General features: G+C 44.5%; 2 protein-coding genes across 4 annotated transcripts; both read left to right on the top strand.

Moving 5' to 3' along the window:
- The first annotated feature begins 9088 nt into the window (after nt 1–9088).
- On the top strand, nt 9089–47690 carry KPNA7 (karyopherin subunit alpha 7). Its single transcript, XM_010375761.2, has 11 exons — nt 9089–9126; nt 11600–11688; nt 16339–16470; nt 24102–24184; nt 24962–25230; nt 27568–27650; nt 32256–32519; nt 36235–36468; nt 39218–39400; nt 42901–43047; nt 47459–47690. Exons 1-11 carry the CDS (start codon nt 9102–9104, stop codon nt 47543–47545), a joined length of 1596 nt encoding a protein of 531 aa, XP_010374063.2. The 5' UTR covers nt 9089–9101; the 3' UTR covers nt 47546–47690.
- A 30809-nt stretch (nt 47691–78499) lies between these two features.
- On the top strand, nt 78500–203253 carry SMURF1 (SMAD specific E3 ubiquitin protein ligase 1). Of its 3 annotated transcripts, XM_030932668.1 has the most exons (19): nt 78500–78883; nt 167239–167277; nt 168418–168526; nt 171857–171990; nt 172138–172203; nt 174526–174601; nt 177443–177684; nt 178453–178537; nt 178915–178992; nt 180203–180349; nt 182476–182674; nt 184521–184624; nt 188158–188272; nt 190158–190336; nt 192200–192337; nt 193571–193691; nt 195003–195204; nt 197572–197656; nt 200001–203253. In XM_030932668.1, exons 1-19 carry the CDS (start codon nt 78829–78831, stop codon nt 200098–200100), a joined length of 2274 nt encoding a protein of 757 aa, XP_030788528.1. In that variant the 5' UTR covers nt 78500–78828; the 3' UTR covers nt 200101–203253. The 3 variants fall into 3 exon arrangements, with proteins under 3 accessions (XP_030788528.1, XP_030788527.1, XP_030788526.1); XM_030932667.1 differs by lacking the exon at nt 178915–178992 and having other exon boundaries at nt 197581–197656; XM_030932666.1 differs by lacking the exon at nt 178915–178992.
- The last annotated feature ends 11747 nt before the right edge of the window (nt 203254–215000 follow it).

The raw sequence follows: 215000 nt of genomic DNA, 5'->3' as shown, positions 1-215000 counted from the left end.
CCTCTTGGGGCCCTTTCTGAAGCCCGTCTGCCTGCCCGTAGGGGCAGCTCGGAGAAGGCCTAGGCTGTTGTCTCTGCTGAAATCAGCCTTGGTTTAGCGACACTGCGCTAGATTGTCCTTGGCTTGTTTCCGCAGGTGGATAAGGAGGAAGTGGTAGGTGCAGGGGTCTGTTTGCTCTGCCGAGCCCAGACGCGGGCTTGCAGGGTGCCTGGAGTGAGTCTAACCACACAGTGGGCTGTGGCTCCCATGTCCTGGGCCTGGCTGTGTGCCCCTCCTTCCTGAAGTACTCGCCGGGATGTTGTCACCTGTGGGAATCGTTCCCCATTCATCCCCCTCCCAGGAAGCTTGCTTTTCTATCCTTGACAGGCAGAGGGCCTGGTCTCTTGCCTCCTCCTTGTGGCCAGGAGTTTGAGACCAGCGTGGGCAACACAGACCCTATTTCTACAAAAAAAGCAAAAGAAAACTTAGCCAGATTTGGCAGTGTGCACCTGTACTCTTAGCTACTCGGGAGGCTGAAGGGAGAGGATCACTTGAGACCAGAGTGGGCAACACAGTGAGACCCAGTCTCTACCAAAAAATACAAAAATTAGCCGGGTGTGATGGCGCATGCCTGTGGTCCCAGCTACTCGGGAGGCTGAAGCAGGAGGATTGCCTGAGCCTGGGAGTTTGAGGCTGCAGTGAGCCGAGATCACTCCAACCTGGGCATGACCTGCAAGCCCCTCTGGTCCCTCTTTCTCAGCATGGAAACTGAAGTCTGGAATCCCCAGGTGCGTCTCATTCATGTTGGTAAAGCCCCTCAGAGAGCTAAAGAGTGGTGAGGTGGGGCCGGGCACAGTGACTCATGCCTGTAATCCCAGCACTTTGGGAGGCTGAGGTGAGTGGATTGCTTGAGGCCAGGAGTTCCGGATCAGTCTGGCAAACCTGATGAAACTGTCTCTAGTAAAAATACAAAAATTAGCTGGGTGTAGTAGTGTGACTGTAATCCCAGCTATTCAGGAGGCTGAGGGAGAAGAACAGCTTCAACCCAGGAGGTGGAGGCTGCAGTGAGCCAAGATAGCGCCACTACACTCCAGCCTGGGTGACAGAGCAAGACTCTGTCTCAAAAAAAAAAAAAAAAAAAAAAGGCAAGGTGGAGCCCCCGTTCCTGGGCCTTTTCCCCTCCCTGGCTGTCCTTTCCTGTCCCTGAACACTTTACCTTCCCTCTCCACCCCAAACCCCAGCTAGCCTCAGCTTGTGGACCAATGCACCTTGGGGCTTTGGGGCAGAGGCCACTGGGATCCCCAAACCCCTCCTTCCTGGTAGATAAGTCATTCGCTTGCTCGCTCAAATCCAACATGTGGTTTTAGACAAAACAAACCCTACTTTGAAGAACTGGCTAGTAGTGATGCAGATCTGAACATACTGACATCAAATGATGTCCAAGGTACAGATGAAGGAAACACATGTCGCAAAATGGCATGCTCAAGATCCCCTCCTCCAATTACCACGTCAGTGCCTGTGCAGCCGGGCTGGCCACACAGAGGGTGGTGTGAGTTTTTTAAGGCTGACTTGGTGGAGGGGTGGGGTTATTGGAAGCTAACGTTCAATATATTTCTGAAGTATTTATGTCCTTTAAGCCCTCACTCTGTGTTACTTCGAAATCTGAAAAATGCTATTTTGTAGAAGCCAACACTTGGATGATGACATGTCTTAATTTAAAACGGTTCTCAGTTCAAGAAAGTTGCTCACAGGAAAAGCTCGGCTAGATCTAGAAAAGTCTAGGAAGCTCAAAAATGGCCCGAAATGTCCCAACCAGAGGAAGAGACTCAATACCATTAATAAGACTTGGAAGTCCGTAATGGTCCCTTACTCGGAAGGATTGAAAGGGTAAGGGGTGGCCAGGTGTGGTGGTTCACGCCTGTAATTCCAGCACTTTGGGAGGCATAGGTGGGTGGATCACCTGAGGTCAGGAGTTTGAGACCAGCCTTGCCAACATGGTGAACCCCTGTCTTCACTAAAAATACAAAAATTAGGCGTGGTGGAGCATGCCCGTAATTCCAGCTACTTGGGAGGCTGAGGCAGGAGAAACGCTTGAACCTGGAAGGTGGAGGTTGCAGTGAGCCGAGATCATGCCACTGCATTCCAGCCTGGGCAACAGAGCCAGACTCCATCTTAAAAAAATGAAATAAGCTTGGGAGCCTGGGGGACCTTGAGCATGGTAGGGTTCCTTGCCAGGTCCTCTGGCAACTGTCACACAGGCCAGGGGTCTTACAGTGTGTGTGAAGCAACAGAGATGGCCTGAGACCCCAGGGATAAATAAAACCCTTAGGTGGATGACATTTACCTTAATCACCAGTTCGGCTTTCTTGTGATCTCAAACTTGAAGAACTGATGAACAAAGGTACTGACTTGGGCCAGGTGCGGTGGCTCACATCTGTAATCCAAGCACTTTGGGAGGCTGAGGCAGGAGGATCAGTTGAGCCCAGGACTTTGAGACAAGCCCAGGCAATGTAGCAAGACCCCTGTCTCTATAAAATGCAAACAATTTAGCTGGGCGTGGTGGTATGTGCCTGTAGTCCCAGCTCTTTGGGAGGCTGAGGTGGGAGATCATCTGAGCCCAGAAAGTCGAGGGTGTAGTGAGCCGTGATTGCGCCACTGCACTCCAGCCTGGATGATCGGACCTATCTCAAAACAAAAAGGGGTGGGGTACTGATTTGGATTGTGTATAACTCAGTGCTTTCATTTTTAATTAGAGAAGGAGTCTCTGTTGCCCAGGCTGGAGTGCAGTGGTACAATTATAACTCACTGCTGCAGCCTCAACCTACTGGGCTCAAGTGATCCTCCTGCCTCAGCCTCCTGAGTAGCTGGGACTGCAGGTGTACAGCAACACACCTGGCTATATATCTTTTTTCTTGTGTGGAGATGGGGGTCTCACTGTGTTGTCCAGGTGGGTCTTGAACTCCCAGTCTCAAATGATCTCCCAAACTGCTGGGATTACAGGTGTGAGCCCCTGTGCCTGGCTGTCAACACTTTCCTAAGTAAAGAACGACAGGGCAGCCAGCTCGCCTGGTCGCTGCCAACAGCCACGTGAGGGGAAAGCAGTGGGATCTGAGCTGTGACTAGAGAAGCAACAGGGATCTGCTCTGCAGCTGGGTTTGCAGAATGTCCCTACACGAAGTGATTTGCTAAATCTGTAACCTTCAACCCTCTCCCTAAAGATACCTCAAGGAGTGGGGAGGACCCTGTCTCATATGCTGTTGAGCTTTGTCTGCTCTAAGACATCTCCTGTGATACTTGGTTTGAAGGAAGGTGACAAACATCTTTTTTTTTTTGAGACAGTCTCACTCTGTCACCCAGGCTGGAGTGCGGTGGCGCCATCTTGGCCCACTGCAACCTCCACCTCTCGGGTTCAAGCCTCCCGAGTAGCTGGAATTACAGGCACCCACCACCACACCCGGCTAATTTTTGTATTTTTAGTAGAGACAGGGCTCACCATGTTGACCAGGCTGGTCTTGATCTCCTGACCTTGTGATCCACCCACCTTGGCCTCCCAAAGTGCTGGAATTACAGGCATGAGCCATCGCGTCCAGCTACACTTCCAAAGTTTCTAATAGCCATGGCTTCCAGGATGTGGCAGAAGGATGAGCGGTTCCCTTGGCAATGGTCCTAGAGCTGAGTGCTGTCTTGGGTCTTCCCAGAGGCAGGATTGCAGCCCCTTGTACCAAACTGGCCTCTTCCTCACACATGCTCAGTCTCACTAACTGAGATAATTGTGCCATTGGCAACATGTGAAGTGTAGCAACAAGGTGGCAGGTAGAGCAGGTATTTCAGAAGTGGCCTCTATTGTTTCTGTTGCATGAAATGGGCTTTCTTCCTTTCTAACATCTCACCCGACATGTTAAGTGCCACCCATAGTGGTGGCTGGCCTGCCTCCTTCCCCTTCCCTTTCCCTTCCTTTCTTCCCCCCCTTTCCCTTCCTTTCTTCCCCCGCTTTCCCTTCCTTTCTTCCCCCGCTTTCCCTTCCTTTCTTCCCCCGCTTTCCCTTCCTTTCTTCCCCCCTTTCCCTTCCTTTCTTCCCCCCTTTCCCTTCCTTTCTTCCCCCCTTTCCCTTCCTTTCTTCCCCCCTTTCCCTTCCTTTCTTCCCCCCTTTCCCTTCCTTTCTTCCCTCCCTTCCCTTCCTTTCTTCCCCTCCCCTCCCCTCCCTCCCCTCCCTCCCCTCTTCCCCTTCCCCCCTTTCCCCCTTCCCCCCTTCCCCCCTTCCCCCCTTCCCCTCCCCTTCCCCCCTTCCCCCCTCCCCCCTCCCCCCTCCCCCCTCCCCCCTCCCCCCTTCCCCTCTTCCCCCCTTCCCCTCCTTCCCCCCTTCCCCTCCTTCCCCCCTTCCCCTCCTTCCCCCCTTCCCCTCCTTCCCCCCTTCCCCCCTTCCCCCCTTCCCCCCTTCCCCCCTTCCCCCCTCCCCCCCTTCCCCCCTCCCCCCCTCCCCCCCTCCCCCCCTCCCCCCCCTCCCCCCCTCCCCCCCTCCCCCCCTTCCCCCCCTTCCCCCCCCTTCCCCCCCTTCCCCCCCTTCCCCTCCTTCCCCTCCTTCCCCTCCTTCCCTCCTTACTCTTCTTCCTTTGAAACAGGGTCCTTCTTTGTTACCCAGGCTGGATTGTAGTGGCGTGATCTCTGCTCACTGCAGCCTCCACCTCCTGGGTTCAAGCGATTCTCCCTCCTCAGCCTACCAAGTAGCCAGAACTACAGGTGCACACCACCACACCTGGCTAATTTTTTTTTTTTTTTGAGATAGAGTCTTGCTCTGTCACCCAGACTGGAGTGCACTGGTGTGACCTCGGCTCACTGCAACCTCTGCCTCCCAGGATCGAGTGATTCTCCTGCCTCAACCTCCCAAGTAGATTGGACTACAGGCACGTGCCACCACGCCTGGCTAATTTTTTTTTATTTGTATGTTTTTAGTAGAGACGGGATTTGCCACATTGGCCAGGATGGTCTCGAACTCCTGACCTCAGAGGATCTGCCCACCTTGGCTTCACAATGTGCTGGGATTACAGGTGTGAGCCACAGCGCTGGCCATGGTGGTCATTTCATGCTTTCCTAATTAGACCTTGTTACAGATTATTGGCTGCAAAGCTTGGAAGCAGGAGTCAAATCTGATGTCCTGGTTCTGATACTTCACCGTTATGGGAACTTTGGGAAATGATGTCTGAGATGGCTCCTTCACCTGCAAAGTGGGGATATTTTTACTGTAGTATTAGATGTTACTTCATTTAATCCTAAATATCTACAATTCTGGGCACATAATAAATGTTTTGGGCCAGGTACAGTGGCTCATGCTCATAATTCCAGTGCTTTGAGAGGTGGAGGCAGGAGGATCACTTGAGATCAGGAGTTCAAGAACAGCATGGGCAACATAGCAGGACCGCATCTCTAAAAAAATGAAAACATTAGCTGAGTATGGTGGTACACATCTGTAGTCCCAGCTACTTGGGAGGCTGAGGTGAGAAGATTGCTTGAGCCCAGTAGTTTGAGGCTGTAGTGAGCTATGATTGTATCACTGCACCCCAGCCTGGGTAACAGAGTGAGACCCCATCTCTACAAAAAATTTAAAAAATTAGTGAACTGTGGTAGGTTGTTCCTGTGGTCCCAGCTACTCAGGAAGCTGAGGTGGGAGGATCATTTGAGCCCAGGAAGTCAAAGCTGCAGTGAGTTATGATTGCATTGCTGCACTCCAGCCTGGGCAACAGTGAGACTCTGTTTAAAAAAAAAAAAAAAAAAAAAGGCTAGGCGCGGTGGCTCACACTTGTAATCTCAGCACTTTGGGAGGCCGAGGTGGGCGGATCACGAGGTCAAGAGTTTGAGACCATTGTGGCCAACATGGTGAAACCCCTGTCTCTCCTAAAAATACAAAAATTAACTGGGCGTGGTGGTGCATGCCTGTAATCCCAGCTACTCAGGAGGCTGAGACAGGAGAATTACTTGAACCTGGGAGGCGGAGCTTGCAGTGAGCAGAGATCGCACCACTGCACTCTAGTCTGGGCAACAGAGTGAGACTCCGTTTTAAAAAAACAAAACTTTTTGGCCATTGCTCCCTAAATAGGCCCATAATTCTCGTCTATTCCAGGCTTATAAATGCCCTATGTCTCTATTCTTGGAGACCTAGAGGTGGAATCTCATTTAAACCCAAATTTTGGTTCAACTGATGATTCTTTTGACACAGGTTATTCTAGGGACTAGGAATCTAGTTTTCAAGATGTTTAAAGGACACTGTAATCAATAGCAATGATTTTGTCTTTTTTTCTGTTTGAGATAGGTTCTCACTCTGTCACCCATGCTGGAGCGCAGTGGCACAATCATGGCTCACTGCAGCCTTGATTTCTGGGGCTCAGTGATCCTCCCACTGAGTATTTGGGACTACCATGCCCACCACCGTGCCAGATTAATTTTTTTTTTTTTTTTTTTTTTTTTTTTTTTTGTAGAGATAGGGTCTCACCATGTTGCTGAGGCTGGTCTCAAACTTCTGGCTCAAGCTTCAGCCTTGGCCTCCCAAAGCATTGAGATTACAGGCGTGAGCCACTGTGCCTGGCAAATTTAGTCTTAAAAAGCAACTCTTCTCTTCCTTACATGGCAGAATTTGAGATTACTTAGAAGTAGGCTGTGCATGGTGGCTCACGCCTGTAATCCCAGCACTTTGAAAAGCCGAGGCGGGTGGGTCACCTGAGGTCAGTAGTTTGAGACCAGCCCAGCCAATATGATGAAACCCCACCTCTACAAAAAAAAAAAAAAAAATATATATATATATATATACACACACACACACATATACATGTACATATATGTATGCGTGTATAGGTATATGCATGTATATATATGTATATGTGTGTGTGTATATATATATAAATAGCTGGGCGTGGTGGCAGGTGCCTGTAATCCCAGCTACTTGGGAGGCTGAGGCAGAAGAATTGCTTGAACTGAGAGGTGGAGGTTGCAGTGAGCTGAGATTGCACCACTGTACTCCAGCCTGGGCTACAAGAATGAAGCTCCATCTCAAAAAAAAAAAAAAAAAAAGACACATCTGGATCGGACACCAGTGTTTCCTAGCCTGAACTCCCAGTGCTGAGGCTGTCTTGCTATGCAGTTCTCTTCCCTTCCCAGGTGCGCTGAGTTCTGACGTGTTACTAGGGGTAAAGCTACCTCGAGCTTGAAGTTGTATTGAAGAAATCTAAATCCTGAGATAGTCTTAAGCCAACTTCTGTGAGGGCTCCCTGGACAACAACCGAGGGACTCCGGATTCACTGAGGTCCCTTTGTCCACACTGGTTGGGGAAGAGGTCAACGTGACTCACAATGATTGAGAGCTTTGTGAATGTTTAAACCAGGTGTCACCCTCCACCTCTCTGGCTTTGAGATCAGAGAGTGGGAGAGATGGGTCAATTTGAGGAACTAATTTGTATTTCCCATGATCAGATTTGCAGACAAGGTATATAGGCTATTCTTTCCCAGGCTCTGGCGGAAACTAATGCTTTAAAGCAGGCAGAGCCACCAGGATCTGAAACCCAGAGGGATAGTGTAGACTGTTGTTTTCCTCTGCTCTGAGGCTCAGCTGACATGCTCTCCTGTAGCTCCTGTCTTGCTGTGGGTGGCTAGAGCTTCATTTTAGGGACTTGTCCCTGGCGTGGTGACCACTGTTACTGGCAGTGCCTCTAACTCTGTTGTTCTATCTCTAATTCCCTTCTTTATCCTGGTTCTTTGCTAATTCTTGATTCTCTCAGGCCCTAATGTGAGTATCCTCAAGACTCAGTCCTTGTTCTGATCTTACACAGAGCTTGTCTCTCTTCTTACAACATCAGTCTTGGCTCTAAATTACTTTTTTCAGACAGTGTCTCACTCTGTCACCCAGGCTGGAGTGCAGTGACTTGATCTCGGCTCACTGCAACCTTCTCCTCTCAAGTTCAAGCAATTCTCCTGCCTCAACCTCCCAAGTAGCTGGGATTACGGGTGCCTGCCACCAAGCCCAGCTAATTTTTGTATTTTTAGTAGAGACAGGGTTTCGCCATGTTGGCCAGGTTGGTCTCGAACTCCTGACCTCAGGTGATCCACCTGTCTCGGCCTCCCAAAGTGCTGGGATTACAGGCATGAGCCACCGTGCCTGGCCAGCTATAAATTCCCTGATACAAATCTTCAAGTTGTCTACACTGCCTCTTTCAAATTGATATGTCTGAATTAGTCTTTTCTACCAAAACTATTCTTGGCTGCTATTCACCGAAGATGAGAGTCAGTTGACTTTCTTTATCCAGTTTTCTATTTTCTATAATGTAGTCTAGAACATCTCGTATGATCAGAAACAGATGAATATTACATACCTGTATGTAAGAAATATTCCCAAGTTTGTGAACATTCAAACTTGGGGCCAGGTGCAGTGGTTCATGCCTGTAATCCCAATGCTTTGGGATGCTGAGCGGGGAGGATTGCTTGAGCCCAGGAGTTTGAAACCAGCCTGGGCAACATAGTGAGATCCCATCTCAAAAACAAACAAATTAGCCAGCCATGGTGGCTTGTGCCTTTAGTCCCAGCTGCTCGGGAGGCTGAGACAGGAGGATCACTTGAGCTCAAGTGGTTGAGGCTGCAGTAAGCCATGATGGCACTATTTATTGCACTCCAGCCTGGGCAACAGAGCAAGACTCTGTCTCAAAAGCAAAACGAAAACACAAAAGGAAACTCCCTCCAATTAAAAAAAAAAAAGTTCAAACTTGGCCTGATTTGAAAAACCACCTCTGAGGACCAACGCCCTGTCTCGTATCACGCACCACCCTCCCCTGACAAATATTTGAGTACATACTTTGTCATGTGTTGTGAAAGAGGTGAGAAATCCCTGCCTAAGACACACACGGTACTGTTATCACGGGGAGTAGAGGGAGACGAAGATGGACAAACCAGAAAATATCAGGCAGTGGTTAAAGCTGAGAAGAAAATAAGACTGGGAAGACAGTTAGGAAGGGCTTTCAGAGATGTTTAAGTGGAGACTGAAGAGGAGCCAAGTGTGCAGAGATCCTGGGCGGAGCAGCTCCTTCAAAGGCCCAAGTACAATGAACCTGGAATACTTGATAATGAAGCCCAGGGGTCTAGAACACAATGATCAACGAAAGAGCTGTTGGAGGTGAAGTGGGCTGGGGCTGGTGTAGAAAGTGAATTTTCTTCTAAACTCAATGGGTAGCCAGGAGAGAGTTTTTTAAGAAGAAGGGTTAGATCAGATTCTTCTTGGTTTTGTTTGCTTTTGTATTTTTTAAACAATGTGCTTTAGAGACAGGGTCTGGCTCTGCTGTCCAGGCTGGAGTGCAGTGGTGTAATAATGGCTCGTTGCAGCCTCCAACTCCGGGGCTCAAGCAATGTGTCCACCTTGGCCTTCCAGTGCTGGAATTACAGTCGTGAGTTACCGCACCTGGCCAGAGAGAACATCTTCCTTTTTTTTTTTTTCCTTTTTATTTTATTTTTTGAGACAGGGTCTCACTGTCGCCCAGGATGGAGTTCAGTGGTGCAATCATGGCTCACTGCAGCCTTGACTTCCTGGGCTCCAGAAATCCTCCCACCTCAGCCTGAAGTAAATGGGACTACAGGAACGCACCACCATGCCCAGCTTATTTTTATATTTTTTGTAGAGATGGGGTCTTGCTTTGTTGCCCAGGCTGGTCTTGAATGCCTGGCCTTAAGCAGTTCTCTACCTTAACCTCTCAAGTTGCTGGGATTACAGGCATGAGCCACTGTGCCTGGCTAATCAGATATTTTTCTTTTCTTTTTTTTTTTTTTTTTTTGAGATGGAGTCTTGTTCTGTTGCCCAGGCTGGAGTGCAGTGGTGCGATCTTGGCTCACTGCAACCTCTGCCCCCTGGGTTCAAGCAGTTCTCCTGTCTCAGCCTCCCGAGTAGCTGGGACTACGAGCTCCCACGATCACACCTGGCTAATTGTGTACTTTTAGTAGAGATGGGGTTTCGTCATGTTGGTCAGACTCGTCTCGAACTCCTGACTTCAGGTGATCCACAATCGTGTACTCTGTGCAAAGAATAGATTGGAATAAGGCAATGGGAGAAGCAGGGAGACCAGCTGGAAGGCAACATAGCGCTGGTTGTTGAGGTGATGGTGGTCTGGACTGGGGTAGAGGCAGTCTACCAGAGGATTCTCGGCAACTTGTACTTGAGAGTGTCCTGATCCCATGTGCTGGTGCATGGGGCGTGGGGGTTCCTGTTGCAGCCTTGGTGGGTCTCCTCACCCCGCTGTACATATGCCTGATTCATAACTCCTCAGACACACTGTGTAAAAGGCTTCTTTTTTTTTCTTTTTGAGACGGAATCTTACTCTGTTGCCCAGGCTGGAGTGCAATGGTACGATCTCAGCTCACTACAATTTCCGCCTCCTGGATTCAAGTGATCCTCCTGCCTCAGCCTCCCAAATAGCTAGAATCATAGGTGTCCACCACCATGCCTGGCTAATTTTTGTATTTCTAGTAGAGATGGGGTTTTCCCATGTTGCCCAGGCTGATCTCGAACTCCTGGCCTCAAGTGATCCGCCTGCCTCGGCCTCCCAAAGTGCTGGGATTATAGGCGTGAGCCACTGCGCCTGGCATGAAAGGCTTCTATATATGACAACCAGCCCATCTGCCTCATTGAGAACCCAGCTGAAACCAAAGCACCTTTAAAAGGTTTCCTTTACTGCTATGCCCAGTGTTGGTCACCTTGGTGCTCCCACAGTGCTCACAGCCTACTGAGCTGGCGTGGTGATGCTTATAGAAGCTGACTTCGGGTTCATGCCTGTCATCCCAGCACTTTGGGAGGCTCAGGTGGGAGGATCACTTGAGCTCAGGAGTACAAGACCAGCCTCAGCAACATGGTGAAATGCCGACTCTACAAAAACAAAAAAACAAAAACCAGGTGTGGTGGTTCAGGCCTGTAGTCCCAGCTACTCCAGAGGCTGAGGTGAGTGGATCACGTGAGTCCAGGAGGTCGAGGTTGCAGTGAGCTGTGATTGTGCCACTGCACTCCAGCCTGGGTGACAGAGTGACTCCCTGATGCCAACAAGCAGCCTTGCAGAAACAGGACATGGAACTGGAGAAGTCCAGACTGTTGTTCTTGCTGCCAGCTTGAGCCCAAGGGTTGGGGGCGGGGAGTCTGTGCTGTGTATATGGGTTCTAACTCTCACTCAGTTTCCCTGGTCTCAAAAAATAAAAAAAATGCTGGCTGGGCACGGTGGCTCATGTCTGTAATCCCAGCACTTTGGGAGGCTGCGGCGGGCAGATCACAAGGTCAGGAGTTCAAGACCAGCCTGGCCAACACGGTGAAACCCCATCTCTACTAAAAATACAAAAATTAGCCGGGCATGGTGGCAGGTGCCTGTAATCCCAGCTACTTGGGAGGCTGAGGCAGGAGAACTGCTTGAACCCGGGAGGTGGAGATTGCAGTGAGCTGATATCCCGCCACTGCACTCGAGCCTGGGTGACTCCGTCTCAAAAAAAAAAGGCTAGCTTCCTGGGTCTGCTCTCTGTTCCACTGTGAGCCCTTTAAGGGTTAGAGCCTGATGATACTGACATAATAACCCACATAATCGGCGCTGAAAATTTCTTTGTTCCTGTCCAATCTGCAGGTAACTTACTACTTCCAGTCAATATGCCGACCTTAGATGCTCCAGAAGACAGGCGGAGAAAATTTAAGTACTGTGGCAAAGATGCATCTGTGAGTATAAAGCACCCACCTGCTTCTATTGGGGGCCAGTGCAATCTGCATAAAAAATGGGGTGAAGAGACCAGGCACGGTGGCTCATGCCATGTAATCCCAACACTTTGAGAGGCTGAGGTAGGCAGATCACGAGGTCAGGAGATTAAGACCATCCTGGCCAATATAGTGTAACCCCGTCTCTACTAAAAATACAAAAACTACCTGGGCATGGTGGCATGCACTTGTAATCCCAGCTACTTGGGAGGCTGAGGCAGGAGAATCGCTTGAACCCAGGAGGTGGAGATTGCAGTGAGCTGAGATCACGCCACTGCACGCCAGCCTGGGCTACAAGAGAGAAACTCCATCTCAAAAAAAAAAAAAAAAAAAAAAAAAAGAGGGGAGGATGGGGAGTGGTGGTGGTGGAGAGATGGGTTGATAAGGCAAATATAGCAAAAGTTCTTTAGATAGATGCCTAGGTGTTTCCCTGAATCAACCTTTCAACTTTTCTGTATGTTTGCTGTTTTCATCATAAAATATTAAAGGTGGGGAAGACAAAAGCATGTGGACTTAGGAGCCAGACAACTGTGAAATCAAATCAAAGTTTCCATGGAATCTTGCAATTATTTAATTTCAGAACCCCAGTTTCTTCATCCATAAAACAGGGCTGCTTAGCTGGGTGTGGTGGCTCATGCCTGTGTTCCCAGCACTTTGGGAGGCCAAGGTGGGAGGATCGCTTGAGGACAGGAGTTCTAGGTCAGCCTGGGTAACATACCAAGACCTCCATCTCTACAAAAACACAAAACCAGCCAGGTGTGGTGGCATGTACCTGTAATCTCAGCTACTCTGGTGGCTGAGGCGGCAGGATTGCTTGAGCCCAGGAGTTCAAGGCTGCAGTGAACTGTGATTGTGCCACTGCACTCCAGTCTGGGTGACAGAGCCAGACCCTCTCTAAAACAAAACCAAACCAAAAACCGGGCTGGGCTGGGCGTGGTGGCTCACGCCTGTAATCTCAGCACTTTGGGAGGCTGAAGTGGGCAAATCACTTGAGGTCAGGAGTTTGAGACCAGCCTGGCCAATGTGGTGAAACCCTGTCTGTACTAAAAATATAAAAAATTAGATGGGCATGGTGGCGGAGGCCTGTAATCCCAGCTGCTTGGGGGGCTGAGGCAGAAGAACTGCTTGAACCTGGGAGGCAGAGGTTGCAGTGAGCCGAGATTGTGCCACTGCACTCCACCCTGGGCAACACTGCGAGACTCCATCTGAAAAAAACAAAAAACCAGGCTGCTATTTATTTCCAAGGGGCTGGATGGCTTCCCCAGGGGCCAGTATACAGGTATTTACAGCTGCTCATGTCAATGAAGCTTACCAAGGAGCTAAAACGTCAGCATATAGGTATGGCCAACAAGCATGCCTTGTAGAAATAGGACTTGGAACTGAGAAGTCCAGGCTGTTCTTGCTGCCAGGTTGAGCCCAAGGGCTGGGGACAGTCGGGGGGCGGGGGGGATCTGTACTGCATATGTGGATTCTAACTCTCACTCAGCTTCTTTGGTGGCATAGTTTTCTGTTGCTAGCTCTGTCCTCCGTCTCTTTTTTTTTTTTTTTTTTTGAGACGGAGTCTCGCTCTGTCGCCCAGGCTGGAGTGCAGTGGCCAGATCTCGGCTCACTGCAAGCTCCGCCTCCCGGGTTTACGCCATTCTCCTGCCTCAGCCTCCCGAGTAGCTGGGACTACAGGTGCCCACCACCTCGTCCAGCTAGTTTTTTGTATTTTTTAGTAGAGACGGGGTTTCACTGTGTTAGCCAGGATGGTTTCGATCTCCTGACCTCGTGATCCGCCCGTCTCGGCCTCCCAAAGTGCTGGGATTACAGGCTTGAGCCACCGCGCCCGGCCAAGTCCTCCATCTCTTTTTATTTTTGCGATGAAGACTTGCTTCATAGTCCAGGCTGGAGTGCAATGGCGCAGTCTCGGCTCACTGCAACCTCTGCCTCCCAGGTTCAAGCGATTCTCACGCCTCAGCCTCCCAAGTAGCTGGGATTACAGATGTGCGCCATTACACCTGGCTAATTTTTTGCATTTTTAGTGGAGACAGGGTTTTGCCATGTTGGCCAGGCTGGTCTCGAATTCCTGGCCTCAAGTGATCTGCCTGCCTTGGTTTCCCAAAGTGCTGGGATTACAGGCGTGAGCCACTGCACCTAGCCCCCATCTCTGTATCTTGACTGGCATCATATAAGTTTAGCTCCACCTTGGGAATCCAAAAGCCTGATGAGGAGAATGAGGGAAGCACAGGGTCACAGCAGCCTGGTTAGGCCACCATCAGGAACAAATCACTTTTTAATTTTAATTTTAATTTTTATTTTTTTGAGATGGAGTCTTGCTCTGTCACCAGGCTGGAGTGCAATGGTGTGATCTCGGCTCACTGCAACCTCCACCTCCTGAATTCAAGCAATTCTCCTGCCTCAGCCTCCCAGGTAGCTGGGACTACAGGTGCCTGCCACCATGCATGGCTAATTTTTTGTGTGTGTTTTGGTAGAGATGGGGTTTCACCATGTTGGCCAGGATGGTCTCAATCTCCTGACCTCGTGATCCCCCTGCCTCGGCCTCCCAAAGTGCTGGGATTACAGGCGTGAGCCACTGTGCCTGGCCCAGGAACCAAATCACTCTTACAGTAACCTATTCCAACAAAGAAGCTGTCTGGCTTCCAGAACCACTGCAGATTAAAAGAAATCAGTGAGAACAAAGGAATTGAGTCTTCACAGCAACAGGAAGGGCCTGCCAGAGAGAAGAGAGAAAGGTACAAAAGTGTTTACAGGGAAGACCTGCCTAGCGACAGGGCAACAGTGTGATGGGCTCAGTGATTCCCAAAGATGTTCCTGCCTTGCCATATAATGCCACCATGACCCTTTTACATTTTTTCCTTTTATTATTTGATACATGGTCTCGCTCTGTCATCCAGGCTGGAGTGCAGTGGCACGATCATAGTTGACCGCAGCCTCTGCCTCCCAGGCTCAAGTGATCCTCCCACCTCAGCCTCCCAAGTGGCACCATACCTGGCTAATTTTTTATTTTTCTTTGTAGGGACAGGGTCTCACTATGTTGGCCAGGCTGTTCTTGAACTCCTGAGCTCGAGCAGTCCTCCTGCCTTGGCCTCCCAAAGTGCTGAGATTGCAGGCATGACCACTGCGCCCAGTTGATGGCCCTTTTTCAAGCAAGAATTAAGTAGCTTAAGGAACCAAAAGTATCTAATACATGGTGACTTCTTTATAATTGTTCCTGAAATGTCTTCAGCCTAAGCGCAGCTATTGAGAAAGGTTAGGTCATTTCCTCAGGATTCTTAATACTACAAAGTTTGAGTCATTAACTGGCAGAGAGAGCGAGAGAGAGAGAGAGAGAGCGTGTGTTTTTTTTAGAGGCAGGGTCTCACTCTATTGCCCAGTTTGGAGTGCAGTAGTACAATCATAGCTCACTGCAGCCTAGACCTCCCTGGCTTAAGAGATCCTCCCACCTCAGCCTCCCAAGTAGCTGGGACTACAGGTGCATGCTACCATGCCCAGCTAATTTTTTTTGGTAGAAAAAGGGTCTTGCTATGTTGTCCAGGCTGGTCTGGAATTCCTGGCCTCAGTGATCCTCCCACCTTGACCTCCCAAAGTGCTGGGATTAGAGGCACGAGTTATGATGCCCAGCTTCATTTTAATTTTAATCTCCCTCAGTATGTAGTTTTGGGGATGAAGGCTTTAATGGCTTATAGACAGGTTTCATTAATAGTGGAAATGGGCCATGCACAGTTGCTCAGCCTATAATCTCAGCACTTTGGGAGACTGAGGCAGGTGGATCACTTAAGCTGAGGAATTTGAAAGCAGCCTGGCCAACATGGAGAAACCCCATCTCTACTAAAAATACAAAAATTAGCCAGGTGTGGTGACAGATGCCTGTAATCCCAGCTACTTGGGAGGCTGAGGCACAAGAATGGCTTGAACCCCAGAGGCAGAGGTTGTAGTGGGCTGAGATCATGCCACTGAACTCCAGCCTGGGTGACAGAGTGAGACTCCATCTCAAAAAGAAAAAAATATATAAAAAATATATAATATATAAAATATATATATTATATATTTATATTATATATAATATATATTTGATATATAATATAAAATATATATTATTGTATTATATAATATGTAAAATAATATATATCTATATATAGTGGAAATGATCAGGGTGTCTAGGACATGGGCAGTCCCCCAATTGTCCCCAGCACCACCTATCCTAGCCACCTCTGAAAAGGCCTGGGCACATTCAGGAAGCAGCCATATCCTTCAGGAAATCATCAGCATCATTGAAGATGTGTTCAGACTTAGGGCAATGGGATGCTTTGCTGAAGTGTTTTTATAGCTGAGAATCGCGGCCTGTCAAGGTTGTGCATGGTCTTGCTTTATTTTGGAAGGAAGATCAAATTATTTTCTAGACGTGGTGTAAGAGAAAGGAGGTAAACAGAGCTGAGATGATTTACTAACTGTGTGATCTGAACTCTTCCAGCCTATTGTATCTGTGAAAATGAAATTGGATGATTTGAAACATGTTTGACAGACTAAATGTAGCATCCTCACTCCTGGGTTCTACATGTGGTGACATCCCCACTCCTGGTTCTAAATGCTCCAATTTCTTTTCCTCACTAGCTGAGGCGACAGCAGAGGATGGCGGTCAGCCTGGAGCTCCGAAAGGCCAAGAAAGATGAACAAACCTTAAAGAGAAGGAATATCACGAGCTTCTGCCCTGACACACCTGAAAAACCAGCCAAAGGGGTGGCGGTCAGTACGTAGTGTTTAGAGTAGTCTTGGGCAAAATATGTTCTTAGCAAGTGTCTCTGGCTGGATAATGTTTAATAAATTCACAACTTGCAAACTCTTTTTGGCCTTTTAAAGAAAGGAGTGAAGAGATTATGGTTTGAACTAAACTGCCTTTGTTAAAAGGCTAATGGCCGTTACTTCTATGGCTCTGAGTCTGTGGAATCAAGGTTCTAGTGCGGGATGGAGAAGGTGCTATTTCTTCTATTTTACTTTTTAATTTTTTTTAATTTTTATTTTTTGAGACAGGGTCTCATTCTATCACCCAGGACAGAGTGCAGTGTCACAGTCAGAGCTCATTGCAGCCCTAACCTTCCTGGGTTCAAACGAGCCTCCTGCCTCAGCTTCCAGCGTATATAGGACTACAGGCACTCACTACCATGCCTTGTGAATTTTTGCATTTTTTATAGAGACAGGATTTTGCCATGTTGCCCAGGATGGTCTTGAACCCCTGGACTCAAATGACCTGCCTGCCTCAGACTCCCAAAGTGCTGGGATTACAGGTGTGAGCCACTGCACCTGGCCAAAAGTGATATTTCTAATTGAAAATTTACTTGCTACCCCTAAGCCTGAAAACCGAGGAAATGAGGGTGGGTGAAGGTTATTTCTCAGCCCCAACCTCATTAAATGCAGATCCTGGGTTGACGTCAAGGTTAGTCCGGTTTCTGTGAATACCAAATGCCTTGACCAGGAAGTTTTCCTTCTTAGCACCTCAATAATGGCATCTCTATATTCTTTGGGGTACACCACTGTCTGCCTACTTTAACCACCCACATGCACCCTTTTTACCCTGCTCAGCTTAGGGCTTGTAGAGGGCAGAGACTCGTTCCATTTTTGTCAAGTGGGTGGGTCCTATGACACATTCCCATTCATCAGTGAAATGTGTAGTCATTCTCTGAATTGCCACAGGAGTCCGAACTATATCTCTAATTAGCTTCATTTATTTGGAGCAGTCCCTAGAATCCCCCCATCCAAGGAAGGTATGAAACAAAAGGAAAAAAAGGCCGGGCACAGTGGCTCATGCCTGTAATCCTAGCACTTTGGGAGAACAAGACGAGTGGATCACCTGAGGTCAGGAGTTTAAGACCAGCCTGGCCAACATGGTGAAACTCCATCTCTACTAAGAATACAGAAAATTAGCTGGGCGTGGTGGTGTGCACCTGTAATCCCAGCTGCTCAGGAGGCTGAGGCAGGAGAGTCACTTGAACCTGGGAGACGGAGGTTGCAGTGAGCCAAGATCATGCCACTGTACTCCAACCTGGGTGACAAAGTGAGACTCCATCTCAAAAAACAACAAAAAAACCCAAAAAAGTTGTTTTCCTTTTGGTCCTATATTAGCTTTTTAAAAAATTTATTATTTATGTATTTGTGTATGTATGTATGTATTTATTTATTTATTTATTTATGTATTTATTTAAGACAGAATCTCACTCTGTTGCCCAGGCTGGAGTACAGTGGTACAGTCTTGGCTCACCGCAACCTCCGCCTCCTGGGTTCACGCCATTCTCCTGCCTCAGCCTCCCGAGTAGCTGGGACTACAGGTGCCCGCCGCCACACCTGACTAATTTTTTTTTTTTTTTTTTTTTTTTTTGAGACAGAGTCTCGCTCTGTCGCCCAGGCTGGAGTGCAGTGGCTGCATCTCAGCTCACTGCAAGCTCCGCCTCCCGGGCTTACGCCATTCTCCTGCCTCAGCCTCCCAAGTAGCTGGGACTACAGGCGCCCGCCACCTCGCCTGGCTAGTTTTTTGTATTTTTTAGTAGAGACGGGGTTTCACTGTGTTAGCCAGGATGGTCTCGATCTCCTGACCTTGTGATCTGCCCGTCTCGGCCTCCCAAAGTGCTGGGATTACAGGCTTGAGCCACCGCGCCCGGCCAATTTTTTGTATTTTTAGTAGAGATGGTGTTTCACCATGTTAGCCAGAATGGTCTTGATCCCCTGACCTCATGAACCGTCTGCCTCGGCCTCCCTGAGTGCTGGGATTACAGGTGTGAGCGACCACACCCGGTGTATTACCATATTTTTTAAAGAAATGAAGGTATAATTCACATCAAAATTCACTCTGTACCTAACCAGTGGTTTCTAGTATAGTCACAAAGTTGTGCAACCATTGCCACTAGCTAATTCCAGAACCTATTCATCAACTCAAACAGAAACTCCACACTCATTCAGGAGTCACTCCCCATTCCTCATCCCCCCACCGTCTCTGCAAACACTAGTCTACTTTCTGTCTCTCTGGAACGACCTCTTCTAGACATTCCCTATAAATGCAGTCATACAACATGTGAGCTTTTGTGTTGAGCTTTCATGTTTTCAAAGTTCATCCATGTTCTAGCATGTATCAATACTTCATTCCTTTTGGGCAGAATGATATTCTGTTGTATGGAGAGACCACATTTTGTTTATCCATTTATTTGTGATATGGAGTCTCACTCCATCACCCAGGCTGGAATGTAATGGCACAATCTTGGCTCACTGCAACTTTCGCTTCCCAGGATCAAGCCATTCTCCTGCCTCAGCCTCCTGAGTAGCTAGGATTACAGGTGTGTGTCACCCGCTAATTTTATATTTTAGTAGAGACGGGGTTTCACCATGTTGGCCAGGCTGGTCTCGAACTCCTGACCTCAAGTGATCCACCTGCCTTGGCCTCCCAAAGGCCTGGGATTACAGGCGTGAGCCACCGCGCCTGGCCTGTTTACTCATTTATTAGTTGGGGGACTTTTGAGTTGTTTCTACTTTTTGGTTATTATGATGAGTGCTGTTATTAACATCCTGTGTACAAGTTTTTGTGTGGATAGGTGTCTTCAGTTCCACTGAGAATAACTGGGTTATGTACTAAGCCTGTTTCACTCTTTGTGGTAGGCTGTATCATGGCACCCCAAGCGGCTGCATCTTCTAATACCCACACCTGTGAATGTTACTCTATGACAAAAGGGATGTAGCAGATGTGATTAAGTTAAGGATTTCTGAGATAGAGAGGTGATCCTGAATTATCTGGGTGGGCCTGGCATTCGACGATTCTTATAAGAAGAGCAATGCGATGACAAAAGCAGATGCCGGGCATGGTGGCTCATGCTTGGAATCCCAGCACATTGGGAGGCTGAAGCAGGAGGATCACTTGAGCTCAGGAGTTCGAGACCAGCCTGGCCAACATGGTGAAACTGCATCTCTGTGAAAAATATAAAAATTAGCCAGGCCTGGTGGCTCATGCCTATAATCCCAGCATATTGGGAGGCTGAGGTGGGTGGATCGCTTGAAGTCAGGCGTTCGAGACCACACTGGCCAACATGGTGAAACCCTGTCTCTACTAAAAATATAAAAATTAGCTGGGTGTGGTGGCATGCTCCTATATTCCCAGCTACTTGGGAGGCTGAAGCAGGAAAATAGCTTGAGCAGTGAGCTGAGATTGTGCCACTGCATTCCAGCCTAAGTAACAGAGCGAGACTGTCCCCACCACCAAAAAAAAAAAAAAAAATTCAAGTCCTTTGTCCATTTTTAAGTCAAATTATTTTTTGTTGATTATATAATCTAGATATTAAACCTTATAATTTCTAGATATTTATATATTCTAGATATTAAACCTTAGCCGATATGACTTTATATAGTTATATATTCTAGATATTAAACCTTAGCAGATATGACTTGGAAATACATTCTGTTCTGTAGGTTGTCTTTTTACTTTCTTGATAGTATCCTTTAAAGCATAAACGTTTTTAATTTTGAAGAAGTCTAGTTTATTTTCTTGGTTGTGTTTTAGGCATCATATCTAAGAATTCATTGCCTAATCCAAGGTCACAAAGATTTATGTCTATATTTCTAAGAGTTTATAATTTTAGCTCTTACTTTTAGGCCTTTGAGCCATTTGGAGTTAATTTTTGTAAATGGTGAGAGTAGGAGTCCAACTTTGTGCTTTTGTATGTGATATATAGTTGTACCAGTACAATTATTTGGTGAGACTATTTTCTACCCATTGAATTGTCTTGGTACCTTTGTCAAAAAATCAATTGACCATGAATGTGGGGATTCATTTGAGGACTCTCAGTTCTCTTCCATTGATCTATATGTTTATCTTTATGTCATCAAAGGTTTGATTACTGTAGTTTTGTGGTAAGTTTCAAAATTGGCAAGGATAAGTCTTCCAGATTTGTTCTTTTTTCAATATAATTTTGGCTCTTCTGGATCCCTTGTATTTCCATAGGAATCTTAAAATCAGTTTGTCAATTTCTACAATAAAGGCAGCTCTGATTTTGATGGAGATTGCATTGAACCTATAGAAAGGAGTCATTGAACTTATAAGGTTGGAGTATTGCCATCTTAACAATGTTAAGTCTTCCAGTCCATGAACATGGGATACCTTTTCATTTCCGTTCTCCTTATTTTTTTATTTTTTATTTTTACAGTTTGAAGCATATAACTCTTGGATTTCTTTTGATAAATCCATTACTAAGCATTTTATTCTTTTTATGTTGTAAATTAAATTGCTTTATTTTGATTTTTGATCACTACTAGTGTTTAAAGATACAATTAATTTTTGTATATCAATTCTGCAACCTAGCTGAATTTATTAGCTCTCGGCTTTTTGTGTAAATTCCTTAGGATTTTCTACATATAAGATTATGTCACTTGCAAATAGTTTTATTTCTTCCTTTCCAATCTGGATGCACTTTATTTGTTGCCTAATTAATGCATCTAGAACTTCCAATGCCATGTTGGATAACAGTGAAAAGAGCAGCATCCTTTTCTTATTCCTGATCTTGGGGAAAACCTTTTAGACTTTCACCATTAAGTGTGAGGCTACCTCTGAGTTCTTTGTAGATGCCTTTATCAGAATGAAGAAGTTTCCTTTTATTCCAGTTTGTTGAGTGGTTTTTTAAAATTATGGAAGTACATTGAATTTTGTTAAATGTTTCTTCTGCATTGAGATTATCATGTGGGTTCCCCCCTTTATTAATACGGGGTACTATGTTGATTTTTTTCACATGTTAAATTCACTCCTGAATTCGTGAGTTCAAATCCTAATTCATCATGATGACCAATATGTTGAACATATGTTTCAAAAGTTTATGCATTCGGTTTCCTCCTATTTTGTTGAATTTCTGCATCAGTAGTTATGAGGGATATTAGTGTATACTTGTCTTACAATATCCTTGGTTTGGTATCAGAGTAATACTAGCCTCAAAGAATGAGTGAGAAATTTTTTTTGTAAAGTTGGTAAAGTTTTTTTTTTTTTCTTTGAGATGGAATTTCACTCTTGTCACCCAGGCTGGAGTGCAAAGGTGCGACCTTAGCTCACTGCACCTCAGCTTTTTGGCCTTGATGCTTTCTGACAAGAAATTGTTAATCTTATTGACGCTTTGTACATGAATTGCTTCTCTTTTGCTGGTTTCAATGTTTTTGATTCTATAGTTTTGGCTTTCAACAGTTAGATTATAAATGTTTGGATCTTAGAATTCTATTTGGAGTTCATTGAGCTTTTTGGATGTGTAGATTAATTATTCTACTGGATTTGGGAATTTCTTTGGCCATTATTTCTTTAAATATACTTTCTGCCTCTTTCCCTCTTCTCCTTCCTATTCTGCATTTGTTGGTATCCTTGATGATGTCCCACAGATCTCTAAAGATCTGTCAATTTTCATCTTCCATCTCTTTTGTGTGTTACCTTCCTCAGACTGGATAATTGCAGTTAGCCTATCTTCAGCTTCACTGCAGCTTTATTATGTCTGCTTAAATCTGCTGTTAAGCCCCTTTAGTGAATTTTTTGTTTCAGTTATTCTCCAATTCCAGAATTTGTAACTGGCTCCTTCCAGTAACTGTTATCTGTTCGCTGATATTCTCTATTTAGTGAGACACCATTCTTGCACTTTAGTTCTTTAGTCATGGTTTAGTTCTTTGACTAGATTTAAAATATTTGTCTAGTTCAACATCTGGTCTCCTCAGAGACTATTTCTATTGATTGCTTTTTTTCACATATATATGTATATGTGTGTGTCACACTTTCTTTGCTTGTCTCATAATCTTTGTTGAAAACTAGTCATTTAAAATAGTGTCACAGCTCTAGAAACCAGGTTTTCCATTGCCCCAGGGTTTGTTGTTGTTGCTGGGTGTGATTAGTAATTTCTGAATTAATTATCTAAAATTTGTATTTTTTGTGATGTGTGGCTGCTGAAGTGTCTGCTCAGTTTGCTTAGTGGTCAACTAATAATTAGAGATTTACTTTAACACTCGGAACCACAAGGAAAAGAACACTCAAATTTTGCCAAGAAGCTCTATGTTGGGGGTGTGCTTTCACCACTCAGCCAAGTAGTTGACAATTCTGCCATAAGCCTCTACTTCCTGTTTGCACAGAGCCTCAAGGTCAGTGAGAGGTAAGAGCTGAGGGTCTTAGTTGTGTGTGTGTGTGTGTGTGTGTTTGTGTGTGTGTGTGTAAAGCATACACATAGCCCTACACATAATATTCCTTTCAAGTTTTTTTTGTTAGCCTGTTTATACCAACTCTTATTCAACCTCTCAGGTAGCTGTGAAGTTAAACAACTTCCTCTATTTTCAACAAACATTCCTAGGGAAAAGCCTTTTCATATTGAGTAAGCTCTGAGTCAAAGTAGTCTGTAAGTGGGATCTTTCAGGGAATGACCAGACAGATCAAATAATAATTTTCTGGGAATGAGGCTCCAAAGGAGCACCTACCTATTTTGCCTCTTCTAGTGGCTGTGAGGCTGTTGTTTTTCACAATGATTGTGGACTGTTGGTTTTCTTTTCTTTTCTTTCTTTTTTTTTTTTTTGAGACGGAGTCCTGCTCTGTTGCCCGGGCTAGAGTGCAGTGGCCGGATCTCAGCTCACTGCAAGCTCCGCCTCCCAGGTTTACGCCATTCTCCTGCCTCAGCCTCCCGAGTAGCTGGGACTACAGGCGCCCGCCACCTCGCCGGGCTAGTTTTTTTTGTATTTTTAGTAGAGACGGGGTTTCACCGTGTTAGCCAGGATGGTCTCGATCTCCTGACCTCGTGATCCGCCCATCTCGGCCTCCCAAAGTGCTGGGATTACAGGCTTGAGCCACCGCGCCCGGCCGGACTGTTGGTTTTCAAGGCTACCATAGAGCTGAGGGTGGGTGGGAATAGGGCAAGTCAAAATGCCACAAAGCTCTCATGATTCTTACTGCAATTCAGTTGTCTTTCTTGGATAAACACTTCCTGGCTTGAATAAAACAATTGGCCGCCAGCCTTTGGTCAATTTCTACAGTGCTGAAAAAGTTGATTCTATTTTTGTCAGTTTTCTCATGGCCCCTATGGAGGAGATAATTTTTTGGACGTCCTTAGTCTGCCATTTTGTTTTGTGTTCACTAGCATGTTCTTACTGCATGGGATAATAATGTTCTGGGGATCCAAGTAATGACAGGAATTACTTCTCCCCTAAGCGTGGGAAGGGTCACACAGATTTGTGAGATCTATGGACTATTCTCCCCTCCCCAAATATAGAACAGCATGCAAGATGGGACATCCTGTTCAAGCCAGGCTGTTTTAATCAGATGGATGATGGCTAGAGTAAGTGATGTTTACAGTTCATTTTGGCAGAGAATCTGACCTGAAATGTGTCTCTCCTTGCAGGTCAGCCTCACTCTGGGTGAAATAATCAAAGGTGTGAATAGCTCAGATCCAGTCCTATGTTTCCAGGCCACCCAGACAGCCAGGTATCTCCAAACAGACTTCTGCTGTTGCAGGTTCATAGTTAGCAATGAGCTCCAGTGGTGGCTAGGGCTCCAGTGGTCTATTTGGTTTCTTGGCATTGGCAACATGCCTGTAAAACGCAAGAAAAGGCTGGCCCATCTAAAAGACAAAATTGCTATTCTACACTGTCCTTGAGGGCAATTTAAAAGGTACGATGTGTTGTCAGAGATGAATTGCTTAATTTACATTGGCCTCTATAGAAATTTCATCTTGTAGATAATACCTTAAAGGGGAAAATGTTGGTTTACCACTGAAAAATGCTATCGGCTGAACACTAGGATGTTAAGTAGCTCCGGCTCAGCTATGTGGCTCATCTGATAGTTAGGAATGCAAAGAACACGTATAAAAGGAGGTTTTCTTTTTTCCTGTTTTGAGACGGAGTCTCACTGTCACCCAGGCTGGAGTGCAGTGGTATGATCTTGGCTCGCTGCAAACTCCGCCTACTGGGTTCAAGTGATTCTCCTGCCTCAGCCTCCAGAGAGGCTGCACCACCACACCCTCCAGAGAGGCGTGCACCACCACACCCAGCTAATTTTTGTATTTTTGGTAGAGACGGGATTTCACCATGTTGGCCGGGCTGGTCTCCATCTCCTGACCTCCTGACCTCAAGTGATCTGCCCACCTTGGCCTCCCAAAGTACTGGGATTATAGGTGTGAGCCATTGCACCTGGCCTAAAAGGAGGTCCTCAATACCTCCCTCACATGACCTCCCCCTCCCCACCCTCTCTTTGATTGAACAGGAAAATGCTATCCCAGGAAAAGAACCCCCCTCTGAAATTGGTCATTGAAGCGGGCCTCATTCCCAGGATGGTGGAGTTCCTGAAGTCATCACCTTACCCCTGCTTGCAGTTTGAGGCTGCCTGGGCCCTGACCAACATTGCTTCGGGGACTTCGGAGCAGACTCGAGCCGTGGTAGAAGGGGGAGCCATCCAGCCCTTGATCGAGCTCCTGTCTTCCCCCAACGTGGCTGTGTGTGAACAGGCAGTGTGGGCTCTTGGTAATATAGCCGGTGAGACTCTCCCCTTAGTGGGCTAAGAAGACGGGGGGCCAGGTGTGTAGGATACTGGAAGGGTTCTTTGGGTGGTGGGGTATACTCGATGTCCCAGAACCCCTTGCCATGTAAATACCCAGAAGTGCTGGCAAGGGTACAATGAGCTGTTTCAAAACTCAAAGCCAGGCCAGGCACGGTGGTTCATGTCTGTAATCCCAGCATGTTGGGAGGCCAAGGCGGGTGGATAACTTGAGGTCAGGAGTTCAAGACCAGCCTGGCCAACATGGTGGAACCCCATCTCTACTAAATACACAAAAATTAGCCAGGTGTGCCCTTTAGTCCCAGCTACTCAGGAGGCTGAGGAAGGAGAATCACTTGAACCTGGGAGGAGGAGGTTGCAGTGAGCAGAGATCATGCCACTGCATTCCAATGTGGGCAACAGAGGGAGATTCTGTTTCAAAACACCAAGAACCCTCAGATCCAAGTTTAGAGGGCAAATATTGAAGCTGAAACAGGATGATACAGTGTATACTGAAGCCACAGGCTAACTAGAGATATCTGCCAACACCAGGGTCCTACAGCCTCAGGGCTTAGTGGCTTCAAGAACAAGTCTTTGGCTTATGCAGTGTGGGAGTTTATGACAGACCCTTACATAACTCGGGACCCCAGAAGGACTCTGCCTTCCGTGGAAGCTGCTAAGGGAACTTGCCAAAAAAACAACAAAAAACAAAAACAAAAAAACAACAAAAAAAACTCCTTGGTTTGGGCTAACAACCTTCCCTGAAAGTGGAACCGTAAGACTACCTTTCTGAATGTGGTGCTTGATGCTGTTTCCTGCATGGTGTAGTGAATTAGTGCTGTAGGGTTAGAAGCCCCCAGATTCTTTTTTGTTTTTTTAGACAGAGTCTTGCTCTGTTGCCCAGGCTGGACAGTGCCCAGGCCACTGCACAGTGGCCGGATCTCAGCTCACTGCAAGCTCTGCCTCCCGGGTTTACGCCATTCTCCTGCCTCAGCCTCCCGAGTAGCTGGGACTACAGGCACCCGCCACCTCGCCTGGCTAGTTTTTTGTATTTTTTAAGTAGAGACGGGGGTTCACTGTGTTAGCCAGGATGGTCTCGATCCCCTGACCTCGTGATCCGCCCGTCTCGGCCTCCCAAAGGGCTGGGATTACAGGCTTGAGCCACCACGCCCGGCCCCAGATTCTTGACTGACATTAATCCAGTGACTTTCTAGGGAAAACTCAATTAGGTCCCTCAGGATTTTGACAAATTAATATCAGCCAACTATTAGCATTTTCAAGTTCACAGAAGCAACAACCGCCTGTGACTGAGTCATCAGAAATGGTATGATTAGACCTCCAAGGACTCCACATATTAGAATTAGCAAACAGAATATAAAATAACCGTTAAAACAAAAAAATGTTTGCAGAGGCTTTGGCATAGTGGCTCATGCCTTTAATCTCAGCACTTTAGGAGGTAGAGGTGGGAGGATGACTTGAGTCCAGGAGTTTAAGACCAGCCTGGGCAATGTAGTGAGACCTCATCTCTACAAAAAATAAAAGTATTCTCCAGGCATAGTGGTGCATGCCTGTACTCCCAGCTACTCAGGAGGCTGAGGTAGGAGGATTGCTTGAGTCCTGGAGGTCTAGGCTGTAGTCAGCTATGATCACACTACTGTACTCCAACCTGGGCAACAGAGTGAGATCCTATTTCCCCCTCCCCTGCAACCCCCTCCACCAAAAAAAAAAACAAAAAAAAACAAAAAACAACAAAACTTGTATAAGGAAAAAGTACCTATTAGAGAAGTTGTCTCTCACTTTGCTTGGTGCAGTAAAGTAGGTAAGACTGGATGGTACAATGTGACACCTTGCCTTGATGGATGACAAATACAAATAGGGACTTCTAGGGTCTAAAATTTTTATCCTAGCTAAGGTAGCCAATGGCTGGTCACCAGCACCAACGGATCCCCAGACTTTGTTCTGAGTTGCATTGGAAGTTACTGCCCTGTGCCAAGGTCTTCTGGGAAGACAACTTGGCCTGCATCAGCCTTCGTCTTCCTGAGAACCATGCTGTGAGATGCCACCAGCCCACCTTGGCTGAGTTGGCTGGCTCTACTATGCCCACAGCCTCTGCTTCTAGCAGTTGCTGCTGTGTGATGTCTGCCTGTTACATCAGGACTGTCCACCCACCAGCCACGCCAGAGATCCAGAATTTAGTACGTGGCTATACTACCTACTTGCTAAACCCGGGAATGAGGTTTTATCTCTTGCCCTTTGCATGCTCTTAAAAAATTAGTCGCCCACTTCAGGATTGTCTTTGTTCTCTCTCTGAATGTCACATTCTTATGTATTTGTAGGTGACGGCCCAGAGTTCAGAGATAGCGTCATCTCAAACAATGCCATCCCACATCTGCTAGCCTTGATTTCACCCACCCTACCGGTGAGTGTCTTTTTCTTTCTCTCTCTTTTTTTTTTTTTTGAATTAAAATTTTAATTTTAATAGAGATGGGGCCTCACTATTCTGCCCAGGCTGGTCTTGAACTCCTGGCCTCAAGCAATCCTCCTACCTCGGCCTCTCAAAGTTCTGGGATTATGGGCATAAGCCACAGTACCAAGCCGAGGGAATGTCTTTAAATGAGAGAGAACCTCGTTAGGTAACAAATTCTAATGTTGGGAAATTGGGAAGTACTTCCAAATCAATGCTAGATCATGTGGCTGCTACCTGGCCTTTTAGGACCTTATAAACAAGGCTCAGGGCTGGGCATGGTGGCTCGTGTCTGATTCCAGTGCTTTCTAGGCCAAGACAGAAGGATCACTTGACACCAAGAGTTCAAAACCAACCTGGCAACGTAGTGAGACCCTGCTTCTAAAAATAAAAAAATAGCTGAGCATGGTGGAGCCTACTTGTAGTCTCAGCTATGCAGGAGGCTGAGTGGGAGGATTGCTTGAGCCCAGGAGATGGAGGCTGCAGAGAGCTAAGATCACACCACTGCACTCCAGTCTGGGTGACAGATTGAGACTCTGTCTCTTAAAAACCAATAATAATGAGGCTTAGGACTGAGTATCATTTTAGGTAAAGATTGACTCAGCTCTGTCTTTTGGGGCCCGTAGCACTGATCCTTCTCTTTGAGGCATTGGAAGAGGCCTACAAGCTTACCATCTTGGAAAATAGATGACTGAAATCTCCATTCTAGGGTCACAGTTTAGCATATGTGCCTAGTGTTCCATTATTGGAATGCTAAGCTTGTGGGAGTTATTTATATCCTGCTGCTCATGGTCATCGCCAAGGTCTGCTTTTTCACACAAAAAAATGTGCAACCTCCGGCTTACATGGGTTAATGTCTCCCCGGTTCTGTTCATGGGGAACAGGATCTTCTTTTGAGGCTTAGCGTCAAGGTTGGTTGATTGTGGTTATTGATTGAAGAGGACTTCTGGTTTAGGAACTGGGTTCTAGGTTTGCCTCAAACAAAAATGAAGAGAAGCCGGAGGACTATGTTCAAAACCTTCGGCTGGGCACAGTGGCTCACGCCTGTAATCCGAGCACTTTGGGAGGCCGAGGTGGGTGGATCACCTGAGGTCAGGAGTTCGAGACCAGCCTGACCAATATGGCGAAATCCTATGTCTACTAAAAATACAAACATGAGCCAGCCATGGTGACACGTGCCTGTAGTCCCAGCTACTCGGGAGGCTGAGGCAGGAGAGTTGCTTGAACCCGGGAGGTGAAGGTTGCAGTAAGCCAAGATCGTGCCACCGTGCTCCAGCCTGGGCAACAGAGCAAGACTCCGTCTCAGAAACCTTCAAGATGGGAGAAAAATCTGACATAGTTGAACCAAAAAAAGACTAGCCATGACCGAGAGAGTTTAAGTAGAGAACACTTAAGATGGCAAGCAGGAAAAAGGCTTAGACACCTTCCTGCAGGCAACGAGGAGGCTTTGGAGGATTTTGAGGCAAGGGAGTTAAGTGGTCTGATGTTTCAGAAGGGTCCTTCTGGCTGCCTGCTGTAGAATTATATAGCAGAGGGAGGCCGGGTGCAGTAGCTCACGCCTGTAATCCCAGCACTTTGGGAGGCCAAGGTGGGTGGGTCAAGAGATCAAGACCATCCTGGCCAACATGGTGAAACCCCATCTCTACTAAAAATACACAAATTAGCCTGACGTAGTGGCACACATCTATAGTCCCAGCTACTCGGGAGGCTGAGGCAGGAGAATCGCTTGAACCTGGGAGGCGGAGGTTGCAGTGAGCTCAGATTGTGCCACTGCATTCCAGCCTGGTGACAGAGCAAGACTCCATCTCAAAAAAAAAAAAAAAAAAAAAAAAATTATATAGCAGAGTGGACCTGAAGCAGGTGGGTCTGGGACATAGCCATCCTAGATGTGAAAGGGAGACAGCTAGAAACCAGAATGCCCCTAGGTTTCAGGGTAGATTGTTCAGATGATTGTCTTCCTAGAGAAAGGGGAAAAGTGCAGGAAAAACAGAAATTGGAGCTTTCGTTGCAGACATGAAGTTGAGGCGAGTTAGAGACACCATTGCAGCAGAGTGAGGTTGACAGATGTGACCTGCTAGATGACATGTGTATATGTCAGCCAGGCAAGGTCAGTTGGGGCCAGGGGTCACAGACCTGACCTGGCTGGCTGCTTGTTTTGTAAATAAAGTTTTATCAAGCTGGGCATGGTGGCACATGTCTGTAGTCCCAGCTACTTGGGAAGCCAAGGTGAGAGGATTGCTTGAGTTTGAAGCTGCAGTGAGCTGTGATTGTACCACTGCACTCCAGCCTGGGTGACAGAGTAAGACCCCGTCTCTTAAAAAAAAAAAAAAAAAAAAAAGTTTTACTTACACGCAGCCATGCTCATTTTCATACTGTCTGGGCTATAAGGACCGTGGTTGTTGCCACAGAAGCCACAGGCTACAAATGTTTGCGATCTGGCCCTTTACAGAAAAAGCTTGCCAACCCCTGAACTAGAATGTGAGGAGAACCTGGGACCCAGTCCTGTGGGCTCTAAGGTTCTAAAGTCAGGCAGCGTCTGACAAAAAGACTGAGTAGAAACAGCTCATTTGGCCGTAGAAAACCAGGCTTGGTGTCACAGTTGCCAAGAGGAGCTCTTTTCTTTTTAGGTTTTTTTAGTTTTTTTTTGAGACAGAGTCTCGCTGTGTCACCAGGCTGGAGTGCAGTGGCACAATCTCGGCTCACTGCAACCTCTGCCTCTTGGGTTCAAGCGATTCTCCTGCTTTAGCCTCCTGAGTAGCTGGGATTACAGGCACATGCCACCACGCCTGACTAATTTTTGTGTATTTAGTAGAGACGGGGTTTCACCATCTTGGCCGGGCTGGTCTTGAACTCCTGACCTCATGATCCACCCGCCTCGGCCTCCCAAAGTGCTGGGATTACAGGTGTAAGCCACCGTGCCTGGCCAAGAGCTCCCTCGAAAGGGAAGGGCTGACTACTAACCACAGCTGAGAGGGACAGGAACTTCAGGACCAAGAAGCAGCTGCTTGAATCCGGGAGGCGGAGGTTGCAGTGAGCTGAGATTGTGCCACTGCACTCCAGCTTGGTGACAGAGCGAGACTCCATCTCAAAAAAAAAAAAATTATATAGCAGAGATGATGAAGCAGGTGGGTCTGGGACGTAGCCATCCTAAACATTCTAAAGTGCCTTTAGGACCAAGAAGCATCCTTAACCCCAAAGAAGGGTTAGAAACATGACTAGAATGGCCTGAAGAACAACTGGAGTCCAGGCGCTCATGTCTGTAACCCCAGCACTTGGGGAGGCTGAGGTGGGAGGATCCCTTGAGCCCAGGAATTTGAGACCAGCCTGGGCAACATAGCAAGACTTTACAAAAAGCATGCCTGCAGCCACAACTACTCAGGAAGCAGAAGTAGGAGTATCACTTGGGCCTGGGAGGTTGAGGCTATAGCGAGCTATGATCATAGCACTGCGCTGCAGCCTGGGCAACACAGTGAGACCCTGTCTCAACAAATAAAAAACCCCAACAGTTGAGAATCTGGGAGGTAGACAGTGAATACAGATGTCTCTTTGAGGGTGGACTCTGAAAGACAGAAGTAGGGTGATGGCTGAAAGGGCCAGAAAGGGAGGGGCTGACAGTCCCAGAATGTTTCCTTACTGGTGGGAGTGATTTGGGGGCAGGGATGATTCTGGGCAGAATCTTTAAAGGCAAAAAGTAAGGGCCAGGTGTGGTCACTCAGGCCTGTCATCTCAGCACTTTGAGAGGCCGAGGCAGGCAGATCACTTGAGCCCAGGAGTTGAAGTCGAGACTGGAAAACATAGCAAGATCCCTATCTCTACTGAAACTAAAACTAATAATTATAAAAGGCCAAAAGAGATGGGATCCAGAGGCAGAGTAGGAAGACTGATCCTCAAATAGAAGATTAGAAATCTGGGGATGACATGCCGGTAGTGTTTTAGACCAGTTGGAAGACCAAGTAACTCCTGCTTGATCTTGTTGTCAATGAAAAATGGAATTAGATCATCAAGTAGAGTGGGAAAGAACATTTTGAAAGACACGAGGAAACCTCCATCTAACGTTGGAATGTGAAATACAAAGCTCGTTCTGTATCCCTAATACTCATCACTGCCTAGAACACATTTCTGTTTGTAGTTCAAAAGCTCTGGTTCAGCCCGGTACAGTGGCTCACCCCTGTAATCCCAGCACGTTGGGAGGCTGAGGCCAGCAGATCTCTTGAGGTCAGGAGTTTGAGACCAGCCTGGGCAACATGGTGAAACCCCATCTCTACTAAAAATACAAACATTAGCTGGGCATGTGTGGTGGCGGGTGCCTGTAATCCCAGCTACTCGGGAGGCTGAGGCAGGAGAATCACTTGAACCCGGGAGGCGGAGGTTGCAGTGAACCAAGATTGCATCACTGCACTCCAGCCTGGGCGACAGAGCAAGGCTGTCTGAAAATAGTAAAATTGTAAAAAGCTCTGGTTCATGCTGATCCATGATATTTATTGGAAATGGTAAGAACACACTACTGTCTGCATTTTCTCTCCTTTGCACCCAATGCTGGAAGCAGTCTCCTTGTTACAGATCACATTTCTGCGGAATATCACGTGGACCTTGTCGAATCTGTGCCGAAACAAGAACCCATACCCTTGTGACGCTGCAGTGAAGCAGTTACTGCCGGCCCTCCTTCACCTCCTGCAGCACCAGGACAGTGAGATTCTCTCAGATGCCTGCTGGGCACTGTCCTACCTCACCGATGGCTGCAACAAACGCATCGGCCAAGTGGTTGACACAGGGGTCTTGCCCAGGCTGGTAGTGCTCATGACCAGCTCAGAACTCAATGTCTTGGTAAATGTAATCCCGGGCCCTGAGGATTCGAGTCCTTGAGTCACAGTCACTTTAGCAGGTTTTGGAGCAAGGCTTGTCATCTACATTTCCCTGGTCTTTGCTATTCTTTTTTTTTTTTTTTTTTTTTTTTTTTTTCTTTTGAGACAGTCTTGCTGTGTCACCCAGGCTGGAATGCAGTGGCACGATCTCAGCTCATTGCAACTTCTGCCTCTGGGGTTCAAGCAATTCTCCTGTCTCAGCCTCCCAGGTAGCAGGGATTATAGGCGCCCGCCACCACGCCTGGCTCATTTTGTACTTTTAGTAGAGACAGGGTTTCACCATGTTGGCCGGGCTAGTCTCGAACTCCTGACCTCAGGGGATCCTCCTGCCTCAGCCTCCCAAACTGCTGTGATTAGAGGCGCGAGCCACCATGCCTGCCCATCTTTGCTACTCTCTAGCCAAAAGCTTGAATCTATTTTGATGTCAAATCCTAGTGGGTGTTAAGTAACTGACTTTTTCTTAACTGGATAACTAGAAAAGTACCAAGTGAAATTACTTATAATCCCACCACCCAGTGAACTATTCACACACCGTCTCCTTCTAGCGGCCTATATGTGTAGACTTTAGCAAATTGACTTACACTGAATGGGTGTATAAGCTCATCATAACATTCGAATTTCTTACACAAGTATAAAAGAAAATTCCACTGGGTATACTGGCTCACGCCTGTCCAACATTTTGGGAGGCTGAGGCAGGCAGTTTGCTCGAGGCCAAGAGTTTGAGACCAGCCTGGGAAACATAGTGAGAACCCATCTCCTTTTTTTTTTTTAAAAAAAAAAAAAAGGCCAGGCATGGTGGCTCACAGCTGTAAAAATACAAAAATACAAAAATTTAGCCAGGCGCAGTGGCTCAAGCCTGTAATCCCAGCATTTTCGGAGGCCGAGACGGGCAGATCACGAGGTCAGGAGATCGAGACCATCCTGGCTAACATGGTGAAACCCCGTCTCTACTAAAAAAAATACAAAAAACGAGCCGGGAGAGGTGGCGGGCGCCTGTAGTCCCAGCTACTCGGGAGGCTGAGGCAGGAGAATGGCGTAAACCCGGGAGGCAGAGCTTGTAGTGAGCTGAGATCCGGCCACTGCACTCCAGCCTGGGCTATAGAGCAAGACTCTGTCTAAAAAAAAAAAAAAAAAAAAAAAAAAATACAAAAATTTCTTTTTAAAAACACAAAAAAATTAGCTGAGTGTGGTGCTGCACAGCTGTAATTCCAGCTACTTGGGAGGCTGAGGCAGCAGAATTTCTTGAACCCAGGAGGTGGAGGTTGCAGTGAGCTGAGATCGTGCCACTGCACTCTAGCCTGGGTGACAGTGAGATTCCAGCTCAAAAAAAAAAAAAAAAAAAAAAAAAAAAAATTAGCTGAGACCTGTAGTCTCAGTTACTGGGGAGGCAGAGTTGGGAGAGTTTATTGAGCCCAGAAGTTTGAGGATGCAATGAGCTATGATGGCGTACTGTACTCTAGCCAGAGTAACAGAGTGAGATGCTGGGAATTAAACAAAAACCCATTATCCTCTCCCCAGTTTGTTCTCTTAGACTAGCTCAGATATAGGCAGAAAGCTAGTGAAACCATTACTAATTGCTCTTCTAGGTTATTTTTTGTGAGACAGAGTCTGTCTCCCAGGCTGGAGTGCAGTGGCACAATCTTGGCTCACTGCAACCTCCACTTCCTGAGTTCAAGCGATTCTCCTGCCTCGGCCTCCCGAGTAGCTGGGATCACAGGCACCCACTACCACCATGCCCAGCTAATTTTTGTATTTTTAGTAGAGACAGGGTTTCACCAGGTTGGCCAGGCTGGTCCTGAACTTTTGACCTCAGGTGATCTGCCCACCTCAGCCTCCCAAAGTGCCGGGGTTACAGGCATGAGCCACTGTGCCCTGCTGCCTTGCTATGTTATTAAACATGCCACCTACATCATATACTGCTTTGAAACATGGGTGCATTATATTATATTGAAGATGTCTTTATGCTGCCTGCTCTTTATTTTCTTAACCTTTTGCCTAATGTTGCATATTCTGCAGCCTTAGTGATCATCTATTTGGAGATTAGCATAGGATTTCTCAGATGTCCAGTTGGTTGGGGATAGTGCTGGGGCATGGAGAGTATGAGATAAGAAATTTTTTTTTTTTTTTTTGAGACGAAGTCTCACTCTGTTGCCCCTGTTGCCTAGGCCGGAGTGCAGTGATGCGATCTTGACTCCCTGCAACCTCTGTCTCCTGGGTTCAAGCAATTTTCCTGCCTCAGCCTCCCAAGTAGCTGGGACTACAGGTGTGCACCACCACGCCCAGCTAATTTTTATATTTTTAGTAGAGACGGGGTTTCACCATGTTGGCCAGGCTGGTCTCGAACTCCTGGACTCAAGTAATCCACCCGCCTCGGCCTCCCAAAATGGAGAAGCAAATTCTCTAAGAAGTTGCTTACCCCCAGGTTCTGGGGCCCATTTGGAGCTGCCCTGGTAAGGCCATGACTGGCCTGAAGTACCACTTCTACCTCTCACTTCAGAATCAGGTAAGTAGCCTAATAGGCTAGGAAAATTCTAGAACTGTTGCTGGGCGCTTTATTGGGGCTGCCACTACAGCACAGAGAAATCTGAATAAAGCCACGGTCAGTTATTGTAGGAGAGTTGTTTTAAGTTCAATCAGAGACCTGTCCTGGGGGTCTTCTGAGTTATGAAGGATTTTCTGATCACACCAAGAAATGGCATTGAGATCTCATGATCTCCAATTAAATATGCAACAAGCTTGACACTGGTGATAAATACTAATTCAGTCATTATTACACGATAAAGAGTATAGTCACTGGGCACAGTAGGTCACGCCTGTAAATCTCAGCACTTTGGGAGGCCGAGGTGGGTAGATCACTTGAGGTCAGGAGTTTGAGACAAGCCTGGGCAACATGGTGAAACCTCGTCTCTACTAAAAATACAAACATTAGCCGGGCGTGGTGGTGCACACCTGTAATCCCAGCTACTCAGGAGGCTGAGGCAGGAGAATTGCTTGAACCTAGGAGGCAGAGGTTGCAGTGACAGTGAGCTAAAATCGTACCACTGCACTCTAGCCTGGGCAACAGCAAGACTTTGTCTCAAAAAAAAAAAAAAAAAAAAAAAAACTAGAGTCAACTTAGCATTTGATGATGAAATTGAAAGCATATGAAAAGTACAGCAGTATTTCTTGGGGATTTCTATCCCACTTGAGCCAAACAAGTGGGAAGCCAGGAAAGTTCCTTTAAATCACATTTAAACATCCAAGGGCCAGGCACAGTGGTTCATGATTGTAATTTCAGCACTTTGGGAAGTCAAGGCAGGATCACCTGAGACCAGCCTGGACAACATAGCAAGACCCCTGTCTCCACAAAAAAACTTAAAAATTAGCCGGGCATGGTGGCACATACATATAGTCTCAGATACTTGGGAGGCTGAGGGAAGAGGATCAGTCGAACCCAAGAGTTAAAGGCTGCACTGAGCTGCATTCCAGCCTGGATAACAGTAAGACCCTCTCCCTTAAAGTAAAGAGGCCATAGATGAATTGAATAAATAATGATCGCAGATACAATTCCTGTTCAGTCTTCCAGACAACCATCAGCTATAGCATGACAGTGTTTGGGAGGGAACAGAATTTGGTGTGAATGTTGCCTTTCCTGGGATAGACTTGAAATACTTAGACTTCTAGCCTTACTCTTCCAGACTCCTTCTCTCCGCACCGTGGGGAACATTGTCACAGGCACAGATGAGCAGACGCAGGTGGCCATAGACGCGGGCGTGCTGAACGTGCTCCCCGAGCTCCTGCAACACAACAAGCCCTCCATCCAGAAGGAGGCAGCCTGGGCCCTGAGCAACGTAGCAGCGGGGCCCTGTCACCACATCCAGCAGCTGCTTGCCTACGATGTCTTGCCTCCCTTGGTGGCCGTGCTAAAAAACGTAAGTGGCACACAGCAACCATGGCAAAGGACTACTTTTCAATAGCACTGGGTTGAACTCCTTCAGGAATCCAGACACAGGCATAGAAGCAGACTGAGATCACAGCAGAGCTATGAAACCTCAGTCCTAGCTCTGCCTGAAAAAAAGGAAGGGGGCGTTCCATTCTGAAGAACCCATTAAAAGATTTGGAAGATGGAACAAGCATTGTTCAATGACAAGGTGACCCCATGGCTCAAGCATCCGGAAAGCTCAAGAGCTAGTAAATATTGGCTTATGTCTAAGTGGTATTCAAAGAATATGCCATCTATTCTCTCCCTACTAAAAGAGGGTGGAGCTTTTATTTTTAGCAGGACAAACATATCATGCTATGGTGATATCATACACGGAAGGAAAAAGCCAAGTTAAATTGAAGAAAGTGGTAATGTCAAAATTCAAATCTAAACGTAGAAATACAATAAAGCAGGCTGAGTGCAGTGGCTCACGGCTGTAATTCCAACATTTTGGGAGGCCCAATCAGGTGGATAGATTGAGCTCCGGAGTTTGAGACCAGCCTGGGCAATGTGGTGAAACTCTTTCTCTACGTAAAGTATATGTATACAAAAATGAGCCAGGCATGGTGGCATATGCCTGTGGTCCCAGCTACTTCAGAGGCTAAGGTAGGAGGATCAGTTGAGCCCGGGAGGTCAAGGCTGCCTTGAGCTAAGATCGCACCACTGCACTGTAGCCTGTGTGACACAGTGAGACCCTGTCTCAAAAAAAAAAAAAAAAAAAAAAAAAAAGATTGGGGGCAGGCACAGTGGCTTATGCCCATAATCCCAGCACTTTGGGATGCCAAGACAAGTGGATCACCTGAGATCAGGAGTTCGATACCAGCCTGGCCAACATGGTGAAACCCCATCCTTACGCAAAATACAAAAAATTAACCAGGTTGTAATAGTGGGTGCCTGTAATCTCAGCTACTTGGAAGGCTAAGACAGGAGAATCACTTGAACCTGGGGGGTGGAGGTTGCAGTGAGCCAAGATCGTGCCACTGCACTCCAGCCTGGGCAGCAAGAGTAAAACTCTTGTCTCAAAAACAAAGAAAAAAAACTTCATTATTTCTCCTGATTTGCATTCCCCTTTTGCAGGAGCACGACTATCCTTGGCATTTTTCTTTTTGCTACCTTTAAAGGAATGAGCTATGTTTAAACCATCTATAGTCAGGAGTGGTTACCTTGGGCTGGGGGTGGGGAGGCAGATGGAGTCTCATGGGGTTGAGGAGAAGCTACTGGCAGTGTTCTTGTTCTCAGGCTGGGTGGTGAGTTCCCAGGGTGCACCAGGTATGACAGCTGGGCAAGAAAGAAAAGCCAGGTGTGTTGTCCAAATTTATAGCATCTTCCGATCTATTCAGTACTTGTCCTGCACACCCCTGTGAATCTGTACATATTCTAGTGAGAAATATCTAGTTATAAATCAAAGAACACTTATATTTCAAGTGGTATCTTTTGAACTATAACTTGCTTGGAGCCATAAGTTATTTGTTTTGTTTTTGTTTTGTTTTTACACTGAGGTCAGTTTTCCCCAGCCATAAATTGGGAATAAATCCTGCCCAGGAATAGAAGAGTAGAAGATAAATTCCTCCTGTATCTCTGGCCGAGTGCACTTTATAAATGCAAAGATTTACTGAGCAATTTTTTTTTTCTTTTTTTTTTTTGGGAGACAGAGTCTCGCTCTGTCACCCAGACTGGAGTGCAGTGGGACAATTTCAGCTCACTGCAACCTCCGCCTCCTGGGTTCGAGCGATTCTCCTTCCTCAGCCTGCTGAGTAACTGGGATTACAGGTGCACTCCTCCATGCTTGGCTAAGTTTTTTAAATTTTAGTAGAGACAGGGTTTCACCATGGTGCCCATGCTGGTCTCTAACACCTGAGCTCAGACAATCCACCTGCCTCGGCCTCCCAAAATGCTGGGATTGCAGGTGTGAGTCACCGCGCCCAACGTGGGTGATATTTTTTTCTGTCACCTCTGGGCTGGCTTGGTCCCTTAGGTTGTATCTGTGTGCCCAGCCTTACAGCTTCTTGGCCAAAGCTTTATTAGATCAGAGACTAAAAATGCAGACATAGGCTACTGTCATCTAAACCCAAAGTATAACTCCTAGTCTATGTAGATTACCTGAATTGGTTAATGTCAGTTTCAATTTTTCCCTGTAGCCTGATATGGGCAAATGAGCCTATTTGATCTTAGGGCTTCCCTCTAAGACCCCACGTGAGTCTGCCTGCCTGCTTCTTGACTTTCCAAAGATGCTGTCTTCTGATCAAGAACTAGAGGCAGGGGCTGGGCATGGCGGCTCATGCCTGTAATGGCAACACTGTGAGAGGCTGAGATGGGAGGATCACTTGAGGTCAGGAATTTGAGACCAGCCTGGCCAATATGGTGAAACCCCATCTCTACTAAAAATACAAAAACTAGCCGGATATGGTGGTGAGTGCCTGCAATCCCAGCTACTCGGGAGGCTGAGGCAGAAGAATCGCTTGAGCCTGGGAGGTGGAGGTTGCAGTGAGCTGAGACTGTACCACTGCACTCCAGCCTGGGTGACAGAGTGAGGGGGGGAAAAAAAGAAAAAGAACTAGAGGCAGGTAGCCAAGGCATTCTATGTAAATTGTACATGCAGTCCTGGCTGTCACCAGCCTCCCGAGAAAGTGAACCAAGTTGGTGTCCTATATTTAGGTTCTTCAGGATCTGTAGAGAATGTAAACATCCTTGTTCTGCAGGGAGAATTTAAAGTCCAGAAAGAGGCTGTATGGATGGTGGCGAACTTTGCAACAGGGGCCACCATGGATCAGCTGATCCAGCTCGTCCACTCTGGGGTCCTGGAGCCGCTGGTGAATCTGCTCACCGCCCCAGATGTTAAAATTGTTCTCATCATCCTCGATGTCATCTCTTGCATCCTCCAGGTGAGCCGTTCTGAACAGGTTGGTTTGTAAATAGATGTCTCCAACTGGATACAGGCATTTAATGTGGCTCTTAAAACTCAAGTTGCACTTTGGGAGGCTGAGGCGGGTGGATCACCTGAAGTCAGGAGTTTGAGGCCAGCCTGGCCAACATAGTGAAACCCTGTCTCTACTAAAATTACAAAAATTAGCCAGAATGGTAGTGCACGCCTGTATCCTAGCTACTCGGGAGGCTGAGGTGGGAGAATCACTTGAACCCGGGAGGCAGGTTGCAGTGAGGCCAAGATGGTGCCACTGCACTCCAGCCCGGGTGACAGAGCCAGACTCCGTCTCAAAACAAAACCCAAGTTGGATTATTTCTCTTCCCCCAATCCCTCCACCCTCCTCCGTCCATGTGTCCTGTGGATAAACACAAAAGGAGCCATCTCAAAGGACCATGGTCTTCGTTTTCTCAAACAAATGTCTGTGGGCCAGATATTTTTTCAGATGCTCAGACTATGACAGTCCTTGCTGTAATGGACATTACTGTATGAGTGGGGAGACGGAGGACAGACACATCAGGTAGGGAGTTACGGATAAAGTAAATCAGATAAAGGGGCAGTCACTAATAGTTCAGGGTGGGGAGTGGCTATAGCTGTCTTTTTATAGAGACAGAGACAGAGGGGCAGACAGACACGCACAGAGAGAGACACACAGAGAGAGACACACAGAGAGAGACACACAGAGAGAGACACACAGAGAGACAGACACATACAGAGACACACACACAGACAGAGACACACACACAGACAGAGACACACACACAGACAGACACAGAGACAGAGACAGAGACACAGACAGAGACAGACAGAGAGACAGATGGAGACAGAAAGATACGGAGACGGAGAGACAGACGGAGACAGATGGAGAAACAGACAGATGGAGACAGACAGAGACACAGAGACACAGAGACAGAGACACAGACGGAGACAGACGGAGACAGAGACACAGAGACAGAGACACAGAGACAGAGACACAGAGACAGAGACACAGAGACAGAGACACAGAGACAGACAGACAGATGGAGACAGACAGATGGAGAGACAGAGACAGACAGAGACAGACAGGATCTCTGCTCTGTCATCTAGGTTGGAGTGCTGTGATTCTAGCTCACTGCAGTCTTGATCTCCCAGGCTCAAGCAATCCTCCCACCTCAGCCACCTGAATTGCTGGCAGTATAACCAGATGCCACCAGGCCCGGCCAATGTTTGTATTTTTAGTAGAGACGGGGTCTCTCTGTGTTACCCAGACTGTTCTCTAACTCCTGGGCTCAAGTCATCCTCCCACCTCAGCCTCCCAAAGTGCTAGGATTACAGGTGTGAGCCACCATGCCTAGCCAAGAGAATTGGCTTCTGAGGAGGCTCACACGGTGGCTGGGAAGTCACTTGGACACGTGGACCTTCTCCATTGGGCTGCCTGAGTGTCCTCACATCACGCAGCTGGCTTCCTATGGAGTAAGTGGTCTAAAAGCAAGGTGAAGGCCTCAATGTCCTTCATGACCTGACCTTGGAGGTCACATTCTGTCACTTCCACAACATCCTATTGGTTATACAGGTCACCCCCATTCAAGTGTGAGTGGGGAACTACACAGGGTTTGGGCACCAGGGGTCAGGGATCATCAGGGCAATCTCAGAGGCTAGCTAGATTCATTTGGTTAGGGTCCTTTTAAAAAATTAATATTTTTTGCCTGGGCATGGTGGCTCACACCTGTAATCCCAGTACTTTGGGAGGCCAAGGTGTGCAGACTACCTGAGGTCAGGATTTCAAGACAAGCCTGGCCAGCATTGTGAAACCCCTAAAAAAATTAGCCAGGCACAGTGGCTCACGCCTATAATCCCAGCTACTCAGGAAGCTGAGGCATGAGAATCACTTGAACCCAGAAGGTGGAGGTTGCAGTGAGCCGAGATCAAGCTACTGCACTCCAGCTTGGGCAACAGAGCAAGAGTCTGTCTCTATAAATAAATTACAAATATAAATATAAATATAACAGGATCTCACTCTGTCACCCAGGCTAGAATGCAGTGGCGTGATCTCAGCTCACTACAGCCTCAACTTCCTAGGTTCAGGTGATCCTCCCACCTCAGCCTTCCAAGTAGCTGGGATTACAGGCTTGTGCTACCACACCCGTCTAATTTTTGTATTTTTAGCAGAGGCGGGGTCTTGCTATGTTGCCCGTGCTGGTCTCAAACTCCTCGGCTCAAGTGATCCTCTCACCTCGGCCTCCCAAAGTGCTGGGATTACAGGAATGGGCCACCATGTCCAGCTTAGTTAAGGTTCTTTTATAGGTTACAAAACCATCTGAAAAGCTTCAAAGTAACACTAGGGAGCTCCTTTTAGAAACCCACTTTAAGCATCTTTTTAATGTAATTTTCTTGAATGATCTGAGTCAAGACTAGATTTGAAACTCAACCCAATGACATCCTGAAACTTGGAGCAAATGACACAGATAAAGAATAGATATTTGGGCCAAGTGCACTGGCTCATGCTTATAATCCCAGCACTTTGGGAGGCAGAGGGAGGCAGATCACCTGAGGTTAGGAGTTCGAGACCAGCCTGGCCAACATGGCGAAACCCCATCTCTACAAAAATACAAAAAAGTTAGACTGGCATGGCACGTGCCTGTAGTCCCAGCAACTTGGGAGGCTGAGGCAGGAGAATTTCTTGAACCTGGGAGGTAGAGAGTGTAGTGAGCCAAGATTACACCACTGCACTCCAGCCTGGGCTATAGAGCAAGACTCTGTCTCAAAAGAAAAAAAAAAAAGTTTTTGGGCCAAATGCAGTGGCTCATGCCTGTAATCCCAGCACTTTGGGAGACCAAGGCAGGAGGATCACTTGAGGCCAGGAGTTGGAGACTAATCTGGGTAATGCAGCAAGATCTTGTCTCTACACAAAATGTTAACAAAATTGTGATACCTTCTGAGTCTTCCCTGTGTATCTTCTTTATTTATTAATTTTTTTTTTTGAGACTGAGTCTCATGCTGTCATACAGGCTGGAGTGTAATGGTGCAATCTCAGCTCACTGCAACCTTTGCCTCCTGGTTCAAGCAATTCTTGTGCCTCAGCCTCCTGAGTAGCTGGGATTACAGGCACCTGCCACCACACCCAGCTAATTTTTGTATTTTTAGTAGAGATGAGGTTTCACCATGTTGGCCAGGCTGGTCTCAAGCTCCTGACCTCAAGTGATCCGCCTGCCTTGGCTTCCCAAAGTGCTGGGATTACAGGCGTGAGCCACTGTGCCCGGCCCTGTATTTATGATACATGTCTGTATATCGTGGATACCTGAAATGGGAGGAAGATCATATAATTTTCAACCAATTTGGGAAGAGTGAAATTGCAACTATCCATTCAGGAATGGTAGCCTTTGTTCTGCTTCCACTGGGGGCAGTTCCCTTGAGGACTGGCAGAGGTCCCACCCCACAAGGGCTCCTGCTGGGGGTCTTATGTCCCCTTATATTTGGTCACAGGCGGCAGAGAAACTGTCTGAGAAGGAAAACCTGTGTCTTCTGATAGAAGAACTTGGTGGGATTGATAGAATTGAGGCTTTACAACTGCATGAGAACCGTCAAATTAGCCGGGCGGCTTTGAACATCATCGAGAAGCACTTTGGTGAGGTAAGTGACTTAGGAGTGCGAAGGAGTGTCCAGGAGTCCTGGTGGGGCACCTCTGCAGCGGGTGACCCTGCCGGGGCCTGGGCTGTTGCGTGTGGCAGGTGACTGGGCAGGTGGGCTTCTCTCCTGCCACATCCTCTGAAGTTAATGTGTCTCCCCTACCCCTGCTGTATCAGGTCATCTTTGAGTAGTGGCTTCTTGGTGCCTGGAAGCTATTCTAATTCCTTAGGAGCTTGTCCCGCTGCCTCTGGCTTAAAACTTCACTTTACTGGTCTCCTTTTTGGGAGAGGTATGGCAGGGGAGAGGATTTGATGCTAAAGTGACTTTATTTATTTATTTATTTATTTATTGAGATGGTTTCACTCTGTTGCCCTGGGGGGAGGGCAGAGGTGCCATCTCGGCTCACTGCAACTTCTGCCTCCCAGATTCAGTTGATTCTTGAGCCTCCGCGACCTGAGTGGCTGGGATTAGAGAGATGTACCACCATGCCCAGCTCATCTTTAGTAGAGACAGGGTTTCCCTATGTTAGCCAGGCTGGTCTCAAACTCCTGGCTTCAAGTGATCCACCCACCTCGGTGTAATCCCAATGTGCTGGGATCACAGGTGTGAGCCACTACGCCTGGCCCATCTCCACAACAGTTTTTATGTTCTCAAACTGAAACTCCCTACCCGTTAACTACAAAGTCCCCAACACACCTTTCCCTTAGCCCTTTCAGTAACCATCATTTTGCTTTCTGTCTCTATGAATTTGACTATTCTAGGGACCTCATGAGTGGAATTGTACAGTATTTGTCCTTTTGTGACTGATGTATTTCCACTTGGCATACGGTCTTCAAGGTTCATCCATGTAGCATGTCAGGATTGCTTTCCTTTTTAAGGCTGAAAATACTCTATTGAATATATATATGCTGCATTGTATTTATTCATTTACCTGTCAATGGACATGTGCGTTTCTTCTACCATTTGGCTATGGTGAATATGCGGCTATGAACGTGGGTGTGTAAGCCTGTTAGAGTCCCTGCTTCCAATTTTTTTTTTTTTTTTTTTTTTTTTTTTTTTTTTTTTTTAAGACAGGGCCCTGCTCTGTCACCCAGGCTAGAAGGCAGTGGCAGCAATGATTGCTCACTGTAGCCTTGACTTCCCTGGACTCAAGCAATCCTCCTACCTAAGCCTCCCAAGTAGCTGGGACTACAGGCATGCACCACCATGCCAGCAGCTAACTTTTGTATTTTTTTAATAGAGATTGGGTTTCTTCATATTGTCTAGGTTGGTCTAAAACTCCTGAGCTCAAGCAAGCCACCTGTCTTGGGCTCCCAAAGTGCTGGGATTACAGGTGTGTGCCACCACACCTGGCCCAGTTCTTTGGAGTATATACCCAGAGTTGAATTGCTAGATTATATGGCAATTCCATTTTGAATTTTTGAAGAACTACCATGCTGTTTTCCACAGTAGATGTGCCATTTCACATCCCTACCAACAATGCATGAGGATTCCAATTTCTCCACACCCTTGTCAACACTTGCTATTTTCCGGGTGTTTCGGTAATTGCTATCCTCATGGGTATAAAGTGGTATCTCATTGTGGTTTGATTTGCACTTATATCAGAAATTTTTCATATGAGGAAGGCAACCTCACGTTTCTTTCATGACCAGATCAACATGGGGCTAGGAGTTTACAGAGTGACACTTCTCTTAGGTGTCAAAGGTGACTTATCAGCAAAATAAAGGACCATACAATCAATACGACCAGGTGGATGGTGTGGTTAGCTGGGGCAGTTAATCTTGATTTGGGACCAAGAAGATGCTCTCTGCTGGGAGCAGTGGCTCACGTCTGTAATCCCAGCACTTTGGGAGGCCGAGGCAGGCCTCCCTCGAGGTTGGGGGTTCGAGACCAGCCTGGCCAACATGGCGAAACCCTGTATCTACTAAAAATACAAAATTAGCTGGGTGTAGTGGTTTGTGCCTATAATCCCAGCTACTCAGGAGGCTGAGGCAGGAGAATCACTTGAACCCCAGAACAGAGATTGCAGTGAGCCAGGATGGTGCCACTGTATTCCAGCCTGGGCAACACAGCAAAACTCCATCTCTGAGAAGAAAAAAAAAAAACTCTCAAGCCAGGTGTGGTAGCTCACTCCTGTAATTGCAGCACTTTGGGAGGCTAAGGCGCGTGGGTTGCTTGAGCCTAGGAGCTCTGAGACCAGCCTGGGCAAAATAGCAAGACCCCATATCCACAAGAAATACAAAAATTAGCCAGGCGTAATGGCATGTGCCTGTAATCCCAGTTACTCGGGAGGCTGCAGTGGGAGGATTGCTTGAGCTGAGATTGTGCCAGCCACTGCACTCCAACCTGGGCAACAGCGTGAGACTTTTTTTTTTTTTTTTTTTTTTTTTTTTTGAGATGGAGTCTTGCTCTGTCACCCACGCTGGAGTGCAGTGGTGCAATGTCAGCTCACTGCAAGCTCCACCTCCCGGGTTCATGACATTCTCCTGCCTCAGCCTCCCAAGTAGCTGGGACCACAGGCTCCCGCTGCCACCATGCCAGGCTAATTTTTGTATTTTTAGTAGAGATGAGGTTTCACCATGTTAGCCAGGATAGTCTCGATCTCCTGACCTCGTGATCTGCCCGCCTTGGCCTCCCAAAGTGCTGGGATTACAAGCGTGAGCCACCGTGTCTGGCTGAGACTGTCTTAAAAAATAAAAAAAAGTTCTTAAAGGAGACCAGACCCAGAATGGTGATAAGCATTTTCCAGGTTAATGGTTCCTATGAAAACCTCATAAATAAGCTCAGCTGGGTGCAGTGGCTCACACCTGTAATCCCAGCACTTTGGGAGGCCGAGGTAGGTGGATCACCTGAGATCAGGAGTTCGAGACCAGCCTGGCCAACATGGCGAAACCCCGTGTCTACTAAAAATACAAAAATTAGCTGGGTGTGGTGACAGGTACCCATAATCCCAGCTACTCAGGAGGCTGAGGCGGGAGAATCACTTGAACCTGGAAAGCAGAGGTTGCAGTGAGCTGCGATCATGCCACCGCACTCCAGCCTGGGTGACAGAGTGAGATGCCATCCCAAATAAATAAAAAGAGACTCATCTTTTAAAGGGGGTTCGATCCCTGGGGCTTATCCAAGAATTCCAGGGTAAAGATTTCTGGACTAGAAGTAGTAGCTATACCCCTCATTTGCTTACTCATTGTCAGGACAATGTTCTATGTCTATCAAAACTGCATTTAAAAACAACCTACTTACAAAAGGACAAATATTACATGATTCCACTTAGATGTGGTACCTAGAGTCATCAAATTCATAGGAACAAAGTAGAATGGTGTTTGCCAGGTGCTGGAGGAAGGAGGGAATGAGGAATGATTTAATACAGTGATCCCAACCTTTTTGACAGTAGGGACCAGTTTTGTTTGTTTGTTTGTTTTGAGATGGAGTCTCGCTCAGTCACCCAGGCTGGAGTACAGTGGCATGATCTTGTCTTACTACAAGCCCCGCCTCCCAGGTTCATGCCATTCTCCTGCCTCAGCCTCCCGAGTAGCTGGGACCACAGGCACCCGCCACCACCACACCAGGCTAATTTTTTGTATTTTTAGTACAGGGTTTCACCATGTTAGCCAGGATGGTCTCGATCGCCGGACCTCGTGATCCACCCACCTCGGCCTCCCAAAGTGCTGGGATTACAGGCGTGAGCCACTATGCCCGGCAGGGACCAGTTTTTATAAAAGACAAATTTTCCACAGACTGGGGAGTTAGGGGATAGTTTCGGGATGATTCAAGAGCATTACATTTATTGTGTACTTTATATTATTATTACATGGTAATGTATAATGAAATAATTATACAGCTCATCATGCAGAATCAGTGGGAGCCCTGAGCTTTTTTCCTGCAGGTAGACAGTCCCATCTGGGGGTGACAGGAGACAGTGACAGATCATCAGGCATTAGATTCTCATAAGGAGCGTGTAACCTGGTTCCCTGGCATGTGCAGTTCACAGTAGGGTTTGTGCTGCTATGAGAATCTAATGCTGCCACTGATCTGACAGGAGGCAGAGCTCAGGTGGTAATGTGAGTGATGGGGAGCAGCTGTAAATACAGATGAAGCTTCACTTGCTGGTCTGCTGCTCACCTTCTGCTGTGTGGCCCAGTTCCTAATAGGCCATGGACCAGGGAGGGGGCGGTGGTTGGGGACTCCTGATGTAATAGGTACAAAGCTTCAATTGTGCAAGATGAAAAAGTTCCAAAGGTGGGTGGTGGTGATGATTGCACAACAGTGTGAATGTACTTAATTGCTACTGAGCTACCTGCTTTAAACATGGTTAAAGAGGGTCGATTTGGTTACAAGGTGCATTTTGCCAAATGTGCAGTGATAATGTGCTGAGAATCCTGGAGGTTATAACAGTGTCTGTTCTCTCCTGAAGGAAGAAGATGAGAGCCTAACTTTACTGAGCCAAGTCCTAGACCAAGATTATGAATTTATAGATTATGAATGCTTAGCAAAAAAATAGCCAAGCTCCATAACTCCTAAGCCAACAACCCAACGCTAAAGGATAACTTCCTTAAGAAGCAGCAGTCCTCTATCTTAGTGTAACCCAAGTGTAACCCAAATGTGAAGCTTTTAAAACTTGACATTAATAAAATGTTCAACACTTTCACCTTTCTCTATCTGAACTTCAGATAAACCCCTTGCTTCTTAAAACCATGTGGAAGTCATTTCCTAAGAATGTTTGTTTAGGCCGGGCGTGGTGGCTCACACCTGTAATCCCAGCACTTTGGGAGGCCAAGGCGGGTGGATCACCTGAGGTCAGGAGTTCGAGACCAGCCTGGCCAATATGGTGAAACTGTCTCTGCTAAAAATACAAAAAATTAGCCAGGTGTGGTGATGCATGCCTGTAATTCCAGCTATTTGGGAGGCTGAGGCAGGAGAATTGCTTGAACCCAGGAGGGCGGAGGTTGCAGTGAACTGAGATCGAGCCATTGTACTCCAGCCTGGGCAACAAGAGTGAAACTCTATCTCAAAATAAAAAATAAAGAACATTTGTTTAGTAATTGCCTTTTAAAAGGTCTTAAAGTAAAACCTTCAAGACAGAGTAGAATGGTCTTATAGCTATCTGGACAGACTTTGTTTTTCTTTTTCTCCTTTTTTTTTTTTGAGATGGAGTTTTGCTCTTGTCACCCAGGCTGGAGTGCAATGGTATGATCTAGGCTCACTGCAACCTCCGTCTCCCAGGTTCCAGTGATTTTCCTGCTTCTCCTGCCAAATAGCTGGGACTATCGGTGCCTGCCACCATGCCAGGCTAATTTTTGTATTTTTGGTAGAGATGGCATTTTACCATGTTGACCAGGCTGGTCTCATACTCATGACCTCAGGTGGTCCACCCATCTCAGTCTCCCAAAGTGCTGGGACTACAGGCAAGAGCCACCACGCCCGGCTGCTACACAGACTTTGACTTGCAGATACAATATCATTGGTTCTTGGTGCTGCAGGGACAGTGTTACTGGCCTTCTTTCCTCTGGCAATTAATATCCTGACACTGACAAGCTCTAAGATAATTTTCTCTAGAAATTCAATCTCTCTTATTCTTCCTAGAAAGGGAGAGAGTTGAGTGGGTGTGTGTGTGTGTTTCTATATTTCAGGACAACACAACCATATGCAGGTAACCTTCTAAAGAATTTTGTAGAGATGGGGTCTTACTATGTTGTCCAGGTTAGTCTCAAATTGCTGGCCTTAAGCCATCGTCTCTCTCTGGCTTCCCCAAGTGCTGGGATTACAGGCATGAGCCACTGCACCTGGCCTACATTTTATATTTGAACCATGACTTGTATACTTAGTTTTCATAACTTAAATGAACTTTGATACAATGTACATTTTACAGAGCTATAGATATTTAAAATAAGGGAGGACCCATGCCAGCTCCACCCTATCCCCAGAGGCCAGAACTTTCTACCCTTTGGTCTGTTTAGTCTATGCTTTCATAATTCTAAACATCATGCTTCTGCTACATTTGAAGATGATGCTCAAATTTACAAAAGAGGTAGCCATTTTTTATACCCTCCCTGTCTTCCCATCATAGATACCTAATTTTTGTTAGCTTGATGTCCAGGTTTTATCATAATGATGTGAATTATATTCAGAAGTATGTTTTCCTTAGCATCAATCCACACCTTCGCTTGTACGCTTTGTTTTACCTTGGGCTTACCTCCTATCAAATTCTTTGCTACAAGTGTCAACCTCCTGCTGAATGTAATACATCAGTAATCTACCAACATGCTTGTCATCCACACCCACTGGAGAGTTCTCTGTCATGCTCCAGCCTGAAATAGTTGCCCCCATCCTCTGGTATACATCTGTTGTCCCGAGATCAGCTTTTACCATCATCCTGGGGGCTCCATTCACTTTTCCTGGGCCAATTTCCCTGTTTCCAGGATCTCATGCCTGCCTGCTCTTGTTTTCCCCTTTAGGGACAAGGTCTCACTCTGTTGCCCAGACTCGAGTGCAGTGGCACAATCACAGCTCAGCTCAGGGTAGCCTTGCTAAAGCAATCCTCCTGCCTCAGCCTCCTGAGTAGCTGGGTCTACAGGTGTGTGCCACTATGCTCAGCTAATTGTTTAATTAATTTGGCTTTTAAAATTTTAATTAATTTGGCTTTGGGAAGCCTAAGGCAAGAGGATTGCTTGAGCCAGGAAGTTCAAGGCTGCAGTGAGCTATGATGGCGCCACTGCACACCAGCCTGGGCTACGAAGTGAGACCCTGTCTCCAAAATAAGTGATGGCATGGGATCCAGGAAACAGGGAAGCTGACCTTGAATTCCTGGGATCAAGCGATCCTCCTGCCTTGGCTTCTCAATAGTGCTGGGATTACAGGCGTGAGCCACTGAGACCCACTGGCTTTTAATATGCATGTCTTTTTGGAGAGAGGGTGCATGGGAGGTTAAATTTCAGACATTGCTCGTCCAAAAATATGTACTTGATTTTTTGTTTTTATTTTTGAGACAGAGTCTTGCTTTGTTATCCAGACTGGAGCGCAGTGGCATGATCTCGGCTCACTGGAACCTCCACCTCCTGGGTTCAAGTGATTCTACTGCCTCAGCCTCCTGAGTAGCTGGAATTACAGGCACCCGCCAACATGCCCAGCTAATTTTTGTATTTTCTTTTTTTTTTTAAAGTAGAGATGGGTTTTCACCATGTTGAACAGGCTGGTCTCGAACTCCTGACCTCCGTGGGATTACAGGGTGTGAGCCACTGCACCCAACTTTGAAAACATGTACTTTATTTTGACTCCTGGTTGATAATCCAGCTGCAGAGAGTGTTCTAGACTGAAACTATGACCTTCGGAATGTTGCAAGCATCGATCATTATATTCTAGTTTTCAGTGTTGGGTTCAAAGTCTTCTACACTGATCGCCAATTATTTTGTACATGACTCTCTTCCCCTGTCTCAGCTCCACTGACTGAAGTTTGTAGGTTGTGTCTCCAGTATTAAATGTGCTGTCCTGAATAGAAACTTATTTTCTGTACAACCAAATATGAGCCTTGCAGTCTAGAATTATGTCCTTTAATTTTTAGCTTGGAACAGTGGCTCACACCTATAATTCCAGCACCTTGGGAGGCTGAGGTGGGAGGATCCCTTGAGTCCGGGAGTTTGAGACCAGCCTGGGCAACATAGTGAGACCCCATCTCTAAAAAGAAAAAGAGAAAAAATAGAATTATCTCCCCTGCCACCACCATTTTTTTTTTCCCACTGAAACTGATTCTCTCATTTTCTTGTCCCATTCTCTATTTTCCATCTTTATTTTTTACTTTCTGGGGCTTTCTTCCAGGCTTTTCATTTCTGCAGTCACTTAATTGGAGACACTGTTTACATAGGTTTCCCTTTTCAAGCCGCCTCCTTCATTAATGCAAGATCCTATCTCTGTGCTATTGACCTAGCTTTGTTTGTGCATTGATTCTTGGGGAGTGTCTGTTGGTTTGGTGTGCCCATGGCAAAGGCTTCCATCAGATGTCTGGTGTCCTTGGATCTCTGCTTATAATAGAAAGGTCCTGGGGCTGATTGGAGCTGTGAGCGGGGCTTGTCATTGGTGAACATTTGCTGGGTGACCGCACAGGAACCCGGTCATTCCAACAAGTGATCCCAACTTTTTTTTTTTTTTTTTTTGAGACAAAGTCTTGTTCTTTCACCCAGGCTGGAGTGCAGTGGCGCGATCTCAGCTCACTGCAACCTCCGCCTCCCGGGTAGCTGGGATTATAGGCGTGTGCCACCATGGCCAGGTAATTTTTGTATTTTTGGTAGAGATGAGGTCTCACCATGTTGGCCAGGATGGTCTCAATCTCTTGACCTTGTGATCCGCCCACCTTGGCCTCCAAAAGTGCTGCGATTACAGGTGTGAGCTACCGCGGTTCCATTAATGGAGAGTTCAGGATGGGAAGCAAACTAATGTCAAGGGCTAGATATGCTTTAAAGTTCTTTGAAGTAGGTGGCGGTGCATCCATGTCAAAGATAAGGAAACACAGCCGGGACTGGTGGTGTGCGCCTGTGGTCCCAGCTACTCAGGAGGCCGAAGTGGAAGAATCGCTTGAGGCCAGGGGTTTGAAACCAGCCTAGGCATCATAGCAGGATCCCATCTCTACAAAAAAATTTAAAAATTAGCTGGATGGGGTGGTGCACACCTGTGGTTCTAGCTACTTGGGAGCCTGAGGCGGGGGGATCACTTGAGCCCAGGAGGTTGAGGTGGCTGTGAGCCACAATCCTGCCACTGTACCCCAGCCTGGGTGGCAGAACCAGACCCTACCTCTTTTTTTTCTTTTTAAAGTCCCAGAGCGGTAACAATGAACACGAAGTAAGAGCAGGGCCAGGATTTACCCTGCTGGTCTGAAAGCACATGTTTTGTGTGTGGGTGGGGGAGGGAGGGTTTTGCTCTGTTAGGGATACTAACCCCCTATTCCCACATCCCTCAGAGTGCTGGCTATGGCCACTTGTCTGAGAACCATCCAAGAACATGGCAAAAATGCAGAATTCTGGCCCCTCAAACAGACTCTGGGGGGTAGGACCTAAGTATCAATGGGTTTAACCAGCTTCTCAGGGGCATTTGAGAGGCAAATGCTAAAGCAGATAAAGTTCCTGCCCTCAAGAGGTTTAGATTCTAGTTTGGGAGACAGACAATAAACCAATGTAAGGTGAGACAAGTTCCAGGAAGAAAAAGCAAAAGAACATGACAAGAGTATCTTAGACTTGGGGAAGACAGCATCTGAGGGAGCAAAACTGAGAAAAATGAGTATTTTGCTTACTGAACAACCTGACCTTGGCCGGGTGTGGTGGTTCACACCTGTAATCCCAACACTTTGGGAGGCCGAGTTGGGCAGACCACTTGAGGTCAGGAGTTTGAGACCAGCCTGGCCAACATGGTGAAACCCCATCTCTACTAAAAATACAAAAAGTAGCCAGGCATGTTGGTGCATGCCTGTAATTCCAGCTACTCGGGCGGCTGAGATTTTGGACACCACGGACTGGTTTTGTGGAAGGCAATTTTTCCACAGACAGGGAGCTGCTGGGGAAAGAATGGTTTGGGGATAATTCAAGACATTCCATTTATTGTATACTTTATTACATTGTAATACATAATGAAACAATTCTATTACCATCATGTAGGATCAGTAGGAGCCTGAGCTTGTTTTCCTGCAACTAGATGGTCCCATCTGGGGGTGATGGGAGAGAGGGACAGATCATCCGGCATTAGATTCTCATAAAGAGGCTGGGCACAGTGGCTCATAACTGTAATCCTAGCACTTTGGGAGGCCAAGGTGGGCAGATCACCTGAGGTCAGGAATTCCAGACCAGCCTGGCCAACATGATGAAACCTTGTCTCTACTAAAAATGCAAAAAAAAAAAAAAAAAAAAAAAAAAAAAAGGCTGGCTGGGCATGATGGCATGAGCTTGTAATCCTAGCTACTTAGGAGGCTGAGGCAAGAGAATTGCTTGAACCCAGGAGGTAGAGGTTGCAGTGAGCCAAGGTTGCGCCAGTACACTCCAGTCTTTTTTTTTTTTTTTGACCTTATCTGAAAAATTCTGAGGAGCATGCAACCTAGATCCCTTGCATGCACAGTTCACAATAGGGTTCTCTCTCCTATGGGAATCTTATGCCACAGCTGATCTGACAGGAGGCAGAGCTCAGCTTCGCTCACCTGCTACTCACCTCCTGCTGGGTGGCCCAGTTCCTATCAGGCTACGGGCTGGTCTAAGGGTTGGGGACCGCTGTGCTAAGGCAAGGCTGGCCCTGAAGGAGGTGAAGGTAGTTCTGCAAATTCCTGGGAAAGGCATCCCAGGCAGAGGAGACAGCGGGGCCAGGGCACCCAGGTGGGAGCTGGCTCCAGGTGTGTGAGCAGCAGCCTCCGTGGCTGGAGTGAGGTGGAGTTGGGGTATGAGAGGCTGAGGTTTGACAGCATCACATCAGGGGTCCCTGTGAGCTAAGATGCAGACTTTGATTTTTATTTTAAATATTATGAGAGGCCAGGCATGGTGGCTCATACCTGAAATCCCAGCACTTTGGGAGGCCGAGGTAGGTGGCTCTCTTGAGTCCAGGAGTTTGAGACCAATTTGGCCAACATGGTGAAACCCTGTCTCTACTCAAAGTGCAAAACTTAGCTGGGAGTCATGGTGTGTACCTGAATTCCAGCTAATTGGAAGGCTGAGGCATAAGAATTGCTTGAACTTGGGAGGTAGAGGTTGCAGTGAGCTGAGATCATGTCATTGCTTTCCAGCCTGGGTGACAGAGCAAGACTCCATCTCAAAAACAAACACCAAAAAAAAAAAACTATGGGAAAACACAGGAGCATTTGCAGTAGGGGGTGACGGATCCTAACAGTTTAGCAGGGTCTCTCTCTGACTGCTGTGGGCAGCTGAAGTGGAAGCTGAAGAAGCAGTTAGACTGTTGGAACCATCATAGGCTGAGTGAGAGGAGGAGGATCAGATGAGATGGAAGTGTGTTGGTGCCACAGCCTGCAGAGTTCCTGGTTTGTTCCTGCTTCAAAGGACAAGCTGCTATGACACTCACTGTTCATGCCTTCTTATTCTTTTAGAGATAGGGTCTCGCTCTGCTGCCCGGGCTGGAGTACAGTGGTGCAATCACAACTCACCGCATCCTTGACCTCCTGGGTTCGAGCGATCCTTCTGCCTCAGACTCCAGAGTAGCTGAGACCACAGGTGCATGCTACCATGCCAGGCTAATTTTGTTTTACTTTTTGTAGAGATGGGGTCTTGCTATGTTACCCAGGCTGGTCTTGAACTCCTGATCTCAAGCAATCTTCCAGCCTCAGCCTCCCAAAATGCTGGGATTACAGGCATGAGCCACCATGCCCAGACTCATATTTCTTTCTCACAATTCCATGTCTAACAAAACTCTAAAGCTAGATGTTTTCCTATGTGTCACTGGGCAGAAAGCAAATACTGGGAACACATGTCTTGCAGGAGAGGGGTTGTCTGCAGTGGCATTCCTGCAGTCTTGGTCAGACAAAGAGCTTCGTCCCACCGGATTTAACTAGAATCTCCCAAACACAAGTGACTTTTGGTCCCCTTCACTTTTCATATAACACCTGTGAATACAGAACGTTCTTCAGAAAAAGCTGTGTGGGTGATGGTCAGAAGGGGAGTAACTAGACTGGGCGTGGTGGCTCACGCCTGTAATCCCAGCACTTTGGGAGGCTGAGGTGGGCGGATCAGGAGGTCAGGAGTTTAAGACCAGCCTGGCTGACATGGTGAAACCCCGTCTACTAAAGATACAAAAAATTAACTGGGCATGGTGGCACGTGCCTGTAATCCCAGCTACTTGGGAGGCTGAGGTAGGAGAATCACTTGAACCTGGAAGGTAGAGGTTGCAGTGAGCCGAGATTGTGCCATTGCATTCCAACCTGGGCAACAGGGCGAAACTGTCTCAAAAAATAAAATAAAAATAGAAAGGCCAGGCACGGTGGCTCACGCCTGTAATCCCAGCACTTTGGAAGCCCGAGGCGGGTGGATCACCTAAGGTCAGGAGCTCGAGACCAGCCTGACCAACATGGTGACACCCAGTTTCTACTAAAAATACAAAAATTAGCCGAGCATGGTGGTGCACACTTGTAATCCCAGTTACTCAGGAGACTGATGCAGGAGAATTGCTTGAACATGGGGGCAGAGGTTGCAGTGAGCCGAGATGGCGCCACTGCACTGCAGCCTGGGTGATACCATCTCAAAAGTAACTGGGATGGAAAGGATCTAGAAACATAGTAGGTGCTAGGCAGTGTGGTCATGGATATGAGATGTTGAAAGGGATTAAACTGGGCATGCTGATGTGTACCTGTAACCCCAGTGTATTAGTCTATTTTGGCATTGCTATAAATAAATACCTGAGTCTGGGTGGTTTATAAAGAAAAGATGTTTAATTGGCTCATCATTCTGCGACTGCACAGGAAGCACGGCTGGGGAGGCCTTAGGAAATTTTCAATCATGGCAGAAGGTGAAGGGGAGGCAGGCATGTCTTACATGGCCAGAGCAGAAGGAAGAGAGAAAAGAGAGAGGTGCTACACACTTTTAAATAACCAGATCTCATGAGAACCCACTATGACAAGAAAAGCAAGGGGGCAATCTGCCTCCATGATCCAATCACCACCTACCAGGCCCCACCTCCAACACTGGGGATTACTGTTTGACATGAGATTTGGTCGGAGACACAAATCCAAACCCTATCACCCAGTTACCTGGGAAGCTGAAGCTGGAGGATCCCTTGAGCCCAGGAGTTCAAGTCCAGCCTGGACAACATAGCAAGACCCTGCCTCAAAGAGATTGGGCTTGATTTGCACAAGTTGAGTGTAGAGATTAAGCTAAATTATGGCTCAAAACTGTCACACCAACACATGCCCAAAGCAGGTCTTTGGTGGCCTTTGATAAATGAAGAGAAAAGGTGTTTGGGTGTTCGTCTAAAATACTGCTGGAAGACAGTCCATCTGCACCAACTTCTCATTTAGTGATGAGAGCAGGTCTATGATTGAATGGACGTTGGGGCCTGCAATTAGTATCTTCATCTCCTCCTACAGTGATTATCTGTCCACTGCTGAGGGCTATGCTGGGGGTGGGGGCACTCCTTGAGGGGCTGTGCCATCCCACATGGAGATGGGGGCACCTGGGAGACTCCACTTTGTACCCTCTTTCCTCATCAACTCAGGATACCTTAGGTGGCAAATCTTTGCCAAGCATGTTCTTTCTCTGAGACTTTCTTTTTAGACAAGGCCTCGTTCTGTCGCCCAAGCTGGAGTACAGTGGCTGTGAGCAGGGCCTGTCATTGGTGGACATCTGCTGGGTGACCACACAGGAACCTGGCCATTCCAACAAGTGATCCCAATAATCAGAGCTGCAGATCTTATTTTATTTTTATTTTTTGAGGCAAAGTCTCATTCTGTCGCCCAGGCTGGAGTTCAGTGGCATGATCTTGGCTCACTGCAACCTCTGCCTCCCAGACTCAAGTGATCCTCCTGCCTCATCCTCCTGAGTAGCTGGGATTACAGGCACACGCCACTATGCTCAGCTTCCCTAGTAACTGGGACAACAGGCACGTACTACCATACCTGGCTAATTTTTGTATTTTTAGCAGACAGGGTTTTGCCATGTTGACCAGGCTGGTCTCGAGACTCCTGACCTCAGGTGATCCTCCTGCCTTGGCCTCCCAAAGTGCTGGGATTACAGGCATGAGCCACCACACCTGGTCTGAGACTTTGAATCTTAAACCCAGTGGCTGGGGACAGAAGAAATAGCTCGTGTGTCTTTGATGACTCCAGTGGCAAGCCCTGCCATGGACATTTCCAGTGGCTGCCCGCATCCTGCCTCTCCAGGCCTCCTTTCTGGTCTTAGGCGCTCTCCCATACTCTTTCAAGGAATTATTTTTAAGTAGCCAGAGTGGGTTCCTGTTGCTTGAAATGGAAGGATCTTAAGTGATGTCCATGAGGAGCAGAAAATGATACCATAACTCAAGACAATATTTAAATCCAAAAGATGTGTTAAGTTCCATTCTGTCAAAATAGAGACAGTGTGTAACATTGGAATTTTTACATTAAATAATGTTAAATAGGTAATATTAGTTACATATAAAATGCACATTAGGCCTGGCATGGTGGCTTATACCTATAATCTCAGCACTTTGGGAGGCTGAGGTGGGAGAATCACTTGAGGCCATGAGTTCAAGACCAGCCTGGGCAACACAGCATTACCCCATCTCTATAAAAATAAAACATTAGCTGGGTGTGGTGGTGAGGATCTGTAGCCCTAGCTACTCAGGAGGCTGAGGTGGAAGGATCACTTGAACCAAGGAGTTCAAGGTTACAGTGAGCTACAATTGCACCACTGCACTCCAGCCTGGGCAACAAAGTGAGACCCTGTCTCAAAAAATATGATACACAGCTCATATATTTATAATGCATATATAATATACGTATATTATATATATAAATATATTACACATTTAACAACAGAAAAAATGGTCCTATGACCTCAACACAATAATTTTTGTTTGCATTGCTTTTCTAGTTTGAATTTACATACACTTTTTTCTTTCTGAGGCGGAGTTTTGCTCTTGTTGCTCAGGCTGGAATGCAATGGCGTGATCTCAGCTCGTGGCAACCTCCGCCTCCCAGGTTCAAGTGATCCTCCTGCCTCAGTTTCCCGAGTAGCTGGGATTACAGGAGTGCGCCACCACACCCAGCTAATTTTTGTATTTTTAGTAGAGGTAGGGTTTCTCCATGTTGATCAGGTTGGTCTTGAACTCCCGACCTCAGGTGATCTGCCTGCCTTGGCTTCCCAAAGTGTCGGGATTACAGACATGAGCCACCTCACTCAGCCTTACATACACTTTTTTAAAGAATCTGATTGGAATACGGATTCTTTTTCAATATCTTAAAGCATTTTCCCCCCTATTCGTAGAGTGTAGTTGAAGGGAGGCAGAAAGGTGAGACGGTTTACAAAGATTCGTCTTTGAGAAAAAAAAAATTTTTAATTAAAAAAGCTGGAAGCCCTGTTGAGCTTAGTCACTGTTGTCCAAGTGATCTAACCTTGTTGACTCAAAATGCTGTCAACCTCTTTTTTTCCTTCTCTCTCAGTTAACTCTTCTTTGCTAAAATTGTGTGACAAAGGAGCCTTTGTAGTTTGAAGATACTAATACCGACTTGCCTAGCAAGGTTTAAAAAAAGGAGCAATTTGCCTTTTGTACATGGTCTGGGTGCAAAGAGATGGTGTTAGTCACCTTCTGGCTGGGTGCCCACGTGCTTAGACTCGGGGAGTTGGGATGACTGGCGAGGCAACAGAGAGGAAGGAAGGCGTGAATGGCTGTAGGTTGGCTTATGGTGTGAACACTGAACTGGAACAACTTTGACCTTTTGCATTTGCCCAGAAATGGTCATGTACCTCGAATAACGCAATTCTCAGCTGGGCATGGTGGCACATGCCTGTAATCCCAGCACTTTGGGAGGCCAAGGCAGGTGGATCACCTGAGGTCGGGAGTTCAAGACCAGCCTGGCCAACATAATAAGACCCCGTCTCTGCTAAAAGTACAAAATTAGCTGGGCATGGTGGCACATGCCTGTAATTCCCATTACTCAGGAGGCAAGGCTGGAGAATCACTTGAATCCGGGAAGCGGAGGTTGCAGTGAGCTAAGATTGCACCACTACACTCCAGCCTGGGCCACAAGAGTAAAACTCCGTCTCAAAAAAAAAAAAAAAAATTACAATTCTCTTGGTTAGCCATGCACACTGTGTAACTTATCTGCTGTTTTTTCCTGAAACATGGACTGTGTTAATGATAATGGCATGTATTATAAGGCAGCACAGGTTGCTTTAAGGCATAAAAGAATAACTTGACTTGGAGCCATGAGCCCTGGGGTCAGTCCTACTCTTTTCCTAAATAGCCAAAGCTTGGACATGTCATGTAATTTCACTGTTAAGTGCCTCATCTGTGGATTCTTTTCCGTCAATTCCTTCGGGCTTCAGTTTTTTTTTTTTTTTTTTTTTTTCATCTGTAAAAGAAGGGGTTCAAATGTCAAACAAGGCAATGCAAAAATGGTTATCCTGAATTTCTGAGTAAACTGGAGCTCATAAGGTTAGCCCACTTGCCCTTCATCTTTCAGTAAGTGGCAGACAGGGAATTACTAATAACTAATTCAAAGCCTCATGAATTAGTGATTTGCTATATAACAATTTCCCAGAAACTTAACAGCTAAAAAAAATATTACACATAGTTTCTGTAAGGCAAGAATCTGGGGACAGTTTAGGTGGTTCTGGCTCGAGGTCTTTTACGAGGTTGGACTTAAGCTGTCAGCCAGAATTGTGGTCTCATCTGAAGGCTCAACTGGGAGAGGACCTACTTACAATGGTAGTATGTGGTAATTAGACGATTTCAGTTCCTCAGTGGCTGATGGCTGGAGATTTCAGTTCCACACTACATAGGCTTTCCCTTGGGCTTCCTGAATCTCCCATGACAGGGAAGTTTGCTTCTCCCAGAGCAAGTGATCAGAGAGAGAGAGTGTGTGTGTTTGTGTACATGGGAGAGAGAATCCCCAAGACGGAAGCCATGGTCCTTCATAACCTAATCTTAGAAGGTGTGGTGGCTCATGCCTGTAATCCCAGCACTTTGAGAAGCTAAGGTGGGCACATCACTTGAGGTTAGGAGCTCAAGATCAGCCTGGTAAACATGGTGAAACCCTGTCTTTACTAAAAAAATACAAAAATAAGTCAGGTGTGGTGTGGTGGCACATGCCTGTAGTCCCAGCTACTCGGGAGGCTAAGGCAGGAGGACTGCTTGAACCCAGGAGGTTGCAGTGAGCTGAGATCATGCCACTGCACCACTGCACTCCAGTCTGGGTGACAGAGCAAGACTCTCTCTCAAAAAAAAAAAAAAGGCAGCGTACAATCACTTTGCTATACACTAACCTTGTAGGATGTGGGAGGGGCTATGCAGAGGTGTGAAGACCAGAAGACAGAGGTCATTGGGAACCATCTTGGAGGCCGGTTTCCCCACTCATCCACTCCACTGTGGAGTGGATCATTTGTTCTAATTTGAAAAGACATCATTTAAATGATAGCCTAGGGTCACTGAAGTCTCAGCAAAGAAATAGAATCAAATGTAAATGTTAGAGCTGAAAAATACAATAACTGGAATTTAAAATTTATTGGATGATGGCTGGGTGCAGTGACTCAAACCCGAATCCCAGCACTTTGGGAGGCCAAGGCAGGAGGCTTGCTTGAGCCCAGGAGTTCAAAACCCACCTGGGCAACATAGCGAGACCCTGTCTCATAAATAAATACAATTTACTGAATGGGCTTGCGAGCAGAATGGAGGAAACAGGAAAGAATCCATGAACTTGAAGATAAAACAATAGGAAGCTGCAATTAAACCTCTAGATGCAACTACCAATTTATAAGTAATACAAAAGATAGAGGAGAAACGCTAAGCTACACTCCAGAAAAGCAAGCAGCAGACTCCAGACTGTGAGAAACCCTGCAGACTGTGAGAAACCCTTCTCTCCTCCTCCTAATACATTCCAACTAAAAAATTGCTTGGGGGTAGGGGAACCTATACATTTAGACTTAAATGACGTATTGACTAACCAGAGTGGGCCTCATTTGTATTCTGGTACCACCAAACAATTGAGAAAATAAAACACATATGACATTTATGAGACAATTGGAAACTTGAGCATTGGATGGAGGTTTGATGATGAAGAATTATTGGGTGTTTTGGTTTAATCATCATATTGGAGCTATGTTAATTAGAAAGAAAGTCCTTTTAGAGAAATCGGAATGATCATAGATGAAATGATGTGATGTTCGGGATTTGCTTCAAAGTAATGTGGGAAGACGGAAGTGAAAGAGATACACGCATGGGGTGGAATTGGCAATGTGGTCATGGTTACCAGGGCTGGTGATGGGTCTGTGAGGAGTTATATACTATTCTGTTTCTTTCTGTGGGTGGTTGAAGTTATCCATAATGGAAGGTTGAAAAGACAAAAAGCTATTATATCCCCCTATTCCAGGAGGCTGACCAACTGCCCCCTGCCCCACCTGGCAGTAAACTGGAAGTTTATTCTGTTTTTTTTTTTTTTTTTAATTTGAGAGAGGGTCTCCCTGTGTCACCCAGGCTGGAGTGAAGTAGCACTATCATAGCCCAGTACAGCCTTGAACTCCTGGGCTCAAGGAACCTTCCCACCTCAGCCTCCCCAGTAGCTGGGACTATAGGCATGCACTACCATGCCTGGCTAATGACATTTCTTTTATGAAGCAAAACATAGGATGTGGCTGGGCATGGTGGCTCATGCCGGTAATCCCAACACTTTGGGAGCCTGAGGCGGGTGGATCACCTGAGGTCAGGAGTTCGAGACCAGCCTGACCAACATGGTGACACCCCCTTCTCTACCAAAAATACAAAAATGAGCCGTGCATGGTCATGTGCACCTGTAGTCCCAACTACTCAGGAGGCTGAGACAGGAGAATCGCTTGAACCCGGGAGGCAGAGGTTGCAGTGAGCCAAGATTGCACCACTACACTCCAGCCTGGGTGACAGAGCTAGACTCCATCTCAGGAAAAAAAAAAAAAAAAAAAAAAAAAAAAAAAAAAAAAAAAAAAAAGATTGTTTATATACATACCAAGAACAAAAAGGATTATTGGAAATTAAAAATGATAGTAGAACTGGGCTGAGCGTGGTGGCTCACACCCATAATCCCAGCGCTTTGGGAGGCCGAGGGGGGATCACTTGAAGTCAGGAGTTCGAGACAAGGCTGGCCAACATGGTGAAGCCCTATCTTTACTAAAAATACAAAAATTAACTGGGCGTGGTGGTGCACACCTATAGTCCCACAGCTACTCAGGAGGGTGAGGCATGAGAATGGCTTGAACTCAGGAGGTGCAGGTTGCAGTGAGCCGAGATCTTGCCAGTGCACTCCAGCCTGGGCAACAGAGTGAGACTCCATCTAAAAAATAATAATAAAAAGATAGTAGAAATGAAAATAGTAGAATTGGAAGATGAAATTGAGGGTATTTCCCATAAAGTAGAACAAAATAGCAAAAACAGAAAAGATGAAATTATATAAAGTCCAGAACTGGAGGTCTGAAATCTGAGCAGAAGAGATCCAGAAGTAGAGAAAAAATACATAGAGGAAAGAAAATTATCAGATGAGAGCATTTCCCCAAACAGAAGAAAACTGATCTCCACATTTAAAGGATCCCGTGACTAGCCCAGAAAAATGGATGAAAGCTGATTTATACCAAAGCATGTCATTGTGAAAATTTAAAACTCTGATTAAAAAAATAAGATCCATTTGGGTGTGGTGGTTCATGCCTGTAATCCCAGCACTTTGGGAGGCTGAGGTGGGAGGATTGCTTGAGGCCAGGAGTACCAGATCAGCGTGGGCAAAATAGGGAGACCCATCTCTATTAAAAAAAAATTTTAAATTAGCCAAATGTGGTGGCATGTACCTGTAGTCCCAGCTACTCAGGAGGCCAGGAGTTCAAGACCAGCCTTTTTGTAGAGACCCATCTCTACAAAAAGTCAAAAAAATTAGCCAGGTGTGGTAGCACTTGCCTGTGGTCTCAGCTATTCAGGAGGCTGAGGTAGGAGGATTGCTTAAGTCCAGGAGGTCGAGGCTGCAGTGAGCTGTGATCACATCACTACACTCCAGCCTAGTGATGGTGGGTGATGGTGAGACCCTGTATCAAAAAACAAAACCTACATTTAGGCCGGGTGTGGTGGCTCAAGCCTATAATCCCAGCACTTTGGGAGGCCGAGGCGGGCAGATCACAAGGTCAGGAGATCGAGATCATCCTGGCTAACATGGTGAAATCCCGTCTCTACTAAAAAATACAAAAAACTAGCCGGGGAGGTGGCGGCCGCCCGTAGTCCCAGATACTTGGGAGGCTGAGGCAGGAGAATGGCATGAACCCGGGAGACGGAGCTTGCAGTGAGCTGAGATCCGGCCACTGCACTCCAGCCCGGGCCACAGAGTGAGACTCCGTCTCAAAAAAAGAAAAAAAAACCTACATCTGGAGTGTAAAAATAAGTCATATATGAAAGATCAAGAATCACAATGGCTTGCTTTCTTACCTGACAGTCAAGAAATTTTAAAATCACATCCATAGGGCATTCTGTTAGCTAATCTATTCATAGGAGAATTCTAACAGGAACACACAGATATATAGAAGAAATCTAAATGAGTTGTCCTGAAAAATCAACGTGGGTTCCCATTCTTAAATATGAAAGATCAGACACAAGAAGAAAATCGGGGATGGTGCAGTGGCTCATGCCTATAATCCCAGTACTTTGAGAGGCCAAGGCAGATGGATCACCTGAGGTTGGGTGTTCAAGACCAGCCTGACCAACATGGAGAAACCCCATTTCTACTAAAAATACAAAATTAGCCAGGTATGGTGGTACATGCCTGTAATCCCAGCTACTTGGGAGACTGAGGTAGGAGAATCGCTTGAACCCCGGAGGCGGAGGTTGCAGTCAAGCAAGATCGCGCCAGCCTGGGCAATAAGAGCAAAACTCCTTCAAAAAAAAAGGAAAAAAAAAAATAATCGGCATGATGGAAAAGAAAAAGGTAAGTGAACAAAACAACCATTTCCCAGAAGAAACAGTCATAAGAGAATCAGGGGTAATTAAAACCAACATCCTCTAATTTATATTGTCAACAGATTTGAGAAGATTCTGCGGCCATAAAACAAAAGATGCCATGATAAAGGAACAATTTCAGAAATTAAATGATCACCAGAAAAAAAATTCAAGAGAAGGGTTTGAAGATAAATCTTTCAGAATATAGACCAGAAGGTTACAAAGAGATGAAAGTTTGGGGAGAAGAAAGAAAGTCAATTCAGGAGGCTCAACATCTGAGTAACTGAAGTTCTAGAAAAAGACAAAAGAGAAAACATAGGAAGACATTATCAAAGAAACCCTGGAAGAAAATTTATCAGAATTGAGGCCAGGCATGGTGGATCATGCCTGTAATCCCAGCACTGTGGGAGGCCGAGGGGGGTGGATCATTTGAAGTCAGGAGTTTGAGACCAGCTTGGTCAACATGGTGAAACCCTGTGTCTACTAAAAATACAAAAATTTGCTGGGTGTGGTGGCAGGCACCTGTAATCCCAGTTACTTGGAGGCTAAGGCAGGAGAATCACCTGAACCTGGGAGGTGGAGGTTGCAGTGAGCTAAAATTGTGCCATTGCACTCCAGTCTGGGTGACGAGAGCAAAACTCTGTCTCAAAAAAAAAAAAAAAGTATCAGAATTGAAGAAAGTAAATCTCTAGGCTGAAAGGGTTCATTGGATGCCAAGCAGAACAAATAAAAAAAAATCAATCCCTGGATTCAATGCTGTGAAATTTCAGAATACCAAGAATAAACAGAAGATTCTTTCCAGAAAGAAAAAATAGATCACCTATAAAAGAATGAGAATCAGACTGGCATCAGATTTCTCTTTGTGGACTGAATGATAGAAAAATTCCAAGTCCTGAGGGAAAATTAGAACCATACATTTAGAACCATAAATTATTTAGAACCATATAGCCATATAAGACATAATCATATTTTCAGATATAAACTCAGAAAGATTACATTTCAAGTACTAAGGAAGTTACTTGAGAATATACTCCATCAAGAAAGGAAGTAAATACCCAACCTCCCAAAAAAAGATAAAATACAAGAAATGGTGAAACCAACCTAGAAGTCCACTGGAAAATAATCCCAAGATGAGAGTTGGACAGCAAACCTGGAAGGCTGTTTTTTCCATATTAGAACAGACAGGCAGCGAGCTCCAGGTGGACTATCTTCAACAAGAAGAATGAAGTTGATTCATTCTTCTTGAGGGAAGGATGAAATTGATTCCAGGCCGGGCGCGGTGGCTCAAGCCTGTAATCCCAGCACTTTGGGAGGCCGAGACGGGCGGATCACGAGGTCAGGAGATCGAGACCATCCTGGCTAACACGGTGAAACCCCGTCTCTACTAAAAACTACAAAAAACTAGCCGGGCGACGTGGCAGCGCCTGTAGTCCCAGCTACTCGGGAGGCTGAGACAGGAGAATGGCGTGAACCCAGGAGGTGGAGCTTGCAGTGAGCTGAGATCCGGCCACAGCACTCCAGCCTGGGTGACAGAGCGAGACTCCATCTCAAAAAAAAAAAAAAAAAAAAAAAAAAAAAGAAATTGATTCCAAGTAATAGACTAAGATGCCAGATTATACTAATGACATGACAAAACATAAATCTGGGCTGGGCATAGTAACTTATGTCTGTAATCCCAGCACTTTGGGAAGCCAAGGCAGGCAGATTGCTGGAGCCCAGGAGGTTGAGACCAGCCTGGGCAACATGGTGAAAACCCATCTCTATAAAAATTAAAAAAAAAAAAAAAATTAGCTGAGTGTGGTGGCATGCACTGTTAGTCCCAGCTACTTGGAAGGCTGAGGTGAGAGGATCATGTGAGCCCAGGAAGTTGAGGCTGCAGTGAGCTGTGATCATGCCACTACACTCTAGCCTGGGCAACAGAGCAAGGTTCTATCTCAAAGCCAAGAACAACTCCATAAATTTGTTTCTTCCACCAATAAGAGGAAAATAAGGCAATTAGAAACAAGGAAAAAAATGTGTAAGAAAACTCCCGGTCCAAACATGAAGCCAACTGAAATGTGGTGTGATTTTGACCTTGATTCTGAAACAATCCATTTATAGAATCAACAGACAAACCAGGGAAGTCAGCAACACACAGAAGAGAATGTGACTGTTGTCATCCTTGACATTGTCAACGTTCAGCTAAGAAGGATGAAGGTGGGAGTATAGACTGGAACAGATGGTTCAGTGCCAATATCTTTGTCTAACATGGAGGAGATCATAAGTTACAAGCTGATAGGAAACACAGGTTCAAAAAAATATTTAAAAGTACAAATAGAAAACTGAAAATAGTAACTATAAAAATGGAGGCAGGAAGAGGGAAGTGTTAGTCACCTAACTCCTCATCTTTCATAAATGAAGAGCCAACAGATAATGTCCTAAATTGGTGAATCAATAAATATATGTGCACATGTCTATATATATATACACACACATATATAAATAAACTTTTATAAAAAGTATACATGTGTTAGTATATGTATAGAAAATAATTCTGGAAGCATGTTCAGCAAACTGCTGGCTTCCGACTAGGAGACAGAATTGAGGGGGTGTGTCAATTTTGTCATTGGTAGCTTTTTAGTGATTTAAAATTTAGGAAAACCTCACATACATTAAAACTGTGTAATTTCATGGTGTATATTACATGAACATAGACTCAAGACTCACGCCTGTAATCCCAGCACTTTGGGAGGTTGAGGTGGGCGGATCACGAGGTCAGGAAATCGAGACCAGCTTGGCCAACATGGTGAAACCCTGTTTCTACTAAAAAAAAAAAAAAAAAAAAATAGCTGGGTGTGGTGGCGCGCACCTGTAATCCCAGCTACTCAGGAGGCTGAGGCAGGAGAATCACTTGAACCCAGGAGGTGGAGGTTGCAGTGAGCTGAGATCATGCCATTGCACTCCAGCCTGGGTGACAGAGCAAGACTCCGTCTCGAGAGAAAAAAAAAAAAAGACCTAAGTTTCTGAAGCATAACTATATATGGTGAAAGTCTGATAAATGACCTGAAATTCTGATAAATGACCTGGGAGTTACCTGTAATAAAAAAGGCATTTTTGCCAGGTGTAGTGGTTCACACATGTAGTCCCAGCACTTTGGGAGGCCAAGGGGAGGGTGGATCGCTTGAGGTCAGGAGTTCGAGACCAGCCTCGTCAACATGGTGAAACCCTGTCTCTACTAAAAATACATAAATTAGCCAGGTGTGGTGGTGGGCACCTGTAGTCCTAGTTACTCGGGAGGCTGAGGCATGAGAATCACTTTAACCCAGAAGGCAGAGGTTGCAGTGAGCTGAGATCATGCCACTGCACTCCAGCCTGGGTGACAGAGACACTCTCTCTAAAAAAAAAAAAAAAAAATTCTGTGTGAGCTACTCTCATTTTTGGTGAATTATTAATGGAAAAAATATGCTGTATCCCTGATTTACTTGTCTTTCAGAAGTGTGATTATTTAGAAAACATGTAAAGTGTTTTTTTTGGGAGGGGAAGGGGGATAACAATTATTAAAAATTATGGAAATTTTTTCTTTTTTTTCTTTTTCTTTTTTTTTTTTTTTTTTTTTAGAGCCTCGCACTCTGTCACCCAGGCTGAAGTGAGGTAGTGTGATCCTGGCTCACTGCAGCCTTGAACTCCTGGGCTCAAATGATCCTCCCACCTCAGCCTCCCAAATAGCAGGGACTACAGGCATAAGCAACCACATCTGGCTGATTTTTATTTTTATTTTTTATTTTGTTTGTAGAGATGAGGTCTTGCTGTGGCGCCCAGGCTGGTCTTGAATTCCTGGGTTCAAGCAATCCTTTCACCGTGGCCCCGTAAAGTGCTGGGATTACAGGCATGAGCCACTGCCCCCATCTGGAACCTTCATTATTTATAAAGTTCTGGTCACTATCTGTGCATTTCATTCACAGATAGTGTAAATATACGAAGAACACCAAAGTCTCTTTTTGGACACTTGCAGGTTTACTCAAAGATCAAGAGATCAAGGACAATTTTTTTTTTTTTTTTTTTTGGAGACAGAGTCTTGCTCTTTCACCCGGGCTGCAGTGCAGTGGCACGATCTCGGCTCACTGCAACCTCCACCTCCTGGGTTCAAGTGATTCTCCTGCCTCGGCCTCCCAAGTAGCTGGGATTACAGGCACCTGCCAACATGCCTGGCTAATTTTTTTTTTTTTTTTTAATTTAAGTTCTAGGGTACATGTGCACAACGTGCAGGTTTGTTACATATGTATACACGTGCCATGTTGGTGTGCTGCACCCATTAACTCGTCATTTACATTATATCTCCTAATGCTATCCCTTCCCCCACTCCCTCCCCACAATAGGACCCAGTGTGTGATGCTCCCCTTCCTGTGTCCAAGTGATCTCATTGTTCAGTGCCCACCCATGAGTGAGAACATGCGGTATTTGGTTTTCTGTTCTTGCGATAGTTTGCTGAGAATGATGGTTTCCAGCTGCATCCGTGTCCCTACAAAGGACATGAACTCATCCTTTTTTATGGCTACATAGTATTCTGTGATGTATATGTGCCACATTTTCTTAATCCAGTCTGTCACTGATGGACATTTGGGTTGATTCCAAGTCTTTGCTATTGTGAATAGTGCTAATTTTTTGTATTTTTAGCAGAGATGGGGATTCGCCATGTTGGCCAGGCTGGTCTTGAACTCCTGATCTCAGGTGATCTGCCCACCTCGGCCTCCCGACGTGCTGGGATTACAAGCATGAGCCACTGCACCCGACCAAAAATGATCATTTATATAACACTTCTACAAAGAACTTTCATAGACATCGTCTCCTATACCAGTAATGCTTACAATAGCTGTATGATGTTGGTATCACCTCTGTTTTACAGATGACAAAACTCAAATCTTAGAATTTAAGGGAATCTGTTGATGCCAAATTCATGCCAGGGAGTTAATTGTTCAGGGGTTACTATTTTTTTTTTTTTTTGAGACGGAGTCTCGCTCTTGTCGCCCAGGCTGGACTGTAGTGGCCGGATCTCAGCTCACTGCAAGCTCCGCCTCCCAGGTTTACACCATTCTCCTGTCTCAGCCTCCCGAGTAGCTGGGACTACAGGCGCCCGCTACCTCGCCTGGCTAGATTTTTCTATTTTTTAGTAGAGACGGGGTTTCACTGTGTTAGCCAGGATGGTCTCGATCTCCTGACCTCGTGATCTGCCTGTCTTGGCCTCCCAAAGTGCTGGGATTACAGGCTTGAGCCACCGCGCCCGGCCTTTTTTTTTTTTTTTTTTTTGAGATGGAGTCTCGCTCTCTGTTGCCCAGGCTAGAGGGCAGTGGTGCAATCCCAGCTCACTGCAACCTCCGCTTCCCAGGTTCAAGTGATTCTCCTGCCTCAGCCTCCCGAGTAGCTAGGATTACAAGCAAGGGCCACCACGCTCAACTAATTTTTGTATTTTTAGTAGAGATGAGGTTTCATATGTTGGCTAGGCTGGTCTTGAACTTCTGATCTCAAGCAATCTGCCTGCCTTGGCTTCCCAAAGTGCTGGGATTACAGGTGTGAGCCACTGTGCCCAGTCCCAAATACCATATTCAGAGTAACGGTAGGTTTATATCTTTTTAAAGTCACTCATTGTGTTGGTACCAATCCCCCAACCACTTCCTTTCTCCTCCCACTTATATAAAAATTATTCTGCAAAGGATTGCATTTAAGGACAGAAACTCCTTCAGGGAAAGATGTGTTAGTCCAAAAGATTCCATGAAACATCCTATAATCCTCATCCCCTTTGCAAGGTAAGCATTCTCCTAAGACCAGTCCGTTGTCATAAAAGTATTCCATTCTGACACATGGTGGCTTGTTGCAATTAACATTTAAACCTTAATTTTTGTCAATGAATTGAGAATTCGACCATCATCTATGAATTCAACGAAAGTAAGTTGAAAAATAAAACTGTTTTCCCATTTGATTCTGAGGACTCTCTCTCTCTTTTTTTTTTTTTTGAGATGGAGCCTCGCTCTGTCGCCCAGGCTGGAGTGCAGTGGCAGGGTCTTGGCTCACTGCAAGCTCTGCCTCCCAGGTTCACGCCATTCTCCTGCCTCAGCCTCCCGAGTAGCTGGGACTACAGGCGTCTGCCACCACGCCCGGCTAAATTTTTGTATTTTTAGTAGGGACGGGGTTTCGCCGTGTTAGCCAGGATGGTCTCGATCTCCTGACCTCGTGATCAACCTGCCTTGGCCTCCCCAAGTGCTGGGATTACAGGCGTGAGCCACCGCACCCAGCCAGTACACTCGCTTATTAAAGAGAGGCATGGCAGCCCTCATCCTGCACTCAGTGAAGACATCACAGGCCTTGCTCTCTGAGCAGACTGCAATGTCTAAAATGATTATACCTCTAAGTGACAACCCGAGATGAAAACTCACAGCAGAAATACATGCGGCTGATAGAGACGGAACTGCTCAAGCCTGTTAAATAGCAAAGGTTGGGGCTGCCTTACAAGAAATAAAGTTACCAAAGATATGTCCCAAGTATTTTTAAATTGGTAAGGTTCCTGAATTAACCACTGTTAATTTTTGAATCTCTTTAGAAACTGTCTAAGATAAGCAGCAAAAACACCAAACATGAGGTCACTTTCCGCATAGAATCCTGGTGAACGCTCCTAACACTTCCCTTTGTATGCCCATATCTAAGGCATATTGATGTCCACAGAGAAAGGGACGGTTCAGTTGGACCCTTCTGCCACATTTTTACTTTTTTTTTTTTTTTTTTTGAGATGGAGTATCGCTCTGTCAGGAGTGCAGTGGCACAATCTTGGCTCACTGCAACTTCTGCCTCCTGAGTTCAAGCAATTCTCCTGCCTCAGCCTCCCGCGTAACTGGGATTACAGGCACTTGCCACCATGCCTGGCTAATTTTTTTTTTTTTTTTTTTTTTGGAGAGACAGTCTCACTCTGTCGCTCAGGCTGGAGTGCAGTGGTGCAATCTTGGCTCACTGCAACCTGTGCCTCCCGGGTTCACGCCATTCTCCTGCCTCAGCCTCCCGAGTAGCTGGGACTACAGGCACATGCCACCATGCCCAGCATTTTTTTCTATTTTTAGTAGAGACGGTGTTTCACTGTGTTAGCCAGGATGGTCTCGATTTCCTGACCTCGTGATCTGCCCGCCTCGGCCTCCCAAAGTGCTGGGATTATAGGCGTGAGCCACCATGCCTGGCCTATACATTGTTTTAATGATGCGTTTATGTGATTGGCTCCATGACTAGAAGTGAACCACAACATAACAGGGACTATATCTTGTTGATCTTTTAAAATTTCTTGCATGTTACCACATTGCCTGATACATAGGAGGTTCTTAATGTTCGTGGCCAGGTTCAGTGGCTCACACCTATAATCCCAGCACTTTGAGAGGCTGAGGCAGGAGGACTGCTTGAGCTCAGGGGTTTGAGACCAGCCTGGGCAACATAGGGAGACCCTGTCTCTAGAAAAAAAAATTTTTTTTTTTTTTTTTTTTAATTAGCCAGGCATGGTGGTGTGATCCCCAGCTACTCAGGATTGGGAGGCTGAGGCTGGAGGATCAGTCAAACCCAGAAAGTTGAAATTGCAGTGAGTTATGATCGCACCACTGCACTCTAGCCTGGGCAACAGGGCTGTCTCAAAAAAAAAAAAAGTTTGCTTACTATTCTACAGTACAAAGAGAGGAACAATGAATTAATATTACTAATAGTTGCATACAAATGACAAAATTGTGTTTTCTAGAATACGGTTCCTGGGGAGAAAAAAATCAAAATTTAAAACCATTCTACAGATTAAGTCCTAGGCAGATGGAGGACTGATGCAGGCTAAAGAGACAGACAGACAGATGGTGTTGGCTATCAGCACAATGCAGGCACTGGAAAAAAGGGCAGGAACCTGGATTGGAGATCTCTCTCCTTGAAAAACCTTCATCATGTTCACTAAGCAGGAATAGTAACTAATAATTACCTAGCATCCCTCCCTCACACAAACCAGATGCTGTTAAACCTCAAATTAACTTAATTTGTTTATATGAATGCCTTTAATGAATGAATGCCTTTGGTAGTAGGGGAATCTTTGTCACATTGATCCATACTTGGTTCTATTTTTGCACAATCATGGTAAGATTAGAGCCTCGCCGGGACTCAGCAGAAGGATGAGTTTGATTTAAATACTCTGCAAATGCATAGGGGAATGATTTGGTTACGGGTTCTGCACAACTGTACGACTAGAGAATTGGGTCATCCCCTTGCCAGCAGGAACAATGGTGAATATTTGCCAGAGCTGGGCACTCAACTACTGTTATTCTTACTTAGTATGAGAATGTCTGGCTGGGCATGATGGTTCGTGCCCGTAATCCCAGCAGTTTGGGGGGCTGAGGCTGGCGGATCACCTGAGGTCAGGAGTTCGAGACCAGCCTGGCCAACATGGAGAAACCCCATCTCTACTAAAAAATACAAAAATTAGCCAGGCATAGTGGCGCATGCCTATATTCCCAACTACTCGGGAGGCTGAGGCAGGAGAATCGCTTGAACCCGAGAGGTGGAAGTTGTGGTGAGCTGAGATTGCACCATTGCACTCCAGCCTGGGCAACAAGAGTGAAACACCGTCTCAAAAAAAAAAAAAAAATGTCTGATTCATGAAGTTTCCATTTTGTTTAATGTCACCACGGCTGTAATCCCAGCACTTTGGGTGGCCGATGTGGCGAGATCACTTGAGGTCAAGAGTTCAAGACCAGCCTGGCCAACATGGCAAAACCCTGTCTCTACTAAAAATATAAAAATTCGCCGGGCTTGGTGGTGCGCGCCTCTAGTCTCAGCTACTCAGGAGGCTGACGTGGGAGGATTGCTTGAGCTGAGGAGGTCAAGGCTGCCCTGAACTATGATTGCACCACTGCACCCCAGCCTGGGCAACAGAACAAGACCCTGTCTCAAAAACAGAAACAAAGGCCGGGCGCGGTGGTTCATGCCTGTAATCCCAGCACTTTGGGAGGCTGAGGCAGGTGGATCATATGAAGTCAGGAGTTCGAGACTAGCCTGGCCAACATGGCAAAATCCCGTCTCTACTAAAAACACAAAAATTAGCGGGGCATGATGGCACGTGCCTGTGGTCCGTCCGAGCTACTCGGGAGGCTGAGGCAGGAGAATCGCTTGAACCCGGGAGGCGAGGAGGTTGCAGGTTGCACGTGAGCCGAGATCCTGCTGCTGTACTCCAGCCTGGGTGACAGAGCAAGACTCCATCTGAAAAACAAAACAAAACTTGATGTTCAGATGAAAAGCAAAAGAAGCCTAGACCCTAGATAAAGAAGATTTTAAAGGCTAATATGATTTGGCCACTGGCCTCAGAGGCACCAGCTCAGGAACAGAAATGTGCTCTCAAGAAGCCTTCCCTATAACTGTTCACTCCCGCCAGGGACCCTCTGCACAAAATCCCAGATTTTCTCAGGGTAAGAAGCTTCACTAGGAGCTTTTGGAGCAAAGGCAACCACACACATACTAATAAGAACTGCCATTTACCAAGAGCTTGCTATATTGGCATGCTAAATCTACATTCATGATTTAAGCCTCACCAATAACTTTCAGAGAGAAGTATTATCTCCATTTTACAGATGAGCAACGTGAGGCTTGGAGAATTTTAATATCTTACTTCAGCACCGGCTGGTGATGTGATGGAGGCTGGGTAGAGTGTGGGCCTCCATGGGTCATAGTCCTCCTCTTTTCAGCACACCCGCTACCTTTCAAAAGGGTTATTATTGTCCTGGATCCTGAACACATACATACGGGATATGCTCAACGTCATTTGCTTGATAATTTCCTTTAGAAAAAAATTACTGTGGCTGGGCATAGTGGCTCATGCCTGAAATCACAGCACTTTGGGAGGCCGAGGCAAGCAGATCACTTGAGGTCAGGAGTTCAAGACCAGCCCAGCCAACATAGTGAAATCTCATCTCTACTAACTACTAAAAATACAAAAATTAGCTAAGTGTGATGGTGCACACTTGTAATCCCAGCTACTTGGAAGCCTGAGGCAGGAGAATCGCTTGAACCTGGGAGGTGGAGGTTGCTGTGAGCCGAGATGGTGCCATTGCACACTCCAGCCTGGGCAACAGGGCAAGACTCCATCTCAAAAAACAAAAAACAAAAACAGAAAAAGAAAGGTTCTTGGGCTGAGTGCAGTGGCTTATGCCTGCCCTTTGTGAGGCTGAAGCAGGAGGATCACTTGAGGTGACTAGCCTGGCCGACAGAGTGAGACCCTGTGTGTTTAAAAAATAAAAAACTTAGCCAGGTGTGTTTGGTGGTACATGCCTGTAGTCCCGTCCCAGGTACTTGGGAGGCTGAGGTGAGAGGATCGCTTGAGCCCAGGAGTTTGAGGCTGAAGTCAGCCATGATCACGGCACTGCCTTCCAGCCTGGGTGACAGAGTGAAACTCTCTTAAAGAATAAAAAATGAGTTGCTAATCTAGGGACTACAGGCCCTTAGAGGATTCATAAATTGGTTTCAGTTGATCATAAATCCGCTGAAATCAGAAGCAAATTTTGATGTGTATTTGCACATGTGAATTTTTCTGAAGGAAGGAATCCAGAGTTTCCATCAGATTGTCAAAGAGGTTTGGGACTCAGAAACTGGTTAAGAACTACTGCAGTCAGATCCTAAGGCAGATTTGCCCACTAGAAAATATTTCAAATGCTCAATAACACTGACACAGGGAACTGACACATTTCTGGGAAATAAAAGCAGTCTAATCCTACCTAGAAAGCAGGGTCAAAACTGCTTTGTGTAAAACCATTGCAAAGAGGACACTCGAAGAGGCTCACCGAGTTCCATCTCTGTTTCAGCAGAATTGTTTGACATTTTGCGTCTGTTTGTTCCAGATAGCTTTAGAAGATCGCATTTTTGAGGAACGTGATACATGATGAAAGGAAGTGAAGATGATATATCTTAAGTTCAATATGATAGTGTCTGATGATTTTTAAGTGGGCAAATGCGTTTTGTTATTTTTAATCACCTTTTTTGTTTTTTTAAAGACATGGGGTCTCATTCTGTGATCTAGGCTGGAATGCAGTGGCACAATCATAGCTCACGGCAGCCTTGAGCTACTGGGCTCAAGCCTTCCTCCCACCTCGGCCTCCTGAGTAGCTGGGACTATAGGCATGCACCACCTTGCCCAGATAATTTTTAAATTTTTTGTAGAGATGGGGTCTCATTATATTGCCCAGGCTTTTATTTAAAAAAATTTTTTTTTTTTTTGAGATAGAGGCTTGCTCTTTGTCACCCAGACTGGAGTGCAGTGGTGCAATCTCGGGTCACTGCAACCTCCGCCTCCTGGGTTCAAGCGATTCTCCTGCCTTAGCCTCCTGAGTAGCTGGGATTATAGGTATGCACCACCATGCCCAGCTAATTTTTGTATTTTTAGTAGAGACAGGGTTTCATCATGTTGGCCAGGCTGGTCTCAAACTCCTGACCTCAGGTGATCCACACACCTTGGCCTCCCAAAGTGCTGGGATTACAGGTGTGAGCCACTGTGCCTTTGATCAACTTTTAATGGAGTAAGTTGCATGGATACAGTATACAAGCAACTCCATGAGTACACTTTTATTGAAAATGGTGCTGGAAAATGCATTCACGTTCATGCCTTTGTACAGCTGTTCCTTCTATCTATAATGCCCTTCCTCACCACTTTGCCCAGCAAACTTGAACATGGGCTTTAAGCTCTAGATTAAAGTCATCTGTGACTTGAGATGTCTCCATTTCTCTTCTTATGCAGAATTGTTCTGTCTTCTACATTCTAGCCTGCTATACACATCCCCATCACTGTATCATTGTCAGTTGCTCCTGTCTGTTTCATCCACTTAACTGAGCCTCTGGAATGCTGAGGCTGTAATGGATTTATTTTGTGTTCCTTGTTCCTAGCCACATAGTAGGTGGCCGATGTTTGCTGAATGAGTAAAACACTAGCTTCCAGGTAGGAAGATCCCCTTTGTGCAGCTGTGGTGAAAGATACTTTTGGGAATATCTAGCAATTTCAGATGGTCCCAATTTATGATGGTTTGACTTACAAGTTTTTGATGTTATGGTAGGAAAGTGATACACATTTAGTAGAAACCATACTTCAAATTTCGAATTTTGATTCAAAATTCTTTACAATAACTTCATTGTAAAATAGGCTTTGTGTTAGATGTTTTTGCCCCACCGTATGGTAATGAAAGTGTTCTGTGCACACTTAAGGTAGGCTGGGCTAAGCCATAATGGCTGGTAGCTTAGGTGTAGTCAATGCATTTTCTGGGGTTTTTTTTTTAGACAGTGTCTCGCTCTGTTGCCCAGGCTGAAGTGCAGTGGCACAATCTCGCCTCACTGCAACCTCTGCCTCCTGAGTTTAAGTGATTTTTGTGCCTCAGCCTCCCAAGTAGCTGGGACTACAGGTGCACACCACCACACCCAGCTAACTTTTGTATTTTTAGTAGACAGGGTTTCACCATGTTAGCCAGGCTGCTCTTGAACTCCTGACCTCAGGTAATCCCCCCACCTCAGCCTCCTAAAGTGCTGGGATTACAGGTGTGAGCCACCATGCCCGGCCTCCACAAATGCATTATTGACATGACATTTTCAACATAGTAGGGGTTTATCAGAATGTAACCCCATTGTATGTCAAGGAGCATCTGCACTTGTTGAGTGAACAAAATGCCTTTCAGAAACCTCCAGAAGCAACCTCCTGACTCAAAGAGTAAGGAAACAGTCAAGCCAAGGAAGAACTAGCCATCAGGGCAGGGAGAAAAGCAACAAAATTAATCAATGAAAGGTTTCTAGATCAGAACACCTGGGAATAAGAACAGGCGCCTGCACCCAGGTAAGCAGAGAGTGATTTTTGGTTTTGTTTAGAGAGGAGACTCTTTGAATAGGGGAATAAAGAGGAGGGGGAAATACTAAGGGGATTGGCAGAAGAATGGGGATTACCTGGGAGCATTAGAGACTGGATGGATTAACTCAGACCCAGGTATTCACTCTCTGTGACAATCATCTACGAATGGAAACAGCTGGATTGTGGCTCTACTGCTATTGCTTAAACATTGCTTGTATTCTTGGGTTTTTCTTGAGGATAACTGAAAGAGCTGCAAGGTGCCACAGAAATGACCCAGGACCATCCTTTTATTTGACAGATGTGATGCCTTGAATCCTGCCCAGGAGAGACTCTGCTTTCACTAGGCTCATCCTGAGGCAGGCAGGCATGTCTAGGCGCTCTGTGTAGAAGGTTCACAGAAGACTGTGACCTTAGGACAGGCCCAAGGCTGCAGGGGATGGTAGCAATGGCCCAGAGCTTACTTTCTTCGGGACACACACACACACACACACACACACACACACACGGTAATAAAATAATTTGTTCAAGTTGATTGATGAAGAATCAAAAAAAAATAATAATTTGTACATGAAAATGGGTAGTAGGGGCTGGGAGCGGTGGCTCACGCCTGAAATCCCAGCACTTTGGGAGGCTGAAGCGGACAGATCAGCTCAGGAGTTTGAGACCAGCCTGGCCAAAACAGCGAAACCCCATCTCTACCAAAAACACAAAAATTAGCTGGGTGTGGTAGCTAACGCCTGTAATCCCAGCTATCTGGGAGGCTGAGGCATGAGAATCGCTTGAACTCGGGAGGTGGAGGTTGCAGTGAGCCAAGATCATGCCACTGCACTCCAGCCTTGGTGACAGAGTGAGACCCTGTCTCAAAAGAAAAAAAAAAGGTAGTGGGTAAAAAACAAGTTTGATAAACCTAGCTTTCCCTCTTTCTAGTAACATATCATTTTCTTTCTATAACATGCTAACAGAGAGGAGTTTGTTTGCTGGAGAAAGCGCATAATGAACTTTGTGTGTGTGTGTGTGTGTGTGTGTGTGTGTGTGTGTGTGTGTGTGTGTGTGTATGTATTTGGAGACAGTGTCTAGCTCTGTCGCCCAGGCTGCAGTGCAGTGGCCTGATCGTAGCTCACTGCAACCTTGAACTCTGGGGCTCAAGCGTTCCTCCCACTTCAGCCTCCCAGTACCTGGGACTACAGGTGTGCACCACCATGCCCAGCTAATTTTTGTATTTTTTTGCTGGCCTCAAAGTCCTGGGCTCAAGTGATCTGCCCGTCTCGGCCTCCCAAAATGCTGGGATTACAGGCTACAGCCACCGTACCCAGCCATGAGCTGTTGGTTCTAACCTGCAAACCTGGGAGAAGGGGAAACTTCGCAGAAGACTGGGGAACACCAGTCACAATGCTGCTTTCTTGTTTGGTAAAATTGTATGCAGATTGGATAATAACAAGCATCCGCCTCTCAACTTTATCCCTCTCTCTCATCTCGTTTTCCTCGTCCGTATATGGCACTTCTGCGATTCTGGCAACTTTGTTATGGGTCAGTGGAGCACACCCGTTGCACAGAACACACCTAAGCGCTTTGTCTCTTTGAGAAGTCCCTCCCTTGAACTTGCACGATCGAAAGCTCTCAACTAAAAAAACTGGTACTGCACGCCTGTGTGCAAGGTGCTTGGTGTGGACACAGCCCACAGTTTCATGCAAACCCCTCTTCAGTCACTCAGGAGCCCAGAGCCTCGCAGAGACAGGGGCCAAAACAGAGGGCGACGGCGCGCTGGGCCCCGGGGCCAGCTCTGCTCTCCCTTCCCGGACTTGGGGCCAGACTCTCCCACCCGCTGGCTCGAGGGAGCGGGAAGACCCCAACCCGCGGGATCCGGGCCTCGCGCGCCCGAGGCGGGCGGGCGACGTAGCGGCGCGCCCCGCCCCGCCCCGCCCCGGCGCACGCCGCGGGGGCGCGCACGCACGCAGGCACGGGGGCGCGCAGGGCCGGGCCGGCACGGCGGCGGGCGCGCGCGCGGCTCGGGGAGGCGGCGGCGGCGGCGGCGGCGGAAGCGGCGAGGGCGGCGGGCGTCCGGCTCTGAGGTGGTGGAGGCGGCGGCGGCGGCGGCTCGGGACTGGGCTCGGCTGGGAGGAGCGAGGGTCAGAGCGCCGCAGCGAGCGCCGATCTCCCGGCTCGACCATTCGCCTGCCGCCCGGACGCCTGGGCCGCGGAGTTTGTGTCCCGGCTCGGACCCCGGCGCCCAGCCCGGAGCCGTAACCTTGAGGCGGCGGCGGCGGGGCCGGGCCGGGCCGGGCCGGGGGGCGGCGGCGCTGGATCCGCGGCTGCCCGATCGTTGGCGGGAGATGTCGAACCCCGGGACACGCAGGAACGGCTCCAGCATCAAGATCCGTCTGACAGGTACGGCCGGCGGGAGGCCCTCCCGCGCCCCTGCGCCCCCTCGCCCTCCCTGGAATTCCCCGCCGGGCGCCCTTGGAAGCGGCCCTCCCCCACGCCGGCCGTTGTCCCAGGACCTCGTCACCCCCTTCGGCGTGCGCCCCTTGCTTCTCCCTCCCGGCCCCGCCCCCTCGCCGTTGCCCAGCCCCGCCCCCTGGCCGCTCGCTCCCCCTCTGTCTCCCGTTCCCCCGCACCTGCCCCCTTGCGTCTCCGTCCTGGCCCCGCCCCTCTCATTTCCATTCATGGCCCCGCCCCTTGCATCTCCTTATCTCCTTCCAGGCCCTGTCCCCTCACCTCTCCCCGGCTCGGCCCCTTGCCTCTCGCTTCCCTTCCTCTCCCTAACACCTGACCCCTCGCTTCTCCCTCTAGGTCCCGCCCCCTGGTGGTCCTCTCATTTTCCCACCTTTACCCCGCCCCCCCTCCCCGGCACCTGACCCCTCACATCTCCCTGGCCCCGCCCCCTCGCTCCTGTCTGCCCCCGCCTCCTTACTTCTCTCTGGCCCCGCCCCCTCGCTTCTCCCTGGGTCCGGCTCCCTTGCTTCTCTCTGGTTCCGCCCCCTCACTTCTTTCCTAGCCTGGGCCTTCACTTCTTCCTGGTCCCGCCTCCTCACTTCTTTCCTAGCCTCGGCCCTCACTTCTTCCTGGTCCCACCCCCTCGCTTCTTCATTCCTGGCCCCGTCCCCTTGCTTCTCTCCTTTTTTTCTCTCCTCCGCCGTTTTTACCCCCTCCATCCTTCTCCTCGCTTCCCAACCTCTCCGCCCACCTGCCCCCTGGCTTTTCCCTCCTGGCCTCGCCTCTGTTCCCCTGGTCCCATCCCTCACTTCTCACCACTTTCCCATCCTCTCTCTTGCTTTCCTGTTTCCCCTCCCACCTGCTCCCTCCCTTCATCCTCCTGGTCCTTCCCACCTGCTTCTCCCCCACTTCCGTCCTCTCTTTTGCTGTCTCCCCTTCCACTTGCCCCTTGCTTCTACCATCCTGCCCCCACCCACCCGCTTCTCACCCCCTCAATCCTTTTTCGTTTCTCCCTCACCCCCTACACGTCCTTATTTCCTTCTTCCAATAGCCCCGCCCCTCACTTTCATGCCCCGCCCTCATTCCTACCTAGCCCCGCCCCCTAGCTGCTGTCTGGCTGGGCCTCCACCCTTTCTTTCCTTCAGCCTGAAATTCCTCAATCCTATCTTGTAGCTGCTCCCAGTCCTGCTCTCCTCACTTCCCCCTGGTCCAGCCCTCGTCAGTCTCAGTCTGGGCCACTTCCTGTCTCTTAGGCCAGACCGCTAGCTACTTTTGACTCGGCTTCTTCAATTTTTACCTTTTCTGCATTTTTTCACCATCACCCTCACACTCAGCAACCCTGAGCGCCCGTGAGACGCTGATCCCCACTCCCACACTCACTGGAGGCTTTGGAAGCTGCCCACACGCAAGCTCCTTGATTCATTTCGTCTTCAGTGAAAAGCCCGTGTTTCCTGGGTGGCTCTGTAGTGCCACCTTCAAGGGTGAGCGCAACGCTCTGCCGTGGGCCTGCGACTTGGTGGAGTGGATGTGATGCCAACCTGTCTCCCCAGCGGGCTCCAGAGGTTCTGGACCAGGCTGCATCCTCGTCTTCCCTTTCTCACTCTCCTTGGTACTACTTTCTTCCCAGTTTCAATTCATCCCTAAAGCAGGATGGCCGTGTTGCAAATGTGTCTCTGCTCCGGGACTTCCCAAACTCGAATATTTCCAGCTCTGGAAAGAAACTAAAAAGTTCATTCTAATCCCCGTCAGGGATTTTCCCCTGGATTTTTCTGTTCAGTGGCTCAGTCGGGTGAGAACTCCAAAGTCCTGGTCTGGGCAGGTCCTTTCAAAGAGAGAATGAGCGTTTTGAACACTTTATGGCAGATGCGCAGCCATAAAGTCATCGGTAAAATCCATGCAAACAATGGGTAATTTTTTTAAAACTAAAATTTACTTTGAGAGCCCATAGTTGTTGCATGGCCCAACTTTTGTCTTAAGAGAAGGTTTTGTTTTTTGTATAAAGATATGAGATAATGATTTGGACCCAGACCCAGACCCTGGTTTTGTAATGGAGGAGGTAGTTTCCTCTGGGATCTTTGCTTCTGGGGAAATAGATTTCTTCAAGCCAGGGCTGATAGGAAACACTTCTCACTTTGTAGATACAATGTAGATACACTTTTATTTATGTGGTAACATAAAAGTAACATTTTTGAGATTGTAATACTTGGAAAGCTTTTAACTTGGTTCTGATTTACAACTCTAATTGACATCATATTGGTTTCAGTTGTTAAAAGCGAAAGCAACTGATTTTGTGTTTTGTTAGAAATAAGATGAGTGTTTTAGAAGGAATAGGTTTTAATTGAAATGTTTATGTCCGGTATATATATATATATATTAATTAATCCTAGTTGCCAAGCCTGGGCCTTGAAAAGGGAGGACTTGGTTTGTCCTCCTCCCAAATTATTTTTGGATTCAGGAATTTAGATTATCGATGCAAGAAGGCTTTAAGGAATTTTTGGATGACATTTGATAGGGAAGGGTCAGGTGATGAGTGTTCTTTCTGAAACACCTTTTCCCTTTCCCTTTCCCTTTCAGTAGATGTTATGAATGGTTTGAGAGGATCTGTGAGTGCGATCATCCTTACAATGCGATTGCGGTTTAGCGGTGATGGTGTCCATATGTGGACCCTTAGTTTACCTCGGAAGGTTTGAACTAGAAAGTTTGTTGACAGCGGAATAGGTTTTGGCCTCATCTTTTTGATTAAGGGAAGTTTGAACTCTCACTTCTGGGATGTTGAGTAACAATCTTTCAGAAGTTGAATACTTTTGTTACAGGTTGCAGAGTTTATTTCCATGTTTGTTATTTGAAAAACAAAAAAAAAAGAACTTTAAAAAAATGAGGGATATTTCAACCAGTCAATGAACATACACAGAGCGAAATTCAGTGCAAAGAGAGTGAAGATGGCTGGGTGCGGTGGCTCACGCCTGAAATCCCAGCCCTTTGGGAGGCTGAGGCGGATCACAAGGTCAAGAGATTGAGACCATCCTGGCTAACACGGATGAAACCTCGTCTCTACTAGAAAGACAAAAAATTAGCTGGGCATGGTGGCACGCGCCTGTAGTCCCAACTCTTTGGAAGGCTGGGGCAGGAGAATAGCTTGAACCCGGGAGGTGGAGCTTGCAGTGAACCGAGATTGTGCCACTGCACTCTAGCCTGGGCGACAGAGCGAGATTCTGTCTCAAAAAGAAAGAAAGAAAGAAAAAAAAAAAGCTGAAGAGACTACATTTAGAACTTTGGGGTCCACGATTCTATTTGGGGGTGAATAGGGCATTAGATTTAGAGTTAGGAGACCTGGATTCTAGACAGATCTCTCATTAACTACGTGTTACGGAACAAGTTATTTAACCTTTTTGGGTCTCAGTTTCTTTATATATCAAATGAGATTTCAGCTCTGTTATAATACTCCTTGATCCTCCTTCTCACGGGACATATCAATTTGGCTACCTACTTATTTCAAATCACCCTTGGGCACTTAGGCTTACTAGTGTTCTTAATCCTGATATTCAGAAAATTGTGTTGGAATGTAGCACATGTGTTTGATTTATGCCAAGCATTAATTTTGTGTATTGATTACATTTATGACTTTATTTCTTCATGTGAGATTGTTTTTGAAAACTGTTGGATAATATGTTGAACTGCTTTGGCAACCTGGTCTAAACAGAAGAATATTTGAGCCTTTATATTTAAAATAATATCATTTTAATGAATGTTTTTGTGGTATTTTAGTAGGAAAATAGTTTTTAAATTGTTTCAGTAGGTTTGGGGGCATAATATATCCAGAATCAAGTGATCTTTGTTAAAGAGCATTATCTTGTAGTCATTGGAGTTCACTGGCAAATCAAACACTTTAGAAACATTTTGATTGAAGAATCAAGCAGGTTTTGCAAAGACTTTGTTCTTATGTGGTACACAAATGAATCCCAGACACATTGTTTAGGCCACTTTAGGTAAAAGAATGGAATTCAGGGTTCTCCAATGCTCTTCAAGAAAATTAAATTTTATTGTAATGTCAACCAATTAGTTGAAATACCAAGTGCCTAAACTTTGTTTGCTTTTATGCATTGAAATACTCTCAGATGTCTTGGTGTTTTTATATCTTTTGGAGCATGACTACATATTGTGAAGTAAGAAAAACTCTAATTCCAAATAAAGAGGGATAAAGAGGCTTTCCTTCATAGCATGTGGAAATATGAGGTTGTTTTTTAAATTGTAGCACATGAGATACAAGGGTGACTTGTGTTTTGGCATTCAGATTGTGCAACTTTGAGTGAAATAGTTGTAGTAATAGCTGTTGATGACGTTGATTCATCAATTATAGGTGTCTCGATTGATTCAAAATAGTTAAGTTTCTCAAGAAAGATTAAGAAAATTGTTAAGACTGTTGACTTTGTCAATTTGTACCAGCTAAGAACCTCACTTATGTAAGGCAGGCCAAACTTTTGTTTCAAAAACCATATAACACAGTTGTTGTGATAAGATGGAATAAGTGGTCAGATTTTAGCTCCCTTTGCATTTACATTTTCCTTAGGGTTTGCCTCAAGTTTAGGAAGACACAGTTAAGGCAGTTCTTTGAGCTGAACTATTGGAAGGTGTAGGATGGGTTAGAACAAATGCTGTTGCAAAACTTGAATTGCAATTATACTTTAAGAAGAATCACATTTTGCCAAATAGAGGTTTTTATCATTGATTTTGTGATTTGATCACATTTGCGTTGCCTTTTAAAACAACTTTCTTTTTTCAAATACATTTTTTTTCCTTTTAATCTTCTTGGCCCACCCAGCTGACTTTAGACATGAAATTTTTCATATGCTTTATTTCTATCTCCATTTTTACAGTAGTTGTGATTTATCAAACTTTTTTACTTCAAGCCCATCTGTCAGAGTTTAAACCCTCTAGTCTTAGTTTAAACGACATACAAAAGTCATTTCTGAATGTTGGATTTTTCTTTCTCTTTCACAAATTTTCATTTTCTTGGTTCAGTCACAATGTCAGGTTCTAGTGTGGAACATTGGGTGAAAGAAAGGAGGTTTTGGAGGCTGTGTTATTTATGAAATATTTCCTCATGGATTAAGAAAGAAAAAAGACAAATAATGTTTCGATATCACCTCAGTGATCCGGTTAACTAGGCTCGCTGTTTTGTACAACATTGTGGGCACTGGTTAACAGTTAAAATAGCTGAATTGTGCATTTTATTGAGTGGTTCAAAAAAGCCTCAAATGGATGAAAGAACTTGGTATCTTCGCCATGTTCTGATTTGCTGGGTAAGAAAGCTAACTTATAGGATGCTTATTTGGATCAGTTTTTTATAATTTCAAAACCATTTTAGAGACTACTTTTTTTTAAAACAAATAAGGAGTATACATTTTTTTTTTTTTTTTTTGTCACTGAACAAGTTAAATTACTGGTTTGTTATTTTGTGAGTGAGTTTGTAAGTGAAAGCCTCCAACCTAAATTAGCTTCTTGTCCAGGGAACTCATTCTGACTGACTAAAGTCCCTAAGGCCTTTCTAGTTAAAGGAAAACCATGGAGCTGTGTTTAAAAAACAAAAGCACATAGCCATGTGGCTTGGGCATATCTTCTTTTTAAAATGTCAGTATTACTGTTTTGTCTGCAGATGCAGTTTAATTCATTTAGATATTTAAACCAAGTGGAATGTTGTTTCCACATTTCTGGACTAATAGGGGGAAAAATCCTTATATTCTTTTAAAACAAGGCTTAAATAATGTACAATGAGCCCGTCTGGTGACGCGCCCCACTCTGTAATTCCAGCTGTGTTCACCTCCACTGCAGCTGAAAGGAATTCTAATTGGCTGAGGAATGTCGGCAACATCGTTTATCACTGAACAGGAACCTATCCTCCTGGCTGCTGGGTGATGCATTTCAGATGTTTTAAGCTCCTGAGCCCAACTTGGGGCTTGCTTTCAGGCGTCTGTAAGAGCATGTCATGAAGCTGCAGATTGTAGACGGCAGCCTGTGTTCTTCTTTGTACGTTGGGCATCCGCTGAGTTTTCTAAATAAAGGGCATGATGGTTTCTTATGGCTCCAACACTGGATTGGGGATCAGAAGGTCTGAATTTGATTTCTAATTCACACAAGTACCACAGTGAAGAAAGGGGAGGGGGTGCATAGAACTATAATCTTTTCATGATTCAGTTTTCCTATCTTTAATGCCAGAGATCTGTCTTTTTAGATTACAAAGGGACCTGCTAGAGATGGATTAAATATTTTATGAATTATTTATAGAGTATCACAATGTAAATACGGTCATAGATTCCTGTTCTTATTCCTAAATAACCAGGTAAATAATAAAGCTAATAATATACTTTTACATTGAAGAAAATCTATAGAACTGATTAATAAACATGGAAAAATAATACAATGAATTGATAAATTCTCTATGTATTCAGAAAGTTCCTTAGAGAAATAGTATTAGAAGCCAAAACCAGCATTATCTTTATTTTTATTTTATGTTTTTCCCAGGCCAGGTAATGTGCCATGGGACAGCCTCATGTTTATTTTTTGTTTTGTTTGGAGACGGGGTCTCGCTCTGTTACTCAGGCTGGGGTGCAGTGGCACGATCATGACTTACTGCAGCCTCTACTTTCTGGGTTCCAGTGATCATCCCACCTCAGCCTCCCGAGTAGCTGAGACTACAGGCATGTGCTACCATGGCCGGCTAATCATCATAGCTTTGGTAGAGAAGGGGTTTCGCCATGTTGCCTGGCTGGTCTTGAAATCGTGAGCTTGAGCAGTCTACCTGCCTCAGCCTCCCAAAGTGCTATAATTACAGGCATGAGCCACTGCATCTAGCCTGCATCATCTTTAAATGATGAAATTGTGGAAGCATTCCCATTAAAATCAGGAACAATGCAGGGATGTACACTGTCAAAATAGTTACTATTAATAACTAGAGAAAGACATCAGAAAGTGGGAAACAAAATTGCTGTTATTTACAGATGTTATGATATATCTTTAAAAGCCCAAAAGATCAGCTGAAAAACAATTATAAACAATAAAAAAACTTTAGCTGGATGGAAAATTTCTCCATGGCAAAAATAGGATAAAATCAACATGCAAAGACAAACTAGGAAAAACAATCTATGATGGATATGAAAATGAAAGTGTGGTTTTCCTAACATATAAAGAGCATTCAAAATCAATTAGAGAAATGCCAGTACCTAATAGGCAAAGGATATGGGCAATTCACAGAAAAGAAAATAGAAATGGATTTGAAACATGTGAAAAGACAACCCTATTTCTCTCTTCTTCTTTCCTTTCCTTTTCTTTTTTAGAGATGGGGTCTTGCTGTGTTGCCCAGGCTAGACTAGAGGACACTGGCGTGATCATAGTTCACTGCAGCCTGGAACTCCTGGGCTCAAGCAAACATCCGTGTCCTGGGTAGCTGGGACTACAAGTATATGCCACTGTGCCCTGTTCTCTCTAATGCCCATTTTCTTTCTTTAAGAAATTATTTTTCATTGATAATCAGCCCTATTCGTACTAAACAAACTACAAATTAAAAGTAAGAATGAAACAATTTTTCATCTAGAAGAATGGCAGACCAAACAGTTTGAAAATTTTCTGTGATGAGACAAGGGTGTGGAAAAACAGGTCTTTTACCCTGGTGGTTGAGAATATAAATGGATAGAGTAGGTACAGTTCAGTTTGGTACTGTCTATCAGATCATGCATGTTTATGCTCTTTGATCTAGCAAGTCTACATGTCGGACTTTTATGGGTGTATTCACACATTTATGTAAAGTCTGGTATGCAAAATCATTGCAGCATTGATTGAAATTACAAAAGACTGAAATCAACGTGAGTGTATATCAGCAGGGGCCAGTTAAGTAAATTGTTGTGTATCCCCAATGATGCGTAGCTGTTTAAAATAGTAAGATAGCGTTTTATATTCTGATGTGGAACATTCTCCAAGATACATTATTGAGTGGGGGGAAAACGCTGATTCAAAACAAATAGTGTTTGTACTATTTGGATAATAAAACAAGAAATAAAAATAGAGGGGGAAATTTATAGATAGCTCTGTATAGAATATGACTGGAAGATGTTGACTGTTGATTTCCTCTGAAGAGATTCTCCTGTTCTCCTCTTCAGACGACAGAGAGAGAGAGGAGAGAGGGAGAGAGGAGAGAAAAGAGAGAAGAAAGGGCAACTTTTCCTTATATGCCTTTTGTAATATTTAATCTCCTCCCTTCTCTCCCCCCCTTGAGCGTATATTGCTTTTCAACAATTAAAAAGATTAAAAAGCTCTTAAATAGATAAGAATTTCTTAGTGCAACTAGTAAGTACACTAACTGCCAGTAGGAATTGTTTTGAAATGTAGACATTGTGAAAAATCAAAATGATTGTGCCGAATGTATTTTAAAAGGCTAAAATATTATAGCATTTCAAAGTATATACTCATGTTTATAAGGACTTCCTCGCTAGGAAGACTCCTGGGTTCTACAGAATAAAATTCTTGGCTACTTGTATTATAGGTCTGAACAGACTTATTTTCCCAGAGAGTATGTTTATTATATGATAGCGAGATGCCCGACCCCCCCAAAAAAGCTTGTTCTATCATATTAAAATAAGGCAAAATGATTACTTTCAGATTAAGAAATTTGGAGTCCTTAGATCTTGTTTATATAGTGAGTTCTTTAAAAAACTGAGGTTTGGTTCTGAATAATAGTGGTTTACATAATTTATTTAGAATGTCATTTACGGGCCGGGCGCAGTGGCTCAAGCCTGTAATCCCAGCACTTTGGGAGGCCGAGACGGGCGGATCACGAGGTCAGGAGATCAAGACCATCCTGGCTAACATGGTGAAACCCCGTCTCTACTAAAAATACAAAAAACTAGCCGGGCGACCTGGCGGGCGCCTGTAGTCCCAGCTACTCGGGAGGCTGAGGCAGGAGAATGGCGTGAACCCGGGAGCCGGAGCTTGCAGTGAGCTGAGATCCGGCCACTGCACTCCAGCCTGGGCGACAGAGCGAGACTCCGTCTCAAAAAAAAAAAAAAAAAAAAAAAAATGTCATTTACGGTTATCACTGACCTATTTTTATAAAATAATCTCATCCCTAAAGTAGGAGCAAAATGCTCATTTGCATAAGCCATTAATAATAATTTAGTATTTTTCCAAGTATTTATAGTCAATATGTTTGCCATGAACTTTTTGAAGGGATTGTTTTTAATTTTAGAAGTGCTTTAAAAAGCAATATTGGCATCTGACTCTGGAGAAGTAGAAAACATGGTAACCTCAATGTCATATATTGACTTTGTTCCCCTCTTAGGTCTTTGGGGTAAAAAATCCAAAGTTTACTCAGTTTTATTTCTACATATATTACCTACAAATTGTAGAGGTGAGACCTGCTTGCTGCCTGTTCATACCTGTCAGTGACACTAATGCCTCACGTCTGTACAGCGTTTCATAGTTTCCAAAGGGTTCTCACATGGTTCCTCACTTGAGCCTGGTGAGGAAATACCTATAAACATGGGTTTAAGTTTTAGTCCCTTGTAAAACTCTGGTATAATATCAAAACCAGGAAATTGCCCACAGATTCTAAGGATTGGGGAAAAGAGAAAAATAAACAAATTGCTCAGGAGTAGAATTTGCAAAAAAAGCGAAACAAAACCAAAAAAAACCTCTGGAAATAAGGCACATTAAGCCTTACAGAGCGAGACCCTGTCTCAAAAAAAAAAAAAAAAAAAAAAAAAAAAAAAAAAAAAAAAAAAAGTAGTGGAGAAGCACTTTTCCTGATCTAGGTCAAGAAATAGAATATTGCTGGTGCTTGGAACATCCCCACAATCCTGAAAATACCTCCTTCTCACTTTCTACCTCCCTGAAACCCCCCAAAGATAACCACAGTCCTGACTTGTAACGGCCTATTTTTGAACTTTGTATTAATGGAATCACACCGCATGCAACTGGTTTCTTTTGTTCACTGTTATTTTTGTGAGATTTATCCATATCGTTATGTGTGATTGTATGTCAGTCATTCTCTTTGCTGTTCAGTATCCCATTATGGGCATATACCAAAATTTATCCCTTTACCTGTTGATGGGCAGAGTCCTTTCTAGTTTTGGCTTTTAAGACTAGTGCCGTTTGGCATTTTCATGTATGTGTCTTTTGGTGAGTATTTGCATACACTTCTGTTGAGTGTGTACTCACGAGTAGAATAACTGGACTGTGGAATAGGCATATGTTCAACTGTAGTGAAACTTGCCAAATGCTTTTCCAAAGTGGTTGTACCAATTTACATTTTCCACCAGTAGCATATGAGAGTTCCAGGTGCTCCTTTGCCAACCTGGGTGTTTTCTTTTTCATTTTAATCCTTTCCTTGAGTGTGGATTGGTGTGACACATTGTGGTTCTACTTCCTACTTTCTCCAATCTATACCTTAAATGGCAGCCTTAGAAATCTTTTTTTTTCTTTTATAATTTTGAAGTAATGATAGATTCACAGGAGATGGAAAAGAAATGTACCGGGAGGTCCTGTGTACCCTTCACTCAGCCTCCCCCAATTTTAGTGTTTTGTATAACTATGGTATAATATCAAAACCAGGAACCTGTTCACGGGTTCTAAGGACTGGGAAGAAGTAAGGGCAAAATAACACAAGCAAAAAGTCCCGGGAAACTAACTGTTTACATTGGTGCAATCCAGAGCTTAGTCAGATTTCACTAGCTCTGTGTGCCCTGTGTGTGGGTGTGGCTTTGTGTGCACTGTGTGTGTGTGTAACAATCTATGCAGTTTGATCCCATGTACAAATTCATGCCACCACCATTGCAATCAAGATGCCCAGCTGCACCATCACCCCAGGCTCCTTGGAGCTATCCCCTTCTAGCTGCATCCACCCCTCCCCAGTCCCTGGGACCCTGGCAACTACTGAACTGTCGTCCCCAAATCTTTTAAGAGCATAAATCAGATCGTGTCATTTCCTTCCTTAAAGCCCTCCAGCAGCTCTCTGCTCAGAATAAAATCAAACGCCCTCTCTGATCCTGCCATCTTCCTCTCTGGCCGCCTCTGTGCCAGGTTCTGCCTTATTCTCCACCCCAGTCCTTAAATGTGGCGAGTTTAATCCTGCTTAAGGGCTTTTGTGTGAATTATTCCTCTGTGTGTGTGTGTGTGTCCGTGTGTCTGTGTGATGTTATGATACTCTTCCTCTCGACTTCTCAGTGGCTTCTTCCTGTCATTCAGGCCTTCAGCCTAAATAAATATCATCAGCTCAGGGAGACCCTCCCTGACCATCCCATCATAGTTGCTCCCTCACTCACCATCAGGCAGCCTATTCTGCTGTCTTCACAGCACTCACCGCTTCATGGTATTTTTGTTTGGTTGTTCAGCCATCATCCATCTACCAATGTCCAATCAATTTTTATTTTCCGTCTCTACTTTTGGTAGTCAGGTTCCGTGAAGCTAGGGTCCTTGCTGTCTGTTTACTTCTGTATCCCCTTAAACACTGCTTGGCACCTGCTGGTGCTCACAAATACCTGGTGAATGAGAGAATTAATGCTCTCCTTGTTTATTGGATCTCCTGGTCGCCTCTGAGTTGGGCATTGGAGGACACCTCTCTCAGAGGCAGCATTGCGTTCATAGCCACTTCTTGTTATATGAGCACGGATTAGAGATCAAGCAATTACAGGTTGTTGTCAGCCAGGCTTGGGGTTTCTTTGACTATGTGATACCCTAAAAGCCGAGTCTACTCTATCTTGGGCTTCTGGGCTATTCCAGGGGCTTGATCCAAAGCCTGAAATTTAAATTCTGGAATTTGGTGCATCTTTGTAGCCTTTGGTTTCCTGGTCTTTTCCTTAGCCTCTCCCTCAGGGCTGTTGGGGATAACTGTTTGGGCTGGAGAGACGTCACTCATTTGCCCCTTGCCCAAGCTTTGCGGTTGCCTCTTGAATAGCGTTTCCCATTTTCAGGCTGTGAATACTGGACCTGACTGCTTGGGAGAGACCTGGGGAAGGCTTCTTTTTCTCACCTTACCCCACAGCCTTATCTCCTGCTAAGTCGTCTCTCTCTCTCTCTCTTTCTTTCCTTCCTGCATTTTGTAGCAGAAAGGGCCTCTTTTCCTCCCTCTTCACTGCATTTTCTTTGAGACAGGATCTTGTTCTGTCGCCCAGGCTGGAGTACAATAGCACAGTCACAGCCCACTGCAGCCTCAGACTCCTGGGCTCAAGTCATCCCCCACCTCAGCATGAGCCACCATGCCCAGCTAATTGTTAAACTTTTTGTAGAGACGTGGTCTCACTATATTGCCTAGGCTTGTCCAGAACTCCTGGCTTCCAGTGATCCTTCCATCTTGGTCTCCCAAAGTATAGGATTGCAGGCAAGAACCATCCACCTACCCATTTCCTTGATTCTTTCCTACCAGGTCCCTTAGTGTTCCTTGTAGTCTCGGTGGCTGCATCAGATCACAGTCTGATTGTTTCTTTCCCTGATAATAAAGATAGTTAAATTCTCAGGTCGGGTGAGGAGGGTGTTCATTGGTTTTCACCCTGCCTCCTTTCTTCAACTAATTTCCACATTTTTAGTTCTGTCTTTTATTTACAATATCGCACTTTCTAATGTTGCTGTTGTTTAAAAGCAGGATACCTTCAGATGTAAGTAGCAGAAAACCTAGGTTAAATTGGCTCAGTAGAGAGAATTTTAGTGAATTCACTGAAAAGCACAAGTCATTCCTGTGGCAAAGCAAGGACCTGGTTTCTCTCGGTATCTCAGTGTTGTGACCTCAGCACCATTCATGACCATGTCTTCCCCTTGTGCTCAAAAGGTGGCTGCCGGCAGCTCCGTGGCTGTTTGCTTGCAGCTTTAAATCCACCAAAAAAGTTAAAAGTCTGCTTCTTCAACAGCTCAGTCCTAGGATAGAAGGCCTGGAGTCGAATCCTCTTGTCTTATTGGCCTAATTTGGGTCAAGTGTTCATTGCTGAACCAACCACTGTGGCTGGGATGATGGGATGTGCTAGTTGGACAATCAGGTTCCATCTTTGAATCTAATCGGGGATTAGTCCCACTCACAATACAGACTTGGGTTATTTGGAGGAACAGGAATGTGGATGCCAGGTGGGCAATCAATAAATAACTAGATGATACGATTGTTTTCTTTTAAAATTTATAATGTTAGCTTCATTATGCTGAGTCAAAGGAAGGTAGAGCTACCATTTAATGCACTTCTGAAAAAGAGGTATACCTTCTTTGTGGTAGTATGAAGCAAAAGATATATTTTGGTAAAAGTGCCAAGAATTTTTGACCAAGGGTTAGGAGTGGTACCTTTATATGTGAACTTAGCCTCATAAATTTTGTTGTCAGTTTGTATTGCAGAATGTTACTGGATTGTTGTATAATGTTATTTTATTTGGGACTTTTTTTTTTTTTTCTTTTTTGAGACAGAGTTTCACTCTTGTTGTACAGGCTGGAGTGCAATGGTGCAATCTCAGCTCACTGCAACCTCCGCCTTCCGGGTTCAAGCGATTCTCATGCCTCAGCCTCCCGAGTAGCTGGAACTACAGGCATATGCCACCACGTCTGGCTAATGTTTTGTATTTTTAGTAGACATGGGGTTTTACCATGTTGGCCAGCCTGGTCTTGAACTCTTGACCTCATGTGATTGGCCCGCCTTGGCCTCCCAAAGTGCTGGGATTACAGGTGTGAGCCACTATATCCAGCCTATTTGGGAGTATTTTTAAACAAAATTCGGGTACAGATTATGGGAATACATTCTTAAATTGTTTCTCTAGAGATAACAGGGCAGTTTTAAGAAAGAAAAATACATGCTAATTATCTGTAAATTGAATTCAGGATGTGTAGAAAGAAAAATAATTTAGTTTTTATGCAATAATATAATGTTTATAGGATAAGTGATTACCAGCCCTACCCTATAATAAATTCTTTGAATTAATGTCTGTTCTTTATATCTGGGGCTCTGTATTTTCACTTCTACATTCTTAAAAAAAAAAAGAAAAAAAGAAGTTCTTGTAAGATGCTTTGCTGAAGTTCGAACCTGTGTTCCAGGAATGGTTGAATCCTACAGACCCCCAAGCTCTTCTGTCTGTGGAATCAGTGAGGTGGAATGATTAAGGGCTGGGCTGGAGCCAGCCTGTGCCTTTACACAAATGACTTCATTTCTTAGTTTCCTTAGCTATAAAAGGAAGGCTGGGAGTAGTGGCTCACACCTGTAATCCCAATATTTGGGGAGGTTGAGGTGGAAGGATGACTTGAGCCCAGGAGTTTGAGACCAGCTGGGGCAAACACAGCAAGACCCCATCTCAACAAAAATAAAAAAAAAAAATTAGCTGGGCGTGGTGGTGCACACCTGTAGTCCAAGCTACTTGGGAGGCTGAGGTGGGAGAATTGTTTGGGCTCAAGAGGCTGAGGCTGCAATGAGCTGTGATTGTGCCACTGCACTCTACTCTAGCCTGGGTGACAGAGTGAGACTGTCTTAAAATCCACATGCACTGTCTGGTACGTAATGTGTTCAGTATGTGTTAGCTAATAGTAACATGGTCTTTTTTTTTTTTTTTTTTTTTGAGACAGAGTCTCGCTCTGTCGCCCAGGCTGGAGTGCAGTGGCCGGATCTCAGCTCACTGCAAGCTCCGCCTCCCGGGTTTACGCCATTCTCCTGCCTCAGCCTCCCGAGTAGCTGGGACTACAGGCGCCCGCCACCTCGCCCGGCTAGTTTTTTAGTATTTTTTTTAGTAGAGACGGGGTTTCACCATGTTAGCCAGGATGGTCTCGATCTCCTGACCTCGTGATCCGCCCGTCTCGGCCTCCCAAAGTGCTGGGATTACAGGCTTGAGCCACTGCGCCCGGCCAACATGGTCTTATTTCAATGAGTCTAAGATGACCACTTGCAAGTCATGTCATTGTTTTATGTACTGCTTAAAAAGAAACACAGGTAATTAGATTGCAAAATGTGATTCATTGGAGGATTTCAAAAAATATGAAAAAATGTGTCTTGAAATCAATGATACACGGTTTTAGGGCTGCCTCTGACTTGGAAGTCCTGGGAATTGTTTGCATACCCATAAATATACACCATCTGTCTTGGTTTAAACATAATAGAGTATGATCTAAAGTTTCTTTTCGTTTTTGTTTTTGTTCTAAACTTAACATGGAATTTGGCCTCATGTGTTGCAACACTGGAAATTTAATAATCACTAATTTATTCTGTAGGCTTAAATAATGGATTATATGACACCCAAGATTGGCTTGGCAACTTCAGTTATTTACTTTTCTTCAGCAATTTAGAAAAAATATGAGACATGTTTTTGGAAATCGTTCCTATTGCTTGAATAAACCTGTTTGGGAGGTAAAGGCAGGCTAAATGGTAGTGCCTGTAACCTCTTAGAGTAGCAGGAACTATTGGCAGAAAGCCTGCTTAGGTAAACACCTTTGATACACCCAGCACGTTCAGTTTAGAAAGTACAGTACTGATATTTGAAAGCAATGCATGGTAGTTGCTTTTCCACTAAAATTTAAATGTGGACAGTGTATTATGGAGCTTGAATGATAGTCACAGGCTATTTAAGGACCAACTTGGAGAGTAAAAAGTTGCTATGTAATGCGCTTGGCATAAATTTAGAAGTAAAACCCGCAAGGATAGCACATAGCCTTATGAGAGTGCCATTTCCCTTAGGAGCCTGGTATTTAGAATATTATGAATGGGATAGTTTATTATAAGTCTGTTTTTTTTTTTTTTTTAAGGCTTGCTTTTTGATATTAATATTGAAATGAATTATGGAAGCCTTTTTGGAGCCTTGACCTGTTTACTGACTGCATTATTCATGGCTTAATCTTATCAGTCAAATGTCAGCAGGATTCTACTTTTAAGACAACCACATGAGAAGAACAGATGTGCCATTGGGTCATCTTGTCATAAGCCGCAGAGGCTATCTCCTGGCACATCTGGCATGTGATGTATTTAAGTATTATTTGAGGGTGTTGAGGTATAATTTTATAAAAGACTGTACCCTGGTACATGCCATATCTTAATGCATTCTGAAACAGCAATATTATTATTGCTTTTGGAAACCCCAGAGGGTTTATTTACTGTATCTTGCATAGGGTTCAGCTGAACGGTACAAAAAGTACATTTTTATTTTAGAAAAGGAGTTTTCGTTTAGAAAATGGAACCTGAATTAAAATAAAAGTAAACTTATTCTCAAAAGGAGACAGTTTATCGATTTAAGTACATTTCGTATCGCCTGTGTAGTAGTGTTGTTTATATTTAGAATAGACGCAAGCCAGTCCACGCTCTCTCAGCAAGACTTTACAAAAGGATATGATTTTGTCACAGTTTCTCCAGGTGTTTCACTTCAAGCAGTATGAGTCAAGGATTTGGTATTTCTCATACTAGAATAAATTGGATTTTATTCAGGAAAAAACCCCAACTTGTTAATTTGAAGTGCATGTCTCAAAGCCTAAAAATTATTTTAGTTAGTATTTTTAAGTAGATAATGCATACATATGGTATAAAAGGGTTATCGTGAAAAACAAGCCTCCTTTCCGCTCTGTCCCTTGTTAACCAGCTTGCTCCAGAGAAAGAGCTGTTCTTTTTTTTTTATTTAAAATTTTTTTTTACAGATGGGGTCTTGCTATGTTGACCAGGCTGGTTTTGAACTCCTGGCCTCAAGTGATCCTCCCATCTCGTCCTTCCAGAGTGCTAGGATTACAGGCGTGAGCCACCACGCCCGGCCAAGCTTTTCTTACCACGGTATTCTTGTGTTCTTCCAGAGATTTTTTTAAAATGCCTCGTCCTTTTCTCCCTCCCTCCCTCTTTTTCTTTTAACACAGATGGGAGCATTGTGTGTGCATTGTTGTATACTTGTTTTTTGCACATACAGATCAGAGATTTCTCCATATCCTTACCTCCTGATTTGCCTCCGTGGCAGGAACCTTCACTATGCAATGACTATCCCTGTGCTCGTCAACATTCCCGCGTGACCTTGCAGTTAGGTGGGACCATGTAACTACTTCTGGTTAGCGAACTGTGAGCAGTGAGTGTCCCACTTCGGGGCTGAAGCACTAGGAACCTCCAGGTCTGCGGCAGAAGCTGTGTGTCATGTGGTGGGGCCTCTATCAGCCTAGATCCCTGAGCGATTATGTGAAGCCGAAGCCGGCCCTTCCTCCCTGGCCCCTGCTCAGACCCAGCCTATGCTGAACACGAAGTTGAGCAAGAAATAAACTTCTGTTACGTTAATTTGTTTCTACATCACACAGCTCCTCCTGATATAGCCGATTTCTTTTTAATAGCTGTGAAATTCATAACACTTTGAATGAACCCAGTTCAGATTATCAAATAGCTTAAGAACAAAAGAGCATCTAATTAAAGAATAATAACTTTAAATATACAAATACCAGATCAATGCATCTTATCCCAATGTGTTACCACACAAATATCTGTATACATAATTTCTAATTAAACTTTTTAATTTTTTTAAAATTTATTTTTTTGAGATGGTGTCTCACTCTGTTGCCCAGGCTGGAGTGCAGTGGCGCAATCTCAGCTCACTGCAACCTCCATCTCCCAGGTTCAAGCAGTTCTCCTGCCTCAGCCTCCAAGTAGCTGGGACTACAGGCGCACGCCACCACGCCTGGCCAATCTTTACACTTTTAGTAGAGACGGGGTTTCACTGTGCTGGCCAGGCCAGTCTCGAACTCCTGACCTCGTGATCCACGTGCCTCAGCCTCCCAAAGTGCTGGGATTACAGGTGTGAGCCACTGCACCTGGCCAAGCCTATAATTAAAAAAAAAAAAAGAAAAAAAGGAATATATGCTTATTGAAAAATATAAAGGAGAAATAAGTATTATTTGAAATAAGGCTTGATTCCTTAATATTAAGGCTTATAATTTTTGCATTAGAATTTGATATTAATTTTCTAGTCATTCTAAAGGAAGGTAAATACCAAAGCCATACATGCTCCCTGTTCTCATTGAATACTACAGTCAAGAGAGAGGAGTATTAAAAAAGACTGTCTCTATGAGAAACTTAACAGCCATAGGGAAATGGGACATTCCCTCGAAATAGTTAAGTAACAATACAAAACGCCCCCGAGTCTAGCTGCTGGGGAGGCCAAATGTGAACTGGCTCTAGAAAGATCTGGGTGGGCTGAGAGACCATGTGGTAATAGCGTAAGCGAAGACAAAGTGGACATGAGTCTGACTGCTTTGAAGGTCATACTGACAGAAGAGGTGCCAGGCAGGTAGAGGGAAGAGAGGACACGTGGCTTCTGTAGAAGTCATGAGATGTCGGGGAGATTGGATCAGGAAATGAGATGATAAATTGTAATTTTATAGGCCTGCTGGGTAGAAAGTAGGGACTTTTCCTTTCATACCCTGAGGACAGCATGGAAACCAGGGACTGGAGTAGCATGGTAAGGAAGGGCCAGGTGCTGGAGGCAAGTGGCCTGGGTTCCAGTCCTGGCTTTGCCACCTTCTAGCCATGGAAAGTGCCGGGAGGGTGCATGGGGTAAGTGTATAGGTAACGTGAGCTGTGATGGTGACTGCTGTTGTGCTACTTGGGAAGGAAGCTGGTGACACAGAGCAACACCTAATGAGGGAATAAATTAGGCCCCGTTCACAAAGTGAGTGTGTTACTGTGTTTACACAAATGCTGGATGATAGTCTTTCTAGGGTGTTTCACAAGCACTCCTTTATTGGGCACAAAGTTTAGACTAAGTGCTTTACAAAGATTCTTGAAAAACAAAAAACAAAAACATTTATTGGCTGGGCACAGTGACTCATGCCTGTAATCCCAGCATTTCGGGAGGCCGAGGTGGGAGGATGGCTTGAACCCAGGAGCTCAAGACCCGCTGGGGCAACATAGTGAGAACCTCCCATCTTAAAACAAAAACAAAACCAAAAAATTAGCCAGGGATGGTGGTGCATGCTTGTAGTCCTAGCTACTTGGGAGGCTGAGGCAGGAGGATCACTTGAGCCCAGGAGTTTGAGGCTGCAGTGAGCCATGATGGTGCTACTGAACTCCAGCCTGGACAACAGAGTAAGACCCTGTCTCGAATGAATGAATGAATGAATGAATGAATGAATGAATGAATGAAAATTTTTATTGAATAACTACTATGTTCTAGTTGTCTGGCAAGTAGAGTACTGGACATAATAAACAGGGTAGAGACCAGAGGAAGTAAATACTGTTTATCCATTCTGTACGTTGTTACTAAGTTAATGTCAGGTTTCTATTTGGCCCTTGAAAAACCACTCCAAGTAGATAAGAAGTGTCTGTAAGTAAGTTAAATTTTTGTATGATGACGGATGTCTTGATAAAGCGCAGTGGCATTCAGAGGGAGGTTTAGCTGGCCCTGCCCTGGATGTCCTTGCTTTAGTATCTTGCTGCTTTATTGTAACATGCTTTCTTAAAACCTTCTTAGAAGTACTAATTGGATCCCAACTGTGGCTCCTCCAGTCAATGGTAAGTTAGTATTTGTGTAGTGACTCTTTTTTCCTTTTTGACACTGAGCCTACTTCCATTTACAATCAGATGCTGCTTAAAATCTTTTTGTGGGCAAAGTAGGTCAAACCTAAAGTGCACAGAAGGGAACTGCTCAGGTAGAGAGGCAGATTCTGTAGAAGCTCCTGTCCCGTTTTCCCTTCACTTGGTTCTGCCCTTGGATCACTTTTGCTAGAGCTGTACAACCTTCATGCCCAAAGCTTGGAGTCTCTCCAAAAGTATTCTAGAATGAGATTCTGCCAAGTGCTAGCATTAAAGCTTGAGTGTTGGGACTTTGGAATGCCCCTTCTGCCCTTTGGCCTTTTTAAATGGAATCCAGGCGAAGCTGGTAAGCTATACCTTACTATTCTAAGGTGACCACCACTTGGACTATGGGTTTAAGAGTGCTGCTAACCTGGATTTCCAGTTCAGCTCTGCTGCTTGCTAGTGGGGTGACTTTAGACAAGAATAATAAAGCTATTTGTCAATTATTGAAGCTTTTTACCATTTGCCAGGCAGCAATGATGCCAAGCACTTTTTATGGGTTATATTTCCTCCTCTTGATAAACTCACAAGATAGGTCCTATTCTTGTCCCTATTTTTGAGACAGTGAAATTGCAATGGAGTCAGCCAACCCAGTTCCACCACATACCAGTAGCCCTGGCCAAATCGTGTGCTTCATCTTTAAGCCTCAGACAAGACCTACCCCATCAGGTTGTTGCAAGGAACAAGTGAAGTAACCTGGCACCCAGCTGTTGCCCAGCACATGTTAGGGGCTGGCTTGCCTAAGGCTTCACTGAAAGTATTTTGCAAGTGGACTAAAGTTGAACTGCTTTGGGAAGATATTTGGCTTCTTTGTAAGCTGGAGTAAAGATCGTTTCTAAATCTAGTTCTTTTCCTTTTTGTCTCCAGATTAAACTCTTACTATCTTTCAGGTAGGAGCTCTCATGTTTAGCCAACGTTCCCAGAAAGTGATCAGTTCAAGGGCTGTGGCATGGAGGGGAAATGATGCAAGCTTTATTATGATACAGATGAGTAACCGTATAAAATGGAAAAGAATATTTGTTCTCCCCACATTCCCATCCTCTCTTTCAACCTAATATTTATCTATCTATCTATTTTGAATTATTTGAGGCCAGGTCTCTGTCTGTCACCTATGCTAGAGTGCAGTGGTGCAGTCATAGCTCACTGCAGCCTCAGCCTCCTGGACTCAAGCAGATCTTCCCACCTTGACCTCCTGAGTAGCTGGGACTACAGGTGTGCACTACCATGCCTGGCTAATTTTTTAATTTTTTGTAGAGACAGGGTCTCACAGTGTTGCCCAGGCTTGTCTTGAACTCCTGGTCTCGAGTGATCCTGAGCCCCCCAAAGTGCTGGAAGTACAGGCGTAAGCCACCACGCCCTAGCCATAATATTTATTTTTTTATTGCCATTTATAACTTGGCTTACACCGCTACTGGCTATTTACTAAAAATCAGAGCAAACTTTGCCTTATTATTATGTATTGCATATATATTTTTGAAAGGTCACTCTGTGATTGCAGTTTCACTAAAAAAAAAAAAAAATAAAAGTTTTGGTGACTTCCAGAAGTTTGGGAATTCTTGGTTTAGGCTAGCCCTGTGCTATGTTTCTATGTGGCTCTGTCCTCAGGCCTTGCCATCATTCTCTCTCGGTGAAAGAACTTGGCTTCACATTCTGTTCAGGTTCATGAACCTGCCTGTCACTTTGAGGCAGCATTTGGGATTCTGCTTCATTAGCCTTTGAACTCATGAACCCAGTTGAGAGGATTTGCTACTATAGACAATTGTTGGATCTTCAAGATATTTTGAACATTTCCCAAGTACAACACCAGTGGTTGTCCAAAAGACGTAGAGTAGTGATGTGAAATTATGATTATGTAAAAAAAAAAAAAAAAACAAAAAAACCCCTGTGGTATGGTTGATGTCAGTGCTATGGAGTGAGCCTTTTAGTAGTGCAGTCAAGGACACTGACGCTTTTTTTTTTTTTTTTTGAGATGGAATCTCACTCTATCACCCAGGCTGGAGTGCAATAGTACCATCTCAGCTCACTGCAATGTCTGCCTCCCAGGTTCAAGCAATTCTCTGGCCTCAGCCTCCCAAGTAGCTGGGATTATAGGTGCCCGCCACCATGCCTGACTAATTTTGTATTTTTTAGTAGAGATGGGGTTTCACCATGTTGGCCAGGCCGGTCTTGAACTCCTGACCTCAGGTGATCCACCCACCTCGGCCTCCCAAAGTGCTGGGGTTACAGGCGTGAGTCACTGCGCCCGGCCTTTTTGTTTTGTTTTGCTTTTTGTTTTGAGACAGAGTCTCACTCTATTGCCCAGGCTGGAGTGCGGTGGCCCAGTCTAGGCTCACTGCAACCTCTGCCTCCCGGGTTCAAGTGATTCTCCTGCCTCAGCCTCCCAAATAGCTGGGATCACAGGCATGAGCCACCACGCCTAGTTAATTTTGTATTTTTAGTAGAGATGGACTTTCACCATGTTGCCCAGGCTGGTCTTGAACTCTTGACTTCAGATGATCCACCCGCCTCAGCCTCCCAAAGTGCTGGGATTACAGGCGTGAGCCACTTGCCCGGCCTAACATTTCAAAATGCTAAAAACAGGTTCTTCTAGTCTTTTCCTTGTATCCAGCATCGTTTGTTGCTGACAGTATCAAGCAACTACCAAGATGGCGCAGTGAAGATGATGCGCAGTGGAGACTCTGTTCCCCTCGCCACTCCCTGGTTCCTGCAGAGAGTCCTGTTGGGAGCTCGTTGGAACAATAGTTTTCCCCTGAAGTTTGAGGAGCTTGGCTTGGGTGTGGTGCGTCCCTGCACCATGTGTACAGTTTCCAGACTGCTATGATTTTATCTCTCAGCAATGCGCCAGGAGGTTTTAGTGAAAATTTTAAAACCGCCAAATTGCCTATCAAACTGAGTTTGAAAAGAGACCTCTTGGGAAAGGACAAGCTAAGTATTCTAAGTGGTCTACGATCCAAAGCATTTCCTGGGCTGACTGTTTATCAAAGCTGAGCTTTACTTCCAAACTAAGCTTGAGAAGGATCTGGGAGTGTTTCCCAGCTGACTGGGGGCGGGGAGAAGAGGAGGATGCGAGTCTTAAAGAACAGAGAAAATATCACTCTCTTATCTTTCACACAGTTATCTGCTGAAATCTGTCTACAGATATGGCTTGCAAACTAGGTGGTGTTTTGGAGGAGAGAGAGGATAGGTCTGCTAAGTGTTAATTTAGAAATTATATATAATATTTTAATTTTATTTTGGGAATGGAACACTGGGTAAGATTAACTTTTAAACGGATCAGATTTACTCTTCAAGGTTAGAAAAATGCATAGAAAATAGCATTATTTCCCTGTTAATTGTCATTAATCTCAACTCACATCAGTTTTTTTTTGTTTTTTTGTTTTTTGCTTTGACTCTTATCTCAGAATTCAAGGTCTAAATTGACATATTTGGGAAGAGCAGGGTGTTGGGGAAACAGAACTGGTAAGTAGATGGTTTTCCCCTCCCATCTGACTCAGTGTTAGAGAACGCTGTTTGAGACAGTGTTGATTTCAATATCTTGATGCCCGATTTTATCATTACAGACATCCTGGTATACAGAATAGCTTATTTGCTCCCTTAATAGAAATCTTGTAAAGAAAATCCATCTTATTTTACTGTCTCTTTCCTTAAAAGTTTTTGTATACCACCCCTTTATCAAGAATGAAGATGTTGGGGATGCCAGAAAAAACAACAGCAACAACAAATCTCTTTGGGCTAAATAGTGCCAGCTTCATTTCCCTCAATGATGACACATTTATCTGTATTTTAATGTTGGGTTTTTTTTTCCTTTCCCACTACACTGCTCTGCATGTGGGTTCCCTAGCTGAGAAGCTGCCATTGATGGTGAAAGACTTTAATCTAAATTTAGATTCAGAGGTTTCGTAGAATACTTCCTTAAATTAAGCCACAGACTGCAAAAGCTGCTGCTGAGTAGGGCTTCCAGGTTTGTTATTTATTTTATTTTTTTTTTCAGCTCTAGAAATAAAGAAGACAGGGCAGGAAGGACTGGCTCTCACTCTCGGCTTCTTTGGGAGATTCTGCCATTGTAGACAGAAGCAGTAGCAGCTTCTGTCATGAATTTAAAACTCAGGAGAGAGGATTTGGTGGTAATCTGATGTAAGTGGAAAACAATCACGACTCTGAGGGAGTGTGGGTGAAACAAGTTGCTTTGGTTGGGTTATGTTGTAGGTTGTAGGTGGTAATAGACAATGATAGGACATCTTTTTGTCTGATGCCTGTAAGTGTACCTGGAGACTTTTAAGCCATACTTGTTAGTTCATTTTTGCATTACTATAAAGAAATACCTGAGACTGAATAATTTACAAAGAAAAGAGGTTTGATTGGCTCATGGTCCTGCAGACTGTACACAAAGCATGGTGTTGTCATCTGCTCAGCTTCTGGGGAGGCCTCAGGAAGTCTCCAATCATGGCAGAAGACAAAGAGAGAGCAGACATCACATGGTGAGGGAAGGGGTGAGGTGCCAGGCTCCTTAAACAACCAGATCTCATGTGAACTACCAGATCAAGAACTCATTCATTACCTTGGCACCAAGCCATTTATGAGGGATCTGCCCCCATGACCCAATATCTCCCAGTAGGCCCCACCTCCAGCACTGGAAGTCACATTTCAATATGAGATTTGGAGAGGACACATGTCCAAACCATATCACCATGAGTTAAACCAATACATCGAATTTTTAGGGACAGTTGGAAGATCTTCAGAGTCAAGATAGAAGAGTTGAAAATGGTGTGTTGGACTAGAACCATGAGTATTTTATACAGGCTGTCTTTCTCCTTGAATCATAGAAATGGTGTTTGAAGGCTCCTTTCAATATAGAGAACTCCCTTACCTGTCAGTGCCCAGAGGCCCCCGACTGGAGAGATCTGAAGTGGGAGGAGGAAGGTGCCCAGGTTTTGCTGTCCCTGGAGAGCCATGGGTCCTGAGGATTGCTTGCTGGGCAGGCTTATCATTGGGCAGGCTGTTGTCACATGCACAGCCTTCCAGCTTCTCTTATGACGCATTGCACTGTTTACATACTCTTGTGTTTGGGCAATGCCTAATTGTATTTTTTAAAATTACTCCAATATCTGTCACTGTTAGATAAACACTTCTAGAATCTCATTCCCAGTGTTTTTCTTTCCTCCCGGCATGGGTCAACAACCTTCCTGGGAGCACATTTTCATTATATAATGGTCCCTTTATTTACATATTTACTCTTTTTAAAAGGTTAATTTCTTCGGGGGGAGGGAAGGTGATATATACACCGTATAACATTTAAACTGTACAAGATGGCTTATTTGCAAAGGAAATCTCTTCACTCCTGGCCTTTGCCTTCAAGTTCTCTTCCCCAGAGGCAATCCACTGGTAACAATTCCTTGTATATTTTGGCAAAGATACGCTAGATAAAAATGCTTGTACATATATTCTTTCTCTCGCCATCTGCCTTTAAGAAGAAGCATACTATACACTGTTCTTTACTTTGCTTTTTCTCTCAGTATATCCTGGAGATCAGGAATTCAAGATCAGGCTGGGCAACATAGTGAGACCCTGTCTCTACCAAAAAAAAAAAAAAAAAAAGAAAAAGAAAAAAAATTAGTTGGGCATGTTAGCTACTCAGGAGGCTGAGATGGGGTGATCGCTTGAGCCCAGGAGGTCGAGGCTACAGTGAGCTGTCATTGCATCGCGTACTGCAGCCTGGGTGACAGTGCAAGACCCTGTCTAAAAATAACAATACAAAAATAAATAAGAACTATCTTAGAGATCCTCCCATATCAGTATAATATAGAGCTGTCTTTAAAAAAAAAAGGAGGTAAAATTCATGCAACATAACATTTATGTTGTATAATTAAGTAGCTCTTAGTACATTCCCAGTGTTGCACAACCATCACCACTATCTAACTCCAGAACATTTTCATCACCCCCAAAAGAAACCCAATACTCATTAAGCAGTTCCCCCAACCCTCGCCTTTGCAGCTACTAATCTGCTTCTGTCCCTGTGAATTTGCCTGCTCTAGATGTTTCATGAGAATGAAATCATATGTATGTGGCCTTTTGTGTCTGGTTTCTTTCACTTGGCGTAATGTTTTCAAGGTTCAATCATGTTGTAACTTGTATCAAGACTTCACTCCTTTTTCTTGCTAAGTAATATTTTGTATGGATAGACCACATTCTTTTAATTGATTGACACTTGGATTGTTTCTGCTTTTTGGCTATTGGGAATAATGCTGCTGTGAACGTTTGTGGGCAAGTTTTGTGTGAACATATGTTTTTATTCTTGGATATGTATCTAAGAATGGAAATGCTGGGTCATATGGAATTCTGTATTTAAATTTTGAGGGACTGCCAAACCGTTTTTCACAGTCACTGCATCATTTTACCATCCCATCAGTGGGTTTCAGTTTCTCCACATCCTAGTTTACACTTGTTATTTTCCATCATAGTTTTGTTTTTTTTGCTGTTTAGTTATTATTACAGGCATCCTAAAGGGTAGGAAGTAGTATCTTATTGTGGTTTTGATTTGCATTTCCCTAATGACTAATGAGGATGAGGGTATTTTCATGTGCTTATTGGCCACTTGTATATCTTCCTTAGAGAAATGTCCACTATTTATCCATTATTTGTATATGTTCCTTAGAGAAATGTTCAATAATAATAATTATTATTATTATTTTTTTTTGTAGAGATGGGTTTCAGCATGTTGGCCAGGCTGGTCTTGAACTCCTTACCTCAGGTGGTCCACCCGCCTTGGCCTCCCAAAGTGCCAGGATTACAGGCATGAGCCACCACGCCAGGCTTATATATTCTTGATATTAGACTCTTATCAGATATATGATTTCCAAATATTTTCTCCCATTTTATGGGTTATCTTCTTACTTTCTTAATAGTGTTCTTTGCTGCACAAAAGTTTTAAATTCTTTATCTTAAATTTCATTGTGGCCAGGTGCAGTGGCTCATGCCTGTAATCCCAGCACTTTGGGAGGCCGAGGTGGGCGGATCACCTGAGGTCAGGAGTTCGAGACCAGCCTGGCCAACATGGTGAAACCCTGTCTCTGCTAAAAATACAAAAAAATTAGCCGAGTGTGGTGGTGCACACCTGTAATCCCAGCTACTCTGGAGGTTAAGACAGGAGAATTGCTTGAACCCAGGAGGCGGAGTTTGCAGTGAGCTGAGATCGTGCCATTGTACTCTAGCCTGGGCGACTGAGTGAGACTTTCAAAAAAAAAAAAAAAAAAAGTTGTTTGTGCTTTTGGTATCATATTGAAGCAATCATTACCTAATCCAAAGTCATAACTAATTTACCTCTATGTTTAATTCTAAGAGTTTTACTATTTTAGCTCTTACATTTAGATCTTTGTTCTATTCTGAATTAATCTTTATATACAATGTGACATGGGGGGGGGGGTCCAGATTTATCCTTTTGCTAGTGGATATCCAGTTATTCCTGCACCATTTGTTGAAAAGACTGTTGAAAAGGACTTTTCCCCCATTGAATAGTATTGGCACCCTCTTGAAAAAAAAAGTTGACCATAAATATATGGCTTTATTTCTGGACTCTCAATTGTATCCTGTTGATCTATAATGTCTTTCCTTATGCCAGTACCACACTGTTTTGATTACTATTGTTTTGTAGTAAGTTTTAAAATAGGAAGTATGAGTGCCCCAGCTTTGTTCTTTTTCCAGATTGTTTTTGCTGTTTGGGCTCCCTTGCAGTTTCATATGAATTTTAGGATGAGCATGTCTATTTCCATAAAATAGGCACTTGGGGCTTTAATAGAAATGGCTTTGAATCTGTAGATCAATTTTGGGAATATTGCCATCTAATATTATGTCTTCATATTATTAAGTCTGTTAACACAGGATGTCTTTCTGTTTAAGTCTTCAGTTTCTTTCAGTAAAGTAATTTTCAGTGTATGAGTCTTGTATTTCTTTGGTTAAGTTTATTTCTAAGTATTTTATTCTTTTTGATGGTAATGTAAATGGAATTCTTTTCTGAATTTCATTTTTGGATTGTCATTGCTGATATATTGAAATACAGTTGATTTTAGTATGTTGATCTTGTATTTTGCAGTTCTGCAGAGCTTATTCATTAGCACTAACAGCTTTTGTGTGGATTCTTTAGGGTTTTCTATATATAAGATTATGTCATTTTTCAATAGAGATAGTTTTACTTCTTCCATTCCAATCTGGATACCTTATTTGGCAAGTGCAGTCTAGTCTTGTTCCTGTTATTACTGGGGAAGCCATTTGGTCTTTCACCAGTAAATATGATGTCAAGCTGTGGGTTTTTCATAGATGCCCCTTATCTAGTTGAGGGAGTTTCTATTCCAAGGATGTTGAATATTTTTATCATGAATGTTGTAATTTGTCAAAAAAAAATTCTGCATCAATTCACATGATCTTGTGGTTTTCCCCCTTTATTCTATTAACATGGCATATTACATTGATTGATTTTTGTATGTTGAACCCTTATATTCCTGGGATAAATCCCTTGATCATGATGTATAATCCTTTTAATATGCTGCTATATTAAATTTGTGCATATTTCATTGGGGATTATTTGCATCTGTACTCATAAAGGATGTTGGTCTTGTAACGTGTTTGTCTGACTTTGGTATCTTGGTGATACTGGCCTCACAGAATGAGTTAGGAAATGGTTCCTCTTTTAGTTTTGGAAGAATTTATGAAGGGTTTTTGTTAATTTAAAAAAAAATGTTTGGTAAAGCTCACCAGTGAAGCCATCTGGTCTTAAGAGTTTTTCTTGGAAATTCTTTTGGTTATTGAATTAATCTGTTTGTTATAGGTCTATTCATTTTGCTATTTCTTCTTGAGTCTTTAAAAAATTTTTAATTTTTGTGTTGAGTCAGTTTTTGTAGTATGCATATTTCTAAGAATTTGTCCATTTCATCTAGGCTACCTAATTTGTTGGCATACAATTATTCATAGCATTTTTTTAAGTTGAGTAATAATGTCCCTAGTTTCTCTTCCTCTCTCTTTCTTGCAAGACACAGTCTCTCTCTCTCACCCAGGCTGGAGTACAGTGGTATGATCTCGGCTCACTGCAGCTTCAACCACCCAGTCTCAAGTGATCCCCCCACCTCAGCCTCCCAAGTGGCTGGGATTACAGGTGTGTGCCACCACACTCAGCTAATTTTTGTCTTTTTTGTAGAGACAGAGTTTCACCATGTTGTCAGGCTGGTCTCAAAACTTCTGAGCTCAGGTGATCCACCCGCTTCAGCCTCGCAAAGTGCTAGGATTACAGACATGAGCCACTGTGCTGGCCCATGTCCCCCTTTTCATTTTTTTATACTATTGATTAAAATCTTCTCTCCTTTTGCCTTGGTCAGTCTATCTAAAGATTTGTCAATTTTATTGATATTTTCAAAGAACCAACTTCCGATTTTCTTAATTCTCTGTATTGCTGTTTTATTCTCTATTTCACTTATCTGTGCTGTAATCTTTAATATTTCCTTTCTTCTGCTTGCTTTGGGTTTAATTTGCTGTTCTTTTTCTAATTCCTCGAGATGGAAGTTTAAGTTATTGATTTCAGGTCTTCCTATTTCAATATAGACATTTATAGCTATAAATTTTGTTCTCTTCACTGCTCTTGTTATATACCACACATTCTGATATGTTGTATTTTCATTCTCATTCTTCTCGAAGTATTTTCTAATTTCTCTTGTCATTTTTTCTTGACCTATTTATTAACAGTGTATAATTTCACATTTTTGTGAATTCCAGATTTTCCTTCTGTTACTGATTTCTAATTTCATTCCGGTATGGATGCAGAAGATACTGTGTATGACTTTATTCTTTTAAAATTTGTTAAGACTTGTTTTGTGGCCTAATATATATCTTAAAGAATGTCCCACATGTGCTTGAGAAGAATACGTTTTCTGCTACTGTTGGGTAAACTGTCCTGTATATGTCTGTTAGGTATAGTTGCTTTATAGTATTTTTTAAGTCTTCTCTTGTTGATCTTCTGTCTAGTTGTTCTGTTGTTATTGAAAATGGAGTATTGCTGTCTTCAACAGTTATCGTAGAGCTATTTCTCCCTCAATTTTGTTAGTTTTTTTCCTCATATATTTGGGGCTGTATTGTTAGGTTCATATATGCTTATAATTGTTATATCTTCTTGATGGTTTGACTCTTTTATCATTATATAAGGTTTTTCTTTGTCCCGTATAACAATTTTTGTCTTAAAGTTTATTTTATCTGATATTAATATAGCCACCGCAGTTGGTTACTGTTTGCATGGGTTATCCTTTTCTATCCTTCTACTTTCTTTTTTTTTTTTTTTGAGATGGAGTCTCACTCTGTCGCCCAGGCTGAAGTGCAGTGGCACAGTCTTGACTCACTGCAAGCTCCGCCTTCCGGGTTCACGCCATTCTCCTGCCTCAGCCTCCCAAGTAGCTGGGGCTACAGGTGCCTGCCACCACGCCTGGTTAATTTTTTCTATTTTTAGTAGAGACGGGGTTTCACCGTGTTAGTCAGGATGGTCTTGATCTCCTGACTTCGTGATCTGCTGGCCTCGGCCTCCCAAAGTGCTGGGATTACAGGCTGCGCCCGACCTATCCTTCTACTTTCAACCTGTTTGTGTAATTGGATCTAAAAAGAATCTTTTATGTTAAGTAAGTATTTTCTAGTGTATTGTTTTAATTCCCTTTAGTACAAATTTAAATAGTATTTTCTTAGTGGTTGCTCTGTGGTTTACAGTTAACATCTTAATTTATAACAATCTAGTTTAACTTAATACCAACTTAGTTTCAATGGTATATAAAAACTTTGCTCTTATATAGTTCTGTCCACCATTTTATCTTGTTATTGTCACAGATTATATCTTTATACATTATGTGCTCATCAGTGTGTATTTGTAATAATTTTTATGCAGCCATTTGTTAAATCATATTTTAAAAAGAAGAGTTACAAGCCAAAAATAACATTACTATTGATTTTTTAAATTTACCTATATATTTTCCTTTATTAGTGTTCTTTATTTCTTTATATGGATCAGGTTACTGTCTAATGTTCTTTTTTTTAGACAGAGTCTCACTCTGTCCTCACTCTGTCGCCCAGGCTGGAGTGCAGTGGCTGCCATGTCGGCTCACTGTAAGCCCCGCCTCCTGGGTTCATGCCATTCTCCTGCCTCAGCTTCCCAAGTAGCTGGGATTGCAAGGCGTCTGCCACCAGGCCCAGCTACTTTTTTGTATTTTTAGTAGCGACAGAGTTTCACCGTGTTAGCCAGGATGGTCTCGATTTCCTGACCTCATGATCTGCCGCCTCGGCCTCCCAAAGTGCGGAGATAACAGGTGTGAGCAGCCGTCTGATGTTCTTTTGTTTCAACTTGAAAGACTGCCCTTAGCATTTCTTGTGGAGCAGGTTTACTATCCACAAACTTTCTTGGTTTTTAGCTTTGTAATGACTTCATTTCTCCTTTGTATTTGAAGGATAGATCTCGCACATATAGAATTTTTGGTTAACAATGTTTTTCTTTTAGTAATTTGAATATATAATTCCATTGCCTTTGGCTCTATGGTTTCTGATGCGATGTCAGATATGACTTTTATTGAGGATCCCTTCTACATGTTTAGTTATTTCTCTCTTGCTGTTTTCAGGATTTTCTCTTTGTCTTTGTCGTATAACAATTTGATTATAATGTGTTCCTGTGTGGATCCCTTTGAGTTTATCCTACTTAAAAGTTTGTTTAGCTTCTTGAATGTGTAGATTCATGTTTTTCATCAAGTTTGGGACACTTGCAGTCATTATTTTTAAAAATAATTTTCCTGCTCCTTTCTCTTTTCTCATTCTGGGATTCCCATTATGCTTATGTTATGCTAGATGCTATTCCACAGACTTCTTAGACTCTCTCTATTAAAAAAAAATTTTTTTTTCTGTTCATCAAGCCGGAAAACCTCAAGTTACCTATTCTCAGGTTTATCTATCCTCATGACCTAATTTTCTACCTGTTCAAATCTGCTGTTGTGTCTCTCTTGTGAATTTTAAATTTACATTATTGTACTTTTCAAATCCAGAATTTTTATTTAATTGCTTTTTTATAATTTTTGTCACTTTGTTGATATTCTGTATTTGTCGAGATACTGTTCTCATGGTTTCCCTTAGTTTTTTAAACATGGCTTTTGTTTTTGTTTTTAGCTCTTCAAGCATATTTAGGACCATTGATTTAAAGTCTTTTGTCTAGTAAGCCCAATGACTAGGCTTCCTCAGGGGCAATTTCTGTTAATTTCTTTTTTCTTTGTACAGGCTGTAGTTTTTTGTTTATGTCTTGTAATTTTTTTGTTCCAAACTGGATTTTTTTGTATGTTATAATGTGGTAACTCAGGAAATGAGATTCTCCCCCTCCCTGTGGATTGTTGCTGCTTGTCCTAGCTAGGCTTTGTTCATTTAGGACTTTTCTGAACTAATTTTGTGAAGGCTGTATCCTTTGTCATGTGTGACCACCGAGGCCGCTTTTCCAGTAGCTTAGTGGTCAGGTAATGAATCACTAGAGATTTATTTACACATCTGGAATGACAACGACAACAGAAACCTCCCAGTGTTTGCGGATGGGCTGTGTGTATGCCGTGAGGCACTCCTTCAAGGTGCAGCCAGGCAGTTTACAACTCTGCCTTAGTTTTTACTTCCTGTTTGCAAAGATCCTGAAAGTCAGCCAGAGGTAGGAGCTTAGGGCCCTCTTAGGTCTTTTCTGAGCACGCACCCAGTTGTGGCGTGCATGTGACCTTTCACAAATATGTAGGAGCGCTTCAAATGAAGCCCGTGTTCCCTAAAGTATCTCATTCCTTAGCTTTTCCTCCCAAGTGTTTACATTAGTCCATTGTTTGTCCCTTGCCCCAGGTAATAGCAATGAGTACCTTAAATGTTTTCAACAAATGCATGCCCCTACACCCCGCTTCTCCTCCCCTGTAGACCTTCACCACTCCCACACCTCTACCCTTGATATCTACCTTAGCCCTGGGAGAGTTCTGAGTTAGGCAAAAGACAGGCGTACCCTTTGAGCCAGTTCTTCAGGGAGCCACTAGACAAGTTAAATCAGCCAACCACAATTCTTTGAGAATAAGGTATGTTCTGCTCCCTGTGGTACTGGGTACCTGTACTGGGAATGTCAACTGTTGCCTTCAAGGCTGCTGCTGAACTGGGGAGTGGATGGGACCAGGTTAAATTACAATTCTATGACTCTCTGTTAGCTGTTTATTTTTTATTAGGTGTTCCCTTGCTTGTAGTAAGCTTTTGATTATTTCCCAGTGTTCTGAAACAGTTGATTCTGACAGTTTTTGCCAGTTATTCATTGTTTTTAATAGAGTGACGGACTTGGTATTCTCTACTGTTTTAGTCCATTGTCTGGTACTGTCACAGAGTACCACAGACTGGGTAATATATAAAGAAAAGAAGTTTATTTAAAATTAATTTAAATTAAATTTGCTAAATAGCTCTTCATAGAGATTATTTTAATTTATATGCCTACCAGCAATGTCTGAGAGTGGCTGTTTCTCTATACCATCATCAACACTACTAAGTATCAGATTTCTTGATCTTCACAAATTGATAGATAAATGCCATCTCTTTTTGGTTTACTTGGCTTTTCTCTTATGGTTTTGGATAAACATCTTTTTAGGTGTCATCCGTATTTGTTTTTCCACTGAACTGCCTTTTTGTATCATTGGCCTTTGTTCCATTATTCTTGGCCTTAAAATTTATTATTAGTTATTACCATTACTTCTTGACTAGGTAATACATTGAACTGGTTCAAAAATCAAAGTGTTATAAAAAGGAGTACTCATTAAGTCTTGCACCTGCAGTTGGTAGCTATTTTATTAGTTTCTTGCTGGTCCTTCCATGGTTCTCAACATGCAAATACAAGCAAACGCTAAAATACTTGTTAACTCCATTTTCACACAAAAGGCGGCACCCTATGTATACCACTCGCGTATTGTTTTTGTCACGTACTATTTTCCTGGGGACCTCTCTCATCCTTTTTCATGGTTGTGTATTTATCAGAATTTACTCAATCTGTCCCGTGTTGCTGGATCACTTGGGCATTTTCCAGGCCTTTGTTCCTCAGTGATGTGCTAAGTAGCCCCATGCATGTCATTTCTGTACATGTGCCAGTTTGTCTGTGGACGACATTCCCAGAGTAAGATTGCTGAGTTAAACGGCACATGCATTTAAAAAGATATGATAGATATGGCTGGACTTCCCTACATAGCTATTATAACATTTTGCATTTGTCCCAGTCTGTTTCTGCACCATCTTTTCAATAGATTGTCAAACTTGGATTTTTGCCAGTCTGATAGGTGAGAGATGGCATCTTATTTTAGGTTTAATCTGCATCTCTTTTGAGTGAGGTTGAGGTCCTTTCCTATATTCACGGGCTATGTATGTTTATTTCCTGTGGACTAGCTCTTGATATCTAGTTCCCTGATTCTTCCCCAAGAAAAATTCCATAAATATTTTCACAGGATTGCATTAAATTTCTAGATTAATTTGGAAAGACCTAATTTTATGTTGCATCTTTTTATCCAATAACTTGTTATGTTTTTCCATTTGTTCAACCCTTCATATATAAAACTTGGTTTTATTTCTAAAGTTTATTTCTAGTCATTTTTTTCACTATTGCTTTCAATGAGATCTTGTTCACATCTGTGAACTAAGATTGTCTGTAGATACAAAGGCTGTTGTTTTCAGTATTTTAATTGTGTTCCCATTTATCTTACTGTATTATACTTTATAACAGTTTTTCAGTATATTTTCCTGATAAATAATTATATCAATGCACGATGTTTCAGGACTTCATTTTTTTATTTCTAGCTCTTTTTCTTATTCTGTTGAGTCATTACAGCATCCCAACACTCTTCGACAGTACAAAAGAGTCTGTGTACTATGTACTGTGTGTTGGTGGTTTGAGGGATGTCCTTGTTTGCTCTTGGCTTTGATGGAAATGTGTCTTAATGTTTCTCCATGAAGCATGATATTAACTTTTGAATTGAAATATGTATATTTTATCATGTGGAGAAAACATTTATATCTTCTTCTTGTATTAAGTTTAAGAAAATCATACGTGGATGTCGAATTTTACCAAATGCTTTTTCGGTATCTTTGGTGACTCACTCAGAGTCCAGTCAGAAAAACAAGCTACTCCAGGCATTTCAGACAGAAGAGATTGAATATGGGGATTGGGTTACATACGTGTTCAAAGGCTGACAAAGCACAAAGGAAATGGGGTACTAGGATAGTGCAGACACTGTCACTTCCAGGGCTGGGGAAAGATAAGAGATGGTGTTACCACAGCTTTGGAGCTTGGTGCAGGGCTCCTGTGGGGCTGGTCTCTAGGCCTTCGAGAGAGGCACTGCAGAACTGCTGTATAGACGTTTGAGGGTGTGGGTGCAGCTCAGTGAGTGAGTGAACCCCTAGGGAGGGTCTGTGACCTGGTGGGTGCCAAGTCAACTGAGAGGGGTCCCATCTGGTCAGTGTTTGGAGAGCCAGCCGGTGAGGGAATGAACACAGTATAGCCTGAGGATGACCTAGGGCTAAGCCCTGTGGCTTGCGGGTGTCTTTGAGGGGGTGTGGCGAGGCTGGCACTAGGAGTGACAACGGAAGGTGGGGGCTGGAACCACCATCTGCTGCTGCTGGTGGCATACTGACAGGAAACTAGGAAGGAAGTCCCTTTTTCTCTCCTGTCATCTTCCATCCTCTCTCTAGGACTTCCTGTTGGCAGAAGTTAACAGGAGTCAGCCAACAAGGGGTCTGGAAAGCCTAGCTGAGTTGGTGGGACTCTAGCCCCAGCGTTGTAGAGAGAGTATAGCAGAGTAGGCTGGGAGAGGAAAGAACATGGGCAAATAACTGCACATCAGGAATCATGCTATTTCCTGAACATGTCACTTCTAGGTGTACAGAATGACTTTCAACACAATGCATTAGCTTAAAATTGTATTAGGAAAACTCAACCTCTTCCAAATTTCAGGTCACACCACAAATTTGTTACTCTTGTCAATACTGAATTCTGTTCTGTTGTGCTCAGAAGGTTAGTAAGAGCCTTCTTACTAAACTTCTTCCTTGATTTAAAGTGTGCGTATTACTTTAGGCTTGCAGCTGTGTCTCTAGTGACTGAATTGAAGAAATGGCTCTGGAAAGTGCTGTGCATCTAATGGACAATGCTGCTGTGTCCTTTTCTTTTTTTCTGTTTTTCTTTTTTTTTTTTTTGAGACAGAGTTTGTCGCCCAGGCTGGAGTGCAGTGGCGCGATCTCGGCTCACTGCAACTTCCACCTCCCAGGTTCAAGTGACTCTCCTGCCTCAGCCTCCTGAGTAGCTGGGATTACAGGCATGCACCACCACACCCCGCTGATTTTTTTGTATTTTTAGTACAGACGGGGTTTCACTATGTTGGCAGGCTGGTTTCGAACTCCTGACCTCAAGTGGTCAGCCCGCCTCAGCCTCCCAAAGTTCTGGGATAACAGGCATGAGCCACACACCCAGCCATTGTTGTGTCCTTTTCAAATCTTGGATGAGCAAGATTGCTGTCAGTCTCTGCATCAGCTAACTGGAAGAACAGTGTATTTCAAATCTTAGCCATATCTAACCTTCCTTTTTCTCCTAGCTCTTACTATGCTTTCATCATCAAATAGTATGCCTAATAGGAGGTGAATTATTAGAGTGTTTTGGCATCTGTAGAACAGGAGAAACATCCCTCAAAGCTCAAAAACAGTTTTCTCTGGTGGGTGTATTCTAGGGTGACCATATTTTTTGCTTCTGCATAGAATAATTCTACTTTAAACTTGTTGTCCAGGCCAGGTGTGGTGGCTCACACCTGTAATCCCAGCACTTTGGGAGGCTGAGGCAGGTGGGTCACCTGAGGTTAGGAGTTCGAGACCAGCCTGGCTAACGTGGTGAAACACCATCTCTACTAAAAATACACAAATTAGCCAGGTGTGGTGGTGTGAGCTTGTAATCCAAGCTACTCAGGAGGCTGAGGCAGTAGACTGGGTTGAACCTGGGAGGTGGAGGTTGCAGTGAGGCGAGATTGTGCCATTGCACTCCAGCCATGGCAGTAAAAGTGAAACTCCATCTCAAAAACAAACAAAAAACCCAAAACAGCAAAAAAAAAAAAAAAAAAAGAACTTTTTTCTGTGCATAATTAATAATAGCACCCTTTCTTTTAAAAAATGCCCTGGTTTGGGTGGATGCAGTGGCTCATGCCTGTTATCCCAGTACTTTGGGAGGCTGAAGCAGGAGGATCACTTGAGGCCAGGAGTTTGAGATCAGCCTGGCCAACATGGTGAAACCCCGTCACTACCAAAAATACAAAAATTAGCCGGGCATGGTGGCTCACGCCTGTAATCCCAGCTACTCAAGAGGCTGAGGCATGAGAATTACATTTTTTTGTTTTGTTTTGGTTTTTGAGCCGGAGTCTTAGTCTGTCACCCAGGCTGGAGTGCAATAGCATGATCTCAGCTCACTGCAACCTCCACCTCCCAAGTTCAAGCATTTCTCCTGCCTCAGCCGCCTGAGTAGCTGAGATTACAGGCATATACCACCACCCTTGGCTAATTTTTTTGTATTTTTAGTAGAGACCGGGTTTCACCATATTTGCCAGGCTGGTCTCGAACCCCTGACCTCAGGTGATTTGCCCGCCTCTGCCTCCCAAAGTGCTGGGATTACAAGTGTGAGCCACCATGTCTTGCTGAGAATCGCCAAACCCAAGTGGCGGAGGTTGCAGTGAGCTGAGATTGTGCCACTGCACTCCAGCCTGAGCGACAGAAGACTCTGTCTCAAAAAAAAAAAAAAAAAAAAAAAGAAAAAACATTGCCAGTCTTGAGTGCAAGGGCGTAACAGGGAATGCCTGGTATGGACCAGTTGTTAAGGCTCTACACAGCAACAGTGGCCAAGTGTTCTTTAGGTTGTGTGTGAGTAGGTTGTGAATTTCATTACAGTGTGATGAGGTTTGTTCTGTTCGTGGTTTTTGCATAATTTCAAGGGATTTTCTTCAACTTGTGAGTGAGTTCAGAGATGTCTGTTATGAATGAGATTTTAAGAAGAATGACTTTTGAAAGGGTTCTCCCATAGGCAAATTAGGTCAGCAACTTCACTTTCCATGCTTTTCACACTTTTGGGATATTTGTCACCTAGCCAATATGCTGGCTGTTTAGGTGAACAATAAGATGTCTCAATACGCTGGTGTTGTTACTGATACTCAAAAGATCGATCAAGTGCGAGGTTTCGTTAAGGGCAACTTCTTTTCTCCGGGAATGCCACTTAATACCACTCCGGGACTGGCTCCGAGAAGGCTGGGAGGAGCTTAATATTTCTTGCTTCCCGTAACTGTATGCTGTTTGGTGCAGGGTAACCCTGCAAACAGGATGGAAAGATCATTTGCAGTGAGAATGGCTGGAGGTTGCCCCTCAACTTTCTCTGTGTTCAAGAACGTTTGTTTCCCATTTGTCAGTTGTGTTAGGTCCGAGGCATTTCCAAGAGCTCATCGTGAGTCTGGATCTTAAGGAATCAGTGAAACCCAATCAGAAATATCTTAATGTCAGTGTATTTTTTGTTTGTTTTTGGTGACAATTAAAAAAATTTATTATCTTTGAAAATTTGTGTGGGTACATAGTAGGTGTATATATTTATGAGGTGCATGAAATGTTTTGATACTGGCATGCAATGTGAAATAAGCATGTTATGGAGAATGGAGTATCCATCCCCTGAAGCGTCTATCCTTTGAGTTACAAATAATCCACTTACATTCTTTAAGTTATTTTGAAATATATGAAGTTTTCCAAAAAAAGAATGCTTTGTGAAAGAGGCTCCCCATGGTGAGGGTACTTTGTAGTGGCAGAAGAATTAATGAGGGTAGATTTCGATTTCATATCCTTGCTACAGAGGTGATGGGAACTCTGTCTGCTTTGCAGGTGCTGAGGACAGTGAGTCATCTTTGTTCAATCTTGTCCCTTCTGGTGACACATGAATGTACCATTACCAAAAATTTACCACAGAATCTATGATGTGTTATTTCCATTTGGTTAATAATTATAACTACTTTTGGATTTCTTCCTACCATCTTTCCACACTTACTTGGGGAAAATGCAAAAGGAATATTTCATCTTCACTGCAGTAGTGCCTGTGATTAATGCAGTCATAAGCTGGTAACGAAAAAAGCAAAGAGCTACTTAGCTTTGATTCAATCCTTAAATCACTTGGGAAAAAACAACTGAAGGGGAAAAAAGAGGTTGTAGAAAGCAGTGGAATTCTCTTTTCTGTTTCTTCAAGAGACAGGGTCTCACTATATTGCCCAGGCTGGATTTGAACTCCCAGGCTCAAGCAATCCTGCCTCTGCCTCCTGAGTGGTTGGGAGTACAGGCATACACCACTGCTCCTGGCAACAATGGAATTGTTAAAGACAGAGGCCGGCCACCTGTCTGACTTGCTTGTAGTTAGCACCCACACTGCTTATGAAAGCACTAGCGAGTTTCAGGCCCTTTCCTTGTGGTTCATGTGACCTTGTGTTCCCAGTATTTACCAAATATTTTAAATAGTTTCCCAAAAATTTCCTCCTTCATTTCGCACAGTGTGCACATTCAGACCATAAAAGGACCTACTGGAATAAATGCCGAAATTTCACAAACCACAGTGTATCTTAATGATAGGTTTTTAGATATAGGTTTACGGGGGGCTTATAGTAATTTCATGATAGGGGGAATTTTTCTCAATCTTTGATATTTTCCAGTTTGCCTCCTTGGGATTGCATTTTGCTAGAGAAGTCTTTAACATCCCAATTTTCTTAACTTCAGTAGTTAATCAAACAACGACTTTTGGCAATAACCTTTTTCCGTACCATAGAGGATATCAAATAAAAAAGGAGAATCGACCAGATGTAGTCCCTGCTTTGTAGAATTTTACATTGGGAGGGGAAGGGTGGAAAGGTGAAGAGAATCACAGGAGTGTGAAGAGAGGCAGATTGATTCCAGCTGGAGGGATTTGAGGAAGGTTTGTGTAGGACATGGCATTTGAACTTGGCCTGGCATGATTGGCTGGAAATAGGCAAAGGGATGAGGGGTTGGGAGGGCATTTTAAAGAATGCAGATAGATTGAGCAAAGGCTTGGAAGTAGAATAGCACTTGGCAAAATTTGTTGGGAGAAGGGGAATGACAGTCCCGCTGTGGACTGGAATTGTAGGCTTCGTGGGACAGGCGATATAGAGGGTCTTCATCCAACTGTGTGGTAAATATCCTCTGGCCATTTAGGCCCCATCTGTGACACACACAGCCAAAATTTAATATATGATTAGAATGCAAAAATCTGTCATTATGAGACAAAAACCAACAGTATATATGGTGGTGAAGAACACAGATTTGAAGGTAGATTGCCTGGGTTCAAATCTTTAATAGCTGTGTTATCTTGGGCAAGCTACTCGGTCTCTCTGATGCCTCAGTTTTCTCACCTATAACACAGGATAAGACTAGTCCCTATGACAGATTAATTGCAGGAATTAGATTAGATGAGTAACACGAAAAGGGTTTAACAACAGTACCTGGCATATAGTAAGGGGTAGTGTGTAATTGTTAGTAATCAGTAGTAGTGGTTGTTGTTTTAATATTTGTATTTGGGCATAATGTGTAATTTATCTTTTTTCCCTCTGAGAAAGATTAGATTAGCCTTTCGGTAGCTTATGTATTCTATATAATTTTGCATTAGTGAAAGTATAGCATCTCAAGCTCATAAGTGCATGAAGACTCCTATGGTGGAATTTTCGTTCAGAGAGAATTTGTGCTTTGCATTATCGCTGTCTAGTGTCACTGGCTACTTCTTGGGATGTGGCAGATTGTGAGGGTTTGTTGGTTGTGTAGCTTATTCATGTGTGTGTGCATATGTACACCTGTGTGTATATCACTGGTTCTCATTGAGTCCATTTTTAAATTAATGGGATATATTTAGAAGAGAGTGATATCTTTTCTATCAGGAGGGTGTTTTGGTTACAGGCAACAGAAACTGACTTTGGCTAATTTAGGCTTAAGAAAATTAATTGGAAGGCTGCTAGGAGCGCCTAGAAGGGCCAGCGGCTGGGCACCAAGCTTGGGAAAAAGCAAGAAGCAAGGTAGCTTGGGTGACCAGGAAACACAACATCCTGGTCATAGGCAAACAGCCTGGTCTGCGTGAAGCCCCTGTTGCTGTCATTGTCACTACAATGTGGGATCTCCAGCTTCCAATCATTCCAACTCTCCTCATGTAACTGCTTGTTGTATAATAGCAAAAAATTGGAAGCAGTTTAAATGCCTAGCAATAGGGATCTTAATACATTATGGAACAGCCATGTAGCGGATAATTGCAGCCCTTAAACATTTTATGTGAGAATATCTAATGACATGGAAACTGTTCACACATTCTATTAAGTGAAAGTGGCAGGTAACAAAACTGTATGGGCAGGATAATTATATTAAAAATCTGATGAAGTAGGTATTACTACTATTCCTATTTTACAGATGATGCATAGAGATTTTGACTTTTGCCCAAGATCACGTGGGCTAGTAAGTGGAAGAGGGGGTTTTAAACCTGGGAGTGAGGCTCCAGAACCAAGCACTTAGTCATTTCACTATCCTTTCCCTGATAAAGACAGAAAAGCTCTAGAGGAAAAAGTAGTAGTAGAAGTTATAGCTGGGTAATGAGATCATGGATACTTTTATTATTACTTATTTATTTTGATTCCTATGACCATATGTTACCTCTATAGTGACCAAAATGATTCTTAAGTTATTGTAAAAATATAACATTTTAGAATATTTTTCTTCCAGTTGAAAAGTTATGTGTCCAGGCGGGGCATGATGGCTTCTGCCCATAATCTCAGCACTTTGGGAGGCCGAGGCAGGCGGATCACTTGAGGTCAGGAGTTCTAGACCAGCCTGGCCAACATTGTGAAACCCCATCTCTACTAAAAATACAAAAATTACCCAGGCATGGTGACGCACGCCTGTAATCCCTTGGGAGGCTGAGGCACGAGAATTGCTTGAACCCGGGAGGCAGAGGCTGAAGTGAGCCGAGATCACACCACTGCATTCTAGTCTGGGTGACAGAGCGAGACCTCATCTCAAAAAAAAAGAAAAAGGCCGGGCGCGGTGGCTCAAGCCTGTAATCCCAGCACTTTGGGAGGCCGAGACAGGCGGATCACGAGGTCAGGAGATGGAGACCATCCTGGCCAATACGGTGAAACCCCGTCTCTACTAAAAAATACAAAAAACTAGCCGGGTGAGGTGGCGGGCGCCTGTAGTCCCAGCTACTTGCGAGGCTGAGGCAGGAGAATGGCGTGAACCCGGGGGGTGGAGCTTGAAGTGAGCTGAGATCTGGCCACTGCACTCCAGCCTGGGCGACAGAGCAAGACTCTGTTTCAAAAAAAAAAAAAAAAAAGAAAAAAAAGAAAAAAAGTTATGGTCCAGAGATATCCATCACACATTTCTTTTCACATATGACAAGAAAATTTCAGTAATTGTCTCCATCAATATACAAATTTTCTCTTTGAAATTTTTTGTCCTACTGTGTGTGTTTATTGTAGACAGGACAAGCAATTTCCATCACTGAAACCAGAAAACATCTTTGGAATTTTAAACTCAGTGTTGCTGTATTTTGGGGATTACATAAAAGCATTGATAAAATAGGTTGTGCTTTAAATGGAAGATTTAAATCTGTGAAGCTTTTTAAGATTGTGTTTGTCACGTCTTGGCACACATTTCTTGTTTGTAGAGTCTGGTTATGAAAAGACTCTGGTTTCCATATGTATATTTAAAATACTCTGAGTCATGGATTCAAGTGAGTAATTGACATAATATGTCCATCAGATTCCTGCTTTGTCATACCGTCACATAAGCGGAGTACATTTATTTTAGTAATTGTAATAGCAAACACATTTAATTAGCAAAATGGTATTCAGTTTAAATACCTTTCCCCAGTCTCTTTTGTAACTTTCCAGAAATTGCTTTATTAGAATGAAAATGTGGACCGGGTGCAGTGGCTCACGCCTGTAATCCCAGCACTTTGGGAGGCTGAGGCCGGCAGATCACGAGGTCAGGAGATCGAGACCATCCTGGCTAACAGTGAAACCCCGTCTCTACTAAAAAAAAAAAGAAAAATACAAAAAATTAGCCGGACGTGGTGTTGGGCACCTGTGGTCCCAGCTACTCCGGAGTCTTAGGCAGGAGAATGGCGTGAACCCAGGAGGCGGAGCTTGCAGTAAGCCCAGATCGGGCTGCACTCCAGCCTGGGCGACAGAGCGAGACTACGTCTCAAAAAAAAAAAAAAAAAAAAAAAAAAAGGAAATGTGTGTTTGATTTCACAGGAGGCTTAGGAAAAGGGCCACATGTATATGAACACAGGCGTATGTATACGGTGCTGGGAGTGGTGTGTACATAGGTGTTTAGAGATTAGAAGCTCCATGTCTCTCCATTTCTTCCCCCTTTTTGCTAAGTCTCAGCTCAGAATCTGAAACCACATTGATTGTAAGATGTACAATTACACGTGCCACCAAAAAAGAAAAAAAAGTGATTGTAGCCAGGTGTGGTGGCTCATACCTGTAATCCCAGTACTTTGGGAGGCTGAGGTGGGTGGATCACTTGACTCAGGAGTTTGATACCAGCCTGGACAACATAGTGAGACCCTATTTCTCCTAAAGATACAAAAATAAGCCAGGCATAATGGCACGCACCTGTGGTCTCAGTTACTTGGGAGGCTGAGGTGGGAGGATCGCTTGAATCCAGGAGATGCACTGCTGTACTCCAGCCTGGGCGACAGAGTGAGACCTTGTCTCAAAAACAAAAACCAAAAAACCCAAAAAAATGCAGTTGTAAGATTTACAATTACATGCACCACCAAAAGAGAAAAAATGCTATGAATTGATGCTTTCTAATTATCTAGAACCTTTATTTATAACATTGAAAGAGCCACTTATTTAATGATAGATTTTTTGCGTGTGTTATTCTTGTATATACATAATTTAAAAGTATAAGAAAAATAGATTAAAGAATTCTTAACATTTCTTCACAGTCAGTGTCCATCTCTTCTGAATCATCCGTTTGACACGGAATCAACAATATTTGTGTACTTTCACATAATGAGTAATCAAAGTGTTGACAAGGCAGCTTTTCTGGAAGAGGGCTCTGTAAGTTTTTTTGAACAGCTATATTAAGATAGAATTCACATACCGTGCAATTTGTCCTTCTAAAGTATAGATATCAATGGTTTGGGGTATATTCAGTTCTTCATTTTATAAATTTAGTAAAATATACATTATAAAATTTGCCATTTTAACCATGTTTAAGTAATGCAATTCACTAGCATTAATTACATTTAGAATGCTGTGCAACCATGGCCTCTATTTCCAAAACATTTTTTAGTCACCCAAACAGAAACTCTGTAACCATTAAGTGATAACTCTCCATTTGTAAGTATCACATCCACAAATTAGACCAGCCTTCCTTTTCCATTGTTGAATTTCCATGAGACCTTGTTCTCCCTGTCCTTTGTTTTAACCAGTGAATCAGACACACACACACACACACACACACACACACAGACACACACACACAGACACTGCCACATAGCATGCATTTGTCATGATATTGATATAACTATTGAGTGGCTGAGTTTTCTTTCAAAACTCTTGAGAGACAGATGTGTAGGATATTAATATGTAAAAAGAACAAAATACTGAAATAATTTTATAATGTTAGGGAGATTTTAGAATGTATAAAAATAAAAATTCCATGTTACTATGTATAGGATCCTATTTTACTTATCTTTTATATATAGTACAAATTTAAGTGGAATCAAAATGTGTAATCCTAGTATGCCCATATAAAAGGGTAGCCAGCATCCAATGCCTTGTCTTTTAAAATTTCAATTGTGCATCATAATATCGCATTAAAAGTCTTTGAAGGTGCCTAGACATGGAAATGCAAAATAAGAAAAACTAAATTATTCCCTATTTTTGTATGTATCTTTTTTTTTTTTTGAGACGCGATCTTGCTCTGTCGCCCAGGCTGGAGTGCAATGGCACAATCTTGGCTCACTACAACCTCCACCTCCCAGTTCAAGTGATTCTCCCACCTCAGCCTTCCCAGTAGCTTACAGGCGCACACCACCACACCTGGCTAATTTTTGTATTTTTAGTAGAGATGGGGTTTTACCACGGTGGCCAGGCTGGTTTCCAACTCCTGACCTCAGGTGATCCACCTGCCTTGGCCTCCCAAAGTGCTGGGATTACAAATGTGAGCCACCGTGCCCAGCCGTATGTATCATTTTTTTCCCTTTAGGGTGAGATTAAAATGTCTAGACCTTTAGATGTGGAATTCCTACCTCCATTTACGAAAAGTGATTACACATTGGGCAATAAATTAAATCTATTTATTGTGTTTCAGTTTGAAATTTAATTGTGCATGTCTCTGGTAGGGTATTTTTTTTGCTGTTTAAATCTCTGCTCCAAATATGAGCCAGGAAGACTGTACCTCAGTTTTAAAATTAGTAGAAACTGCATGTTACATGAATAGAACATTCTTTTTTTTTTTTTTTTTTTTATTGAGACAGGGTCTTGTTCTGTCACCCATGCTGGAGTGCAGTGATGCAATCATAGCTCACTGCAGCCTCGAACTCCTGGGCTCAAGGGATCCTCCCACCTCAGCCTCCTGAGTAGTTGGGACTGCAGGCACACACCAGTACACCCAGCTAATTTCTGTATTTTTTTGTAGAGATGAGATTTTGCCATGTTGCCCAGGCTGGGGATGGGACATTCCTTGCACTATTCCCTATCCCCCATATTTCTTCAGAACTTAATAATAACTTTGTTCCCAATCAAGAACCAAGTTCATTGGTAGCCTCCCAGAAAATTGGACTCAGTTCTAAAATGAAGAGGTGGCTGGAAAACTTATCGAATGCATTTAAAAATTGGTCACCTTTTCCTCCAGTTAAGAAAAGTCTCAAAATCACTTCATTATGTATAGTGTTCTTTTCTCCACCTTTCTTATCTCTGAAACATTCTTTCTTGGCTTTGGATTTAAAATTTGATAAGAATTATTGTATCTCTCTTTGACTCTGAATGTTCTTGTTGCTTCGTAAGACGTATATGTCTAAATTTAATCTCTTCACATCATGAAATCTTCCTTCTCTAGTCTTCTGTTTTAAGTCTCAGTTTGATTATTGATAGAATGTTTCCATTATTAACTTACAAGCTATGACTATGAGTTGATAACTGTTGTTTTAACAAAGATACAAAATTTATTCAAATAAATCTGCTTCTTTAGTCTCCTGGGAAAGCTAGATATATATATTTCTGTGATGTTGGGCTGAGAATTCTGAACTGCATTTTTATTTTATTTTTCTTTATTTTTCAAGATGGAGTTTCGCTCTGTTGCCTAGGCTGGAGTGAAGTGGTGCAATCTTAGCTCACTGCAACCTCTGTCCCCAGGTTCAAGCGATTCTCCTGCCTCAGCCTCCCGAGTAGCTGGGATTATAGGCGCCAGCCACCATGCCCAGCTAATTTTTCTATTTTTAATAGAGATGGGGTTTCACCATGTTGGCCAGGCTGGCCTCTAACTCCTGACCTCAGGAAATCCACCCTCCTCGGCCTCCCAAAGTACTAGGATTACAGGCGTGAGCCACCGAGCAGGGCCGGAATGGCGTTTTTTGAATTGAAATTAACTGCTGGATGCGCTCTTACTTTTTTACTAGGTAGAGTACAACATCTTTCCCTTTGCTTAGTTTATATAGTTAAAAATATATATTTGGCATTCTGGGGTCAGAGCATTTTGCTTTGCAGTTTTTTTTTTTTTTTTTAACTTTTCCCACTAAAGGTTTTAAGATTACTGTAAATGTGATAAGATGAACACACACAATAAAACCTGTGAGAACCAGGATTCTCCAGGAATTTGACTGTATATTTGGAATGCTGTGAAAGGCACTGGTGGCTGTCCTAGTTCGTTTAGAGTTGATGTATCAGAATACCTGAAACTGGATAGTTTGTAAAGAAAAGAGGTTTATTTAGCACATGATTCTGGAGGTTGGAAAGTTCAGGACTGAGCATTTGCATCTGGGGAGGGCCTTAGACTGCTTTAACTCATGTTGGAAAACAGAAGTGGAAATGATGTGTGCAAAGAAACCACATGGCAAGAGAGAGAACCAAGGAGGCCAGACTCTTCTTAAACCCACTCTCTTGGGAACTAATCCATTCTGTGAGAGTGAGAACTCACTCCTGTGGGAAGGCATTAATCTATTCATGAGAGATCCACCCCCACGACCCAGACACCTCCCAGTAGGCCCACTAGGCCCTACCTCCCACCGCTGCCACAGTGGGGATCAAATTTCAACATGAGTTTTGGTGGGGACAAACCAAACCACAACAGTGGTCTTGCCAGCACGTGCATGATAATGACATTTCCCCCCTATCCTGGGAAAGGAATTACTGCATGGACCTTAGAAAGCAGATAAACCACTCTATAAGAAATGTAACTATTTTCCTCTTAGAATCAATTCAGTTCAGTGTTACTGTTGTCTTCTATGTGTTAGGCCCTGGGTTAGATACTGTGGAGTGAGAATAAAGCAATGTAAAACCTCCCTAGACTACTGAAACAGCCTCCAAAGAGGTCAACTTCTTGCCTCCTGCCTCTCTGCGTTCCTTCTCATTTTCTACTCCAGTGCCAGAGTTTATAGCTTTCCAAAAAAAAAAAAAAAAAAAAAAAAAAAAAAAAAAGTCGTAATGTTTGGCTCCTCATTGCCTCCAGGGCAAAGTCCAAATTCCTTAACATTGCATATAAGACCTTTTCTCAACGGGCTCTAGTCTCCTCTTGTTCCTGAACCAAACCTCCCATGGAAACACATTTCCCTGAATGCATTCTGCCTCTCAAACATGTCTTTACACATGTTCTTTCTGTAGAATGATCTACTCCCTAGTTACTCCTTCTTGTCTTCCCATCACAGTGTCTTCATAATCCTATTCACATTATTTATTTCCTTGCCTTTGCTGCTGCCAAAGATGAAAGGAGGGATCTCAGTCATTTCTATTCCAGGGCCTGGCACAAAGCGCTTATTAAATGTTGTTTTCAATGAATGATGCAGAGTACCTCCTTAAAGGATCTTGTAATTTAATGAGGAGGGAAGATGATCAGAGGGCCGAAAGTCACTAACATGGGCTGAATGGAAATCGTGTATTATTCAGCTAAATTCTGCAGTTTCCCTTGACCAGATATAGAACAAACATAAATATGTCGTTTTAGTTGCCCCATAACTTAGTGTTCAGTGACATTTCTCAGTGCACTGTGGTGTTATTTTGTATGTTGCTGTTCTTTGTCAATGAAGCTCCAAGCAGAGGGCTTGTGAATACGGAGCTGATGTTTGTTGCAATGGGGAAGAAATATGAGTCAATTTGTGATGAAAATGAGAAAATGCACTGTTTGACATCATAGGATGATCTTGTCAAATTGAAAAAAGTTCGCTTGGCCGGGCGCGGTGGCTCACGCCTGTAATCCCAGCACTTTGGGAGGCCGAGACGGGCGGATCACAAGGTCAGGAGATAGAGACCACGGTGAAACCCCGTCTCTACTAAAAATACAGAAAATTAGCCGGGCGTGGTGGCAGGCGCCTGTAGTCCCAGCTACTCAGGAGGCTGAGGCAGGAGAATGGCATAAACCCGGGAGGTGGAGCTTGCAGTAAGCCGAGATCGCGCCACGGCACTCCAGCCTGGGCGACGGAGTGAGACTCTGTCTCAAAAAAAAAAAAAAAAAAAGTTCGTTTTACATTGTGAGACCGTTCTGTCTTTTGTTGTTATATACATACCTCTCTCTCTTTGGTTAGTCATTTTTCTTTCCCTTCCAGCCAGTTAACATGTTCATAAACAGAGGTCCTTTTAACTCAGTCACCTTTTTTAATGTCCATAGGACAGTGCTCATTTTGGGGTTAAAATCTTATAGTCTCCCCTGCTTCCATCTTAGTTTCTTTACCTTACCAGAAAATTAGGTAATTATCTGTTAGATTTAAAATTTGAGGATCAGATTTAACCCCTGAAATAAGGAGAAGGGTGTAGATGATTTTGTTTATTCTTAAAGCAAATTTGGCTTTATTGTATAATTACTTTATAATATTTTACTCATTGGGATTTTTTTCTTCGTTTTATGGGTTTTCTTTTTTTTCTTCTTTTTTTTTTTTTTTTTTTTTTTTTTTGAGACGGAGTCTCGCTCTGTCGCCCAGGCTGGAGTGCAGTGGCCGGATCTCAGCTCACTGCAAGCTCCGCCTCCCGGGTTCACGCCATTCTCCTGCCTCAGCCTCCCGAGTAGCTGGGACTACAGGCGCCCGCCAGGTCGCCCGGCTAGTTTTTTGTATTTTTAGTAGAGACGGGGTTTCACCATGTTAGCCAGGATGGTCTCGATCTCCTGACCTCGTGATCCGCCCGTCTCGGCCTCCCAAAGTGCTGGGATTACAGGCTTGAGCCACCGCGCCCGGCCTTTTTCTTCTTTTTTTGAGACGGAGTCTCGCTCTGTCGCCCAGGCTGGAGTGCAGTGGCCGGATCTCAGCTCACTGCAAGCTCCGCCTCCCGGGTTGACGCCATTGTCCTGCCTCAGCCTCCCGAGTAGCTGGGACTACAGGCGCCCGCCACCTCGCCCGGCTAGTTTTTTGTATTTTTTGGTAGAGACGGGGTTTCACTGTGTTAGCCAGGATGGTCTCGATCTGCTGACCTCGTGGTCCGCCCGTCTCGGCCTCCCAAAGTGCTGGGATTACAGGCTTGAGCCACCGCGCCCGGCCATGTGTTTTCAATAAAAGCAGTTCTTGATGTTGACAATGGAAATTTTGCTGGTGGCTAACTTGGGTTTTGTCTGTTGAAAAAGATCTTCATTTTTCTCTTGATTCTCAAAAAGCTATTTTTGCTGGGTAGAGAATTCTAGGTTAGCGGTTATTTTCCTGAAGATATTTCTCTGTCTTCAGATCTTCACTGTGGCTTTTCAGAAGTTAGTCACTAGAACTTGGAAAGTAATCTTTCCTTTTTCTGTGGCTGCATTCAATATTTTTCTCTTTGTATTTCACTTTCTGCAGTTTCCCTGTGATGTAACCAGGTGTGTATTTCTTTTATCCTGTTTGGACTTTTTGAAGCCCAGCACTGTCTTTGATGCCATTCATTACTGTCTTTGTTTTGTGTTGCTATAACAGAATACCACAGGTTGGGTCACTTATAAATAAAAGAAGTTTATTTCTTACAGTTCTTGAGGCTGGGTAGTTCAATATCAGGGTGCTAGCATCTGGCAAGGGCCTTCTTGCAGCGTCATTCCATGGTGAAAGATGGAAGGGCAAGAGAATATGTGTGTGTGAGAGAGAGCAAGAGATTGAACTCACAGCCTCAAGCCATTTTTTAATGTCATCAGTCCATTCACGCGAGTGGAGCCTTCACGACCTAAATATCTCCCGTTAGGTCCACCTCCCAGCACAGTTGCACTGAAGATGAAGTTTCCGGCATTTACCCTTTGGGGTGCACATTCAGGCCATTGCAATCACTTGTTGAACATTCGCAGCCATGATCTCTTTCATGTTGCTTTTGCCTCATTCCCTCTCTCTCCCCTCTTGTTGGTACTCCAGTGAAGCTCAAGTTAGAGTTTATGATTGCAATGGTTCATTTTGCTTTCCTTTTAAAATTTCTTAAGGTAGAAGCTTAGATGCTTGATTTGCGACTTTTTTCTTTTAAAATAAAAACATTTAGTCTTATAAATTTCATTCTAAGTTTAGCTGAATCTCACAAATGTTTATTTTTTTTCATTTTCTTTCAGTTCAAAATATTCTCTAATTTCCTTTGAGACCTTCCCTGTCACCCATGGATTATTTAGAAGTGTGATGTTTAATATCCAAGTGTTTGAAGATTTTCCTGTTATTTTTTCATAAGGATTTCTAGTTTAATTCCATTATGGTCAGGAACATACATCGTATGACTCCAGTCCCTTTCAATTTGCTAAGATTTCTTTTATAAATGTTCCATTTTGTACTTGAAAAGAGTATGTTTATAAATGTTCCGTTTTGTACTTGAAAAGAATATGTATACTGTTATGGTTGAATGGAGTATTCTATAAATGTCAATTTGATCCCATTAGTTAATAGTGTTCAGTTCTTCTATATATATCCTTGCTGACTCTGTCTACTAGCTCTGTCAATTGCTGATTAGAGTTTTTATGTCTCCAGCTGTAATTTTAGATCTGCCTATCTCTTTCAATTCTGTCAGTTTCTGCTTTATGTATTTGGTGCTCTATTGTCAGGCACAAACATGTACAGGGTTGTTACATCTTCTTGGCGCATTGACCCTTTTATTAGTGTGTAGTGTCCCTTCTTTATCTCCCGCAGTTTTCTTTCTCTGAAGTTGAGTATTAATATAGCCATTCAGGCTTTCTTATGATTAGTGTTTGCATGGCATGTCTTTTCCCCCCATGTGAGTTGCAGTTTCCCTGGTTCTTTATATGCTGAGTAATTTTGGATTTTATCCTTGACATTTCGGTCATTATGTTCTGAGACTCTGTGTCTTGTGTAAATAGTATGGAGAATATTGACGCATTTGTTTAGCAGGCATTGACCTAGTTGAGCTCAGGGCATGTGTTCTGTTCTAACTAGCCTTTTGTGGGTTGTGGTTTCAATGCCACTTCTGTTTTCAAAACCTTTGTAGTGCTATTTGTTACCTATCTGTATTTTGCCATGTGGCCACCTGGAGCCTGGTTGGTGGTTTACCCCATGATTTAGGTGTCCTGGTCATTTGTAGGTGAAAGCTGTTCATCGTAGTCCAGAACCAAGGTTTGAGATTTTCTTAGTCACTCAGCTGATGTAAAGCTGGGCTGCTGTCTGAACTTGTACCCTCAGGGTGCTGCCCCTTTGAAGGTTAGCCCACACTGATAGGTAATGTCCCAGGACCCCATTCTTGGAAGTTAAAGAATTCCAGCCCTCATCCTCCAAACCCTAAAAGGACTCCTTTCAGCAAATGACCCTACGGCCAAAGCAGCTGGACATCTGGGTTTTCTCCAGGCTCAGGCACTGATCCTCCAGCTTCTAGCCTTCAAAACTGTGAGACGATACATTTCTGTTGTTTAAGCCACTGAGCAGATGGTACTTTGTTATGGCAGCCCTAGCAAACTCATGCTAAGTGCACAATTCTCATCTTCCCCAGGCTCCCGTGGCTAAGTTGAGATCTTTAAGAAAACATATTCTTTTAGGTCCTTAAATTTAACTTTGAGTACCTAGTCCATTGCCTGTACATAGGAAATAGGCACTTGATAAATACTCACTGGTGTTTCTGCTATGACGGAAAATTTATGTCCCTGAAAAACCATACATTCTGCATAACAATACACTAAAAATAATAAGTATCTTGTGGGAAAAGTAAGATTACAGCTGATTTCTCAAAATCATTGCAACTTGGTAACTACTAGCAAAAACCATAATTGCTACCTAAAGAGATTATCTGGACCACCCAAGCAGGCATCTCAGTGTGGCTAGATGTTGCTAAAATGGATACTAAAATATACAAAAAAACAGGCTGGGTGTGGTGGCTCAAGCCTGTAATCCCAGCACTGTAGGAGGCCGAGGGGGGGGTGGATCACCTGGGGTCAGGAGTTCAAGACCAGCCTGGCCAACATAGTGAAACCCCGTGTCTACTAAAAATACAAAAATTAGCCGGACATGGTGGCACATGCCTGTAATCACAGCTACTTGGGAGGCTGAGGCAGGAGAATCACTTGAACCTGGGAGGCAGAGGTTGCAGTGAGCTGAGATCGCACTGTTGCACTCCAGCCTGGGTGACAGAGCAAGACTCCGTCTCAAAAATAAGATAAAATAAAATAAAATAAAAACCAGCAGCATGGAAACCTGACAATGCTTGAATTAGTACATGGGCGGTGGGTGTTGAGACAATGCACATAGAAGTGGAACTCTGAGCCCTGGGCCTCCTGTGATAGTGGCCATTGATGGAGCCAGTACAGGTAGCCAAACTGAGGGAGCCTCTGCCTGGCTGTGGGTGTACTGTCTGGGGAGTGGGACCCAGCTGTAGGCTCTTTGACAGTGTGGCATAAAATAATTTTTGGCATGAAACTTTTAGTCATGAAACTGCAAAACTGCTTGGGACTTGGGTGCCATTTCTAAAGGGCTCTGACAATTTGGCAGTGATTTAATGTCATTATATGGTGGTTGCTTTGTTCTTAAAATACAGCTTCTTGCTAAGGCCAAGTTAGGTGACGGGGTTTTTTTTCCTTTTCTTGCCTAAGATTTTCATTTCACTCCCTCCACTTTTTTGCTTAGGAAACTCTCAGATGAATCGGTGTGACTTCCATGCTATAAGATGTCACTGCCACTTACCAATCTAAACATGAGCTCATCTGTGTTACAGAAGCAGAACAGAACAGATGGTATTTGAATTAAATTGAATTCCCTTTTGTACTCCTTATATTCATTTGTTAGTCTCCTGTGCTTATGATAAATTCAAGTGACTTCAGATGTATTGAGTTAGCCACAGCTGCATATTTAAAATTACCTGTGGAGTTATTTAAAAATTAAGTTGATATATATTGCCCAAAACGTGTTCAAAATTTGAATTGAATTAATTCATTGAAACATTCAAAAATTGAGTGTTTTCAATTAATAGAGACATTCTCTTTGTGATATAGAAAACTATTTGTTATTCTTATTGATTTTCTTTCTTACAAAAGAGGTTATTTATAAATTTTTAGTGTGATCCTAATTGTATTTCTAATATTTTTGGTTTGGTTCCCTAAAATAGTAAGGTCACTTTTAGGTAACAATTAGCAGACTTTACTTTTGACCGTATATAGATACACGCACATCACACACACACACACACACACACACACACACACAAATACAGTTTCAAATAATTTCTTTTAATTGATTTCAGTCTTGTTAATCTTGTGCATAAATTTCAACTGAGCTATTAATGACACCTACAATTGACTTTCATTATTTGTTATTTTTGAAAATTCAAATTAATATATTACAACATAGAAAGTCTCTATCAAATCTTGAACATTTAGATTGTAAAGCTTTTTGTTTTAGCAAATTTACTTCTGATCAATTTATAATTGAAGAATTGGCTTCTAATCTCAATTCAACCTGGGGTATATAGTTTTTTAAAATTGAAATTATATATATATATAGAAAAGTACATATATAGAGCATCATGCTTTGTCATAGGTTAAGTTTTCTAAATACGGAAAGTGTCTTAAAGAGAAACCCTTTATACGAAGAGGAAAGTAGTCATAAACTATTCTTAGTTTGGCATAAAATGATTTTTTTTTTTTTTTTTTGGCATGGAAATTATAGGCGTAAAACTGCAAAAGCTGCTTAGGACTTGGGTGCCATTTCTATAGGACTCTGGCAATTCGGCAATAATGTAATGTCATTATAGAGTGGTTGCTTTGTTGCATTTTATTGACTTTTTAGTGATAAATTCCAGGAGAATCTTTATTTACCAGGATTAAACTCAATGTAGTGTTAATCCTTTCCATTTTCTCACCTCCTTTCTGTAGCCCGAGCTGAAAGCAGGGGTAGGAGAGTGGCTTTGAAAAGGAAGGAAAATAAATTTGACAATGATCAAAAATGCCAGGCTGAAGGCAGCTTTTAATTTGATTAACCAGTTTGTAATTCATTTTTGGGAAACATTTCCAGAATATGACAATTTCAGAGAACACGAAACCTTCTTATAATTCTGGAAGTGGGAAGGAGAGAGGAACAGTGTGTGTTTTTGTGTGTGGCTTGCATTCTCTCCTCCGTTTTTGGAGCAGCATGAGATTATTGCAATGCTGCATTTCCTCCCTCTGCGCCCTCCTACCCCATCAACGTGTCTCATGGGTGGTGTGATATAGGCTATGGGAGTGAAAGCCACTGGTGTTGGTCTGTGCATAGTTCCCGGGGTGTGGCGAGTACCAGCTCTGACAGCGGAAGAGAACTGTACCGTTGATTCCCATTATTCTCAGTAGGTATGTTCTATAAAATTGCTGCGAACACCAAATTAGCGAATCCTGAACCATCGTTCCCAGAGGAATAGGGATTTAGGGTCCTGTGAGTCTCAAGTCGCAACATTGTCTTTGACTGATTAATATGTAACCTTGTTTTGTATGTGCTTCTGTTTAAAGATACCTTACTCACTATATGTTGTGGATTCATTAACACTGAACTCAAGGCGAATAGCACTGCCACTTGTGCCTGAACAAAATTTCCCTAATCCGAGCATTTTCTCTGCAGGCACACTGGGTAACACTTCACCACTCCGCTTGGGGACCATTCTAAACAGCAAAATCACCAACACAAAGCACAGACATGTGAAAAACATGGCACTAAATAGACCATGAAAAGACCATTTGTTGACAGTACGAGGCTGAAACAAGAAGGCACATCGTCGCCTGGTTTGACCTCAGCTGGGAATATGCACGTTCGATGACTCTATTTTTTTGTTGTTGTTGCTCTGCAAACATCTGTGAATGACCAGGGAAGTGCCATGAGTATTGATTTTTGGGGTTACAAATACATTTTAGCAAGTAGGTGAATTCACAAATACAGAATCCACAAATAATGAAAATCATCCATACTTGAAAGACTAGAACTGGAGTCTCTCTGTCTGAGTTTCCATATTTTATAAAATGGGTATAAATATGACACACACTAAAAGTTTGTGAATATCAATATGGAAAGGTGAAATGAGTAAAGTTTTCATCGCATTGCCAGACATTTGAGTCCTCAATAGGTGACAGTGGTGTTAGTAGTAATTATTAAGACAAGTTGAAAATAATAGCAGCCATCTTTGGTACCTATACCATTGCTCGCAATAACCCTGAAAAGTAGGAAGTATTATCTTTATGGCACAGATGAGAACCTTAAGGGCCAGAGAGGTTGAGTAATTTGCCCCATTACTCATCTGGGAAGTAGCCAAACTGGACTTTGAACCCAGTACTTGATGACTTCAAAATCCACATCTTTTGATCTGGTGCAGTGAATAAAGATTATGTCTGGCTTCAGGTCCCAGATGATGAAGTTGGGATTGATATTAGGCTGGTGCAAAAGTAATTGCACCTGATACATCCAGGTGAGGGCAGAAAGTAGTTAGGGTAAGAGGAAAGCCATGTGGGGAAGGTTAGACTTGCTGCCCGGAGCTGGAGACATTAGGGCAGAGTGATCCAACTGACTAGTCTTGGGATGAAAAGACATTAAAAAAAAAAAAAATTATAAGACTAGGAAAGAAGCCAGAGGGGGCTAGAACAAGAATAAAGGCTTTTACTAGGAACTATCTGGAAAGAGGATCTGGGCAAGGAACATTTTGTATTTAAGGGAGGTGGTGAGTTTGAGGCTCCTTGGTTTCAGATACTTCTGTCCCCCATCTTTCTAGCTGTCCAAATCTTCCCTTTTCCCCTCCTAATTGTTGTGTAGAGATTATTCTGAGTCAAGGCAGAGCAGTCTTGTGAATGTCCAAACCCTGAGAGACACATGTAAGTTTCCTATCATTTTTCTACTTGTTATTCTGCAAATATTTGTTGGTAGACTACAACATAGCAATTTCAGAGGAATGCTTCATGGCGTTCTTGTGGAATGATTATTTCTTGCATCTGGTTCAAGTTTGATGGGTGTGCATTGCATGCATTTTACCAAATTGTGTGTGTGTGTTTCAAATCCGCATAAATAAATAAGTAGTCAAAAGTAAGGGTAGTGTTTGTGGGAATATAGTTTTCTTACTTTTGTGGGTCCCCAAGAAGTTAGTCCACTGATTTTATGTATGTATGCACTCACTACTACTGTACATCTGGAGTAGAGGCTGGCAAGCTTCTGAAATGCTCAGATAGTAAATATTTTATGCTTTGCGGGCTATGTGGCCTCTATTACAACTACTCAACTCTGCTGTTGTTGTAGCCATGGATACTGAGTAAACTGATTAGCATGGCTGTGTTCCAATAAAACTTTATTTACAAACACAGGCAGTAGCTTGCCAGCCCCCTAACTAGAGCATAGCTGTCACTTTGAGACCTGCATAACTTCTTTGTAGGATTACACCCTTGCAAGAATTCTGCCTGAAGCATTTCCGAGTTTGCATTATAACCTTGTGGGCAGGGCAGTGAAAGAAATGTTATATAGGAAAGTTACCATCTCCTAGGAATTTTGTTTTAAGAAAAATATTCTAATACTAAAGTATGACATTTGTTGAACATTTTTTATTGGCAGTAGGAAAGGAAAATTGAAATTACATACAGGAACTCCAAAAGCTTGCTCGTGCTCATTTTTCTTCTATTACAGATTGAACATTTAATGATAAATGTGGGTGGGGGGATTTAATATTTCAGAACAGAAGGCAGAGATTAATTTTATTTTGCCCCCTAAAATGTGATACATTTTCTCTCTCTTCTTGCCCCCCCACTGCCCTGCCCTTTCCCACTCCTCCTCTCTGTCCCTCTGCTGGGATAGGGAAATTGACTGTAAGGGGATATGGGTCTATGTGGGAGGGAGAGACAAGAGGGTTCCAGCAAGATGCCACCTCCGACCCTGCTATCACTGTAAGCAGTAAGGAAAGGAAGGGGTAGGTTTATAGCTCTCAGCCCATGATCAGCTAGTTCCACCTCCGTGATTGTTTGATCATGGTCAATTTGTAGAGGATCCGTTTCTAAAGAGCTTTGTTTAAAATGGCCCCTTCTCTAAACACCTTGCAGTTTTGCACCCGGCGCCTCGGATCACCTGCTGGAGGCCACAGAGAACAAACACTAGTTCAGTGTTCGTGAGGTGCCTTTGCTGAACAGTAGTGCGCGTGGGAAGCATCAGCAGTTATCCACCTGTTTCTCACCATCCCTTTCCTAACTGACTTTTACTCATTCATGGCCATGGAGATATGTTTGCCAGTCTTTGTCAATTCATCCGCTTTTTTCCAGGAAGTCCTTTTCTTTTAAATGCTATCATATGAAGGCTGCCCTTGCTTTAAGCATTTTTTATTATTGTTATTAAAATGAAAAATGAGCCCCTTTCTTCTCTCCTACCCCACACTCCTTGGAGTTTTAAGTGAACAGAAAATGGTAGTATGAGAAAAGATCCAGTTAGGTGGGTTTGCAGAAAAGTTATTCCAAGAGAAGTAACAGATTGAAAACGTAGGCTTCTGACTATGCTAGTGCAAACTGAGTTAAGTAGATCAATTAGAGTTTACTTTCCAATATGATTTTGATGAATAGTGTAACATTTTGAAAGACTTTTTGAAGACAAAACCACTAACTCATTGTATTTTTTGTTTTGTTTTAAGAGACAGGGTCTTGCTCTGTTGCTCAGGCTGGAGGGCAATGGTATGATCATGGCTCACTGCAGCCTGAAACTCCTGGGCTCAAGCGATTCTCCCACCTCAGCCTCCTGAGTAGCTGGCATTACAGGCACACACCACCACACCCAGCTAATTTTTTTTTTTTTTGTAGAGATGGGGTTTCACCATGTTTCCCAGGCTGATCTCAAACTCCTGGACCCAAGTGCTCCTCCTGCCTCGGCCTCCCAAAGTGCTGGGATTACAGGTGTGAGCCACTGTGCCCAGCCTTAACCAACTGTATTTTAAAGATTCAATTTGTATTTGTGTTTAGATCCATGCTAAGGCATGCAAGCAATTGACACATGGACCCTGGGATATGTGGTGTCTTGTCTGATTAATTGATAGATTGATTTCTTTCTTTCTTTTTTTTTTTTTTTTGATAGAGTCTCACTAGGTCGCCAGGCTGGAGTGCAGTGGCACAATCTAGGCTCACTGCAACCTCCGCCTCCCAGGTTTAAGCGATTCTCCTGCCTCAGCCTCCTGAGTAGCTGGGATTACAGGGGCACGCCACTACGACTGGCTAATTTTTGTATTTTTGGTGGAGATGGGATTTCACCATGTTGGCCAGGATGGTCTCGATCTCTTGACCTTGTGATCTGCCCGCCTTAGCCTCCCATAGTGCTAGGATTACAGGCGTGAGCCACTGTGCCCAGCCCCGGCCTCACCTTTTTTTTTTTTTTCCCTTAATTTTGTAGAGATGGGGTTTCATCACGTTGGCCAGGCTGATCTCAAACTCCTGACCTCAGGTGATCCGCCCACCTCAGCCTCCCAAAGTGCTGGGATTACAGGTGTGAGCCTGATTTACAGGCACTGATTTCTGACAATACATCCTTACTATATATCCAAAACTTACCCACCCTTTGAAACCCAGCCTGTCTCACCTCTACAAAAACAAACAAACCGCCTTCCTAACCATTCCTACAATACTGTTCTATTTCTCTGAATTCTTATAATCTGCCTGAACAGCCCATTTTGAAATTTGATTCTCTGTGTTACTGTTTATTGTCTTAGATTTACCCCCGCATGGATCCTACTTTTAGTGAGTTTGAAATCTGTTTGGAGACCTATATAAGTACCAGTGGAAAAAAAAAGGAGTAGGTAACTTTACAGGACAGTAAAGGACAGATTAAAGAAGGGGGACGGGGGACTTGAACTTGGCCTGGAAGCACAGGGGTAAAGGAGGTGGAGCATGTTGGTTGCCAGGGGACCCTGAGCAAAGGAGCATTTAAAAAATGCATGAGGGGAAAGGGGGAAGCCGTGAGGTCAGTAGTTCGATCCAAGGGGAGTTTCTACTCTTTTTAATTTTTTTTTTTTTTTTTTTGACAGAGTCTTGCTCTGTTGCCCAGGCTGGAGTGCAGTGGCGCGATCTCAGCTCACTGCAACCTCCACCTACCAGGCTCAAGCGATTCTCCTGCCTCAGCCTCCTGAGTAGCTGGGATTACAGGCGCCCGCCACCATGCTTGGCTAATTTTTTTTATTTTTAGATGAGATGGGGTTTTGCTATGTTGGCCAGCCTTGTGTTGAACTCCTGACCTCAGGTGATCCACCCGCCTCGGCTTCCCAAAGCGCTAGGATTACAGGTGTGAGCCACTGCACCCGGCCAAATACTGTTTTTTTTTTTTTTTTTTTTTTTTTTAAGAAATCATCATTTAGCAAATGATGCTGAGCTCAGAGGTTTATGTGTAGGAGAGTTAAACAATGAAAATGTTTTATTCATTTATCCAACAAATAATTATTTCGTGATTAAAATGAATTAGAGAAAAGAGATGCCAGAGCCTATTGTAATCATCTAGACATGACATAAGAGTTGCCGGGACTTGAGCAGTGGCAGCGGGGCTGGAAAGAATGGACCTAAAAGACAGCACAAAAGATGAATTGATAGTGCCGGAGGAGTCATTTAATGTGCGTGGCGAAAGCGATCAGCCTTGCACTATCGTCGCTTTTCTTGCTGATGCATTTTTGTCTGTCTAGCTAAACTCTAAACTCTTATGCCCGGACACTACCTTTTATACTCCTTTTACAAAAGGTGCCATTGTCGTTTTATTCTTGTTTAAATAATTTATTTAAAATGTATTATTCCGCACAGCATGGCATTTTAAATACCAACTTAACATCCTCTAATAAGATAATGCTAAGACTTATAAGAAACAAAAGCCACTTCTGTAAGTCTTCAAATCACTCTTGTGTTTAATTTTTTTTTTTTTTTTTAAGACAGGGTCTTGCTCTGTTGCCCAGGTTGGAGAGCAGTGGTGTACTCATAGCTTATTGAAGTTTTGACCTCCTGGGCTCAAGCAATCCTCCCACCTCAGCCTTCCAAGTAGCTGGGACCATAGGCATATGGCACCATGCCTGGCTAATTTTGTTAAAATTAAAAAAAAATTTTTTTTTTTAGAGATGGGGTCTTGCTATGTTGTCCAGGCTGGTATCAAACTCCTGAGCTCAAGTGATTCTTCCACCTTGACCTCCCAAACTGTTGGGATTATAGGCATGAGCCACTGCACCCAGTACATTTAATTTTTTTGAGATGAAATTGTAATACCATAAACTTAACCCTTTAGAGTACATAATGTAGTATTTTCAGCATATTCACAGAATTGTACACCATCACCCTCTAATTTCAGAATAGTTTCATCACCTGGAAAAGAAACCCCACATATTTCAGCAGTCACTCCCTATTCCCCTTATTCTTAGTCCCTATCAACCACTACTCTACTTCCTTTATATATAGATTTGCCTATTCTGGACATTTCCGATAAATGGAATTGTGCATATGCGGTCCTTCTTTAATTTAGCACATTATGTTCCAGGTGTACTTATGTTGGAGTATGTGTCAATACTTCATTGCTTTTCATGGCTGAAAAGCATTTTCCATGGTGTGGATTTGCCGCAGTTTGTTTATCCAGTCATCAGATGATGGACATTTGGGTTGTTTCTGCATTTTTGCTATGTGAATAACGCTGCTATGAGCATTCACGTATAACATTTTGTGTGGCCATAGGTTGTCAATTTTCTTTGGTATTTTATATAGGGGTAGAATTGCTGAATTGTATGGTAACTCCATGTTCAACATTTTGAACAACTGCCAACCAGTTTTCCAAAGTGGTGGCACCATTTTACATGGCCACCATCAATGTAGGAGTGTTCAGTTTCTCCATATCCTTGCCCCTCTGTATTTATCTTTTTTTTTTTTTTATTTTTTAAATTTTAATTATCTTAGGTGGGAAGTGGTATTTCTTTCTTTTCTTTTCTTTCTTTTTTTTTGAGATAGAGTCTCACTGTTGCCCACACTGGAGTGCATTGGTGTGATCTTGGCAACCTCCGTCTCCCAGGTTCAAGTGATTCTCCCACCTCAGCCTCCCAAAGAGCTGGGATTACAGGTGTGAACCACCGTGCCCAGCCACCAGGAAACTTTCAATCATGATGGAAAGTGAGGTGCAGAGCAGGAGGAAGAGAGAGAACGAGGGGGGATGCTCGTTGCTACACACTTTTAAACAAGCAGATCTTGTGAGAACTCACTATACAGTACCAAGGAGGGTAGTGTTAAACCATTCATGAGAAGCCCACCCCCATGACTGAATCACCTCTCACCAGGCCTGCTTCCAACACTGGGGATTACAATTTGACGTGAGATTTGGGTGGGGACCCCGATCCAAACCGTATCAGTAAGGGTAGCTGTGCATTTGGTCGGGGAGGGAGTATATAGGACTTCTGTGTACCTTTTGCTCGATTTGTTGTTCTAAAGCTGCTCTGAAAAATAAAGTCAGCTGGGTGTGGTGGCTCACACCTGTAATCCCAGCACTTTGGGAGGCCGAGGCGGGCGGATCATGACGTCAAAAGATTGAGACCATCCTGGCCATATATTCATGGGCTATTGATGTTTATTTTCTGTGAGCTAGTTCTCGCTATCTAGTTCCCTGATTCTTCCCCAAGAAAAATTCCGTAAATATTTTAACGGGATTGCATTACATTTCTAGATTAATTTGGAAAGAACTGATGTTTATGTTGCATATTTTTATCCAAGAACTTTTTATATTTTTCCATTTGTTCAACCCTCGGGCGGATCATGAGGTCAAGAGTCGGAGGTTGCAGTGAGCTGAGATCCTGTCTCTGCACTCCAGCCTGGTGACAGAGTGAGATTCCGTCTCAAAAATAAATAAATATCAATCAATCAATAAATAAAAAGCCTACTTAAAGAAATAATTCAAGGTAGTATAGATTTATGTGTCAAAGGCAGGAAGTACTTAAACAGTGTAGAGAAAGGACAATCATTGTTGGCCTTAGAGATTCGAGAGGAGATAGGATTTGAGCAGTAACCTGAAGAATGATGAGGATTTCAGTCACTGGACAGTGGTTCACGTGTGCAGCCTTGGACAAGTAATCTGTTAGATGATAGTCTCTTCACACAGTTTGTGGAGGAAATACAGGAGATAATGTAGGGGAAGGGCTTAACGCAGAGTCAAGCATACAGTAGCAAGTGGTGCTCGTCAGCAAATATTGATCAAGTGCCTACTATATGCTGTGCACTCTGTTTGTGCTGTGCACTCTGTTTGTGCTGTGCACTCTGTTGAGCCCACATTCTAGCTGAAATATTGGCTAGATGTTATCGAAAGGAGGGCAACCAACATGCAACACAAAGAAAGACCCTGAGGTAAACGTTTCCCCGTCCTGGTCTGTGAACCATTAAACAAACCATGTTTGAATGATAAGGTTGCTAAAGTAGCTCAAGAGAAACTGCATTTTGGGGGGATTTGAACTCCAAAGAATGCAGTTTGTAGGCAGTGGAGATCTTTGAAAAATCAAGATGGATTTTAATAATGTGTTAGGAATAATTTGGATTTGAATCAATGCAGGAAGCAGAGATTTTAGTTAGAGACTATTTCAGTAATTTTGAAATCATTGCCCACGATTGTAGTTGGTTTGTTTATAATGGGTAGGTTATTTATTTGTGAATCCCAAATGTACTCCAGCAACATTCCATTGAATAATTTACAAAACCAAACAGCAGGGGTTTATGTTTTCTCTTCTCTTAGTTTAACATTGTGGCAGTCATATCATACTTTATTTTAGACTAATTTAACAGAAGTCAGTGTTTCCCAGTAAATCATTAGTATCCAAACAGTGTCTTTTTGACATTGGCCTGAGGATGTGGAACTTTTTTCCTACTGAGGTAAATGAAACAGAGTACAAAATGCTAAGAGTTTATAATATTGAGTTAACAAGGTTCTCTCGTTTGGTAACATTTTTATTGAGATAACTCATATACTATAAAAGTCACCATTTTAAATGTACCATTCTGTGGTTTTTAGTGTAGTCAGAGTTGTGCAACCATCACCACAATCAATTATAGAACATTTTCTTCACTCCCAAAAGAAACCACGTATCCCTTAGCTATTATGCCCAGGTCCCCTTATTTCCTGTCCCCACTCCACCATCCTATGCAAACCCTAATCTACTGAAAATCAAAAAATTTAAAAAATCTATTTTAAAATAGTATAAACAAGCATTCATAGGAGTAAATTCAGTGAAATAAGTATAAGATTTGTACACTAAAAACTCTAAAATGTCATGGAAGGAAATTAAAGAGGACCTGACTAAATGGAAAGACAGCCCATGTTCATGGATTGAAAGACTTGCCCTTGTCAGGATGGGAGTCCTCCCTAACCAGATGTGCAGATGCAGCACCATGACTGTTACCATGCCGGGAGGTGTTTTTTTGTTATTGTTTTTTGTTTGGCAGAATTTGACAAGCTGATTAAAATTTATATGGAAATGCAAGAGATCTAAAGTAGCCAAAAGAGTCCTGAAAAAAACAAGAACAAAGTTGGAGACTAGCACTTCTCAATTTCAAAACTTACTACGAAGCTAAAGTAGTTAAGACAGAATGGTACTGACAATAGGGTAGATATAGAGATCAATAGTATAGACTTCAGAATCCAGAAATAAGTCCTCATATTTATGGTCAGTTGATTTTCAACTGTGATGACAGGATAATTTGACAGGGAAAATAATAATCTTTTCAACAAATGGTCCTGGAACAAGTGGATATACATATAAAAGAACGAAATTGGGCTCCTACCTCAAGAACTCTTAGGAGAAAACAGGAATAAATCTTCAATACTTTGGTCTAGACATGGAATCTTAGATATGATAAACCACAGGCAACAAAAGAAAAATAGATTAATTGGGTTTCATCAAAATTAAAAGCTTCTGTGCTTCAAAGGACTCTTGAAGAAAAAGAAAACTCACAGAATGGGAGAAAATGTTTGCAAATTATGTTTGAAAAGGATCTTGTCTCTAGAATATATAAAGAACACTTACAACTCCACAACGAAAAAACAAATAACTCAGTTTAATACTTAGGTAAAGGATCTGAATAGACATTTCTCCAAAGAAGGCACACCAACATGGCCTTTGATGCTCAGTATCAAAGTCATCAGAGACATGCCAATCAAAACTACAGTGAGTTACCCCTTAGACTCACTAGATGGCTAAAATTAAAAAATGAGATCAAGCCAGGCGTGGTGGCTCATGCCTGTTATCCCAGCACTTTGGGAGGCCAAGGCGGGCGGATCACCTGAGGTCAGGAGTATGAGACCAGCCTGGCCAACATGGCAAAACCCCATCTTTACTAAAAATACAAAAATTAGCCGGGCGTGGTGGCGGGCACCTGTAATCCCAGCTACTTGGGAGGCTGAGGGAGGAGAATAGCTTGAACCCGGGAGGCAGAGATTGCAGTGAGCCTAGATTGCACCACTGCACTGCAGCCTGGGCAACAGAGCAAGACTGTCTCCAAAAAGAACAAAAACAAAAGTGAGATCATAACAAGTGGTGGCTAGAATGTGGAGAAATTGGAACTTTTATGCATTGCTGTTGGGAATGTAAAATTGTGCAGCCACTTTGGAAAACACTTTGACAGTTCCCCAAAATTTGGACACAGAGTTCCTATGTGATGCAGCAGTTCTACCTCCAGGCAGAATCCTCGAGATAATTAAATATAGGTCTACACAAACTCGTTACATGAATGTTCATTAGTGACATCCCCGCTTTGACCTCCCAGGGAGCTGAAACTAACAGATGTACGTCACCATGCCCGGCCCCACTTCAAACAGTATTTTTGATAGAGATGGAAGCTTGCTGTGTTGCCTAGGCTGGTCTCAAACTCTTGGCTTCAAGCGATCTTCCTGCCTCGGTCTCCCAAAGTGTTGGGATTATAGACGTGAACCACTGTACCTGGCCCAAGATTTATTTTAATTAAGAAGCAATATATAAATGCATTCTCTTTGTGGAAAGAAAAAAATGTTAGGCTGAAGGCCTCCTCGTCCACCTCTTCCAAGCCTGGTATCCTCCCTGCGCCATCCCTCTCCACTCCCCGACCCCTGCCCCAGGTAACTATGATTTAATTTTTGCCCATGTTCATTGTGATTTGGGGGTCAGGGGGAGCTGTTTTCCACCCTGTCATTCAGATATCAAGGCCAATAGGAGTTCTGTGGCTTCAGGCTTCACTGAGGCTTGGAGATCTCTTACCTGCTCTTCTGTACTGTGGTCCAGAAGTGACACACACACTTTTGCTAGAAGCACTCCAGTCACATGTTCCCTTGCAGGGAGCTGGGAAGTACAGACTTCTATTTTCCTGGAAGGAAAGGAAAAGGAGATGTTGGGAGCACTGGGGGAATCTACCATCGCCTGTAATTTTGCTTGCTTTTGTTGTGCTTTCCTGGTTTCAGTGTCGGTCTCATCAACTCAGTTGGGGTAGCTTCTCATTATTATTTTGTTAGAAGGTGGGAACAGTTTTTACAAGGTGGGAATTATCTGTACCTTGAACTCTTGATAGAGTTTTCCTGTAAAACTATCTAGGTTTGGCTGGGTGCGGTGGCTCACGCCTGTAATCCCAGCACTTTGGGAGGCTGAGGCGGGCTGATCACCTGAGGTCGGTAGTTCAAGACCAGCCTGACCAACATGGAGAAACCCCATTTCTACTAAAAATACAAAGTTAGCCGGGCGTAGTGGCGCATGCCTGTAATCCCAGCTACTTGGAAGGCTGAGGCAGGGGAATCACTTGAACCTGGGAGACAGAGGTTGCAGTGAGCTGAGATCGCACTGCTGCACTCCAGCCTCGGCAACAAGAGCGAAACTCCGTCTCAAACACAAAACAAAACAAAAAACCTATCTACGTTTAGTGCCTTGTTTCTGTGGGTAGATTTTCGATTACTATTTCAACTTACAGCCATTGGTCAGGGTTTCACTACTCTTTGGCCAAATTTGGGCAATTTATATGTTCTTAGAAAATGTTTCATTCTAGCTATTGGTTTAAAGTTGGGACTCTGTGGTGCACTGTTATGATTTATAAAATTGTTCCCTGTGGTTCTGTTTTCTCCTTTTGTCTTTATTTGGGGGTATCTGTGCCTTTTTTCTTTTTCTTGAGCTTACTTAAAAAGGTTTGTTCTTTTTTTTTTTTTAAAAAAACTGATCTTTTAAAAGAACCGGCTTCTGGTTTGATTGACAGTTGTTGCCCCTTTCATTAACCTGCACTATTATCTTTATTAATTCCTTCTTTCTGCTTTATTTATTCATCCTTGAGTTGAAAGTGTAGGTTATTCATTTTCAGTCTTTCTGGGTTTCTGGTGAATGAATTTAAGTCTGCATTTTAATATAGAGTATTTTTTATTTTCATTTGATTCAAATAGTTTCTCATTTCTACTTTGACTTTCTCCTTAATCCAAGAGTTATTTAAAACTGTTTTAAAATTCCCAGATGTGTGGATTTATTTAGGATGTATATTTAGTGAGGAATTTTTTTTGGGGGGTTACATTTAGTGAATGATTGCAGACTGTTTCTCAATTTGGGAGAGTTGTTAAAGTCTCTTTCGTAGCTTAGTGTGTAGTCAGCATTTCTAAATTCCATGTGTGTTTGAAACGAGTATGTAGTTTCTGTTTTACGAGGAAACACTTTTATTGAGTTTATTTCTTTGTTTCAAGATGTGACTTCCTGTAAATGTTGGATGGTTCTTGGTTCTGTGTTCATTCTTGCAGCTGGGATTTCCTGCTTCTCGGTGGAGCTGTGGGGAGGAACTGGGGATGAGCTGCAGGAGGGAATCTTATGGTGTGCACTGGACACGCTGTGTTTCTTCAGTCACCTGCCACCCTGCCCAGAACATGGCCCTGTGTCCCAGAGCCAGGCTCCCATACTCAGTCTTGCAGATGGAGAATGAGCCTGGCCCCAGGTCATCACCTCCACTGGGGGGTGGGCGTGGTCAAGCAATGAGGAGCCCAAGCGCAGCTGCTGTGGCAGCTCACGTGCCCTGCCTGAGGCATCACTCTAGTGGCCTCTCCTGGGCCTTCCCACCTGTGCAACCCCTTGATCCTGCCTCCTGTAGTGGCAGTTGCCTGAGTGTGGCTGTGTCATCTGTCAATAGTGAAGATTTCCCTCTGCTCCTTTGCTTTCCATCTTTTAGAGCAGTGATCCCCAGCCTTTTTGGCACCAGGGACCAGTTTCATGGAAGACAATTTTTCCATGGACAGGGGTGGGGGAGATGGTTTCGGGATGACTCAAGTGCATTCCATTTATAGTGCACTTTATTTCTATTATTATTACATTGCAGTATAAAATGAAATAATTATACAACTCACCATGCAGAATCAGTGGGAGTCCTAAGCCTGTTTTCCTGCAACAAGACGGTCCCATGTGGGGGTGATGGGAGACAGTGACAGATCCTCAGGCATTGATTCTCATAGGAGGGTGCAACCTAGACCCCTCGCATGTGCAGTTCACAAGGGTTCATGCTCCTATGAGAATCAAATGCTGCGCGGCTGATGTGATGGGAGGCGGAGCTCAGGCCGTAATGCCGGTGATCGGAAGTGGCTGTAAATACAGATGAAGCTTTGCTTGCTTGTTGGCCGCTCGCCTCCTGCTGTGCGGCCTAGGGGCGGGAAGAAGGGTGCCGGGGAGGGGTGGTTGAGGACCCCTGTTTTAAGGATTCCTTCTGTGAACAGAGCTGTATATGTGTTTATCTTAAATATCTATTCTGTCATTCCTATTGGCATAGCAAGGAAGGGGCAGTCCACAACATATGTTTAGTCTGTCGGTCTCAAAACCTAATTATCTGTCAATTTTATTCAAGTTGGAGTGTGAAATTAAGCTCTCAATTTGGTGCCACTATTTTTCGTTTGTTTGTTTGTTTTTTTGCCCAGGCTGGAGTGCACTGGCGCGATCTCAGCTCACTGCAACCTCTGCCTCCCGGGTTCAAGTGATTCTCCTGCCTCAGCCTCCCGAGTAGCTGGGATTGCAGGCAACCACCACCACACCCAGCTAATTTTTTTTTGTATTTTTAGTAGAGACTGGGTTTCACCATGTTTGGGCGGGCTGGTCTTGAACTCCTGATCTCAGGTGATCCACCTGTCTCGGCCTCCTGAAGTGCTGGGATTGCAGGAGTGAGTGACTGCACCCGGCCCTGGTGCCACTATTTTTTTTTGAAATAACGACATGAAAAGCCACAAGATTTCAGGTAACAAAGCAATTAACCGAGTAACAGAATGAGCACTTTCAGGGCTCTGTAAAAGCTATTTTGTGAATTAATTTTTGAAAAATTTTACCCCGAGTCCAAAACTTCCTATTTTTCTGTGGTTACTGACATTGGCAACATTTGTTTTTGATTTGCCCCTGTCTTCTGTAACATATTTATATTATGCGTCAACCTGGAAATATTCCATGTTCAGCCCTTGAGAGTTGCCTGATGGTGAAAATCACAAATGGCATATTAATAATCTGAACAAAGAATAGAAAGTGAACCAGACATAGCACCAGTGACTGTGCTTAGAAGTGGATTAAGAGGCCGGGCACCGTGGGAGGCTGAGGCAGGTGGATCATGATGTCAAGAGATCAAGACCATCCTGGCCAACATGGTGAAACCCTTTCTCTACTAAAAATATAAAAAGTTAGCCGGGCGTGGTGGTGGGCACCTGTAGTCCCAGCTACTGGAGAAGCTGAGGCAGGAGAATCACTTGAACCCGGGAGGCAGAGGTTTCAGTGAGCCGAGATCGTGCCACTGCATTCCAGCCTGGCGACAGAGTGAGACCCCGTCTCAAAAAAAAAAAAAAGAATCCTAGCTACTGTCAGTTTAATCCCCCCCCTTTTTTTAACAAAGTCACTAATATTTTAATATAAAAAGTAAGCTTTTACTTTTCCTCATAAATGTTTTTCATATCATCATTCTTTGCAGAAAATTTAAAGATTACAACCAGGTGAAAAGAAGAGAAATAAATTATACCATAATTTATTATGAAAAAAAAGAAAATTATACTGTATTAGTTGACATCATTCCAGACTCTTAAATACACATTTATCCACATACACACAATTTTACCAAAAAGAGTTTACCTTGTCACTGTTTTGTAGCCTTTTTTTTTATTATAGACATTTTTTAGAACAATTTTAGACTTGCGGAATTATTGCCAAGGTAGGACAGTTCCCATGTTACCCCTGCCGCCCCCACATGCACACACGCAGGCACACGCACACATATGGACACATATGGGCGTGCACACACACGCAGGCACATGTGCACACATGCACGCTTGCACGCACACACAGACATGCGGGCAGACGCACACACATGCACGCTTGCACACACACACGCACACACATACATGTACACACATGTACACACACATCCAGATTCCCCAGTTAACAACATCTAACATGAATGCAGTACATTTGTTGCAATTAATGAACCAATTTTAATACACTGATACACTGTTACTAACTGAAGTCCATGCTTTCACTGTCTTATTTTTTACCTACTGACATACTCTGTTTCGGGATCCCATCCAGGATATGACATTACATTTAGTTGTCATATTTCTTTAGGCTGCTCTTGGCTGTGACAGTTTCTTAGACTTTCCTTGTTTTTGATGACCTTGACAGCTTTGAGAAGCACTGGTCAGGTATTTGTAGAATGTTCCTCCATTGGAATTGTCTGATGTTTGTGTCATGATTAGATTAGGGTTATGCATTTTGGGGAGGAACACCACAGAAGTGAAGTACCATTCTCATCACGTCCTATCAAAATTACATGCTCTTAATGTCAGCATGACTTGCCACTGTTGATGTTGACCTTGATCACCTGGCTGAGGTGGTGTTCGTCAGGTTTCTCCACTGTAAAGTTACTCTTTTTTCCCTCTTTCCATACTGGACTCTTTGGAAGGAAGTCACTACACGCAGCCCACACTTAAGGAACAGGGGCTGGGCGTGGGGGCCCACGCCTGTAATCCTAGTACTTTGGTAGGCTGTGGCTGGAGGATCACCTGAGCCCAGGATTTGAGACCAGCCTGTGCAACATTGTGAGACTCCATTGCTATAAAAAATAAAAAACTAGCCAGGTGTGATGGTGCACACCTGTGGTCCCAGCTACTTGGGAAGCTAAATAGAAGGATCGCTGGAGCCCAGGAGGTTGAGGCTGCAGTGTGCTGTGATTGTGCCGTTGCACTCCAGCCTGGGAAACAGTGAGGGACCCTGTCTCCGGCGGGGGCGGGGGGGTGGGGGGGGTGGGTGGGAGGGAAACGAGCTGAGAGTGATGCTACTCCGCCTTGACAGTAGAGCATCTGTGTCATTTATTTAGAGTCTTTTGCACATGGGATTTGCCTCTTTTCCCCCATTATTCATTTACTTAGTCATTTGTTAATATCAGCATAGTCTCAGAGCTTGATTTTTCAGTTTGGATTATAGCCCAGGACTATTTTACTTGTTTTACTGCTCAAAATGTTCCAGCTTTGGCCATTGGGAGCTCTCTCAGTTGGCTCTGGTGTCTTTTTGAGGTACCCCCAGAAATGCAGTGGGATTTTTTTTTTTTTAATTTTTCTTTTTAAACAGGGTCTTACTCTGTTGCCCAGGCTGGAGTGCAGTGGCATAATCTCAGCTCACTGCAACCTCCGCCTCCCAGGTTCAAGTGATTCTTGTGCCTCAGCCTCCCAAAGGAGGATTACATCCTGGGATTACAGGTGTGAGCCACTGGACCTGGCCAGATTTCTTTGTTTCTTTTCTTTTTACTTTTTTTTTGTTTTTGTTTTTGTTTTATAGTACTTCGCTACCTTCTATAATGAAGATGCTCATCTGTGAGATGCTCATCCTGTACATCACTCGTTCCAGTCCTAGAATCAGCCATTTCTCTATAGAGCTCCTCTTTCTCCTCCTCCTCCTTTTTTTTTTTTTTTTTTTTTTTTTTGAGACAGGGTCTCTGTCAGTCACCAGGCTGGAGTCCAGTGGTGCAGCCTTGAACTCCTGGGCTCAAGTGATTCTCCTACTTCAGCCTCCCTAGTAGCTGGAACTATAGGCATAAGCCACCACATCCAGCTAATTTAAAAATTTTTTGTAGAGACAGGGTCTCTGTATGTTGCCCAGGCTGGTCTCGAACCCCTGGGCTCAAGGGATCCACCCACTTTGGCCTCCCAAAGTGCTGGGTAATCAGACATGCACCACTGTGTCTGGCCCCCTTTTCCTTTCAATAAAGAATATTAGAAATATAATCTTTTTTTCCAACTGAATATGCTGTCATCTCATGTCATTATATGTTCCTCTACGGAACAATGTTTTTTACTTATATTTAATTTAATTTAATTTTATTTAAGACAGAGTCTTGCTCTGTCTCCCAGGCTGGAGTGCAGTGGTGTGATCTCAACTCACTGCAACCTCTGTCTCCCAAGTTCAAATGATTCTCTTGTCTCGGCCAGCCAAGTACCTGGGATTACAGGCATACGCCATCATGCCGGGCTAATTTTTATAGTTTTAGCAGAGATGGGGTTTCACCATGTTGGTCAGGCTGGTCTTGAACTCTTGGCCTTAAGTGATCCACCCATCTTGGCCTCCCAAAGTGTTGGGATTACAGGTGTGAGCCACCACACTTGGCCCTGTTTTTTTTACTTTCTTTTTTGAAACGGAGTCTTGCTGTGTTGCCCAGGCTGGAGTGCAGTGGCACGATCTCAGTGCCACAACCTCTGCCTTCCAGGTTCAGTGATTCTCCTGCCTCAGCCTCCCGAGTAGCTGGGATTACAGGCACGTGCCACCATGTCCAGCTAATTTTTGTATTTTTAGTAGTTACGGGGTTTCACTGTGTTGGCCGGACCGGTCTCGAACTCCTGACCTTGTGATCCACCCGCCTCGGCCTCCCAAAGTGCTGGGATTACAGGTGTGAACCACCATGCCCAGCCTCTGTTTTTTACTTTTAAAATCAACCTATTGAAGTGTAATTCACCTGTTATAAAACGCATTCATTTTAAGTGAGCATTTCTGTCACTCCAGAAAGACCATCATGATCTTTTACAGTTTTCTTACACCACCCCTCACCCTTCAGCCAGTGATTTGCTTTTGCCTACTGCTGATTAGTTTGTCTATTCTAAAGCTGTACATGCATGCAACCATCTAGTGAGTACTCTTAAGTGTGTTTTATTGTTTCTGAGATTTATCCATGTTGTTGCATGTATCCACAGTTCATTCCTTTTTATTGCTGTGTTATTCATTGTGTGAGTGTATCACTCTGAGCTATTGTTAACACGACACTGATGACATCAAATGTGTGGGTTCCCTCCCCCGCCACATCAATCCCAGTTCTGATGCTAACTGGCTATTCTACAGTTGAATTCAATCCCAACACTTAACTCCCCAGAATTAGCAAAGACCCCACAGGTTAAGGGCTCAGTCCCACAAGACTACTCCTACCTTATCCATGAGTTGCAAATCAAAGGTTGTCACCTATATTTCTGACTAATAAATAAATTGGGGGTTCCCTTTGCAGGTTCAGTAATTTGCTAGAGGCCTGTAATCCTGTAATCCCAGCACTTTGGGAAGCTGAGGTGGGCGGATCACTTGAGGCCAGGAGTTCAAGCCCAGCCTGATCAATGGACCGATACCTCATCTCTACAAAAAATTAAACAAAATTAGCCAGGCTTGGTGGCACGTGCCTGTAGTCCCAGCTACTTGGGGAGGCTGAGGTGGGAGGATCGCTTGAACCTGGGAGGTTGAGGCTATAGTGAGCTGTGATTGTGCCACTGTACTCCAGCCTGGGTGACAGAGTGAGACCCTGTCTCAAAATAATGATAATTTGCTAGAATGGCTCCAGGAGTCAGGAAAACATTACTTACAACTGTTGGTTTATTATAAAAGATACAACTCCACAACACAGAAATGGAAGCGATGCACAGGACCAGGTATAGGGGAAGGGGCTTGGAGTTTTCCACGTCCTCTCTGGGCAGGCCACACTCCCAGCACCTTGATGTGCTCACCAACATGGACGCTGTCTGATCCCCATTGTTTAGGACTTGGAATGGTTGTTTTGTTTCACTTTAGGCTTGATTGATTACATTGTTGGCCACTGGTGATTGAGCTCAAACTCAAGTTCCTTCCTGAAGGTCAGAGGGTGGGGCCGAAATTCGAACCCTCTCATCATGCCTTCCTCTTTCTGGTAACCAGCCTCCATCCTGAAGCTATCTAGGGCCCCCAGCCACCAGTCTTCTCATTAATACACAGAAGACACTCCTCACTCTGGAGATTCCAGTAGTCTTACAAAGTATGTGCCAGCAACTGGGACAAAAATCAAATATTGTTCCACAATTGTTTCTCCATTTACTTGTTGGTTGACGTTGGATTATAGTTTTTGGCTATTACGAGTAAACCTGCTGTGAACTCTCATGTATAGGTGTTTTGTGGATGTGTGTTTTCATTTCTTTGTTTGTTTGTTTGGAGGCTGGAGTGCAGTAGTGTGATCTCTCAGCTTGCTGCAACCTCTGCAACCCCCTGGGTTCAAGCAGTTCTCCTGCCTCAGCCTCCCGATATTTGGGATTGCAGGCACCCACCACCACACCCAGCTAATTTAAAAAATATTTTTAGTAGAAGTGGGGTTTCACCATATTAGCCAGGCTGGTCTGGAACTCCTGACCTCAAGTGATCTGCCCGCCTCGGCCTCCCAAAGTGCTGAGATTACAGGCATGAGCCACCGCAGCTGGCCTTTTTTCATTGCTTTGGATAAAAACCCAGGAGTAGAATTACTAGGTCATAGGGTAGACTAAACTCAACAGTTCTCTAAAGTAAGTGTTCCATTTTATACCTCCACAGGCAATGTATAAGAGTTGTAGCACCTCCACCTCCTTGTCAGCACTTAGTATTGTCAGTCTTTTTAATTTTAGCCATTCTAGTAGGTATGTGGTGGTACCTTACTGTGGTTTTCATGTGCATTGTACCAATGATTAGTGATATTGAGCATATTTTTGTGTACTTATTGGCCACGTGATGTCTTCTTTGGTAAGGTGTCTATTTAAAAAAAATATTAATTTTAAAATTTTTTATAAAGATAGGGTCTCACTATTTTGCCCAGGTTGGTCTTGAACATCTGGACACAAGCGATCCTCCCACCTTGGCTTCCCAGTGTTGGGACTACAGGCGTGAGCTGCCATGCCCAGCCAAATATCAATTTTTAAATTGGATTGGGTATTATTATTATTATTATTATTATTATTATTATTGAGTTGTAGAATTCTTTATTCTAGATGCAGGTCTTTTGTCAGTCATATGGATTGTTAATATTTTCTCCCAGTCTGTCTCTTGCCCTTTCATTTTCCTAGTGGTATCTAGTTTTTATGTTATTGTATTTAATTTTTGTGTTTCTGCTCCATTTCAGGTCAATTTTTGTGTATGATGTGAGGTAAGGGTTAAGACTTATTATTATACATTTTTCATAAGGATATCCCATTCATTCTAGCTGGATTTCCTATTTTCCAGTCTAGACAAGGCTATCTTTTTTTCCCCATCATCAAATTGTCTTGGCACCTTTGATGAACATCAGTTGAGATGGTTCCATGTTTGGACTTTCTATTCTGTCTATTGATGTTTATGATTGATTTATAAATATTTGAGTGTACAGCTCACTGAATTCTCACAAACTGAACACGTGTATATAATTAGCATCCAGGTCAGGAAATAGAGCATGGCCAGTTCCCCAGTCACCTTCTTCATGCATCCTTCAGGTCATTACCTTATCCTGCTAAAGGATAATCACTCACCTAACTTTAACAGCATATGTTAGTTCTGTCTGCTTTGATACTTTATATAAGTGGCATTGTATGAAATGTCTTGTGGCTTTCATTGAATATTATGTGTGTGAGATTCATTCATACGTGTGTGTAGTTAGGATCTGCCATTCTCATTGCTGTATAGTATTCCATTTTGTGATGACCACTACTTTTTTATTGTTTGTACTTTGATGGATATCTCAATGGTTCTCAGTTCCAAAACTGAGTACAATCAAACAGTACAATCAATAAAGGAACTATTAGGAACTGTGCTACTATTATTTAGTATCCTTTTACTACATGGTGAGCATGTATCTGTGCATTTTCATTGAGGACATACCTAAGGGTGAAATTGTTGGGTCATGATCAATTTTTTTTTTTTTTTTTGAGTTGGAATCTCACTGTGTCACCCAGGCTGGAGTGCAGTGGCGTGATTTCAGTTAACTGCAACCTCTGCCCCCTGGGTTCAAGCAATTCTCCTGCCTCAGCCTCCTGAGTTGCTGGGATTATAGGCGCATGCCATCATACCCAGCTAATTCTTTTTTTTTTTTTGAGACGGAGTCTCACTCTCACCCAGGCTGGAGTGCAGTGATGCGATCTCGGCTCATGCCATTCTCCTGCCTCAGCCTCCCAAGTAGCTGGGACTACAGGCGCCCATCACCACGCCCGGCTAATTTTTTGTGTTTTTAGTAGAGACGAGGTTTCACCATGTTAGCCAGGATGGTCTTGATCTCCTGACCTCATGATCCGCCCGCCTCGGTCTCCCAAAGTGCTGGGATTATAGGCGTAAGCTACCGCGCCCAGCTATACTCAGCTAATTATTTGTATTTTTGGTAGAGACGGGGTTTCACCATGTTGGCTGGGCTGGTCTTGAACTCCTGACCTCAAGTGATCCACCCGCCTTGGCCTCCCAAAGTGCTGGGATTACAGGAGTGAGCCACTGCTCCTGGTCAATTTTTTTTTTTTTTTAAGTTTTAAATGATCTTATGAATCTATTGTTGGCTATATCGACTGGAAACGTTCAATGTGACAAATTTTTTCTTTTTCTTTTTTTTTTTTCTTTTTTGAGATGGAGTCTCACTCTGTCACCCAGGCTGGAGTGCAGTGGCGTGACCTGGACTCACTGCAACCTCCGCCTCCCAGGTTCAAGCAATTCTCCTGCCTCAGCCTCCCAAGTAGCTGGGACTACAGGCACCTGCCACCAGGCCCGGCTAACTTTTTTTGTATTTTTAATAGAGACGAGATTTCACCATTTTGGCCAGGCTGGTCTTGAACTCCTGACCTTGTGGTCTGCCCACCTCGGCCTCCCAAAGTGCTGGGATTACAGGCGTGAGCCACCGAAATGTTTTCATTCTTAATGCTCAGTTGTCTTGATGAAGTCGTGTGAGTCAGTGAATGCTGTGGTTTTCATTGAGGAGATGGATCAGTTCTTATCTCCGTCACTAACTTTGCCAGGTCACCTTGAGCTGTTGCTTAATCTCTCTGAGCTTCTAATTTCCTTCTATGCTCAATCAAACTGAGCATAATTCTTTTACCCTGATTTATACTGTGATATGAATAATGATTAGCCAAATAATTATAATGGCTTTTATGATAAAACCAGGCAAAATAATACCGGTAAATACTTCAGTGTTATGGAAGTAGCACTATAAAATGATAAACAGGAAGGAAATTATAAGGCACTTTGTTTTAGAAGAGTGTGTGTATTTCCTGGGGATTTCATAACCATGTGTGGGGTTTTTGCAGTGTATTACCTTGCTAAACTTCATCCTCACCTTCGGTTTTTCTTTTTTTTTCTTTTTTTTTGAGATGGAATTTTGCTCTGTCTCCAGGCTGGAGTCCAGTGGCGCAATCTTGGCTCACTGCAATCGTTGTCTCCCGGGTTCAAGTGATTCTTCTGCCTCAGCCTCCCAAATAGCTGGGATTACAGGCTTGCGCCACCACGCCTGGCTAATTTTGTATTTTTAGTAGAGATGGGGTTTCACTATGGTGGTCAGGCTGGTCTCACACTCCTGACCTCAAATAGTCCACCTGCCTCGGCCTCCCAAAGTGCTGGCGAGCCACGACGCCTGGCCGCCTTCGGATTTTCTGCTGACCCTTCTATGTGTCAAATTAATACTGCCTTGGTTGGACATGTTGGCTCACACCTGTAATTCCAGCACTCCGGGAGGCTGAGGCAGAAGGATTGCTGAGACCAAGAGTTTGAGACCAGACTGGGCAACATAGCAAGATCTTACCTCTCTGAAATAATAATACTGCCTCATTTGGTAGAACACAGAGAGAGAAAATTCTGACATTGCTTTATCTTGCTGTTACTTATGATTACTTTTTTTTTCCTTTCTTCTTCTTCTTATTTATTTATTCTTTTAAAGAGACGGCATCTCACTCTGTTGCCCAGGCTGGAGTGCAGTGGTGCAGTCATAGCTTACTGCAGCCTTGAACTCTCGGGTTCAAGCAGTTCTCCTGCCTCAGCCTCCTGAGGAGCTGGGAGCACAGGTGCATACCACTGAACCTGGCTAATTTTTAATTTTTTTTTTTTTTTAAAGATGCAGTGTCTTGTTATGTTGCCCAGGGGTGGTCTCAAACTCCTGGGTGCAAGGAATCTTCCTGCCTCAGCCTCCCAAAGTGCTGGGATTATAGGCATGAGCTGCCAAGTCTGGCCTTGCCCTTTTTCTGCTGTAAAATATTCCATTGGGTTTATTTAAGATAGAAACATTATCTGGAGACAGAAGTTGTCCTATATAGATAGACTTTAAGAGACACTTTTCTTATCTTTCAAAGCAAAGGTGTTAGCCTATAATACTTCAGAAGAAACCAAACAAAAGAAAACAGTAGCTTTGGCAATTGCTTCCTGTGTGGAACCTGTCTTCTTTCTCCATCCAGGAAGAGCTCCTACCTCAGGGGCTGCAGATTCTGTGAGGGTGTTGGGAAAAATAACATTTTAATGTTAAATTTAAAAAATAGAGAGTGATCCCCAGTTATCCGTTTTCTTGGAATGTGATTGTGTAACAGATCTTTGAAGATCATCCCTTAAGATGTAAAAATGACGGTTCTTTCACGAGAGCTTTGTTCAAATAAAAAGTTCCATGTCCTGTTTTTGGCCGGGTGTGGTGGCTCACGCCTGTAATTCCAGCACTTTGGGAGGCCCAGGCGGGCGGATCACCGAGGTCAGGAGTTCGAGACCAGCCTGGCCAACATGGCAAAACCCCGTCTCTACTAAAAATACAAAAATTAGCCGGGCATGGTGGCGCGTGCCTGTAATCCCAACTACTAGAGGGGGCTAAGGCAGGAGGACCACTTGAACCTGGGAGGTGGAGGTTGCAGTGAGCACTCCAGCCTGGGCAGCAGAGTGAGACTCTGTCTCAAAAAAAAAAAAAAGTTCCAAATGCCCTCTGAACTTTAGTACTTTTTTTTGACATGTACTTTATTACTTTATTTCTCCCTCATTATAATAATACTTCTGCTTTGAACCTGCAGAATATATATATATTTTTTATTTCTGAAGGACCAGATCTGCCAGGCAGTAGTGTGCAAAGCTTCCAGGCTGTCGACTCCTTGTGGAACATGGCATCGGAGAGTCAGACACATCACACTGTGGCGCTTGCAGAAGAGTTGTTTTCATACATTCATTAAAACAGGCAGTTATCCATTGATTTCAACAGACATTGATCCAGCGCTAATTTCTGCCAGGCCCTGTGCTTCTGTGCTGGGAATGTAACAGTCGAGAAGGCAGCCTCTGCCTTCTTGGTGCTTATATTCTAGTGGGTTAATTACACAGTTAAAAAACAAAACAAACAAACAATAACAAAAAGTCATTGCCTAATACCATTTAGCAAATATGTTGAAAGTCAACTGTGTGTGCCAGACACTGTTTCAGCCTCTGGGGTTACAGTGGTTAATAATAAAAGACACAATCCTTGCTTCAGTGGAGCTAGGCATTAAGAAGAATGCAAATAAAGAAAGGGTTTAATTTCAGGCTCTGTGAACAACTATGACGATGCCACATGAATGTAGAGTGGGATGGCGGTGGAGCCGAGATGCCTTCACCCATGAATTGGGAAACAAATCCATCTGGCTGTGTGTCCATGAACCTCATTCTATGAGAATAGGAAGAGGATAGTGTATATAGAAGAGCTTTCTGGACTGGAAAGGATCATACAGATAGTATGAGTGTTTGGTGCCGGCAGGGAACCCATGGGGACAGGCAGCAGGTGGCACATCCCCACTTCATGCTTGGGGCTCGGTTGTGCCTCAGGAGAGACAGTTTCTGCCACAACAGCTCTGCCTCACCCTGCCAGGTTTGGGGGTATGATCTGAATTCTGTCACACTTCTGATAGCAAAGAGTTCACATGATTTTGTCATTTATTTTTAATTTAGTGCAATTGTAGAAGATGAACTGTAACATCCATAGCTTAAGCAAACAGGTGTTTTGAAAACTTACCTCAGGATTGTCACTTTACCAGAGATCTGTTCCCACCTCCAAAGCCAGTAGGCATGGCTGGTGGGTGCTGAAGTGTGTTTTGTTAACTTAGACCGTTTGCCCTGCAGGAAGAAATCATTTGATCAGTTAATGGTGTCTGAATAGTGGAAACATGTGTGTGTCTTGTGTATGCATGAACTTACTGAGCAAGATTGGAAATAAGTGTTTGTTTCGGTCGCAGATAATGGAGTGGAGTTCAGTTCTCCTGTATGGGCTTAACATTTTTGGCATTGGAGTCTGTTGATATAACTGAAATGTGTTTTTTTTTTTCCTTCAATGCAAATTTGAAGATATCCTAAATTTGTATCAGAATTGACAGATCAGTGGCTCTGGTACTGGCCTTGAAAGTGGCACAGCACTTTGGGAGGCTGAGGCAGCAGGATCGCTTAAGCTCAGTTTGAGACTAGCCTGAGCAACATCGTGAGACCTTGTCCCTACAAGAAATTAAAAAATTAGTCAAGTGTGGTGGTGCACACCCTGTAGTCCCAGGTACTCAGGAGGCTCCGGTGGGAGCATTACTGGAGCCCAGGAGTTCGAGACTGCAGTGAGCTGTGTTTGTGCCACTGCATTCTAGCCTGGGTGACAGAGCGAGACCCTGGCCCAGAAAATGAATGAGTGAATGGATGGATGGTTCCTCCCTCAGAGGGGCCTAACTTAGCTGGGGAACAAAGCCAGCTGTATGGGAAGTAATTGAATAGTAAACTATATGATTCTTAGAGTAAACAGGATTAAAAAGAGGGAGCTGATCATTGATGGTTAGAGTTGTAATTCCCAGAGTGGTCAAAACAGTTATGTACACGTGGGGATCAGTATAATACTGTTCAATTTTTATTTGGCCAAGTCACTGCTCTGTCACCATTTTTTATTACCTCTTTCATTAAAGAAAGGACATTTTCACATGAAAAAAGCAGGAAAGACATAACATCAGAACAAAGAACAGCCACTTAAAATTAGTTTCGTTTTATGAAAACCCCGCTTACATTGTCCTTATTGTTTTGGTGTTGGCACTAGTGAAAATGTCATCACAGACTGACGTTTGGGGAACACTGGCTTGAGTGAGGCTTCCCTGACAAAATGCCTGGCCTGGACCCTGAATCTAGGGCCCAGCAAAGACAGAGGGATTGTCTGATGGGCTAAGAAGCAAGAATAGACTCTTGGAGGTAGTTGGGGTGGGTAAAAGGGGCTAATCCAAGCTACACTTTGAGGAATAGGGGGAAGGAAATAAATGTGTTGTAGGGAATGGGAAACCGTCACACCCGGGGAGAAACTCAGATTCACACTAAAATATAATACAGAGTCATTTTTGTTGTTGTTGCTGATGTTTTTGCCTAAGAACATGAAAATGGCATTCAAAAGATTGATCCGGGCCGGGCATGGTGGCTCAGGCCTGTAATCTCAGCACTTCGGGAGGCCGAGGCAGGAGGATCACTCCAGGCCAGGTATTTGAGAGCAGCCTGGGCAACATAGTGAGACCTTGTTTCTATAGAATTTTTTTTTAAATAGGAAAATTAGCTGAGCATAGTGGTGCATGCCTATAGTCCCAGCTACTCAGGAAGCCGAGGTGGGAGGATCACTTGAGCCCAGGAGTTTGAGGCTGCAGTCAGCCATGATTGTGCCCCTGCACTCTAGACTGGGCACAGTGAGATCTTGCCTCTACAGATACAAAAAAGATTGATACAGTGGCTAAATGTCTTGTGGACCAGGGAGGCTTCCATCAGGGAGGGCACAGTTGTGTGTAGCGGATGCCAAGAAGAAGAGAGTGGGTTTAAAAATACGGAACAGACAAATTCAAGAGACATGCAGAAGAAGACAGTGATAGGACTTGGAGACACAGAAATAGAAGAAGAAGAAGACAGGAATGAAAACATTGCAGTGAAAGTTTCTAGCCACAGGCTAGAGAAATAGTAGAAGTATTGACACAAATTAGAAACTTTCTCAAGATTGAATAAAGTACTACATTTTTGCTGTAGTTCATTGTTGGAGTGGGTGAATCCACAAGTAGTATTTTTTTGGTGGGAGGGACAGTCTCGCTGTGTCACCCAGGCTGGAGTGCAGTGGCGTGATCTTGGCTTACTGCAACCTCTCCCTCCCAGATTCAAGCAATTTTCCTGCCTCAGTCTCCCGACTAGCTGGGATTACAGGCACCCACCACCACGCCCGGCTAATTTTTTTGTATTTTTAGTAGAGACGGGGTTTCACTATGCTGGCCAGGCTGGTCTGGAACTCCTGGCCTCATGTGATCCACCCGCCTCAGCATCCCAAAGTGCTGGGATTACAGGCATGAGCCACCGTGCCCGGCCTCAAGTAGTATTTTTGTAACCCTGTCTTTTGCCAGGTAAAAGAAGCTCGTTTTACTAACTGAATGTACATCATGTTAGCAAAACACTTCCTTTCCATGTCTTCAAATGCTTCGTGAACAATACGTAATTTGCTTTGACCATATCCCCAACATTAGGAAAACTATGGGATGTGATTAGGAAATTATGGGATGTAAGAGGCATGATCTGGCTGGAACTGAAGAAGCCATGCATTGGTCCACACTGAAAAATAAGCTCAGTTTTCTGGAAATGTGGCTTTTGTTAATTGCTGTATCCCCAGAACCTCACTCGTATTGGTACATAAATGTATTTAAAAAAAAAAATAGATCTAAGGTCGGGTGCGGTGACTCACGCCTGTAATCCTAGCACTTTGGGAGGCCGAGGCGGGTGGATCATGAAGTCAAAAGTTCGAGACCGGCCGGGCGCGGTGGCTCAAGCCTGTAATCCCAGCACTTTGGGAGGCCGAGACGGGCGGATCACGAGGTCAGGAGATCGAGACCATCCTGGCTAACACGGTGAAACCCCGTCTCTACTAAAAATACAAAAAACTAGCCGGGCGTGGTGGCGGGCGCCTGTAGTCCCAGCTACTCGGGAGGCTGAGGCAGGAGAATGGCGGGAACCCGGGAGATGGAGCTTGCAGTGAGCCGAGATTGCGCCACTGCACTCCAGCCTGGGCAACAGAGCCAGACTCCGTCTCAAAAAAAAAAAAAAAAAAAAAAAAAAAAAAAAAAAAAAAAAAGTTCGAGACCAGCCTGACCAATATGGTGAAACCCCGTCTCTACTAAAAATAAAAAAATTAGCCATGTGTGGTGGTGTGCGCCTGTAGTCCCAGCTACTCAGGAAGCTGAGGCAGGAGAATCGCTTGAACCCAGGAAGTGGAGGTTGCAGTGAGCCGAGATTGCGCCACTGCACTCCAGCCAGGGTGACACAGCGAGACTCTGTCTCAAAAAAAAAAAAAAAAAAAAAAAAAAAACTACATAGAATGAGATTTTATGCTGTCTAATGAATTACCTTTTATTCGTATATCTCTAGAGTGGAACAAATTCCATGTCCTGATCACAAAGCTATTTTAGTAGGAGAAATAATATACCATTAACTTAACCACATTAAGAATGACCCTAAATGATCCTTATGGAGAACTGAAGCAAATTTCTTCTTTCCTTTTTTTTTTTTTCATTTTGAGACAGAGTCTCACTCTGTCACCCAGGCTGGAGTACAGTGGTGTGGTCATGGCTCACTGCAGTCTCCACCTCCCCAGGCTCAGGTGAGCCTCCCATCTCTGCCTTCCAAGTAGCTGGGACTACAGTCGCCTACCACCTTGCCTGGCTAATTTTTGCATTTTTTATAGAGATGGGATCTTGCCATGTTGCCCAGGCTGGTCTTGAACTCCTGAACTCAAGCAATCCCACCTGCCTCAGTCTCCCAAAGTGCTGGGATTACAGGCATGAGCCATTGTGTCTGGCCAAAGCAAAATTTTCTTTGTGCTAACACTGCTGAGACCTTTCCCCACTTTATGATGTAACCGAATTCCACTGGAATGAGCCTTAAACTCAAACACTGTATGAGCAAAGATTAATATTTGTGAGACATGTGACCAGGATTATTCTATTCAGAAGCAGTCTAGCACCAGCACCTCCGAAAACCAGGGCCCAGAATTGGTGGCTAATATTTGAGACTGCACAGGGAGGTGGGGAGGGATCGGAGGCTCACAAGGCTAGAGTTTTGCAAGGGGAAGCCACTGGAGAATTTTAAAAGGAAGATAGACATGAGATTTAAGTCTTGAAACGGTCACTTCATCATAGCTTGTGTTGGGAGCTTGGACAAGGGTGGAGATGCTAAGAAGGTAACATATTTGAGATTGAGAGGAAAGAGGGAGAACATGTAGTCTTCTCGCTTGTGCCTTTTTTTTTTTTGAGACGGAATCTCGCTATCACCAGGCTGGAGTGCAGTGGCGCAATCTCAGCTCACTGCAACCTCCGCCTCCCGGGTTCAAGAGATTCTCCTGCCTAAACCTCCCAAGTAGCTGGGACTACATGCACGCACCTCCACGCCCAGCTAGTTTTTGTCTTTTTAGTCAAGATGGGGTTTCACCGTGTTGGCCAGGATAGTCTCGATCTTTTGACCTTGTGATCCGCCCACATTGGCCTCCCAAAGTGCTGGGATTACAGGTGTGAGGCACCGCTCTCGGCCTCACTTGTTCCTTTGATGGGGGCTGCTAAGGTCTCTGAACTGATGGATCCTGGGAGAGGACCAGGTTTCTAGTCAGATTGGGAAGAACCTCAGTTTTGGATACTTTTGAGTTTTACATGAGAGCTGTTGAGATATTCCAAGCTTTGGAAAAGAAAAGGAAAGCTGAAGCAAACAGAACATTATAGGCCCATGTGAAGACAGCCCAAATAGATGGGTGATTTCAAATTAATGTGAGAAAACTAACAGCTCGTCTATATCCAAATAACAATGAGAAAATGCAACAAAAGGAATGATTCCATTCACAATAGTAACAAAAAATACCCAAAGAATCCACCCAAATAGAAACATGCAAGACTTTTATGAAATACTTTAAAATCTCAGCTGGATGCAGTGGCTCACATCTGTAACCCCAGCATTTTGGGAGACCGAGGCTGGTGGATTGCTTGAACCCAGGAATTTCAGACCAGCCTGGGCAACATACTGAAACCCCGTCTCTACAAAAAAATTATCCAAGTGTGCTGGTGTTTATCTGCGGTCCCAGCTCCTTGGGAGGCTGAGGTGGGAGGCTCACAGAGCCTGGGAAGCTCGAGGCTGCAGTGAGCTGTGATCGCATCACTGCACTCCAGCCTGGGCGACAGAGACTCTGTCTCAAAAAAAGAAAAAAACAACCCAACTCACTTAAGGGCATCAAAAAACTTAATAAAGGGATAAATATCCTACATTCAAGAATGAGAATACTCAATATTGTAAATAGGTAAAAAATTTCCTCATTCACTTATGAAGTCATTGTTTAAAAACTTGCTCAGAATGATTCTAAATGTCAGTGGGAAAAATAAGCACATGAGACTAGCCAGGCAAATGCTGGACAAACAGTAATGATGAGGTTTTGGGGCTGTGGATTTTCTATTTTACACATTTCCATATTTTCAAGTATGTATTACTTTTGTAATTAGAGTAACAAGAAATGAAACATCAGCAGGAGGTGGAATTAATAGTGATCTATCCACGAAAAAGACTGAAGTGGAAAGGAAGGATATAAAGATTACATTACTCGGAAGAAGAAATGTTACTATTGACTATACAGAAACAGTATCAAGGAATACTGATTATCAAGGAATACTGTGAACAAGTGTATGCCAACAATTTGATAACATGGGTGAAATCAACAAACATCTACAAAGACACAAACTACGAAGGCTGAAGAAGAAATGGAAAAATCTGAATAGACTTATAAAAAGTGACGAGATCAACAAACTTCTGGAAATTCACAAAATACCAGGGCTGACTGAAGAAGAAATGGAAAAATCTGACTAGATTTATAAAAAGTAAAGAGGTTGGATTAGTAATTTAAAACACTTCTCATAAAGAAAATGACAAGCCCAGGCCTAGAGCCCATCACTGATGAACTCTACCCAACATTAAAGAAGAATTAACACCAATTCTTCACAAATTCTTCCAAAACAAAACACAAAAAGATGAGGAGGACAAGGGAATATTTCCCAGCTCATTTTATGAGGCCAGTATCACTCTGATACCAAAACTAGATAGCCTAGGAAGGAAAGGAAAATACAAACCAATATCCCTTATGAATATAGAAGTGAAATTCCTCAACAAAATACTAGCAAACTGAATATAGCAACATATTAAACGGATTGTGTACCATGACCGAGTTGAGTTTATCTCACAATGCAGGGTTGGTTTAACAACTTAAAATCAATGTCACACAGTGTATCAATAGACAAAGGCCAAACTCCAAACCAGTATCTCAACACATGTAGAAAAAGTATTTGACAGAATCTGACACCACTTCGTGATGTCAAGTAATCCACCTGCCTTGGCCTCCCAAAGTGTACTGGGTGGTGTGTGCTTGTAATCCTAGCTACCGGGGAGGCTGAGGCAAGAGGACTGCTTGAACCCAGGAGTTTGAGGGTGCAGTGAGCTATGATCATGCCACTGCACTCCAGCCTGGGCAACAGAGCAAGACCCTGTCTCTTAAAAAAACACTATATTGATAAACCCTTCTGAATGTGTTTCCGATTGTTAGTTTAAACTGAGTATCGTGTTTCTTTTGGGGGTGATAAAAATGTTCTAAAATTGCTTGTAATGATAGTTGTCCAACCCATGAGTATACTAAAAACCACTTTATTACACACTTTAAATGGGTGAATTGTGTGCTATATAACTTATATCTTGGCTGGGCATGGTGGCCTAGGCCTGTAATCCCAGCACTTTGGGAGGCGAAGGTGGGAGGATTGCTTGAGGCCAGGAGCTTGGGACCAAGCCTGGGCAACGTAGTGAGAGACTGTCTCTTTAAAAAAAAGAGGCAGGAGAATGGTGTAAACCCGGGAGGCGGAGCTTGCAGTGAGCTGAGATCCGGCCACTGCACTCCAGCCTGGGCCACAGAGCGAGACTCCGTCTCAAAAAAAAAAAAAGAAGTTAGCTGGGTGTGGTGGTGTGTGCCTGTAGTCCCAGCAACCCAGCAACTTGAGAGGCTGAGGCTGGAGGATCCCTAGAGCCCGGGGGTTTCAGGCTACAGTGAGCTATGACTGTGCCACTGCACTCCAGCCTGGGGTGATGGAGTGAGACCCTGTCTCTTTTATATATCTATATAGATATAGATATATAGATTATATACATATTATATATGGATAGATATATATATATAATATAGATATAGATTATGTATCGATTTATCTTGATAAAGCTATATATAGCTTATCACTTATGACATTCACTTAGTTTTTATAAAACTAAGTGAAACTTGACAGAACAATATCTATTATGTGAACACATTTTTGTAAAATATAAGTTCTTTTTTTTTTTTTTGAGACGGAGCCTTGCTCTGTCGCTCCGGCTGGAGTGCAGTGGCCGGATCTCAGCTCACTGCAAGCTCCGCCTCCTGGGTTTACGCCATTCTCCTGCCTCAGCCTCCGGAGTAGCTGGGACTACAGGCGCCCGCCACCTCGCCCGGCTAGTTTTTTGTATTTTTAGTAGAGACGGGGTTTCACCGTGTTAGCCAGGATGGTCTCGATCTCCTGACCTCGTGATCCACCCATCTCGGCCTCCCAAAGTGCTGGGATTACAGGCTTGAGCCACCGCGCCCGGCCAAAATATAAGTTCTTAATAAAACATAATATGCTTAAAATTGAGGACAATTTGTGAAGCAAAAGACAAAAGCACCTCAGTGTCTCCCTGACACAGTCACTTTCATTGTGTAGCAAGCAGGTCTGGTGACAAGCTGTCTTAACAGTAATTGATACTACCTCATTACTCATTAACAAAATAATAGGAGCCTTAATTGCATTCTTTCTATACATCAATACTGTGCTTAGTTCTTTGTTTTGGAGACAGAGTCTCGCTCACTGCAGCCTCTGCCTCCCGGGTTCAAGTGATTCTCCTGCCTCAGCCTCTGGAGTAGCTGGGATTACAGACATGTACCACCATGCCCAGCTAATTTTTGTATTTTAGTAGAGACAGGGTTTCTCCATGTTGGCCAGGCTGGTCTTGAACTCCTGACCTCAGGTGATCTGCCCGCCTCAGCCTCCCAAAGTGCTTGGATTGCAGGCGTGAGCTACCACGCCCAGCCTGTGCTAAGTTCTTAACATGTATTTTATCATATTTTGTTCACATCACCCTGATGATGGCCCCATATTCGTTTATTTACCACCTTCCCCTTGCTTACTATTTTCCAGCATATCAAAGTTTACATTTACAAAATTGTTTTATTTATCAGAATACAAAAAATGCATAGCTTCTTCTGTCATTAGCAGCACCTATAAGGATAAATACTTCAGGTCTTTAATTGAATTGGTTTTTATGTGATCATATGCAGTATAAGAGAATATTGGTAGGCTGGGTGCAGTGGCTCAAGCCTGTAAACCCAGCAGTCTGGTAGACCAAGGTGGGAGGATCTCTTGAGGCCAGGAGTTCAGGACTAGCCTGGGCAACACAGTAAGACCCTATCTCTACATAGAAAATTTAGCCAGGGGTGGGGGCGTGTGCCTATAAACCTAGCCACTGGGAGGGCTGAGGCAAGAGGATTGCTTGATCACAGGCTGCAGTGAGCTATGCTCATGCCACTGCACTCCAGCCTGGGCAACAGAGCAAGACCCTGTCTCTTTAAAAAAGAAAACAAAAAGTATATTGATAAACCCATCTGAATGTGTTTAAGATTTTTAGTTTAAACTAAAGCATTTTGTATTTGTTATAGTTGATCTTCAGTTTGAGGAGAAAACACTTTTTAGATGGTTGTCCATTTTTTGTTTCATGTGATACTAGATTTGAAAGTCAAATCTTTGGCAAAGCTAATTTTTAGAGTCTTTTTGTTCTGGTGTAAATATAGATTAGCTATTATGGAAATCTTGTCTTTAATGCTAACCTGAGTAATTTTTCTTTGTTTTTAGTGTTATGTGCCAAGAACCTTGCAAAGAAAGACTTCTTCAGTAAGTAAACACTTATTTTTTTCCCTCTTATAATATTATGCATGTATTTCTGAAATTTTAAACTTTAAAAAAAGATTGGGTGTATTCTCTTTAAAGTTTGACCTTTACTTAATAGAAATCCATGGTTTTCCAAACTTTATTTCCCAGTTGACTACGACATGGGGGTTCCTTAGCTGAAAGACACAGAACTTACAAATCATAACCCAAAACCTGTCTTTCATTTCCTGTTCTGGTCACACCCAATTTTTTCTGCCTCTCTACCTATTAGAATATTGCTTTCTGCTGGATGATGTATTCTCAGCTCTAACAAAAATGAAATACTTTTCTGTAAAACAGCTGGATTTGCATAAAATTGTTAATCAGATTTTATAAATTAAATCACATTTACAGCATCCTGTAATTAAAGGAATTGCAAATATAGGGACTCCTTTTCTAAAGGAAGGAATCACTCCTTAAGAAAGTCACCTAGTATCTGGTCAGTGCCTGCAGCATTAAATTCTTCACACACTTTCTGATCCTCACAGGACATCTTTCAGTTCTTGAGTAGTAGTATTCATGCTTTCAAGATGAAGAAACTTAGGCTCAAAGGCTTTCTCCAGGTAGCCAGGAAGCTCCAGCACGGTGGCTCGTGTCCATCTCTATCTCTGACAACTGTCCACTTTGCCATCTGTCTGATGTAATAAACCTGTCTGATTCATTCCTTAGCATTTAGGGACTTAACCGAATTAAGGCCTGGTGAATACTTGCTTCCATAGATAAGATAGGCAAAGATCAGTAAACACATTTCAGGGCACTATTAATTTTTAGAAAGTCTAAATACAATTACTTTCAGACACTTTTCCCTCCACTTAATTAGCCCCGCTTTAACAGAAATTTGAATGTAAGCCTATTTTTTTTTTAGTCACTTTCTTTTCTTCCCTTTAAAAATCTGAGTATGAAGGCATACTAGGTTCTCTCTTAGAAAGCTCAATAGACATAACTTATTTTGCTGATTGAAATTATCCTGAAGTTAGAGAACAAAATGTACAATGGTAATCTTTACCGAATGAGATGATCCTGAAGCTCCCTTTAGCCTGAATTGTGTTCTCTGTCACATGGATCTGAGGTCTCATCTAGGTGTGCGTCTCCTCTCTCCTCTAGGGCTCCCCGACCCTTTTGCAAAGATTGTCGTGGATGGGTCTGGGCAGTGCCACTCAACCGACACTGTGAAAAACACATTGGACCCAAAGTGGAACCAGCACTATGATCTGTGAGTTGAATGTTCTGTAAACCCCATGCGGAGTGGCAAGAAAGCAGGTGTCTAGCTTTTACGAGAAACATTTAAGAAAAAAAAAAAAAAGGATGACTTTTTTTTTTTTTTTTTGAGACGGAGTCTCGCTCTGTCGCCCAGGCTGGAGTGCAGTGGCCGGATCTCAGCTCGCTGCAAGCTCCGCCTCCCGGGTTCACGCCATTCTCCTGCCTCAGCCTCCTGAGTAGCTGGGACTACAGGCGCCACCACCTCGCCCAGCTAGTTTTTTGTATTTTTTAGTAGAGACGGGGTTTCACCGTGTTAGCCAGGATGGTCTCGATCTCCTGACCTCGTGATGCGCCTGTCTCGGCCTCCCAAAGTGCTGGGATTTCAGGCGTGAGCCACCGTGCCCAGCTGGGTGACTTTTTATTGATACCAAAAGCGGATGGCCAAATGAATGTCCATGTTGCCTAATTTTAGAATTTATGTACTTGGAAGTTCTTGCATTTGCCATTTTATTTTTTTCTTTTCCTTTTTTTTTTTTTTGAGATGGAGTCTTACTCTGTCACCCAGGCTGGAGTGCAGTGGCGCGATCTCAGCTCACTGCAACCTCTGCCTCCCGGGTACAAGCGATTCTCCTACCTTAGCCTCACAAGTAGCTGGGATTATGGGCATACGCCACCACACCCAGCTAATATTTGTATTTTTTAGTAGAGACAGGGTTTCACCATGTTGGCCAGTCTGGTCCTGAACTCCTGATCTCAAGTGATCTGCCCACCTTAGCCTCCCATAGTGTTGGGATTACAGGCGTGAGCCACCGTTCCCGACTGCATTTGGCATTTTCATAGATTTTTTATGGTTTGGTTTCATACCTGTGATCCTCAAACTTTTCAATCTCCTGGCCATTTTAGCAGGAAAAGAGGCTGTAGTTTGTAAACTCCACGTGCTACTGTTTTTCAGCAAAACCCTAAACCTAGTTGTAGTTTCTACCTAAAAAATGCATATTTTTTTTTTTTTTTGAGACGGAGTCTTGCTTTGTCGCCCAGGCTAGAGTGTGCAGTGATGTGATCTCAGCTCACTGCGACCTCCACCTCTTGGATTCAAGCGATTCTCCTGCCTCAGCCTCCTGAGTAGCTGGGATTACAGGCACCTGCAACCACGCCTGACTAATTTTTGTAGTTTTAGTATAGACGGGGTTTCACCATCTTGGCCAGGCTGGTCTTGAACTCCTGACCTCATGATCCACCCGCCTCAGCTTCCCAAAGTGCTGGGATTACAGGTAGGAGCCACCAGTGCTCTGCCTAAAAGATGCATTATTATGACTATATGTTTCTGTTGACTTTGGAAATTTTTGCTCTTTAGTACATATATATTTTCTGCAACAGAAAATACAGTTTTATTTGATCAAAGCCATCAGACAATTTCTTATATTCATTCAAAAACTGGATTGTACTTTGAAGACCACTATTTTATTTTATTTTTTAATTTAATTTAATTTTTTTTTAAAACAGAGTCTCACTCTGTTGCCCAGGCTGGAGCGCAGTGGCGCAATCTCGGCTCACCACAACCTCCTCCTCTTCGGTTCAAGCAATTCTCATTCCTCAGCCTCCCAAGTAACTGGGATTACAGGTGCCCGCCACCATGCCCGGCTAATTTTTGTATATTTAGTAGAGATGGGTTTCACCACTTTGGCCAGTCTGGTCTCGACCTCCGACCTCAGGTGATCCACCTGCCTCAGCCTCCCAGAGTGCTGGGATCATAGGTATGAGCCACTGCGCCTGGCCATGAAGACCACTATTTTATATGCATCCAAGTTTTCATATTCCTACTAAGATATTTTCATCAAAGTAATCCTGAAAGATTATTGTCTTTTAATTAACACAAATTATACTGTGTTGGATGGGATTTTTATTTTTATTTTATTTTATTTTTTGAGACAGAGTCTCGCTCTGTTGCCCAGGCTGGAGTGCAGTGGCAAGATCTTGGCTCATTGCAAGTTCTGCCTCCCGGGTTCACGCCATTCTCCTGCCTCAGCCTCCTGAGTAGCTGGGACTACAGGCGCCCACCACTATGCCCGGCTAATGTTTTGTATTTTTAGTGGGGACGGGGTTTCACCATGTTAGCCAGGATGGTCTCAATTTCCTGACCTCGTGATCCGCCCGCCTTGGCCTCCCAAAGTGCTGGGATTACAGGCGTGAGCCACTGTGCCCAGCCTTGGGTGGGATTTTTAAGATTTATATTCTAAGATTGAATTTCAGTGACACCGAGGCTCTGTAAGTGGGTTGAGTTCCTCTCTCTGTGGTTGACTTGCAGTGACAGTAAATGGAGGTTTAATGTCTTAGTGTCCTCTTGTGTACTTTGAATAGATCCGTAGGTTTGTAAGTAGTCCCTTGTTACAAACCAGTATTCTATAACAAACCTAATTGGTGAGAATTTATGAATCATGTTACTGTCCTATGCAACTATTAAAATATAGTAAATTTGCCAGGTGCAGTGGCTCACACCTGTAATCCAAGCACTTTGGGAGGCCGAGGCAGGTGGATCACCTGAGGTCAGGAGGTTAAGACCAGCCAGCCTGGCCAACATGGTGAAATCCCGTCTCTACTAAAAATACAAAAATTAGCCAGGCATGGTGGCAGGTGCCTGTAATCTCAGCTCCTGAGGAGGCTGAGGCAGGAGAATTCCTTGAACCCAGGAGGCGGAGGTTGCAGAGAGCCGAGACTGCGCCATTGCACTCCAGCCTGGGTGACAAGAGCAAAATTCTGTCTCAAAAAAATAAAAATAAAAATAAATAAAATATAGTAAGTTTGTTATAAGATTATTATTATCATGTGGTTATCTACATTTGCCCCTTCCATAAGGAGCAAAGTAATTCTTCTTCCCAGCCAGTTGAAATTAACGGGCACGTATTTATTAAATGCCTGTTACATGTGTAATACAGAGGCAACATTATTCTATAAGGTTTCTTAAAGAGAAAATCGCATTGAGCTATCATAATTCAGAAATACAATTAAAGGCTGGGTATGGTGGCTCATGCCTGTAATCCCCGCACTTTGGGAGGCCAAGGCAGGCAGATCACCTGAGGTTAGGAGTTCAAGACCAACCTGGCCACATGGCGAAACCCCGTCTCTACTAAAAAGACAGAAATTAGCTGGGCGTGGTGATGCACGCCTGTAGTCCCAGCTACTCGTGAGGCTGAGGCAGGAGAATCGCTTGAACTTGGGAGGCGGAAGTTGCAGTGAGCCATCACTCAACTGCGCTCCAGCCTGGGGGCAACAGAGCAAGATTCTATCTCAAGAAAAAAAAAAAAAAGAAACACAATTGAAAATGAGTTTTGCACTTTCTTTCCAGATATGTTGGGAAAACGGATTCGATAACCATTAGCGTGTGGAACCACAAGAAAATTCACAAGAAACAGGGAGCCGGCTTCCTGGGCTGTGTGCGGCTGCTTTCCAACGCCATCAGCAGATTAAAAGATACCGGATGTAAGAATCTAAAGTTTTCCTGCCTTTTAATGCAACCGAAGAAAGCTTAGGAGGCATCGTTTTCTGTTTCGATTGCTGAATACTGAATTCCTGCCTTCCTCCCTAGTTCACATTCCTTGGGTTAAGTTTTGAATTGTTTGTTTACAGACCAGCGTTTGGATCTATGCAAACTAAACCCCTCAGATACTGATGCAGTTCGTGGCCAGATAGTGGGTAAGAACTTTCTTGTCTGTGTAAAGAGATGCTTTTCTAGAACTTACATTCAACCCTTCATTGCCGAGAACTCACATACAGGCACTGACGATGCCGACGGGCCTCAGAGGCCAGACCACCTACGGGGCCTTCTCTTCAGTACTAGGAAGTTTTATTATTTTATCTAATTCCCTTCTCCTGGCTTTTTGTTTTCCTTCTGTTTTTTCTTTTTTTTTTGAGATGGGGTGCAGTGGTGAGATCTCGGCTCACTGCAACCTCCACCTCCCAGGTTCAAGCGATTCTCCTGCCTCAGCGTCCCGAGTACTTGGGACCACAGTTGTGAGCCACCACGCCTGGCTAATTTTTGTATTTTTAGTAGAGACGGAGTTTCACCATGTTGGCCAGGCTGGTCTCAATCTCCTGACCTCAAGTGATCTGCCCGCCTCGGCCTCCCAAAGTGCTGGGCTTACAGACGTGAACACCGCGTCCGGCCCCCTTCTCCTGGCTTTTAAAGTTGAGTTAAAATGACTTGGGTGCAGAAAGATTTAGGGTTAGAATTTGAAATGTAATTTTAATCATCACGTTTATGGACACTACATTTGTGACTGCATTATCCAAGGGTAGATAATAAGAATGGTGGCCGCACATACAGGAGTTGGGAAAGAGTTGCTTCTGGAAGCCCCATCATATACATAAAAAGCAAAGAGTTGTGAAGAATTCCATGTAATATAATCTCTACAGCCAGGGGATGGCATTATTTAGAATGAAAAATTAAAGTGTGCTAACGTTACAAAGTTTGGCTAGAGGCAGTCTGTTGGAAGTGATTTTGCTGTTAAATAGCTCACCCTATTATCCACCCATTTGTGTTAGTAGTACTTTAGGGTAACTGAGATATTGACCTGTAAGCACTGCTGCACGGAATCAAAACGGTCTCTCTGCAGCACACTGGAGTGATTGTAACTCCAAATCTGGTAGGTGTTGTCCTGTGCAGACCTGACTCAAGATAAAGGAATAGTGCAGGCATACACCCTGAAATCTACCATCATGCAAAAGTTCTCACTGAATGCTTTCCTGTGTGTAATTTCTTTTGTTTTTTCTTTGTGGAGGGATGTGCCAGGGAGAAAAACGAGTAACTGAAAACAACTTTATGAAAGTCTTGTTCATAGTAAAGATAGAGAATAAATATTTAGATTCACTTAGACTTTGCAGATGCTAAATGTACTCTCTGTCTTTATTCATTTATTTTTTTGAGACTGAATCTTGCTCTGTCGCCCAGGCTGGAGTGCAGTGGCGCGATCTCAGCTCACTGCAAGCTCCGCCTCCCGGGTTTAAGCGATTCTCCTGCCTCAGCCTCCCGAGTAGCTGGGGTTACAGCTGCCCGCCACCACGCCTGGGTGATTTTTTATGTTTTTAGTAGAGACGGGGTTTTGCCATGTTGGCCAGGCTGGTCTGGAACTCCTGGCCTCAGGTGATCTGCCCGCCTTGGTCTCCCAATGTGCTGGTATTACAGGTGTAAGCCACCGTGCCTGGCCTCTCTGTGTCTTTATTAAACTTAAGTCGGAATGTTCTTAAGAAATAAAAACTGGGCTCAGTGGCACATGCCTGTAGTCTAGCTACTCTGAGGCTGAGGCAGGAGGATTGCTTGAGCCCAGGAGTTTGAGGCCAGCCTGGGCAACACAGTGAGACTTAATCCCTCCCCAAAAAACTTCTTTATTTTTTTTAATTTTCAATTTTTTTTGGAGACAGAGTCTCGCTCTGTCACCCCTGCTGCAGTTCGGTGGTGCGATCTTAGCTCACTGTAAGGATCTCCACCTCCTGGGTTCAAGCAATTCTCCTGCCTCAGCCTCCCAAGTAGCTGGGACTACAAGTGTGCGCCACCACGCCCGGCTAATTTTTGTATTTTTAGTAGAGATGGGATTTTGCCACGTTGCCCAGGCTGGTCTCAAACTCCTGAGCTCAGGCGATCCACCCGTCTTGGCCTCCCTAAGTGCTGGGATAACAGGCATGAGCCACTGTGCCCGGCCCAAAAAAAGTCTTCTTAAAAAATAAATCTTCTTAAAAATAACTTAGAGGGACTGAATACTGCATTGTTATTTTTATGGAGACCAGAAGAAACATAGCACCATTTTCTACACCACATTTACAAGGAATGTTCCAAGTAGCACGCAGCTACCGGAGTAAAATGCTTCGTGTTCGAAAGCATAGGAATATACGTGTGTATGCATACACATATGCCTCGTTTTTACGATATCGTACATAAATGCTAAATGAGCAGTGACTCACTGTGTTATAATTATGTAAACCCCGCTGGGTTTTAACACAAGTCGTTCTTTTCTCTTTTAGTCAGTTTACAGACACGAGACAGAATAGGAACCGGCGGCTCGGTGGTGGACTGCAGGGGACTGTTAGAAAATGAAGGGTACGTATGACCACAGCGAGAGGCGGGCCGAGTTCTCTGCTGCCTTAACCTCTCGGCCTATAGGAAAGTGCCCTTCCCTCCTTAAGTCACTCTGCAGAATGCTTGAGATGCATAAAGGATGTTGGGATAAAACTGTGAACTAGTTTACTTGTCTACAAAGGAAGCTGTAAAAACAACTGGGGTTGGCCGGGTGCGGTGGCTCACGCCTGTAATCCCAGCACTTTGGGAGGCCGAGGCGGGCGGATCACGAGGTCAGGAGATTGAGACCATCCTAGCTAATACGGTGAAACCCCATCTCTACTAAAAATACAAAAACTTAGCCAGGCGTGGTGGCAGGAGCCTGTGGTTCCAGCCTACTCGGGAGGCTGAGACAGGAGAATTGCTTGAACCTGGGAGGAGGAGGTTGCAGTGAGCAGAGATCGCGCCACTGCACTGCAGCCTGGGTGACAGAGTGAGACTCTGTCTCAAAAAAAAAAACAAAAAACAACAACAATTCAGGTTGTGCCTGAAAGACTTGGAATCCAATGAAAGAGGCTCCCATGGGCCAAAGGTGGGTGAGTTTGAGCATCAGTAAGAATTATAACTGCCTGTAATCCCAGCACTGTGGGAGGCCAAGGTGGCTGGAGGCTTTGGTCTCGAGTTTGAGACCAGCCAGGGCAACATAGTGAGACTTTGTCTCTACCAAAAAATAAAAAATAAGAAATTAGCTGGGCATGGTGGCACGCACCTATAGTCCCAGCTGCTAGGGAAGCTGAGGTGGGAGGATTGCTTTGAGTCCAGGAGTGTGCAGTTGCAGGGAACCCTGATGACACCACTGCCCTCCACCTTGGGCGACACAGCAAGACCCTGGCTCAAAGAAAAGAAAAGAATTATAACTGCCATGAATTTGGAACATATCAAATATATTAAAAATCCTTGGGTTCATAATGACAGGGGAAAGAACTCAACACACTAAAAAATAAACAGCCGAACTGTCATTGGTCACTGTCACAATTTTGCAGTCCCCCATGAATTAATGGACCTGGCCAACAATCAATAATTGCTAAGAACATCACAGAAGAGAGATGATCCAACATGAACACACCTCTTGGAAATACAGGGGACCAGTGGTCACTGTCACAATTTTGCAGTCCCCCATGAATTAATGGACCTGGCCAACAATCAATAATTGCTGACATCACAGAAGAGAGATGATCCAACATGAACACACCTCTTGGAAATACAGGGGGCCAGGAGTGTGTCTCACGGCCCCAAGGGAATATAATCAACAAACATCCAGAATAGCGCCCTCTGTAGGACAGACAACCCACTGTCTTCAACAGATAGACTGCGAGGAAAGCAAAGACAGGAGGGAAGCAGAACTGTCAACAATTCCTATTAAAACAAACTTGAGACATAGCTACACATGCAAGGTGTGGACTTTGGATCCTGATTTATGAGGCAATTGGAGAACTCTGAACACTGGCATTTGATTTTTTAAAAAATTAAGGAACAGTTTTTAGTTGTGATAATGGAAAAAGTCCTTGTCTTTTAGAGGGACAGTATAGATCCTTTTAGAGGCTGAAATATTTAAGGATGAAGTCATAAAACGTTGGGGTTGGTGGGGAGGGATTGGAAGAGTGGACATTGGATGATGGTTAGTTGGGAGGGGTGGACACGGAGGGTTCATTGTACTGTCTTTCATTTTTTGTACATATTTGAAATTTTTCAATCTCAGATTTTAAAAAAGTATTTGCTTCTAAGGGGCAGTAGCCTATTAAGGTAAATTGTCTTCAGAATTGCTCAGGGGGTAAAGATTGATGTTTAAAAAGTACCTAAAGGGTGGCTCAAGCCTGTAATCCCAGCACTTTGGGAGGCCGAGACGGGCAGATCATGAGGTCAGGAGATCGAGACCATCCTGGCTAACACGGTGAAACCCCGTCTCTACTAAAAAATACAAAAAAAAAAAAAACTAGCCGTGCGAGGTGGCGGGCGCCTATAGTCCCAGCTACTCTGGAGGCTGAGGCAGGAGAATGGCGTGAACCCGGGAGGCGGAACTTGCAGTGAACCGAGATCGCGCCACTGCACTCCAGCCTGGGCGACAGAGCGAGACTCCGTCTGGGAAAAAAAAAAAAAAAAAGTACCTAAAGGTATTTTGGTATTTTATGTAACCAGGAGTTTCATTATAGAGTAAAATAACAAGGAAAATGGAGTATTTGGATATGATTTTATTTTATTTTATTTTATTTTTGAGATGGAATCTTGTCCTGTCACCCAGGCTGGAGTAGAATGGTGCAATCTCGGCTCACTGCAACCTCTGCCTCCTGGGTTCAAGCAATTCTCGTGCCTCAGCCTCCCAAGTAGCTGGGACCACAGGCACGTGCCACCACGCCCAGCTAATTTTTGTAGTTTTAGTACAGATGGGGTTTCACCATGTTGGCAAGGCTGGTCTTGAACTCCTGACCTCAAGTGATCTGCCCACCTCAGTGTCCCAAAGTTGGGATTACAGGTGTGAGCCACCGCACCCGGCCTGGATGTGATTTTAAATCAAGAAAAATGAGATCTCATTTCACGAACTCCTCATAGTCTAAGGCTGGTTTCTTCTAATCATTCCAGTCTACCCTACGGTGAAACTGTACATTTGGCCTTGGTGACACTCCGGCCCCCTGTTCCTCTTAGAAGAGTCTGTCTGTTTGAGTGGCACAGGGTGGATTTTACAAAACTAGGCCCTTGGAACACTGGACATTGTTAAAGGAAAGCAAATGAATGTATGCGACGGTGTCCCCAGGACACTAGCCCTAAGGCGCTGGTCTTGTGACTCCTCCCTGGTGACACCATGCCTGCCTGCTCTGTCCCTTTCAGATCGGTGTATGAAGACTCAGGGCCTGGGAGGCCGCTCAGCTGCTTCATGGAGGAACCAGCCCCTTACACAGATAGCACCGGTGCTGCTGCCGGAGGAGGGAACTGCAGGTTTGTGGAGTCCCCAAGTCAAGATCAAAGACTTCAGGCACAGCGGCTTCGAAACCCTGATGTGCGAGGTCCACTACAGACGCCCCAGAACCGACCACATGGCCACCAGTCCCCGGAACTGCCCGAAGGCTACGGTGAGAGAATGTACCCTGCTGTGGCCAGTGCCATCTGCCCTGTTTCCACGAGCTTGACTTTTTTTTTTTTTTTTGAGACAAGGTCTTGCTCTGTCACCCATGCTGGAGTGCAGTGGCATGATCATGGCTTACGGCAGCCTTGACCTCCCTAGCTCACGTGATCCTCCCGAGTGGCTGGGATTACAGGCACACGCCATCATGCCCGGCTAAGTTTTGTATTTTTTATAGAGAATGGGTCTCGCCATGTTGCCCAGGCTGGTCTCAAACTCCTGGGCTCAAGTGATCCGCTTGCCTCAGCCGCCCAAGTGCTGGGATTACAGACGTGAGCCACCGCGCCCGGCCTTTAACCCTTTTTGAGTAACCTGTTTGTGCCGTAAGTGCGGATGTTTGCATGGCTATGCCATTTGATAGTTGTGGCAGTGTAAAGACAGCTGGAAGAAAACGGTGCTAAATCTAGCTAAGCATGAATTTTCAGCAATTGCTCCACATCTCCCAGTCTAGAAATCAAGTGAAAATCTTAGGCAAACGAAGACCAGAGCCAACCAAGATAACATGTAGGCTAGATGAGGGTGTCTGTAGTGCTCTGGAAAGGAGAGCATGGGGCAAGACGGAGAAGAAGGGATTATCTGGCCACCTCAGAAGAACCGGGAGAAGACGGGGAGTGTTAGCTAGATGTAGATAATACCATAAGGGAGGGCATCGAGGGTTGGTTCCAGACTCTCCCTGGAACTGAAGTTGTCTAATTTGGATCCCTGATTTCTTGTGTAGAACAAAGAACAACAGTCCAGGGCCAGGTTTACTTTTTGCACACACAGACCGGAGTTAGCACGTGGCACGACCCCAGGATACCAAGGTAAGCCTCCTGAAACGCACACCCTCCCAGCTGTCTTTCCAGCGGTTGACTTGAAAAGCCAGTACCCTCTCCCAGATGTGTTGCTCTTGTTTTAAACTAAAAATATTGATGAATGAGATGATATTGATGTCTGGGATTTCCTTCAGATAAGCTGGGGTGGGGGGAGTGGCCAGGGGTACATTTGAAACAAGGTTGACCAGGAGTCATTGTTGACCTTTGAAACAAGGTTGACCGTGATCATTGCTGAAGTCGGTTACACAGCGATTCCTTATGATCGCTCATTTTTTATATGCTTAAAATGTTCTATCCTAAGTCAAGGAAATATAAAGACTCTGTTACCCTCTCTGTCTTCTACTTTACTGTCCCCATTGCCTCAGTCCCTCGGGGACCATTCCTGGGGGAGATGAAGCTTTTCTATACGAATTCCTTCTGCAAGGCCATACATCTGAGCCCAGGTTAGAGATCCCCCCCCCCACCCCATAACAGAGTTAAGTTTCTTTTTTTCTTTTCTTTGCTTTTTATTTCCTTTTGGAATAGCATTACTACCTAATACGATTTTTGGTAATACTTAGTTCCTTTTTATTCATAATTTGTTTCATCTGAGGATAAACTTCCTGTCTTTGATTTTCCAGATCTATGTTTAATTTATGACTCAGTACCTATAATGAGACTGGAAATATATTACCTGCAAACGAATGCGGTGTCTCTTTTGTACCCCGTTAGAAATGACAGGCTTTTGTGTTAATTAGAAACACATCTTGGTCGGTAAAGCTGTGCTCCCTTCTGACTGTGGATGGTGTTGAAATTATTAATCAGGAGAATAACTAATCATTCTTAGCGTGGAAAATACTTGTTGAACAAAAACCCCATTTGAAAATGAGAATGGCTTGTCCTGCAACTGTTTAGAATTGTGAGTTTCTGAATGCATGTTCCTGTATTCTCCCTTAGTCCTGAAAAGCTTGGTGCTGTCTGGGAACTTTCCAATGAAGAAACCCTGCTGGCCTGGAGCATTTAATGACACTTGTGAATTCACTTAGTTTTCTGACAGCACTAAGATGCTTCCTGCTATTTGGGCCTTCTTTCGTATAAGAAATGATATTCTGTGGAGAGCCCCTGTTCCTTATCATGGTTATAAGCTCTCAAACTTCCTATTTTCTTTTTTTTTTTTGAGGTGGAATTTTGCTTTTGTCACCCAGGCTGGAGTGCAATGGTGTGATCTGGGCTCACTGCAACCTCCACCTCCTGGGTTCAAACGATTCTCCTGCCTCAGCTTCCCAAGTACTGGGATTACAGGCACCCGCCACCACACCCAACTAATTTTTGTATTATTAGTAGAGACGGGGTTTCATCATGTTGGCCAGGATGGTCTTGAACTCCTGACCTCAGGTGATCTATCTGCCTCCCAGAGTGCTGGGATTACAGGTGTGAGCCACCGCACCCAGCCTGAAAGTTTGGTTTTTAATCTCTTGGATGTTGCTGCTGTTTGCAACAGAGAGGCCTGGACTGAGTGGAGGTTTGGCGTAAGTAGCACCACGAAGGTCCATCTTAGCAGAGCTGGGACACAGACACCTTGATAAGGAACCTCTGTGGCTTCTGTTGCTGACTTTTGGCCTCATTCCTCTGTACTCAGTTGGATAAACCTCTCTGTATTTTCCATTTTGGTAGAGACCTTAACAGTGTGAACTGTGATGAACTTGGACCACTGCCGCCAGGCTGGGAAGTCAGAAGTACAGTTTCTGGGAGGATATATTTTGTAGATCATAATAACCGAACAACCCAGTTTACAGACCCAAGGTTACACCACATCATGAAGTAAGACTTTAAAAATAGTTTTTGCTGATCTCTTTTATTGATCATTGAATGCTTTCTTGGACTGATTTGTGTGAATGTATTGACTGCCTCGCCGGTTGGGTAATAAGCGTGGTCAAAATGATGTTAGATATCTGGTGGATAATTGCATATTTTAAACTCTTAAATTAGCTGTGAAGAGCACTGAAGCCCTAGATTGCTGCTACCCTTTTCTTACTTGCAGCCTAGATAAAATTGACCGAGATGGGGGTCTTAGGCAGCTTCCTGAAGGACGCTTCTGCAGGCAGCGCTCTCATGAGACACGCGGCCCTTAGGTTGAGAAGTAGAGATAGGCAATGTCCCCCTAGTGCCTGCACGGTGGGGAACTGGATACCTTGGAACTGGGAATTATCTTGGATCCCATATTTAGTGTTCCAGGCCTGTTGTGTTCTCAGAGCCAAACATCCCACATAGCTCTTTTTTAAATTTTGAGACGGAGTCCCGCTCTGTCACCCAGGCTGGAGTGCAGTGGCTCGATCTCGGCTCACTGCAAGCTCCGTCTCCCTGGTTCAAGTGATTCTCCTGCCTCAGCCTCCCGAGTAGCTGGGATCACAGGCACCCGCCACCATACCTGGCTAATTTATTGTTTTTTTAGTAGAGATGGGATTTGGCCACGTTGGCCAGGCTGGTCCCAAATTCCTGACTTCGGGTGATCTGCCTGTCTCGGCCTCCCGAAGTGCTGGGATTACAGGCATGAGCCACTGCGCCCGCCCTCGACATAGCTCTTTTTTTGTCTTTTTTTTTTTTTTCCTTTTTGTGGAGAACGGGGTCTCGCTGTATTACCCAGGCAGGTCTCGAACTCCTGGGCTCAAGCTATCCTCCCGCCTCTGCCTCCCTGAGAGCTGGGATTACAGGCATGAGCCACCGCGCCCGGCTTGACATAGCTCTTTTAACCGACAGCTGTGTGTCTCAGTAGCAAAACTTAAACCGGACAACTGCCGCTTTGTCACCATACTAATCCTACTCCTTTTATTTTACTGAAAGTTTGCTCTCAGTGAGCAGCCGTGGAAATCTCTTGGCGGTAAAAATGAGGGATGGTTTTCATTAGATTTCACTCGAGCGCTCTGTTGTGCCTATCATTAGATTTCATTTGAGCTCTCCACTGTTATCTCCTTTAAAATTTTTTCCCATCATCTCCATTTCATTCTTACTGCCAAGGTGCATCTGATGGTACATTGGTCCATCTCATGGGTGTGTAATAGATGCATAATAAATGACAACCATTTCCATTTTTATTTGTAGTAGTAATGTGCGAGATAATTGGTTGCTTGGAATTGGGGTACCTCCCTTTTTTTTTTGAGACAGAGTCTGGCTCTGTCGCCCAGGCTTGGAGGGCAGTGGCACGATCTCGGCTCACTGCAACCTCCGCTTCCCGGGTTCAAGTGATTTTCCTGTCTCAGCCTCCTAAGTAGCTGGGATTATAGGTGTCCACCACCACAGCTGGCTAATATTTTGTATTTTTTTTTTTTTTTTTTTTTTTTTTTTTGAGATGAGTCTCGCTCTGTCGCCCAGGCTGGAGTGCAGTGGCCGGATCTCAGCTCACTGCAAGCTCCGCCTCCCGGGTTCACGCCATTCTCCTGGCTCAGCCTCCCGAGTAGCTGGGACTACAGGCGCCCGCCACCTCGCCCGGCTAGTTTTTTTGTATTTTTTAGTAGAGACGGGGTTTCACCATGTTAGCCCGGATGGTCTCGATCTCCTGACCTCATGATCCGCCCGTCTCGGCCTCCCAAAGTGCTGGGATTACAGGCTTGAGCCACCGCGCCCGGCCTAATATTTTGTATTTTTAGTAGAGACCGGGTTTCACCATGTTGTCCAGGCTGGTCTCGGCCTCCCAAAGTGCTGGGATTACAGGCTTGAGCCACCACGCCCGGCCTGGGGTACCTCCTTTATTGTACTGTAGACTGTATATTTAGGCTAATGTGGCCATCAGTGACTTTTACACAGCTAGCTAGGTACATGGTTATGCCATCAGGGAAGCAAATTCTCCCTGAAGGTGCATGTAGCAAGCCGTCTCCACCAACCGTGTGTGGGTGCTTGCAGCTCCCCTGGCCAGGGCTTCAGAGTGACTCTCTGCGTCTCTTCTTCCCAAGTCACCAGTGCCAACTCAAGGAGCCCAGCCAGCCGCTGCCACTGCCCAGCGAGGGCTCTCTGGAGGACGAGGAGCTTCCTGCCCAGAGATACGAAAGAGATCTAGTCCAGAAGCTGAAAGTCCTCAGACACGAACTGTCGCTTCAGCAGCCCCAAGCTGGTCACTGCCGCATCGAAGTGTCCAGAGAAGAAATCTTCGAGGTACAGAGTTCAGGGCCACTGCCCAGACCCTGTTCAGAAACAAATAAGGCAGCTCAAAGGAATCTCAAATGCCTTTGTTTTAAAGGGCTGCTTTAAATGAACTGCTTTGTGGGTGATGTCTGCGTTTCAGGGAACCCTTCTTTCTCTGGTATTTCAGGTGTTGATTTTATTACTAAGGGAAGTGCAGAGTTTGTCAGGACCACAGCCTGTGTAGAGGGAGGGAACGGTATTTATTTCCTCTCATGGTAAAAAGGGAGACAATTAAATAGTTTCACTTCTAGGTGAAAACCTAGAGATGTATATAGAAACTAGCACTAAAAAATAGTGGGAACCTCCTTGTCTACATGATGCAGGTTAAATATTCCTGCAATCTGCGCCTTCCCCAGAGCCAGGCAGTCTCCCTCCTCTCTTCTTGTACGAGATGTCATCTGAGGGCTGTCCTTCTCAGGGCAGCTCAGGGGCTGGGGGCTGTCCTGCTTCTCCTGTGGAAATTGGCGGGGAGCAGGTGGCTCCTGGGACAGGTTCTGTCCCTTACACGGCTTCCTGCAGGAGCAGGTCTCTAAACAGACCGGCCCTTTTCCCAAGAAAGCCGACCATTCGGGAAAATCTCCATGGCATGTGGGCCATTTCCTGCCCTCCTTTGTGGAGACACTGTCAGAAATGATCAAAGGAGACAGAGCACAGATTCCCCCTGGGTGACAGTGCTGAGGGAGCACAGCAGGGCGAGGGAGCTGAGCGCCTTCCCCATGGCCAGGGCTGGGCCTGGGTGTTGGATGGGCAGCTTGGCTGCAGTACCCAGCCCTGCCTGCTGCATGTCTGCCCTTGTTGCAGGGTTAGAAAAGCGCTGAAGTACTGACTTCACTACCAGATTGTTTCGTCTTTCCCTCTCAGGTTGCCAGAGTGTTTTTTTTTTTTTTTTTGAGACGGAGTCTCGCTCTGTTGCGCGGGCTGGAGTGCGCGATCTCGGCTCACTGCAAGCTCCACCTCCCAGGTTCAAGCGATTCTCCTGCCTCAGCCTCCCGAGTAGCTGGGATTACAGGCGCCCGCCACCACACCTGGTTAATTTTTTGTATTTTTAGTAGAGACGGGGTTTCCCCATGTTGGCCAGGCTGGTCTCGAACTCCTGACCTCAGGTGATCTGCCCACCTCAGCCTCCCAAAGTGCTGGGATTACAGGTATGGGCCACCGCACCTGGCTGGGTTGCTGGAGTTTGAATTGCGTTAAATTTAAAGCATAAAAATATTCTTAAGTACCTTGTTACTGACATCTACAGACATGTAGTGGCTTCTGCTTCAAGTGCTGAGTCTGAGGGAATAGCAGGCTGATCACATGGGTTCTGTGCTGTGCTTAAGCCACCTTATGTCTTACTTAAAAACTTAAAATCTTTTTGCTTTTTGACTCAGTGTGAAGTCAAATGTGATTTTTCACTTTAGATATAAAAACAGGCTCAGAACTCCCTTAGCATTCAGACTTGCTAACGTCTTGATTTTGGTTGCAATGCATAAGTTGTTTATCGTGTGCACTGAAATTAATCTATGCAGAGAAAAACCAACCCTAGTGAGACTTGTCCTTCACTCCTTGGTGATTCACTGAAAACAGACATGTGTTTCCCTTAAGGTTAGTGTTTCCTGGCATTGTGTTTGTTTTGTTGTTGTCTCAGAGGGAGAAACTGAGAAAAAAGATGATGGAATATACTAGATGCCAAAGAAACATTCTGATTAGGAGCCAGATAAAACTTGAATTGGAATGGATGCGTATTCTTAACCAGGCGCCATTACCAATAACCGTTTATAACTTGAAGAATAAGAAATGTTCTTCTCTCTGAAACTGTGATGTTGCTATTCAGGAGTCTTACCGCCAGATCATGAAGATGCGACCCAAAGACTTGAAGAAACGGCTAATGGTGAAATTCCGCGGGGAAGAAGGTTTGGATTACGGTGGCGTGGCCAGGTGAGTTGCTAATTCACCTTTTCTGCTGCGTGGATTTCCGTCTTTTCAGGAGAAGTCATTTGCCCTTCTCCAGTGCTCATCACCAAGCACTCCTGGGCAGGGCTGATGTCTCCCTGGAGCAGTCGGGCCAGCATGCGATGGCTGCAGCCACCCTGCTGAGAATAGGAATTCCTCGGAGCATGCTCGTGCCAGCCTCTTGCCATAACCTACCAGAATATCCGTGATCATCACCACTAATCGACTTCTTGTAAAGCTAGAATTCAACTTTTTAAACTCACTCCCTTCTTTTGAAACATAATTTCAGGACATGCTCCTGAAATTAACACAGGAGGTGGCCTTGCTCTCCTCCGTAGAGGATTTTCTGCAGACAGCAGGGCAGGGACTGCATTTGTGCATGTAAACTGCATGTAAATCGCATTCGTGTCAAAAGAATTATGTAAAATGTTGAAATTGTGGTCAAAATAATTCAAGAAAATGTTATAAAAAAAAAACCAGAATAGAATGATGAAAAGCTGCTATTTCATGTCCTGCCTCTTTTCACCTTCAAGACAATTTTTCTTTTTTTTTTTTTGTCTTTTTTGAGACAGAATCTTGCTCACTTGCCCAGGCTGGAGTGCAGTGGCGCAATCATAGCTCACTGCAGCCTCAACCTCCAGGGCTCAAGCCAGCCTCCCACCTCAGCCTCCCAAGTAGCTGGAACTACAGGTGTGTAACACCACGCCTGGCTAATTTTTTTAAAAGTTTTTTGTAGAGATGAGGCCTTACTATGTTGCCCAGGCTGGTCTCAAACTCCTGGGCTCGAGCCATCCTCCCATGTGGGTCCCCAAAGTGCTGATACTGCAGATGTGAACCACTGTGCTTGGCTAAGACAACTGCTCCTGAACTTTTTTAGCTCTTTCTTTGAATAGGTATCTTATTATTTCCAGATTTAATGATTTATGGGCATATACAGAAGATAGACTGACTCTAGTTACTCTCATGTTCAATTTAGTCATATGAGTCTTTTTAGTTCTCCCCTCATTTGTAACTTCATGTCCTGTGCTTTCACCTTTAGTTTTTGATTTCTCAACTAGAGACATGATCTCTGGACCTCTCATTTGCATAAGAACAGGCTATTCATACTTGTAACTTCTCTTCAGCATTCCTTCTGCCTCTTAAATTCTGTCATCTATAATATTACTTTTATATTGTCAAGGTTAAGATTTACATTTTCTTCTGTAACCAAAATTTGGTGAGTCTCCTATGCTTGTCTACCAATTATTTGTAAAGGGATGAAAGTTTATATGATTTATATTATTATGAATGAAAAGATTGTCATTAAGGGGTTAAATAGTATTCTAGAATTTGTTTAACTTTTTGGAGCAAATTCCAATTTTTCCAAGAATTTCTTCTTCCCTTTTTTTCTGGAGACAAGAGTCTCACTCTGTGGCCCAGGCTGGAGTCCATTGGCTGGATCTCAGCTCACTGCTACCTCCACCTCCCAGGTTCAAGTGATTCTTGCACCTCAGCCCCCTGAGTAGCTGGGATTACAGGTGCGAGTCACCATGTCCAGCTAATTTTTGTATTTTTAGTAGAGACGGGGGTTTCACCATGGTGGCCAGGTGGGTGTTGAACTACTGACCTCAGGTGATCCTCCCGCCTTGGCTTCCCTCCCCAGTAGCTTTCACTGTCTCTATTGCCCCGTGAACTTCAAGTCCTCCAGGACGGTTACACATCATACCTTCTGACAGCCCCCTGTGTCTCCTGCAAGGCCTCTGTGCAGCCTGACGGCAGTGCTCTCGCTCCTCTGTGCCGCGGTCGTCATGACACTTCACTGCTTCCCTGGGTGAGGTCCACTGTCCTGGGCGTCCCGTAGCTTCCCCTTTCTTGGCGTCCTCCCTTGTCATGCTGTGACCACCTCATGGTTGTGTGGTGTGATGTTTCCGTTTCTCGTCTGCATCTTCCAAGAGACTCAAACTGCACACAGTCAGGAACCTTGTCTTGTTCACAGCTGATCCCCGGTTCTTAGAACAGCAGCTAACACACAGCGGAACACTTGTCTCCCTAAATATGTGCCAAATGAATGAATTTTACTTTTTGTTAATTTCCTCGCACATTTTCTTTCTTTGGTCATTCTGAAATGCTTGTTACTCAGCTGTTGGACTCCCTGGTTTGGTCTGGTAGGAGTTACATTCCTTCCGCGTCTTCGTAGTCGTCCAGTCTTCTGCGTGGAGACAGGTCTTTGTGAATTTCCCTTGACTGACATGATGCTGTAGTGGAAAGAGCTGGGAATCCCTGCTCTGCCACCTCCAGTTTGGTGTAGTGTTGTTTCACCACTGGAGTCTTCCTCCTAATGGGGTCATACCTATCTCAGAGGGAGGTGGAGCGATTCCAGTTGCATGTGTATTACACATGTGCAGGGGTGTGTTCATTATCCGATCTGTGGGAGTCAGGCTACACTTATCTCCCCAGTATTTAGTCCTGAAGTCCTTTCTGTAGCTTCTCTTTTTGGCCTGTTTAGTTATTGCTTCCCCTACCACTTCCAGAACACAGCTGATTGTATCTTCATGTTGTCCATGGCTGGGGTGGAACGTTTGCTTGTATTTTAATCACTTCCTGTCTAGACAATTGAAGGTCTTTGTCTTTTTCAAAAAAGGTTCTTTCTAAATCGAAACTCCAAAACTTGGGATGAATTCAAATTCAGCAATGTTGCCTTTATAGTAAAGAAACTTTATAGGATTCGGAGTCTCATCTCTTCTGGCTGTTCATTTCTGTTCTTTTGAGTACAATACAGAACTGTTTTTGTTTGATATTTTTCATGTATTCTCATGATTTTCTTGGACAGCTTCTCTGCATTTGTGTCTGTCCTTTCCTATTCTCTCTCATTTCTGTTTGAAAGAGTAAGAAATTCTAGAATAAAATTTGGGGCTGCTATCTTAATGCGATCCATTGAAAAGGAGTTTTGAGTAGAATGAATGAAAGACGCTGTAGATCTGCCACAGGTGTTTGTCTGAGGCCCCCACTAGCTGGGCTTATCGCAACCCGAGTGCAGCCACTGAACCATACAGTTTCTAGTTGAAGTGCCTTTTTTTTTTTTTTTGGCTTCACTGTTTTTAACTTTGGAGTTTTTAAAATAATACAATGATGCAAACATTAAAGAAATTCAGAAAATAATAACTCACTCCTGTAATCCCGGCACTTTGGAAGGCCGAGGTGGGTGGATCATTTGAGGTCAGGAGTTCGAGACCAGCCTGGCCAACATGGTGAAACCTCGTCTCTACTAAAAATACAGAAATTAGCCAGGCCTGATGGCGTGTGCCTGTGCTCCCAGCTACTCAGGAGGCAGGAAAATCACTTGGACCCGGAAGGCAGAGGTTGCAGTGAGCCAAGATTGCGCCACTGTGCTCCAGCCTGGGCAACAGAGCAAGACTTCATCTCAGGGAAAAAAAAAAAAAAAAAAAAAAAAAAAAAAATATATATATATATATATATATATATATATATATACAGAAATTTTAGCAAGTATCAAATGCATTTTTGTTGTTTGCTCCCAGGGAGTGGCTTTATTTGCTGTGCCATGAAATGTTGAATCCTTACTACGGGCTCTTCCAGTATTCTACAGACAATATTTACATGTTGCAAATAAATCCGGATTCTTCAATCAACCCCGTAAGTATGAATGAACAAAGAGATAGGGAATTGAGTTGGAGAATTTTTGAGATGGATTTTCAGTTTCATTCTCAGTTCTTGGTCTATTCGTTGTGGAGTTAATCAAAGACATCAGTAAGCAAAACATGGAGAGGTAAAGTGAAAACTGAGTTAAGATGGATGATTTCAATCCGGTATTTTCAGAGACTGTGGTCACTGGGTGTGTTGTGTTGAAGGAGATGAAGGGGGAAACGGAGCTGTTCATACACTCGGGACACTTTATGATCATTCGAGGGAACTCTGGAATGATGACTGTATTTGTTAATGGTGTCATTCTAAGGAGTGGGTTCTGAAGTCCAGCCTCCTCTCAGTCAAAACTGGAATCTTTCCAGAACTAGCTTTCTAAGCCACAAATGCTGCCACCCTTAGTGTGCTGGTTTTAGAGATGAGGAAGTCAGTGCAGTGTTTGCACGCTCAGCCTGAGGGCGGGCAGCCGGCCAGCAGGGGCTCCTCCTGTGGCGCCACGGCCTTCACCAGCGTCCTGCACAGGCCGCTGGGGCGAAGGCGGGGCAGGCCCTGCTTGTGCATTCAAATGCGGAAGAACCTTTCACCAACATGGAAGCAGAGTTTTGACTCATTGTTTGAGGTGAACGTAATTCAAACCTGAAAGTAGAGATGTGTGGTTCCTGAGTTAAAAACCAGAACGGTGTGGCTCACGCCTGTAATCCCAAAGCTTTGGGAGGCGGAGGCGGGCAGATCACGAGGTCAGGAGATCGAGACCATCCTGGCTAACATGGTGAAACCCCATCTCTACTAAAAATACAAAAACTAGCCGGGTGAGGTGGCGGGCACCTGTAGTCCCAGCTACTTGGGAGGCTGAGGCAGGAGAATGGCGTAAACCCGGGAGGCGGAGCTTGCAGTGAGCTGAGATCGCACCACTGCACTCCAGCCTGGGTGAAAGAGTGAGACTCCATCTCAAAAAAAACCAAAAAAACAAAAAAACAAAAAAAACCAGAACTGCTCTGGTTCTGGAATGGTTCTTTTTTTTTTTTTTTTTTGAGACAGAGTCTTGCTCTGTCCTCCAGGCTGGAGTGCAGTGGCGCGATCTCTGCTCATTGCAACCTCTGCCTCCCAGGTTCAAGGGATTCTCCCACCTCAGCCTCCGAGTACCTGGGATTACAGACGCCCGCCACCTCACCCGGCTAGTTTTTGTATTTTTAGTAGAGATGGGGTTTCACCATGTTGGCCAGGCTGGTCTCAAACTCCTGACCTCAGGTGATCCGCCTGCCTCAGCCTCCTCAAGTGTTGGGATGACAGGCGTAAGCAACTATAGCCAGCCTAGAATTGTTACTTGACTTGGCTTATTCATACATATTTTCCTGTGGTCCTTTTTCCCCCTTAGCATTTCTTCTCTCCCTCCCTCTCTTTCTTTCCCTCCCTCCCTTCCTTTCGTTCTGGATTAGAGGAGGAAGGGAACTTGCCCTTTTCTTTCTCATGCCGTGGGAGGGAGCGCAGGGCTGGCTTCCTGGGCGTGCGTCCAGCATGGTGCCGAGGCCCTACAGTGTCAAGGCCCCGGGCTTGGTTTAATTCTCTGTTGTCACCAAGGTGAAATTCTCAGTCAGTGCTGAACACGGGGCTCCTCTGCCAGTTATATGGCCCTTCTGAGGAGGTGTTGGCCCTGAGAGCATACAAAACGTTGTCCAGCGAATCTAGGTAAATTTCTGCTACACAAGCAGCCTTCTTTCACTTGCTCAGGAGCGGGGCCTGTGAGTCCCTGAGTCAGTAGGTCTGGTTGCCTCTGGGACACTTTTCCCAAGAAGCTTGGGGACAGCACTTCTTGGGAAGTGAGATTCCACATCCGCTGGCATCGTGCTGACAAATTCGTGTTCTCTGGTGCCCCCTACAGGACCACTTGTCTTATTTCCACTTTGTGGGGCGGATCATGGGGCTGGCTGTGTTCCACGGACACTACATCAATGGGGGCTTCACGGTGCCCTTCTATAAGCAGCTGCTGGGGAAGCCCATCCAGCTCTCAGACCTGGAATCCGTGGACCCGGAGCTGCATAAGAGCTTGGTGTGGATCCTGTAAGTATTGACTGATGGCACACGGTCACCTGGCTTAGGGTACACCAACCACCGCGTCTACTGTATGCACGCATGTGTGCCTGTGTGTGTGTGTGTGTTATTTTGGGGATCGTTGTGAAATTGAAGAGACACAAATAAACCATTGTATTATAACCAGAAACAGAAAAGGAGATTCTTTGGGAGGCTGAGGTGGGCAGATCACTTGAGCCCAGGAGTTTGAGAGCAGCCTGGGCAACATAGCGAGATCCCATTACAGCAAACAACAACAACAACAACAGAACCACCAGATCCAATAAAAATATTCAGTTGACTTATTTTCCTCGTGATGTTGGACAGGTTTCTCTTCATGGACTAGATTGTTTCCTTGAATGATGAAGGTAAGATCCCAGACGTTAACAGGCCACTCCCCAGGCCCATTTTGGGGTGTGTGTGACACTCAGGGTGTCTCCAGTTAACCTACACAGGGGCCAAGCAAGTATCAAAACAAAATGAACATTTAGTTACCTGTGCTTTAGAATTATTCTAAACACTCTGTTAAGAGCAGCAGGCCGTGACAAGATGAACTGTGACTGTCACGGGTCCTTGCAGATATCAAGGGGACAAAAGATCAGGCTCTGGCAGATGGAGGGATGTGGGTGAGTCGGAGTCGGGGTCTCCTGGTTGTGTCCCATGTGTCATGTGTTCCAACTTGAAGAGGGGACTCTGGGGCTCTGGTAGAAAATCTTCTACTTAGCTGGGTGCAGTAGCTCTATGCCTATTATCCCAATACTTTGGGAGGTCGAGGTGGGCAGATCACTTGCTCTTTTCGCTTGAAGTCAAAGGTTGGCATTCGAGACCAACCTGGCCAACATGGTGAAATCCCGCCCCTACTAAAAATAAAAGAATTTTAAGAAGCCAGGTGTGGCATGTGCCTGTAATCCCAGCTCGTTGGGAGGCTGAAGCAGGAAAATTGCTTGAACCCAGGAGGCAGAGATTGCTATGAGCTGAGACCACACCACTGCACTCCAGCCTGGATGACAGAGTGAGTCTGTCTCAAAAAAAAAAAAAAAAAGAAAAAGAAAAAGAAAATCTTCCACTCTGCCTATGGCTCAAGAACGATGGCAGATTCAAGAGTTACTTTTCACTTTTGAGTGCTTTTGTGTTTGAACTGATGCGTTTGGAAAGGCTGCCTCTAAGGGAGGAAGGGAATTTTTTTTCTTTTTTTTTGAGGTGGAGTCTTGCTCTGTCGCCCAGGCTGGAGTGCAGTGGCTCGATCTCGGCTCACCGCAACCTCCACCTCCCAGGTTCAAGTGATTCTCCTGCCTCAGCCTCCCGAGTACCTGGGACTACAGGCGCCCGGCTAGTTTTTTGTATTTTTAGTAGAGATGGGGTTTCACCATGTTGGCCAGGCTGGTCTCAATCTCCTGACCTCGTGATCTGCCCACCTTGGCCTCCCAAAGTGCTGGGATTACAGGGGTGAGCCGCTGCGCCTGGCCGGGAACGGCATTTTCTTGGCATGGCTTCATCTCCAGGTCAATTTCCCTTTGACCCTGATACCTCTTCACATTCCTGCCTTTTGACTCCTACACTCAGCGTACAAAGCAGCTGGGTTGTGGGTCTCCTGAAACCACAGGATGGTAGAGCAACCTGCTCCCCACCTACTATGACTGTGGAAGCCAGGAGTGGGGACATCTGGAACCAGAGCTGTGGTCTCCAGGTCCTCCAGCACCTGTCGCTGTGCCGCCCCCACGCAGGTTCTGTGTCTGCCCGAGGCTGTCCTCTCTTGGAGCCCTGGGTCTGGCAGTTGTAAATGTTGTCTGTCTACCCAATGGCCCCACGTGGTGGCAGAGCTCTAACCTACATCCTTCTGTCTTATTTCAACAGAGAGAACGACATCACACCCGTACTGGACCACACCTTCTGCGTGGAACACAACGCCTTCGGGCGCATCCTTCAGCATGAACTGAAACCCAATGGCAGAAATGTGCCGGTCACAGAGGAGAACAAGAAAGAATATGTCCGGTAATGCCACCTGGGGGGGACGGCTGGGTGCCTGGGGCAAGGCTGAGCCTGCGTTTAGTTGCCTGTGGGGGACGGCCGGGTGCCCGGGGCGTGGCTGAGCCTGCGTTTAGTTGTTGTAGCTCCTTCGCTGTGTGATGGCTGGCGCTTGTGATCAGATCACATGAACAGAGGCGACTTTCAGAAACCGACAGCTCAGCAGCAGCGTCGGGGATCTGCTTGGAGGGGCCCTGATGGGGCCAGGCCTGGCCTGAGGGACAGAGCCCATGTGGGGAAGGACTTTTCAGTGACCACCTAATTATGGATGCAGAGGTCAGAGGCAAAGGAGAGAGCAGTGGCTTTGGAGGGTCTCTGGTGCTCAGTCCGCGGAAGCCACCCTCTGTTTTTTCCATCCCTAACTTGAGGCAAATCCATGTTCAGGCCTCGGCACTTGCAGCTGAGAACTATGTGGACACGTCTGTGTGCCACGCTGTCCTGTGCTGTACTTTCAAATGTACTTTTACACATTTAAAAATTGTTTACATTTTTATAGGGTCTTGCTATGTTGCCAGGCTGGTCTCAAACCCCTGGCCTCAAGCGATCCTCTTGCCTTGGCCTCCCAAGGGGCTGGGATTCCAGGTGTGAGCCACCGTGCCTGGCCAGAACATGCTTTCAAATTGCAGCAATTGATGTGACAGATCAGGTTCAATCCTCCTGTTTTCAGGAGCAAATCGGAATGAATCAGGGCACGCACCGAGTCCTTTTTAACGTGATGCCAAGGTTTGGTACTACTAGCTGGTGGTGTGTTTGTCTGTCTTGGTGGAGAGATCTGGTGGGGGGGTGCCCAGTGTGTTCCCATGTTTGTCAGACTGTGATATCAGAACCTGCTCACAGGTCAGGCGCGGAGGCTCACGCCTGTCATCCCAGCAGTTTGGGAGACTGAGGTGGGTGGATCACCTGAGGTCAGGAGCTTGAGACCAGCCTGGCCAACATGATGAAACCCCGTCTCTACTAAAAATACAAAAATTAGCCAGGCATGGTGGTGGGTGCCTGTAATCCCAGCTACTGGAGAGGGTGAGGCAGGAGAATCGCTTGAACCCAGCAGGCAGAGGTTGCAGTGAGCCGAGATTGCGCCATTGCACTCCGGCCTGGGTGACAGAGTGAGATCCTGTCTCCAAAAATAAAAAAAGGAAAAAAGCCTGCCCATGGTGGAAAATCCACTTGGTGTTGCATCCAACTTGCGAGTTTTTCTTCCAGGTTGTATGTAAACTGGAGGTTTATGAGAGGAATTGAAGCCCAGTTCTTAGCTCTGCAGAAGGGGTTCAATGAGCTCATCCCTCAACACCTGCTGAAGCCTTTTGACCAGAAGGAACTGGAGGTATGTGCCTGCCGTGGGGAGTTGACCCAGGGCGTTCAGGGGCCCCCTTGTGGCTGGCGTCTGCCTGTTTTAAATCCTTGCTGCAAGGGGCGGCATGTGCCGTTTCCTAGTAAGCCTAGGAGCTGTTGGGGTTCCCAGACTAGAGCAAGAGTGGGGAGTAGAGGCTGTTTATGGCGGTTGGTAACCGGCGAGATGTCTGCTTGGCGGTAGGAAATCTGAACAGTGCCCAGAAAACTGTTCAAGGTGGTTGTGGCTTCCCTCATTTTCAGGGTATCTAGCGGGGGAGAACCAGGTGGTCCCACAGCAGTAACTTACTGCTTTTTATTCTGGCTGTTCCTAGACTAAGAACAAGGGGCTATTGTATTCTCTAGTCATACTGCATGCGCTTGAACACGGTGATTCATTCAGCCCTTATCCATCTCTGGTGCCAAACAGCTCAAGCCTTGTAGACTGTTCTCCAGGTTTTTCTGCTGCCAGTGAGGAGAGCTTGGGAGCCAAGAGCTTAGATGGAGCAGTAGTTCTGGGGTGAACTTTTGTGTTTTTTTTCTTTTGAGACAGTCTCGCTCTGCTGCCCAGGCTGGAGTGCAGTGGTGCAGTCGTGGCTCACTGCAGCCTCGACCTCCCAGGCTGAAGCAATCCTTCCACCTCAGCCTCCCAAGTAGCTGAGGCTACAGGTGCCCGTCACCGTGCCTGGCTACTTTTTGTATTTGTTGTAGAGACAGGGTTTTGCCATGTTGTCCAGGCTGGCCTTGAACTCCTGGGCTCAAGCAATCCGCCCAACTTCAGCCCCCACAAAGTGCTGGGACTACAGGCGTGAGCCACCGCACCTAGCAGGGGTGAACTTTTTTAAGCCAGTTGCAGAAACACGCCCATCGGCCCCAGCCCCACGTAACTCTTTCAGAATTCTCCTGTCTTCAGACTTGAAACTCCACGTGTCCCAGAGAGACCCTGGGACGTGCCCTTGTTCATGGTGGTAGCTGTGTTCAGTGTCACCCATTGGTGCTTTGATACTGCTCACCCATGCAGAGCAAAAACCCCGCTTTGGTTAGAAGATAACGTCCCATCAGCAGCTGTGCACTGTGGTCCTTGGGGCCGGAGACCCGTCTGGAGGAGGCGGACGGAAGCATGTGCCACAGGCCTCCTGTTTGTAGCTTTCTTCCCATCTCGGCGTCTGCCTAGTTTATTTAGACACAGCTGCTGCTTTGCTTGGGAACCGACTTTTCACTGTTGTGTGTGTCGGGTACCTAGGAGGCACATCCTGACGTGGGTTTATACATTTTGGAAGTAACTCACCTTTCTGCACCTCCTCAGCTGATCATAGGCGGCCTGGATAAAATAGACTTGAACGACTGGAAGTCGAACACGCGGCTGAAGCACTGTGTGGCCGACAGCAACATCGTGCGGTGGTTCTGGCAAGCGGTGGAGACGTTCGATGAAGAAAGGAGGGCCAGGCTCCTGCAGTTTGTGACTGGATCCACGCGGGTCCCGCTCCAAGGCTTCAAGGCTTTGCAAGGTGACTGACATGGAGGCGGGGCTATTCGATGATGCGTCTATGGGGGCTGTGTTCTGTACTAGGCTGTGGACCGGAAGAGCTGGAGGGTGGCCGGGATGTTTTTCTGAGACGTGTGCTAGAAAATGGCACAAGGAATGTTCTCCAGTAGCTAATGCTCTGCCCTGCAGAGGCTGTGTGTGAGCAGGTGTGGGGCCCCGCTGAGCAAAGACTGTGGAGCCACTCCAGGGCATGTGGATCCCCCTCCTCACTGCTTCCAAAAAGCCATGAGGGTCTAGCCAGCAGAGGCCTTCAGAGTGTCTGTGAGGCCAGCTTAGCCAAGACCCCGGGGAGGGAGCTATGGGGGAACCGCCCCCAGTCTCGGTGGCTCCAAAGCTTGGAGCTGCACATGAACCCCTGTTTAGCCACAAACCACACCGAAAGATGATGTCATGCTCACTCTGTTTAAGCCACTGAGGGAAAGGTGCCCGTCTGCCTGTAGGGCCGGCGGCCTAATGTCTCATCTTTTACACGGAGGGTTCGGAGGGGATGTTGTTGGAAGGAGTGAGGTGAATGGTGTCACCATACTAAAATTTAGCTGATTGAACTGTAAACGCTGATAGACACACAGACACATTGTGAACACAGAATATTGCCTCTGCCTCGCTGAGTAAAAAGAGGTTAATTCCATTTCAGTCGGCTTTGGCCATCAGGGCGCCTTCGACTTTTCCATTGTGACCTCTGCCTATGGATTTGCTGCCGGGGGCCCGGCCTGAATAAAAAGGGGTTCGAGGCTGAGCCCCGCTTGCATCTGGGAGCCTCTGTCTGCTTGACCAGCCTGACCATGACAGCTGCTCCCAGAGCGTGCTGGTGCCTGTCACTTACAAAGCCTTTCTCATTCCGTTCTCCCAACAACCCAGAGAGCCTGGCTGACGAGGATTATTAGCCCCATCCCATGGATGAGGAAGCCGAGACTCACTGAGGCCATGAGATTTATTAACCCCCCAAGGGGAAGAAACAGGAAGGTGTGAGTGGTGAGGCAGGGCAGGGGTCCAGGCTTCCTGACCAAGCCTTTTCTCATGGCACCATTGTCTTGCCCACAGCAGGTCCACGTGCAAAACGTTCCCGCTTAGAGATGGTCCCTGTCGTCATAAGGGTCTCATTCGTCCCCCAATAATTGGATAGACTTTAGCCCAGTGTCCCCGAAGTGTCTAGAAGGTGGGTCAGAGGTGAACAGGGTCACAGTGCAGAACAAGGAGTGCTGGTGCTGTGGGAGGGTGGCAGGGCCGGGCAGAGTGGCCAGTGCCCTGCAGGAGGTCTCTGAAGTCCCCCACCTGGCGCAGCCTGTCCTGACTCCCCAGGAGGTTGGGGCTTGGAGGGTGTGGCCTGCGAGGGGGAGGAGCCAGCTTCCTGTCCCAGGTCCCCAGGAAGCAGGGGCTGCACTCTGAGACCCTCTGCCCAACATAAAGATGGTGTCTCTGCTGGTCCTCATTGCTCCTGGATTCCTGTCCTGCCGCTGACCTTGGCCCAGCTTGAAAGGAATATCTGTGAATACACAGGAGCAAGGGGCAGCAAAGCCAAGGCCCGTGACCTCTGTGCCCTCCTTTCCCGGCGCCCGGCAGCCCTGTCAGCTAGCCGTCTTTGCCGCAGCAGTGGTGGCTGCTGGCCAGCCTGGTGCTCACTTGGGGCTGAGTCTGGAAAGACCTGAGGAAGAAGGGGCCTGGTGCCTCTCCCTGCGCCACAGAACTGGGGGGCAAGTCGTCTATTCCAGAGGGTGGGTGCAAACAGCTCTGACCCTCAGGGAGCCTGTCTGGAGCAGGCTCATGGCCAGGGTGCACTTTAGGAGGGGCCTTAGCAGTCCTTGCTCTGCCCCCTGCGATATTCTAAAATGTTGGAATTTTGGCCAAGTGTGGTGGCTCACGCCTATAATCCCAGCACATTGGGAGGCTGAGGCGGGTGGATCACCTGAGGCAATCCAGGAGTTCCAGACCAGCCTGGGAAACACGGCAAAACCTCGTCTCTACTAAAAATATAACAATTAGCCAGGCGTGGTGGTGTGTGCCTGTAATCCCAGCTACTTGGGAGGCTGAGGCAGGAGAATTGCTTGAACCCGGCAGTCAGGTGTTGCAGTGAGCCGAGACTGCACCACTGCACTCCAGCCTGAGCAACAGAAACCCTGTCTCAAAAAAATGTCTGAATGTTGTCACTTTGATGGCCATTGCAGTCATGTCCTAAAACCGGGCCTGGGAACCTCATGGCCCTATCACAGGACAGCCTGCCTGGGTGTAGGGGTGGGAACGTGGTCAGGGCCCTGGCTCCTGGGGGCCGTGTGGCCGGGAAGTGCCACAGCTGTGCCTCTGAAGTACATTAACTAGAATGTTGTCTTGTAAGGTTCTACAGGCGCAGCAGGGCCCCGGCTATTCACCATCCACCTGATAGACGCGAACACAGACAACCTTCCGAAGGCCCATACCTGGTAAGCACCGTGGCCAGGAAGTCACGGCGTCCTGGGAGCCCCGGAGGATGCCGACGTTCACGTTCGTTTTGTTGTTTTTTTTCTGGAGATGGAGTCTCTGCTAAAATATTTCTGTCATCATCAAAACTCAAAAGCCACAGCACCTGAGACACAAGGAGAAATTCGAGAGTTGAATGACAATTCTGAAGCCCTCAAGCAAGCGACTCTTCCCCCAACATTACAACGCTGTAAAGAGTGGCTTTACTGGCCATGCAACAACATTTAAGAGGGCCAACATTATTGCTAAACTTAACGTAAAATCTTACAGTATATATAACCTAAAATTTATAGATTTTCTCTTGATTTAGTTTTTTGTTTTTTTGAGACGGTCTTGCTTTGTCACCCAGGCTGGAGTGCAGTGGCACAATCTTGATTCACTGCAACCTCTGCCTCCTGGGTTCAAGCTATTCTCGTGCCTTGGCCTCCCAAGTAGCTGGGATTACAGGCACCCGCCAACACGCCCGACTAATTTTTGTATTTTTAGTAGAGACGGGGTTTCGCCATGTTGGCCAGGCTGGTCTGGAACTCCTGGTCTCAGGTGATCTGCCCGCCTCGGCCTCCCAAAGTGCTGAGATTACAGGCATGAGCCACCAAGCCCGGCCTCATGTTATTTTTTTAAAGCTGTTTCCTGATTTGTAGGACTCTGTTTCATTTATGCCAAGTCTCAATGACTGGCAGTAGTGCTTGTGTCAGATGGGACGAGTACTTTGCAGCATGCCACACAAAGGTTGTCACGGTATCTTATGAAACTAATTTTGTTATGAGCCATGTCATTAATGAACATTGGTGTTTCAGTGGAGTGTGGCTACCACTCCAGCAGGCTCAAGTCTTCCTCTCTGCCAGATGTTATGTACACACACCTGTTGGTAAGGAAAACTGTCTAGTTTTGGTCTTCACTTTATCTGACATTTCTGGGTCCCCATCTTCTTGGACTCCTGCTTATGACACACGCACCTTGTCTATTGCAAATATTTTCTTCCTAAATTTTAACTTAAAAATGAGTCTCCATAGTAGAGTATTTCCTGTATGGTATAAAAATCCGGTCACTTGCACGCACTTTGTCCTGGAACCATCCATTGAGACGAGTAGCCGCGTTTCCTTGGGGGAACCAGTACTAGATGCTGTTGAGATGCCCAGTGAGATGATGGAAGGTTCCTGTCTTGGAAACCAAGGATGCGGGATCGAATGCTAGCTGAGACACCCTCTGACATGTGATTTGGGGCAAATGACCCCATATTCCAACTTGGTTTTCCACACGTGTGAAATGAAGTAATGCAGCTGGTCCTGGACCGTGGTGGTGGGTGCCAGGGTCCTGCTCCGAGCATGGCTGTGGCATCCGTTACGGGAACGCACCATGTTGACTGCGCACCTACTCACAAGGCTTTTGTCCTTTAGCAGTTTAGTGCTTGGAGTTACATGCATGTGGAAAGTATGCTCTGAAGCACAGAAAAAAGAGTACCCACCCTGGAACCCAGCTCTGTAGAGACAGACACCCTCCTTAACTGCTTACCCTAGAAGCCAGGAAGTCACTGTACGTCCTCTGGGTCACAATTTTGTATTTTTTGGTTTGCTACGGTAGCTTCTTAAAGGATGTCTTTTTCTTTGCACAAATACTGGAAACGAGTTTCCCCCTGGAAATATCGAGTCAAAAGTTGAGTATTCATTTCATCTTTTAAGGATTTGTCATCTTACTAGTTTTGAGATTTTGTTTTTGCAAGGAATTTTCCAGACTGCCCCGTTTTGGTCTCAGATCAAGTCCCAGAGGAACAGACATACACGCAATACATCGTTAGTGGTGACGTTGCCTGACAGCCAGTCTGGGTTACAGGGGCTGCCAAAGAGGCATTCCTAGCACAGAGAAAGAATTTCTCCCACAGACAGACAGACAAAAAACAAGTGGAGCACTTTGTCCTGATAGAAGCCATGAACAGTAATTTGGTGATGTTTTGGTGGTCACTGCTCAAGACTTACTTTACTGTGTGTTGATTGGGCACGGTGGCTCAGGCCTGTAGTCCCAGCACGTTGGGAGGCCAAGGCAGGAGGTTCACTTGAGGCCAGGAGTTTGAGAGCAGCCTGGGCAACCTAGCAAGACCCTGTCTCTACCAAAAAGCAAAAACAAATTACAAATCTTTGTATTAGAAGCAGAAAAGCACAGGGGGACATGGAGAACTCACCACCACTCCTACCCCGCCCCCCATTTCTCTCCCCTCCCACACACACTTCTCACTGCCTGTCCTTGGCCTTGAGGTTGGTCCCAGGGCTGGACTGCCCACCCAGTGACTCTCACTCTGTTGTCCTTTTTCAGCTTTAACCGGATCGACATTCCACCATATGAGTCCTATGAGAAGCTCTATGAGAAGCTGCTGACAGCCGTGGAGGAGACCTGCGGGTTTGCTGTGGAGTGAAAAGCAACCAAAGGCAACAGAGTCTAGCTCATGGCCACCAGACCAAAAGCATCCAGCTTCTGTGCGCCTCCTGCAAAGCTGGCAGAGGCCCTGGAATTCCGGATCACCTGAGGGGAAAGGGTTGTCTCTCTCCTTTCTGTTGGGGGAGGGGGATGGGGGACTTTTGTTGGTGGCTCCCACCCATATATCTCTCCTTTATTATAGTACTCCCACACGCTTCCATCACCCATCCAATAAAATGCAGCCAGGGTTAGCCTTTGGCTTTGGTCACACAGGATATTCTGCTGTGGTTGCAACCCATGTGGTGATAAGGCTCACGGCCCTGAGCTCTTTACGGGAGCATCAACCCACAGTTAGGGGACTGAGTGTGGCTGGCTGAGGGTTTGGAACTGGTGGCTATCCCCGCTGTTCCATCTCAAAACAGCCTTGAGGCCCCTTTTCAATTTGAGCAGCTGCTAGATATCTTACCAGAGCTCAGATTCCAGATTTCACATCCCAGCAGCCTCTTCTGGGCAGCAGATGAATTTCCAACTGAAAAATAACTGCATAACGTATGCTTATTGGAATTCTGCCACAGCAGGAAGCTTGAGTCAAAATGTGTTTCCCCTTTGAAAGGAGAAGGAATTGGAGCAGCTTTTCCTGGAGCCAGGATATTTCTTTGCTGGGTATCTTGGCTGAGAATGTTTTACATAGAGAAAAACCATCCTTTAAGGGCCACTTTTGCTGCATTATCTGTCCAGTTTGACTTTTCTTTTCAGTGAAAACACCATGTCATGGCGTGTAGAAAAGAGCAGACCAAAATCAGCCCTAGAGCCAACCAGTCAGTCCCAAAGCTCTGACCTCTGTGCCACTGTTGTCCATAGAAGAGCATCAACTGTGTCACTTAAAATATTAGTAAACCATGATGCGGCAACTGCTAAGAGCTAAACTAACAAAATTGTGTTATCATAGCTGCTGGCTTGGTGCGAACTAGCTTAAAAGCAATGGTGAAAGGATAACCTCGATGATGTAAATCCACCCAAAGATACTGTTCTACAAAAAGTAGGGTGTGGACGCAAACCTGTGACCGCAGAGGGGGACGGCTCCACACTGCCTCATGTGGCCCCTTTCCCAGTGGCAGCTGGTGACACTAACGATTGCTACTCGGTTCACTTGCCCAGATGTCTTCATATGATGAGCAAGGCCAGAAGCAAGCCTAGACCCGAAGTTTCTGACACCATTTCCAGTTTGCACAGAAGTCAAACAGTATTTTATCTTAAAGTGGCTTGATTTCCAGTAGCTGAACTTGGGCAGAAAACAGCAGCAGCAACCAATGTTCTTGTATGGTTTCTTTGTTGTTGTTTTTGTTTGGGGTGGGGGCAAGTACAGGGTAATTGATGAGCAAGACATTTCACTGCTGTTGAAGTCTCTGGGATCCCGCTGTGGGTCTGAGATGGCCTGGGAAGGACCTTGTGGACGACGGTTTTGTCTGTTCTTTTTGTCACTGTTAACTTCTGGGCTGCTGAGGTTCTAGAATGGAAGGGCTGCCAAATGAGGTTTGCTGCAGAGGAAAGTTTAATCCCCCATTCCAGAAGTCCAGGCCAAATGGTGGGCTTAGCCTCTTTGAAAAGCTCTGCCTTGCCCCCCCAGGTGGGTGCATCCTGTGTCTCATTCACCATGATGCTTCCTGAAGGTGTTCTAGAAGCCCGTGTCCCAGTGGCTCTATCCAGCCTTTCCTTGCATCTTCCTCTTGAAGGTGAGGAAGTGGAAACTACAGCCCTCCCCCGGAGAGCCCACTCTCTATCATGAGCCGAACCCGCGGGAGGCAGAAGAGACATCCTTCCGAGAACGGAAGTGGCCTCTGGGAGGAGGTCGGAGGCCCCACCTGCTTTTCCTGGTGGTGGTATCCAAAACCTGCAGTAACTAGGAAGGAAACCAGGGTCTCATGGTTTAAAAGACTTTGAAGCAGGAATGTTGCATTTGACGCCTTTAAAACTACCTTTTTGCTGTTGGGAGGAGTCGGGGGCGAGCCTTAGCAGCTGCACCCGCCAGCCCCATGCTGGTCGGTGCTGCCCTGCCTCTCGGGCCGGGTGTTGCTTCAGCCCAGAGCCAGAGGGCTGGGTCCCGGGTCCTCCACAGGTGGCCCCGGCGGACACACGCATTCCCGTCCCGGCCTCCGTCTCTGCTTCTCCACTTCCACCTGCGTGTGGGTTTGCTGCCTTGTCATCGGTCGTGTGAGTGTCGCAGACCTTTCCAGAGCTCCGGTTCACTCTTTCCAAACAGGCCTCCCCTGTCGGTGGCATCGCACTCCCAGAACCTTCAGTTTCTATGATGGTTTGTTTGGTCCTTTTGAACCACCCCAAAGAACTCAATATGGCAAGCAAATGGTAAAAGCTTCCCGACTGTTGGACTTTGGGTCCACGCGAAGCCCATTCACGTGTGATCTGTGTCGCCCCTCTCGGTGGTCCCAGGCGATCCAGCCATGCCCCCTGCCCCTCTGCCCAGATGCTTCAGGGGCCCGGCTTTTCAGGCTTGCCCTCACCAGCAGCCGTCAGCCGACACTCAGGGATGTAGCAAACACCACTCCGCCAGTGCTTTTGGTAGGAAGAGCTGAGGCTGCCTGGGAAGCCCGGGGCGACAGGAAAAGGGCTGTCTCCAGTTCTGAAAAGAGAATCTGCCACCAGATCGAATTTCGACCCCTGAGCTTGTTCAGACATATGGTCCGAATTCAGATTAAGGTGGTCACCCAATCTGAGATGTCAGGAAAGGCCTTCTGCAGAGAAAATGTCCCCCCACCCGCCATCTGCAGCCAGGTGTGTGCCGCACGGCAGCCTTCCCGAAACATAGTATGGATTTTAAAAATGTGTTTATTTTTGTTTCTCAACCACTTTATAATGTATTTTTTAATTTATTTTGTAATGTCTTGTTTTTAAGTATTGCTGCTATCCTTGTTATCCTTCCCACGGTTTTTATCGCTGATTTATTTTGTGAAAGTTGTACACTAATGTTCTGTTTTATGTCAAAATCAAAAGTATTTAATGAAATACTAGTTCTATTTAATGTGGTTATGGAACCAGCTGGAAACACAAAACAAACAGTGATTGTACAGCAGGCTGGGCCCAGGAGGTCAGGTTCATTTTGTTACATATGCAATAAACTCACGACTTTACATTTTTGGCGTCTGTTATTTTGGTGTGGAAATGAGATTCCGGTGTCTTTGCAAACCCACAGGAAAGGAAGTGTGTAGGCAGGAATACTGGCAAGGGCCTTCCAAGGGAAAAGGACAGAGTTAAGGATAGAATTGTAAGGGAAACTAATGACAATATGGCAGTGGGTTGAAAGTGTTCTACCAAGCAAAAACGTGGGACTGAGAACATTTAGAATTTCTTTGCGCACTGGTTATCTTTTCATTTTCCCCCTCTTTTTATGTTTATTTATTTTTTTTGAGATGGAGTTTTGCTCGTTGCCCAGGCTGGAGTACAATGGTGCGATCTTGGCTCACTGCAACCTCTGCCTCCCGGGTTCAAGCGATTCTCCTGCCTCAGCCTCCCAAGTAGCTGGGATTACAGGCACGCACCACGCCCGGCTTATTTTGTATTTTTATTAGAGACGGGGTTTCTCCATGTTGGTCAGGCTGGTCTCAAACTCCCAACCTCAGGTGATCCGCCTGCCTCGGCCTCCCAAAGTGCTGGGATTACAGGCGTGAGCCACCGCGCCTGGCCTCTTTAACTTCTTTATACAATATTTTGTTTTCAGCAGACAACTGGCAAGTCTTGCACCTGCTTGGTTAGCTTTATTCTTTTAGATGCTATTATAAACATAATTGCTTTCTTAAGTTCTTTTGTGGATATTCATTGCTAGTATATAGAAACATAACTGCATTTGTGTGTCAATCTCGTACCCCAAAACTGCAAAAATTCGCTTCCTAGCTCTAGTGGCTTTCTTGTGAATTCTTTGCAATTTTCTCTCTGTAGGAGATAGCTTTACCGGTTCCTTCCAACTTGGATGCCTTTTATTTCTTATCTATTAGCTCTGGCTTATACTTTTCCAGTACAATGTTGAAAAACTGTGGTAAAAGTGGGAATATTTTTCTTGTTCCTGATCGCAGGGGGAATGTTTACAGTAAAATGCGCTTCTGTATCAGTTGAGATGTACATGATTTTTCCCCGCTGTTCTATTAATGTGATGTGTTACATTGATTTTCTTATGTTGGGCTACCCTTCCCTTCCTGGGATAAATTCCACTTGGTTTTGGTGAATAATCCTTTTAATATGGTCTTGGGGCCGGGCGTTGTGGCTCACACCTGTAACCCCAGCACTTTGGGAGGCTGAGGCGGGTGGATCATGAGGTCAGGCGTTCAAGACCAGCCTGGCCAACACAGTGAAACCTTGTCTGTACTAAAAACACAAAAATTAGCTGGATGTGGTGGCACACGCCTGTAGTCCCGGCTACTCAGGAGGCTGAGGCAGGAGAATTGCCTGAACCTGGGAGGTGGAGTTTGCAGTGTGCCGAGACTGCGGTATTGCACTCCAGCCTGGGTGACAGAGCAAGACTCTGTCTCTAAAAAAAAAAAAAAAAAAAAGCTGTTGGATTCAATTTGCTAATATTTTGTGGAGGATTTTTACATCTATATTCATAACGGATATTGGTCTATATTTTTCTTGTAGTGTTTTTCTCTGGCTTTGAAATCACAGTAATGTTAGCCTCATAGAATAAGTTAGGAAGCATTCTTTCCTTTTCAACTATTTGAAGGAGTTTGAGAAAGACTGGCATTAATTCTTCTTTAAATGTTTGATAGAATTCACCAGTGAAGCCACCTGGTCTTGGGCTTTTCTTTGTTGGGACGTTTTTGATTTTTGATTCGATCTTCTTACTAATTGTCAGTCTATTCAGATTTTCTGTTTCTGCATGATTCGGTCTTGGTAGGTGGCAGAGTTCTAGGAAATGCATTTCATCTAGGTTATTCAATTTGTTGGCATACAGTTGCTCATAATACTCTTATAATCCTCTTTATAGTTCTGTAAAATCGGTAATAATGTCCCCTCTTTTCTTTTAGTTGATTCTTCTCAATCATCTAAAGTTTTGTCAATCTTGTTGATCTCTTTGAAGAACCAACTCTTAGCCTCATTGATTTTTCTCATTTGTCTTTTATTTCCTCTGCTATTAATATTTATTTTCTTACTTCTGTTAGCTTTGGGTTTAGTTTGTTCTTTTTTGAGTTTGTTCTTTTTGGCTTTAGTTTGTTCTTTGTTCTTTTTGTTCTTTTTTTTTAAGTTTTTTTTTGGGGGGGGTTTCGTTTGCTCTTTGGGTTTAGTTTGTTCCTTAAGGTATAATGTATGGTGTCCATTTTTAACCTTCTTTTTAATATAAAGATTTACAGCTATAAGTTTCCTTGGTCATGGTGAATAATCCTTAGCACTGCTTTTGCTGCATTCCGTAAGTTTTGGTATGTTGTATTTTGTCTCAAGATATTTTCTAATATCCCTTGTGATTTATTCTTTGACCCATTGGTTGTTTGAAAGCATCTTGTCTCATTTCCACATATTTGTGAATTTCCCAGTTTCCTTCTGTTACTGATTTTTAGCTTCATTGTGTTGTGGTCAGAGAAAATACTTTGTGTGACTTCAGTCTTAAATTTATTGAGACTTGTTTTATGACCTCTCTGGAGATAGTATATTCTGGAGAACGTTCCATGTGCATGTGAGAAGATGTGTATTCTGCTGTTGTTGGGTGGAGTGTTTTGTGTTTGTTTGTTAGGTCCAGTTGGTCTATAGTGTTGTTCAAGTCCTACATTTCCTTAGTGGTCCTCTGTCTAGTTGTTCTATTAATAATTTATTGAAAGTGGGGTACTGGGCTGGGCGCAGTGGCTCATGCCTGTAATCCCAGCACTTTGGGAGGCTGAGGCAGGCGTTCACTTGAGGTCAGGAGTTCGAGACCAGCGAAACCCCGTCTCTAATAAAAATACAAAAATTAGCCGAGTGTGGTGGCACATGCCTGCAATCCCAGCTACTCTGGAGGCTGAGGCAGGAGAATCACTGGAACCTGGGAGGCAGAGGTTGTAGTGAGCTGAGATTGCACCACTGTACTCCAGCCTGGGTGACAGAGCAAGACTCCATCTCAAAAAAAAAAAAAAAAAAAAAAAAAAAAAAAAAAGTGGGGTATTGAAGCTTCCTACTATTATAATGGAGCTATTTCACCCTCACCTTTGCTGTGAGTCTCTCTGGGTTTATCCTAGTTGAAATTTGTTGAGGTTCCTAAATCTGTACGTCTATTTGTTTCTTCCAATTTGGGAAAGTTTTGTCCATTATTTTCTCAAATAAGCTCTGTCCTCTTTCTGTCTCTCTTCTCTTTCTGGAACTTCCTAAACTGGACACCTTGATGTGTCCTAAAAATCCCTTGGGCTCTCTTAATTTTGTTTGTTTGTTTTTTTTTTTTTTTTTGCTCCTCCAATTCAGTGATTTCAAATGATCCATTTTCTAAGGTCTCTGATTCTTTTGCCTGTTTGAGTCTGCTGTTGAACCACTGTATTGAATACTTCAATTCATTTATTGTATTTTTCAGCGCCAGAATTTGGTTTAAATAATTTCTGTTTTTGGTTGATATTCTCGTTTTGTTCATACATCACTATCCTGATCTCCCTTAGGCCTTTCTCATGTTCTCCCATAGATCTCTGAGCATATTCAAGACAACTGTTTTAAATCTTTTCTAACAAGTCTGATGCCTTGGTTTCTTCAGGGATGGTTTCTAGAGATATATTTTGTTCCTTTGAATGGGACATGTTTTCCTGTTTCTTGTGTATCCTTGTGTTTTTTGTTTTTGCTTTTTTTTTTAAACTGGGCATTCACAAAAGCAGTCATCTCTTCCAGTCTTTGAAGAGTGGTGGGGAAAAGCTTCACTAATTCAGAGGGCATATCCTTTTTTTTTTTTTTTTTTTGAGACAGAGTCTGGCTCTGTCGCCCGGGCTGGAGTGCAGTGGCCGGATCTCAGCTCACTGTAAGCTCCGCCTCCCGGGTTTACGCCATTCTCCTGCCTCAGCCTCCCGAGTAGCTGGGACTACAGGCGCCCGCCACCTCGCCCGGCTAGTTTTTTGTATTTTTTTAGTAGAGACGGGGTTTCACTGTGTTAGCCAGGATGGTCTCGATCTCCTGACCTCGTGTTGCGCCCGTCTTGGCCTCCCAAAGTGCTGGAATTACAGGCTTGAGCCACTGTGCCCGGCCCAGAAGGCATATCCTAATAACTGGTGTCAGCTTGAGGTGACAGCTTAAGGTCATCTCAGATCTTTTAGGGGCCTCTGTTTTCCTTTGGCTTATACCATATACGTGGCTGCTTTTAAAAGTCTTAATTTCTCAAAGGGTCTTAACCCAGCTGCTTCTTAGGAACAAGATGTCCTCTTATATTTTCTTTTCCATAATCTCTTGCCCCAGGTATCCACTGTGGTCCCCCTGGCAGCTTTTACATGTCGTGCCTGCCACTGCCTCCCATGGCTCTTGCTGGCCTGAGATCTGAACTGGGCTGCTTTCCCTGCTTCACCTCTGAGTCAGATGGCATAGAAACCAGCCCTTCGGGGCAGCCCAAAGACAGCCGAACACTGCAAGTCAGTTCTGCTCTGCTCCTTCCAGTGCAAGGGAAGACACTGGAAACTGGGCTGCTTCCTCCAAAACACACAGTTGTATGCCAGGGAGGGATGGGGGAAGGGCAAATACAAATGACATAAAAACTATTTTGAATGTGGCTTTTTCTTGATTGGGTGTTCACCTGGTTGCTATAGACCTTGGGCTGGTTTCCAGAGCACCTAGTGAGTGCCCAGTTGTTGTTTTTTTTTTCCCCCTCAATGTTTCCTCGGGGAAATGTGGGCCTGGAGCTTCCTGGTCTGCCATCTCCAATCTCTCTTGATTGGAGAATTCAATCCATTTTACATTGAAAGTACTTACTGATAAGAAGGGAGTTACTTCTGCCATTTAAACTTTTTTTTTTTGGTTCCTCATTTCCTCCATTACTGCCTTCTGTGTTTGGTTCATTTTTTATAGTGACATGGGGATTACACTTGACATCCTAACATTACAACAACCTAAACTGAATTTATATCAACCTAATTTGAGTAACATACAAAACTCTGCTCCTGTACTGCTCTGTCTCCCTTACTGTTACTGACATCACAAATTACATCCTTATACATTGTGCACCCAATATTAGCAGTTGTTAATGGATCTTTTTAATCATGTAGAAAATAAAAAGTAGAGTTACAAACCATCATTAGAATATACTAGATTTTGTAATTGTCCATGTATTTACGTTTACTGGAGATCTATAGTTCTTACAACTTCAAGTTGTAAGATGCTTAGTAAGTTTACTGTTCAGCATTTCAACTGAAAGACTCCTTCTAGCATTTCTTGCAAAGAATGATAATGAACTCCCTCAGCTTTTATCTGGGAAAGTATTAATTTCTTCCTTATTTCTGAAGGACAGTTGTTAGATATAGAATTCTAACAGGTTTTCTTTCTTTCAGCAGTTTTAATATATAAGCCCATTCCCTTCTGATTCCCAAAGTTTCTGATGAAAAATATGCTGATAATCTCTTGTACGTGATAAATTACTTCTCTCTTGCTGCTTTCAAGGTTTTCTTTTGTCTTCAATGAAGTGTCTTGGTGTGTGTTTCCTTGAGCTTATCCCATCCGGATTTTGTTACGCTTCTTGGGTTTGTAGATACATGTCTTTTTATCAAATATGAGCAGTTTTCTGTTGAACTTTCTTTAAATATACTTTCTGCCCTTGCCTCTCTACTTCTGGTCTCATTTATGGCGTTCTATAGGTAGGTTCCTTAGGTTTTCATTTACTTTTCTTCATTTTTTTTTTCTTTTGATTCCTCAGATTCAATAATTTTAATTGCCCTATCTTCAAGTTCATTGAATGGTTTTTCTACCTGCTTAAATATTTTGAACCCTTTAGAGAATTTTTCATTTCAGTTATTGTACTTTTTAGTTCCAGAATTTGTTTCCTTTTTAAAATTTCTATTTCTTTGATGATATTCTCATTTTGTTCATATACTGTTCTCCTGTTTTTGTTTTCCTTTAGCTCCTTCAGCATCTTTCCAACAGTTGTTTTAAAGTTATTGTCTAGTAAGTCTGCTGTCAGAGCTTCCTCAGTGATGATGGTTTCTGTTGATTTGTTTCTTTGAACGTGCCTTACTTTTCTATTTCTTTGAGGGTCTTGTGATTGTTTCTTGTTGAAAACTAGACATTTGAATCTTATAACTCTGGAAATCAGATTCTCCTTCTCCCCCCCCCCACCCCACCCCCCAGCATTTACTCTTGTCTCCCCACACCAACTGTTGAGGGTATCTCTGGATCAGCTTGATGTAAAAGCTTAAAAAGTCTTCCCAGGTCTCTTCTGAGCCTGCATATTTCTCTAGGTATGTGGAGTGGCTTTCTAAATTGCCCTGTATACATGTTTATTTCACAGTTGATTTGAATGCTCTGCTCAGGGACTCCCAAGGCTGCGATCAAGGTGTCAGCCAGACTGTATTCTCATCTCTTGGCTCCACCAAGGAGAATCTTCTTGCGGGCTCCTTCAGGCTGTTGGCAGAATTTATTTTCATGTGGCTTTGTGACTGAGGGACCTGGCATCTTACTGGCTGTTGGCAGGAGGCCCAAGTAAGTTGTCCACACACGTGCTTTTCAATATCCTAATCCTGAAGTCTGGCACCCCAAATGGAAAAACAGGTAAGAAGAAAAACAATAGCTCAGGCTGTTCCCTTAAATCCTCTGGAAGCCACTTCAGCCAGTGGGGAATGCAACAATGGCTGCCCACCTCTATGTCTGCACTTCTGCAATCAAAACACTGAACCTTGGTATGTGAAGGCCAAGATCCTTTCTTTCCACCCCGTCTCCAGGAAGTCATGCCAGGAACACGGGCATGGCTACCTACCACAAGACTCAGGCTGGGGAGACCCTAATATCCTAAAGGCTGAAATTGACCAAAATTAACTGCAACTTACCAGCCAAGATTTTCCTTGGGAGTTGCAAGTCAAATTAGACTCCACAGTTCCAAAACAGTTACCTCAGACAGATTCTGCCACTCCAATTTTTGTCTTGGTGCGAAGAGAGATTCCTTCCTCTTCTGTCCCCTTGCTGGATGTCACTCTTATATCTGTTTTTATTTCCCACCCTGGCACAGTCACTAGAACGCAGTGTGTGTCTGTGAGCTCACCCAGCAGACACAGTCCTGCGCTCTGACGTCTGTGAGAGGATCCAGCACTCTAAGTTAGGGAAGGTGTGTCTGGCTTGTTGGGGCATTTTCTACTGTCAAAAGTCGGAATCTTTTCAGGTTTTGATCTCAGTGTTATCACTAGGTAGTTGGGGCTTTAAACAAGTTGGTAAACCTATATGTGTGCCCACATCTACCGTGTCTACTATCTTGATCACTTTTCTTTTGTTTTTTTGTGACCAAGTTTTGCTCTTGTCGCCCAGGCTTGGAGTGCAAATGATGTAGTCTTGGCTCACTGCAACCTCTGCCTCTCACATTCAATCCATTCTCCTGCTTCAGCCTCCCGAGTAGCTGGGCGCTGCCACAACTCTTGGCTAATTTTTGTATTTTTAGTAGAGGGGGTTTTCACCATGTTGGCCAGGATGGTCTCGAACTCCTGACCTCAGGTGATCTGCCCCTTGGCCTCTGAAAGTGCTGGGATTACAGGCGTGGGCCACCGCACCCAGCCAAAGAATTTTTAAAAACATGCTCTTGGGAAACTTTCTCGTTTGTTCCTTCATCTTCCCTTCTACCACCATCAGCGCTACAGCTCCCTCAGGCAGCTATAGCATCCTTGTCTTCTGGATTTTACCTGATGATCGTATACAGATACATGTGTGTACATATTTTTGTGTGTACCGATTTTTTTCCCATGTCTGTGCTCTTAAGAGGCAGGATGAGTTTGTGGAGAGCAGAACTAGGATGCAGGATCAAGTACTGGCTTTATAACATGACCTTGAATATTACCCTGACACCAACGCCAGGCACCAAGAGAAAACCACGAACTAACAGCCCTGATGAATACTGATGCAGAGATGTTCAACAAAATACCAGCAAACCAAATCCAACAGCATATTAAAAGGACTACATACCATGATACATTGGGATAGATTCCTGGGATGTGCAAGGATGAGTCAACAAATGAACAGGATAAAGAGGAAAAACCACAAAATCATTTTAACTGATTCAGAAAAGCATTTGACAAGATTTATCACTTTTTCAGATAAAAACTTCCAGCAAACTAGGAATAGAAGGAAAACACCTCAATATAATAAAGGCCATTATGCAAAACCCACAGCTGAGATCACATTCAATGGTGAAAGACTGATAGGGCTTCCTCTAACATAAGGAATGAGACAAAGGTGACCGTTTTTTTTTTTTTTTTTTTGCCACTTATACTCAACACAGAACAATTAGGCAAAAGGGGAAAAAAAATCCAAATTGGAAAGGAAGAGGTAAAATTATCTGTTTACACATGATATGATTATAGAAAAGCCTAAAGAAAACAAACTATTAGAATAAACATATTCAGCAAAATTGTGGGATACAAAAATCAACATACAAAACTCAGCTGTGTTTCTATACACTAAGAATAAATAATCCAAAGAGGAACTTAAGAAAACAATTCCATTACAGTGGCATTACAAAGAATAAACAGGTACACGTTTAACCAATGAAGTCAAATGCTTGTATACTAGAAACCATAAATCACTGATTAAAGAAATTACAGCAGACAAGCTGCGCGTGGTAGCTCACGCCTGTAATCCCAGCACTTTGGGAGGCAAAGGCGGGTGGATCACGAGGTCAGGAGATCGAGACCATCCTGGCTAACACAGTGAAACCCCGTCTCTACTAAAAATACAAAAAACTAGCCGGGCGAGGTGGCGGGCGCCTGTAGTCCCAGTTACTCGGGAGGCTGAGGCAGGAGAATGGCGTGAACCCGGGAGGCGGAGCTTGTAGTGAGCAGAGATCACGCCACTGCACTCCAGCCTGGGGGACAGAGTGAGACTCCGTCTCAAAAAAAAAAAAATTATAGAAGACAAATAAATAGACATTCCAAGCTTATGGAATAAAAGACATAATATTGTATTTTATATTTTATATACTTTTTAAGATGTTCTCCTGTCCAGGCTGGAGTGCAGTGCTACAATCATAGCTCACTGCAGCCTCCAACTTCTGGGCTCAAGTGATCCTCCTGGCTCAGCCTACCATGTAGCCGTGACTACAAGCACACACCAACACACCCAGCTAATCTTTTACATTTTTGGCAGAGATGAGGTCTCGCTGTGTTGCCCAGGCTGGTCTCAAGCTCCTGGCCTCGAGCAATCCTCCTGCCTCAGCCTCCCAAAAGTGCTGAGATTATAGGTGTGAGCCAACACACCTGGCCAAAATATTAAGATGTCATTACTACTAAAAGTGATCTACAGATGTAATACAATCACTATCAAAATCCCAACATTGGGCCAGGTGCCCTGGCTCAGGCCTATAATCCCAGCACTTTGGGAGGCTGAGGCGGATGGATCACCTGAGGTCAGGAGTTCAAGACCAGCTTGGCCAACGTGGTGAAACCCCATCTCTACTAAAAATACAAAAATTAGCTGGGCGTGGTGGCGCATGCCTGTAATCCCAGCTACTAGGGAGGCTGAGGCAGGAGAATTGCTTGAACCCCGGAGGTGGAGGTTGCACTGAGCCGAGATGGTGCCACTGCACTCCAGCCTGGGCAACAGAGCAAGACTCCGTCTCAAAAACAAAACAAAACAAAACAAAATCCCAACATTTTAGCAGAAACAGAAAAATACATCCTCAAATTTGTATGAAATTGCAGGGGACCCCAAATCCAAAACAATCTTGAAAAAGAAGCACAAACTCAGAGAATTTACACTTCCTGGTTTCAAATCTTACTAAAAAGCTACAGTAAGCAAAACACTGTAGCGGTGGCATAAAGACAGACACGGAGACCAACTGAACAGAAGAGACAGCCTGGAAATCAGCTCTCCACGCTCTATGCATCAACTGAGTTTTGGGTGCCAAGACCCTTTCCAACAGGATCGTCTTTTCAACCAAATTGCGTTGGGAAAACCGGATATCCACAAGCAAAAGAACTCAGCTGGGCCCTTAGCTTATAGCATATACACAAATTACCTTCCAAGTGGACCAGAGATCTAAAGTGAGTGTGAAAACTATAAAACTCTTAGAAGACCTCATAGGGAAAAAGCTTCATGAGATTAGCTTTGGCAATGGTTTTTTGATATTACATGAAAGGCACAGGCAACAAAAGGAAAAACAAATTGAACTGCATCAAAATTAAAAACTTTTGTGCATCAAATGACACTATCAACAGAGTGAAAAGGCAACTCACATGATATGAGAAATTATTTGTCAACCATCTATCTCCAAGGGATTCCCATCCAGATGATATAAAGAACTGTAACTCAACAACAAAAACAACTCAATTGAGAAACGGGTAAAGGACTAGAATTGACGCATCTCCAAAGAAGATATACGACTGGCTCACAAGCCTATGAAAAGTTGCTCAACTTCCCTCATCACCAGGGAAATGCAAGTCAAAACCACAGTGAAGCACCACTCCATGCCCATTAGAATGGATGTCATAAAACAGAAACAAAAAAACAGAACATCACAAGTGCTGGCAAGAATGTGAAGACAGAGAAAACCTTACCTTTTGCTGGTGGGAACATAAAATGATACAGCTGCTATGGAAAACAGCATGGCACTTCCTCAAATAATTAAAGATAGAATTCCTATATGATCCAGCAAGTCTCCTTCTGGGTAGATAACCAAAGAACTAAAAGTAGGAAATTGAACACATATTTGTATGCCTATGTTCACAGGAGCATTATTCATAGTGGACAAAAGAGAGAGACGCCAAGTACCCATCAGCAGATAAATGAATGGACGAAATGTCTACACAGGCAGCGAAACGCAATTCAGCCTTAAAAAAGGAGAGTCTGACCCGCTGCAGCGTGGATGAACATTGAGATCGTTATGATAAGCAAAATAAAACAGTCACAAAAGGCCAGGTGCCTTTTGGTGCCAGGCATCAGGGCTGATGTCTATAAGCCCAGCACTTTGGGAGGCCAAGGCAGGTGGATCGCCTGAGGTCAGGAGTCCAAGACCAGCTTGGCCAACATGGTGAAACCCCATCTCTAGTAAAAATACAAAAATTAGCTGGGTGTGGTGGCGGCGCCTGTAATCCCAGCTACTCGGGAGGCTGAGGCAGGAGAATTGCTTGAACCCAGGAGGCGGAGGTTGCGGTGAGCCGAGTTCGTGCTACTGCACTCCAGCCTGGGCGACAAGAGCAAAACTACATCTCAAAACCAAAACAAACAAAAACCAGTCAGAAAAGGACAAACATTGCATGATTCCACTTCTATGAGGTCCTTAGAGTCATCAAATTCACAGAGATAGAAAGTAGAATGGTAGTTGGCAGGGGCCGGGGGGAGGACTGATGGGGAGTGAGTGTTTAATGAGGACAGATTTTTCCAGGTAACAAGATGTAAAAGTTCTGGAGGTGGATGCTGGTGACTGCTGTACAACGACGAAGGTACATAATGCCACTCAACTGTGCACTTAAAATTCATCAAAATGGTAAATTTGATGTTATACATATCTTACTACAAGAATAAAAAGAAGTCTAGTCCTAGTACTTACCTTGAAATGGTGTTTGGAGAAAAAGGGCATATTGTCTGCGTGGCCTGGACCCTCCTCACTCTGGAGCCGGCAGCCTCCCAGGCACAGCTCCCAGCAATGCTGCGCTGGGGTGGACAGAGCTGAGGTTCATGGTCACTGAGCTGCTGCCTGAAGGGCTCCAGACTCCAGGTCCTTGATCTTCCCACATGGTGCTCACGAGATGCTGGACTTTCACCGGGGCGGTGCTG

The sequence above is a fragment of the Rhinopithecus roxellana genome, chromosome 6 (genome assembly GCF_007565055.1).
Source record: "Rhinopithecus roxellana isolate Shanxi Qingling chromosome 6, ASM756505v1, whole genome shotgun sequence".
Taxonomy (NCBI): domain Eukaryota; kingdom Metazoa; phylum Chordata; class Mammalia; order Primates; family Cercopithecidae; genus Rhinopithecus; species Rhinopithecus roxellana.
This window is presented reverse-complemented; position numbering and strand designations above follow the sequence as displayed.

What these genes read in the sequence shown, in the direction of transcription:
- KPNA7 (XM_010375761.2), top strand. Translation starts at nt 9,102, where the DNA reads ATGATCAACGAAAGAGCTGTTGGAG. An exon ending in TGATTTCACCCACCCTACCG is followed by an intron (nt 27,651 to 32,255) that starts GTGAGTGTCTTT and finishes TCCTTGTTACAG; the next exon opens with ATCACATTTCTGCGGAATAT. An exon ending in TGGTGGCCGTGCTAAAAAAC is followed by an intron (nt 36,469 to 39,217) that starts GTAAGTGGCACA and finishes CTTGTTCTGCAG; the next exon opens with GGAGAATTTAAAGTCCAGAA.
- SMURF1 (XM_030932668.1), top strand. Translation starts at nt 78,829, where the DNA reads ATGTCGAACCCCGGGACACGCAGGAACGGCTCCAGCATCAAGATCCGT. An exon ending in GGCCATACATCTGAGCCCAG is followed by an intron (nt 178,993 to 180,202) that starts GTTAGAGATCCC and finishes CCATTTTGGTAG; the next exon opens with AGACCTTAACAGTGTGAACT. An exon ending in CGGATTCTTCAATCAACCCC is followed by an intron (nt 188,273 to 190,157) that starts GTAAGTATGAAT and finishes TGCCCCCTACAG; the next exon opens with GACCACTTGTCTTATTTCCA.